Genomic DNA, 223,913 nt, shown 5'->3' on the forward strand with positions numbered 1-223,913 from the left:
ACAGACCGCATCCATCCACGCACGCACACAGAGACCGCATCCATCCATGCATGCACACACAGACGCACATCCATCCACGCACGCACACACAGACGCACATCCATCCACGCACACACACAGACCGCATCCATCCACGCACGCACACAGAGACCGCATCCATCCACGCACGCACACACAGACGCACATCCATCCACGCACGCACACACAGACGCACATCCATCCACGCACACACAGACGCACGTCCATCCACGCACGCACACACAGACACACGTCCATCCACGCACACACACAGACCGCATCCATCCACGCACACACACACAGACGCACATCCATCCAGGCACGCACACACAGACCGCATCCATCCACGCACACACACAGACACACACCCATGCACGCACACACAGACACACATCCATCCATGCACGCACACAGACACACATCCATCCACGCACACACACACAGATGCACATCCATCCACGCACGCACACACAGACCACATCTATCCACGCACACACACAGACACAATCCATCCCTTCACATACACACAGACACACATCCATGCATGCACACACAGACCACATCAATCCATGCACGCACACACAGGCACGCTCTATGGCTTGTTCCTGCTGCCCTCTTGCCAGGTCCTGGTGATCATTGCTTCCTTTAAATAAGTGCAAACAAAATAAGAATAACTGGCTCTCTAAATTCATGCCTTTGGGTCGAGGCCTAGTTAATGCTTCTTTCAACAATGTCAGGAGCCCAGTGTCTCAGTGCTACTAAAAATGGGCCGTCTACTCGCTTTTTATTTTTAATTTATTTTTTTACTTGCTTTTTAAATAAGTAAGTAAAGCCAATAACCTTTTAAAGACTTCTCATTTATCAAGTGCAATCTGATCATAATATTGACTTTATAGACAGCACCAACGGTAGCCTGTGACCCCACAAGAGGATTTCCTTTAGTGGTTCCCGATTTGGGGTCAGAGCAGTATTTTGCTATTGCAGCGTATCAGGTAGACATTCTGGATCAGGAGGCTCCTAGGAAGCTCGCAGGTGCAAAGTCGTTTTGCAGCAGGTGCAGGGGTGGAGGGAGGCAGGGAGAGCGTAGTTCCACCCCTCCCAGAGCAGAGATGGTAATAAGCCTGATCTTGGCAGCACTGGGAGGTCTTTGAGGTGCACAGGTGCCCCAGAACCTCCGAAGATGCCATGTCAGATGCGCCTCCGCGGTGCGGCCACCTGGCCTCCTAGTGCTGAGCTCGCACTCCCGAGAGCAGCCCCACCCCTGCCAAGCGCGCACTCAGCACAGAGCACCACAGGTGAACCTGGCGAGAAAGCCCAGGCCTTTGGACCCTAAACCCGGTCCATATTAAAGGAAACAAGGAAGGGGAGACCCGCTTTCCATGGGCTCTTTGCTTCCCTCTTTTTCCAGATTTGGGAAACGGGTGAGGGATGAATGGGCTGGCCCCCTGGCCTCCCCTCCTCCCACCCCATGCTAGGAGATGGAAGCGGAGTGAAGCTTTGCTTTGTGCAGGGCGGGGAGGGGAGTCCCCACCAGGGCTGGTTGCCAAAGCTGCTTGCAGGCCTGTGAGGTGCCAGGAGCCGGTTTGTCTCGTTGGAAACTCACCACAGCCCCGAGGTCTTAGCATGGGTTGCCTGCCTGCAGGTAGACGACAGAAGCCCTGTTCAAGAGAAAGGGGGCATAGAGATGATAAAGAGCTCGGCTTGTGAAAACTGATGGACGTGGATTGTACTCCGGACTCTGCCAGGCGCTGAGATATAATATGGACTGTGGCCTCTGGGGCTCGGTTTCCTCATCTGTAGAATGGGCAGTGCATGTACTTTATATGGATGCTGTGAGGAGTCAGTGAGTGCCAGGCACCAAGTGAGCAGTTCTAACGAATGTCAGCTTCCTTCTCACACCTTCACAGATGGAGAGATCAAGGCTCAGGCGTGTTGAATCACTTTGGGGGCAGAGCCCAGGGCCTGTCACTGCTGTATCTCACCCCTTTCTTCTCTTAGGTGGACCTCGGTAGGAAGGGACGGTACCGCCCTCTGCTTGCCCTTCTGACAATCTGCAGCTGGTCGCATCCCTACGTGCATCAAGTCATTCATTCATTCATTCATTCATTCATTCATTCACAAGGATTTCTTGAGCCCTTAATCCGAGCTAGGCACAGTCTAGGTGCTGGGGTCACAGCCATGCACAGGCCAGATGAAAACCTCCATCCTCAATGGGTTTGTATTATAATGGGAGCAAGAGATAATAAAAAAGACAATTATAATACAGCTAACACATCAGATAGCAACACACTAAGAAGGGACAAGAAGAGGGGGATGGGAGTTTTGAAGAGCCGGCCATGGGAGTGTTGACATTTTAGATTGTGTCTGGTAAAGGCCTCGTGAGGAAGGTTGTTTGGAGAAGCCAAGTGGGACATGGGGGGTTGATCCATGGGGACAGTGTGAGGAGGAAGCAGTGCAGACAGAGGCAACAGCAAGTGCAAAGGTCCTGCAGCGGGTGGCTATCTTTCCTGTTTGGCTCCTCCAGGGGGCCATTTTGGCCTGAACAAAATGCTCCAGAGGGAAAGCTGCGGGGACAAAGTCAGAGAGGTAAGGAGGGCTGAGCACGGGGGCCTTGCAGGTCCTGGGAAGGACTTGGGTTTTTAATCTAGAGCTCGGCAGAACCACAGTGAGCTTTGCACCGAGGTCGGCAGGGCTGCCCAGGACGAGGCAGCGGTCTGGCGCAGGGTGCTGGGCTGTGAGCAGCTTGTGTTGGGGACAGGGGACAAAGGCGGAAGCAGAGCGACTAGCTGAGAAACTGATGCGGGAATCCTCACAAGCGCATGGCCCAGGCCTGGCGTAGGCCGCAGTGGTGGTGTGTAGGAAGCCGGCCGTGAGGGCGCACTGGGTGTGGCCAGGGCCCGAGCGAAGGCTGGGCCTTGCTAGTTTCTGGGGACTTCTCAGCCCCTCGTTCTCAATCTTCTGAGCTGGGGGCAGCCCCCCCCCCCAATGCCCACCTGGATCCTCTTCACAGCCAAGCCTGAGAAACAAGTTACAACAGTGGGGTAGTTCAGCCCCTGAGCCCCAGCAACATCAGGCTTGTTTCTGATAAAACTGGTTCCAGATCTTTCTAGGTGGTGACCTTGGCCAAGTTAGTTACTTTCCATGAGCCCCTTTCATCTGTAAAATGGAAGTATCGTGAATTCTCATTTCATCTGTAAAATGGGATCATCATCGTATTGGACCCATGAGAATTTAATGGGGATCGTGTGTGTAACACTTTGCCCAGAGCCGGGCATATAGTAAATCCTCAACAAATGTCAGTTTTATCATCTGGGGATAAAAAAAGGAGCAGCCCTCCTTCTCCTCCCTCCCAGACCCTAAAATTTCTCACTTCAGGTAAACTCCGTAACTCTCATCAGCGCAGGAAAGGAGGGGCCAGCATGGAAGTCCCAAGGGAGCAGGGGAAGGGGGTGGTTCAGAAGTCACATGGATCCCTCAGCGCAGGAGAGAGTGTGGCTAGCTGGGATTGAGCTTAGTGTGGAGGAAAGCCCAAGGCACACACGTGCCAGGCAGATGCCAAATGGACAAGCAAGGGCGCAGCCCTGCAACCACTTGCCTTGAACGAGACCAGTGTAAACACGGATCCGTTCTCTGCGCATGGGCTATGTGTGTCTCATTTGTCATCTTGCTTGATCACGGAGTGATCCTAGAGTCTGCAAGGGCTGGGCAGGGGTTTCTCAATCCATTCCCGGCGAGACTGGGGCTCTGAGCCATGGAAGGGGCATGTGCATGCAGTCTTCCTTTGCCATCCTGGTGAGCATGGTGCTGAAGGGGCATCCCCAGCCATACATCCGCTTTTGGGAGGAGAGGGAATGCCACGATCAGGGTCACCCCAAGGCTTTGCACTTCCTATCTTCTCCTTTTGTTCCTCTACATCTCTTCTCAGCTCTCCTGTTTTTGGTTTATTTTGTTTGCCTTTGATTTCTCCATGCCAGGTATGTTCCAGCCTGCAGTCTCTCTTCCTATATTAAAACACACACACACACACAAACACACACACTGATCTCTACGGCTATTGACCATTCAATAGACTAAAAGTGTTTAGCTGGATGAAGGTATTCTGGAACATGTCCAAAGAAGGAATTCTTTCTGTCTTACACAGCCCCTCAGCGGAGACAGGCAGGCAGGCAGACCTGAAGGACACTCCCAGGTGGCAGGGACCTCCCTAGCTAGGCCACTCAGGAAGGGGACCCAGAGAATGCACCCACAGTTAGCGTTGGCAGGAGGGGGTTAGTAGAGCTTCCAAAGACCAGTTTGGTAGTTTAAATCCAGAAGCCTTCAAAGTGTGCACAGCGTTTACCCCAGCAATACCTACATTTAAGAACACTGCCAGATGGTTTTCAAAAAAGACTGCTCTACAAGGAAGCATGTTACTCAAAATAATGAAAAGCTAGAAATAACTGCAATGTCCAACAATAGGGGATTTGTTAAAAATCCGTACAGTGCAATACCTTATAGTATTTAAAATTCAGGTTGTAGAAGGTGCAGTAGCAGGGGAAAATGTTCACAGTGTCATGGTCAAATAAAAAAAAAAAGGTAGGTTGTAAAAAGCTCATGTATCCTATAAGCCCAAATTCATTTGTTTATTTATTTTTAAAGATTTTTGTTTCTTTTTTGGAGAGACAGAGAGCATGAGCTGGGGGGAGGGGTGGTCAGAGGGAGAGGGACAAGCAGAACAGGGAGCCCCATGCAGAGCTCGACCCCATGACCCCGGGTCCATGACCTGAGCCGAAGGCAGACGCTTAACCAACTGAGCCACCCAGGTGCCCCCCAAATTTATTTTTATTTTTATTTTTTATTTTTTTTTTAAGATTTTATTTATTTATTTGACACAGAGAGACACAGTGAGAGAGGGAACACAAGCAAGGGGAGTGGGAGAGGGAGAAGCAGGCTTCCTGCGGGGCAGAGAGCCCGACGTGGGGCTCGATCCCAGGACCCCGGGATCATGACCTGAGCCGAAGGCAGACGCTTAACGACTGAGCCACCCAGGTGCCCCCCCCCCACCAAATTTATTTTTAAAAAACACATTTAACGTTTAGAGTAACGATTAAGGAAATATATCAAGACGTTAAGTGTTATTTCAACTTTGCAGTACAAGTAATTTTGATTTTCTTCTTGGTGCTTTTTGATATGTTCATAGCTGAGTGTAGACTGGAGCCAGACTACCCGGATTTAGGTCCCAGGCTCTACCACATACTAGCTGTATAAGTTACTTCACTTCTCTGTGCCTCAGTTTTACCCTTTATAAAATGGGGATGATGCTGCTGATGATAGTATTGGTCTTCTTGGGTTGTGTTAAGGATTAAATGAGTGAATACATGTAAAATGCTTAGTGTAGTTCTCGGTCATAGTACACACTATAATTGTTACCTATTATTATTATTTTTTTAAAGATTTTTAAAAGATTTTATTTATTTGACAGAGAGAGACACAGCGAGAGAGGGAACACAAGCAGGGGGGAGTGGGAGAGGGAGAAGCAGACTCCCCGCTGAGCAGGGAGCCCGACGCGGGGCTCGATCCCAGGACCCCGGGATCATGACCTGAACCGAAGGCAGACGCCCAACTGACTGAGCCACCCAGGCGCCCCTGTTACCTATTATTTTTAAAATTTGCTTTGGGGAACATTGAAAACTTTTATACTCAGAAAAGAAAAAGGAATAATTAGTTTAAACAAAATAATTTGTTTAAAACAAAAGAAAGGAACCAAGTTCTTGCAAGAAGGCCAAAATAGTGAAAGAGAAAAGTAAGTATCACTCGAAAAACTACCCACTGGCTGCCCCCAAAGTTAATACTGAGGACAGGAATTGGATAATTATCCTTGTAATTTACAGACTAAGTTCACTTTGGTCCAATCGCCTAGAAAATCAGGGGGAAGAAATAACTTTTAATCCAGTGACCTAGATGGAGGGTCAATCCTCTTTGGGATGTGGGTGGTCCATTGCTGGCTGGCTGAGGAGGCTGAGGGGGGCAGTCTGGGGGTCCGCGTGCAGTGTGGGAGAAGACTGTAGGAGGTGGTCCAGACGGAAGACTTCCCCTTTTCCAGCAGAGTTCCGGTTCTGGGCCGCCTGAGCTAGATCATTCACGCCATTGACCATTCTTCAGGTACTTACGCGGTGCCTGCTATGGGAGATTTTAGAGGGGTGAGGTCAAGACAATCGTTTCAATTATCCAGTAATGACAGCTACTAATTGTTGACCACTTCCTGTTTGTGGGTGCTCTGTTCTAAAAACACCAACTGAGCCACCCAGGTGCCCCCAAATTTATTTTTATTTTATTTATTTTTTATTTTTAAAATTTTTTTTAAGATTTTATTTATTTGTGAGAGAGAGAATGAGAGAGTACATGAGAGGGGGGAGGGTCAGAGGGAGAAGCAGACTCCCTGCTAACAGGGAGCCCGATGTGGGACTCCATCCCGGGACTCCAGGATCATCCCTGAGCCGAAGGCAGTCGCTTAACAAACTGAGCCACCCAGGCGCCCACCCCCAAATTTATTTTTAAAAAACACATTTGAGTATGTGTGTAGAGTAACGATTAAGGAAATATATCAAGACATTAAGTATTATTTCAACTTTGCAGTACAAGTAATTTTGACAGAGGGCTTAACACTCCTCTGTTCTGTCTCTGCCTCCGTTCAGCTTCCTTTGGCTCCAGAAATCAGAAGGAGCCAAATGTCTTCATTACATTCTTTTCCTCCTGTCTCTGAGACCTGACTCCTACCTTTTTACCCTCCCTTACCCCCATGCCCCGAACAGAAGCCCATTTGTCTCATTCCACTGTCCGGAGTTGGGAAATACTTTTTTGAATAAATTGGAGACAATTCCCTTGGTGTTGGTGCCTTCCCTGAATAGTACTCTTGCCTCTAAAGATACCAGAGGCCAGGAGACCAGCCCTTAATGGAGACACATTTTGTTTTTTAAGTTTTTAAAAAAAATTTTTTTTTAAAGATTTTATTTATTTATTTGAGAGAGAGAATGAGATAGAGCGAGCATGAGAGGGGGGAGGGGCAGAGGGAGAAGCAGACTCCCTGCCGTGCAGGGAGCCCGACGCGGGACTCGATCCCGGGCCTCCAGGATCATGACCTGAGCCGAAGGCAGTCGCTTAACCAACTGAGCCACCCAGGCGCCCTTAAAAATGTTTTAATTGTGGGGAAATCTGCAGAACATAAAACTTACCATCTTAACCATTTTTAAGTGTACTGTTCAGTAACGTTAAGTGCATTCACGGTGTTGTGCAAACAATTTCCACAACTCTTTTCATCTTGAAAAACTAAAACTCTATATCCAGTAAACACTAACTCCCCATCCTCCCCCAGCCCCTGGCCCCCATCATTCTATTTTCTGCCTCTCAGAATCTGACTGCTTTAGGGACCTCATGTAAGTGGAGTCAGATATTATTTATCTTTTTGTGACTACCTTTATTTCACTTACGATAATGCCCTCAACGTTCATCCATACTGTCATGTGTCCTGTGTGAGGATCTCCTTCCTTTTTAAGGCTGAGCAATGTTCCATTGTGTGTCTATACCACATTTGGGTTATCCATTCATCCATCAGTGGACACTAGAGTTGCTTCTACCTTTTGGCTATTGTGAATAATGCTGTTATGAACATGCGTGTGCACATCTCGTAGAGACCCTGCTTTCTGTACTTTTGGGTATGGACCTGGAAGTGGAACTGCTGGATCATATGGTATTTCTATGTTCAGACTGTCGAGAAGCCGCCATGCTGTTCCATGCATCAGCTGCCCCATTTTCTCACATTTCTTTACATCTGTCCCCATTTTCCAGCTCACGAGGGTTCCAATATCACTACGGAGGAACATTTCTCCCTGCGGTACCCTAATGCCCTCTCGTTTCTCTTGGGGCACAGGTCAGTCCATTGTGGGCTGTAAGGCCATCCTCATCGACGACCAGGTTTTCGTGGTGGTGGCCCAGCTCTTCGGCGGCTCTCACATCTACAAATACGATGAGAGCTGGACCAAGTTTGTCAAATTCCAGGACATCGAAGTCTCTCGCATCTCAAAGCCCAACGATATCGAGCTGTTTCAGATCGAGGATGAGACGTTCTTCATCATCGCAGACAGCTCTAAAGCTGGTCTGTCCACGGTGTATAAATGGAACAGCAAAGGGTTCTACTCCTACCAATCTCTGCATGAGTGGTTCAGGGACACGGATGCAGAATTTGTTGACATAGACGGGAAGTCGCATCTGATTCTGTCCAGCCGCTCCCAGGTCCCCATTATCCTCCAGTGGAATAAAAGCTCTAAGAAGTTTGTCCCCCACAGTGATATCCCCAACATGGAGGATGTACTGGCCGTGAAGAGCTTTAGGATGCAGAATGCCCTCTACCTTTCCCTCACCCGCTTCATCGGGGACTCCAGGGTCATGAGGTGGAATAGTAAGCAGTTTGTGGAGATCCAGGCTCTTCCATCCCGGGGGGCCATGACCCTGCAGCCCTTTTCTTTTAAAGATAATCACTACCTGGCCCTGGGGAGTGACTATACATTCTCCCAGATCTACCAGTGGGATAAAGAAAAGCAGCTATTCAAAAAATTCAAGGAGATTTATGTGCAGGCACCTCGTTCCTTCACAGCTGTCTCCACTGACAGGAGAGATTTCTTTTTTGCATCCAGTTTCAAAGGGAAAACAAAGATTTTTGAACATATAGTCGTTGACTTAAGTTTGTGAAGGGGTGACTGGTGAATTTAGAGACACATAGCACTAGCTTTCACAAGAGAGGCCTGAGAAGCAAACAGAAGGCCAAGTTCAGAGCTCCGCAATTAAAAACGCACTGGGGAAATAGAAGTTTTCAACATTTTAGAACTCGCATTTCAATCGGGGATTGCATTTATTGGCTAACTGCATGACATGTCCATTCTCCCATTTCAAAAGACATCTTAAAGCCTGTTATCTCTGAGAAAAGAGTAGAGTATTAACTCTTACCATCTAGGGAAGTAATGTGCTTTTTTCTTTTTCTTTTCTTTTCTTTTTTTTTTTTTAATGAGGAAGGAGGAAATCGGATAAGATGGGACAGTTCTTATGATGAAATTAAAAAAAAAAAAAAAAAGACCAAACTATGGGCCCTTCTCATTCCATTTTAGCAATCTTATTGGGTAAGAATGCTTAAAGCCAAAGTCAGCTGAAAAAATTTGCTGATGATTCATTTAAAAATCTGATAACACTCAGCAATGCTATTTTGAGTCATTTCAGTTTCCTGAATGCCCCTTCATAGCAGAACGTTGGCTGTTTCATTGGCTCGGGTGGATGCTCGTGATGGGGGGTGTTCACAAAATAACGTTGGGCATTGCTTCCTTTGCCACAAAGAAAATACTCTGCTGACACACTTCCAGACCCAGCACGGGCCATAGGCCCATGAGTGAGACAAAGGCGGTTTCCCCTCTTCCTTGTGGTTCAGAGCCGACCTTGTGGCGCCTGGAGCAATATTGCTTTTAGATGCCCTCCATGACTCGGCTGCTTCCCTGAACCCATTCTTTGAGTTTGTGGGTAACCAGCAGACAGGCCAAAGACTGAACGGTGCTTTTCATCCATCCTTTAAAGCAATAGAACAGGGCTTTCCAGCTGATGAGCGTTCGGTAGAATTTCTGAAGCAAGATTTTGTGGGATCAAAGAGGACTTTACACAAGTCTCGCTATACTTTGAAACCTAGAGGTGGCCCTTTGATTTGTGCATGTCTGTGCCCTCTGGGCAGCTTCCTGTTTCGAGTCATTGAGTACCAGCCTACCTTCCTGCCTCCCTGCCTTCCTCCCTACTCCTTCGTCGGTCCTGCTTTGTTGATGGGCTGTTGCCCCCGCTGCCAACGCGGACAGGCTGGGGCACCACATTGCAGAACCCAGGGTGCTCCTGACGCTGGTGCCCCTTCCTTTCCCGGTAGTTTAGCCGAGGAGAACCCCCTGGGGCTCACACCCTGACGTGGGACCACGTACTGGCAGGGGGCTCATCCTGAATAGGCTGGGGCGGGGGGCGGGGGCGGGCTTGGGCTGATCACTGGGGACCAGCTTTGGAGCTAGACACACTGCATCCCACAGACCAGGTCTGCGCTCAGGGGGCCAGAGGGTCTATTTCAAACTGGCCTTCTCTGGTGTGGACTATTGGGAAGCCCATGGGGTCTGGTTTTGTGGAAGCTTCCCAGTGGATGCCTAATTAGCTGGTTCTCTTGAAGTGGATCTTAGGAGTGGCTCTCACGGAGCCACCCACCAGTGTCTCTGGTGGCCCCCAGACCAGCACAGTCATGTTGTACTGGAGAGTTAATGATCATTTGCCAAGTCATGAGTAGGTAGATGTTTTGCGGCAGATCTGAGCACGGTGTTGTTTCTGGTTGAAGCGGTGCAGATCAAGGCAATGAGTAGCCTCAATGCTGGCTCCATTCGGGACTGCAGACTGAGGGCTTCCAGCCTAGGACACTGGGGATTTTAAAGGACTCGGTCACCCACACAGAGTAGAGCGTTCCTGCTTGAAGCTTTCCTACTAGGCACCAGCCAGACAGGAAAAAAGTGGTTTGTTCTCATGTTTGAAGCATCAAAATCACCCTTCCACGTTCTTTTGCCTTCCTGGCTAATTTGCATTGACTGCAAATGCCCAGATCCCCGCATCATCGGCGGCTGAAAGTGGCACAGCTCTGCTATTCCTCTGGCTGTTGAGATGGGCAAGCAATTCTTTCTGGCACGTGGAACCCCTCAGACAAGCCTGGGTGGAAAAACAGGCCCTTGGCAAACAAGGTAGGGGACATTTCGGCAGCCCTAGCACCTGTGCGAGCTCGAAATGATGTTCCTGAGTCCAGCCACTTGCTGAGAAGGCAACCGGGGCATCTTTTTGCAAGGCTGCCCCTGGGGAACCGGACACCGGCTCCGCAGCTTCCCCTCTCTGAGGGGGGAGGTGGCTGGGGAAACCGTTGGCATTCACCATTGCCGAGAATGAATCTGGGAAACCGGGAAGCCCGGGGTGCGGGGCTGGGGACGGGGTGCTTGCCGAGTCCAGGGGAGACATTGGCCAGTGGAAGAAAGATCTAAGGACCTGGAGGCAAGGTGAGGGCAAGAGGGCGGGTAGTCCACGCGGCTGCAGCCAGGTTCACTTTTCCTTCTTAAGAAATTAGACAAGATCAGAGTCTGCAGCCTCCAAGAGTCTCCGCACCGAGGGAGGAGGTATTTGTTCTGGCCGGCTTGCTAAAGGAGCGTAGGTGTTCTTGGCGCGAGGTGGTGGAAGCTTTGCTTCATTAATCTCACTGCTCCATCCCAAGAATCCCTCCAGTTTTAAACAATTTCTGCAAGAAGCTTTTTCCCAGTAATAATGTAAGACAAAACAACAACAACAACAACAACAACAACAAAAAACCCCAACAACAACAACAGAAACCCAAGGCAGAGAGACACGTGGGACCATCCCCTGTGGAGCGAGTTCTGGGAAGGACTGCTCTTGTCCATTCCTTTCCCTTCACCCCAGGGTTGCCTTCTTGCTAGCTTGTTTCTTCTTTACAGTCTCTGTGGCTAGGGCTGAGCCCCCCCACGTAGCCAAGTGGCCACGCCACACAGCCTTAAAGCGTGGGATCAGGAACCGATCTCTCACGAAGACTAAAAACGAGCCTTTGGTGTGAACGGCAGGGTGTTCTCAGGCAACGGATAATAAGCCCACCCTGCATTTCGGCAAAGCTTTATGTTCTTTCAGTGTACATTTGTGTCCATCTCATTTGTTCATAAATAGTTCAGTTTATTGGTGGGCAGGTATTCTAATTTCAGGAGAATGAAATCGGCGTAAAAAATCTAAGTCAGTCGCCTGCTCAAGATCATCCGGTAGTGAGGCAAAAGCAGAGCTTTGTCCTGCACAGCGGGCTTTGTATTTTCTTTGTGACACTCTGCCATTGCCTTCCAAATGAAGACTTTTTCTCATAATTCAGAATATAGCAGCCACTTGAGAGAAAATAAAAAATACAACAAAATATGCGTAGCCAGAAGGAAAATAGTGTTGAATAGACACCATCTCATCAGCTGGTCCCTTTAACAATTAAACTCTACGGGATCGCTATTACTCGTGAGGCCCCACTCTTGAAAGTCTTCCAGAAGTTTCAGATAATGTTCTGTTCTAAAGAGGATTTCTAGCTGACAGGGTTGCTTCTCCACACATTCCCCCCCCCACCCCCCAATAGCGGTGGGGCGATGTTGAGGTCGAGACACATCTGGTTCTTGTCACAACGTCCACAAGATAAACAAGAGAGTTCTATCAGGGAACAACTAAAAACTCGAATGCACGAGTGATGATGAATTGCTCCGGGTCATAATCAGCCTTCGGGGAGCACGCTGAAAATGCCAGTGTTGCATTTTTCTTCCCCATGGATTGAGAGGCTGTGTATTTTTAGGAAAGAAATCAGCGTGGGATGCTGGAGGTTTGGCTGCCAGGAACACTCACGATGGAAATTTCTCTGACCCGGGGTGTAATGAAAGAGAGATGAAGGTCTGCAGGAGGGGAGTCTATTTGCATGCCACCTAAAGAAAATCTCTTTAGCCAGCTTCCTGATTCTTCCAAAAAGGTGTCAGCCCCTCTGCTCCGCAGTTTTGGAAGAGAGTTCTTTAATTAGGCAGTGGCCAAAGATTCTGTTGAGCAGGGCTCTAGAGTGGAATGCAATAATCTAGTTGTTGACGCGGTGAGTAAGGTGGTCCAGACTTAGGACAGTCTAAAGGGAATGGGCAGAAAAGCAGGGCAGATGGCTGTGGAGGAAACTCTTTTGGGAAAGTAGCAATAAACTGGAAGAAAAAAAGGTCATCATGATTTCCTTTGCCTCAGCCAGGCAAGTAGAGGGTGGACCGACTAGGCAAATTAACAGCCAATTATTAATGAAGAGAGCCCATTGTAATGCTAATTGAAATAAGAATTGTGTTGTAAAACTACTGAGATCTAAACCTAGCGAGGCGCTCTTATCCTTAACGTTATTCCATTACTTGTATCAGAATCTACCTTTTTTTCTAGTAGGAAACTATGCATTCCCTATCAATCCCTTTGACTATCAAGAATGTATAAAAACTGTGATAAAATAAGCCAATATGCCATTTGGTACCATTTTTATGTATCTTAGATGCATAACTTAGGTAAAATAAGAATAGTTTATATGTATATGAAAGCAAATTTTGCAGTATGCAAGCTACAATGGATGCATTTTAAGGCTGGATATATATTTAGCTCTTTTTTGGTAAATACAGTTAACAAAAAACATGCCTCTTAATTCGATATATTCTGTAAGTCTATGAATAAAAAGTAGCTCATGCCTAATGTGGCTTTGATCTCTGGTCTGCTTGAATATGGGTATGTCCACTCGGAGTCACAGAGTTGAGGGACTGATGGGCTATTATGGAAGGGCGGAGTTTGCGCATTTATCTTTGTGGCTTACTCCCCGTTTAAATGGAAAATGGGCACCTCAGGGGACTTTTGCTTCTACTGGCAAACTAAAAAGTCACTAAAAAGTCACTGAAGTTCTTTACAGCTACACCTCTACCTGATCTGCAGAATCATAATCTTGACAGACTGACAAAGAACTCTAGGGATCTTTGGGCATCTGATTCTGCATGGTGAGAAGATGAGGTTCCAAGACCCCACTGATGGGGTTGAACCATGAACAAATTGAGGCCAAGACTTTTGTCTTGTTCTCTGCATGTCTGGGCTCTCACCTAGTATGCAGCAGGGGTGCAGTGCAAGTTTGCCTCATGTCTCTATGTCTTTAGACCCATTTGGTTTCATTAGACAAATGAAGGGTCAAAAACTCAAATCACATGCCTGTGTACTTACTGTGTGTCAATTACTTTGATATGCTGTGGAGCTTTTTAAGAAGTCTGAGAGCAGAGGGGCGCTTGGGTGGCTCAGTTGAGTGAGTGTCTGCCTTCGACTCAGGTCATGATCCCAGGATCCTGGGATCGAGTCCCGCATCAGGCTCCCTGCTCAGTGGAGAGCCTGCTTCTCCCTCGTTCTCTGCCCCTTCCCCTGCTCAAGGGCTTGTGTGCGCGCTCTCTCTCTCTCAAATAAACAAAATCTTTTAAAAAGTACAAAAGCAGAGTTCTTGGCCTCAAGAGACTTAAAGCTAGTTAGGAAAAGTCACACTTGCTGGAAGCTATAGTTACAACGCTAGGTCTAGTGTTTCTGCATCACGCAGAAGTGTATAGCTGATTGCGCAGTGAAACAAGTAGTGGTGATAACCAATTATTCAACTCTTGGCATGGCATATGTGTTGAATTAGTTCTCTTTGGCTGTGCAACAAAAGATCACAAATGTAGGGGCTTAAAACAAAGCATGGTCATTCACTCACAGTCCCCAGGGGTCAGGAGTCCTGGCACAGCTGGGCTGGGTCCTCTGCTCAGGGTCTCATGACATCAGCCAGACCGTGTTCTCATTTGGAGGCTCATTCCGGTTGTTGGCAGAATTCATTTCCTTGCCATGTTGGGACTCAGGACCCTGTATTTTTTCCACCTCTTGACTGGGGAGCCTCTTTCAGCTCCATGGGGGCCACACACAGCTCCACACTGGTGGCCTTCCCCATTGATCCTCTCATGACAGAAGGCTTCTGCAAAGTCATCAGGAGTCCTAGGTGTGAGATCCCATCACCTTTGTCCTACTCTGTTAGTTTGAAGCAGGTCATAGGTCCTGCAGTCACTCAAAGTGGGCGGGGGATTATAAAGGACTCATGGGGTAGCGGGTCCCCTTAGGGTGTGTCCATAATAGGCACCAACCAAAGAGAATGGATGCCCAGCTGATCAGGTTGATACTAGCCGTAAACAACCATTGACCTGGGCGCAGTGCATTCCAGTGAAATATGAACTATGAATACAGATCATAAATTCATAGGAGGAAGGGTCGCTTCAGGCCAGAGTAAGTATTCTTTCGACCAGGATAGAGGGGAGAATGGCCTGGTTCCTCTTCATTATCGTCCTACCACGGAATCGTTGTTTTTGGATTTGTGGAGAAGTACGGAAAAGAACTGAATTTTTCCAGACCTGCAAGTCAGAAACTCATTAATCCCAGTATTTCAGCACATTTCATGTTGGAGCTAAAATGCTGTGTAAATTGCTCAGTCCTGACCATGTGGTCATTAGCAAGGCAAGTACACTTATGTTCTCTATTTCTCAGAGAGCTAATTGAGGACTGTCTAAGAAGAATTGGAGGCATGAGTAATGTGTCACTTTCATTGATCACCTGTTCTTACAATTGGCTCCTCTCCCCACCTCCCAGGCAGGACAGCCCTTTACTAACCAGAGCCTAATTGGCACAAATGACTTTTTCCAGCAAATTGGTAGCAGAGTTGAGACTCCAGGCCTGGGGTGAGCCCCACCTCTTGGTCTTGGCTCTAGGCAGCCTCTTGTTAAGCCTCAGCTTCTGCCTTCAGCCAGGCAACAAACCAAGGCAACACAGGGAGAGGCCTACAGGATTTTAAGTACTACCCCCAAATTCCCAGCACTTTCTGACATGTGTATATGAGCCCTGAAGAATAGTCTCCTGCATTTGTCTCCAGGTGTCTACTCCGGGAAGTCTACTGGAGACCAAGAAAAAAAAAATGCAGCTAAGTTCTTTCATGTTGCAAGAAACGTTAGGGCAGAGGTTCTGTCCAGCTCTGCAAGCCCCACCTGAGCCCTTGCGTCATCCCCAGAACTGACCCAGACCCTGACTGGCATCTCCAATGGTAGGGCTGAGAGATCCCTGCTTGTGTCATCACGGCCACTTAGTTCTGCCATCTCTGTGTTTGCTTTCAAGGGTTGTGTGGGCTGAAGAGCATGTGAAAGTAAGGTTGGGGCCTCCAGAGAAAATAGTAGTCTTGACACTTGTCCTGGCCCGTAGGCTCCACTCTGCTCATGCCTGATGTGATTCACCCTGAATCTCCTGCACTTGTTTCTTCTAACCCATCTAGGCATTCTGGGCACATGGTAACCCCAAAATGTTTTTATTTCAAGTTTACATCATTCCTCTGTCCCTTTGGATCATAGCATCTTCTTGGCTCATAAATCATGTGAAAATCCAAATTAACTTTTTTCGCTTGATTCTTTCCAGTACCCACTGTGTGAACAGTGCTGTGCTGGGTCCTCAGAATACAAATATCTTAAAGAAGATACAAAAGCATTTGAGAAGCTTTAAAGGCAATGCTTCCTCGCTATTTTACATTTGTGGTGGGAATTCTCAGGGAATGTGAATGTAGCCTGAGTAAATAATAAGACCCAGGCGATTCAGTCTCACCACAGTGCAGAGTTTAATGAAACAACCCCCAAATAAGGGAGTAATTACAAGTAGCTCTGGTCTCTCCTTGTGTCCCTGAAAGAAGAGGAAAGCTTGGTCATAACCGTCCACATGCTGCTGCTGCTTCTTTTTTTTAAGATTTTATTTATTTATTTGAGAGAGAGAGAGAGAGAGCATGGGCGGAGCAGGGGCGGGGGGTAGAGGGAGAGGGAGAAGCAGGCTCCCCCCTAAGCAGGGAGCCCCACTCAAGGCTCTATCCCAGGACCCTGAGATCATGACCTGAGCCGAAGGCAGATGTTTAGTTGACTAAGCCACCCAGGCGTCCCCTGACACACTGCTTCTTAAAACCAGTCTCCCCCAAGCTTCCTGCTCTCTAACATCTCACATTCTGCAGCAGCCCCTCCTGATCCTCCAATGTTCAAAAACCCCTCCCATATGCCACCGTTCCATCCACTGCCTGGCCTCCTTCTCATCTCTCCACATCAGTTTTCCTGGGAAGACAGTGGGCGGGGGGGAGGGGGGCGAGGGGGAAAGGTCTGAATCCTCAAATGTTACTATATTTTATTCCTGCCATAGCACGTTCAGTAAATTTTAAGATTCTTCTGCCTTGCTTCTCTTTTTCTGCACCGTGTTACCCATGGTGGTTTTAAAATGTGCTCACAAATTCTTTGGGGCCCCGCGTTGGGGCCCCATGAATGCAAGCTGTACTCACTGACTTGTTTCCAAGGAATGGAATGTGGCTGAAGTGTCGATGGGTAACTTCTGAGAATGGGCCTTCCAAGGCAAAGGGCTTCCCCCTGGCTCTCTCTTAGCTTACTGGGGGAGGCCAGCGTCATGCTGTGAGGCTGTCCAAGCAGCTGTTGAGAGGCCCACATGGAAGGGCCTGAGGCCTCTTGCCAACAACCAGCACCACCGTGTGAGTGACCCACCTACGAGGTGGGTCTGTCAGCCCCAGTCGGGCCTTCAGATGACTACAGCTCATGAGAAACCCAGTGCCATTAAGCTACTCATGGGTTACTGGCCACAGAGGCTGGGATAATAAGTGTTTATGTTTTAAGCTGCTTAGTTTTGGAGTAATTTGTTGTGCAGTGATGAATGACCTGTACACCATCTTTAATGGCTCGTAGAAATGAGAGTGCTGCCAAATGAACCCTTAATTGGAGAAGGTTGAGGAACCAGCATAAACCACCCCCACACTACAGCACATCCCCACTACGCCCCTACCGCACACACACTATACCATACACTGCACACCCCCTTCACTCCCCACCACACATACACACCCCACACGACACCACACACCATATACACCCCTACCACACCCCCCCCACACACGCACACACACACCCCACACGACACCACACAGCACAAACATACGTACATACACACTCCACCACTCCCCCCCCCCCTTATACACATTGTTTGAGGGACAAGCACCATTTCCACAGTACTCAGGGGAGGATGAAGGCGTTTAAGCAGAGTCTTGACCGGGAATTGAATATGGAAGAGGAACGTAATTGCCTTCGCTTCCTTGACCATTCCCAAGAAGATTTCTTAGTGACTGTGAGGCTTCTGGCCTGTGTTTCATGGGTTGTGGCTGAAGTAGAGAAAGACAATGATGCTCTGAAGACCATCCATGGTACCTCAGAGATAGCTTTGTCGACTCCCGGGCTTGGAGGTAAGTTGGTCACTAACTGCTATGGACTGAATGTTTCTTTCTCCTAAAATTCATATGTTGAAGCCTAAACCCCAATCCCCAAGGGGATTTGGAGGTGGAACCTTTGAGAGGTGATTAGATTATGAGGATGAAGCCCTCATAAATGGGATTAGGGGCCCCTATGAAAAGAGGAGGAGACATAGGATCTCTTTCTTTATCTGTTCTCTGTCATGTGAGGATATAGGGGAAGGTAGCCAACTGCGAGGTAAGAAGAGGGTCCTCAGCAGACGCCAAACCTACCAGCACCTTGATCTTGGACTCCCAGCCTCCAGAACGGTGAGGAATAAATGTTAAGCCACGCAGTCTATGGTGTTCTGTGATATCAGCTCAATTAGACTAAGAGACAAGCTCCTATTCTCCGTCTGAAAACTGTACCCATTGAGAATCAGTAAAATGCCAGAATAGCACCTTTATTGCTGATGAGGTTTATATCAGAGACTGTGACTCCTTATATGTGGGCAAGTGGGCTTCCTAACACTCAACCCTGAAACAGACAGACATCCCCTGGTCACAGAAGTACAGTGTGGAGGAGCAGGGGACAGCCATCTTGGTAGGTGGAGCAGGAGGGTGAGGATGAGGTTGTCTTCAGCATGCCCGTTTCTCTGGGTGAACTCACCGGTCACATCAGGATGTCCCACCTCGTCTCAGCGGAGAGAGGAAGTGCGCAGGTTGGTGTCAGAAGTATGATGCTCCTGGGGGTCCCTCCACGTGGAAGGAAACATCAGGAGTAGGAAAGAAGTCTTTTTCCCGCTCACATCAACAGCTCAGGACAGGGCAGTGTTTCTGTATCCACGAGCGGATCTGGGGAACAAGGACTCCCTATTTCCTACCTCTGTGTGTAAGTCATCCACAGAGACCAGGGGAATATATTTTTTTCCCACTTGTGAAAGATCTTTCTGGGATGAAATAGACCCATAGAGGAGGAAAATTGGCCAGGCCTGCGAGAGGATGTTTTCTGTATGTGATGCAAGTTGGTGGAGCTTAGCAGATCTCTCTTCTCCCCTACAAACCCCTTCTAGTGTGTTGTTCGCTACCTCATCAGCCTTTTCGCACTGAATAGCCCCCAATACAGTGAAATATAATGTCATTCTGGGGTCCTGAAAGAAGAAGCAGGTCAACTTCAAGTGTCTTTCAGTAACATAGGAAGTCAGGAGAATTTTCTGGCATTTCATATTTTCAGCAAAGTGGAGTATCTGCTCTACTTACTAAAAATGACACTCTCTCCCCACCGTTTCCATCTGCATTTACGTTCTGTGCATACTGCTGAGGTAGCTTTTTTCCCCTTATGTTTACTGCCAACCCATTTGCATTTTCTGTCACAATAAATAACCCAGTAAAACCCTCCAATGAGTAGGTTCTAGCCCTGGCTCTTTCTAAGCCTGGAATCATGAGACAATGATTTATAGTCACGATGGCCCAGGGGAATAGAAAAGTGGACATTTGCAAAGGAATAATAAGTGAATTCAAACAAACACTCGGTGGTTGTTAGGGAATTAAAGACATGCAATTTCTAGAACCATTAAAGTCATGGGTGGTTAAAGGAGGCCATTGCGGGAGGTCTCTAAATGGAGGCCTGGGTCTGCACGGGTCACCACTGTTTCCCCAGCACTCAGTGTGTCGCCTACCTAAAAAAGTTTCCCAATTCATATTCGCCGGAAAAATGCTGTTTAAATGATGGTTGGCATTTGTTGAGTGTTGGGCAGAGTGTTACATGCATGAACTCATTTATTCTCGTGACTGTTCTGTGAGGCAGGCACCCTCATCTCCCCATTTTACAGATGAGGAAATGAAGGTACAAAGAGGTTGAGGGTTTCCCTGGTCACACAGCTAAAGACTGACAAAGCCAGGAAACCATGCATGGCCCAGAGTAGTTAGGTAACTTGCTCAAGTTTGTACAGTGAGTAAGACCTGGGATATGAACACAATTAGTTTGACTGCAGAATTGGGTTTAAATTGCAGGATGCTCAATTAAATCTGAATTTCAGATAAACAAGTATTTTTTTAGTCCCAAATATTGCGTAAGACATATGCTAAAAAAAATTAATCTTTGTTTTTCTAAAATTCAAATTTAACAGAGCATCCCATGTTTTTATTTGCTAAATCTGGCCACCCTAACCCAGAACCCACTCTTTTAACCACTGCACTATACCGTCTTCAAGATGCTCAAAGTGCACTCAGGGAGAATAAACCCCTTCTCATTTTAGTTTGTATGTCTGTATTGTTTACATCGCGTATAACATATTTACATCTGATCTTCATAACCGAGGGGCAGGGCCAATACTATTATCTTCTTTTACAGATGAAGAAACTGAGACTCAGATAGCTCACATCACTTGCCCAGGGTCACACTGAAAATACTAAGCATATCTAACCCTTACATGGCACTTGCCAATGCCCGGTGCTGTCTAAGAGCTTTCCACCTGTTTTTTTTTTTAATTTGATCCTTGCCAATTCTGCAAGGTACGTCCAATCATTCTCCTACTTTCATAGATGAAGCAACAGAGGCACAGAGGGGTTAAGGAACTCGCCTGGGTCCAGAGACCTGGTTCATGTGGGCCTGAAATCCTTTGGAAGCCCTTGCTCCAACATCGTTGTGTTTTAGGTGAGAAGCCAAGGCCCAGAAATGACATATGTATTAGCCACGGCTCTCCAGAGAAGCTGAACCAATTGGAGAAGGAGAGGGAGAGATGATAGATTTATTATAAGAAATTGGCGCACACCATAATGGAGGCTGAGAACTTCCGAGATCTGTCGTCCGAACACCCGAGAACCGCGAGAGCCAGTGGCGGAAGCTCCAGTCTGAGTCTAAAGGCTGGAGAAGACCAGTGTCCCAGCTCCAAGACCGTCAGGCAGAGAGCATGAATTCTCCCTTGCTCGGTCTTCTGTTCTATATAGGCCTTCAGTAAATGGGATGAGGCCCCCTCCATACTGGGGAGGGAGGTGCTTTGCTCAGTCTACTGATTCAAATGCAAATCTTATGCTGAAGCACCCTCACAGACACACCCAGATACAATGTCTAGCCATATATCTGGGCACCCCACGACACATAAAATTAACCATCATAGTGTGTTGCCCAAGGGTCGTAGACCCGGCAATTTCCTGCTTCTGCTTTGTCTCTGAAGTAGAAGATTTTGAACATGGCAGCCCCTTGGAATCTGCAGCTTTAACCATCTTGGTTCCAAGTAATTAAGACTGTAAAAGCCTCTGGCTTTGTGATTGATTGAAGCACAACCAGGAGGCCGGGGGTGCTGTGGCCCCTTGAACTAGGGCTGAGCCAGCTGCACCCATCCCTCCATCTTCTTCTGGCTCAGTCGCTCTCTCAGTCTCATGTGGCAGCAGTTCTAAAGCAAAAGCCGTGCGTCTGCATGGAAGGTCACACAAACACTTGGTTTATTGGCAGACTCTGTGTGAATTGCTACACAGTGCACTGCCTTGCATGTTTGCATTTTGTTGGGGAAATTCATTCATTCATTCATTCGTTCGTTCTTCCGTTTGTTCATTCAACAAATATTTGTTTAAGAGCCTGCTATGTGTCAGGTATTGTGCTAAGCCCTGGGGACATTTGGTACCAGTTCGTGTGGACCCATTTGCTATCAGGATGCCCAGAAATCGGGCGCCTGGGTGGCTCAGTTGGTTAAGCGACTGCCTTCGGCTCAGGTCATGATCCCGGAGTCCCGGGATCGAGTCCCACATCGGGCTCCCTGCTCGGCGGGGAGTCTGCTTCTTCCTCTAACCCTACCCCCTCTTGCGCTCTCTCTCTCCCTCTCTCTCAAATAAATAAATAAATAAATCTTAAAAAAATTAAAAATTAAAAAAAAGAAATTAAGTGGTTTCCTGAGGCCTGTGGTCACATTCCAAATGTGTCAGGCCTACACAGTGATTTGTAATTTTTTGGAGGATCCCCTTTGGATAAGCTGAATAAAGTCATGAATCTTCCCAGAAAAAAAAAAAAAAGCATATTTCCATTTAAAAATATATCCAGAATCTAACGATTCCTTGTTACCATTGTCTCCTGCCTCATTGATTGCATTGGTCACCTCACTGGTTCCCTCCTTGCTTCCCTGACTATCCCCAGTCTGTTCTCCACATAGTGGCTATCTTGATCCTGTCCAAATGTAGCTCAGATCAGAGGGCTGCAAGAAAAGTTAGGGATACTATCATTCACAGAGCAGAAGTCATGTCCCACCAGCAGCCTGTGAGACCCTAAACTACTCTCTCTGTCCCTGTCTGTCTGTCTCTCTCTCTCTCACACACACACACATAAACACACACACAACCTCTCTGACTTCCTCTCCTACCCTATTCGGCTTGCTTGCTCAGCTTCAGCCCCTCCAGGCTTACCCTCGCTACTCCTGAAATATTCCTTAGGCATGGAAGAACAAAGGATGGAAAGAACCTGGATCCCCAAGGTGGCTCACCTCCAGACTGTTAACAGAGCAGAGAAATAAGCTTTTGTCTTAACTAAGTCACTATATTTGGGGGTCTCCTTGTTATTGTGTAGCCCTATGCTCTAACCCAGGCACCAGCAAACTAAGACTTGAGTCAAATCTGGCTCCAGTTTTTGTAAATAAAGTTTTATTAGAACACAGCCATGCTCATCCATTTATGGATTGTCTGTGGCTGCTTTTGAGCATCAGGAGCAGAGTTGAATAGTTGCAATAGAGATTCTATGAACTGCGAAGTCTAAATTATTTATTCTCTGGCCTCTTTTGGAAAATGTTTACTGGTCTCTGGCTCAAACAATATTTACTTGTGATCATCATTTAACATGTGAAGAAGATGTAGCCGTAGAGGGTTAAGTTGTTCAAAGTCCAAAAGCTAATGAGCAGCTCAGCTGGAGTTGAGACCCAGAACTTTCTGACTCTCAAGTTCAGACCAAATCGTTCCTTAGATAAAAGCCAGGCTAAGAAACAAAGTCAAGTCGTGGATTGACTTGCATTCCACTCAAACATGCAGAAAAATTAAGCTTTTGTAGTTTTCCTCTAAGTGACCTAATATTTTTTATGGACCCCTCCCCACTAGGTGGTCAATGAGTCAATGTAGGCCAAGCCAGTAAACTCAGTTTAATCCAACTATTTAAATAGTTTAGTGAGATCATTCAGGCTGCGGCAAGTAAAATGCACAGTGCTTCAGATTTCCCCCCTCTTGGCTTCTCCTTCAGGAGAACTTTCAGGGTCCTTGTGGCAATGGGAGTCAGGTGGAAAGGGTCCTCACATGCATGCAGAATTTTCTGGATACTCCCCGGCCGGCCTCTGCCCTGCCCTGGTTTGCTCCCTGGCCTTGGGACTACTAAGGTCTGGCTGGTTTTATCTAATCTTGCAGAGGGGCTTCAGACAGGTTTCCTGGTCTGCAAAAACTGGATCACAATAGTACCTACCTCACAAGATGAATTCAAAGACATTTATAAATGAGATGACAAACAGAAAGGTCTTAGAGCAACACCTCGCATTCACTAAGTGGTCAATATGGGTCAGACGTTGTTGGCCAGGCCCGTCACTGGGTGTTGGCCATTTGCCCCAGTCTTAGGTGCCTACCTGCAGTGGCCTCTTTGTCCCCCTGCAGGCCACTCTGCCAGCTCTCCTCAGGACCCCCTCGTCTTCTCACTAAGGCACATAAACTCTGAGATCCCCGGGGGCTAGAAGTACGGCTCTGTCAGACTTATTGTCCCTCACCTTGCACCATGTTGGAAGCGGCCACTTGGTGGGCTGTTCCTAGATCCTGGCAGCCTCTGCCGGGATGCATGGGGAAGTGTGTCATGGCTCTGCAGAGTTCTTGGCCCTCCCTTTGACCTCCGCAGCACACCCCCGCATCCAGGACCTTGGCCAGCCTCTCTGCTTCCCCTGCCTCTCTCTCAGCTTCCTCCCATCTTCTCCCAAGGTAGAAAGGATGGTCTTTGCATTGTCCCCACCTCAGACGATGGCTTCTTCCTCCTCTGTCTCTAGGTAAAACTCTAGGATCTAGTCAGCCAAACTCTAATATCACAGTGACACCGGAGGAATTTAGAAAATCCTTCTCTCCTGACAGAGCCTGGCTGTCAAGGCTATTGTCTTGCTAAAGAGGTTAAGGAAAGCAGCTTAGAGACTCAAGCTGATGAATGGCCTCTTTCTTCTGGATAGAACCTGCCCTTTCCTTCTCTGGGGCAACTGAAAGTCATGATTATCCCCACTGGAGAAGCACTCTGGCAGGCCCACTAGGTGGGGATGTTGTAGAAGGGAACTGAGCCCCAGATGTCTGCTTGGCCTGAACGTCCTCCCAGGCCCTTCCTAACTGGAGGCACCGGAGATGGGGAGGGGGGGTCAGCCTATTTCCAAGGACACTTCTCATGGCGCCAAGGCCCACACTTCCAGTTGGCTCACTACGATCATGCTTTCCCAGGCTCAACCAATGGATCCAGCCACTAGGAGCAGCAAAGGTGGGATGAAGGAAAATCTATAAAAATTTTAAAAATGTTTCTATCATCTATCAAGGCATCATGAGAGAATGTCCGACTGAAGAGTCACCAAAGGTGGGCAACGTGTTTGGAAAAGCCTGTTTTATAATATACACGGGGATTGTGACACCAGCTTGTGCTGTGTCTTCTGGAAAGAACAGACAGACATCCTCCGGGATTTCGAATGAGCCTCCGTGTGAGGGCCAATTGGAGAAAACACGCAGTGTCAATGAAAATGATGTAGATGTGGGAAGCAAGCTACAGTTTCAAATATGAGCCATGAATTAAGATTCAATGATGCAGCTGCCACAGGCTGTATTTTCCAAATTTGGCCACGGCAATACCTCCGGTTCCAATATTTGAATCTGGGGGCGCTGCTGGTTCACTTGCACCCAAATGAAACACAGCAGAGCTTGTGCTGTGACTTTCAAGGCTGGATCATAAAAGGTGGGTGTGGTTTCCATGATGCATAACAGATGACCACACGCTTAGTGGCTTCCCACAACATGTGTTACCATTTCACACTTTTTGTGGGTCGGAAGTCTGGGCAGGGCTTGGCGGAATTCTCTGCCCGGGGTCTCTCAAGGATGGAATCAAAGTGATGACTGGCTGGGTGGTGGTCTTATCCGGAGGCTCAACCAGGGAAGGATCCACTTCCAAGCATCCTCAGGGTTTTGGCAGAATTCATTTCCTGTGAAATTAATTTATGGCAACATTTATGGCAGCTGACTTCTTCCAAGGCAAGTGTATTCACTTGCTAAGGCCGCCATAACAAAATACCACAGATCAGGTAGCTTATATCACAGAAATTTATTTTCTCACAGCTTTGGAAGCTGGAAACCCGAGATCAAGGCATTGACAGGTTTGGTTTCTTCTGAGGTTTGGCCCCTCTCTTTGGCTTGCAGATGGCTGCCTTGTTGCTGTGTCCTCACATGGTCCTTTCTCTCTGCACATGCCTCCCGGGTGTCTCTTTGGGTGTCCTAATTTCCTCTTTTTTTTTTTTTTTTAAGATTTTATTTATTTATTTGACAGAGAGATAGCAAGAGCAGGAACACAAGCAGGGGGAGTGGGAGAGGGAGAAGCAGGCTTCCCGTTGAGCAGGGAGCCCGATGTGGGACTCGATCCCAGGACTCCAGGACCATGACCTGAGTGGAAGGCAGATGCTTAACTGACTGAGCCACCCAGGCGTCCTCTAATGGTCTCATTTTTATCATAATCACCTCTTTGAAGGCCCTGTCTCCAAATAGTCACATTTTGAGGCCCTAGGGGTTAGAACTTCCACATATGAATTTGTATGTGTGGGGAACACAGTTCAGCCCATAACAGCAAGCAATGGACCGAGAGTCTCTGCCTCTTAGGGTCTCTCACTTCCGGGAAAGTCTAGGTCTCCTCCTAGATGACTCACATGATTTGGTGGGGCCCATTCAGGATCACCTCCCTTTTGATGAACTCAAAGTCAACAGCTTAAGGACCTTCGCTGCATCTGAAAAAAATCCTTACACTTTGCCGTCCAGTATAACATCATCATGGGAATGACAGCCCACTGCCTTGTCGTATTCCATTGGTTGGTTGGAATCTGGTCACGGCTCTTGCCAACCTCAAGTTGGGGGATTCCACAGGGTGTAAACATTAGGAGACAGGAATCATGAATCTCCCTAAGGCATGTACAGCTCACTGGTTTGCTGGGACACTCCCTGGAGCTCTGTGTCATCCCATTAGTGGTCTGGCTGCACTGAGGCCACCATGCCTTGAGGAAGCGCAGACCCTCCCACACAGAGAAAGCCCCTGGAGAAACCTGGAGCCTACATTAAAGAGAGATGCTCAGCAGCCCCCCGCTGCTCCAGGCTCCAGCTCTTGCAGCTCTATACCCCGTCTGACTTCACCGCCAGCGAGACTCCAAGCCAAAACCACCTGTCTGAGCACTTGCCTGAATTCCTGGCCGACAGAAACACTGCAAGATGATGACAGAATTCTTGTGTTCGGCCACTCTCTGTGAAGCCATCCCTTAGGCAGCAGGAATTGAAAGAGCAGGCCTTCCAGATGGGAGCCCGTTCAGAGAGCGCTGCCCCTTATTGATAACGCTATTGGCCACAGATCAGAAGGAATTCATTCCCTTAGCAACCCTCCCCTGCTCCCTATCCCCCATGTTTCTCAAGCCCTCACCTGTTTTATGTGTCCCCATTGCCCTCGCCATCTGACACATGCGTGTTTAGCTGTGTGCCTGTTGTCTGTGCCCCAGCCTGCCCCTCCCCCCCAGGTATGAACTCCATAATGACAAGCTCTTATCCCTTCTGCCAGTGCCTGGCGGGAGTGGATGCTCAAGACAAACTTCAACAGTTCAACTGTGGATGGCTGATCTAACAGCTGCAGGGAGGCCAGAACAAGAAAACAAGTGTCCAGAAAAAGCCAGGAGGCCAGAAAACCCTACAGAAATAGAGCAGGGCTGGTCCTTAGTGAGCATACAGTTCAATGACACATTGTATCCTTGGGAGAAGGACTGGAGTGGACCTACCAGGAGGTTAATGGCAGGGCTGACTCCGAGCACCAAGGCCTCTGACCCTGCTTCTACGGTTCTCAGTGCTAGGTCACGTTCACGGTGAATCTACACAAAGCTGCCGTATCTACACCGCCCCCTGAGTCTTCTGGTAAAATTTTGCCTGAACCTATACCAATGGAAAGGTACTTATTTTTTTTTTTTTTATAGATCACTTCCTTTTATTTCTCCATTAAAATACAGTTAGAGCATTATACTGATTTTTAAAAATACTAGGTGTGGAGGTAGGTTATTATGAATGAATGAATGAATGAATGAATGAAGTTCAGGAGAGTCCATGGGGGTTGACTGAGCCTGGGTTCCCTGGCTCCCCAGGGCCCGAGACAAAGCCTTCCTTGCAAGGGGCTCCAATCAGGGAGCGTGACCCATGGGGGCAGGAGTGAGGAGCACGGGGAGGAAACGAGTTTGCTGATGTGCTGGGGGTTGCTGCCCGTTCCCACTAGGTCCTTCCAAGTGGCCCGTGAACTGTACTTCAGAGCTGCCTACCGAGGGGGTGAAACATGAGCATTTATGCTTCAACTCTCATCCCCTAGTAGCCAAGAGATGGCCTTGCAGGCATCCACCGCTGCCCACTTCTGGGGGCGCCCAGCCTCTGAGGGTGGCCTGGAGGATGGCATCGGGATGCATGTCCTCCCAAGGCAGGAGGACAGACGTGCAGGGCTAATCCCACCCAGCGTGCCCGGCTGCATGCATGTAAAGCTGTTCAGGGGCTTTGGGGGAGCGAGGGTTAAGAGGTGAGGCCCTGGGGATGGTAAGGGGCGTTGGAGAGAGAGCTCGGTCATATCTCAAACCTCAGTTCTTTCCAGCGCAGACAGGTGTCTGTAAGTCAGCAGGGGGAGGCTGCTCAGAGCCTCTGCTGTGAGCCTGTGGTATTTCTGGCTAATCACATGGCCCGGATTTATCACCACCAAGTCCTCTAGGAAATTCCATCCACAGCGTCAAAGTCATAGAGAAGTTCAATGTGCCTTTATATTTGGAAAGAACTGAAACGAAATCCCACTTCTGGGAATTCTTGGTTGCCTAAATTTTCCAAATACCTTGCTGCCATTGAGGGTGTCAGATTTGTCCCCACCCGGGCGCTGAGTATGTGGAGGTTGGTGAGGCAGAGCTAGGATCCCAGCCAGGGAGGATGCTGCGGAAAAATGCACCTGCACCAACAGGTAACAGACATCGGTTGCTGAGAACGTATTTTTTCCAGGCCCTGGGCTAAGCTCATAAGAGCCGTTTTTCTCAGTTAATTCTCACCACAAACCTTCTGAAATAAATATTATTCTCATTTTGTAGAGGAGTGGGACTGGCTACCTAATTTGCAAGGCTCCATGCAAAGCGAAAATGCAGGGCCCCTTGTCCAAAAATTGAGAATTTCAGGGCTCCTGGGTGGCTCAGGTTGTGATCTCGGGATCGTGAGATCGAGCCCCACGTCGGGCTCTGCGCTCAGCTGGGAGTCTGGGATTCTCTCTCTCCCTCTCCCTCTGCCCCTTCCCCCTGCTCTCTCTCTATATAAAATAAATAAATAATCTTTATAAAAAATTGAGAATTTCAAGATGGCAACAACAAAGCATGAAACTAAGTCCTGGGACCCTCTAAGTCAACAGAGTCCTATGTGACTGCACGGGTCACATGAGCCCGAACCAGCCCCGCAGAGGAGGAAACCAAAGCTCACAGAGGTTAAGCGAGCTGCCTAAGGTCATAGAGCGAGGAAGTGTTGGTACAGAGATTGGAATCCAGGTTGTCTAACTCTACATACACTTTCTTGGGCTGAGGCAGAGGGCTGAGCCAGGAGACTGAGGCTTGAACAACTCCTCACTCCTCACAGGGGTCTGGTCTCAGCCTACTTTCCTTGTCAATGCTTTCAACCCCAGAAGCCCAGCACTGGGGCAGTGGTGTGGGGCGGGGGGGCTTTGGAAATGAGATGAGTGGAGGTAACAGGAGCCGTCTGGCATTTTGCCCGTGACACAGAGGCTTAAGGTAAGACGGGCCTGATCTCAGACGGGCTGCTTCTGCTGAGGAGCTAAGGGCTAAGGGTCTTTCCTTGGGGACTGGAATTTAACAGGAGACTGTGAGGGAGTGGGACAGTCAGGCCTCTGAGTCACCGGCAACAGACGCCCGCCGACATGGGCTGGCCAAGGAGAAAAGCTGTTTATTAAAAGGTGGCTGGGCACACCACCTGCATCCGCCTCTCAGGTTTCTCCAAAGTGAAGTCTCCCTTCCAACGGTCTGATCGGCAGAGCCTTGTGCTGGGAAGGGCCTGGCATTTGTGTTTTCTGAGTTCTGCCATGGAGAGGCCCAACTCTTACTGTTGGAATTTCCCCAAACATAGCAAGGATGCTCCAATGTTCGGGACAGACTGAAATATCCATGGCATGGACTCCAAAATGTAATGATGCTGACCAGTTAGACTCATGTTCAACTCATGTCACAGAAATCCAGCTGCAGGGGAATAACCCAGAGGTGTTCGTTCTGCTCACATCATGAAGAGTCTGGGGATGGGCAGGGTGGGCCAGTGATGCTGCTCAAGCAACCGGTCTCCTTCCTCCCCCGACCACTCGTAGAGTGTGGCTGTCAATCCTTATGGTTCCAAAAAGGCTGCCCTACCTCCAGACATTGTGTCTGCATTCCAGGAAGGAAAAGGGGGGAAGAGCAACGGGCAAAAGGCACATGCCAGCCAGGTCCCCTTTTTCTCACCTTAAAGATGGCTTTCCTAGGCGCCCCATCCAGTAGACTCCCATTTGTACCCTTTGGGCAAGAACTGGTTTACATGGGAAGCCAAGGAAAGGAGCCTTCTAACACAAGGCCATCCGAAACACAATGCGGATTTTGTCAGTCCAGGAGAAACGGAACCCAGATATTGGCTGGGCTGGTCTAGCAGCATTCACTACAGCAGCTCTGATACCATAGGGCTCAAAAACCCTTCCACGACGTCCCACTGTCGGTGCCGGCACCAGCCACGTGGGAATATAACACAAACCACAAACTCAAGCTTCAGGTGGACTTTGACATTTTCTAGTGGTCAGATTAAAAAAAAAAAGTAAAAAGAAACAGGTGAAATTAATTTAAATATCTTAGTTAACACAACATAGCCAAGGCATCATGATTTCATCGTGTAATCAATATTTTAAAATATTTTGAGATACTTCAGGGTCTTGTTTTTTTTTTTTTTCCCATGCCAAGTCTTCAAAACCCAGTGTGTACTATTGTTCTACCTACTACCTACAGCACATCTCAGTAGGACGAGCTTCATTCCAAGCGCCCCATATCCACAATGCGGCCAGCTTTCATCCTGCACAGCACCCACCTGGGCTTTAAGAAACTGCTTCTCAGCTGGGTGTTTTTAAAAGCACAGGGTAGTCAGAAGTCGTATGTGAGAGTGCACCCGCTGCGCTCTGTGAGTAGAGATGCTGAGGGTCCCGCAAGCCCCTTGCCGATCGTACGCTGCTTGGATGGTCCCAGAGGGGATGAAGAATTGCCCTGCTGAATCTAATAGGGCTGTTAGTGGGGATCACTGCTTTAATACATGCAGAGTGCTCAGAACAGTGCTTGGCTCATCGTGAGCACTCAGTGCAAGTTTACTGTTATTATCATTAGCCGGTCAAGGCCAGATGTCATCCTCTGGCATATATGAAACACACACACAGAATACCCACGGTAACATAGGAGGGTAGTTGGTCTACTGTACATATTACAGATGTGTGTGTGTATGTATATGTATGTGTGTGTGTGTATGCACCAATATATATGTATATCTACCTCCAGGCTCTTCATATTTCACTGGTCCTCCAATCTGCCTCGGGAATAGGTAAGCATTATTAGTCCCATTGTACAGATGAGAAAACGAAGTCCAGAGGAGTTGAGCTGCTTGCTTCAGTTCGCACAGCCAGTGAGTGTGACTTCAACCCTCTTCGTTAGAGGTTATCTGTAAGCCTGGGAGTCACCCCCATGCCGAGGCTGTGGGCATCGTGGCCGGGCCAGTGCATTTTCCATTTCCAAAGATCTGCCAAGCCTCACCTGGGGCGACATACCGGAAGAACGCTTCTCCCCACCTCGGGCCTCAGACTCACCATGGTTTCACTCCTATCCTAGAAATGAGCGTGGAGCAGGCGACAAAGAGAAACATCCCCACGCAACTGCAGCCTCCACAATGAGACTGATGAGGCACAGTAGCAGGGTCTGGCCTGTAATCAGTCTCAAGCGAGACTCAGCCATTTAGATGTCCATTCTGCTCGCTCCGGAGAGGGTGCGGGGAGAGGCACACACCCCTCAAGTTGGGTTCCTTGCTCATCATCACGGCGCACCACGCGGAAAAAGGACCCCTTTGTGACAGCACCACAAATTACAGCCCCGGCAATCTGGAGTCTCAGCTAGAGCGGGCTCTTCTCTCTCTCCTAAAAGAAAAATCTGTTTTAAGCTTAATTATAGTCTGTCGTTACCCGCAATCTTGTAATGATCCAAAGTCCCTGGCAAAATGATAATAATAAAAAAGAGAGCCAGAAAGAGAGAAGAGAATCAATTCAAATAGGAGTTGAAAAGACACAGACAAGGGTGGGGAAGGGAGGTGATAGTGGCATTCTTCAGAAACAATTGTGAAATGAGGATCAGAGCTTTAGAATGGTAAATAGCTATTCTGGCTCGATTGTCCATTTACCAGGCCCAAGGGCTCAGTGTTAACCTTACCCACTTTCTGAATCTTTACTATCGTTGTTCCAAAATTCACCTTGTAAAATGTAGGAGCAGCTCCCAAGATAAACTGATGCCCAAAATCAAATGACCTAGATTTAATAGGACAATGCTTCTCAGATCCCAGGAGGATGCATTGAACGGACTGAAAGTGTTCAGTGATTGTTCTTGGCATGTTAGCGAGAAGATGCTGAGGTTTATCAGAAGACACCTTTTAAATCAAGTTTTCTTTGTCGGTTTCCACGGCCTGGACTAGAATTCCTTTTCAGGTACAGCCGGCCGTTGAGAGCTCCCTCTTGTGGCCACGTCGGGTATGGAAATGTACGTATCTCTTCCCACCTCCCCACTCACCCCCAAAAGCAAAACAGAGAAGGCCAGTTGACCCAAGCTGGTCCGTCTAGGATTGGATACTAGAGAGGCAGGCTTTCTGGGAGTGTCAGAGGTCACGCTAAATCTACATAGAGGCTGGATATCCTCCTGAAGCCCTGAAGCTTTGTGAAATGATGTGAACGTCAGGATAAATTTCTTCCTTTCTTTTCCCGTTTACCTTCCTCCTTGGTTGTTGTTCATAAATAATTTGTGGAAATAATTACTTTACATTGTATATAAAAGAACTCCTTCGTTATTTTTTATTGATTGCTCTGTGGGAATTAGTGGAGCATCAAAGAAAAATTTAAACCCTTGTGCTCCCACAGGAAGATTCTTGGTGTGAATTTCGTTTTCTGGAATAAACGCCAGTGCATTAGACATAGAATCTGGTTTGAAACATGGAGCTGACTGTGTTTAGAGAGAGTTGAATGAGTTCCCTAGTAAGATCCCTTCACTGGAGTGGCCACTGGGTCACAAAAAGAATTTGGCCACGAGCTAACGTGGCTCCTCATTCTCTTACCATCGTGTTCTGGTTTCAGGAAGGAAGAGATAGCATGAGTTACCCATCAGCCCTGTTTCCTGATTTGGAAGCCCCAGGGAGTCTTCTCAGTTATGGGAACAAAGCTAGGAAAGAAATGAGTTAGGAATAATTGTTATAAGTAACAGAAAACTCAGCTAAAACCAGATTAAACAGTATGTGAAATTTAGAGGTGCAGGTAGATAAGAAGTCTAGATATAGGCTTCAGGTAAGGCTTGATCCAACAAACCAGAACTATATTGCTTAACTATCTTAAGATCTTGCTTCTTTCCACCTCTTCTCTCTGTCTTCTATGTAGCACCCACCTTCTCTGTGCTCTGCCCATTTTCCTCATTGCAATCTTTCATAAAGGTCACTTGCAGACATTTCTTGTATGCGCTAAAGTTTCCTTGGATCTTTCTACCTGAGGGCATTCTCTGTCTTCAGTAGTATACTCAACAAGCTGGAAATACCAGAGAGTTCATATCTCAAGACCGACCCTCAACATCAAGGAATAAAAGTTAATGAATAAATATCCCAGCTTACTCACCCCCAGTGAGACCATTGGGATGTGCTCCACACCGTTTCTCAAAGTGTCCCCCAAGGAACTTAGCCCCCATTACCTACAGTGATCTTATCAAACTACCTTTAGGGGCATCCATCCTTTCCTTGTCTCACCCCTACTCCCACACAGGGCTTTTTGGAATCCCTTTTCCTCCAAATCACTTGCACCCAAATCCTTGTCTCACAGGATCTCTTTCTGGGGGTAGCCCAGGCTAAGCACACTGTGTTCAGAGAGGGGGGCATGGATGTTGGCCAACGGACCACAGATCTCACCCCACTGAGAAATCCAAAGACACACAAGAGTCAGAAAAGCCAGTGGACCTCCCTTCTGGGTGTGGGGCATTCCAGGGAAGGAGGTCAGTGAGGACAGGTGGAGGAGACCCTGCAGCAAGACCCCGCAGGAAGATCCCCATGGAAATAGCACATAGGACGCTGAGCCCACTCCATTCTGTGGAAAGCAGTCGGTTAGAAATGGGGGGAGGCATAATGGGAAACAGGAAGACAGGCCATTTCATCCACAGGGCAAATTAGAGGCAACAACCAAACAAGACTGTTTCCAAATGGCATCCCACCGCCAACCCATCCCCTGATCTGAGATTGGTCGGATTTTCTCGACTGCTCTAGAGCTCACTGACCTCCCACACCAACAACACACCATCCCCCACAATTTAGGCTCATGGTGTCCAATGGGAATATAAGATGAGCCTAAATTCAAGTCATATATGTGATTTAAATTTTTCTAGTATCCATGTCACATGAGGGAAAAGAAATAGGTGAAGGTAATTTTAATAATAAATTGTATTTAACTAATACATCACAAATATCCTTTCCATGGGTAATCATTATAGAAATTGCTAATGTGATAGTTACATTATTTTTAAAAAATATTTAGTCTTTGAAACCTGGCATGCACTTTACACTTACCGCACATTTCAGTCTAGCCTAGCCCTATTTTAAGGGCTTAGTACCCGCTTGTGACTACTGTGCAGGACAGGACAGATTTAGAACATGATTTTTTGCTATGTCTGCATCGGGCTTTAGAACTGCAAAATGCTTTCATATGCATGTTATCATTTGGTCAATATTCCTAAGAGGCAGACTTCTGGGGTATCATCAGCCCCATATTGATAACACCTTAGGGAAAGGCATTATCAGGAGTGGGTAAACTATTTTCTACCCCTTGGGGATAGTGGAACTGGCACTTGAGCCAGACTCCAGTGCTGTGTGTCTTCCTTCACATACATGCGTTTCATCTGGGCTTATAGCATGTTTTTTTATCTTCTTCAATATCAAGTAATTGCTAGAGATGTTTTTTGATTACCAGATAATATTATTCAGGATTTATTTGGGACAAATGACAGAAACTCAATTCGAAATGGCTTAAATTGAGAGAGAGAGAGAGAGAGAGAGAGAGAGACAATACTGGTTTACAAAATGAATGCATGTGGTTTCAGGAATGGTTGGATCAAGGGGTAAAAACTGATGTTTTCTGACTCATCACTCTGCTTTTGTCTATGCTTAGTATCATTCTCAGGCAGGATCTCCCCCAGAGATGCCATAGAGGATCACCATCCTGCCAGCTTGATATTCTCAGTGGAAAAAGGATACCTCTTTCCTAATAGTTATACCAAAAATCTTTTGGAGGGATCTCCTTAGTCTGGTGTGGTCTCACGCCCATCCTTGACCCAGTAACCATATACCAGTATTGACATGTGTCCAGCCCTGGAGTTATAGAGCAAAACAGAAACACCGGAGCTCCCCCAGAGAAAAAGAGAATAATGAGGGCTGGGCAGGCAGAAACCACAGATATCGCTCCTGTGGATCTCACAAGCCTGTCTTAGGATTTGCGTAATTACGAATAAGTTTTTTCTGGTCAGGGCCCTCAGCTAACTCAAGCCTGGAGAGGAGTAACTGGGAGTGCATGGGCTCTGGACTCTGGGTAATCCATGGATATTCCTTCGGTGACCAGATGTCCCCATATCTGGCATCACTTCCAAATGCCCCCATGGCTCAGAGCCCATGTGAATCACACTGCACAGTTGACAGTGCTTCTGGTGACATCCTTATGGGCAGGACACAGTACCAGCATAGGCCCGATGACGGCACAGTTTGGGTAACCGTGTCCTGGTGATCTTCCAACCCTTCACCATTGCCACCCTCCCCCTGCCCCTCCTTAGAGTCACACTTCTACCCTTCAGTCTCTCCACACAGACCCAGTTCCAGGGCCAAACCGCATCCAAGCAGGAAGGATAACTACATATGTCCCAGCAAGGGACTGCACTGCTCCCCATGTTGTTTTGCTTGCTAAGTGGGCCCTGGGATGACTCTGAGGGGCCTGGATGTGTTAGAGAAGATCCCTTTGAGTACCAGTTCCTCTTAAAAAACATTAAACTGACTTTAGGGAGAAGGTCATTTATTGCCCTGTATAACTGAAAAACCCAGCGTAAGCACAGGCTGAACAGAGAGGGCTCAAGAGCTTGTCACCAGATCTCTTTCCTCCCTTTCTAAAATGGACAAGCATTTGAGTTTGGGAGAGACGGACAGACAAGAAATGCACAAAAGGGAACAAGATAATTTCAGAGGCTGACATGTTCAGGGAGGTCAGAGATGGAGGGAGGGTCCCCCTTGGACATGAGGAACCAGGAGGCCTCTCTGAGGAGGCGGCAGCTGAGCTGAGCTGAGCCCTGAGAGAAGGAGCCTGCTTCCCACAAAGCCAGGGGCGGAACATTCTAGACTGAGGAAACAGCAGGAGACAGAACAATGTCTGAGAAACATTGAGGCGGGCAGTGCTGAAGGCGACGCTGTTTGCAAGATGAAGCCAGATCACTAGGGCTCTGAAGATCGTGGTGAGGAGTCTGGATTTTCTTCTAAATGCCAGGTAAAGCCACTAGAAGGTTCCAAGCAGGGGAGAGCTGGGATCAGAGCCACACCTACCTCCTGGGGTCCTCGATGTCTCTGTTTTGAGACATCAGCCCTGACCCCAAGTAGGCTTCAGTGGAACAAGGACAGAAGGAGATCCCCATAGACTCAGAGAAGCTTCCCACCAGCTTTGAGTGGGCCAGTGGACATGGACACCCTCAGAGTTAAGGAGAGCCCGAGCCCCACCACTGGAGGCCATGCAGCCCAGTATGAGAAGATGTGGTTCAGTCATACACTCATTGGGCAGACATTTGTTGAGCAGGCATGGGGTGGTGGTGTAGAGATGACCTGGACTTGCTTCCCTCCCCTCTCCCCCTCCCCCCTCACACACACACACACACACACACACACACACTCCCCTCCCCTCTCCCCCCTCACACACCCTGGAGAAGCTCAGAATCTAAGAGAGGAGAAAAAGGAAAGTCACATTGCTAGAGCACTTCCTACATCCCGGAGAATTATCTCATTAAATCCTTCGATGAGTCAGCCAGGAAGAGGCGGAAAGTCCAGTTCTCTCTGGGTGTGACAGAGGAGCTGGGGGGTCTTGTCAGCTCTGCCTGGCTCCAGGGGGGGGTCACTCTGCCCTCTGGCCCCCTACGTTGGCCACTTGAAAAGACATCTCCCGGCCTTGCTGACAGAGCAAAGCAGTGTGGGTACCCTTGGTGGAATTCGAGGGTTTTTCATCCCACTGGGTTCTGGGTTGGAGTGGGGGCACCCCTCCTCTCCCATGGACATGGGGGGCCTGCAGCCAATGGCATCCCAGGCCCATTCCAGGTCTGAGTCTCAAACCACAGATGGCTGATTGGTGGGGAAAGGAGCCAGCACCTGCCGGTCACCTTCGGGAACAAACTGTCAAAAGGAGTTGTGCCTGAGGCTGACCTAGTTTGACAGTGGGCTGCACACAGGCGCTCTCCTTTTCAGGATTTGTTCCAGGCGTTTGTTTATTTGCAAACCACTCTATTTGTCGCTAAAAATACTCCTCCAAAGCAGATGCGCAACTGACCGTGACTCTCGGTGAAACAGCCCAGCGCCCAAGCACTGAAGCCTGCCCCCCCGGGGCCTCTAGGCTCAGGGACCACAGGAGAACAGGGGAAGGCCTTCCAGCCTTAAGACAGGCAGCAATGGTCACTCCCCATGCCCCCCCGTGAATCTCTCCCTAAGATATGTGCAGATTATGAAGGGCCTCTCTGGCTGGCTACGAATAGTATTATGTTGAACTCTTCAGTTGCAACAGAGTCAAATAAGCTCAGACTGAGATCACACACACACACACACACACAGATGTATTGCCTCAATGAGCAAAAATTCCAGGGGTAGTTTCAGGCGCAGCTGGATCCAGGTGCTCAGTGGATCACCAGAATCTGATTTTTTCTGGCCTTCTTACAGTTCTGTTTTCTTCTGGGTTGACTTCACTCTCAAGCAAGTTCTTTCCTCACAATATCAAGCTGGCTGCCAGTAGCCCATGGCTTATATATTCACAGCGCCAAGTTCAACTGAAGGCTTTTTTTCCCCAATAATTTTTTTAACAGTTTTATTGAGGTACAGCTGACATACAGGAAACTGTACATATTTAAAGTGCATGATTCGATAAATTTTCACATACATACACACCCATGAAACTAATCACCACAATCAAGGTAGCAAGTATATCCGTGACCCCACAAAAGTTTCCTTGTGTCCCTTCGTACTCTCCCCTAGTCTTCCTTTTCGCCCAGCCCCAACTATTGATCTGCTTTTTGTCACTTTCGATTAGTTTGCTTACTCTAGTGTTTTCTATAAATGGAATCATACAGTATGTACCCCTTGGGGGAACGGGGAGTCCTGGATTACTCTGAGTTTAACTGGCTCTTGTTTTTCAAGTTCCTTAAGGTAGGAGCTGAGATCATTGATATGGGACCTGTCTTATGTCTGATGTATGTGTTTAATGCCATAAATCTCTCCCTGAGAACTGCTTTAGTAACAGGTCACAAACTCTATGTTGTGTTTTCAGTTCCATTCCCTTCAAAATATTCCTAACTTAATTGTTAATTTCTTCCCTGACCCACACAATTTACAAGTGTGTAATTTGGTTTTAAACATTTGGGAATTTTCTAGAGATATTTATGTTATTGATTTCAAATTGTTTCCGCTGTGGTCAGAGAACATACTTGATATGACTTAAATCTTTTTATAGTTTTCTTTAGGGGCCGCTGTAGGTATTTCAATATCCCTAGAAGTCTGACCAAGGACAGACTTTTGCAGTCTGATGGCTGAGTCATTGGTCCACGGGGCTGTTTCGTGTCCCTCCTGCAGTGGGTACTGCAGTTCAGGGAAGGTAAGGAACTGTTCAAAGATATTACACCTCATGTCTGCTCTCAGGGCTCCATGCCTCTCCCCCAGACCCTCCTGTTCCCTGTCTTCTAATCCTGCCCCCACTAGTCCTCTTCTCAACTGTCTAAGTCAGGAGTCAGCCATCCTTTTCTGTAAAGGGCCCGAGAGAACATGTTATAGACTTTGCAGGCCATACACATGGTCTCTGTCACAAGCACTCAACTCTACGCTGCAATACAGATGTGCCAACGGAGTATGAAAGTGAATGCTGTGGCTGGGTTCCAATAAAACTTTATTATACAACAGGCATGGGGCTGGGTTTGGCCCCTGGGCCGGAGTTGGCCAGCTGTGATCTAAGTCAATCCCCATTGCCCCTGAGAACACACGTTCCCTTGACTCCCTCTCTTATTGCTCTGTGCAGAATGGATGACCAACCGCAATGCCCAAGGGAAGATTTTCTCTCGCCACTTTCAGGACCACCGCCCAGTGGGGCTGTCTTGTGGCGGTGGTCCATTTTAGGCCAACGTGTATGTATCAAGTCAGTGAATCAGTGGGGTGGGCTTGGGCTAGTTCCTCCTCTTTCAAAGTGTTGTAGGGGATCCCACGTGAGGTTGGAGGTGGGTGCAGCAGGAGAGCTGGGGAAACACTGGTAGGTAACATGAGATCTGGGCCACTTGTTTGTGATGCTTCCTGTGCCCTCTGACCCCGCTTAGGTCTGACCCAGGAGGTCCATGTCTGTCTTACAATGGACAGTCACTCGGTCTGTCTGTGTTATTGCTTGGTTGGTTTGACAGTCCCAGCAGATGACAGGCAGCTCTGGTCATATAGTCACTTGATGTCCCATGGTCAGCAACTCAGTTTCCACCAGAGTCCAATTACATGTGAGCAGCTGTGTTTCGAATGGCATATAGTTCTCTGCTGTAGACTTCATCGCCTGTTCCAGAACTCAAGGGGTCTGTGTTGTGTCCCTACTATCAGGACCAGAGATTCCACAAAGCTCTTTCTCCTGCACAAATACCTCTAATGACATGGGACTTCTTGGTTACATAGCATGAACTACAGAGATGCTCAAACTTCAGTGTAGTCCTTCTTCAGAACCCTTCCCTGCTCTGGGCTCCACTCAAAGCTAGAAGCTTTCCAGCTCACCTGATGAATTAGATCGTATTGTTTTTCTCCAATGTGAAATATGTTGCCTCCAAAACCCAAAGAGGCCTAACAAGTGTGAGTTCCCTTCTTAGTGGTAGGAGGTCCCATCCTGCTTCAGACCACTGAACATCTGTAAAGTTCACAATGTGGCAGACCCCTGATTCTTTATAGGTTTTATCTCCCATCTCTTCAAGTGTCCCACTGTGGCATTCTACTTCTCGTGCTTTGGGCCCAATTCACATGATATCATTGATACAAGAGACCAATGCATTGTTCTTGAGGTCGTCCACATAGCCCAGATCCCTTCAGACTATAATAGGACAGAAAGTGGAATAATCTCGGGCAAACTGTGAGTATAACTCCAGAGCAAGATTGTGACTATATTATTGTCCATCTCATGCAAATGCAAACTGCCTCTGACCCTCCTTCTTGATGGGTGTGGAAAAAACCACATTCATCATAATGACAGCCACATACCGTATTTCCAAGGTCATGTCAATTTGCTCTAGTAAACATATCATATGCAGCACATTAGCTGAAATCGGGGTTATTACTGTGTCAAGGTTGTGATGGTCCATGTTCATCTACCACGATCCATCTGATTTTTGCAGGGGCCAGACTGGGGAAGAGAACTGAGAAATGATGGGGACCAACACCCATGCATCCTTTAGACCTTTGAAGATGGCACTCATCTTAGTTGTTCCCCTCCCACAGGATTAGGTAGATAGATAGGCAAATAGAGTCATATTTATAGTTCTAAAAATTTAATATAAAATATGTATATATTCTTTTTTTTGTAAGATTTTATTTATTTATTTGACAGAGACAGAGACAGCAAGAGCAGGAACACAAGCAGGGGGAGTGGGAGAGGGAGAAGCAGGCTCCCCGCTGAGCCGGGAGCCCAACGTGGGACTCGATCCCAGGACCCCGGGATCATGACCTGAGCCGAAGGCAGTCGCTTAACCAACTGAGCCACCCAGGCACCCCTAAAATATGTATATATTCTTTACTATCATGTCTTGGCAGGGGTGAGGGGATGCTGAAATTTCAGGAGCTTCCCCTTGGTGTTTACAGATCAAGAAGCCAATGTGAGGCCTCTGCCAATTGCTAAGGATGTCCATTCACATTATATGTTTGACCAGAGATATTGCCCAGTGGACCCACTGCAAAATAGACCTGCCCTGGGATTCCATTTATTACCGACCTCATATGTCTTCTCTAATGGTGTTGATTTATGACTCCAGGTATGAGTGTCAATTTAGACCTTATGTCCAAAAACCTTTGAGGTCTCTAGCTACTCCCTTCCCCAGGTTACCTGAATTAATGGACATAGATCCTTTGCGGAAGGACTGACACATACTCTGTGGTTGTAAGATCTATCCTCATGAGGACTTGGCTGCTTCTTTAGTCAGTGGGTTCTGGGTCTGAGGTGTGACTCTGGTCTGGAAACTGGGCAAAGGATCATGACTTTCTACCGAGGTGGCTAATCTTGGTCTTCACTTCATCCATCCTTGATCTCTCTCTCTCTCTCCCCGTCTCTCTTTTAAGACTTATTTATTTATTTTAGAGAGAGAGAGAGAGAGAGACAGCCTGAGAGCATGGAAGGTGGGGGGAGGGGCAGAGGGAAAGGGAGAGGAGAGAAAGGATCCATCTAAGCAGGCTCCGAATTGAGCACAGAGCCTGAAGAGGGGCTCGACCCCACGACCCTGAGATCATGACCTGAGCCGAAATCAAGAGTTGGACTCTAAACTGACTGAGCCACCCAGGCGCCCCCACCCCTGATCTCTTGAGTATCCATATGCAACAGCACCCTAGTTGGCTGCCCATCCCTCTCGCCCCCCGGGGGACACCATGCTCTACGGGCCAAACAGCGGTGGTGAAGGCATGGCGTAGCTGGAGTAAGGGGGGAGTGTGCCGTGTGTGCTGGGTGTAACTGAGCTACCGGGGCGCGAGAAGAATTTACATTAATGGCCTGAAATTACCTAGATCTGATTCAGTCCTCACAGGCTGGCAGTGTGGTAAATTCGCAAGTCCAGGCTGGAGAATGGAGTCCGAGGGCTGTCAGCAGCCTTTGAACAAGACAGGCAGCTTTAGAAGTCACTTTGAAGGTCTTTACATATGTTAATAGAGGGTCACCAAGAGGGTGACTTGGGACCGGCAGGCCTGGGGCAAGTTCAGAGAAATCCTTGTTATGGGGTCGAGTTGGGTTAACTAGGTTTTTTGTCATCTCACAACAACTACTTTGACTTCTACCTCAGCGAAGGAAGAAATGACTCAGCATACATCCAGTTAATTTGCTAGAAGATACAGGAAAACCCTGAGGTTGATATTTTTGCCTCTTAATGCTCTGACAATTGTGCCAGAATTTTTTGAGAACCACGTCTGGAGTCTCTACTACGTGAGGCTTCCTGCCACCTTCTTGGGGGAAGGAAAGCAAAGATTGTTTTCCTCTCTTTGTGGGGAGGCGGTGGGGGGGGGGGGAGTGTTTAACAGAAGCTCCCAGAAGAATTTTATCTTTGTTTCTTCCAGTGGAGCCGAGGCACGCCACTCCTTTTCTTGCCACCAGAGAAAGTTGGCCTCGCTGACTCTCATGCCTGGAGGGAGTTGTCTTGGCCGCTTGGGAGCCCTGGCGCCTTCCGGAGCTGATGAGAGCCTGGGGACGGCGCCTTCGGAAGTCCTGGCAGTGGGAGAGGAGGTTGGAGGTCGCTGTGCCCCACAGCACCGGCCCTGCTGGAGCCCCCCACCCGACCCTGTGAAGTGCTCTTCCTCCCTGGCCCAGCTGTCACCCACTGGCCAGTCCCCTCTAGACCAGCAGATGGTGGACAATGACAATGGGCAGGGGCCTGACTTCTGTCGCTGGGGGAGTGAGCCCTTTACCAGAGGGGCAGGTGGTTCTCTCAGAGCAACACGGACAGGGCATTTCTATCTCTTAGTCCCATCATACCATCGTCTAGCAGAAATGCTCAAAATCCAACCTTCTGATAAAAAGGCGTTTCCAAAAAGACAGCTTACCCCACGACTCCGCTTACATGAGGCATCCAAAAAAGTCAGATTCACAGAAATAGAGTGGAATGGTGGTTGCTGGGGTTGGCGGGGGGGTGGGGTGGGGTGGGGGAGTTATTGTTTAATGGATCTAGAGCTTCAGTTTTACAAGATGAACAAGTGCCGGGGAGGTGGGGTCAGGAGGAACAAAGAGGGTTTTCAGGGCAGTGAGAATATTCTGTATCAAGCCCTATTAATTGCCAGATGTCATTATACATCTGTCCAGATCCATAGGATGTCCACCACCAAGAGTGATCGCGATGCAAACCGTGCCCTTTGGGTGATGATGACGTGTCCGTGGAGGTTCATCGGTTGTAACAGAGGTCCCGCTCCGCTGGGGAATGGGGATAACGGGGGAGGCTGAGCATGTGCAGGGGCGGGGCGGGGCGGGGCATGGAAACTGCAGTTTCACCCCCTGAGCTTTACCGTGAACCTAAAACCACTCTAAAAAAAAATAAAGTCTTCATTTTGAGCAAATCTCCGCCAAATACGCTTAAGACTACTGTACACTTAAAAATGGTTAAGGTGGTAAATTTTAAGTTGCGTGTTTTTACCACAATAAAAGACATCTTCAGAAGTCATTGAAACCTCCCCGACTTCAAACCCACGTAGCTCCAAATGGCTAATACTAGGATATGCATGTGTATAAATGAAGCCGGGTGTTCTGGGCGCATCTGTTTGCACACTCTGTAGGTGAAGGTGTACACAGAGGCCGCCGGAATACTTTCAGGAGAGAGGGGTTACGAGTGTCCTAAAGCCAGGTGGAGAAAAGCTGTCTGGGGCGCTCCTGTGTTGGAGGGGTAAGAACGAGGACGGGCGCCTGGGTGGCTCAGTCGGTTAAGCGACTGCCTTCGGCTCAGGTCATGATCCTGGAGTCCCGGGAACGAGTCCTGCATCCGGCTCCCTGCTCAGCAGGGAGTCTGCTTCTCCCTCTGACCCTCCCCCCTCTCATGCTCTCTCTCTCATTCTCTCGCTCAAATAAATAAATAAAATCTTTAAAAAAAAAAAAAAAGAAGGAGGAGGCCCCGAGAGACTGGGCCAGGCGAGCTCTAGTGGAGCCAGGGCCCTTGGAAGCGAGGGAAATGGGAACCCCCCAGAAGAGGATTGCAAAGCAAGCGGGGAGAGGCCTTGCCCTTCATGGAAACTTCTTGTCCTCTAGGACCAGAGGAGCCACGTTTGCATACAGCACTGACCCTCTGCGGAGTTTTGGAGGATGCATCTGCACTGGGGGCTTTTGTGAAGATTTGGATTATTAAGATGCAAATTAATAATCGTACTTCCTGGCCCCTTAACGGCACCTCTTCCTGAAGGGCCTCAAAGAGCTTTACTATTTACCGTTCCACACAAAATGCTGCTCTCGCCAATAACTCTGTGAGGTATAAATGGCCGCAAAACCGATATAAAAAGAAAATATTTTAAACACAGTCACTATTGCAGGTGCATTTCGGATAGGAAATGTATTTGGTCGGATAAATTGTTCTCAGCTAGGCTTTCCCTACTTTTCTCCCTTTTTAAGCCACCATAAAAACCCAGAGTAAGTTACCACGAAAAGCTATAATAATGCTAATTTTGTTCCCATTTCCTGGCTTTTTCCACTAGACTGGAGGCTCTTTAATATGACTTCAAAATTTTTTTCCATTAATAATACCCTTTCTTTTGGGCTCTGTTCTTTTGAAGTTGTATTATTATTTCCCTCTATGACTGACTGGGGCATATTTGCTGTTCAAAATCAACTCCTAATGCATGAAAGCACATTCCCAAGGGCCATGCTGTCTACCCTGAAGTTTAAAAGCTTCCCCAAATGAGTGGGGATGCATCATTCTGAATGGAAACTTTCGGGGTAGCTTGCTCTGAAACCTCCTTGGGAACAGGCAGATCTGGAGCATGGGGGCGCATCTCAATGAGGAGGCATGCGTCTGATTTGTCACTTGCTGCCTGTGGTCCTGGTAACAGCCTGGGCACACGCGAAACCCACACGTGTGGTAGCACCCACCGAGGGCAGCGGTGTCCTGCACACTCCTACCCAAGGCCCCCCACCTGCCTCCCTGGCATGGGAACAGCTGCTTTTTCTCCAGAAGGGGTCCCCAGGGGTACCCAGATGCTGAGCTGGGGTGCTGAGAGAATCGGAAGGCTGAATTTGAGAAACCTGGGGAGCATCCAACTTAGAAGTGAGAGTGATGTCAACTCACCTTTGGCCAGGGGTCTGCTTATCAGAGGCCTCAAAGGACTGGTACGTGTGCCTTAGACCCACCCCCAAGCCATGAAACAGGTTTGTGACCTTAATATGCTCAGCTTGCTTGGTGGGAAAAAAATCTGTTTATTGAGGAAATGAATGAATGCATATACGATAAGTAGAGAAGTGGTTAGTGTTAAGCCCCAGCACAACCCTAAGAGGTACATACTAGCACCATCACCATTTTATAGATGAGAAACCTAAGGATCAAGAGGGTAAGCTCTTGCCAAGATCTTAGGAGGGTAAACCCTTCCTATGAGCTGGCTCACAGCAGAGCTAAGATTCTAATCTCTGTCTTACTCCAAAGCCTGCAATTCTTCTCCTCTTCCAACCTTGTGCTCATGCCCTTTGGCAAAATTCCCACCTCCAAATCCACTTGATTTGGGGACCATCTCAAAGGTTTCTTTGTTTGTTTTGTTTTGTTTTTTAATTTTTTTAAAGATTTTTATTTATTTATTTGACAGAGAGAGAGATAGCGAGAGAGGGAACACAAGCAAGGAGAGTGTGAGAGGGAGAAGCAGGCTTCCTGCGGAGCGAGGAGCCTGATGCGGGGCTCGATCCCAGGACCCTGGAATCATGACCTGAGCCGAAGGCAGACGCTTAACAACTGAGCCACCCAGGCGCCCCTCAAAGGTTTTTTACAACTTGGTCACCAGTGTATGAAAATAGTGAAGTGACCTGGAGTAATCTTAACCGAGACTTACATAGCACTTACTCTGCACCAGGCACTGTTCTAAGTGCTTGTGTGTATTAATTAATTAAATGTTCCCAACCCTCCTAGGAGGTAAGGTTAGAACTTGCCTTTGCACAGGAGGAGAATGAAGGCAAACATATGACATGTCAGCAAGTGGCAAAAACTGGATTCCAAGCTGGACCATTTGGTGATTGAAGCAGGCGCTCTTGTGTATTCCCTCTGCCCCTCACCGGGCTGAGGAGTGTCAGGGTCATGCCAGCATCAGTCCCAGCAGGACAGAGATGTCACATTCCCGTGGGCAATTGAGGAAAATTTAAGGAAGAGATGATTTACGAAGGTGTGAGTGGGGGTTAAAGGAAGCCCAGAATGGATGATGAAGTTCTTGAGAAGAACAACAGCAGTTGCTACCCACATCTGAAGGGGTGAGGTTGGGGGATGATTCTGGAAGCCAGCAGAAGGGAAAGAGAGGTATGGTTGAAGGAGAGGGACACCCAGCAGGAATACCAGCCCAGCAGGGAGGGACCTGGGGAAATAAATATCTTGATTTCTCCGCCCGCCCCCTACCCTGCATGGCTCTTCCTCCTGGCTGAACCCAAATGGAAGCAAGGGGTTCTTCTCAGCACCTTGGAGCTCAGGGCAGGGTGAAGAAGGCTGGTGTTGTAATCCATACAGGCCGCTAAACAAAAGTATCCATGGACAGGTGGCTTAAACAGCAAACATTTATTTTTCCCAGTTCTGGAGGCTGGTGAGTCCAAGATCAAGGGGCTGGCAGATTCGGTGTCTGGTGGGAGCCCGATTCTTGGCTCACAGATGGCCATCTTCTTGATGTGTCCTCGAATGCGAGGACAGGAACAAGGGTCTCTTTATCAGGGCACTAATCCCATTCCTGATGGCTCAACCCTCATGATCTCACCTACCAAAGGTTTCACCTCCTAATACCCTCCCACCGGGGAGTCGGTTTCAACACAGGAACCTTGGGGGACAAACACTCTAGCTATGGCAGGGGGAGTGTGGGGCTGGAGGAGTAAACCAAACACGCAGCACAGTAAGATAAATTCACTGACTAAAAAAAAAAAGGCTTCTATGACTGAAAAGAAAAACAAAACAAGACTTTGGAAACCACGACTGGTCCAACCCCCTTTTTCACAAGTGAGGAAATGGAGGTAGTAGAAAATAACGTCTTGAACTGATGCGAACTGCAAAGCTAGAATCCTAGTCACCTGACTGCAAATCTCTACTTTGTCCTCAAGAATATTCTTCTAACTTTTTCTTGTGGACATACTTCAGAGTCACATGCTCCTCCACGCACTGGTGTTTGAGACCACTTGCTGATTTTTCATGATAGGTCCCCTAAATCACCTGCTGTAACCCACCGCCTGGCCACTCCAAGGCCTCTGAATTTACAGTTCCAGTTAAAGTCACGTCCATGAAGAGGGAGGGAACGAACAGCTCTCCCATCCCTTCAAGCCCCCAAATTGATTTGGCACTCGGAGTCACTGTTATATTTTATACTGAGTCTTCTGAATCAGTTCATTGAATTTTAGCTGTAGCTATATAAAATCCTCTCCAGTGAAATTATTTGGCCATATTGCGGATAGTTCTGCCATGATCTATCAATGACACTAACTATCAGCAATAAAAAAAAAAAAATCCTCCTTCTTCTCTTTTCATTATAATGAATTTTCTAAACTCAGATTGAACCTTGGAAGGTGCTTTACGAGATTTTTAATTTTTAAAAGGTAGCATTTTGTATTTGTATAGAAAACACGCAAGTTGGGTGATGGCAAATTTTGAATATTTGTTATGCTGCAGCAAGGTTGCTGGGGAGATTCGGGAAAGTTGGCTTGGATTTCTTGGGAGGAGAGGATGGGTTTGGGGAGGTTTCAGGGGAGTCCAGTTGGACTTGGACACCTGTCATCTAGTGGCAGTCAGGTGGTTGGGGTTTAAGCAAAGGGCAGCTGTGAGAATCTGGCTGGGATCATTTCAGTGCACAAGTGCATCGATAAAGGGGCATAATGCATCCAGCGGTTGCAAACATATATATTGTTGTCCTGCACAAGAACCTGATTTCCAGGTCAGAGCTCTGCAAGCCAACTTCAGGAAAGCATTACAAAATGGCGTAGGTGGAGGAAGCAGATGGTATCGCAAAGAGAAAAGAATTCACAGTTCAGGGAGCAAAAACTATGCATCCAGATGAATACTTAGACACCACAAATAATTCTGTATTAAAAACCTCAGTCTTATACTCTAAAAGTGCATCTGGAGTTAACATAGATGAGATCTTTAAGGCAAATCTTTAGGTAATGATGAAGCCAGAGTTAATATTAAGTTGCTCAAAAAAATGTGGGACAGGAACCCCCCACCCCTTGCGAGGGTGAAGTGGCCACATATTTACTAGTGCTTTGGTCTTTTCAGACAGACTTTTTTTTTAAAATATTTTATTTATTTATTTGACAGAGAGAGACAGCAAGAGAGGGAACGCAAGCAGGGGGAGCTGTGGGCAGAGGGAGAAGCAGGCTTCCCAAGGAGCAGGGAGCCGATGCCGGGCTTGATCCCAGGACCCTAAGATCATGACCTGAGCCAAAGGCAGACGCTTAACCAACTGAGCCACCCAGGCACCCCTCAGACAGACTTTTAATATACATGTTCCCTCCTCAGGGGAAAGCCCTTTAGTTAGTCAATATTATGTCCTCTCACTTTTATTCAGTGGAATATACAATGACAATTTAACCAATGGGAAGCCACATAGAAAGATTTAAAAAAAAAAACAATTTCAGAAAGCACTCTTTGTTGAAATATTTGCATTACTTTTGTAATTGGGGGGAAAAACCCCAAGGTGTTTCAATAGAAAAAATGTCATGTTTGAATGATAGAAAATTTGAAGTAAAAAAATTAAGTCCTCATTCCACTCCACTTTCAGAGAAGAGCAGACCACTTGAAGAACACAAATGAAGACAACAGATATTCTATTAGTTTAGCTCCTTTGGTTGCAAGCAATGGCAGCTGACCTAATTAATTTAACAAAAAGGACTTACTGGAAAAACCCACAGTTCTCACAGAATCTCCAGGAGGCTGGAGGGCTAGTTTGTAAAGTGCAGGGCCTGGCAACCAAACCCTGGCACCCATCTCCTAGTGACGTTTGGTCATAATGTTGGAAAGAGTAAATGCTGTATGTGTGTGTCTGCATCTCTTGCTTACAATCCGAAGCCCAAGAAGAGAGGGTGATTGGCCGAGCAGGGGCTCGTGCCCACTTCTGCCTGTATTAGGTCAGGCACAAAGAGGGTCCAGCTTCAGAGTAAAGTCTCCTGAAGTGACCATTTCAGTGGCAGTTATCCAAAAGCAATATGAAATGCTTTGGTATGACCCCCAAATAGCACATGTCTGCTACAGAACCCAAAAGAAAAAAAAAAAAAAGTCAGAACTTCCCTTTTCTCAAAAATATGTTATCACCCAAATTCTATATTTTCTGGTGGAAAGGTACTTGACAATTTTCCCCTTTTTTCTAGAAGAGTAATTCTCAGCAACCACTGGTGCATTAGTTTTCTAGAGCTGCCATAATGAATTACCGCCAACTGAGGTGGCTTAAAAAACAGAAATTTATTCTCTCACAGTTCTGGAGGCTAGGGGTCTGAAATGGGGGTCTTGGCAGCCTGTGCCCCCTCTGAAGGCTCTTGGGAAGATTCCTTCCTTGTCTCTCCCTAGTTTCTGGTGGTTGCTGGCAATCCTAGGTTCCCATAGCATGTTGATGCATCAGTGCAATTTCTGCCTCCTTCCTCACATGGCTTCTCCCTGTGACTCTGTGTCTTTTCTCTTCTTACAAGGACGCAAGTCACATTGAATTGAGGGTCCACCCTAATCTAGTAGGACCTCATCTTAACTCATCACATTTGCAAAGACTCTAATGCCAAAAAAGGTTATTTTCTGAGGTTCTGGGTGGACGTGCGTATTGGGGTGGAGGAACACTATTTGACTTAGTGCACCCAGGAAAATGCAAATCCTCAGAAATGCAAATTCTTAGGCCCCCACCCTAGACCTATCGAGTCATAAACTTTGGCAGTAGAGTCCAGCAATCTATGTTTCAATAATATGTCCAGGGGATTTGAAGCTCTCGAAAGTGTGAGGACCAATGTCCCAGAAGGAGCCACTCATGCATCTCCCAATTCAGCACTTGGTCTTCCCAGAAAACATGGAAAATTATCATTTTGAGGAGAAACAAGGGTCTGATGGGAGAGGGGGAATATGGTAGTAGGGTAGCAGGGTAGAAGGAATATGGATCTGCACTTTGAAGGAGGAGTGGACTTGTACTTGAATTCTGATAACTTTGCCAATGGGTAGAAGCTACTGCGTACTTATACTTACCAAAAATAACCATCGTCATAGTCATTATAATCATCATCCACTCAAATCACATATGGCAGAAAACAAAAGTCATCACATAGAAGATCTCAGAACTTGTTTATTAGAGTCAAATGATGTTCTTTCTACCTGGGCAATAGATTTAATTTCTTTAAACTGTGTTTTTAGTCCTTAATGTTGTTTCTTTCCATTAGAGAAATTAAGACTTTTCTTAATAGCCAAAGGAAAAATAAATAAAATTCTCTCTTAAGATTGCTGCACTGTTAAGATTCCTCCTGATTAGGGCTCTCTGTCATTTCTCTTTAATGCCAGTCATTGATGTATGGTACAGACTCGTTCTCAGGGGTTGGTTGAATCGAATTGATGCCATTTGAAGATCTTGGTTCAGGTGAACTATAGCTATTTCACCATGGTCAAACTTTATGCTTCATATCAATCAATCCATCAGTTAAGGAGAAATTTCAAGCACATTCTCTGTGCTCCAACACTATGTAAAGAATTTTTAGAAAGGAATAAAAAGGTACATACAGAAATATTAAATACCCCCTACATGCCCCTCCCCTCCTACACATATAATCGTTAAGAAGGCAGTGTAGTATTAGGAAAGAGTGTGAATTTGGTGTCTGTAGACCTTGGATGTTAGTGCTAACCTCCCTCTTTCTGCTCCAGAACAGCCTGTGACAGAGACATTTACTGCTCACTGAATGCCATGTGCTACTCCATAAGTCCCTGCTTCCTTACAGTTAGGCAGTCATGTGACTGATTCGGACCAATAGGTATTAGCAGAAGTGATATATGTCCCTTCCAGGCCAGGGCATTTGAAAGCCAGTGTGTGACCCTCCTGCTTTTCTCTTCCTCTCCTTCAGAAAGCTCTGAAGCAATATATTGAGGCAGAGCTATCAGTGTAACCTCCATCAGCCTGAATCACTAAGTGACCAAGTGGAACAGAGCCTCCTGCTTACTTACAAGAACTGAGCAAGAAATAAGTCATTGTTGGTTAAGCCACTGAGATATGTTTTTTTTTTGTTTAAGATTTTATTTATTTATTTGAGAGAGAGGGCGAGAGCATGAGTGGGGGGAGGGACAGAGGGAGAAGCAGACTCCCTGCTGAGCAAGGAGTCCAACATGGGGCTTGATCCCAGGGCCCTGGGATCATCACCTGAGCCAAAGGCAGAGGCTTGACCAACTGAGCCACCCAAGTGCCCCAAGTTATGGGTTTTTAATGTTACTGCAGCACAGCCTAGTCTATACTGACTAATAGAGCCACTGGTCTACATTCAACCAGTAGTTACCCTCCCAGGACTTTGAGTCTTGAGTGAGCGCCTCTATAAGTGGTAAATGCTAAGTGAATGAATGCTTGGAGAATATTCATTACACTCACGGTTTGTTCATTAGACTGTTCTTGCTAAGAAACAGATAGCACAGTACCCCCTGTCCAGCCACCCAGGGTTCTACTTATTCCTGTCCATTTCCTAGCCAGGTTGTCCAGATTTTTGTCAATTCTGTGGGTCTCTTCATATCCCTTAATATGTTCACCTTTGCTTAATTTAGCTAAGGTCTATTTCTTTTGGCCTTGGTAAGGCTCCTCTCCTTGGCCTTGGCACCACTGACAATGGGACTTTAAAGAGACCCACCTGTGCCCTGATGAGACTCACTGTTCCTGCTACGGGCATACCCACTGCATGCCAAAAATCATCTCAGAGACCAGGCCCAAGAAGGGGTTTATAATTAGAACTGGAGACCAACAGGACCAATCTCATTACCTCAGACACCCCCAAACAGTGCCAGCGTCCCAGGCCATTCCTGACTCATCTGATTCCCTAATGTGACTCAAGCTGCCACCCCCCCCCCCCCCGCCAACCCCCAGGTTGTTCCAACATACCTCTAAAACTCATGTTTGATCAGCAGCAAAATCCCACTATCCCCAGCCTCTTCTCTTATTAAAGCCTGCCTTTCCCTGTGAATGTGTTTTCCCTAAAGCCCACTCTAATCATCACTGACTTTCTCCTAGAGGCACAGGGCATTCTCTGCAATTCTTCTTCTAGACCACTGCTTTCCATTTTACCCCAGCCTCCCCATTCTGCACAACCTTCAGCTCATTGGAAGCACATAGACTCACTTCTTCCCTATTGCACTTAACTACCAGCCTTCAAGACATGTCTCCTTATTCAGGAAGAGTTGAACTAGCTTGGCCCATTGTGTTTTCTCTCCAGCATCCTTGGAGGCTTCAGTACCTATGAAGATGGCTCATCCAACACTCTGGCCTCTCAGTTTCTATCCCCCACTTGTCTTGTTTCTCATGCCATCTCAGCAACCTGTTCCCAGAATCATATTCTAGACTTTGACGTGATCAATAAATCTACCCTCTCCAGAATCTCTATTTCAGAAAGCATCCCACTCTCTGTTTACATCTTTTCCTCTCTCTGGCTCACTCCTTCTATTATCCTAACTCCAACCAAACCTTTCTGTTCCATTGACCCTACAAACTCTTTGCCGTCCATCACTTGCTTTGTGTCTCCACTCCCCTCCTTACCCATCCCTACAGCCCCTGTCTTGTACAAATCCTCTGGAGAAGCATTGCAGGGGTTAGCAACACAGGCTCAGAGTCAGACTGCCAAGGTCAAGTCCTGGCTCTGTCACTTAGACATGCTATGTGTCCTTAGACAAGTTACTCAATCTTCTGTGCCTCAGTGCATCATCTATTATAACCGGGGGGAATAATAGTATCTATCTTTCTCAAAGTGTTGTTGTAAAGATTAAATGGGTTAATATTTAATATTAATATTTCATACACAAGTACTTACATGTGGCTGGTACGTAGGAGCCACTATAGAAGTGCATGTGAAATAAATTTCTAATACTCCTCAACCATTTCTGAAAAAAAAAAAAAATGCAACCCATTCCCTCCCTTTTTCACGCTTGGCAAAAACCAAATTCTTGGATAAACTCTCTTCTCCATTTACTCCATGCATGCACCTTAGCAGGTACAAATGGCTAGAGAAAAACACACAATCATATTTTACTCTAAATTTATAAATATATAACCACATACCTCATGTGGGTTCAGAATCCTGCCTCATTCCCTAATGAATAAATTCTTCTACTCTATTTTTAAAGCATAATCCTCTCACTGTAAATCTTTAATATCTCTACCTAACCTTTAGCTGACGATCTTCTTTCTCCTTTCATTAAGAAACCAAAACAGTTAGGGACGCCTGGGTGGCTCAGTCGGTTGGGCGTCTGCCTTCGGCTCAGGTCATGATCCCAGGGTCCTGGGATCGAGTCCCGCATCAGGCTCCCTGCTCCGCGGGGAGCCTCCTTCTCCCTCTGCCTCTGTCTCTCTCTCTGTCTCTCATGAATAAATAAATAAAATCTTTAAAAAAAAAAAAGAAACCAAAACAGTTAAAGAACTTTCTCCTATTTCAACCACCATATCACCTAGGCCATTTGCATCTGTATCTACCCACTCTTCTGTTTCAGGCCAAGCCTTCCTCTGAAGCACTGGATCTCATCCCCTCTCATCTACTGAAAGCCGTGCTTTATGAAAGTATTTTCTGCCTCCCCTCATATATAAGTTTCTCCCCATCAATAATGTACATTCCCTTCAGTGAAGAAGCATGCTCTAATATTGCTCATCTTTTAAAAAACTTAAAATCTCCCTTATCCACAGCCCCTACTGACCCATTGCTGATCTTTAAAGCAAAAGTCTTTGCAAGAGTTGTCTATATCAGCTGCCACTACTTTCTCATAAGATCCCCCCTCCTCTTTACTCATTGAACTTGCTCTTGTCAAGGTTGCCCCAAATTTCTGCACTGGCCCAAACCAAAATGTCCTCATCCTACTTGACCAACACCAGCAACTCGGTGAGCACTGCCTTATTCTTGAAACATCTTTCCCTGACCTCCAGGACATCACTGCCTTTCTTGTTTGTTCTCCTCACAACTTTCCTTCTGTCTCTTTTGTTGGCCTCTCCTCTTCCTTACCTCCGAAAGTTGAGAGTCCCAGGTCCCATTCAGTTTGGTGGTTCTAAATACCAGTTATACTTTGATGACTCTTAAACTTATTCCTTTAGTTTCCCCTCTCCCCTGAAATCTAGACTCACATATCTAACTGCTTAACTAAAATCTATATTTTGATTCTGAAGAGTCACCCTGAACTTAAAATATCTAAAACATAACTCCTTATTTTTACCACCCTACCCCAAACCTGCTCCTCTTGGGTCTTCTCCATTCCAGCAAATGATAGCATGATTGATGCCATTGGCCAGGCCAAAAATCTTGAACTCAGCCTTAATTCTCTCTTTTCTCTCACTTCTATATCCAATCTATCAGCAAACCTTGCTGGGACTAAGTTCAAAATATATCCAGAATCTAATATATTCTTGTGCACCCATTGCTACTATTCTACTCTACGCCACCATCATCTCTCACCTGGATGACTGAAGGGGTCTCCCAGGTGGTCTCCCGCCTTCTACCTATACTCCTTCTTTCCTCTCATTCATTTTTCACACGGCAGCCAGTGTGATCCTTCTGACACATGAGCCATTTCATATTACTCTTCTGTGAGAGCTTCTTATCACATGTGGAATAAAATATAAAGACCTAATCATGAACTCCAAGGCCACTGATAATCTGACTCTGTCTCCATCAACTGCCTATTTACTCTATTGTGCATTCTTCTTAGACACATCCCCAGGATCTTTGACATCTTTGTTAAACTTCAGACACACTATGTGCATCCCATCTCAAGACCTTTGTCCTCATGGTTCTCTCTGTCTAGAGCACACCCCCACACACACCCATCTTTGTCATGGCTCAACCTCTCTCCTCATTCCAGTCTTTGTTCAAATGTCATCTCCTAAGACCATAATATCTAACACAGCCTGCTTTCTGACTCCATTCACTCTCTGTTGTAGACAGTTTCCAACGATGGCTTCCAACAAGTCTGCCCACTGGGAGATGGAGTCTATTTGCCCACCCTTGAATCTGGTCTGGTCTCATGCCCTGCTTTGGCCAATAGAACACAGAGGAAGTGGCAATGTTCCAGTTCCAGGACGAGTCTTTAGCAAACCTAGAAGTTTCCAGGATGCTTTCTCTGGGGAGGCCAGCTGCCATACTGTAAAGAAGACCAAGCTAGACTACTGACTGATGAGACACCATGTAGAGAGAGAGAGAACGCATGGAGGAGCATGGAGGCACCACACATATGAATGAATTCTTGGACTTTTCAGCCCAACCCGGTGCCAGTGAACGTGGCCAAGTGATTGACCCCAGTGGGTCAAACGAACCAGCTGAACCATCCCCAAATTTCTGACCCACAGAATCATGAAAAATAATAAGTCCTTGTTTAAAGCCACTAAATTTGGAGATAGTTTTTTACAAGGCAATAGAAAACTGAAATACTTCCTAATACCTCACTCTGTGCTATAGACTAAATGTTTGTGTCCTCCCCAAATTCATATGCTGAAACCTGTTCTCCACTGTGATGGGGAGGCAGGGCCTCTAGGAGGTGATTAGGTCATGAGGACAGAGCTCTCACAAATGTGGGACACAACACCCTGATAAAAGACACCACACAAAACTCTCCTGTGCTCCTTCCACCACGTGAGGACACAGCAAGAAGATGGCTGTAACAAAGCAGAAAGTGGACTCTCACCAGACATCAAATAACCAGGCACCTTGATCTTGGGCTTCCCAGCCTCCAGAACTGTGAGAAATACATTTCTGTTGTTTATGAGCCACCCAGCCTATGGTATTTTGCTACTTCATATTTTCATGGTGTTTTTTTAGAGTAGTCTGAACAAACGAAGACACCACTTACTTTTTTTTTTCCATTTCTTTTTCTTCATAGCAATTATTGCAGCAAGAAATTACAGTTATTAGTTTACCTCCCATTTATTATCTGTCTCTGCCTCCAGAATATAAACCTACAAGGAAAAGGACTGTGTCTCATTCACCATATCATTCCCAGTGTTTGGAACAATCTCTGGCCTATTTTAGGACTCGATGAATATTTGTTGATAAATTAATATACCAAGAACGCTAACTGATAATGAACCTTACTTTTCTACAAAAATGATATCCATCCTCACAGAAACTCTTTCTTTTAAGTTCCAGCATCCAATTACATTTGCCCTTTAAACCAGAGATCTCTATCAGTTTACTAGGAAAACATCAGGCTTTTTTTTCTCCCCCCAGAGAATACTTTGGGTCAAGATTCTGCAATGCATTTTAAGATGACTTGGATATTGTTACCACTCACTGGATAATGCAGAGTGATCCTGTGGGTTGGTTAATGACAAAGTACCACTTAGTCCCCTTATCTTCCCAGGACAGACTTCTTGTGCCTTCCAGCCCCTCCCCTTTAAATACATACAAGTCCCCATTTTAGGACAGAACATCCCAGCAGGGGCTGATAGTTCTTATTAATTCCTGCGATCCCACCAATTTCTCCATCAGGGCAACGTGAAAACAGCCCCCTCTGTGTTAGTCATCGAAGATCATTTTCCATGTTTCCTCCCTGACTCACTGGCCCTCACTGTGCATAAGATAGTGGACACTGCCACATTGGGGAATGCCTTTCTCTGAAATAGGTTGACTGTGATTTCTTTCATGCCTGGTTGGAACACAGAGTCATAATTAGAATGAGGCTCCTCTCCCAGGTCATTGTCCTGATGGTTCTAAATTGGTTCACACAATCCCATTTCTTTCTAAATGAGCAGGACCTTTGCCTTTCTGATTGGAGACATGTGAGATTGACCACCAGGTCCTCAACGTCTCCCCGTGACTACCATTTTCCCTGGTGTTTTGGGGTACTCTGCCCTATACATTTCATTTGGGGAGCCACATTGCTAGGTTGTAATTTAATTTTTCTAAATTTAGTTTGTAGAAGGCTCACAGCCAATGGAAGGGGATTATAGCTTGCTAGGAATCCACATTTAAGCAGGAGAAAGTCCTCTCTGGGGATCTGGATTTATTTACGGAGTTTGGGGACTCAAATGAAGACCAAATAGACTTAGCAGCCACACTTCCCCACTGCAATTTAACAGTCTCTTAAGCACAAAATCAAACACAATATAAATAAAGTGGCTTGAGTCTTTCCTGAGTGTCTTACCTTAACTTCCGCTGCCTTCCGTCCTGCTGTCCCCTAGATGTCCCCCAAAGACCCCAGTCTATCTTCTTAAAGAACTGTAGCCTTTTAAGGAGAAATAGTCACCCATCCTGAAATGCTTTCTGATACTTCAGGAGCAATCCGGCAATGCAGAAAGAATTATTAAAAGATCAGATCTGTTGAAGATCTTAATTAGAAAAGTACTAGTTGTGTGCAATACCTTTCAGAAAACATGTTATGTGCCTAAACCCGTACTTGGCATTATGGGAAATAAAGAAATGAATCTATTTTATATCTTACTCTCTGCTAATAAGGAAGATAAAAAGACAAGCCATAATATAGTAGAGTAGTTCAGAGCATACACTGTGGAAGTAAATTGGCTGTGTTAGAATCCTGGCTGGAGTCTGGTTAGGACACTTAGTCTTTCTGGGCCTCAATTTCCTCATCTGTACGTTGGAGACAATAAAAGGAGCTACCTCATTGGGTTATTACGAGGATTTCAATGAGTTGATAAATGCAGTAAGTGATTTCTATTTTATATAGATATGGATGTGTGTGTGTCTATGTGCATGTGTGTGTGTGTGTGTCATCTTCATATAATGTAGAAATTACCCACTGCAAGGGAGGCGCACATATAGTACTCTCAGAATCCAGAAGCAGGAGACATCATTTGCCACTAGAAAGAACCAGGGAGGCTTCCTGGAAGAGCAGCAAAGATGATTGTGCTCACTAAATATTACCTTGCTTTGCCCACTTCCCAGTTCTTTCATCAGGGTCCCATGACAAGTTCTGGCGAGTGGCGTGTATGTGAAAGTGCCAGACTTATTTGGTCCCTCCCCTCCTGCTACAGTCAATGAGAAGGCTCTGTGTCCCAGATAGTGCAGCTACAGATGGTAGAAAGTCCTTCAGTCCATCAACCTGAGTACCCAAGTGTTCAGCATGGAGTACAGACACCTCCTCTGACCCAAACACGCACATTCAGTCCCCCGCCATGGATATATAGCATGGGCAAAATATCAATATTCCATACGCTAAGCCACTGGGAGTTTAGGCTTCATCACTGTAATGTAACCTAGCCTGTCATGACTAAGTATATCTCTCTATATAGACATATATTATATGTGCATTATATAAATAAATAAAGATAAATATATAATTAAAATTCTATAAAATTCAAAAATATATATACATAAAATGGTGGTGGAGCAACCCAAGAAAAAGAAAGGAAGTATGACAAAGTACAACATATTGAACAAATGTTTGTTTGATTGGAAAGAAAAACTGGGGTCAGATCAGGGAGGGCCTTACGTTCCAGACTAAAGAGTTTAGACTCTATTCCACATGGGAACAGGGCAGCATTCGGCATGTTTCCTGGGATAATTACACCAAACAGGCGGCCCCAAGTGAGAGTTCTTCGAAGAGCAAGAGCTTGTCATGATGTCCAATCCTTTTAGGTGGTACCTGTTTGAGCCAGATAATCCCTCCCTCCCTCAAACAGTTCAGAACACTAGAAGTTTGTGCTATGAGTTGATATCAAGAAGAACTGGGTTTTATGATCTCTAAAACAGAAATTTTTTATCAGGATTCCTAACCCATCTCCATAAACTCTCCCAGTCCAGGGTAGCAGGAACCCCCTCTGCATTTGTTGTTGGAACTGGAGTAATGTGTTAGTATAACAGTTTCTAGAAAGAGCAACCAAAACTCTCCATGCTCCTCTTCATTGAATGGGGGCTTTCCTGAGTGAGAGCATTTCTGAAAGTGGAATGGCTTTAAATACTTCCACAACCAAAATGAAAAGAGGGTATGTTTCTGCCCAAATTGAAAAAAAAAAAAAAAAACCCAATTGCTCAAGAAAACCAAGAATTATAGTTTTTGCACTTTCCCCCAGAAATATTAAAACCTACTATACTGGTTAAGGTAATCACAGTTACTATAACAAATAAACCCCAAACTGTGTAATGGCTCAAACATGGTAGACATTGGTCTTTTCTCAAAATCCTAAATGGTATTTCTGATTTGGAGGTGGCTTCTCTCTGTGTGATGATTCAAGGATCATGGCTCCTTCTTCCTTGTGGCTTTGTCATCGTCCAGATGCAGTGTCCAAGGGTCCAAGGTCACCATGCTAACCTGCATCTAGCTGGCAGAAGGGGAAAGAGAATAGAGGGTCACTCGTGGAGGTTTAACGGGCCAAGTCTTGAAGTGGTAGACATCATTTCTGCTCACTTTCCATTGGCCAGTGCTCAGTTAGAGGGTATCTTCTAACTGCTAAACTGGCAGGTAAATGTCACTTACCTGTGTGTCCAGGCAAAAAAGAAAAGCTGTTTGAGAAATAATGACCAGGTCTGCCACACCTGCTATTGTTCCCTTTCCTCCCGATAGATGTCTATTAAAAAAAAATGAGCTAGTGAATTAAACTTCTGGTTGCTCATTCTTTCAATAGATATTTATTGAATATTTATTTTGTTCAAAGCACATGCATGGTGGTTGGGGGCTGGGGGATGCAGAGAAGAATGTGATAGAAAGCCTTCCTGGAGGAGCTGATGAGGCAGAAAGGTGCCTTGGTGGCTCATTGGATGAAGCATCTGCCTTGGGCTCAGGTCATGATCCCAGGGTCCTGGGATCGCGCCCCGCATTAGCGGGGAGCCTGCTTCTCTCTCTGCCGGCTGCCCCCCGCTTGTGCTCGCTCTCTCTCTCTCTCTGTCGAATAAATAAATAAAAATCTTAAAAAAGAAAGAAAGAAAGAAAGAAAATGACAATAGCTCCAGGAGAGGTTCAGATGGGCTTTTTGGAAGTTCAGCAGCGGGGTCAGGTGGAGGATCCCATGATAAGAGTGGTGTGCTGACAGTTAACAGGAGCAGAAGCACAGAGGTGGGTGATCAGGGAGTCCTCGCGGCAGGATGTGGAAAATTCAATCGGACTGGAGTGAAGGGTGAAGGAGATGAGAGCAAGTGTAAGTTGGACAAGTTTGTTAAGGTCCCCCGCCCTCAGACTCTCACCCATTATGGGTGATGATGCGCTTTCTGAGAAAGGCTATTCAATCACTTACTTTCCCCCCATCTATTTTTCATTAAGCAGGTACCCTGCTCCCTTTCCACTTCAAATAATTATAAAGATGATTATGGAAATGATAGTGGTGGTGGTGCTAATGAGGAAGGAGAAGAGATTTTGTAAAAATTTCCTAATCTACTCGGAAATCTCTGCCTCACTCAGAAGAATCCCTGAGATCGTCATTCGTGAAGCTGCCCTGGGCTGATTTCCACTCCCTGGGAGCCCACAAGAGAAAAAGTGCAGCAGATTCGGGACCGCTTCTCAGACTCAGCAGAGCAGGGGGGCTTGGCAATCAGTTTGGAGAACACGGACGTCCCAGAGCAGCGCACTGAGGCCAGCTCTGAATGGGACCCAACATCTTCACCAGACCATGGGACTGAAAACCTCTGGTGTTGAGACTAGTTTCCTCCACGCTCAGCCTTTCAGAAAACAAAACAAAACAAAACGAAAAACCCCAACGCATAAGAGCTAGAACACTGGGCTAATAAGGGTGCTGCTTCTTCATGTGAATTAGGCAGACAGACCAGCAAAGTGCATGACATTGTAGCAGCCTGACAGATGAAGTTTAGCAATAATCTAGATCAATTCAGTTGGCCATCAATGTCACCAAAGAGAAAGGGTGTGTGTTGCCCAGCCGGCTGTCCTGCCGAGTGCAATCTGCCTTTCTTGTCCTTTGCCTGTCTTCCTTTCTGGACTCATTTCAGCCCCCAGACACATTAGAGGATGATGGGCAAACAGCTCTATTCTGTGAAGACCCTGAGACATTTGTCTTAGTTCGCAGGTGAGGCTGCCACAGCAAAGTGCCACCAACTTGGTGGCTGAAAATGGAAGGCACAGGAGTTGCTAAGGTTGTGGGGTGGGAGGCTGCATGGCCAGGCTAATGGCCATTAAGAAAGTGAGAAAAATATAGATCAATGCCAAGCCTTCCTCCATTGCATATGCCATCCACGTCATTGGCATTCCTAGGCATCCTTCCAAATTGACTCGTGCCCATTTCCCTTGATTCTGCCCCCTCCCTGGGCATCTACTCTGTCTACACACACTACCAGTCTCACCCTCTTTTAATGCCAAAACCTCCAATGTACGTATCTCCAGAAAAGCACCTAGCATGTTGCTTTGGACACAGTAAGCGCTGAGTGGTGTTTCCCTTTCTTAGCTCCTAAAATCCTTACCACAACTTTAGGGATTTTCACTGCAAATCACATCTGAAGTGAGTTTTTAGAGAAGACCTGGTTTATGTGCAAAGACACAGAGATGCAACAGAATCCTTTCGAAGAGCTCTCTTGCTAATGCTAAATCGTAGGGAACAATGCATTTCCCGACATTTTCAGATTCCCAGACCAGAGATAGACTATGATCAAGGGGGGAACAGGGGTGAGCAGTTTTATAAAGGTTCTTTTGTCCCATCCTTCTTCCAGACTATGTCTTTATTCATGGGGCTAAGGGAAGGAATTCACTTTGAGTTCATGGATATACACAGGTGTGTGTGCCCTGAATTTTGTCCAAGCCAAGTCTTACGGAAAATATACCTGTTCTGTAAAGGAACTCTAAAGGGCTCCAGGGGGATGGAGAAAATTCTGTGTATGCATGTGTGCGTGAATGTGTGTGGGGGATGGGGGTGTGAGAGAGAGAGCATGTGCAAGCGTAAATCCGTTTATGTTGGAGAGGGGAGGGAATGGTGGATCAAGTTAACATAAGGGAATTTAATCTGCATTTGACTGCTTAGCCAAATAGAGAAGTAGTACCTAGAGGATGACATCATTATACGGGAAGGTGGTTGTTTCTAAGTGCAACACTTCAGGCTTGGAGAAGGTTTCAGCACCTGCTTTAATCAACCTTACAACGATTTTTATGAAGATTTACACTTACAGATAGAAGTTTGAGTAGTTTTCTCGAGTTCCTTCCTTTTACTTATAGTTTGGAATTTTTCCATGTTTTTGGACGCAAATAAATGCAGCTATTTGCTCTGTGAGAGCAAGGGAAAACATATATTTATGCTGCATTTGTAATATAGAGAATGTTCGATTGAGACTGGATTTGGCTTCTTGCCTTATGTTTCAACTTTTCTTTTTAATAACATAAAAATCTTTATTCATGCAAATGATGCTATTGACTCATCAGCATGGTTAAGCAAAAGAACAAGGGTCTGGGCATAAAAACAACTGAGTTTCAGTTCTGCTTCATCAGTAATGACCTTCCTGGATGTGGCAGATTATATTTTCCAAAGATGGTCCCCAAATCTCACATCAGTACATCTTGACAATGTGACCTTGACCCTGTCCCATCAGGAGGAGGAGTCTGTGAACCCTCCTCTATAACCCAAATGGGCTTGCGACCTACCTATAACCAACGGAATGCAGCAGAAGTGATCCCGATGCACCACTTCTGAGGCTGGATCATAAAAGACAACGAAGCCTCCCTCACCTTGTTTCTCGAAGCTGCCATGTGAGAAGTTTGCCCCTCCCGAAGCTGCTTTTCTGTGAGGAAGCTAAGCGTGTGGCGTAACCGCTGACAGGCACTCGAGTCAAAAGTCCTGGTCTTTGCTGGGTGGTGTACGGAAGTGTTGAATTACTATACAGTACGCCTGAAGCTAAGACAACACTGCGTGTTAACGACACTGGAATTAAAATAAAAACTTAAAAAAAGTCCCGGTCTTTGAGAAAGACAAATACCATATGATTTCACTCATATGTGGAATCTCAAGAACAAAACAAATGAATAAACAAGCAGAAAATAGATTCAGACCTCTAAGTAAAGAGAACAAGCTGATGGTTGCTTGAGGGGAGGGGAGTAGGCGCAGCCTAAAGAATATGGTCAAGGATATGGTGATGGTTGTGTGGTGACAGATAGTAGCTATACTTGCGGTGAGTATCATGTAATGTATAAAGAAGTTGAATCCCTATATGCACACCGGAAACTAATGTAACATGGTGTGTCAACTACAGTCAAATTAAAAAAAAAAAATAAAGTCTTGGTCTTTGTGTTCTTGCAGCCCAGGGGCCAGACATAATGATTGAAGAAGTCTTCAGATGATCCACACTCTCCGTCATGAAGTTCCTCAACACCTTCAAGGGTTCCCAGCTGAGGAACCAGCGAGGCCAGAGACCAGCTATCCCCGCCGTGCCCTTTCTGCCCTGTCAGCATGACCATGGGAAGGAGAAATTCAATTCTTTCTTATTCAAGACCCTATACATTTGGCTCTGGATTACTCAAGCTCAGCTTTGATCTTAATACACCCATCAAAGACTCCTGGTACTTGTATGATAAATTCCCATTTCCAGAATGTGGCTAAGGGTTTGGTCGTCCCTCCAGCCTGACCTCCTGTGACAGTCTTCCCCACTCTTTGTGCTCGGGTTCAGGTAGTCTTCATAAAGTTTCTTTGTTCTCACACAGTACTCTCTGCCAAGGCGGCCCTTTTTCTCAGCCCATCCTCTTGCCTAGCTAACTTCAGGTCTTAAGTTATTGACACTTTACATAGATTCCCTATTATGTACTCTTATAGCACCCCTGTATTTTTCTTCCACTGCACTTATCACCTTGGTGATGAAATAATCATTTGCACAATTGTTTGATATGTGCTTCACCACAACATTATGGGGACAAGGCCCATATCCCTCATGTTTCCTGCTCTGTCCCCAGTACCTGAACCGTGCCTGGCACATAGTAGTTTACTCAAAGAGTATTTGCTGAATTTTATTGAATGAACTTATAAGATAGCTGACCAAAGTTTGCAAGTTAGGCTTGTGGCTGTAGAAGTAAGCAAAAGATGAACCTGCACATATTCGTATCAACCTATGACCTTGGCTTCATAGTTATTATGCTCACAAATCAGCTGAGCTCACCCCACCAGGCTGCAGGCATCCTGAGTTTGTTCCCTATAGGCTATCTTGAGTGTCATCAGGGACACTTCTGATAATAGAGTCTCTCTCTTTAAAAAATTGGTTTATAGATGAAAAAGTCCCAAGTATATAGGACGCTGAGTTTAGCAGAATCTGTATGTAAATTGGTATTTTGCTGGTGATCAATCTTGTGCTAAAAATGGAAAATCAATAAAAAAAAAGAAAATCTAAGGAGAAAAATAAGTTGTAGACATTTTTGGTCCAATGAGTTTCCAAGTCCGAGGACACTGCCTCTGAGACCAAGGTTACTGTCTGTTTCGAAGGAGTGTGCAAGAAAACCGGACGACCATCTCATATACACAGAATATGGCTGAAGCTCTCAGTGAGAGAAAAGTTCCAAAAGCAACGCTTCCTATCGCCCTTCCTGGGAAAGGCCTTTGCAGGAGCTCCTTGAGATTGGAAGGGATTCATCATACACGACCAGTGGTCCTGGGATCCCTTGAGCTGCAGAGTTCACAGAACTGTTGAAGGGACAAGAGCTGAAACAGCAGCGAGCTTAAGGACATGGAAGTAGCATGAAAATGAATAAAAGTCAGTAAAAAAAACACCTTATCTCAGATCCTTCAACTAGACATCGAAATGGGTTGGCACAATAGAAACCTAGGGATGACAACTGGGCAAGAGCAAATGTCGCCAAGTAGTGCCAATTCAAACCACTTCTGACTGAAGTAAGGAGGGGAGCCTTGGGAATGGTGAGGCATTAACGGGGGACCTAGTAGTCCTATACACTGTGAACTTTCTCCAGATAGTTTATGTAGATGCCTACTTAACTTTGTTAGAGATGAGGGAAGTCTCATTAAGGAAAATAGCTGTTAGAGTTGAACTGTGTCTCATCCCCCAAATCCTGTGCTGGATTCCTACCCGTCAGTACCTCAGAATGTGACCTTATTTGGAAATAGGGTCATTGCAGATGTAATTAGTTAAAATGAAGTCAGACTGGAGCGCGTAGGCTCCTAATCAATCCAGTATCACTGGTGTTCTGTTGAAAGGAGAAATTTGGATGCGGGGACAGACACATATAGAAGGAAGACAATGCGAAGAGACACAGAGAGAAGTTGGTCATCTACAAGCTACAGAGAGAAGCCTGGAACAGATCCTTCACAGCCAATTTTGATTTCACACTTCTAGCCTCCACAACTGTGAGACAGTACATTTCTGTCATTAAAACCACCCAGTGCGTGGTCCTTTGTGACAGCATCCCTAGCTAACTAATACAGTAGCATAGCATAATAGCAGAGTGCACAGAGCTCAGAGAAAGTTTAGTCCTGGACCCACCCTTACTAGCTGTGTGACCTTGGCCAATCATTGAAAAACTCTTTAACATGCTCAGCTTCCTCTCCTTTCACATGTAGATAATCAGAAATGATATTCAAAATATTTAACATCCCCTAAGGTACACTGCAGAGACTGCCAATCCCACAGGCGGCCATAGGAGCGTGACTTCGGATGCATTCGTTCTTGAAGACTCATTCCAGTCTTGGACAACGAGATGGACACAAAGCACTTACCTGTTGAGGTACCAGCACCACCCACCAGGGCTCCATTCACCCCTTCAGCATCTGGTCAGCTCAGGCCAGGGAAACACACGGGGATGGGAGCCGTTGTGGGGGAACCATGATGAGAGCTCCTTGGTGGTATCCACCTGGGTCTCTCCTGGGCTGAGGTATTTGGTGAGGGAGAGGTATAAGGGTCCGGGGTTCATTCCAGGGGCACAGAGCATCTGTTATTTACCAACCTGTATGCAAGTATTTTACACTTCCAGCAACCAGCCGGGTCTTCCTGGCTTTTACCTGCTGAATATCAGATCTGGGATAATTACAGATACTACATGGTTTTGTGAAAATTAGGTGAAGGGACATGTGTCAAGTGCTTAGCAAAGTGTCTGGCATGTGGCAAATGCTCAATAAATGCTAGTTTAGATTATTATTTTTTTTAAGATTTATTTATTTATTTTAGAGGTGGGAGAGAGGCAGAGGCAGAGGGAGAAAGAACCTTAAGCAGACTCCCTGCTGAGTGTGGAGTCCGATGCAGGGCTCGATCTCACGACCCTGAGATCATGACCCTAGCCAAAATCAAGAGTTAAGACACTTAACCGACTGAGCCACCCAGGTGCCCCATGTTTACATTATGATTGAGAAGGAATGTATTTAAATAGAACTCAAGGAATATTTATTAAGCACCTGCTATGTGCTGTGTACCGTCCTGGGTACTAGGGATCCAGAGATGAATATGGCCAATCCCTGTCCTCGAGGAATGCATTTTTATTCTTTTCTACTTCCCTGCTCTTCATAATGAAGGGGGATTGAGTCTTTCAATGTTTCAGTGCCTAACCCTTCCTTTCCACACAGGATGTACTCATACCTGTCGTCATTTAGGTATTTCTATAAGGACTCCTCTATGCCATGGTTTGGCTTGAGTGATTCCTGAACTGATAGCATCTAAAACAAAATGAGACAAAAAATTTATATGGAGGCCTGAATTCAATTGATTTTGTTTGCATTAAGATAAAGAGAAAAATGTCAAGCTTGGTTAATATGCTCCCAGGGTTGCTTTTTGCAAAGACGGCATCAAAGGATCATTTGTGATAAAAATCAGAACTGTTGCTGTGGTCGTGTGTTTCCAGAGATGGAATTCTTTGGAATTCGTTTCTCCCTATGTGCACATGGATGGCCCCATGCCATCCTTATCTAGAGGTAGCATCTATTACCCTACTCTCTTGAAACTGGGCTGACATGTGACTACTTTGACCGAAAGCTTGTGGTGGAAGTGATTGCGTGCTAGTTCCAGGGCTGACCTTTTATAGGACTGGCAGCTTCCACTTTGCTATGGTCTGAATGTTTGTGTCTCCTCAGTATTGAAATGTTACAGTTTTACCCCAAGCTGATGATATTAGCAGGTGGGGCCTTTGGGAGGTGATTAGACCACAAACGCTCTGCTCTAATGACTGGGATTAATGTTTTTATAAGAGACCCCAAAGACCCAACTCGCCCCTTCCACTGTGTTAGGTCACAGTGACAAGATGGCCGTCGAAGAACTGGCCCTCACCAGACACCGAATCTGTCTGCACCATGATCTTGGACTCCCCAGGTTCCAGAACTGTGAGGAATAAATGTCTGTGGTTTTTCAGCTACTCAGATTAAGGGGTTTTGTTATAGCCTCCTGAATGAACTAAGACACACCTCCTCTTCCTTGAAACACTTGCGCTTGAGAAGCTCCTTCTGGGAACCTGGCTGCCATGTAGTGAAAAGCCCGACATGGCGAGACAGGAGTAGGTGTTCCAGCTGCCGGCTTTAGCTGAGTTCCCAGCGGGCAGGCAGCACCGACTGCCAGTCTCAATGGCCGGCCATGTTAATGAGCTGTCTTGGACATCGGTCCAGTTGAGCCTTCAGAGAAGCACAGGCCCAGCCTCTGTCTGGTCTCCACAGGGGAGACTCCACATGAAAATGACCCAGCTGAGCCCAGACAACCCACAAAACCCCAGGAGACAATAGTAAATCAATGTTGGAGCTACTAGGTTTGAGGTGGTTTGTTGCATAGCAATGGGTGACCAGAATTCTGCTCTTCGGGAACTTCCAATATTCTCAACTTCAAAGCACGGTGAAGAAGCCAGAGCATGGGAATCAGAAGCTGGGCTCTGGCCACGGCTCTGTCCCTAACAGGCTCTGTGACATTGGGCAAGGTGCTTCGTCACTTGGGGCCTCTATTTCTCTCCTTGTAAACTAAGGGGTCCAGATCTCCGAGATTCCTTGTACTCCTAACTCTTTATGGTGCTGTAATCTTTCTTGGGTGGTGGTTAACAACACCTTCACTAACCTTCTGTGCAGAGCTCCACCCAAATGTAAAATTTGGCTTCATTTCATCGAGCTGCAGACCCTCAAGGTCATCTGGCTCAAGCTGCTCATCGTAGAGACGAGGACACCAAATCACAGACAGGGTGGTGAAGGTGCCCCAGCCCCCAAACTCACTACTCCAACCCACTGCTCCCTTTCTCAAGCTTTTGTCCGACTATTTCTTCCTTCACCTCAGAAAGGAGTCATTGCAACCTCTTTTTCAAATAATCTGGGATGTGGTGCAGAAACTCGCCAACTCATGTTTTCTGTGTCTTTGATTCTGCCCTCTCACAGCTTTCTAATTGGACCTGGTTTTTCTTTTTTGTGTGTTTTTAATTTTTTCAAAAGTTTTTTTTTTCTTTACTTATTTTTATGGTAGGATATATAGAACATAAAATTTGCTGTATTAACCATTTTTAAGCGTACCAAATGGGTCTAGTTTTCATGATTCATTCCCAGTTCCTGGAAAGGGTGACTATGTGACATAATATATAGCCATAGAGGCCGATTCTGGAATATTTCTCCACGTTTCTGCGGTGTTCAGCTGCTTGGGGAACTTGGCCACTGGACTAAGAGCCTCGAGGACAGAAGCCAGCATCTTAACCTGGTTGTTAGAAGATCCTCCTAAGATCTCTTATATCACCTTAAGATTGCTTTTCCTGGGTGCCTGGGTGGCTCAGATGGTTAAGCGTCTGCCTTCAGCTCAGGTCATGATCCCAGGGTCCTGGGATCGAGCCCCGCATCTGGCTCCCTGCTCAGCAGGGAGTCTGCATCTCTCTCTGCCCCTCACCCTGCTCTCATGCTCTCTCTCTCTCTCTCTCTCTTGCTCACTTGTGCTCTCCCAAATAAATAAATAAATAAATAAATAAATAAATAAATAAATAAAATCTTTTTAAAAGAAAGTTTTTTTCTGCTTCACGGGAACAACCAGGTGGGCATATATGTGCCTTTGGTGGCACAGGTGGGCATATATGTGCCTTTTTCCCCCCTAAAGGTAAGCTACTCAATGGAATAGCAGGGACACAGTAAGCTCATAAATACCCTTGTTGACAGTCTCTCTTTAGAAATCATGTTTATTTGCCAAGTTGTGTTTCTGCTAGAGAACAAAGAGAAATTTGCCCTTTGGTGACTGAATGAGGTCAAAGCATTATAATCGGTGTCACCAAGCCCTGACAATTTCTGCCCCGTGGATGTAGTAAAAGCAAGCAGATCACTGCCATCCTTTGAAACATTTGCTCAAGTACATCCACAAGCCCCGGCTGCGGACTGCAGGCAACACCTCTTTGTCTGCCCCCAGCTCAGGGAGCCACAGCAGCTCAACCGTTTGGACACTGAAAGGAATCACAGTTTTGGTGGAAAGCAGACACCAGTGCTGGTCCCATTCGCCTCTGACGGGAATGAAGGGGCAGTAAAACACTTTGGTGGACCTTGCGTTATGGGGTCTTGAATCTCCGGTCTCACCGTGGTTGCAAGTTGCAGAGGAAGGCCTGGCTCAGAGAAGCTATTCTCAAAAATCCATGAAGGGTTCTCTTTGCAGTCATGGTCATGGCCAGGCTGGAGAGGCTGCTCTCAACTGGGAGAGGCACATCATCAGAGAAACGTCATGACCCTGGATGAAGGGGAAGATAAAAATCAACATCCAGGCTTCTGAAGGACAGCCTAATGGACAATAAATATTTTACCAGCTCTAGCTATTTATATGGAATGCCACCTTTTCACCCTATCAAATTGTTTTCTTTGTGTTTTCTTCCCTCCCCCAAGTCCCATTACTTTTCCAAAGCGCAGAAGGAAAAAAAAAAACAACAACACTGTTGTCGCTTCGATAGTGAATTCTGTACACACAGTAGGTTCTAGATAATGTTAGTTCTTTTCTTTTGGTGTCCCTTTTCACTGAAATAAGCCTGTCCGTCTCTACTGGGTAAAAACCGTCCCCCCAACCCTAAGAGAAAAATCTGACCAGAGGACAATGTAGGTGATCCTATTTTAGACAATCATCAGACTTTTTTTTTTTTTTAAGAAGCCTCGCAGAGCGACAGGGTCAGTCCCTCTCTTGGCCTGCAGGAGAGGCCAGTGGCCCCCAAATCAGCCGTTTCTATTTTCAGATCCCCAAGTCCAGAGAGTGCTAACCTCCCCTGTGCTGAGGGCCACGCAGCCAACCCGGCAGCCGCTCAGGCCTGCAGCCTCTCTGCATTTACATTTCCATAAATTTACATCCAATTTGTGCTGAATCATATCCCCCCCACGCAGAAGAAATGAAATACATTATCAATAAGTACAACAAATTTGAATAATCTGGGAGCAGAGTGACTTTCCCTGTCTCTGTACATTTAACTCCTTCCTTGGGGCCCGACTCACACCATTTCCCCCACCAGCCTGCCCTCGCCTCTGCTTCCCCCCGCCCCCCTCCTCTCTCCCACCTTCTTGATTTTCTGGCCTCTTACCAGGAGCCCCACCGGGCCCTGCCTCTCCCTTTGCCCCTCCTTTCCTTCCTGGCCTCCTCCAGCTCTTGGCCCTTTGCTGCTGACGTCTGGGTCCCCCTTCTCAGAACCCTTCCATCCCAGGAGCGGCCCTTCTGCCTCGGCTGGTCCCCGCCCCCTGCCCCCTCAACGCCCCAGCCAATCACACCGACGCGTGCACCCCTCCAGGATGGCAATTGCGGGTCCCGGCCTGCCAGGCCATCATCAGCCCCACTCAGTCATTTGAGCACCTCAGTGGTGGTTCAGCAGGGAGTGGAACTTCCTTCCACCCCCTGCTGCCTGGCTGATTGGCAGCCAGTGGGGCTGGGGGGGTTGGGGGTGGGGAAGCAGCGAGCAACTGATTGTTTGCTGCTGGGCTAGGAGGGCATAGTGGTGGCAGAGAGAGGGCCCAGGAGCTCAGGAGGCAAACAGACAGAGGATGCTCTGAGTCAGGAACCCCGGGCAGAATCCGGGTCTGTCTGATATCTGGCTGCCAGCCGTGGGAGGGAAATGATGGATGAAGCGCTTTGCAGAGCATCCCCAGGTAGGGAGAAGAGAGGAGGCTTATCTTTTATAGAATTGAGGCCAGTGGCCCAGGGGACCTCAGGTCTCAGCGCTCTGTAGGAAGCCTGACTGCCATAGACACTAGGACCTACAGTCCTCTGCAGTCTTCCCCCCACGCCCTTAAAATAAAGAACAAAGGAATGCACTTAGCAACCAGGTGGGGTGGGGGAGGGCTCCTGGCAGGATCTGTCTAAATAGCCCTTCTTTGACAAAAGCAAGAATTGGGGATCTTAGTTCATATCGAGTTAATTTTTTAAAATTATATAAATATACAGTATATACATATATAAGACATCACTATAAACCGTTATCATTATGAATCATTTTCTTCCCAGGCTCATCACACTAGATTTCCTAATTCAGGCAGGAGAAAGGTGACTAGGGGAAAGGAGTGGTCATGAGTATTGCCCCAATTGTGTAGTTCAGAGAAAAGCTGAGCCAAAAATCTCAACTAGATATTTTCTAAGTTTCCTTTAAGGAGAACACTGACATTTTTGCTTGGGCAGCCAGAATTTGAATTGAAAATAGTGTCTGGAGAAGTTGTATCAAAAGCTTTAGGGCTTTCCCGGGTCTCTGGGGCTGTTGGGACTTGGCCAAAGTCATCTCGCAAGTCAGTGGAGACATGGTGATGAGAGGCTAGGTTTCTAACAACCAGTTCAAGTCATCCTTTCGCTCCCAGTCTCTCCAGAGATTTTTTTTTTGTTTGGTTTGGTTTTGTTTTCATCAGTATCTATCTGCTGGTTCAATGTCTTAGATTAAGCTATTTTGGAGTTGCCACATCTAAAACCCTCTCAAACTTTTGAAAGTGAGACGCATCACTCAAAAGCATCTAAGCACTTTCTTCTAACCCTGTACGTACATATAAACAAACAAACAAACAAACAAACAAACAAATAAATAAATAAATAAAGCTGGCCCTGGGGCTGTGAATCAATATGGAAAAATTGGGACCCTGGAGAGTGTGTGAAAACAGAGGCAAAGCCAACGTTTCAATACTAGTGTCTGGGTGGCAAATTTAAGATAAAGACAAATTTAAGGCCATGCCTGGTTTTCCATTGGTCCCGTGCAAATGGACTGTGGGCTGGAGCATTTCATGTACCGTTTTTATCAGACATAAGGACAGTTGGTGAGCAGTTTTAGTTTTTTCTTTGACAGAAGTTCACCACGATATAATTAGCTTTGTTTTTGTCAGCCTGGGCTGCTGCTGCTGAGGTATCTAGAGGCCTTTTGGTAAAGGTGCCTAAAAGCTTACATTGCATTTAATTATTATTATTACTCAATGTCAGGCTGCATAAATGAAAAGAGATAAAAAATCTCTTAAAAAATCTTAAAAAATCGCTTGCAGCTCCATTGCTTTGGTTCGTGATTAAACCACATCTCACAAGCTAAGCAGGTTCGAGCTGGCACTCGAGGCCTGGAACCCTCTAAGGAAAACCCCAGCCAACTACAGAGACCATGTCAATGGAGTTGAAAGTCTCCCTGCATGCTGCTGTGGGTAGAGGCTTGCCACTCTTCGATTTTCCTCCCCAATTTTATTTTTAAATACCTCAATCACTGGCTGACTGACTGCAGGGAAGAAAAACACATAGGGGAAACAGAGTCACACAGAGGGCTGTCTTAAAGATACATGGTCTCTCAGGTGAAGATTCCTGGGCTCGCAACTGCTTCCGGATTGTCCTGCCGCCTGGCTTCAGAGCAGCAGGTGAACTGAAAGCCTCAGGTGCACATGGTAACGGGAAGGGCGGGGCTGCTTTTCTACCTGACTGCCCGCGGAGAGAGAGGCACAGACCAGGAGGCAGTGGAAGGCAGATGGACCAGGTTATGCCTGATATTCCTGCAGTGTATATCATCCACAGGTCGGATGAAACCAGATGGTTTGCCAGAGGGCAATATATTGGCAGACAGTACTTTGCTTCGTAGCATGAGACATTGATCAGGCTGTTAGGAACAAGTGTTTGGCACCGAGTTAACCCTAGACGTTCAGCTCAGGGATGAACCTTCTTTCCACCACCTCCTTGGATTAAAAAGAGAATGGATTAGGTGGCCCAGCATGGTCAGGAAACCAGAAGCCTTAGGCTGCATTCTAGCCTCTTCTTTCTTCTCTTCCCGCTCGCTAGAACATTACCTTGCAGAACCTTGATGGTAAGGCTTGTGAACCCTCCTGGACAGGGACCATGGTCTGCAATGTTATTGAACATTCCCAGGATATGTACAGTATTTGTACACAACGGGCACTGAATAAATGTGTGACCTGGTAGACTGGCTCTTTCTCATAGCCCGAGCTGTAGAATCTTCTTTAGATGAGGGCCCAGAAGGTCATGATGCCAGGGGTTGTCGCTTGTTAAGGGCTGCCAGGGACAGTTCCGACCAGCCAGGCTCTTGATCAGTGCATCACCATCTGTGTTGGTTATCTGCTGATATATAGCAAACCACCCCAAACCTTAGTGGCTTCAGACATAACAGCCATGTATTTAGCCATGTGATCTGTGGGTCCGCAAATTGGGCAGTGCTCAGCTGGGTGGTTCTTCTGCCGGTTTCAGCTGGGCTCATGCATGAACATCTCATCTGTGGGGGTCATTGGCATCACTCACATATGTGGCAGTTGGCTGGTTGTTGGTCGTGAGTCCATCATCCAGCAAGCTATCCTGGGCTTGTTTGTTTGGTAGGGTTCACAGGTTCCCAAGAGCATAAGCAAGGATTAGTGCCCCTGCACATTTGCAACCTTGCACTAGCTAAAGCTAGTTACGTGGCTGAGCCTAGAGTCAAAGCTACAGACAATGGCAGGGAATTATTAACACCATTTTACAGTCTACATGCCGACAAAATGAGGCCAACGATAAAATGCAATATGGCCTTCTTCCAGGTGTGGTACCTCGTGTTCAGGTTTCCAAGATGCTGAAGAGACCCTCTGGGAGCCAGATGTCCTCACCAAGTCTCTGTTTCTCCATTTTTCAGATCTGTTTCCACATCTGATAAATGACGAGAACACTCATCTCACAGGGTTGATCCGGGATCCACAATGGGCTAAAAATAATAAGTAAATGTTGACAGTGATGCTCCCACAACTGTAAAATGGGTCCACAGCTTCTTCTCAACCTACCTGCTTGTCTTCACAGGTTGGGCTTCTGCAAGACTGGAAAGCTCACCTTGGTGGTGGTCCATGAGAGGATTTTAGGAGACCTGGGAAAACCACCTTGAATATTAATGACTTATTTGTGAAGATTCCCTGCCCTCTGTAATTCTCTTCAGTCTTTCCTCTCAGGAGACAGCCTCAGATCGAAGCCAGCAGGTCTTTAACACCTGCCCTGACAGAGCACGGCATCCCACTCAGAGCTTTTGGTCCTATTTAGAATTCAATATTGTTTTGTTTTCTATTTTATCATTTGCTTTCTATTTATGACAGCTGATAATTTGCGAAATAAATGTAAGTAAACATTAGTAGCTTCAAAAACAATGTTAAATATATAATAACGCGTGGTCCCTTCGTTCCCGTGACCAACAAACATTTGTGCAGCACCTACTATGTGCCAGGCCCCGTACCTAAGGTTCACTGGGGAACAAAGCCACCGCCCTCCCCCGCTGGGAAGTGGGTCAGGGGCTGGCTGGATTTGGGGGGTCACGCAGGTGCCTGTGAAGCGCGCCTCCCGCCAGGGGAGAGCAGGAATCCCGGAGCTAGTAGTGACCAGCATGCTGGGACCCCTTCGGCCCCCTCCCTGCGAGAATCGTGGTGTGTGTGTTGGCGGGGGGGGGGGGGGTAAACGTGGGGCCCGGGCTCCGGGGCACTGCGCGGGGGGGATCGGGGGTCGGGGCTGGGTGCGTGGCGGTCCGGGGGGCGGGGGCCCGGGCGGCGCGGGGAGGGCGGGGGGCGGCCAGACTGTGGCTGCGGCCCGGCCGCCGCGGCTCCTCCTCCCCTTCCCGCGGAGGCGGACGTTGAGTCAACAGCGCGGGCGGCCGCAGGCGGCGGCGGCGCGGCGGCTCGGAGGTGCCCGGCCCTGTCGGGGCCGCGCGGGGCTCGGGTGGCGGCGACGGCGGCGGCGCGGCGCGGGGAGGCGGAGGCGGAGGAGGCGGAGGAGGAGGCGGAGGAGGGCGGCGTCCGTGAAGCCGGCCCGCGCCTGCAGGAGGAGGCCATGAACGGCGACCGGACCGAGAGCGACTGGCAGGGGCTGGTGAGCGAGGTGAGGCCGAGGCGCCGGCCAGGCGGGAAGGGCCGGGCCGAGCGGCCGCCGCAGCCCCGAGCCCGCGCCCCCCCCCCCCGCCCCGGGGTGGCCGAGCGGGGTGGGGACGCGCGGGGGACGCGCTGCCCCCCGCCCCCGCCAGGCGCGCCGTTCCTCCCGCACTGCCCGGGCTAGCCGGGCGCCACTTCGCTCCGCGCCATCTGGTACCGGCTTCTGGAGAGGGGCCTTCGTCCCCGACCCCCGGCAGGGTTGGGCCCCGGATTGCGGAGCGCAGCGCGGGGATCCGGGAGGAGAGGCGCCAAGCCCCACCTGCTTGTCTGGTCACCGCCGTTCTGGAGCCTCGCGATTGGACGGCGGGTGCTGAAGCGGAAAGGTGGTGCCGGGGGGGGGGGGGGGGGGGCCGGGGGGGGGGGGGGGGGGGGGGGGGGGGGGGGGGGGGGGGGGGGGGGGGGGGGGGGGGAATCCGGACCCTGGGGTTCCACTCGGCCCAGGTGGAATTACCTGCCGTGGAGGTGCGGGTGGGGGAGTTCGGGGTCCTCCGTAGCCTTCATGCAGTCACTTACTCGTTTCTGTCAACACGTGTATGGCCGGCCTACTCCGTGTCAGGCGGGGAGCCTTTTGTCAAAGGCGTGAAAAGCAGGTGCAGAAGTCATCCCATCTGTGGAAGCAGAAAACACCAGTCCTCCCCCCCCCACCAAACTCTTTTGTCACAAACACCCCTGGGGCCCGCTTGTAGTCTCCGAAGCTATTCCCTCTTCAACCCAGCTTGGGCTTTTTGGCCCCGGAGGGGCTGTCCACAGACTTTTCCAGGTGAGAGTGAGGGCCCATGTCCCCCTCTCACAGGTAGGTAGCTGTTCCTGACTTAGCACCATATGTGACTAGCCACGTTACCCAGCCACGCTGAGCATCCCCCGGAAATTTTCCATTCTCTCCCTCCTGAGAACCATCCCCTTTGCCCAAGGCCAACTTGGGGCCTCTTGGACTTGACTCCTGTGCACACAATGCAGGTTGTAATGGTTTGCTCTCTTCCTTCCCTTGTGGGATGCTGGAGGGGAAACCCGGCATTGTCTTTCTCCTTTAATCATTTTCTGGGCCTCCAGGTCAGTCTGATAACATTACTTAATGTTCAGTGTGTGTGAAGCATTGTATTTCTGAGGAGGAATAAGATGTCCTAAGTTCTCCCTGGCTTAGTTTGTTTACTCTTGGTCTAGTAGTTGAAAGCTCCTAACTAGACGACATTCTGATACGTTGTTTTGCCCGGGTCTAACTATCAGGCTTTATGTCAAGGGACAGATCCTCTAGAGGACTTTTCTCTTGGCCCTTCAGGACTCACACCCATTAGTCAAGGAGGCTGGAGGTGGTTCTTCATAAAAGTCCAGTGCTGGGCTCTGAAATGACACCACTCCAACAAATACTTACCGAATGTCTATTAGCAGCCAGGTACATGGTGCTTGGGATTCAGTGGCAAAGAAGACAGACAGCCTCTTCTGCCCTCTAAGAGTTTCTGGAGCATAATGCTACAGTTTGAGAGAGTCCCACAGTAGACGCGAAGAGAATGCTAAGGAACAGAATGTAAAGGATGGAAAACCAAAGGAAGGAAATGTTTCATTGCACTCGAATGTGCCCCTCCGTGGCAGGCTTACCTCCACCTTGCACTGACCACACTGACTGTCGCCCCACTAGGACGTGTGTTTTCCTTGGCTTTGTTCCAAGGGCCTACACACTGGGCTCCGTACACAGCAGGTACCCCCGAAATGCTTATGGAATAAATCAAGGTCCTGGAATGGGTCTTTCAGGAGTTGCCGTGCCTGTTCCAGCTGCATTTCTGCAGGGTAATGCCTTCTTGCCTTCCACAGACATTCATTAAAGGCTTGCTGGCCTCACAGCTAGAGAATTTGAACCCTGGTCTGTCTGACTGCAGAGCTTGGGATCATTGGGCTGTACTTTGTATTTTGATCATTGGTTCATCTGTCTATATCTTTAACTAGACAGCAGCTTCTCCAAGGGAGGGGACCATGTCTTACTCATCTTTGAATCCTCAGCAACTAAATCAGTGTTTTTTAGAGTATGATCCACACATCACCTGCACCAGAGTCATTTGGGGAGCAGAGTGCAAAGAGTTACTCTGCGTTTTTGGAAAAAATGCAAGTTTCAGAGTCTCTCCCCAAATGTATTGTGTGCCCACCTCCTCACCATGGATACGTCTAAGTCCTAACCCCCGAGTAGCTATGAATGGGACCTTATTTGGAGATAGGGCCTTTGCAGATATAATCAAGTTAAAGACCATGAGATGAGATCATTCTGGATTTAGGGGGAGCCCTAAATCTAATGACTGGTGTCCTTATAAAAGAAAGTAAAGGTAGATTTCAGACACAGGGCTACAAGGGAGAAGGCCATGGGAAGACAGACACACACACAGGGAGGCCATATCAATAGAGATTGGAGTTGTACAGCAAAAATCCCAGGATGTCAAGTTTTGCCAGCCGCCACCAGAAGCTGGAAGCGGCACGGACCAGATTCTCCCTCAGAGCCTCCAGAAGGAATCAGTTCTGCTGACACCTTGACTGTGGACATCTGGTCTCCACAGCTGTGAGAGAGTAAATTTCTGTTTTAAACCACCCAGTTTGTGGTAACTGGTTATGGCAACCACAAGAAACTGATGCACCCATGGCGTGAAAATGCCCAGGAGCATAGCCTCAAATCTGCTTTTCTGAGAAACTGAGCTCCCCGGGGGATTCCCCTGCCCACTCAAGTTTAGCTGGCTGGGTGTGGACTGGGTCTGGCGTGGAGGTGTCTGATACTTAGCCAAGCAGGATTCCAGGAAGAGAGTGGTCAATGGCCCGTGGTGTTTCACAGTGATTTTGGACCCCAGCCGAAGGAACTGGGGAAGAGGTCACCAGACATCTGACCTGAGCTGACTGGGCTTTTTGACAACTCCCATCGGTTATCTGCGGAAGACCTGGCTTCTGCCTCCCACCCTGGATGCACACTCCATTACCCCTCCTGCCCAGAGCCCCGTGCTCTCTTTCGATCAGTTTGCTTCCTCGGCTTGCCTCTAGGAAGCAGTTTTCATTTAAAATGATCCTACAGAGATCAGTTTTATTTTCATATTTTTAGTATAACAAGCTGAAATTACAGCCTCCTCTCAGGCCCTGAAGTGAACACGGCCATGCATGTGAAAAAGCATGGCTGGTGTGCTATTTTGGAAATTAAATGTCTGGGGAGGGGGCAATGTTCTTCTTAACACCACCTGAGGTGATCTTTCAAAATCAGGGAGAAATCTGGAACTGCAGCCGTGCAGACAATCCATAACTTTCTATTTCTAAAATAAAAATGCTAGCCACTTCACAGCCTACTGCCCTGTGATAAACCATGCCGAGTTCAATTTCACTATTTTCACTATTTGAGTGTTGGTTAATTAATTAGGTAGCAATCAGTCTCATATTCCTTGAGTGTGTCATATGACCCTGGGCCTCTGCCCAGAGTGGAGCCACTGACATTTGAAAGAGAGAGATTGAAGAGACATATAGTCGGCCCTGTGGTTAATGGCACAGCTTTGGGTCTCGGTTGTCGACTGAGATCTAGGGTTAAATCTTGCCTTCCTCTTTCTGGGTGCAAATGATCAAAAACCCAACCCAAAGGGGGTCAGCTCAGGGAATTAATTGGCTGATGTTGTGGGTTGAATTGTGCTCCCCCAAAACATGTTCAAATCATAACCCCCACCCCACAGCTGCGAACGTAGCCTTATTTGGAAATAGAATCTTTAAAGACGTAATCAAGTTAAGGTGAGGTCATTAGAGTGGGCTCCTAATCCAATGAGGAGAGGAAAAGTTGGATGTAGAGACGCACAGAGGGAAGGCAATGTGAAGTTATAGAAGAAAGAAGGCCGTGTGATCAGTTATGCAGCTAACAGGAGTGCCCGAGATTGCTGGCAACTACCAGAAGCTAGGAAGAGGCAAGGAACAGTCCTCCCCTAGAGCATTATTAGGGAGCATGGCCCTGCTGACACCTTAATTTTGGACTTCTAACCCCCAGGAGTATCAGAGAGTTCATTTCTCTTGTTTCAAGCCACCTGGTTTATCTAGCAAACCACTACAGCTGGCCTGACTACTGAGTCCCAGGTAGGGTGGTTTTGGGCACAGCTGGATTCCCTACTCACACAGACCCTTGGGTCTCCTTGCTGTTTGTCTTCAGCCTCAGCCTCCCATACATTCAAGTTCAGAGCGGAAAACAAGCTCTTATGTAGTACATTCCATAAAACCACAGGAATCGCTCCCCGTGAACCCACTCAGATCACTGGCCTGCCCTGGAACGAAACTGCTCAGGAGCGTGGTGATCTGACGGTCTTAGGCCCTGCCCCGGAGGCCACATGGCCCGAGAGCAGGTCAGGGCCCTGGGGGCTGTTTGCCAGAAGCAGAATGGACTTGAAAGAATCACCTCACTGTGCAATTTCTCTGAGCCTCGTTTTTTCCTCATCTTCAATAGAGTAATAAAGTGGCCCCTCATAGGTGCTGTGAGGCTCAAAGGAAGTAGTGCTGGTTAGTGCTTTGTCCTCTGCCAGGCAAATGGTCTGTGAACATTAGTACAGTGACCATGAACCTCAGGACGGAAACTTGGATATTCACAAAATGAAAACTTCTGTATTTTGCTACAACACCTGAATTTTGGTTACAGGTTCCCATTGTAAGGGTGGTGGAAGGATAATTTGGAGTGCAGTCATGCCTCTCCCTTTCCCTGAGCTTGTATTTACGTCCCAGGGGGCTCCAGCAGGACTCCGCCATTGGCAGGGGTGATGGGGGCGGGGGGCACGCATCTGGTGCCTGGCCACAGTCTCCTCATTTCAGGCTAGTATCTGGTCAGAGGTCACTGTTGTGTCCCTCCTTGTCCCCCTCTTATGCTGCTCATGTCCATGTAGTGCTCAGTCACTGCTCTGAGCATAGGGGACTTCACTCTCTGGCCCAGGCTAGGGGCCGGGCATTCCTATCCTGCCGCCCCCGAATCACTCCTCAGCTGAGGGAAACCTGTGGAAACTATTGTGCACTTGTCTGCGTTGATGTATCACATGACACCAGGCAGGGTCCAAGGCCCGTAAGATTATTTCCTACTTCCTCAGAAAGAAGGGTAGATTGGTAGGGTCAAGTTTAAGCCACGATAACAAAGATACCAACCCTCAAAATAGATCATTCTAATAAGGTAGATATGTAGGTCTCATTCATGTTACAGTGTGGTGGTCCAGCTGGGGAGGGCAGCCCTGCTCCACAAGGCATTTGAGAACCCGGATTTTGGGGCACCTTCTTACTCCAGTGTGTCTTGGGGATGGTCCTCAACTGTATGTGTAAAGCTGGTTGCTACCATGTTTTTGCCCCAGCCCATGAGAATGGAGAAAAAGAGGGCAGGGGGAGTCCAGGGCAAGGGGCTTTTCTTTAATGAGGGATGACTTCTGCTCACATCCCCTTGGTCTGAGCGTAGTCATGTGGCCCCACCTTGCTGTAAGAGAGGCTAGGGAATGTAATCATTAGCAGGATGTGCCCAGCTTAACTTTGGGAGGGTTCTTCTTATCATCACCTGAGACGATTTTTCCAAATTTAGGAGATTCAAAAGTAAGAAGGGTACATAGGACATGAAAAATACAACCATAAAAGGAAAAAAGGATAAATTGGACTTTATCAAAATTTAAAACTTCGGCTCTGAAAAACTCCATTAAGGAAATGAAAAGATAAGCCACAGGCTGGGAGAAAATTTGTGCAGAGCACATATCTCATACCTAGAATATAGAAAGAACTCTCACAACTCAATAATAAGAAAACAGGCAACCTCATTTTTAAAATGGCAAAAGAGTTCAATAGGCACTGCCCTCGAGAGATTTGGATGGAAAACAAGCACATGAACAGATACTCCACATCATCCATCGTTAGATAAATGTAAGTTAAAACCACAGTAAGATCCCCCCAACACACCTATTAGAATGGAAAAACAAACAAATAAAAAATGGGTAAACCAAGTGCTGACAAGGATGCAGAACAGCCGGAAACCCCATGCATCGCTGGAGGAATAGGACATGAAAACAGTTTCGCGATTTCTCATCAAGTCTCAATATACACTTAACCGAACAACCCAGCAGTCCTACCCCTAGTTTACCCCAGAGAAACGAAGACATGTGTTGACATCAAAACCTGTATGTGAACGTTTATAGAGTTTTCTTGAATAGTTGCTGAGAATGGAAACAGTCCCAACGTCCATGAACTGATGAGCAGGTAAACTGCTGCACATCCGTGTAACAGAATCGTGCTCAGCATTAAGATGGAACAGATCACTGATCCATGCAAAAACATGAATGAATCTTTAAAACATTTGGTACACCTGAAGCTAATGTAACACTGTGTGCCAACTATACTAAGAAAAAAAAATTGGCAAGTGAAAGAAACCAGAGGCTCAAGCCAAGCGTACCTACTGTAAGATTCCATTTATATGAAATTTTGGGGGAGGCACAGCTAAAACGGCAGGAAGCAGATTGGTGGTTGCCAGAGCCTGAGAGTGGGGTGAGCAGATTGCAGAGGGACATGAAGGAACTTTCTGGAGTGATGGACGTATTCTATGCCTCGATTGAGCCGATGACTACATGACTGTATACGTGTGCTAAAATTCATAGAGCTGCACACCCAAAAAAGAGGAATCTTTCTCTGTGTGAATTATGTCTCCATAAAACTATTTTTAAAGGGGAGAGATGGATAGTCAAGATCACCATCTCTCTAGAGAGCTTTACTCCTTACCTCTCCAGGACCCCACCTCATCAGGTTTCCATCAAGACTAGTCATGCTCCCACCCCCGTCCCCTGGTTCTCACTCTGCTCTCCCCACGCAGGCTGATTAGGCAGAGCTCTGTGTTCATTCTTAGAGACTCCCTGATAATCAAGCTCTCCTTCCTTGCACTCTGATTCTGTCCTTTCCTTAACTTTGGAGATCTTTCTAGTTTTTTGGGGGGCTTTGGGAGAGAAAGCTCCTGGGGAGACTATTCTATGCCCTGATGTCTTAAGGATCAAACTTTCAACACTGAAAAGCCAGTCACTTTGTTACCTGTGTTTTGCTGGGTGCTCCCTTCCTGGGAACATGAAGGCAGGATGTTGGCTTCTTAAAAAGGGAGGGGAGAGGGATATGTAGTGAGAAACGGGGTAGGGGTTATAAGAAATGGAGGCAAGGTGGGTAGATAGGACGTCAGTTAATATTTCAAGGGTATTATTCATATTAATAATATTATTATTAAATGAAAAAGCAGTGCCCAATAGTGAGCACATATATAGATGGCTGGTAAGGCTTGAGAAGTGGGGAAAAAGCTTCTCAGAGGCAGTGGAACTTGAACTGGGGTCCCTCCTCTTTGGTTGAAGAGGACATAGATGATCATGACGGGAAGCAGGCATAAGCCCTGGGCTGGTGGTTGACTTTTGAGGAAATGCTTCTGATAAAGGCTGTTACTAGTGGGTTGGGGTATAGCAGACATTAAGCCTGGACTAGCCAGGGTGGACCAGATGGTGAACGACTTCAAAAGCAAGACAGAGGGTGTGCTCTAATGTAGCTGGTAATAGAGAGGCACTGGGTGCTTTTTTAGATGGAGTACAAGTTGATGAAAATATTTGGAATTAGATTTGTTTCCACTGAACTCAGTGATCGGGGAACCTCTTACGTCTACGACGCACCGTGCCAGGCACTGGGGATGTACAGGCAAATTTGGTAACTTTGCCAGGAATCAGGAAGAGACAAGACGAGAGACCAGTAATCTAGTCTTTTCTGTCACCACCAACATTCCCGATTATTCCTTTTGCACCTAAGTCATACCACTAATCATACGGTTTTCTAACTCGTAACTTGTTTATCTCTCCACTGAACCCAAAAGATCTTGAACTCCTTGAGAGTAGTGACCATGTGTTATTAATTTGTGGCCTTAGCTCTTTGCACTATATTTTGCCCTTTGTAGGTATTAATTGTAGAATATATGAATTTGGATGTTTGAATAAATAAAGTGATAAGGAGACATGGCGTCAGTAGGAATAGAGGTAAAAGGATGGCTATGAAGAAGATTTTTATAAAAAAGACCCTGATAGGATTTCATAGTCAGCTGTATTGGGAAGATGAAATCGAAGGAGTCCGAGATGACCTTTGAGAGTTGGTGACGCTGGGTGTGATAGAGGGTTGGGGGTGGCTAAGTCTGGTGAGAAGAGATGAGTTCCATTTAGAACTCTGCATTGTTCAGAGTTTCCTGGGAGTACTTGAACTCTTGCAAGGCAAGCTTCGTGCTTACTGGGAACATTTTGGATGAGCAGCTATCTTCCTAGTGGCAGGCTAATTTCAGAGTAAGTTTATTAAAATTAGCATGTGGGGGAAAGTGAGCACAACTGCTATTTTTAACTAATAGGATTCATGTTCTCTCCTGTGCAGGGAAATTCGCATATGTGCTTCTAAAATTGACAATTTCTACTCTTATTATGTTAAAAAATTAATTTAGTGGCTTTCACATTGAATAAAATACATTGGCTGAAGATTCGAAGAGGACTTTGCTAGTCCCTGAATGAAAATGACCAGAGTGAATGACATTTCTCACTCACCGCCTGGTTTTCCACTAATCAAACCACACTGGGGCTTTGGGTGCCTCACGGCAGAGGACTTTGCTTAGTGGAGAGTCTGCATCTCTCTCTGGCCCATCAGGTAACATGGCGCCAGTGGGAGGGGATACCTGGTTCCCAAGGAACACAAACCTTTGGTTGGTTTTTTTATTTTGAAATCTTCCCATTTTCATTTTTTATGTAAGTTTCCATTGCCTTATGCTGTTTTATTGTAACGAACATTTATGTGGAGGGTATCAGCTCTTCTTCAAGCCAGCTTATCCCGCATCAACTATCAACAACCTGTTTTGCCACCTTAAAAAGAAAAGCACTTTTCACTAGGTCTTCTTACAAGCCTTCTATGGCCCCCATTACCTGGTATTCAAAGGCCTCCCTCAAACTAGCCCTGACTTTTCTAGCTTTATATCTCATTGCCCCCCTCAGAAATTGGCTGCCCCAGACAATCTGATCGGTGATGCATTCTGGCTTTTACCTCACTCTCACATCCTGATCTCATCTGGGTGGGCCTTTGACTTCTTCCCAGACCACAGCCTTTACTAGTCCTTCTGGGTGGAACAGAAGTCCACATCCATCATAAAATCATCTTGAAGTGAGGTCTTCGACCTGTTGCTTTATGTAGTTCATGTTCCAAGCCACGCACCCAGCACGAAAATGCTCCCAGAGAAAGGAAGGGACCTTCTCTGTGTGCGGATTTTCACTCCTACACCAGTTAGTGAGCTCCTAAGAGAAGGGATCATGACAGCCTGTGTTGGGTAGGAGATAGGAATGAGTTTCATGCTATGACTCAAGAGGAGCAGGAACTGAGTGAGGACACTGAATAATACCCGAGAACCAACCTAGTTCTGGCCATAGATAGGGCCTCTACTTCGATTTCACATCCTCACTTACGGAAAGTAACTCATCCATGTTCCTGCCTACTTCTAGCTTTATTAAATGGCTGACACACAGGTAGAGTGTTAGTGACATTAGGATGGATCTGTTGCTGTGTTAGGTTGGTTGGTTGGTATGATGGAGGAATAAAGGACAGCCAGGAATATTAAAATGGGACAGGGGACAGCAAGGGAGAAGGTCAGCCTTCAACACACCAGACGCAGATTGAGAACTACTGTGTGCAGTGCCTTGGACATGAGACAGTTGCTCTTGAGGGGTTTGTAGTCTATTGGTGATAGAGAATGGGGATAGGCCACTACCCTGTGACATACATTTTGGTAAGTGCTCTGTTGGTCAAGGGGAAGTTAATTTAGATTGGGGGATTGAGGAAGGTTCTTGGACATGGAAGGTTGGGCAAGATTTGAGCAAGTAGAAGTATAAAGGAAGGGTGTTCTAAGCAGAAGGAACAGAAATAGCAAAGGTGCAGAGGTGGCAAATGCAAGACTTATTTGGGAATTAATAGAGTCTGGTCTCTGGTTGGCAATGCATAGTGGGGCTTGGGGTGGTAGTTGTTAGGCAGACCTTGAATGCCTCTTGGCTTTCTAGAGAGTGCTAGGGTCCCGAGTGTGGCCTTTACTCTGGAGGTGACTGATGGCATGATTATACCCTTTGGGCAGGGAGGAAATTACCTGGATGCATTGGGAAGGTATGTAAGCGGTAGGGATGAGGATTGAGCAGGACACAGGAGCCCACCTGCACCTCTTCCTCTGTCCCCTTGCTTTCATCACTCTCATGAAAGCGTCTGCCTTCCACCTCTTCTTTACTCCTGCAAATGCTCTTGCCCAGGCCATCCAGGACCAGCCTCCTCTTTGCCATACGCAGTGGTCCATCTTCAGGCTTAAGCATACGCAGTGGTCCGTCTTCAGGCTTAAGCCTTTGTGGTCCTGGGCATGCAGCCTCTGACACTCCACCCTTTTTTCCCTACACGCTGGGTTTCTACATCCCTCCATGTGGCCGCTGGACCTGTCTCCGGGCACCTCACACTCTCTGTGCCCTAACCTGAATTCCTCCTCCCTCTGCCTTCCGCCGTTCCTACGTCTCTTCCCTCCTTCCCTCCCGGCTCAATTAATGATGTCACTACAGAGTCTGTGATTCTTCCTCCCAGTGGAACCCAATCCAATTATTAATGAAGGCCCCTATTCCCTGCTCAGGGACGAGTCTTTAATCGGGGCTCTGGGTCACCACTCCCACCATCCCACCATGGCCCACGTTCTTATCCACTCTCCCCAGACTATCTACCATGTCCTGTAAGGTCTTTCTTCCATGTCCGGCTGTCCAGCGGGAGTTGTCCTTATAAGCACTGAAATGATTTACCAGTCCTTTGCCTCAAGCTCTTGGATGGCCTTCCGGGGCCTGCGGAGTGAAAACCCAGGCCCTCTAGGGGCCCTACTCCCTCCTCATCGCCAGCAAATCCCCGTCTGCCGACCACTTCCCCACTCTCCACAGAACTCCTAACTGACAACAAATCATTCCATGCCCTGAGGCATCTCCAGGCCTTTGCTTGCATCCAAGGTGACCTCCTATGCATACTTTGAGGCCCAGATCAAATGTCACATCCTCTACTTAAGTTTCTTACCTCTCCTGGGCCCGGTGTATTTTACTTGGGAAGTGGATAGTATATTTGAGTTGGGAAGATGGTGTGGGAGATTGTTGGCAGCATGGCAAGGCAAGGTAATGGGGTTCCTGAGGATGGGGACCCTCAGAGACGTGGGTGGCCAACAATATCGAGTACAATTCCAGGCATGTGAGACTTAGCAGGGACTCAGGGAAGGAAGGAGAGAAGGGAGGAAGGAAACAGTCAATGTTGCCATTTCTGATACTCGCTGTGAGGCCAGCCCTGCTCAGCTGCTGCTGTGCACCCGCTTTCAGCCGCTCGCCCAGACCGATCATGGCCCTGAGACCCTGCGAATGTGTGTCCACATGGCCCCAGCCCATGGCTGGTGTCCTGGCCAGCTGCCGGGCTCAGGCTGCGGTGGGTGACGGAAGTCATCAAGCTCCACCCAATCTCATGACTTCTCCAAGGCCTCGGTTTCTCTGGACTTCATACAATGAGGATAACATTATCTGTCTTGTGTCTCTCACCTAAGATGGGGATAAAGTGAGGTGAGATATATGGAAGTGTGTTTTAAAGTCCCCAGCCCTCTCTGGCCAAGGTGGCGGTCCAGTCCTTGCCTGGGCTTTAGGAAAACCCTTCCCAGGGCTCTGGAGATGCTCCTGCAGAGAGAGGTGATGTGTCAGCTGCTGGTTGTCAACACGACGCCATTGAAAATCCATGTCACTGGGGTGCAGGTGGACGTACCTGCCTGCTCAGCCATCTGCAGACCCCACGACCAAGGCAGGATTGGAGGTGGCAAGGATGGAACTCCCTTCTTTCTAGCCAGTTCCAATTGGCTTTGTAATTAGCTACAGTCCGGTGAGGGCTGTCGGGGTCAGTCTGCCACCTTTCCTTCTTTCCTGGCAGTCTCCAGCTTTGCCAGACCTTCTAGCACCGGCAGGTTACTCATTCCGTTCCTGGCGGGGGGTTACTCAGTCCATTCCTGGGTGCCTTCCATTTCCCTGGCCTCTTCCACGCTCCTCTCACTCGCCCTCCGGCCTTGCATCCTTCCTGCTCTCCGAGTCCAGCCTCACGCTCCTACCCCCTTTTGGTCTTCAGAGCCGTCTGCTGACAACTCTACTTCCCTCGTTTCTTTGGTGCTGAAGAAGCCTGTTTGCCAGCTGACTTCCGTGCTCAGGACACGGCTCTCTTACACAAAGAGCTAGCAGCAGCCTCCTCCCTGGAAGAGGTGCGTCCTCATCAGCCCTCCTGCCTCCTGCATCCCCGTCTGCCTTTCCACCCTCCCCTCTGCCTGGTTGAGCGCCTGGAAACCAGACTGGGCTTCTGACCCTTCCTTGCTCGAAAGCCTCCATAGTTCCAACTGGCCCTCACTTTGGCCCAGACTCCACTGTCATTTAAGGCCTTTCTTACCTTCATCCAAAGCAAATGTTCCAGCCTCATCTTCTGTTTCTCCATTTCACGTGTCCCGGGCTCCTGTTACATAGAACCACACCGGGTCTCTGCCAGGAGCCCGCGTTTCCACACACCCACAGTTTGCTCAGGCTGGGCCCTCTGGCAGGAACTCTGGTCCTCTTGCTTCTTCTCACTCCTCTTCCGAGGCTCAGTGGTAACCACCGTAACCTCCAACTGGAAGGTCTTCGGCCTTCTGCGATCCTGTAGCATCCAGGTGCCCCTCTGTGACCAGCGTCTCCCTGGCTGCCCTAGGTGGGAATGATTTATGTACGTGCCTTGTCTCCGGCCTGGATTTACTCAGAACGGGAACGGGCTGATGCAGTTTTGAATCTGCCATTGTGCCTAGCACGATGTCCTGCTCATTGTAGACAAATCTGAAAGAGATGACAAACCTCTTGGGTTCTCTGTGAATACCTGAATTGAAAAGCTCCTGAATTAAAACAAGGACATTTCATTTTTTGTTTGTCAGAACAACATTCTCATTTGTTTCTTTCCCCAAAGCTCCCTTTTATCTGTTTGATCTCACACACCTTCTGACTTTCAAAATACAGATTGTGATCTTTTAAAGGTAGTAAGTCAAATCTCCTTTTAATAAGCTCCAAGGGATTTATGAATTCACTACAAGTCATTTCCTCCCTCCCCCTCCCCCTCTCCCTCTCAGCCGCCCCTTCTTTCTCTTCTTTTCTCCCAAACTGAAATTTTATTGTATCAGATATATTGCTTGAAAAGAGTCAGGCAGAAGCCGGGGGTGGGATATCATTCGGTTCTAAAGAGCTACTTTCTGTAATGGGCTCTGACCTGTATTATAGCATGTCTGAACACTCACCAGTCTCTGCCTCTGCTCTGGACTAGACGTGAAGCTCGCTGCAAGGTTGTTTGCTCCCACAGGTCTTTCATGCAAAGAAGTTATGCAATTTCTTTGGTCCCTGTGGTCACGGTCTCATCATGAGAAATAATTGCTAAAAACAGTACCTTACATCTGTCTGCCTTCCACTGATATTAAAGAGGATGAACGCAGCCTCAGGCACTTTGCTAAAAGTTGGGGTGCAGAAGGCTACAGGGTGTTGTCACCTTCCCCTCCATTCCCTTATCCTTGTAACCGCCTTGTCAGTTGGAATGAGTAGGGGGTAGTATCCTTTTATAAATGAAGAAACAGAAACTCAGAGTCCTTATTGATGGTCACTCGGCAAGAAACGAGTGTGTAGAGGCAGGCCTCTTAACTTCAAGTCAGATGTTTTTTTCACCCGAGGGCTTGGGTTCATACCCTCTGCACACTCACACCAGCTGACCTAGAGCGAAGCCCCAGGAACTGGAGCTGAGATAGAGACTTCTGGGGTCTCATTCCAGATCCCTGCCCAGACTTCAGTAGAGGCTGGAAGTTGAGCAAAAGGGGTGTCAGGGACACCTGCAGATGTGACCATAACTGAAGGACAGGATGCCACCTCTGCTGCGTAGGCTGAAGACAGGTGCGCCAGGCGACCCAGTCCTGTCTGAGCAGAGGCTCCGTGGAAGTGTGAGACTCTAATAAGGCCAAGGAGCCATCCGCCCACTCCCTGCCTACTTGACCCCATCACAGAGAGTTCCTCGGGCCAGCAATGGGGGCCCTGCCCTCGCCGGCCTGAATCTGAATGAAGAAGAAAGGGCTGGGGGGAAGACAAGTGAGTGGCTGAAGGTATTATCTACAGATGGTCAGACTTTGGGTCAAGATGGATTTAACTTTAAATATCTGAGTAGATTGCTGTGTTCCCTAAATTTAGAAAATACAGGGATGTTTAAAAGAAAATAACTGTAATTCCAATACCTAGAGCTGATTACTGTTAATATTTTAGTGTATAATCTCTCAGGTATTTTTCCATGCCTGCCTGCCTTTCTTCCTCCCTCCCTCCCTTCCTCCCTCCCCCCTCTTTCCTTCCTTCCTTTCTCTTTCTTTCTTTCTTTCTTTCTTTCTTTCTTTCTTTCTTTGTGAGCAGGGGGAGGGGCAGAGGGAGAGAGAATCTCAAGCAGACTCCACATTGAGCCTGGAGCCCAACATGGGGCTCCATCCCAGGACCCTGAGATCATGACCTGAACCCAAACCAAGAGTCGGACGCTTAACTGACTGAGCCACCCAGGCGCCCTCCATGTCTTTATTTCTAAAAATGAGTTTATATCATAGGCTGCTTTATTTTTTTCATTTGTATTGAGGCTAACACACATACAGTGAATGCACACAGTGAATGCTCAATGCCTTTTTGCATGTGCATGCACTTGTGTAACCACCACCTAGGTCAAGATCTAGAACATTCCCAGCTCTCCAGAAGGCTCCGTATGCCTTTCCCAGTCAACACAACCCGCCATCCACCGTAACCATTATTTTGAATTCTGTCACTGGATGCTCTTTTTATAAACTTGTTCTTTTTCCTACTCAGCAATAAGTAGTGACTAGTTTCCATGTCCTTCACTCATCAGCACCATCAACATCAGTCTATGGCAGCATGAGATTACACTGTATTGACAAACCATATGCTTGCTGGACTTTGAAGCTATGTCTTAGAACTTCTTACTGCATTGTTTCCCACTATCAGAATGCTCAGCTCTCTGACATCAGGGTTCTCTTAAGCTCTAGAACAGGCTGCCGGGGCAGTGACTTCGAGATTTTCCTGTGGTTTTTTGCAAGGCCAGTTTATGCCTTCCCTGGCTCACTTAGTTTCTTTGAATACTCGTGAATTATGCTGAATGTCCTAATAACTACCCCTGTGCATCGGCAAGGACGTCTCGCATCCTACCATGTGGTGTGTAAACGTCTGTATGGGAGAGCAAATTCTAGGGTGTTCGTTCATCCTACTCCTCAACTCCTTCTTAGAAATTCAGTTTTAAAAGAGGAGAGGAATTCATTGGACAATTTAAACACCTGGGTTTAGAGAGAGGTCCTTTTCTGATTACAGGATTGCTTGGTGAGTGAGGAAAACAGTTGTTTTGATTACTGGAAACAGTCATGAGGATTCATGAGAAAAATGCCCACGCTCCCCCCGGAAACAGTCTCCAGCCCAGTGCTGACCAGTCCTGTTTTGATCATGTAGGCATTAACCGTGCACATTTGGGGACCTTCCTGGCTTTCACTCTCTCCCGGTTTGGCTTTCGATTATTTTACTACCACTGTTATGACGAACACCGCAGTGATGGTTACTACTCTCTCAGTATCATCAGTATGACTAACAGCAGTAGTTATTCGTCCATTGTTTCCATTTATTAAGCCCTTGCCATGTGCAAGGCGGATAAGGTTTGATCCAAGCACATGTTGGAAGGAGAAAGGACACAGTTATTGGGCACTATTTAATGTGCCCACACTTCCTATATGCGTTTTATTTATTCCTCCCAACCCCCTTGAGAGGCAACTAGGGTTACCACCATTTCACCTGCTGTGATCAGTATGACTAAGAGTTGATGAGTAAGCATACAGGAATATGCTGGTAATGCAAGAGCTGGGATCTGAACCCAGGTTCTTTTGACCTCAAAGTCTGTGTTTTCCCCACTCGACACAGCCTCACCAAATGAGTGAGTGAGAGAGCGACCAAACAAAGCGCTATAGTGTTGTGCTCGTGTTTAGCAGGTATGTAGTTTGAATTATCAAGCTGAAAGGGAAGGATTCTTTAATTTAAACCCTATTCAAACCTCAGTGTGGTATTTCTATGCTTTCGTGTCGTGGATAGCCAAAGACACCAGCCAGTAGTAACATAGGGCTCTACTGTGAACTCAGTTATGTATCTTCCTCAGTATCAGTTGTTTGGCCATGTTGGCATATTATTTGGGATTAATTTTAAGGTAATACCAGAAACAGCAGTGGTTTAGATAAGACAGAGTTATCTGTATTTCTCCCTCAAGTACAGTGAATTTAGAGGAAGGCCGTCTAGGGCTGATATGGCGGCTTACGGTTTGTCTGGGACCCAGGCACCTGCTGTTTCTCTCATCTACCATTCCAAGAGTGGAGCTTTCCATTTTGGGACCAGTATTTTGCAGGAGGAAGAAAACACGAAGAGTGGGCTCCTTCCTTTAAGAAAACTTCCCAGAAGTCTCCCAGGACACTTCTGCTTCCATGTCATTGGCCAACACTTTTATATGGATGTAGGGGATCATAGTAATACCTACCTCATAGGGCCTCATTGTGAATGTGTGTGAAGTGCCCAGAACGGTACCTGGCATACGGTGAGTGGTGGAGGACAGTCTGCCATCAGTGTTTTGTCTGACGCATCCATGGTCATATGTGGGATCTAGGCCCATCAGGCTTGGTAGGTCTTTCCCAAGGACTTGTTTTAACTATTTCAGTCTTTGCACCCTCCCACATGGTATGGACAGGAACAGTCCTAATGATAGCCATGAACATGATGCTTATGGATGATGATGATGATGGTAAAGATAACTTCTCAGTAAATACCAGCTACATGCCAGTTACTGGACTAAATGCCTTGTTCATTCATTATCTTTTTTAACCTCACAAACCCTATGAAGTAGATACTATCATGGTCCCCATTTTACAAATAAGGTGTCTTTGGCTCAGCAAGAGGTGGATTAACTTGCTCAAGGTCATTCAGCTAGAACTGGCAGGGCAGAGACTGGAATCCAGGAAAGTCTGATCTCCCTGCACCCCAGGGCTCAGGGTCTTACTCGGGATATCCACTGCCATCCATACCCTTTTAGGTCTCTCTGCCTCTGAAATTTCATCTCCTTTTGGAGTGGTCACCTGGCCAATATATTTAGTCCATCCTTTGGACAGTACTATCTGTAGTGACCCTGGTTATCAGTGAATTTCCCTACTGAAAGAGAAATGCCCAAACCTAGACACTACCTGCATCAGTGATGTCTTCTCCAAAGGAATTCTTTTCAAGTGTCAGGCCTTGTGTCTGTACTTGCAGAAGACTAAACTGGAACAACCCATCTTATTGTCATTTAAATGTTCTTCTGATGACCCGTGATGGTAGTGGACAAATGACCGGTCAAGGGAAATAAGAAAATTATCCCCAATATTGGCTGGTGGCTTGTTGGTGATGTGGAGCCAATGAGGATTTTGCCTTCCTCCCTGGAAGCCATAATAAATTCAGATCATCCACAGGAGCCCTTTGCTAGCATAATCAACCCATCTGCACAATCACCAGCTAGAGAAACAGACGTGGACGGAGCCCTCGCCTTAAGAAGCGTTTACAATTTAGTCCGTCCTCTGAAAGCTCCTGTGGTTTGAATCACCAGGATCGCACATCCTCCATGTTCCAGAATGCCTCTCCACCCAACTTGCTGCTGTGGGGCTGTGTTCTGAACTGACGGTTCTTGTTGAGGGAAATTTCCCACTCATCAGTGCTACCCGGAGCTGGTGGGAAGAGAGTGCTAGCAAGTGCAGGAGCAAATGAGCGGTGCTCAGAAGAATCTGAGCTAGGCGCAGAGAGAGGGCAGAACCGGCTCACAGCCACAAGCTTCGGCTGCAGACACCTTCATCCTGTCGGCAGAAATGCGAGCCCAAGTGGCCCCTTGAATGATGACTCCGTGGTTTTCACACAGAGAGAACTGCTGGGGGAGCTGTGATGATCGTGACTGGTTGGCATCTTGGCAGATGGTGGTATGAGTTCTATTTACTTGGATAATTAAAATGGTGATGGATTTGCATGTTTGATTTCAAGATCTCTAGTCTGCAGATGACTGCCTTTTGGAGCAGACAGGGATGGAACCCCTCCTTGCTTTGGAGTATCTGCACTTGACTCAAGTATTGGAGGGATGGGAGCCAGGGAATATTCCCACAAATGCTCCGTCTTGAGTTGAATCTTCATCTTGAGCACTCTGACCCTCTTATGGAACCATTCATCCCAGCAGGGAGATGATATTTTTCAGAAAGGCAAGGTCTGCTGACAAACTTAGGAATCAAGATGGTTTTCTTTCTTTGAATAAGAGAGATGAAGTTCTTTGGGTTATTGTGATTATTAATAAGATTGGTACCTTTAGAATTTATTGAGTGCTTTTTAAATTTTTTTTATTTTTATTTTTAAAAATGTTTTATTTTTAGAGAGAGAGAGCATGCAAACATGGGGCTGGGGGAGGGACAGAGAAAGAGGGAGAGAATCCAAAGTAGACTCCATACCTAGTGTGGAGCCCAACGCAGGGTTTGATCTCACGACCCTGAGATCATGACCTGAGCCGAAATAAAAGTTGGATGCTTAACCAACTGAGCCACCCAGGTGCCCCTTGAGTGCTTTTTTAAAACATGCATTGTCTTACAGAATCCATGTGATTCTTTGAGGGAGGCGTGGGGCACTGTGGCAGGAGGGGCGTGGGACAGGCCTGGGTTTAAATCCCACCGTTGCCACTTAGAAGTTGGGTGACCTTTTCTTAATCTCCCAGAGCCTCAGTTTCTTCATCTGTAGAAGGGGATAATGTTTACATTTTGAGGTTGTCATAAGGATTAATGATTTATATGTGCAAAATGCTGAATCACCTTCGGGCACAGAGTAGACCTCAAGATGGTGATGGTCATTCACACAGCATTTTTAAAGAGGAAACTGAAGTACAGAGCGCAGGTGAGTGGCTTCCCACGGCCAGTCGTTGGTGATGGCCGTGAGAACCACATCATTTCATTCTAAATCCCATGTGCCATGTTGTGTCTATTCATGTTCCCTTTGTCTCTGTGCCTCCCAAATTCCCCTTTGTTAAAGTATAGTCCTGGATTCAACTGTAGTCTTCCAAATGCCATCCCTTGAGCCTCGTTTATCAAGTGGAGGTGCAGCTAGAGGTCCCCTCTGCCTCACGGTGTTTGGGGGCAGATCTGAGAAGTTAGGAGCAGGTAGATAGACAGCAGCCACTGTGGCTCATCAGTAGGAAGGGTTTAGGGTTTTGGGGTTTTTTTTTATGATTTCTTTTTGATACCAGGGGAAGATGAGCCACAGCAACGTTATAGCTTTTAAAGACCATTTGACCAAAATGTTGCCCATGTTTTGCTGGCTTTTTATTGCTGCCCAGCCCACAAGAAAAGCTTTCTGCAACTGAATTGAATTATTATCCTATAATGAAATGACAAGTGAATCTATCATCACATTCCACATCTGACCGTTGTGTGTTATAATATGTCATTGCATATGTGAGTGTTGGTGACATGGGCTGTCACCTGTATCTAGTGTATGCCAGGCCCCTGGCAACCTGGGTGGAAAAGGGAGGGCCTCAGATGCATGGGTAATTTTAGTGCCCCATCCCAAACACCGGAGCTCTGAAACGAACCAGAATTGCACACCCTGTCATCAGCGTCTCAGCCAGAGGCAAGGTCAGATCAGCCCAGCACTGGGGAGAGCACAAACTCACTCTAGGCAGGCAAAGATTTTTAAAAATATATGCTATCTTCAGCAAATGAGAGGGATTTCCTCGCCCATTTATGGCCAACTAGAAGGAAAGCCAGTCTTTTTTCCTTGCATTTCCTCCTCATCTCTGTAGGCCTGCAAAGAACAGGGCACACCCAGACAGTATAGAGACTGAGAAGGTGGGGAGAGGGAGGAAGGGAGAAATAACAGGAGTGAAGGATTGAAATAGATATCCAGGCAAACCTTCGTTATTCCTAACTTCAGTTAACCAAAACTGTCAGTGAATTTCACATACCCCCCAGCTACTATAGTTCACATTATAAACTCTTCCAATTACCTGAAATCTCACTTAACTTAAATTTCAGCACATCCCCTGGGGCACTCGAATAATCAAAGTTTGCCTGTCAAAAGTAATACTGAAGAGGGAAAACCGCCGTGGTGACTCTGAGAAAGATAGATCATAAAAAAAAAAAGTCGTCTTAGAGAATGGCATTAGAATCATTAAGTTACCAACCTGAAATTGCTGAAATGTTATCTAAAAATTACAGAGGCGAACACAGATTTAGAACAGGGCTGTGGAAATGCTCGGGAGTGCACAGTTGGAGACTGGGGTAGGGTCACGGCCAGCGAAGGCTGCACCCCTGGGTGCTGGCGAGTCAGCGCGACTTGGTCCGGATGCCTGTGGGCTGCAGGACCTCAGCGACGTGACCATCAGCATGGGCTTGGCCTCGCTTGGCTTCTTACTCCATAGATGCCCAAACTTGCCCTGGCAAGGTTCAGGGTATCTCCAAGCAACAGTCCTGGATGCCTATCCAGAGAATGAAGGTGGTAAAGGAAGTTTATGCCCTTGTGATATGGGGAAGTGCTCATTTTAAACAATAAAAATGAGGTGACATGCAAATGCCATTTTGCTAATTCTATAGGAGCCGTCTTACGACCTCTCCATACACACCAAGTTTTTGCAGACTTATTTTTCTAAATGATGCTAAAATGCAATTAGAGATTTAGACTTAACAATAAATAATAATTGATTAGCTTACTAACATACATATTACAAATATATATATATATATATATATATTTCATCTTAGTGGGAACCAAAATTCATTTATTTCTCAAATACTTATTAAGCACTCACTCTTGGTCAGGAGCTTGGCTCTGGAGATGCAAAGGTGAATGAGTTGGACCTTGGCTGCAGGGAGACCTCAGTCTGTGGTGAGGCAGTTAGGTGAGCAGGTGGCTGTGATTCTCTAATTAGGGTGTACCCAGAATGTCACATGGCTATGAGGAGCCAGGAAGAGTCAGAGGTAGACTGCAGCCAGATATCAAAGAGCTCTTGTTTGTCAATCTCCTTAACAGAGACATTTTTAAAGACGAGTGAGTGGCAGGACCTGATTTATGGTTTTCAAAGGTTTTAGACAGGTAGAGCGACGAGGAGGCCGTCATGACGGTCCCGGCCAGACATCACCGGGCAGGGCAAAGTAGGGGTTCCGGGAATGGGGGGGGAGTGGCTTATCTGAAGGTGAAATTAAGTCGATTGTTGAGTACTGTTTACCTAAAGCTGCAAATTGGATGAGAAAGGAGGTATCCCGGATGGAGGATGGAAGATAGGGTAGAAAGACGGTGTGACAGAGTAGAGGGGGACCAGGGGAGGAAATACCTCTAAGAAAAGAGTGAGTCTGTGAATTGAGAAGTTTCTAAATTATTCCTGAACATGAACCCTTCAGCCACATATGTTTATCATCACATGGCAAAGTCTTTGGGGATTGGCAGGTATGTTCTTGCAGCAGCTAATGAGAACTAGCCTGATCCCATCAGTAAAAATCACCAAGGACCATGAGTCACTGTTTGAGAGTGAGAGTCACTTGATGGAGAGGTCCCCTCCCTGACATCCTGGCTACCGTCATCCCTCTCAGCATTTATCTGGTTGTAAAGCCATCGAAATAGTAATGTAGTATGTCAGATAGACATTTAATTATTATGATCTTGTTTGTAGCAAATTATGATTTGCTTTATTGCAGATAACAGTAAACGGGTAGATAAAAACTGTGGGTCTGGGTTCTTAAGATGATAAGCACAAGGCTACCTTCATGGTGTTTGCGTGCGGGCATGAATTAACATGGACAAATGACTTGTGAGTTGTGCTTTAAAAATATAATTGAAATGCAATTCAAAAGAAATCTGTTTTTGAGAGGATAATAAAAATATTTCATGATATCTAGTATACATGCTGAAAACTGGTCGTATTTTACCAAGTTTATTCCATCCATGTTTCACTGATTACCCAGTATAGTTGGTGTGTGGTTTTTCCTTTCTCCAGCTGGGAGGTGTATATACCCCACTGCAGCCTGTAAACTTCACCACTGTGTGTGCTTTTCTGGGTATGATTAGTAGAGCCTCAGGGGTCCATTAAAATAAAAGGAATTCTTATTAAATGCCCACTGTTTCTTTTTTAACCTTTATTCATAAGCCACCAGGAGGGGAGGACCTTAGCAAAGTTGAGAAATAAGCTCAATAGAATGGATCTACCCAGGTTAATGTGGCAAACATTTATTGTTCTCTCACTTCCAACCACACCCCACTTTGGAGGGTATTAGTGCTGGATATAATCTGCAGAGAGAGCACAGGACGACAGTCCGGGTCTCTTGTACTGCCCCAGGCGAAGGATGGCACATGATCTGCTTCAGGCTGGCTGGAGACTCCCTTGAACAGATAAAGAAGCTGAAGCATAACGGAGTCGGGTTCTACCCTGATCGATCGGTGGCCTCTGACCTGACCTTTCCTGCACTGACCCCTCATCTAGGCTCCAGAGCCACATCCCCACCTCCCTGTTTCTAAGCCGACTTCTCTGTCCTCCTGCCAATTCTGTGAGTGCCAAAGTCCTTCCAACACATTCCTATGTGAGGGGATCTGTTCCTGTTGCTTACAACCCAAGGATCCTGACTGATAAATGCAGAGAACAGTCTGGCTCTGCTACTCATTACTTTAGTGATGAAGGATAAGTTGACCTTGCTGAGCTTCAGTGTCCTTGTCTCTAAAATGGGGCTAATCGTACAACCTATTTCAAAGGCAGCTGTAGGGATTGAATACAATGTTTCAAGTCGAGCATTTAGTACAGTTTGGAAAATAACAATGTTCACTGAATAGTGCCCACTGCACTTACTATTATAATTAAATAAAGGTCTACTTCTCCTTAGTATTACTTTTAACGGTGCCTGGCACATAGCAGACATTCCAAAAATACGAGTTTGTTTTCTCCTTCGTCTTTTCTGAAAACAAACCCATACCCTCCTTTCCTTGGGTAGGGAAGAGAGCAGATAGCCCCAGCCCCTCTACCATGCTTAAACTTAATAGGCATAATTACAACTTGACTAGGGAGCAAAAATGGAAGCACAAGGAGAACCAAGTGCATATCCCTTGGCCCCACCCAAGTGACCAGAAAGTGGGGGCAGTTTCACGTGGCTTGTCCCCCTGGGCTCAGCCCTTTGTCAGGCGGTTGGGCAGCCATGTGACCCATTCGCCCACCGATATGATTCGGATACCAGCTGCCGTGGCTGAGGCTAAACCCATGCCTGCTTCTGGTTGCCTGGGTAGCACCCTACCTAACAGAATTGCGTTAGACAAGGTGATAACAGAATCCATATTAAGAAACAGCAAAGTCAGTGTGTTCTTTGTAGGCTTGACAGATCAGATCAAACTGCAGGATCCAGAGGTGTGTCTGCAAAGCAGGCCCTGATCCCCAGTTGCCTTCCCTGCCCCCTGGCAGCTTGGCAACCAATTTTACCCAAGCTGTAGAGTCAAAGATAATTTACGCCACATGATGTCAGGACGAAATTGTCTTCCTCAGAGGATTCTTAATGTCACTCCCCTATTCAGAGCCCCTCAGGGCTCCTGCTTGCTGGAAGAATAAAATCTGAACTCTTCAGCACGACTTCCAGGCCCTTTCTGACCTGACCACCCATCTGTCTCTCTTTCCAGCTTTATCTGATGCAGGCTTCATTCCCACCCAATGCCGGAGACAGCCCAGCATGTCGCTCACTGTTCCGACAGCATGTCTCCCCGTGTCTCACCTTTGTGTTTTGCTCTGGCCATTTCCCTGCCGGGGATATTGTTTTCCCATCACCGCTGCCTGTCACAACTTCATCTACTCCCCAACAAAACGAACCCCTCCACCTGTCCTTTGGGATCCATTTCAAATGTTCACATCTTCCTCCAACTCTTCGAGCCCCTTCTTTGCTGAGCTGTGATCCTCTCCTTGTGATTAAAACGAGTAGAACAGCAATACACAGACAGCACTTACTATTTTAAATGTTTTGTACATACAGATTGCTTTAATTCTTGCATGAGCCCTATGAAGATACTATAATTATACCCATTTAACAAGTGGGGAAACTAAGGCATGGAGAGGCTAAGTAATTGATCACGTAGCAAGGGAGGGGTCAAGCCAAGATCCAAATGCAGGTATTGTACCTCCTCCTGGCTGGAGATAAAGAGGCTGTCAGATCCCACAGTTTGATCTGATCTGTCAGCCATTACTTTATTTTTATTTTTTTTAAAGATTTTGTTTATTTGACAGAGAGAGACACAGCGAGAGAGGGGACACAAGCAGAGGGAGTGGGAGAGGGAGAAGCAGGTTTCCCATCGAGCAGGGAGCCCGATGCGGGGCTTGATCCCAGGACCCTGGGATCATGACCTGAGCCGAAAGTCAGCCGTTACTTTAAACTGCCTTTCCCTGTGTTTCTGGGAGCTTCGTTACTAGCATGCTGTAGTTAGTAATGATTAGTGAATGATGATCCGGCAACATATTATCATCTATTATTATCTCTTGTATGATATTAATAATTTTTATTACTATAAAAAAGTACCAGGCACCATTCTAAGTTTATAAGCATTTATGTCTCGCCAGGGTTGTGTACCTTGATTTGGTGGGTGGAGAGAAATGCACTGGACTGAGAGGAACCCCCAGCTTAGGTTTTGGCCCTGGGTCCTCCGGGTCAGCCCTGGGTAAGCCAGTGTACCATGCTGAGTCCCAGCTTCCTCATCTGTGCAGTTAGGGGCCTGGCTGAGAGGATTCCTGAGGTCTTTACCACCTTCGTGAGTTTGAGAATCTGTCACAAGGGGACAAAGCCCCATGTGTCACAGGACGCCGAGGTAAGATAATGTATGCCATTTTCTCATTCATTATATGTATGTGTTGAGCCTCAGCTATGCACCCTGCATTGTTCTTAGTGCCAGGCATCTGGAGAGAGAGGTTGAAAATAAGCCAAGAGCGAGTTATACAACTCAAGGTCAAGTAATAAGTGCAATGGAGGAAAGTAACACAGCATAAGAGGATTGAGAGTCTGGGTGCTGACAGACAGGGATGAGCTTCCTGAGAAGGAGACGTTACAACAGAGATCTGAAGGAAGCCAGGGAACGGGCCATGCAGTCCAAGCAGAGGAAGTAGCAGTGCAAAGGCCCTGAGGTTGGAGTGGGCTTGATGTGGTCACAGACCAAGCTGCCTCTCAGGTATTCAGATGGAGGCACCCAGTTAGAGATGAGAGTGAGTGCAGACGAGAGTCTGAGCTGGGGACACCAGTTTGGGTGAAATCAGCACAGAGATGACAGAAAAGCCATGGAAATGAATGGTTTCTCAACCCCTGGTTGAGGTGGGGGTAAGATTGGAGTTAGCGAAGAAAAGAGGGCCTGGGGCCTGAATCACAGCCAACATAACTGTGTGCAAGTGTCCTTTGAAAAAGTAAGGGTCTCGTGCCCGTGACTCAGCTGGTGACAAGCCCAGTGTGGTCATCAGCACGCAGCCAGCCAGAACTCTCGGGGATGGGCTTAGTTGATACCTGAGCAGATGGCTAGGTGGCCTCTTGCACCTCAGCCCTTCTCCCATGCAATATGATTGAAAAGGCCCCAGGAGAGCTTCCAGACAGGGGCCTCAGCATGCTATGAGTCAAAATGCCCCACTCTCGGTACACAATGATCTCTGAGAGTGTCTTCTTAGAAATGTGGTTAGACCCAAGAGAGGTAATATGTGGACCTGCTAATAATGTATTTGGTACCAATATAGAATACTAAAAAGAGCCTGGAATTTGTAGTTAAGACTCCTGTCTGAGGGGCAGCTGGGTGGCTCAGTCGGTTAAGCATCTGCCTTCGGCTCCGGTCATGATCCCAGGGTCCTGGGATCGAGCCCCGCATCAGGCTCCCTGCTCAGCAGGGAGTCTTCTTCTCTCTCTCCCTCTTCCCCTGCTTGTGTTCACTCTCTCTCAAATACATAAATAAAATCTTTTTTAAAAAAGAGCCCTGGTTTGAGCTGACAGTAGTTAGTTATGTGACTCTGGGAAAGACAATCTCAGCTGTTTTGTCAAATGAGAGAAACAGTTTTTGTCCCACTTGTCATATAATGTGGACCATCAAATGAGGGAGTGTCTGTGAGAGCATTTTGTTGGCTTTAAGTGCAAGAAGAAAAATACCTTTGATTTAGAAAAAGTGTACAAAGTCAAATTTTCGCATACACCCTCCATTTTGAGCTCAGTGAGGTGGGCAGGGCAGGTATTAATTAATCAGGGCTGTGCCTCAATCCCAAAATGCTAATTATCTGCATTACGTAATGGCCTTTATTCGGGTGCCGTTATGGCCACCCATCTCTCAAAATCCACCAAGCACCATTTCCTCCGAGTAGTTTTCCTCCCTGCCCATACACCCACCCCCTCATCCCACTCTTGCCTCACTTGGTGACCTTCATTAAATATTTGTCCACTGAATGAGTAAATGCGCAGAGTGGCTTACTACAGAATAGTAGCGAACAAGCTTGTAGAATGACGGTCCACAATAAATGTGTGACAATATGCAGGGGTGTGTGTGTTTATTCTTACACACATTTCAAAAAGAAAAGTTTGGTGAAATTGCATGGGATGCACATTGCCATCTTCTGTTCTGTGCTGCATCTTTTTTTGTTGTTTTTTTAAAGAAAATGAGGGGTTGCAAGTGAATTGATCTTGCTGCCCAGATGAAGGTGTCACGACCCATGACCTGGAAAACACTGTTAGAGAATATACAGCAGCCAGGGACCTTGTTCTTTGCAGTTTTGGGCAAGTCGCTTGGGTTATCTGTGAGGTTTATCCCAGTTCCAGCATTCGATGCTAATTCTAAAGAAAATAGGAGCTATGGGAATAGACACATAGCATTATGGCAGCTTGAAGATTTGCTGCACGTAATGTACTTTTCGTTTTTCCTGGTCTACGCGAGGAAGTCAAAATCTAATGAACGCTTAGGTTTGGGACAATTACTGTTTGAGGAAGATTGGGTGTTAGTCACACACGTGTCATCGAAACTGTGTAGGGATTGGCGAGGGAGACTTTCAAGTAAAAGTCAGGTTCCCTATCTAAAATCCTTGGGCCCCAGAGATGTTTCAGATGCAGGAATTATTGGAATCTGAGAGGAAATGCCATAAGCATACAGTACATTATGTACTGGCCCCAGCAGACTCTAGGGCGGTGACTTAGTCAATAATCAAACACATTGATTTGTCTTCAGCAAATGTATGAATATTCACATTTAGTGGCATAAAGACCATAAACGCCCTCACATGACTGGGGTCACTAACCGGACATGAACACGTTTTCGGTTTTCAGAATGCCGGGGGATTCAGAAAAACCCATAAAGGATTGTGGAAATAAGGTTTGTTATCCAGGTATCATGTTTTTCATTTTCAAAATCAACAGGACCGTTTATCCCTTCGGGAGAAAGTATTTGTTGAATGGGTGGCCGAGACCAGCAACAGCTTAGAGAAAACTGTTCCAACCTGGCCACTCTGGAGGAAATAGCCCTCTGGTTCTTTTCTGACGTCCTGTAGTTTGTCCCATTTCTTATAAGTGGATAGAAACCTTATTGCTTCCACTTGGCTCCCTCTCAAGGAGCACAGGGGAGAGATGCTTGTGGAGTCTTTTGTTTTTTCCCTTCTTCCTTCAGGCCTCATCCAAGGAAAGGAGAGGCAGACCCCCGAGATTTGGAAGCGAATGGGTGGAAGAGATGAAGGTTTCGCTCTTTTGTTTCCAGTCTAAAAAGTAGCCAAAGTCAAAACCGCCCTTCCTTAGCTTCCTCGTGCTGGGAATACCAACTCAACATAGGAACCGACTCCATGAATATTCTGGTATTTTTCTTTCTTTCTTTTCTTTTTCACGGAATGCTTAGTTTATCGGGCACTGGGGCCTTCCAGGGGTTGGCTCTACAGATATGTGGGTTCAAATTCTGACTCTGCCCGCCCCTCGGCACATTACATAAACCCTTCCACACCCTACAGTGATAGCAGAGTGACCTCACGGTGTTGCTGGGAGGATTGAAGGCACCCATACGCGGAAAGCATTTGTCGCAAAAACTTTGTTTTTGGTTAATCATGATAATAATAAGAATAATGGATCTTCATCTTTGTAGTGGCTTGGCAGAAACACAGAGCAGGGGCAAATATCCTCTCCACCGGTCTCCCTACACTCGTATTCTTTGATACGGACTGCGGGAGTCAGGACGGGCTAAGTTAGGCTCTGGTAACAAACACTTACCCCAAATCTCCGTACCTTAACACCACGGAATTTTACTTCTGGATCATGTCACTTTCTCTGTGGACCCAAATGACTCTCCAGGGCAAGTCGTCTGCTGTGTTGGCACCACACTCCAGGCCGTTTCGTTCTCGTGGCCCCACCTGCTTCCACACCTGTTGCAGCCGGGGAGGAGAAGGCGTGGCGACTCTCACCTTGACCTTTAAGTGCTTTCGCCCTGGGAGAACCTCCTGTCCCTGCCAGGCCCATTTTATGGGATAAGGCAAGTTACGTGGCTCTACCTTACGCCAAAGCATGGGGAGGGATAGTCCTGCCATGGGCCTGGAAGGAAAGGAGAGCTGGAAATATTAGAGAGAGACATTCATGTCAACCACATAGACATTAGCCTTTTCTCATTCTGCCGTAAATTGTAATTGCAAACACAGCTTCAGGTCAGCACCCATTGCAGCCAGGTGGCGTCCGATAGCCCCTGCCATAAAGAGATTCTGGAACTGCCATGGTCATGGATGATTTTTGGAAACCGTTGAGCCAGTTCTGTCCTAGAAAAGGCAGGGGAAGCGATTTCTGGATGCTTGAAGTAAGTCCTACCTCCTGGACGGGAGCCCCCTACCTGCCTCCCCGCGCCCGCCACCGTGTTTTCCCGGACACCCTTTACCCCCAGTGATACTGGATTGTGGTGTTAAAATTATGGGTTCCTCAAGTTACAGGGCACCTTCCTCTCATTTCCAGGCAGTGCGTGTGTTCTGTTCTGTGGCTTTTCCAGGGCCCCCGCCGTTCATGATTAGCTCCTCGCGAGACCTACTTCTGGATGGAGGCCTCCTGGCTCTGCCTGCTGGTTTTCTGCTGTCCACCTCCTCCATCCTCTACACTTACCCCATCCTCCTTTAGAAGCTGAAATGTCTCAAGCACAGTAACTTGGTTGGTCCAGCTTTCTGTTTTATTTTTGGTCCCTCCCGAAGCTGGGGCTGGATCAGTGCACTTACCCGTTGTTCAGAGCTGCCAGCAAGGAGGCTCTTCAGGACCTTTTCCTTTCCTTCCAGTTCTACTGTTGTTTTGTTTCCAATTGGAGGGCTAGGAAATGGGTCATTTTAATGGCTGCCACCACGTGGACTGAACTATAACCATTTTAAAACGAGTATGAGAAATTCCTTCCCATTCCCCAATACCGCCCCCTCTGATGTGGTTTTGGAATATAGGTGAGGTTTGGTGGGGTGAGGTCCGGGGCCGACGACCAAGAAAGGATTCTTGAGACGTCTTTGATGCAAAATGGTAATTCATTAAAGCATGGAGACAGGAGCCGTGGGCAGAAGGAGCTGCTGCCCCTGAGTTGTGGGGGGTGGCTGATTAGATACTATGGGGTTGGGGGAGGTGAGGAGAAAGGGAGGCTTCGAGAAAGAAGTTTCATATGTTAAAGGATACCGGAGGCCTTGCCATTGTCAGGTAAAGGTTGTTTACCCCTGTAGTAAGGCATTAACAGTAAGATAGTTGGGAGCTTCTGAAGGAACATTATACTTTGCCCGCTTCAAGTATCTGTCAACGGGTTATAGATTATATGACATTTAATTGTATTTACATTCCCTTCTGGAAGACCATTGATAGAAATGCTTTGTTCTTGTAAATTGCTAAGACTTGTGTAAACTGAGGGAGACTCCTGTCTTGTAGGATTGTGATCTCTATAAGACCTTAACTCTTAACTATTTAGGGCAGCCAGGAGTGCATGAGGCATGTCACATATATCCCATGGGGGGGTTGTGGGGTGTCAGCTTCTGCTTTGTCCTCAGCTTGCCTTCTGATCCCTCATCACCTCCACACACACACACACACACACACACACGCACACCCCTCCCAGAGTTTTCTCTTGTTATTTTGACAAAAGATGTAGGCTCTTTGGCCGGGTGCAGGAAAACGGAGCCCATGCGTGTACTTGTTCAGAACCCCTCTGGGCTGCAGAAAGTGGCACAGATAGCCCCAGAACGGTCCCGGGACCGTGCCTTGCGCCTGGACCCACGGGCCCCTGCCGGCCTCTCTAACTATTGCAGTTAGGGTTCTAACTCTCGAGGCAGCATGAAGCTGGAGGCCCCTAGAGCCTGGGTTTTCAGAGTGTGGCCGGAGTAAGAACCCCCTGTGCCAGGGGCTAACAGTGCAGGTTCCTGAGCCGGTCCCGGAGACTCAGGACCGGGCATCCGCATTTTCACGAGCACCTCCCCCCACCCCGGCGGGGGGCACACAGAGCAGTGTTTTCTAGCCTTCCTTCTTGTTGCTGCCACACCAGGGTCAGGGGGCTTTGGGGGAGCCGTCCCATCTTCAGGGCAGCACCACTTTGAGCTGCTTCAGAAATGAGGCTTCAGCCTGAGATTCGTTTTCTTGATAAAAATAAATGGCACGGGGGGCGCCTGGGTGGCTCAGTCGTTAAGCGTCTGCCTTCGGCTCAGGTCATGATCCCAGGGTCCTGGGATCGAGCCCCACATCGGGCTCCCTGCTCCGCGGGAAGCCTGCTTCTCCCTCTCCCACTCCCCCTGCTTGTGTTCCCTCTCTCGCTGTGTCTCTCTCTGTCAAATAAATAAAAAAAACTTTTAAAAAAAATTTAAAAAGGGGCGCCTGGGTGGCTCAGTCGTTAAGCGTCTGCCTTCAGCTCAGGTCATGATCCCAGGGTCCTGGGATCGAGCCCCGCATCGGGCTCCCTGCTCGGTGGGAAGCCTGCTTCTCCCTCTCCCCCTGCTTGTGTTCCCTCTCTCGCTGTATCTCTCTCTGTCAAATAAATAAATAAAATCTTAAAAAAATAAAAAAATAAATGGCACGGAGGGCAATTTTTGCCGTTTGCTGTTCTAGACCATAGTAAGCAGAAGGAAGAGCAGTCGAGCTGTGGGTTCCTCAAGACGGCCTTTTTGCTGCTGTTGGCTTTAGGTTCTGTACGGAAGGTGTTTGTTTTCTGACCCCGTGGGGCGGGTACGATTGTCCTGTTTTCTGTGCCCTGAAGGGGACCCAACTGCAGTGATGCTGCTCAGCAGATCCCGGGTCACTGTCTTCACAGAGGCCTCTGTGCCTGTTTCCTGCCAGGTACTTTGGACCCAAGGGAAGGAAGTCCTATCACTGCCCTTCCCAGCTTCCAAGGCCCTATTTGAACCAGGCCTTGGGAGAGAAACAGCCTCTCTCTTGGATCCTAACAGACAGCAGGTCAAGTTCAGGGAGCCTGAATTGCCACTTTGCCGTTAAGGTGGCCCCTACCTGTTCCCCTTCAGGAGACCGGATGTTACAGCTAATCTCGTCTATGGCACTTTACAGTGTCTCCACGCAATTGGAAGTTTCTTCCCCACAGTTGGAAGACAGTATCTTTGGGGCCTCAGAGTTGGATCTGATAAATCGAAGGGACAAAGGTGGCCATTTTTATGCCACCAATACCAACAGCACTGACAACCGAGGCTGCTGATCGCGGGCAAAGAACCGAAGGCGCAAGGGCAGATCTGTTAAATTCTGTGTAAATGGGATTTTTTCCTGTGTAATCTCAATACCTCCCTTAGGACATTGCAGTTTAGGTTTTTGAGCCTCTCTCCTCTGATATTTACTCGGTGGGGATTTTACTCCTGAGAAATCACAGTGGCAACAGAACCATTTTCCCTCCATGAAGACATGTCAAAGTCTTAAAAATCCAGGACATTTTAAGGCAGGATTCCAAACTCATTACTGCCAGGAATAAGATTCACCCAAGGTGGAAGTGTCCTCTCTTAGAACTCAAATCTGTCTCAGAATGGCTTTTCTTTCCCCTTTGTTTTTGAAGCTAAGTAATTACTTTTTTTTTTAAGGAAAAAAAAACTGTGCTAATGCACAAAACTCTTTTTCCCCTTTCATTTATTTGAAATTGAACTTAACAAAGTCAGTTCCAAGCAAGCACCATATATGAGTAATGCTTTTTGTCCAGTAAAAGCATTGACTCCAATCGTTTGGGAGCGCTGATTCTCTCTCTGCTTTTTGTGAGAGCATCCATAATGACAAAGTGCTCATGTCAGAGTGTATAATGAAACTATAAATTGTTTTCATGAATGCTCTGAATTTGGTCTTTTACGGGGCAAATTCAAAAGGTATTTAATGCCACATTTGACATGCGTGAATAACCCCAGACGGTGCAGTATATCCAATAAAAGTAAAGAGTCCCAGTCAGGCTCACCCTGGCCCATGTGGTGGGTGATTATCAGGTGAGGGTGGTTCATGGTCAGCGTGAGGGGTGGGGGATGGGGAGAAGGAGGGACGAAGAAATCCTGTCTCTCTGAGGAAGAGTTCCAGCTAAGTACGCCCAACTGTTTGGGGGCAATCAAAGTGTGGCTAAACGGAGTTGGTCCCTGGGTAGTGGGTTGCTGCGTTGAAATTATGAACGTTGTACACATCTTGGTGGAGGTAGTGAACAAACATTCTCAGGTGAGAAAATGTCTGCTGGGTTGAATGGGCAAGTGAAATCTCCTGCAGTGACTTATAGTTCAATTAAGTTATTTCGAATAACACTTTCTGTATTTCTTTATTATAGGATAGCCATATGGGTTTCTTCCAGAAAATTTAGAAAACATGGAAAAGCACAAAGAATAAAATTGTAAAAAACACGTGACCAAGAGTTGTTACTAATATTTTTACAAAATTTGTATTGAATAATCTTTCTGTGTATATCATTTCATTGAATTTTAATAAAATTTTACATAATCTTACCTGAATATGTAAATCCTTTTAAAACAAAATTTGGGTCCAACTGTCTATCTATCCATGTCACTTAAAAAATTTTGCTTTTTTACTTATATGTCAGTTAAATTATTTTATCCGTTTATCCCAGTTTGCTAAAGTTCATGAACACCCAAGGTTTTGGTTCGGTGGTGAGTGGCGTACGTCTGGTACCGTAGCAGTCTGCATATTGTATGCTTACTGCATAAGTCATTTACTGACCGCCGTCTCTGGGTATATGTTCTCTAAAAACAAAAAACTCCACAAAACAAAACCAACCGGGCAGGATGCGTGAAACACAAGGTGTGTTAAGCGGAGGTCTATTGACGTTTTTGACCAGCTGCTTGGATTTGTTTGTTTTGCAGTACCTAGTGTGTAAAAGAAAGCTGGAGAGTAAAAAGGAAGCCTTGCTGATCCTCTCCAAGGAGCTGGACACATGCCAGCAAGAAAGGGACCAGTACAAACTCATGGCCAATCAGCTTCGAGAGCGCCACCAGTCCCTGAAGAAGAAGTACCGGGAGCTGATAGTACGTGTTACGTCATGGCAATGTTCTTGTGCCCTCATTAAGATAGAAAGTGGGTTACGCTGGAATTAAAATTTAGAAAGAAAAAAAAAAGAAAGAAAGTGAGGACTTTAACATGCCAGTTCTTAAAAAAAAAAAAAAAAAAAGATTGCATTCAGACAGTTCCAAAGTGGAAAAATGAAGAAGTGCAAGTTGTCACCCCTGTTTCCTCCACAACCCAGCCCCAGTCCCTGGCCGGTGTGTATGTGCTTCCAGACTGCTTGCCCCAGCACCTATGAAATATGCACACACACACGTGTTTGTACATGCCTCCTTATTGATTTATTTGTATGGGGCTTTTTTTATCATTTTGTTGTTGTTGTTGTTTTGTTTCTTTTTTCTTTTTCTTTTCTTTTTTTTTTTTTTTAAGTAATCTCTACACCCAGGGTAGGTGGGGCTAGAACTCACCACCTGGAGATCAAGAGTTGCCTGCTCTACCCACTGAGCCAGCCAGGCGCCCCTGTATGGGGCTTTTTAAAGAGGATTCGTATTATAAATCTGCACTAATCCAGAAGCCACTAGCTACATGTGATTATTTAAATTTCATTTGAAATTAATTAGAATTCAGTAGACTTGAAAACTCTGTTCTTCAGTCTCAGCACATTTCATGGGTCCAATCCCCGCAGGTGGCCAGTGGCTACCGTATGGGATTATGTGGATATAGATTTCCCAGATGGCCACTGTATTGGACAGTGAGATACAGAGCGTTTCCATCGCTGCAGAGTGCTGTTCGTCAGCACTGTGTCAACGTTGTTCCAGCACTCACCTTTCACTCAGTACTTTGTCCAGGTCATCTCTCTAGGCCGTGCATACAAATTTAATTCATCTTTAAAAACAGTTGCATAGTAAGATTTCCATAATTTCTTTAACCTTTCCCTTATCCCGGGCATTTAGATTCTCTCTGGGTTTTCATGTGGTGAGATTTTTAAGGATATAGATCATACTGAGATGGAGGGTACCAATAGCAGAGCACTATTTTGCATTCTACTTTTTTCTCTCACGGATACGATCTCTGTTTTTGAGTGCCGACCCGATGGCTAACATTTAGCTGTCTGTGCTGGGATCATTGAACTGTCCTGGAGCAGAAATAGAATAGGAGGATTCCACGGGTCAAAATAATGTTGACTTACATTCGGGCAGCATCGGAGAGAAGCGTGCTCGTTTACTAAGCATTTATACGTTCACCTGAGCTCTTTTTATTCTCAGGTGGCAGCAAAAGGTGGGGGGGACCGAATCCTTTTAAGACAGAAAGTATGATAGGAGTGCAAGTTCTCAGTTAATTCTCTTTTATTTTGAGCATATCCTATCTCCTCTTCCCTACCACCCCCCTCCAAAATTGTTCGGCCCATAGAGAAAACTCAAGCATGTGCATGTCCACTATTATTCCTTTGGTTCTAACTATTTAAAAGAGGGATTCAACTCAAACCAAATGAAATATTATATCAGTTTTGGCTCTGCTCAAAAACAATTTTGATAAATCCAGTTTATTCATGCATTTACTTGATTCATATGGTTTTAGAAAGTATATAGGTTTGGTCCTAAGTGGAACTGATTTCTTAGAGGTTTTTCCAAAATAACTGGTTCAGTTTATACCTAATTTTTTTAAGTATATTTGAGGAGCACCCGGGTGGCTCAGTTGATTAAGCGTCTGCCTTCAGCTCAGGTTATGATCCCAGGGTCCTGGGATCGAGCCCCATGTCAGGCTCCCGGCTCAGCAGGAAGCCTGCTTCTCCCTCTCCTCACCCCACTCATGCTCTCTCTCTCCCCCTCTCTCTCAAATAAAAAAAAAATCTTAAAAAGAAAGTATATTTGAATTTGGTTCAGCACACTATTGATTGCAGGGGGCAGGAGTGGGAGGGTCTGAATTTAGTTCAGAGTTTGGTTCAGTTCCTTAAATTTAAGCACATATATATATTTTTTTAAGTAAAGTGTAACATTTGTTTCTTTTTAGGATGGAGATCCGTCACTTCCCCCTGAAAAGAGGAAACAGGTAAGACTTATTCCTGAAGTTTAGTGACTCTTGGGTTGTTCAAGCTGATGCCTTACAATGACTGGGGGAATCAGGGAATCCAAATTGTGTAGAGAACTTCTCTTAGCTTCCCAGAGTCCTTTTGTGTTACAGAGTCGGGGAGTGGGTGGTAGAGAAATGCTCTCTGAGAAGAGAGGTTGGTGGTGCGGGGGGGATGTGGAAGGAAACCCAGTGAGGTCCAACGAGGGAGAAGACGGCACACCAGCTGACAGCATTCCCTTTCTTGTTGGGAATCCTGTCGGGAGCCATGAGTTGGGAGCTCAGGGCTATCACTCTTTAGCATACTGTTCATGGATGGATTCTGTTCTCCTTTTTAGCCTCTACCACTTCAGGCTTTTAAAACCATCTCACCAGTAAAACTCACATGCTCTTTTCTACTAAATGGTAGCCAACATTGTTTATAGGTGAATCCATTTTTTCCCCATAGATTTTAAATACTTACTTCTGTCATTGAACAAATCCTTATATATTTGTGGATCTGTTTCTAAACTTTCTGTTCTGTTCCATGGAGCTTCCTGTGTAGTCCCGGGGTTCTACCACATTATTCTAATGGTTTTGGCTTTATAATACTTGCAACATATGTTTGGGTAGTCTCCTTCCCTTGCTCTTGCTATTCATGTTTCTTTTTTTTTTTTTTAAAGATTTTATTTATTCATTTGAGACACAGAGATACAGAGAGAGAGAGAAAGCATGAGCAGGGAGAGAGGCAGAGGGAGAGAGAGAAGCAGGATCCTTGCTGAGCCAGGAGTCCGATGTGGGGCTCGATCCCAGGACCCTGGGATCATGACCTGAGCCAAAGGCAGACGCTTAACCATCTGAGCCACCCAGGCATCCCGCTACTCACGTTTCTTATTCGTTACTTTTTCCAGATAAAACTTGCAAACATTTTATCAAGCCTTTCTCTTATTCCACCAAAACCAACCAACCAACCTATTGGTATTTTGATTGAAGCTTTGTTCAATTTCTAGATTAATTTGGGGATAGTTAAGGTTTTCATAACATTATGTTCAGGAATATCATAAATCATATTTCTTTTAATCCAGTTGTGTAATACATATCTATGTTGTTGTTTTCCAAATATATCTGTCAGACCGTTTCTCAACTTCGTAACTGTTCTCTGCTGACATGCCCTGAATTACAGCTTTTTATTTGCTTGAAGGGAGCCCAGATGATGGTGATGTTAATGCTGTGTGTTCCACGTTATGGAGAAGCCTCTGCCCCAGAGCAAGGCTTCAAAACTGGTAGATGCAAATAAAGATACAGGAATCGCTTTGTCTCTCTCTCTCTCTTTTTTTTTTTTTTTTAAAGATTTTATTTATTTGCGAGAGAGAGAATGAGATAGAGAGAGCATGAGAGGGGGGAGGGTCAGAGGGAGAAGCAGACTCCCCGCCGAGCAGGGAGCCCGATGCGGGACTCGATCCCAGGACTCCGGGATCATGACCTGAGCCGAAGGCAGTCGCTTAACCAACTGAGCCACCCAGGCGCCCCTCGCTTTGTCTCTTCATAGCTGAAATGGCTAACTCAATGTCCTGTTTTTGCTCATTGACGATATACCTGACGTCAAACATAAACTCGTTGGGTCCATTTCCTTGAGATTTTTGATGCTGAGTAAATAGTATGCCCAAGACACAGACACACACACGGGACTTTTACCCTTAAACTGCAGTGCAACTCAGCCCTATGGTTACCATTCGGTTATTTAGTTTTGCTCATTCCTCTATTCTCTTCCTATTTTATTTGATTATTTTATAATGCTCGAGGTTTGACCTAAAGTCAAATTTTGCTATGGAGCTAATTTTTTTCTAACCAAAATTACAAGGATGTAATTTTATCATGAATGTCTAAAAATTGGGCTCCTTAATCTGGAATTGCTAGATGTTTTTGTGTTTTTGGTGGCTATGAACAGTCATCTTTGTTGAGGTTTTCGAGTTTGTTAGTATTCATGAAGGGGTTTTACAGTTTAAGTGAATTCACGTTCCGTGACTTTATAATAAAAAATTTACATTGACTGAGGAGAATCTGAAGAATTCCAGTAAGTCTGTCAAGCTGCATTTGTATAGCTCTGAGAAAACAAGTTCAATGTCCTAAGCATGGGCTTTTTAGATTTGAATACGGTGTTCGGTTTCTGTCCCTTTGGGATTTGTACGGTGGTGTGACTTTGGCTCTGTATCCTTCCTGCCTAGGTTGGAACCTCTGACTTGCTGCATGAGATAGGATGGGTTGGGTAATTCTAAAGTGTTTAAACAGTAAAGAAATCAATGGCCTTGCATAACCAGAAGTTCAGAGGTAGTGCTTCCTACTTCTTCTCCATTGTGTGTACTCCTTCTCTCCATTGTGCCGCATTTGGCAAATAAAAATACAGGACACCTGGGGGGGCGCCTAGAGGAGTGCAGTCTGTCAAGTGTCCAACTCAAGCATCGGCTCAGGTCATGATCTCAAGGTCATGAGATCGAGCCCGGCGTTTGGGCTCCATGCTGAGCCCCCACGCTTGTGTGCATGCACACGCTCTCTGTCTCTCTTAAATAAATAAATCTTAAAAAAAAAATATAGGACACTTGAGAAATTCGGATTTCAGATAGACAATTAGAACTTTTTTAGCACCTTGGGGCACCTGGGTGGCTCAGTCGATTAAACATCTGCCTTTTGATCTCAGCTCAGGTCATGATCTCAGGTCCTGTGTTCAAGCCCTATGCTGGGCTCTACGCTGGGCATGGAGCCTCCTTAAGAAAAAAAAAAGTATGACCCATGCAATATTTGGGACAGATTTATGCCAAAACATTTTTCATTGTTTATCTATAATTCAAACTGAACAGGGCATCCTGTATTTTATTTGACCACTCTACCACAGTGCCAATTTTAACATCAGCTTTCTCGCTTGAAGAGAAAGAGAACTCTTGAACTTTCTCTTTCTTCTTTGCTTAGAAGAAAGAACTTAGCCTTCTAAGGCTGGTTCCCCTAAGCAGGAGAGGCAAAATCCCAGCCATGAAATGGAAGTGCTCTTCTCCAATATAACTGGGCTAGTGTAGGACATGCTCCCATTCCTGGTCTACCGACATTCCCCAGGAGAGTGCCATATGTTGATTGGCTTCTATTAATCACCGAAGATAGAAGGGCTGCTAGGAAGCCAGCAGTGACACCCAGTAAACTAATTGTGTGGCCTTGGGGAGGTTCCTTTGGGTGTCTGAGTCTCAGCGGTCTCATCCATAAAATGGGAATAAATATGGTACCCACCACATAGTAGTGCCGGCAGATTCCTCCCTATGGTGCCTGGCAAAGGGTGAGCACCAGTGAATATTTATCATCCTTTCCTTCTCCTCCTCAGCCCCCTTAAGTTTTTTTTTAAAATCAGTTGTATATTCGTGTGTTGAATCTGCCTACCACGGCCCTTGTCAGGACCCTTCTGTTTACATTTGGCAGGTTGAAGTGGCTGGGGCCACAGAGGAGGTTCCTGGCTCATAGAACCTCAGAGAGGTCGGTTGAGCAGCGAGCAGGGAGGCAGAGATGCAGCCAGGGCCTCAAGTATCCCAGTCCCTCCTCTGCCCTCAGCAGCTATCATTTCTTTTTGTGGACTTGCCTTCTCTGTAGAATGGGAAGTGTGTCGATTGCATGAGGACTACAGACTCCACATCTTTGATCTCTAGAAAAAAGTTGCTCCTCAGTCCCAAGTGAGAGCTCCTCTAGGCCAGGCTCAGGCCAGGGGCCCATCTCAGGGTCGGCCAGGCACAACCAGGCATCCTACAGACACAGGAGGCTTCTACTGTTGTCATGTTAAGGCTGGGTAGGCAGTGTCATAACCATCTGCTCTACACACCTTCTTCAGACAGTCTTGGAATGACCAATAGTGATGCTGGCAGCCAATGTTTTGGAGTGCCCACTCTTGCCGTGTGCGGGCCCTGTGTTCAGCACTGCACTGTGGATGAGCTCATTTAGTTCTCACATAGCCGTTCGAGGTGGGTGCTCCCATTGGTGTTGCCATCTGACAGATGAGGAAATTGAAGCCTGTGGTGGTCAGGGAAATCACCGCAGGGAAATGATGTAATTCACTGGGGTGGGAGCCAGAGTTTGAACCTCTGCCGTCCACTCAGAGCTCATGCTCGGAGCCACCATGACTCAGTACCTATTTACGGAGCATCTCATGGGTGTCTGTGCTTACGGTCTTAGACAGTAGAGACACCGGTATGAGAAGTCACACCCAAGTCCCTGAGCTTCTGGAACTTGCCTTGTAGGTAGGGCAACCACAGCTGTGTTTCCGCAAGAACGTCTCCATTTAGTCCTGGCATAATTTGTATTAGTGCTCTTTTTCACTCTCCCAAACCTCTTGGTTTAGATGATGAATAATATAGTCACCTTAATTCTAGTAGAGATGCTATGAACCAACAATAAACAAAATAATTAAAATATATCGGATGTTAATGGTCATTGGTGCTATGGAGAGGAAAAGCATAGCCCAATGCAAGGGAGAGAATTCTGGCTTAGTAATGGAAGAGATGTCTTGAGAAATAGTGGGGGAAAATAGTTCCAGGATTTGGAAAAATAAAGAATTTTACCCACTCAAAATATGTTTTTTAAATTTTATTTACCTTTAGTTAGTTTATTTATGGAAGCATGTGACTGGTTTTGGGGGAGCGGTTGTTAAGATGCCTTCTTCACTAGCTCAGTGTGGGGAAGAAAACGCACCAGTAAGTGTTTAGGTACGGGTTGCAGTGAGACTTTGCATTTAGCCAGAAGCAGACAGCTTTAGCACACATGTGACAGGCCTGGAAGGGAGAGGCATAATGATTTTCTTCACTTTTTCATCTAGCAGGAAGGGGGAGAAGGATGCACTCTGACCCAGAGTCACCCATGTTGCATGTTTATCCCAAAGGCAAGACAGTGGGTAAAATATTTACCCCTCCAGCTGCAAAGCAAGTGCTCCTTATTTAAGCAGAAGGCACTGGAACAAGAACCAGCTGTCAGGTTAACAGATGGGACATGGAGGTCAAAAGACCCCCCCTATTAGAAAAGCAGAAGATGTCACATGGAGCCATCACGTTGCCCATCAGCCTTGTTTCTTGATTGGGAAGGAGGAATTTCTATGGTCTCTACTTACTGCCCTCTTCCCCTGTTCGTGTCTCAACTCAGAGGGAGAGATGGCTATGATCACTGTTACGGGTGGGATGTTTGTGTCCCCCCAACATTCATATATTGAAACACTGCTCCCCCAATGTGATGGTTTTAGAAGGTAGTGCCTCTGAAAGGTGCTTAGGATGAGAAGAGGTCATGAAAGTGGAGCTGTGATGAGTGGGATTAGTGCCCTTCAGAAGTCACAGAGAGCTTGCTTTCTCTGCTCTGCTCCCTGCCCCCTGAGGATGCCCCCAGGAGTCACAATCCAAGAGGGCCCTCGCCAGAGCCTGACTGCGTTGGCACCCTGGTCTCAGATTGTCAGCCCGTAGAACTCTGAAAAATGATCTTCCAGGGTTTATAAGCCCCCCAGACTATGGGATTTTGTCATAGCAGCTTGAGCTGACTACAGATGTATTTGAGGGTTCTTCTCAAATGTAGGTAGAGGCAATACCACGTCCTCAGCCTTGGTCATGCTTTGTGCTTTTCAGAGACCATATATGCATGCACGTATGGACCAATGTGACCTCCCAACTATCTCCAGAAGTCACACTGGACAAATTAGGTCTTCCACAAAGTTGCAAGGCATCATCTCGGCTCACAGCAGGTGGTAAGAGCCTGGCCTCTGGCATCTGATGGTACCCATGTGAATTTCACCCTTCCACCTGCTGGTGGGTGATCTCAGGCAAGCTGCCTACCCTTTCTTAGATTCACATTCCTCCCCTCCAAAATGAACGTAATAATGAGACGTGTTCATAAAGCTCCTCTGAGGAACTAGTATGATAATGCTCATCATGCGCATTGCCTGGTACTTGCTGAGTGCTCAGTGAATGTTGGCTGGTTTCTGTTTTTCCCGTGACTTGTCCAAGGTCACACAGCCAGTTCATAGAGCAGGACTAAAATCCAGATCTGCTGGGGCACCTGGGTGGCTCAGTCGTTAGGCATCTGCCTTCAGCTCAGGTCATGATCCCAGGGTTCTAGGATCGAGCCCCACATTGGGCTCCCTGCTCTGAGGGAGGCCTGCTTCTCCCTCTCCCACTCCCCCTGCTTGTGTTCCCTCCCTCGCTGTCTCTCTCTCTGTGTCAAATAAATAAATAAAGTCTTTAAAATAAAATAAAATAAAATAAAATCCAGATCTGCTAACTTGTAGTTCCGTGTTCTCGCTCAGGTTTTTTGTTCTATATTCGACTCTTAGACTTAGTGGGGAGGAAGCATAGTCAACGTTTAACCTAACCCATTTTGGAAGTCCAGAAACGAAATGCTTTGAAGTGCTTAGACGTGGTGGAGAGCCAGAAACAGCTAGGACTGTTTACCTGGTAAAGCCAGTGTTTTTCCCATGGCAACCGAGGGTCTGGTCATAAATATCTTCCTACCTCTTTTGTCCCCTCCTCAGAGGACAGACCAGAACTTTCATGTTTGTAGTTCTAGATATATAGTTGTCGAGGCTTTCTTTTAGAACTTAGAATCCCTGGGGTGCCTGGGTGGCTCAGTCTTTAAGTGTCTGCCTTCAGCTCAGGTCATGATCCCAGGGTCCTGGGATCGAGCCCCACATCAGGCTCCCTGCTTGGTGGGGAGCCTGCTTCTCCCTCTCCCACTCCCCCTGCTTGTGTTCCCTCTCTCGCTGTGTCTCTCTCTGTCAAATAAATAAATAACATCTTAAAAAAAGAAAAAAAGAACTTAGAATCCCTTTTCAAACAACTCAATTTCCAACGGCAAATCATCCGTTAAGGAAGCTGTGAAGAAATCGTGACAACAGTGATGCACTAATAAGTTCTCATGGGATATTGAAATGAAAACGTCTTCTTGATACCCTAGGCAGACTATACACAGAGCACCTCTTCACGCTGCAGGGAGAGATCACCAGAAGATCTCAAGCAACCCTTTCAATATTTTTCTTTTGTTAAACAAGCTGTTCCTCCAAAGGAGACAAAGGGAATTTAAATTATCTTGGGTGAATGTGTTCTTAGTAGATGGGACTCTTTGGGGTCACAGCAGCATATTCTCCCCATTCAGACTCCTCCCTGAGTCAACAATCAGATGCATCTTTGTCGTCTCCCATTTTGATTTCAAGCCGACATACCACAGGAGGTATTCCTCCTGGCTTAAGAGGCAGCCTTCACTTCCTTGCCTTGAAGAGTGACGGCTTATTTAGATGCTGACATGTGCCAGAATGCCGAGCCCGGAGAAATCGGAGCATAGAGTGGCCCTCTGTAGGATGGGACAGAGCCTTTTACTTCAGTAGAAAAGTCTTCTTGGTCAATCTTATTTTCCTCCCCCGGTGACTGCAGATCAGAGCAACTCTGTATGTGCGTCCTGGGTTTGATGCTCACAACCTAAAACCTCCTTCAAAGATCTCAAGTGCTTTGAGATGTTTCTTTTCATGACTCTCTGAACAGTACAGCTTTCCTGTTCCACCAGGGAAGTTGGCAAGAAATCCAGGCCCAGCTTGCGGGAGCCCTCCCAAATCTTAGTAACTGTAACTTCATTCTGAGTACTGGAGCATCTTGCTATCAGCTCTGTGGATCCTTGCAGGGAGTTTGGGAGGAAGGTGAGAGCGCCCCCAAATTTATAGATGAGGATGTTTAGCCTCGAGGAATCTAGAGACCTTGGGAGGAGGCAGATGTAGAATCATAATGGCCAAGATGAAGCAAGTATTCAAGTCAACAGCAACCTCCCAAACCTATGTGTGCCTATGGGCCCGGAAATGCATTCATTTGCAAGTGTGTGTTTTGAGGTTATGAGGTGGGAGTAGGCTGCTGAGGGCTCTTTGCATAGTCGAAAAATATGTATGGAATGAGCTCTGGTTGGTTGTTTCTGTGTAAATAGGAAAACTGTCACTGTAGTAGAGGTCATCCCTTTGGCAGTTGCTATGAATAGGGGGCCCTTGCTCAGCAAAGCAAGTCTCCGTCTATTACTGTTAACACAGGAGTTGCCATAGACCAAAGCAGCGGAGTCGAAATTGCAATTAAATTTGCTATCAATCACACTGTTCAAGTATACCTGATGTTTCATCAAACATTTTTTTAAACATATTCTTATATAATCTAGTACTTTGCCCTATCGAAGGTATGGCTTCAGGGAGTTCACAGCATCAATTTTTTTTTTAAAGATTTTATTTATTTATTTGAGAGAGAGAGAGCAATAGAGAGGATGTATGTGCGAGAGAGAAAGAGAGAGTGCACAAGCAGAGGGGAGGGGCAGAGGAAGAGGGAGAAGCAGACTCCCTGCTCAATCCCAGCCCAGGACCCTGGGATCACGACTGAACTAAAGGCAGACGCTTAACCAACTGAGCCACCCAGGTGCCCAAAACACAGCACCAAACTTTTAAGCACCTCGTCCAGCAGCATAGTTTCTAAGTCTGATCTCTGTCTCTTTCCCCCTTACCCTCTCTTTTCCTTACTGTTCTTGAGAAAGTATGTAGGTCAAGGTTTTACCTGTCTCTCTGTCTCTTACTTACCTTTTTTCCCCTCCCACTTTTGATTTGCACTCTTATGTCAGCAAATTGAGAAGTTACAGGACTTTCTGGTATACATCATTTTTACATTGTGATGTAGACTAACTTTTCCATGGCTAGGTTACTGCAACAAATGTATCAAATAAATTACAGAGGTTCAGGATGACATGAGGGATCGTCCCTGGAGTGTTGCCCCCGCCCTCTGGTCGCTGGTCTGAATTATTTAAGGACTCAGGTGGAAATATGTAGCTCGCCCGTTTTTCTGCTCTTCCCGGTGTCTGGGCTAGCGCAAGGATGGAAGGTTAATCTTAAACTTTTCATCGCTTTCTTTTATTTTGTGTTGTTGTTGTTGTTGGTTTTTTTTCACTCTGTACTCTTAGGTTCAGTCAATGGGGGCCTGCCAATTTAACTAACAAAAGACAGAAGGAAAAGCATACAATTTTATGGCTATTTTAAGTGTATGGGAGTTCACAGAAGAACTGAAACTCAAAGAAGTGGTTGGCTCGGGCGCTTATATACCATTTTAATAAAAGAAAAGGGGTTTGGGCTTCAAGGGTTGATCACGTATGGGAAAGTGACAAGGAAATGTTCAAGGAAATTAATGGAAGCTAAGGGGTTTTTTAGTAAGTCTTGTTTATGCAAACTTCTTGGGGTGCCCCGAGTGGCTCTCTGGTGATGGGTTGCTTTCTTCTTCCTGGTATGGAAGAGGGCGGGACACCTTCACAAAGGGAAACTTATGCCCTGTTTTTAGGCACAGATGGGGAGGAGGGAAGGGAACTCTCTGTATCTGTTGATTCTCAATTGCCTGCTGCTCAAAATATCCTTATGGCAAAGTAGAATATTTTGGAGTGGGCATATCCTGATCCCCTTCATATCCATCTTTACTTTTCCTACTTCAGGGAGAAAAATGGTATGTAGTGGATCGTTTTCTCCCCATCTGAAGGATTCAGGGCTGTTTCTTACAGCTAGTGTCCTGAAACCCCTTCTTTGTGAGCCAATGTTGATTACTTGATCATTGAAAACTAGAGTCCTGGGACACCTGGGTGGCTCAGTCGGTTAAGCGTCTGTCTTCAGCTCGGGTCATGATCCCAGGGTCCTGGGATTGAGCCCCACGTCGGGCTCCCTGCTCAGTGGGGAGCCTGCTTCCCTCTCGCTCCCTCTGTGATCTCGTTCACTCTTGCTCTCTCTCAAATAAATAAAAATTTTTAAAAAATCTTAAAAAACAAATGAAAACAAGAGTCCTTAACAGTGATGATTATTGTCATTGCCAAATGTGATATATCATTTATTTTTTTTTAATCTCCCTGCCATCACTTCTTATAAGTTTAGAAAGTGTATTGCATCTAGAATGTAAAATGTTCTGACGTATTTAATGGCACTTACAGGGGAATCAAAACCCAGTGGTAGAGGTAAGAGCTAGAGCCAAGAAACAGCCCTGAATCCTTCAGATGGGGAGAAAATGATCCACTATATACAATTTTTCTCCCTGAAGTAGGAAAATTAAAGATGGATATGAAAGGGATCAGGATATGCCCACTCCAAAATATTCCACTTTGCCATAAGGATATTTTGAGCGGCAGGCAATTAAGAATCAAGAGATTACAGAGAGTTCCCTTCCCTTCTCCCCATTTGTGCCTAAAAACAGGGCGTAAGTTTCCCTTTGTGAAGGTGTCCGGCCCTCTTCCATACCAGGAAGAAGAAAGCAACCCATCACCAGAGAGCCACTCGGGGCACCCCAATAAGTCTGCGTAAACAAGACTTACTAAAACACCCCTTAGCTTCCATTAATTTCCTTGAACATTTCCTAGTCACTTGCCCATACCTGATCAACCCCTGAAGCCCAAACCCCTTTTCTAGGATGCAGTGGGACTGGAGGAAAGTTGGAAGAACGGCTCCCCGGGCCCACGTGACTACCTGCCTTAGTGAGAATGTCTGCCCCCGAAAGGAGGAAAGGTTGGGGTGAGATCCACACTTCTCTCTCACCTTCCAGATCTTTGCCTCCACGGTAACTGTCAGGATTTGTGGCCTTCATCTTTGTGCAGAGAGAATTATTGGGACCGGCATGGCGCCACACCAAGGGCTGGTCTGGCAGCACACCTCTGCAGACATCACTGGTAATTGGGGGTTCAGTTGTTCCTTGGCAAAGGTGTGTCTGAATCCTTTCAGCCCCGGGTGTCCCAGTGATGTTCCCATCCAATCTCGCTCACCTCTCTTCCCCATCACGATGTTAGTGAACCTGCCGCTGGAAAGAGTCACTGCGGTATATGGGTCCTATGATAAACGCCACTGTATTCATTCCCCTGTTAACAGAGCTAAAATGTCAACCTTCCACGTCGGCCCGGCTAGATCTGAATATTTAAAAGAGGCTTCTTTCTAAACCTTTTTACGGTTTGCTGTTTATGCTACCTCCTGCCCCAGAGATTTAGAGGAAAGATCTCTCAATTTGGTTTTCCTTCCCTGCGAAAGCCTTCCCAGGGTTAGGCGGCCCGCCACTTTTTCTTTGACATTTCCTTTACATAGTGCTGCTCTTGCCAACTGATGGTCACAGAGTCCTTCTCAATAACACGGAGACAAAACGCTCTGTGTAGCTGATAAATTATAAGCAGGTGCCACGCGTTAGCTTGATGGATTGTTAGAGTGAGCGTGTGTGAGTCATGGTGTTATTTTTGGTCAAAAGAATCGTGTGAACTTTTCTCCTCTATTTTGAGTGTTTCGAAATGGACTACTTTTCTTTTTTTCTTTCTTTCTTTTTTTTTTTTTTCCTCTTTAAGGTATATGTCAAGGAATTAGGTGCCCTATCAGAGCAGTCATTTTCCAGTTCCTGAAGTTATTGTTTTGGAGTTGAGGAGGCTGAAGGACTGAAAAGACTGAATAGAAAAGAAATGGGTGTTGACAAGTAACCCAGCCTGGGAAATGTGAAATTACAGCCGCCAGCTTTGAAGCGGGGTGCCTCCCCCACCCGACCCTACCGCGGGGGTCAGTTTCAAAGCCAGGGTAGATTTCCTAGAGCCCAGCGTGGAGGCTCTGTGCTCCTAATTGACCACCATTCTGCGGCTAGTATACAAATGCCTGGCTTTATTTTGGTAGAATTCTTTTCAGCTGGCTGCCGAGTAAATAATGGTTGGCAGTCACATCGCTGGCTCCAGAAATCGTTGTTTCCTGAAGCAGCTCTGTCCTCTGCTTCACGTAGCACTGGAACCTTTGATGTGTATACAGGGTACCTGCCCTGCGCTAATAGTCAAGTACCTGGGAGCACGTTGAGCTTGGTGCTTTTCAAAGCGAGGCCCAAGGACCATGCCAGGGGGCGGGCTACTGGCTTCTGGTCCACGATAAACACAGAAATTGAAGAAGTGTTCAGAAACTTCTGTGGCAATTTGACAGCATGATTTTATGTCTGTTGACTCTACCAAACACTTGGGGTTTTTATCCTGATGTCACTTTAAATTCATTTTTTAAAAGATTTTATTTATTTATTGAGAGAGAGAGAGAGGACACAGAGGAGAGGGAGAATGAGAAGCAGACTCCTTGCTGAGCAGGGAGCCCAACATGGGACTCGATGCCAGGACCCCGGGATCATGACCCGAGCCAAAGGCAGATGCTTAACCAACTGAGCCACCCAGGCACCCAAATTCATTTTTCTAGAAATTGATTTTTATTGTATTTTACAAAAGTTCTACTCCGTGCCGGGTTGGAGGTAGAAAACCAGCCCTTCCCCACTGACAGATCAAGTTGTACTCGTTTAGCTACTACTTGAGGCTGGTGAGTGAACATCAGGTCTTCCCACTACCTGAGGGGCTCAAGCCACTGTTGATTCAAAGAGGAAAGATTGAGGCTCCTGGGTGGCTCAGTCTGTTAAGCGTCTGCCTTCGGCTCAAATCATGATCCCAAGGTCCTGGGATCGAGCCCCGCGTCGGGCTCCCTGCTCAGCCAGGAGCCTGCTTCTCCCTCTCTCTCCCTGCTCGTGCTCGCTCTCTCTCTCTCTCAAATAAATAAATAAAATCTTAAAAAAAAAAAAGGAAAGATTAAGGACATTGCAGATATTTCGTGGAGGGGTGTCTTCTATTAAGTTTCCACTGGTGGTACTCTTTTTAAAATTTTAATTTTAATTCCAGTATAGTTTACATGCAGTGTTATATTAGTTTCAGGTGTATAGGAGTGATTCCACAACTCTATACATTACTCCGCGCCGGTCATGGCAAGCATCCTCTTGATCCCCTTCACTGTCACTCTTAGAAGCATTTGTTCCTGAGCGCCCCTTCCGCTGGTTAGGACGAGGCAGGCGCCGTGAAGCAGAATTTGGCTGTGTCTCCTGCAGAGGGGTGCTGAACTGCTGCTTTCCCGCCCCTCCGTGGGGCCAGTCCCTCTGGTCTGTGAGGGAGGGATTATGTTTGCTGAGCTAATGTCTGGGAAATATTCTGGGGTTCCGTGGCGAGAAAGCAGAGGCAGCCCACTTGGGCTACCATGTGCTAAGGAAGGAGAGCTGCAGATGGAGGGGAGGAACTGGGAAAGCGAAGACAAGAGTTGAATTATCACTGCACTGCGGTCCCTGGTCTTGTGTCCTTGAACTGCGCTCCAGAACAGAAATCGGGAATCGTGTGATGTGACAGGAGAGGGAGCGAGGGAAGCTGGGTGCCTTTTCCCCTATCTGGAACTTGCCCCCCTCCCATCCACAAGGCTCATGCCGGCTCTCTCTGCTTTTTTAAATCTTGGTTTAAATGTGGTCCTTTCCTCGGACACACTCTGTTCCCTTTGCCCACTTCATTTTTCTCATCATCCAACCACTGGATCATTCTACACTTTATGGCAAAATAATGTAACTAATGTAATATCATCTATTCAAATGTGAGTTTACAAGGGCAAGGCATTTTGACAGTATTGCTCCCTGCTGTATCTCCAGAGTCTAAAACAGTGCCTGGCACATGGTAGGTGCTCAATAAATATTTGTTGTATAAGCGAACGGATGAGTAAAGAACAGTGAAGGGGCAGGATCATGAAAGAGCCAATTGTGTCCAAGGAGGCATTCGGCCATGTCTACCCAACTGTTCACTGAGTGGTTGAGTTGGGGCCACTGGAAGGACACAGTCAAGAGGAGCTAACCAACCCTTTAACCAGCACCTACTGTATACCAAGCACCGTGGTAGGTGTCCTATGTTCATTCATTATTCAGTTTAGGTATCACATCACCACATGAGGTACATGTGGTTAGCTGCATTTACGGATGGGGACACTCAGGAGGTTGAGGAATTCACCCATGGTCACCCAGCCCTGTAAGTGGCAGAACTAGGATCCAGCTTAATTGATCTGATTTCCTTTTTTAAGTGTAAGGTGGGAATTAATTTTCTGCATCCTTCACCAAATTTTATCTGATAAGAACAGAAATCTGGGAAAATCAGAATACAACTATTCTAAAATATGAACCTTGCACATATGAGGTTGAAAATTAGATTGCATTGTTGAGTAATACGGGGCTTGGTTAAATCCAGCCAGTGGGGATGAGTCAGGTTTCCACACAAGACTCTGTGCCCAGCCCTGACTTCAGTGTTGGTACATATTGTTAATATTCCATATTCTTCCCTAGGCTGAGACCATAACCTCCAGACTCAGCATATTGTCTCTCATTTAGAAAATATTTATGGAGCATCTACTAGGTGCTTGGGGCAGATCCATAGAGAGAACAAAGTTCTTCGCCCTTCATGGAACTTCTATTTTTGTAGAGAGAGGGAGGCAGGAAATAAGTAGTAAGCAGTAGGCCATGAAATAAATTACATGGTATCTTAAAATTAGGTGTCATGGGCTACAAAAGAAAAAAAAAATTAGGAAGGGGCTTGGAAGATCAGGGTGGAGGTGAGCAGGTTGCAGTGTTAGCTCGAGTGGTCCAGGTGGGCCCTGTTGAGACTGTGGCTTTTGCACAAAGGCCTGAAGAAGGTAAGAGGGGGAGGGAGCCAAGAGGTATTCTGGAGGGAGAGCATTCCCACGAGAGAGTATAGAACAACAGCACTGGGATGGGAGGATGCTTGGTATGCTTGGGGAACAGCGAGGAAGTAAACCTGGGGGGAGCTGAACTGGAGTAGGGAAGAACCTGAGGGTAGAGACAACCTGATACCCCAACAGATGGGACATGGGAGATGAGACAGAGTGCAGAGTCAGGGATGAGCCAAGCCAAGGTTTAACTTTTTTATTCTTTCACCTTCATTCCTTTTTTAGTACCTGACATCATTGAGTATTCCCAAAAGTATTAGCATTTAAAAAATTCTTTATTTTTTTTTTAAAGTAGGCTCCACACACCATGTGTGGCTTGAACTCATGACCCTGAAATCAAGAGTTGAATGTACTGACTGAGCCAGCCAAGGAGTGCTCCCAAAAGTATGAGCATTGAGGTCTTTGGAGATTTGGCCACTGCACTTAGACTAGTCCCCTAATGCCTCTGGACTTGGGTTTCTTCAGCTATGACATGAAAGGAATCTTCAAGATAATCTTAAAAATCCCCTGTACAACTATTTCCGAATGGTTCCCCAAAGGCCATATTCTCATGGCTTGCTTGCTTCTCTCCCTCCTTCCTTCATTCATTTATTCATCATGAGTCTTTAAAACATTTGCTGGAACACGAGCCCTTCCTGGAGCAACAGATACGCATGCCGAGGAAGGAGAGAACAGAATCTCTGCCTTTCTGTAGCTTGCAGTCTTCTCGCCGAGGTTAGAGAAGAAGGCAACTAGCAAGGCGAGACCCAGAGCAAGTGGCAGCTAGCAAAATACAAACAGGGCTGTACAACAAGCAGCCACGTGACTGCATTTCCAGGCTCAGGGCACCCGTGAAAGGGGTGGGAGCGTGGTTAAGAAGTGCTCACATGCTCTGGGAGAGGGGGCAGTGATGGCAGGAGGTGCAGCTGGCTTGAGAAGGGGAGGCTGGTGCATGGAGAGTGGTCCACATGGGCCAGAGGGGTTTGGGTCCGAGCAGGAGGCACCCCCTACGGAAGCGATGACGTCGTGAAGCCAGGACCAGCGGGTGAATGGTCCTGATACCGGGGGACCAGAAGAGGGGAATAAGGTGAAAAAACCAGCCCAGGAGACTGTTGGATTACCTCTGGACCCTGATTTCTGAAGTGGTGGCTCATTCCTCATCCCCTCTCTGGCTGCCTCATCTCGTGATTGAAATTCTGGGCATTGAGGTAGCAAAGCAAAGCTCACTAAACCAGTTCTGTTTGAAGGGGAAGAAAACTATCTAAACGAGGAAATGAAGCTTTTTCCTGTATTGTTGGCTCAAATTTTAGAACTGAACTCTACATCCACTTGCAAGATTTTTAGTGTGGAGCCCTTAACATTAGTTTTCTAAAAAGTCGAATACGACTGATTGCTCCGCTACTTGTCTGTGAGCCCTTCTGGAAACAAAGAACATCCCCGTGCAGAGGTTCACAGCCAGCACTGATTCCCCTCCATGCAGTTGTCGTGGTGTGATTTGCACACTTGCTACGCTCGTGTATGCATTGATCTAATGGGCTTTGCGTGGCTCCACTCGGCCTGGATGCCAGCCTCTGAAAGTCTAACAAAGCCCCACACTTATCCACTCCTGTGTTTCTGATTGTATTCCATAATATGTTGACATTTCCAGGCTAATCTTGCACAACTACTGAGAGATTCTCAGGACCGAAATAAACATCTGGGAGAAGAAATTAAAGAACTTCAGCAAAGGCTTGCAGAAGTCCAGGGCGACAATAAGGTACCGTGAATATTTAAAGGGAAAAAGCTCTGCTGTGTAATTGTGCGCTTAGAGGTTTAGGTATAGCACATCAGAAAAATGTAATGCTGCATTTGTTGAAAAATTTGTTATAGATTTTTACATTTGCAATGAAAATTCACAGTTTAACATTTCTTATCTTTATGACATTCCCTTTGTGTGTGCGCGCATGCGTATGTGCGTGCTTCTGGGTTGTTCTAAAATGTTGCCACAACCCATTGTGGGAGTTTCATTATGTTTAGCTTGGTGGTGAATAACTTTGCGGTTGAGGGCAAAATAAAACCCAAAATGCTATACTTTCCTCCTTCTCTACAAATAATGGATTTGTGGCTCAGATGATTTGAAATTATTCACATTCAGTTTTGAATTTTAAGTAGTCATCCCACTAATTATGTTCACATAACCAATTTATTTTATTGCTAAATTTGGCAATTTGTATGGAACAGTGCTCAAAATCCACTGTGTGGTATTAATCAAACTCCCCTGTTGGCAACGTTAATTATAAAATATGAACTCATAAACTCTAAACTAAATGTGTGCTCTTTCTCCCAGCTGAAGCTATGAACAAAAGTACAATTGAGAAAAGGAAGAAAACCATCAAAGTTTAATTCTGTCCCCCCCACCAAAAAAATTTCTGTTTTGCCACAATAGATTCATTTTCAACTCCTCACCAGAGGCAGCTTTCCTGACAGAAATGGGCATTGGGGTTGACTCAAGAAAACTCCATGGCAGGGAGGAGGTCCTTTCTTGGGAAACGTCTTTTAAATGTTACCAAATTTTCTTGACAAATGACGGTGACGTTCACTGTTTCTGGGAGTTGTTGGTTATTGGAAGGCGCCATTTTGAAAGATGCTGGCTCTTTAAAAAATGCATGCAAGAGTCTGGGTTATCCAGAGACGTCTTGCATAACAAAAGATCAGAGAGGATTTTCTGCTACTGCTGGTTGGAGAGGCTCAGTCTGAGGACCAACTGCAAGGTCTTCCTGCATAGCCTCTTCTGCACTTAATCTGCCTTTACATTTTTTTAAAGCCTCTTGGATTTAACATATATTTGAAAAATTAGGCTTGACTATTCCGGGTCATGAAGTAGGCGGTGGGAGAGAATGCCTAAGAAGGGTTCTAATTAACACTGGACAAGCTAATCAGGCCTCTGGTGTGGTTTTATGCACCATTACAAGGATTTTAAGTTCTGTATCCTAGGTGTTTGGTCCATAATTAAAGGCCAGACCTTCTTAGTCACTTCCTCAAGGTTTTTTAGAGAATAAAATGAGATGTGTGTAGTAGTTTCCTTTAAACCCATAAAAAATACTACAGGAATTTTGGAGATATAATAAATCCACAGAATACTAGAACATTTTGAAGAAGATGTGGGTTTTGGATTCATGGTTCTTGATTGACTGATTTTTTTTTTTCTTATTTCTTTTTTTCCCCCTCTTAAATGAGCTACCCCTTCCCCAACTTTCCAGAATGAACTTCTACCTCATCTTTTGGTCACTTTTAATTTTGTCACCTTTTGGACATGGGGTATATTAGGAATCGACGTTCGCAACTGATACTTCAAGGAAAGGGAGGGCGTGTGTGTATGTGAATGTGTGTGCATGTGTGAGTGTGTATATGCACGTGTCACACTAAGCACAGGTCTGGGGCTCCTTGTGTGTTGGCACAGTCTGAATTCTTGATTTGTTTGTGCTCTGGGTCTTTATTCCAATAGCTGGACACATTTATCAAACTTTGTTTTCTTGCCCAAGGTTTAGAATTTAGTGACTCATATTCACGGTCTGTGAAGCAATTCGTCTGCCAAAAGGTACGGGGAAGATGTTATACTGTTCAGCAGACCCCGTATCTCAGTATCCAGCCTTGCCTCCTCAAAAAAGACCAACTGCAGTGAGCCCCAGAGAATCCGTTTATTCTCATTTGCATCTATAGTTATAGGGCTGATTTATTTTCAGATCCCTGTGAGTCATAGCCACCCTCCCCCCACCCCCACCCCCGGTCGTCAACATTAGGGCCAGATTACTCATTCGATAATGACACCAGGCATCTTGGGAAACTCAGAGGCCACTGTTCCTTGGTGTGTGGTGAAGAATGGGTTAACCCTTCATTTTTTTTTTTTTTTTATTCATTATGTCACTCGCTGCTCCAACCTTTTTATCACCTTCCAAATCCAGTCCAACCTCCTTGCCATGGTGGGCTAGGCCCCCCAGTATCTGTCCTCTTACTGATTTCTCCAGCCATGTCTCTTGCCACTAGTCACCTCATGCTTCAGTGTCACAGCACTAATTTCAGCCCTTTTGCTGAGCTATATTGCCTTGTGCCTCAGGGCCTTTGCACCTGCTGTTGGCTCTGTCTGGGATACTCTTCCCCTTTACTTCTCTCTCCAACTCTTGCTCATCTGATCTTAGGTCAAATGTAGCCTTCTTCAACTCTTAGGGCAGGTCCTGTGCATGCCCACAGTGCTCTGCTCTTTCCCCTTTGCCTACACTTTATGGCACCCTTGCCCCCAAAGAGTAAGCTCTTTGTAGGTGAAATTCCTGACTGGTGTACTGCTTTATTGCTAGGAATTAGCACTCTTAGTTCCTGGTACATAAACATTACTTAATAAATCTTTATTGAAGGAATGGAATGGAATAAATGAATGAGTGAATGAATAAACCGAATGAACGAAGAGAAGGAAAAGAAGAGCAAAAAGGTTCAAGAAAGAGGAAGAGGAGGGGCGCCTGGGTGGCTCAGTTGGTTGGGTGACTGCCTTCGGCTCAGGTCATGATCCTGGAGTCCTGGGATCGAGTCCCGCATCGGGCTCCCTGCTCGGCAGGGAGTCTGCTTCTCCCTCTGACCCTCCTCCCTCTCATGCTCTCTGTCTCTCATTCTCTCTCTCAAATAAATAAAAATAAAATCTTAAAAAAAAAAAAAAAAGAAAGAGGAAGAGGAGAACAAAAAGGACAAAATACAGAAAATAAGCAGACTGAGAAAAGAAGCTGTGGTTGTCACCAGTAACTACATTCACAGGCCGAGAAGTAGTTTTGAAATTTGGAGAAAGGAGCTAGAAAAGCAAACTTTCATGTAAGAAAAAGCAAAACCAAAGCAAACCCCCCAGTATGAGACCTTGGGAAGCCCTTGTGGAGAGAGCAGAGTGTCTGAGGCTGAGCCTTGGTCGACTCAGGGTAAGAGCCCTGCTCGTAGGCTGCCTCAAGCCTGTGAAATTCAAGAACACTTAGAAACTGCTGTTGTTGGACTCCTGACTACCCCCGCCCAACCCACCCCATTCCAAACAGGAGGGCCAATGGCATCATTTTATGAGTGCCTGTTAAAGCAGGAGATTTTTATCTCCAAGTTGCCATTTTAACTCATGACCCTTATCCATATTTTGGGAAGCCCAGATTCTAGATGTTAAGTACATTTAAGAAACAAGGTGATAGGAAATTACTTGCCTTGGATATTTTAAGGTAGACTAATTTTTCCATTTGTTCAGCTAGAGCCTTATAACCCTACGTGCCATAAAGCATTTTCAAACAGCCTCTTGAAAGATTTGTTGCCACCCTGGCTTACAAGCAGCTTAGCCCTCCCATGGGGTTGGGAGGGTGGGGGGGTTCTGTGATAAGGTGGGGGTCCCATGATCAGACACCACCTGCCATCTCTTTGAATTGTGCCCAAGAATTTCTCGGAGCTCTTGGGTGGACACAAACCCCCAGTCCAAGCTAGAAGAGAGGCATGAGAAGGGAAACGTACCAGGCACCCTCCGTTTCCTTGATAATTATAGTTCTGAAAGGTTAATGAGGAAAGAGGAGGCACGCGGGGAAGGGAGGACTCACATCTCCACAAATCACCCTGGGAAGAGCTTTTCATGGGTGGTAGATTGCCCTGGGCTTTCAGGGTGTCAGTCTGTGAGGAGTAAGGACCAATTAGGTGGAAAGACCCAGATAATGTTGGGGCCTTAAGTCTAAAAAAGAGCCCACCAGGAGAATTGCAGCTTTCCTTCCCGCCCTAGAGGATGGCCTGCTCCTCTTCTGGGCATTAAAACGGTGGATTTAGGGAAAGAGGACCAGGAGAAAGAAGGGGTTCTCTGAGAATTTAAGGATTAGTAAGAGTCAATCAACAAAACTAGCAGAACACATTTGGATCAGATAGCCAGAGATGAACTGGTAGACCAGCTCTCCAAAAGAGGAAGGCTGGCTGATAGCACTTTGCTGATTTCCATAACAAATCATGAGGCCACTGACGTGAAGGCAGTGAGCTGGGAGTTGGAAAGATTGGCACTCCAGGAAAGGCCAGCTTTCAGCCTTGCCAATGTCAAGTGGTATAGAGAAATATAGTCCACGAGGTCCAACTTTAGAAATTGTTAGACCCAGATTTATAGTCTAGCTCTGCCCATGGTTGTTTTATGGCCTTGAGCAAGTCAGTTTTCTCTCCGGACCTCAGCTTCCTTATCTTGAAAATGGAAGCAATCATACCTCACATAGAATTGTTTTCAGGTTTTATCATTTATTCATCCACACATAGTTGGGGTCTTGCCACATACTGCTTAATGTTCTAGGAGCTGTGGATACACCAAGGAATAAGAAAGACAAGGTACCCATTCTCATTGAGCTTATATTCTAGTTGGGGAGACATAAGAAAATAAAATATATAAGATCATCAGACAGGGGTTAGTGCTGAGAAGAAAAGAAAGCAGGACAAGGAGATTTAACGATCGGGTGTGTGTGTGTAATACTCAGTGTTTGTAAAGGGTGTAGCGTAGTGCCTGGCACCCAGTAACCGTTCCATGAAGGGTAAATATTGCTGGTATCTTAGCATGACCTGGGGCCAGATTGGCTTTAGAATTCTCTTGTGCAAGTATTTTTGCCAGGAAGCTCAGGTCTTCCTTCCTGTTGATCAACTGTTTCCAGTGAACTGGGTATGTACCTCCCAATAGAGACAGAAATTGTGGTGAGAAGCCTGGCCTCTGGAAGATGGATCCCCCAAACTCACCACTCCTTATAACCACCCCAGACTTTGCCAGCACCAAGCATGCTTGCTTTGGTGCAGAGCTCCTGGAAGCTTCCTTGCATTTTGTGTGCCCCTTGTAGAATAAGTACCTAACAGATTATGCCAGGAACAGGAACTCATGTTCCCATTGAGACAGCCAGAACTGGGTTTTCTTGTCCATTTGCTTTTGTTTCTCTTCATGTGACAGATTATGGCACTTTATCCCAGAAGAACAATAATGCAACGCAAGTTTTTCAAAAGCAAGGAGGTTCAGGTGGACAGCGGCTCCTACCAGTGTCCCACATCCGCATTTCCTGGGCCCCCACTGGCCAATTTAAATGTAGCTATTTGCGATACTGCATAAACACGGGGTTTTGCCCTTAATAATGAGCTTTATGTTACACCAGCTGATGGTCTTTAAGCACCTCTGTTTTATCTGGCGTTGTCACCATGAAACGATAGAGCTCTTCTGTGAACATACCTCTATTGACATGGGACTTTTGGATGGTTTCGGATAGCAAACCAATTAAGTCAAGCCACTAGCCAATAAAGACAGACCAATGAGTATGCAGGTGACTAAAGTTTTTTTTTTTTTTTTTAAAGAAAAGAGTGCTCAGCTGTGGCTGTTTGTAATGGTCCTGGATGAGGTATCAGAAAGCTCTTTGCAAACTGTTCCCTCTTTATGCTTCAAAGGAAAGGAGAGATGTCCCAGTCTGTAGGAAACCCAAATGAAGAGAGCACTCTAGTGAAAAGCTCTTACCTTGGGGTATTATAGAAATTAATTACAAAGAATTAAAATGAGTGATAAGGGCCCTTCGCCTGCTCAAGCCCCAGCATATCTTATTCTAACTGGGATCTTAATTGTGAACCATAGACAATGCTCAGTTAGTTCAGCAAGCAGCCAGAGTAGATCAGTATTCCCTAATGTTTTACTGTCAGATGAATTAGACACATTGGGTCTCAGAGACCATATTGGAGCCTGTCTTGCCTTCTATGAGCACATAGCTTGGGTGGCCCATGAGACCACTGGTTTTGGACATCCATCCCATAGACCAGGCATTGTAGTTACTTTTCATTTTTTTACTTTTCTTAAGTAATATTTACTCTTTTTTAATTTAAAATGAATTTAATTAACATCTAGTGTATTATTAGTTTCAGAGGTAGAGTTTAGTGATTCATAGAGAACAGGTTCTGAGAGATAGCTGCCCAAGACTCCTTTTACAGCACACCATATCCAAATCACACTCAAGTACAAAGACATTGAAGCACCTTACAAATGCTTGGTGGGGCCCTATAAAGTCTGTGGCTCTGAGGTTAATGTGTACTGAACTGACTGAAGGTAATTCAGGGGCTTCCTGTGCGATCTTGGGCCAGTTGCTTGACTTCTCTGGGTCACAGTTGTTCTCATCTTTGGTACAATGGAGATAACAGTTGTATTTGCCTTATAGTGCATGGTTCAGTGCAAATCGTTTCAACAGAGCTTTATTGAGGACCCAACTATATGCTCTACGGATGGGGCAGTAAACACTGAATCCCTGCTTTCATGGGGCTTCCATTCTAGTAGGGATAGATGAACAGTAATCAACTAAACAAATATATTCTATTTCACAGATTCTGAGGTGCAGGTTTTCACATTTGAACATCTCTGATATATAATCAGTGGTATCGTGTTGTTAACGATGGACAATTTTTATTCTCTTTAGAGGTATATAATGGTGGGTCTTAAAGTTGAGGGGAGTTTTTTTGTTTAAGATTTTTTAAAATTTATTTTAGAGAGAGAAAGCATGAGCAGGGGAAGGGGCAGAGAGAGAGAATCCCAAGCAGACTCCATAGCACAGAGCCTGACGTGGGGCTCGATCCCATGAGCCCGAGATCATGACCTGAGCTGAAATCAAGAGTCAGACGCTCAACTGACTGAGTCACCCAAGCGCCCTTGGAGTTTTATTTTTATTTTTTTAATCTTATGTTAATCCCCATACATTACATCATTAGTTTTAGATGTAGTGTTCCATGATTCATTGTTTGTGCATAACACCCAGTGCTCCATGCAGAATGTGCCCTCCTCAATACCCATCACCAGGCCAACCCATCCTCCCACCCCCCTCCCCTCTAGAACCCTCAGTTTGTTTTTCAGAGTCCATCATCTCTCATGGTTCGTCTACCTCTCCGATTTCCCCCCCTTCATTCTTCCCCGCCCTTGGAGTTTTATATTTGATGAAATACAGTATAATACGTCAGAAGGTGTTTTTTTTTTTATCTTATTTTTTTTTATTATTATGTTAATTGTCAGAAGGTGTTTAATGCTAAGTGAAAACGTGACTTAGAGTACATTGGGGTGCAGCCAGGGCTTAATGAGGACGGTATTTATATTGGGTGGTCAGGGAAGGCGTATCTGCTCACATGCCCTTTGCCAAGAAACCTGAAGGACGTGTAGCGGGAGGTGGTCAGTAACAGAGGGATAAGGTACACAGCCCTGAGGCAGGGACAAGCTTGGAATGATAAAGGCATGACAGGGAGGCCAGTGCACCTTTTATGAAAATTAAATATGAAAAGTTATACAAAGCACTTGACACAGAACACGCTCCACTGGGGGAACGCTGTGTGGTAGCTGTCGTAGTTATGGAGAGAGGTGGCGGAACATCAACTCCAGGACCCTAGACTGCCAAGGTGGACCTCCCAGCCCTGCCATCTACCAGGTTTGTGATGTGGGCAGGTTACTTTACCTCATCAGAAAACAGATACAATAGAGCCTCACAGGGTGCCTTGGGCTTAACCGCGTTCATGTGTGTAAGCACTGAGGCCAGGGCTTGGGGTGTGGGAAGACCCACCTGTGTGTTCGCTTTACGTGGTAAGAGATTGCAGCCTTCAGAGAAGGGGAGCTGTGGCTTACTGAACTCAGCATGGACTCAGGGCAAGAGTCTTGACTTCAGAGCCTGTGTCAGCCTTCTATGGGGTTGGGGCGGGGGGTCTCTCCTGTAAAGGACATGACCATGTCTGCCTCCCGGAATCACAGGAAGCATCAAATGAGAGCCCTTCTATGTTTAAGAAGCATTTAAGGACTCCTCCGGTTAGCCAGACACCACTGTGGGTACAAGGGATTCTAGGGCATGTGATAAGGGATGTTCCTTGTGGTGGAGCTGACGGTAGGGAGGGCACGAGAGACGGATGAGATCATTTCTGGTAAGTATGATGAAGACAGTGGGGCCGGGTGGTATGAGGGAGAGCCACTTTGGGGTGAAGGGCTCTCATCATGGTATCCAGGGAAGCCTTCACAGAGAAGGTGACATTGGATCTGAGACCTGAAGACAGGAAGGAAGTGGGTTCTGGATAGACCAAGAGGATGTGCAAAGACCCCGGGGGCAGGCATAAGCATTTATGTTTGAGGCATTGAAAGGAAGCCAGCCAGGCTAGAGAACAGAGAAAAGGCAAGTGGCTGGAGATGGAGTCAGGAGGCAGGTGGGGAGCAGCTCACATCCTCATGTTGTGCCTCGTCAATCTGACTAAAAACTCTGGCATTTGTTCCAATGCGGTGAAAAGCCACTGAAGATATGATGTGTCGGGAAAGCTTCTAGCACATTGTTTGACTCAAATTGGGTGCTGGTTACTCGGGAGACGTTGATATACCCGCTAATGAGTGTGCGTGATGATCTCCAGAGCCTTGGGAGGAAGACAGTGAAAACAACTGTTTTTTGTTTTTTGGTTTTTTTGGTTTGGCTTGTTTTTTTTAGTGACAAATTCTTTTGTTTAAAGCTAGAACTGGACTGTCCTATAGATCTAGGAATTTGGACTCTGGTCTACACAATAGAGTTGCCCACTGGAGCCTTTTTAAGCAATTATGTCCAATTTTACCGAGGGTATTTCAAAAGGTCCGAGGGCAGTTGGAGAGCATATGGAGAAAACCAACAGGAAAAGTAAAGATAGGCAGGGCCTTGTTTATTAAGTTGGCAGGCACGGCACTACGCCAGATGAATGTCTAATAAATGCCTTTTGATGCTGACCTCTCCCTAGGTGGGCTTTTTGCAGCAATACACAAGAACTGGGGGTGAGGGAGGGCTAGCATCCACTTCCTGTTAGCAATTCTTTCATCTGATCCTCCCAGTGACCCTGACAAATAGAGCCTCTGCCTAAGAACGGTAACCATACCAACTGTAACTGGGGATTGCACTTTTAAAGCTCTTTGGAAAGTTACATCAACAGTGATCATTGCATTGTAGCTGCGCTTCGTGAGGATAGGGACCAGCCCCCCACCAGGGCTGGCATTATGCAGTGCACAGGATGGGCAGCCGTATGTAGCTGTCCTGTCTACAAAATAACATTTATCCTTATTACAAACTGAAGGTGTCCCCCCAAAATTCATATGTTGACACCTAACCCCCAATGATGGTTGGGCCTTAGGGAGGTGATCAGGTCATGACAGCATAGCCCTCATGAATGGGATTAGTGTCCTCATAAAAGGGACCACAGAGAGCTCTTCTGCCTCTTCTGCCAAGTGTGGTTACAGCAAGATGGTTGTCTATGAATGAGGAGGCAGGCACTCACCAGAGATGAAATCTGCCAGTGCCTTGAGCTTGGATTCCCTCGCCTCCACAACTATGAGAAATGCATTTCTGTTGAGCAGAAGCCACCCAGGGTCCTGTTATAGCAGCCCAAACAGACTAAGGCAGGAGTTGGTCCCGAGAATTGGGAGGCTGCTAGAACAAATAACAAATGTGGAAGTGAATTTGGAACTGGATAATGGGTAGGGCTGGGAGAGTTTGGAAGTGTGTGCTAGATAAAGCCTACATTGCTGTGAATGGACCATCAAGGGCGATTTTGGTGAGGGCTCAGGAAGAAAAGAGGAGCGCTGCAAAGAAAGCCTACATCTTCTTGAAGAATATCGAAGTAATCCTGAAGAGGATGTTGGTAGAAATATGGACAGTGAAGGCCATGGATGAGGCCCCATAAAGAACTGGGGATGTATTGGAAACTAGGGGGAGGGCCATCCTTATTATGCAGTAGTCAAGAACTTGGCTGAATTGTGTTGGAGTCCATTGTTTTATGGAGGGTAGAACTTGTGACCAATGAAATTTGATATTTAGCTGAGGAGATCTCTAAGTAGAGTGTTGAGAAATGGCTTGGTTTCTCCTGATTGCTTATAAAATACAAGAGAGAAATGATTTGAAGATGGAATTGTTAAGCAAAAAGGACCCAGAACGTAAAGATTTGGACAGTCCTCAGCCTATCTGTACTGCAGAACAAATGAGACCACCAAGGGATGGCCAGGTGACCATTCGATAAGCAGATAAGTACTGACCAGCCAGCTCAGACAGAAGCCAGGGGTGGTTCTTAAAGACAATGAAGGAATGGACATGAAGGCAAACCTGAGATCACCCAGTCTGCATGGTGTGCTTGGGCCTGGGGTCACAGCAGCCTGGTTACAAAAGATGGGGCCACCTGGACCTGCAGGGCCAGTAGAGAGCCACTGTGGGATTGTCCTACCAAGTCATGGGGGTGAGGTTGCCACCCTTAGTGGGTACGAAGGCGGAACATTGAGCCAGAGAAGATGATTCTTGAGCCTTAAGGTTTAACGTTGTTTGTTTGGTTTGGTTTTGGACTTCCCTAGGACCCGTCACCCCTTTCTTCTTTCCTATTTCTCCCTTTTGGAATGGGAATGTCTATCCTCTGCCTGTCCCACCTTTATATTGTGGAAGAACACAGATCGTCTGGTTTCACAGGCTCACAGCTTGGAGGGGTTTTCCTCAGGACGAATCATACTGGAGTCTCACCCATATCTGATTTAGATGCTATTTCAGTGAGGCTTTGGACTTTAGAGTCAATGCTGGCTTGAGTTAAGACTTTGGGGGCTGTCGAGATGGAATGAATATATTACGTATGTGAGAAGAACATGAATTTTAGGGGGCCGGGGTGGAATGTTTAGAGACTGAATATTTGTGTCCCCCCACAAATTTGTATGTGGATCTCAACATACAAGATCCTAACCTCCAGTGGGATGGTAGCAGGAGGTGGGGCTTTTGCGAAGCAATTGGGTCAGGAGGGGGCGCTCTCATGAATGGAATGGGTGTCCTATAAAAGAGGCCCGGCATCTCTGTCATCTCCTCCACTACATGAGGATACAGCAAGCCGATGGGCATCTCTAAAGCAGGAAGCAGACACCACATCCTCCCAGCACCTTGATCTAGGACTCGCAGCCTCTAGAACTGCGAGACATAAAGGCTTGTTGTTCAGAAGCCACCAGTCTGTGGCAGTCCGTTTCAGTGGGCTGAGTGGATGAAGACAATCCCCGTTTTCAGATAAACAGATGTCACCTGGGGCCCAAAAAGGTTAGATGACTTGCCAAGGTGGCATGACGAAGATGAGCAGCATCGGGATCTGAACACAGGTAACACCTGCGAATAGCAGCTAGCTGGTCCTGCCCCTGGCTACCTGTCACTTTCGACAGGGGAAGAGGGGTTCAGGCAAGCGAAGACCAGATGAGGAGAGGATGTGGAGGGCCGAGGGGTGAAGCTTGAGAAGAGATTGTGGAAGGGAGTGAGTCATTCCGACTGGGGGCCCCCAAGGAGGACCAGAGTTTGAACAGGGCCTCCACAGAGGGGTCGGACTCCATCCATGGGGTGGGGGAGGAGCACCCAAGAGCCATTTGGCCACATGGTTTTGTGGACGCGTCCTGCCGCCACATCCCAGCTGCAGCTGCTCCTCAGCCATAAGCTGACGACTCACACCCATAATTCATTCATAAACGTTTATTTCCATCTAAATCAGCAAATGAATATATCTATTGGTGGCATGCGTGCGCCTCGCAGGGCAATGATCCGCTTCTCGGGCTGGCGCAGGGAAGCTGGCCGTGGAGTTTTGATGGCCCCGTTTGGGGGAATTAAGTGCCCAGAGCAGTTGCTTCATAGCCATTTCCAAGGTGGGACATCAGCATCATTGCCTGTGGTCTACAGATAAGGTTGGCTCTGGAGCTCTGCTTCCTCCAGCTTGGAAGAACGACTGGACCTCCCCAGCGGGTGTATGTATGGGGACGCTCACATGGAGGATGGCAATGATGGCAGTCATAACAGTAATCGTGACAGCAGCTGATGGTGCACACTTTCTGTGTTCCGGGGGCTGTGCTAAGTATTGCAGAAAAATCCCATCCTCTCTTAGGATTAGGTCCTGAAGTCAGCACGTGAGATGCAAAAACGTGTCTCGCCACTGTTCCCCATGATGGTCCCTTAAATTGTCCATAAAGTTCAGGGCATGTGGCATTTAGGTTCCCGAACCGGGTAGTATGGATAAATATGAACAATGTGGTTGTGTCTAAAGGTATTAGCAGCCAGTCTCCCACACCCCTCTGTCCGGGACCCTGAAAGCAGGGGTGCGTAGTGACCCAACTTAAAAAATTTTGCTCGATCGTCCTCTCTTCTCTGTGGCTCTCTTCCTCCTCTTTTTACCTTCCTGCACCTCTCTGCCAGGCAGGGATATTTGAACCCTTGAGTTAAATGCTCACTTAAAGCAACTCCACTCCTCAGTTCACACAGTGAGCCTCCCTGCACCCCCCCACCCCCACCCCCGCCCCCAGAAGCTATACTGTTCCTGCTTCAGTGGAAGATACTGCAGCTCAGGGAAGGTCAGGCCTGTGTACAGTTGCACAGCAGGCAGACTGTGGAGCCAGGACCCAGACCCCAACCGAGACAGACTGCAGAGCCTGCGTGCGAGGCTGTCGCCCTGGAAGGCGGGAGAACTCTTCCCGCTGCATCCCTACCGCAACCCCCTCCTTGGGCCCCTTCAGCTGGTTGCACTTGAGTTTGACCAACTAATTGATCCAGCTATTACCAGTGTGGGCCTCACTTTTAAAAATAAATGTTTCAACCAGTCCAGCCCTGCAATTTAATAGGCAATACTGTATGCATATTAAACACCAAATGATTGTTAACATATTTATTGAAGCTTAACAGGCATCGGGCATATAAAAGATGACTCTCTTATATGGCTGTCAGACCTCAATAAACATGTTTAATAATTAATTGGTGTTAAACAAACATAATTGTGTGATTCTAAATTACGTGTTCAGTGAAGCGTTCTGTGCATGGAAAACCACAGTAGTGTTTTATTACTTCAAGTTCAGGCTGTCAGTCTGGTTTTCACATAGCAAGAGAAGCGCCCCCCCTTCCCCCGTTCCACGCCATGTCAAAGGCCTCCTGTGTCCTCATGCCGAAAAAGGCACAAGCCCTCTTGTTCCTGGACCCTTTGATCTGAGAAACGTTTCTCATTTGGTTAGCTGTTTGTCTTTCTGCATATCCACTTGGGGTTCTTAGCTGTTTCTCAGCTAAGAAATTGTGTAATGTAGAAGATGTTTTCATTCGAATTAACCAGTTCTGCCATAAACTCCATCTCCCCCAGTACAGGTGATTCGCATTATTCTCGAGAGCTCTGCTCTCTGAATTCTCTGCGAACAGCGAATTAGCAAATACCGAACCATTGCTCCTAGGGGAAATGCGAGACTAGGTTCCTCTGAGCCTCTGGTCACAATATTTTTTTTTAATCAATTCACACAGAACTTTCTTTTATGTGTGTTTCTGTGTAAAGCCATCTTACTTAGCCTAAAGTTGATTCTTTAACATTGAACTCAGGGCCTGTAGCGCTGTAACTCACACCTGGCTCATATTCTCCGTCAGGCACCTCACAACCTTCGTGTGCCTAGGAACACAAGACATCCCTTCAGCACTGTGCATTTTAAACAGCAAAACACCAACAAAAAGGACAAAAGCATGAACAAACAGGGCACTGAATAGACCATGAAAGGGACACTTGTTTGCAGTATGAAAACTGAAACAAGAAGGTAGAGCGTTGCGTTGTTCTACCTCAGCTGGGAACGCTCCTGTCGGATGAGTCACGTGTTTGCAGCTTTGTACTTACCTGCACATGTCTGCCCATGATGCAAAAATGCCACGAATGTTGATTTTGAGATTACAAATAAATGTGCAGGTAGGTAAATTCACACATACGGGATCCTTGAGTAATGAGGATCAACTGTACTCAGATTCCAGGAAGCCCAGCCGTCTGTATACCTGAGTATCCCATGTCCTCTGCCGGCCCTTTGTACAAGCTGCCTGGAGCATTGTCTGCTCCGATGCTTTAGCGCATAGTAGGTGCACAATAAATATTGGTCACATTCAGTTGAGTGGTTTTCAAAGTAAGACCCAAAATAGATATCGTTTGAAAATGCTCTTTGCTTTTCTTTAGGCACCGTTGTTTTCTGTGGTCATTGCTGGTATTTATTGTCCCAATCTAGTTAATATTCTACCTTCACTTTTAACTTTCTATCTCTCACCTGCCCCTGAATCCTTTAGAGACTTGAAAATCCATTTTCTTTGCTGGCCATGAACCCCTTAAGATCCATGTTGGAATGAAGAAGAGCATGCCCCAAGCAGGCATTGCTGGCTGGGTCGTAAAAATCTGTCTCTAGGATATCCTCCGTCTACGAAGCCCATCCTCACACACCCTACAGGGAGGTGGGGAATCAGGCTTACAACCTTTTCAGAAGAAGCATCAGGAAGCAGGGCCTGCTTGAAAAAGTCAGTCTCATGGCCACCCGTTTGGCACTGAGCTAGGCACTTAAGGGCTGTTCTGGCCCCATCACATCTTCCGGGGATCACAGTTTCCACCATGGCCCTACCCGAAGGTTTGGAGTTGCACATGGAGCGAGGCTCCAGAGTCTGGGGCAGCTCTCGGTTCTGCAGGAATCCTTTGGAAAATTATATTTTGAAGACTGGAATTTTATCCATAGGCATTTTAAAACCTATAGATAAAAGTCTGTTATGAAAGTCATGTGTGCTTATTTGAAAAGTTAGAAGTTAGAGCACAGAACAGAGAACATACATGGTCTCACCATCACCGAAACACACACATTTAAAAATTTTGGTGTATTGGGTCCTTTTTCCTTTGTGCACAGATTCTTCATATAATTTCAATTTTACTGCAAATGAAAGTCTTCTGCTTTTTGTTCCCTGCTTAGCATGCTATCATAAGCATGTTCTGTGTTATTACACAGTTCATCACCCTTATTTCCAACAGCTGCAAACCAGCCCATTGATTGATTGCACTACACTTTGCTAGCCAGCCCGCTCTCGTTAGACGTTCGTTTTCGTTTAGCTCTTTCTGGAAATGAAAGTACAATCTACTTTTTCTTTTTTCCTAAAGCTAGTGCATATCTGGGATTGTTGTTAGCCCAGGTTGTTAGAGGCAGGGTTACTGGATCTTTGGTGGAGACATTTTTAAGGCCCTTGATGACGTAGCCTCATTGTTAAGATGTGGGAGGGCATGCCCATCTTACTAGATGCTTCTGAAAATTGCATTACCATTTTGTCATCTTTGCTGAGTGTAAAAGAGACGCAGCATTTTTTCTTCACTGTGGTAACACTACAAAGGACCTCCACCTTCAAATGCCCAGGCCGGCGTTCCCGGTAGATTTATACTGTGTATGCATGCATATAGGGGTATATGCATGTGTAAACAAACTACAATATATATTGTATTTAATTTTTTTAATTCATGATATTGACAAGACATTTCTTTGTCTCGTGCCTTTCCTTAGTATTTCTTGAAAAGTCTTACCTTCCAAAACTTTCTGCCTAATATGCTTGGGTTTTTGTTTGGATCTGTTCGTTTTAACACACACACACATTCTCTCTCTCTCTCTCTCTCCCTTTTCCTACTAATGGAAAATGCAGCTCTTGAGGATGACAATTGCCAAGCAGAGGCTCGGAGACGAAGAAATTGGCATGCGGCACTTTGCAGCTCATGAGCGTGAAGACTTGGTTCAGCAGCTGGAGAGAGCTAAGGAACAGGTTATTGCTAACATCTATTAAGAGTGGGGGATATGGGGTGCCTGGGTGGCTCAGATGGTTAAGCGTCTGCCTTCGGTTCAGGTCATGATCTCAGGGTCCTGGGATCGAGATCGGGCTCCCTGCTCCTTGGGAGCCTGCTTCTCCCTCTGCCTCTCTCTCTCTCTCTCTGTCTCTCATGAATAAATAAATTTAAAAAAATCTTTAAAAAAAAAAGAGTGGGGGATATGTTTGTACCATTGGACTGTGCCCCCTGTTTCTCAGAGAGGGCAAGGTGCCTGGGATGCCAGGTGGAGGCGGAAGGAGGGTGTGAATTGAATGCTTTTACGTTCTCCCTGCTCTGCTACTTCCCGAGCGGCCTCTTGTGGTTCTTGCTTCCAGCAGTTCTATCCTCCTAGTTTGGGGTACCACTGCTCTGAACACAAGAAACATCCCCCTCCCCCTACTCAGGATAGACAGGAAAGGAACAAGACATGACAAACTGGCCTTCATTTGCAAGTTTCCTGAAGTGCTGAGTGATGCTTTTTAGGCAAAATCTCAACGGGTACAGAGCCCTAGTTAGGGAACAGGGAAGAGAGCCTAAACCTCTTTTTCCTTCTCCCGCTAATTGGTTTTGAAGAGCGGAACAAGATTTCTGGGTCTGGAGTAGCCGGAGAAGGTATGCACGTGCAAGACCCTGGCTGCTGTTGCTAGTGTCTGGATTTGCCCTCTCCGAGCCTCTTGCTTTGGGGCACACTGCACTTGGGGAGGGATCGGGTCTGCCCCCAAGCTGCTGCCCCCGCCCGATCTTCGACATCACGGGCGTCTGGCAGGGACTTGCTCCCTTCCCTGAAGCTTTTACCCAGCCTGTGGTGCTTGTGGTTTCATAGCATATGCGGGTGGGATGAATAGCTCTGTCAGAGTCGGTCAGCCAAGCAGAAGGCTCCATCTCTGGCCATAAAATGACGTCTGAAGAACAGCTTAAGTAAGGACACTTCCTGGGTTTCAGATTGAGTCCCTGGAGCATGACCTGCAGGCCTCTGTGGATGAGCTTCAGGACGTTAAAGAAGAACGGTCTTCCTACCAGGACAAAGTGGAGAGGCTCAACCAGGAGCTAAACCACATCCTGGGTGGGCACGAGAACCGCATCATTGACGTGGATGCCCTCTGTATGGAGAACAGGCAAGTGGCCAGGCCCGGACGCGCACTCAGGCAGGACGCTGGCCGCAAGTTCTCTGCAGCCCAGAGTTACATTTGCCTTGCAATGAAAGTCCCACCACCAAAATGGTGATAGTAATGTCACGTATTTGCTGTAAAAGTCGGAAAAGAAGCACCACACACCTGCTTGTGTGCCTCACCGACCCCCTTCTCTCTCCCCCTACCCTCCCCATTCCCCGGCTGGGCAAGAAGGGTAGGGAGCCAGTGAAAGCTGCTCGGTATTGCTGTCAAGGAGAGGGGAAAGAATAAGAAAATAAATTGAGAAATTCCCTTAGCTGTTTCTTTTCCCTGAGGCAAATTTCCGTGTGTGTGTGTGTGTGTATGTGTGTGTGTGCGTGGTCTAATTTAATGTTACGTCTGGTGTCGCCTCTTCCTGCCTGCCTTCCCAGTGGAATCATCTTAATGAGAATTATGTGAAAACTGTATGGAGACCCCTTAGGGCATCTCTGCAGAAGGCTGTTCTAAAGTGGGTTTTCTGTGATTTGGGCATATTTGACCTTGATCGGCTCCGTTTAAGAAGAGGTCACCAGGGGCGCCTGGGTGGCTCAGTCATTAAGCGTCTGCCTTCGGCTCAGGTCATGATCCCAGGGTCCTGGGATCGAGCCCCACATGGTCAGGTTCCCCACTCCCTCTGCCTGCCTCTCTGCCTACTTGTGCTCTCTGTCTCTCTGTCAAATAAATAAAATCTTTAAAAAAAAAAAAAAAAGAGGTCACCAAGATGCACTTTTCTCCTCCTCTTTTGGTGGTGAGAAAGCATTGTATGTACACGGTGACTCTGGAGTCGGGTTGCTTTCTTTTTTTCTTCTCCTACTTGCGTGTATGTTTTTTATTTTGCTCCCAAACACTTCCTAGTTGCATGTTTTCTTTCCTAGGTACCTTCAAGAGCGATTAAAGCAACTCCACGAAGAGGTCAACCTCTTGAAATCAAACATCGCCAAGTACAAGGTAGAGAATCGTGATGATGCTGGTAATGATTCACTATTGTACATCTAAATGCCATTCTATTTTAATTCCCTTTTATGTGCCAAAGACATTTGAGTGCTCGCCTGCCCTCCTGGGTAGAGTAAGAGCTTTCACTGAGGTAACCAGGAGGAATTAAGCCCAAAACAACAAACAAACACAACAAAAATAGCTTTTGCAAGAGCATCTTCGTTGCTGTCACCAGGACAGGGCACACGGGGCCTGCCAGGATCTGGACGTGGCCACTTCACAGCCTTGGTCTACATAGAATCAGGCATCCTATTGGCTTCTCTAGAAAATGTTCCATCATCAGACGCTATCTGTCTCATAATTATCCATAAGAAAATGGTTTCCGAGCAACAAGAAGAAACCAAGATTGGGAAATCACAATGTGAGCGAGAATGTTCACGTCACACTGAAAGGACAGAATGTTTAAATTCTCCCACTGTTGTTTAGACTCATTCCAGCCCCATTAGTTTGATAATATCTATTTCTGCAGATGTTCGTTGTGAGCGTTATAATTAGAAGCATCTCCTGGGTTTCTCTGCTTTGAAAATAGATTGATTTCTCTTCCTGAGGGTAAAGTTTTACAGCAGTCTAGATGCTTGGGAGAACCTTCTCGTTTTCTTGGCTTCTGGTGTTAGCTTTTCTTCTCCGAAGTCTCTATGCTATTCTTCCTTTTCCATGCTGCGGGGGCCACACTTTATGCCAGTCTATATATACACATGGAGCCACAGAAGAATGCAGCTTTTAAAGTTGTATAATTAATACATACATTTAAAAAATGTGTGTATGCATTCATTTAACAGCCTTTACTTCGTTCTTCAATGTGCCAAGCACTGCTACACAGTCATATCAATTGTAATGTGAGGGTCTGTGATAGAATGGCACTTTGGTGGGCACCTGTGCACCTCCTAATCTTGTGTCCATGGCAGACATCATTCATCGGTCCTGACTTTTTCCAGTCCAGCCACGGAAGACTTCTGAAGACCAATAGCGATCTCTTGGCATCGGCAAATGAAAGGAAACCTGTTCTCCATCTCATGTCTATTCAGAAGGGGTTTCCATAACTAGTGACTTCACACATTTGATGGAGCTCTTGCTTTCACATTTGATTTAATTTAATGAATACGCATTGAGTGCCTTTTATATATAGGAGAAGGTAATTGCTGTCATTCTGCTGGGCACCAACTTAAAAAAAAAAAAACTCTCTACCAGGTCCATAAATTTCATAACTCTTTGTAGGGACTTGGAATTTTAAAAGTTGGGTCAGCATTTGGAATTTGCCAAGGATTCTTGTGTGCCCGATGGGAGGATGCGTCTACTCTAAGTAGGTATTTTTCTTTTTCTTTTTTTTTGGCTTTTTTGATAGAGATTTGTATTTTCTCCCAATGCTGCATTAGAATGCTCTCGAGAGACGGAAAAACTCGAAAGGCCAGAGTAAATCTAGCAGCAGCGCGCTGACTGGAGTCCTGTCTGCAAAGCAAGGTAGGGTTTGTTCTCTGGAGGGACCGCTTAGGACTACAGAACGCCGGAGCTCGGGCTCTGCATCTCCGTTTGTGGGTGGGAAACCAAGGTGGTTCTTAGAACAGCCCTTCTCAAACCTTCATCTGTATCAGCATTGGCTGGGGAGCTTGTTTGAAAACATAGATTACTGCCCCCTACACACACAGTTTTTGATTTAGTAGGTCCGGGGGGCCCCAGAGAATACGCATTTCTAAAAAGTTCCCAGGTGTTGCTGATGCCTGTCTGGGATCCTGCTTTGAGAACAGCCACATTAGCTATCTTTCTAATGACAGGACCCCCTTCGCATCTGGTCCCCGATCCTGTGCTCTTCCTTCAAGAGTGCTTTCGCTCCTCTGATCACCAGTTTAGCATCCCTGGGTCCATGTTCCAACCTCGCCAAGCTTCTCCTTTTTCTGGCCTCTGTGACCAGAATAGAAAAGTCTCACAGCTGCTGAAATCATTTTATCATGGAACATGTGCCTTTTTCAAAGAAGCTTTTATTGATTGCAATTCTGTTCCTCCTTCTTGTCGATTCTGATGAAAAATAATGATCTTCCAGGAACAGTCCAGGGGAATAAATAGCAGAGAGCTTGCTTCTGACACTTAATATTTGGGAATTCAGTTCTCAGCGTAAGCCTCAGGTTTGAACATGCTCGCCTGGCCCACTTTCGGGTTGTCGGCCACGCAGACCAGCAACGAGCATGCAGGAGTCTTAATCAAAGCTGGAGTGGCTAGGGGGAAAAAAAAATGTGCTGAATCTCCAGCCGGCCTAATAACCAAGGCACTTTTCCAAGCAACTTCTGTTTTTCCACTCAACTAAAAAAAGGATACCCTAGAATTGTTTTTAAATAGAAAACTACAATACTCCACAGAAATGTGAAGTAGCCCATGTGAGTTTAGCTCTGGATACCCTTGACAGCTAAACATCTTTGAATGGTGAGACCCAGTCTTATCACCGATGTGGGGAATGCCAGCCACGTTCAAAGGCCATGCCGTAAGCCCGCAATGGCCTTCTGGATAACCCAGCCTTTCTGGATGACCCTCTGGCAACTTATTTTGAAAAACCTTGAACTCATCCCCTTTGAGCAGCAAGAAATAATTACCGATGTATGAAAACATACTGCTTGAGGAAAGTTCTTCCTACATTAGTTATAAGAAAAAAAACAACATAGGAAGTAACATAAATTTCCAGCAGAAATTAAATAAATTATTCTATATCTCTATATGGGCTCCCAAGCTGCCTTTACATTTTGTGTTTTAGGAGATATTTATGATGAGGAATAGGGTTAAGTGAAGAAAGCTGAGCTTTTTCCCATTTCAGAAGAAAAATGTATGAATCTGTATATCTATGTATAGGCATATAGAAAATGATGTTCAAAGATCTAGTGAGAGATTTAATTTTTTCTGTCTGATAGGAGTACAAGTGGTGTCTTTTTTGTGGTAACTTGTAGTTTCTAAAAACATGCAGACACAAAATATATTTTGTATTTTAAATAATGTCCCTGTGATCTTGCCACCCACTGAACATACTACACCGTAGGAAACTCTGCCACAGAGCGAGGAGCTCGGGACCAGAGTCATTGCCATTTGCAAGGCTGTGTGACCTTTAGCTGATGTTTTTAATCAGTGCCTTGCTTTCCTGTCCATGAAATGGGAATAAATAATACTCCCCAGGTGGGTTTTTTTTTTTTTTTTTCAATTTTGGACCTCAAATGAGTTTGTATGAAAGTGTTTCGAAAGGGTAAAATAATGGACAAATGAAAAAGATTATTATCTCTTTAAAAAACTGGTGATAAATGTCCATGAGAACTTCCTTGTTTCTGCTCAACCCTCACACTGAATTTTATTTTGTTTTATTTTGACACCTGAAGTAGATTCTTCAATACAACATCATAGCATTTAGAAGTGGGGAGCCTATCCCAGCTTCATTATCCAGGAAGAACGGACATTGGTTTGCATTGCAGTGTTTCAGAAGGACTTAAGACTGAGCTGTAAACTTTATATCCCACCTAGTTCAGGATCTGTTATCTGAAGATCATGGGTGCAGTCTCCCAGCTACTCCACAGTCCATTTCTGATCTGAAATCTCTGGCAACGGCCCTGTTGGAGACAATCCACGAGAAAAACATGGTCATCCAGCACCAAAGGCAGACCAACAAGTAGGTAGCTGGACCCTTGGGTGGGTGGTGGGCGGGAGAAATGTGGGCTGCTGGCTGGTGGCAGCCAGGTGGGACTGCAGGCCTTTGGGGGAGGGGAGGTGAGTCTGCATTACAACAGCATCTTAGCCATTTGCCGGGGTGGGGGAGGGGGAGAATACTACCAGCCATTATGTATTGAACACTTACTCTGAGCCCCTCACTCAGGAATGCAGATGACATGGACCATTTTGACATTACCATTGCCTGGGGAACTTACCCTATCTCTCCTGTGGGTCTCCTTCAGGGGCGGCACCTCCTCAGTGCCATCTTAACCTATAGCATGACAATGAGGGGTTCTGACCAGGAGGAACGCCAGGCAAGGCAGCTGGGCCTACAAGGGAGTGTCATGTCACTCTTCCAGAGAAGCAAAGAAGGTGGTGGGACGGAACAATTAAAATAGAGGTCTTCCTTGGTTTTTATAAACATATCGACTAGGTGGGGCAAAATCAAGTTAAAGTAGCCATCAGAGACACACGCAAAACTGGAGGTGTTCAGAGAATGGTGAATAAACAATAAGTTAAGGCAACAGACGTCGCAAACAAGGCTGGCTTTGAGGGCAAGCGACCATGCTTGGAAGGGCCCTGCCCTTAGTCCGGAACTCCACAGTTGCCATCTTCAGATTCTTGATCATTTTTGAACAAGGAGGCCTGCATTTGCATTTTGCGGTGGGCCCCCCAAATTATGTAGCTGGTCCTGCTTATAAAACCTACACGCAGCACCAAAATGAAGGCGTGGAAGAAGTGAGCAGGCTCTGAAAAGCTGGGCTTCCAGCAAGGAGGGGAGGGATGAGGGAATTGGGGTCCTGGTGAGGAGGAGGGGCACAGGGAGCAAGGCAACTGGAAAATGAATGAGAGTATTGTAAAAACAAAATAGAAAAAAGAGAAGCCGGGAGTGAAGGGAAGATCGCGCAGGAGATTAAGATATATATAAAAGAAGGAAGGGAGCGATGGAGGGAGTCTGGGTAAACTCAGAAGGATGACAAGAGTCATTTATTGACAGAAGAAGTTTTTAAAATTCTTTTAAAATAAATCTTAACCAAGGAATGAAACAGTCAGGTGCTAAAATGCAGATACTTCTCAGGGGAGGGAGAGGAAATGGAAATCTCCCCAGAATAGGTACGAGGTCTATTTTATCCAGCCGGTAGTGTTCCGCATGAGCCTTCTTTGTCCTCACTGACTCCCAGTAAAGCACCGCTGGGGCTCTTTCAAACCTTCTCAGGTCTTCTAAAAACCCTAGTCTGTTCTCAGCAGGTAACCTCAGCTGCTCTTTTACTGAGAAAATAGATGCTCCTCACCAGGAACCCTATGACTTACCCTCCCCTGGAACCAGTGCCTTCCACCCTCCCCCTCCTGGCTCTGGGAAACACACCGGCCCACCATCCCTGTTGGTCCACACCATCTTCCCTCCTCTGGGCCTCGCTCCCCTGTGAGCAACTCTTCCCACCTGTTCCACTCCTAACCCCCCTCACCCCGCCCCGGCTTCTGCCTCTTCATCCAGAAACCACACGGAGCTCCCTGAACCCCCAAAGCCTTTTCTCTGCAGCTCCCCCGAATTCCATTCATCCAGCGTCTTTGTGAACAAGAAGGCCGCCTTTACTTCTTCAACAGCAACCCCCTCAATGTGTGTTCTGGGGGGCACCCATGTCAGAATCACTCAGAGACACTGGTTTTGAAATGCAGATTCAGGGGGATTTTCTGGAGGGAACATCACGGTTCTGGATCTGAACCAGCCCCAGGGGATGCCATATGCAGGAAAGAAAGACCACCTTGGCTTCAACACCTCCCGAGACCTCTTCCCAGATTTTTCACAGCAGTCTTCCTTTGAGGGTCTCCAATACCCCCAAACCCCACTTTCTTAGTCTGTTTCTTTTCTAATTTCTCTGCATCCCAATTCCCATCTTGCACTCATCTCCTTGGATTCCTCTGACTTTCTCCTCATCCCCTCGATTCCCTACATGTCCCTCGCTTCCCTCCCAGGTCTCCACCAGGCCTTCTCTCCTTACCCTACCTGGGGGGCTCCATCCCCACCCCCCATCGTTGCCTCTCACTCTCTGCAGGCTCTTCTCAGAACTCTTGTCCCCACCTCGTCATCCAGAGCAGGACCCACATTTCCAACTGCGAGGCTGATGGTTTCCCCCATATCCCTTCAGCTCTTCACATTCAAGGAATCTAGGCTCTGGGCCACCCACTCCTTAGTACCTTTTAAGACCCTGGAAAATGCTGCTGCCCTTTGACCCACATGGTCTGCATCTAGAAATTTATCCTAAAGAAAAAAATCGGTATGATGTCCTCAGATTCATATATAAGGTGTTCACCATGGATTCATTTGTAGGAGGGGGAGAAAACAGAAACAACCCAAATGTTTTTATTTATATTTTATTTTGTTTTATTTTATTTTGAGAGGGGGAGAATGTACGAGTGCAGAGGGAGAGGGAGAGCGTCTCAAGCAGACTCTGTGCTGAGCATAGAGCCTGATGCGGGCCTTGATCTCACAACCTGAGATCATGACCTGAGCCGAAATCAAGAGTCAGACGCTTAACCAACTAAGCCACCCAGGCACTCTTCCCCAATGTTTTTAAGCTGGAGGCTGATTAAGATTATAGTAAATCCATAAGATGGAATATTATGCAGCCATAATTCAGGCATGACTTGAAGAATATTTAATGGGCTCTGCCCACCATCCTGATACTCAGGTTCAACAAACCTCCACATCTTGCAGGTTGAAGCTGTCCCAAGGCCAGAACGTTTGTCCATTAGAATTGCTGTTCTCTCCCAGTACAGAGGACAGTGCTGGGCCCACAGTAGGTGCTTATGGTTATTTAATGAATGGATGATGGAATCATCTTCTACTCTTTTTTCTTGTTCTCTTAATACTCTTTACAGTTTTCATGGATTCAATATATAGGTCAGGTCCTCGTCATGGGACTTCAGTGTACATCTCCTAGCTGCCCTCTCTGCTTTGTTCCCACCAGACTATCGCCTCTTCCTTGGGAAGGCCCTCCCATCGATCCTCCAACTGCAGACCCCCAGGCCCTCCTCCACCGCCAACCCCCACACTCTCTCAACCCCCGCCAGCTACAGTTCTGATCACATCACAAGCCTCCACTAAACAGCTGACTTTTCTTTTTTTGTTTGTTGCAAGTTTTTATTTAAATTCTAGTTAGTTAACATATAGTGTAATATGGATTTCAGGAAAAAGCGGGACCATTAGAGCAGAGACCTGCTGCCTGCCGAACTCAGTAACCCCAGGCCGTCAGGCTGAGGCTCCCGCCTCTCAGGACACGTTGATTTTCTAGCACATTCCTACCGTAACCTTACTGCAACCAGCACGCCCCCAGGCTCCATGATGGGCTCTCACCCTCGTTGAGAAACAGACATCTTTTGCTAGGTTTAATTTTGGTTTCTTTGTTTGTTTTTGTTTTTTCAAGCTTAATTTTGTTTTAAAGCACCTTGTCCTTTGTAACTATTATTTAATAATTTTGTACCATCTCATGGTTCAAATTTTTAAAGGTTAAACATCAATGTGTCTCTAAACTACTACTATCTCTCAGACACCCAATTCTCCTTCCTGGAAGTAACCACTATTTCTTATTTCTTATGTATCCCTTTCCAAGAAACATATAACACATTTCCACAGACACATATAAATACTCATGTATACTTGTATAAATACAGTCTTTTCTCTCTTTCTTTCTTTCTTTCTTCTTACAAATGATAGCAAGTATTCACCAAAAAGAGGGTTTTTTTTTTCACTGTTCTGCACCTTGCTTTTTACCACCATAACAATAGATCTTAAAGATTGCTTCATATCAGTACATAATGTACCTAATGTGCCATTTTTAAAACTTAGAAGGTCTTCGGTTTCATACTTTCAATAAATGTTTTATTTGGGGGCATGTAAAAAAAAACTATACAACAAATGGAGTGGGGGCTAGGAATAGAATCTGAATTCGGTCTGCTTACTGTGATCCCCCTCAACTTAGCCTTTTGTAGCTAAAATAATACAGTAGTTTTGTGTTGGTGGAGCATTATTAAATGAGAATAAAGGTATTCTGTTCTGTAAGCCTGTGCTCCCCCTACAGGCTTTCCGCCGCCTGACACCCCCCTCCCCTTGAGAGGGCCCAATGGGAGCCATCTTGAAGAACTGATGAATCCACATAGGACTTTATTTTTTGAGAGAATTTTCAAGTACTGGGCATTTTGCTTGAGGTACTCATTGCCAAAGAGTTGGCAGTTGTCTGACTATTGCTAAAGAAGAGATGAGCTTCCTGTGACTTACCAACAGGTAGCAAAGCAGTAATAGAAGAGACAGGTGTTGGGGCGCCTGGGTGGCTCAGTTGGTTGAGCAACTACCTTCGGCTCAGGTCATGATCCCAGAGTCCTGGGATCGAGTCCCACATCGGGCTCCCAGCTCAGCAGGGAGCCTGCTTCTCCCTCTGACCCTCTCCCCTCTCATGTTGTTTCTCTCTCGCTCGCTCTCTAATAAATAAATAAATAAAATCTTTAAAAAAAAAAAAAAGAAGAGACAGGTGTTGAAATCTTGTTTTACTGAACGCCCCATTTAGTTTTCCAGTCAACACTTTGCTGGTGGTAGGGTGCTGGTGGGGGTACATGAAGATATACTGGCCTTTCACTGCCCTTCCTGCCATGCTAACACTGTTTACTGCTCTCCCCCCCCACCCCCGCCCCCGGCCAGTGGTAAATAGCTTGGAAGTTCAAGATACTGGGAGCAGCATGAACTGTCATGGACCAGAGGAAAGAGTCAAAAGAAGGCCACCCGGGGTGGAGGTGGGGACAGGGTAGAGCCAGTCACATCTTGAGGACCAGGCTCTCCCCAAGGACCCTCACTCAGGGATTTCTGCTCCCGTGTTGTCTGGGGAATAGGAGGGGACACACAGTGATGGCCACCTCCCGAGTCAGGTCTGTCTTTTCAGATCCCCTCTGACGTTGTTACTATCAGAAACTACTACTGAAAATCTATCTGGAGGCCTGACATCTTGAGGATTTTCCTAGACTGCTAGGTAGACATATGCTAAAATCCCTCTTAAAGCAAACTGTAGCTAAATAAAAACCTGATTGTAAAATCTGCCCCCTCCTACCAAAAAAAAAAAAAAAAATCCTCTCTCAAACCTGTTTATGCCTCAAGCTACTGCCCTAGCTGTCTCCTTCGATTCTCTGCTAAACTTCTTGAAGAGTCATCCGTATTCCCTGCTTATGGTTGCCCCGAGTCTGCTTCTCCCAACCCTGTCGCTTGGATTCTTTGGTTTCACCCCTTCCACTGTTCCTGAAACATCTCTCTCAAGGGTCAGGCATGTCTTGTAGGTGGACTTTTTCATCCAATGTGACCACCTTCTAGAATAAGACAATATTAACCCCAGCCATCCCTCCTGGGTCTTCTCTCCCCTTGGCTTCCCAGCCCCATGTGGCCTGGCTCTCCTCTTCCCTGTCCAGCTGTGCCTCTCTAGTCCTTTCTTGCCTTAGACAAGTGGTACTCAAGGGTCCTGTTCTTCTGACTTCTCACACTCTGCTGGTGAGCAGACTTACTCCCCAGCCTCCATGCCTATCTCTGCATTCCCAGACTTTCCTTCTCCCACGCGGCCAGCTGTCTCCATGGATATCCCGTGGGCACCTCAAATTCCTCACCTTGGTATTATTACTCCATTCAGTTGACTTCCCACATACGCCCCGCCCTTGGCTTGTTGGGGCCACCACCATCCCTGACTTGGACATTACCCTTCTGACTGGTCTTTCTGCTTCTACTCATACTCATTCCCATCCATTCTCCACTCCACATCAAGAATACTTTTCTTAAACGTCATCATGCTGCTTCGCTCATTAAAACCTTCCAATATCTCACTGTTGCCAATGTGTAAAAGTCTCACCAGTCTCAATAGGGCAATAAGAGCATTCATGATCTGGGTCCTTAAAAACCACTCTGGATTCATCTCTCATTTGTCTCACTTCCACTCTACGGTTCTGCTGAAGTACTTGTATACTTTCAGGCCTATGTTTTGGTTCCGGACCCTCCACTTAGCAGCTGTGTTGCCCTGGGCCAGTTAGTTGACCTCTCTGAATCTCTGTTCCCTCATCCACAAACTAAGCATATTAAAGACTCCCTCATCAGTTGTTGCAAGGGGTAAAGGAGATACTATCTGTTCAGTGCTTAGAGTAATACCTGCTAGAGAACAGGCGATTGAGAGATATTATTCAAACCTTTGACAGGCTCTGTACATATGTGTCTGTGTGTGTCTGTATATCCACATCTGTCCTCCTACCAGACTTTTAAAAGTCCCTCAAATGCAGGGACACAGGGGCGCCTGGGTGGCTCAGTCGGTTAAGCAGCTGCCTTCAGCTCAGGTCATGATCCCAGGGTCCTGGGATAGAGCCCCACATCGGGCTCCCTGCTCAGTGGAGAGTCTGCTTCTCCCTCTCCCTCTGCCTGCCTCTCTGCCTACTTGTGCTCTCTCTCTCTCTGTCAAATAAATAAATAAATAAATAATCTTTAAAAAAAAAATTACAGGGACACAGGCTGCTTCTCTTCATTATCCCCTATAGCCTCAATAATTGTGTGCTGAATTGGTCATACTGAATTCAGCGGACCCTGTTCCTATGTTTACTGCCTTCCTCAATGCCTACTGTCCTCTCTCCCTGGGCTGCACCACCCCACGTTCTGTGGACCACCTGCCATATTTGTTCAGCATGAAGCCCATCAGGAAGAGTCTTTTTGTCATTTAAAGAATCTTGGGTCCTATCATATAGGTCACCCAGTTGCATCCACACTTCAATTATGAACAGTTTTTAAAGAGTTCTTGCTCCAGACACACGAATGCTTGTTTTAAAGTGCCATTGTGAGGTGTTGGTTAAGAGCGTGCACTTTGGCAGCAAACGGAGTTGTAGGTTCAGATCCAGAGTCATCACCAGCTGAGTCCTGCTTGTGGTTCTGGTCAAGTTAACTAATTTCCATGCCTGTGTTTCCCAATGGGAGGAGTAGAGTGGGCTGGATGAGAGCACCGGGGGTCAGCAAAAGACACAGCTTGGAGATAAACTGTGTGCCCTTGGGCATGTTGCTTAACCTCTCTGTTCCTTGGGGTCCACATTTGTAAAAGGATAATAATACAACATACACTGCAGGGTTTTTGTCAGGTCAAATGAGATCATGTAAACTCACTAGGTACTCAGCATGAGCTCTGACTCATAGCCAGGACTCAGGAAAGATTAGTTTCGCTGTTCATGTTAGCGGTTGTGTCGTTACTGCTGTTCTGGATAATGTTATGGCTACTATCACTCCTAGCACAATTCCCATTGGACCCATTTTATTACCTCCAGCTCTGTATCAGATGCCTGAATCAGGCCAAAGAGAGCAGTCACTGATGACAAACAGGCAGGGTCCCTCAAAGTATGGGACACTAGCAAATTCACCGCAGTCCATTTCTGGGAGACAAGGCTCTGTTATCCGGGAACATCAGGGGGTAAAAAAAAAAAAAAAAAAAAAAAAAAAAAGCAACCAAATGTCTCTGCAGCACGCCTTTGAACGTTGCTCTGATGGCATCCTTCGGCATGCACAGAAGAGTTAAGCCTTATCTTTTGTTTCCAAGAGGCAGCCACACACAGATGATCTGATCTCGTTAAGAAACAGGCATCAACTTGAACTCTGCTGTGATTGCATCTCAAACCCATCAGCTGGTGAAAAGGGAGCTCGGATCAGAAGGTCTGAGCAAAATATTGAAAGCGAGATTACGAAGAATGGTGTTTATTGAAGGGTCAGGGACATGAAAGTAGAATAGACCCAACAAATAGGGTGGCAACTGAAAGTAATTGATAAAGACTATGCAGAATTTAAGACTTAAGGAAAAGAAGAAAAGCTCCAAGTACCTAGGTGAGGAAAACCACATGTAGTAATGTCAGAGTTTTCTGGAAGCTCAAAGGGAATATTAATTAAGAAGCTGCAAGTCAATTCAGGTAAAATAAGGATGAATCCAAAGCCATATATATGTGCAGATTTATACATATTCATGCCTCTATGTATGTGGGTGTGCGCAGCTATCTCTGGAATATAAAGAGAGGTAGGAGAACAATTCTAGCATTCTGATTTCTCCTGCTGAAAGGAATCAAAACTTTGCTATTAAGGTGATTTCCGTGTCATTTTAGCATGACAGCACCAAGAAAATCCCCCAAATAATATAAAGACTGGTTTTTCCATTTCCAGGCCAATGGAGAGTGATTCAAGTTTGAGATGACTATGAAATCACTTCCCAACTATGTTTAATTTTGTGTAGAGTGGAAGAGGGGAAATACATGCCCACGTTTATGTCTTCCCATGCATACAGACAAAGTTTGGCTCCCAAGTAAACATTATAATCTTTTCAGATACACGTTCCAGAAATTATGTCCCAGTGGGTCAGAATGGTCACCTTGGAAAGCAATATAATTCTTCTAGAGACTCTGCAATTGCTGGAAGTTCTTTTGAAAGGCCTATTTCTTCATTCTGGCCATAGATAATTGCAAGCCTTGAAAGAAGGAAAGCATTTTCTTTAATCAAATATGTTTATTGAACACCTACCATCAACCGGGCATTCTGCTAGGTGTCAGGGATATGGATATCAGTAAGACATAGGTTAGGTCGAAGAAGGCAGATCTTACTATTTTATTGACTCAAAGCAACTTTACCACGCATGTTCACCCATCTTAACCGGTTAGACTTGGTGGTTTCCAGAACTCAGATACATCCTCAGAGAATCAGGTGCAATACTACTAAGGGCGTTCAAAATGAATGATTATCTTCAGCAATGAGCAATTCCCAAATAGAAATTGTGTAAGATGTTTGGGCAATGATGGAATAATTGTTTAGCTTCCTTTCCTTTTTGGGAGAGGACTCACTTAAATGGCAACATTTAATATTTTTTTAATCATTCACTGTATATTTTCATATGTATGTTCAATAGAGTGTGTGTGTATAATATATTATATATTATACATATATATTCTTTGCACATGCACACACAGTATGTTTTCTGCATATACTTTAAATCTCAAAACATTTTCTATCAGGGCACTCTAGGGGGTATCCCCCAAGTAGCTTGCTCACAGCTCCAAGAGCTGATGAGATGCTCATTAATTTGTCTGTTGTCATTTTCTCCCATTTTCCAGAATCCTAGGGAATCGGGTGGCTGAACTGGAGAAAAAATTAAGAACTCTGGAAGTTTCTGGTTTGTGGAGTCTTCCAGGTAAGCAGAACTTCATGAAAGTTATTTTCCTTTTTTTAAAAAGGCAGCCCTCACCTATTTTGCAAAGAAGATTCTACTTTCTAAATATCCTTTTATTTGAAGATCATTGTTGAAAAATCTACAAGTGCTTTAAACAGAAGCCATCAATTTTGAGGAAATCAGAAAAACTCCTATAAATATGCACGTTCCCATCTGTGGAACTATGAAGTTTTGCTAGCCTAAGCTCAGAAATTGTCATTATATGTGTCTGTGTATGCTTTATTTTTCACCTTTGTGAATATAGTAAATTGTTTCATTGTTTTTTACCCGTAGGTATCTTATAAAGTTTTGTTCATTTTAATTATCATCCTTAAAAATGAATATAAGAATGTACAAAGATTTGTTCAATTTACTCCTCAATCCTAAAAATGAATATAAGAACTGACAAAAATTTGTTCTATTTAATTATCATTCCTAAAAAAATGAATGATACCTAAAAATAAATATACTGACAAAAATTTGTTCTATTTAATTATCATTCCCAAAAATGAATATAAAAATGAGTATAAGAAACTTCTTCTCCTCTCTTCCCCTGTCCCTTTTTTTTTTAAAAGACTTTATTTATTTATTTGACAGAGAGACAGCGAGAGAGGGAACACAAGCAGGGGGGTAGTGGGAGAGGGAGAAGCAGGCCCCCCACGGAGCAGGGAGCCTGTCGCGGGGCTCGATCCCAGGACCCCAGGATCATGACCCGAGCCGAAGGCAGACACTCAGTGACTGAGCCACCCAGGCGCCCCTCCCTGTCCCATTTTACGCAGCTTGAAAATCAAAATTTCCTTTGGAGATTTTTTTTCCCCCACAATTGTACACGGTGTGAGGAAAACTCTGATGTTTCACTTTAATTAGCTATATTTATCCTGTTTGTCTTGGTAAAATACCCCTTCGTGAGACCCCCATCAGCTATTCCCCTTTTCTTTACACTCTCCAGAAACTTGTATTTATCATTTTCCACCCCCTCCTCTTTCCCTGAGAGCAACATTTACATATATTTTTAGTTACTTAACCTTTCTGCACAAACCAGCCTCCTCTACCCTTAAATCGTATCAGTTGCTGCCCTGTAATGTTCGAGAAATGAAAATTGCCACAGGGACATGGACAACAACACGTTTTTTTAATGTAACCTGAATAGCTGCCTTCGGTTGCCTACAAGTGCGTTTCATAAATTGGAAGTTTTAGCAGAGATTCCTTGAACTTGATGTCAAAAGACCTAACAGAACTAATTAGTGGCAAGTGCCATTCTGGGGATTTGAATGATCCATTTTGCACAGGAACCTTTTGATGCAGTTAAAACCTTATCTTCTTTGAAGGTCTTTCTTTTATTGCATTGAATTTCAGCACAGTCAGGCAAATTTATCGTTTATTTGTGCAGTCAGATTGCTATTTCTGTGCATAGACTGGAGTTTTGATGTTTGGTTTTTTTTTTCCTCCAAATGACTTAGTGAAATTTCATGATGTTTTATTTCTACAATTTATGTAAAAAAGATGAAAGTTGAATAAGTAAAGGAACGCTGAGAATTTTCTCTGGTGTTGTTTGGTCTGGGCTGGAATGGCTATTATGCATTAACAATTCTTTCTTTCCTTCTTATTGCTGCCTGAAGGCCTGAGCTACAATGTTTCAGTAGGATTCGGGAGTATGTTCTATTTAAAATATCTGTGTTTGTGGCTATTATCAGCAGTGCATTAATATCATGTAAATAAATAGAAATGCATTCTGTATGTATCATTGCACTTTTCTGATTAGAACAGTCCTTTGAAATAGAGAATTCAATTAGTACCAAGCAAATATTAAATGGTAAAATGAGCTTTGAGGGACCTGGCTAGATGGATTTTATGCCATGGCCATGTTTGTTCTAGTATCTGGCCTCCACACAGACACAGAGTGGGAGTACAGGGAAAACAGGGGGGACTCCCCAGATCTGATACGGTTGATGTAAGGGAAAGAGGATTGCTTTGCTGCAGTTGTGAAGGATGTCACAACGAGGCATCTCCGTGTGATCGTTTTTAAACCGCAGTGAGAAATAGTAAGGGAAGGGCCTCTTGCAGCATCAATTCAATCAGCCCCTTCCATCCGCTCATTGTTTTGTGGTCGCCATTTAACCTACCGAATAGTGGAGCAAGGGGCAGTATGTTCTCTTCCTCCTTCCTCCTTCCCTACCTCCCCTTCCTGTACCTCCACCTCCTTCTCATCCTTTCTTCTTCTCCACCTCTTCCTCTCTCTCTTCCACTTTTTTCCTCTCCCTAGGTAGAAGCCATGTCAGTGTTTTGGCCCCCTGGTGGGGACTGAGTCCCAGTAGTCAGAGAGTTGCTAGCTCTCTCTTACTTACTAGCATCTGAAAGGATCAGTGTCTTCTTCAGTAAATCAGTCCATCAGTGTGTTCATACCTTTTTGAGCATCAACTTTGTGAATTCAGTTCTCTATCAGGCATTCTAGTCGTGCCCCCTCCAAGAATCCATAGTCCCATTAGGGAAGCAAGATGCATACACATCTAACAGTGAGAAAAAAACACAAAATGATATATGATTAAGTGCCGAGTGATAAAGGTGTTGGGGTATAAGTGACGAACATGAAGAGTCATCAAATGTCAGACCTGGAAGGAGAGTTAAGAGCAAAGAATTCAAGGATGGCGAATACTTGGTGTATATTACAAAACACCCATTCCCATGCCAGTGGCAGACATTACTAATCAATCACATGGCTTTTGCATGCTGCCCTCACATATGGCCCTCAGAACAGGTATCCACCCTGGCTTTCCAGGAAGCCCCCTCCTGGTTAGACTTGACATGTGAGAGAAAACATTTCCCCTTTCCTGATCTAGTCTAATCCCCTCATTTCAGATGGAAAAAACAAAGGTTTAGGAAATGAGAGGATACTGAAGGGACACAGAGGCTGGTATTAGAACTCAGGTGTTTCCACCCATGCTGGGGAGTTGTAGTTCAGAGAAGAGAGGAATTGAGGGGAAGGGGCAGTTAGATCAGCTGGGGACTGGAGAAGGACTCAGAAGCCAGAACAGTCTTCTCTGAGACTCCGAATGGCAGTGGTGAATTCTGCCTTACTCTGAGACAGAACTGCTGTTGGACTTTGAGCATGCAATGAGTATTCTTTGAGTCTCATCTCCCTCCCTCCTCACTCTCTCAGCCAACAAATATGTAGTTCTCCGTGTTGTTCAACAGAGTTGGGGAAAATTTGTGATCTTGCTGGAAAGTAGGCAAGTCTGACAAATGCCACAGTCCACGTGGAGAAATCATCTGGATAGCAGAGCATATTCCAAACTGTTTCATTGGTTCCCAAGAGGTGGGAAGGCATGGGGCTCCTGCAAGAAAATGGGGGGGCGCAACTGACCTGGTCCCCCAGAAGGGAATGACACCCCCCCTCCCACCAGCCTCAGTCCCGCAGCCCTTTGCTGGCCTCTGCAGGGAGAGTGGTGCCTGGGGGCTCTGTGGGGCGGTTTCCTGGATGTGCTTCTGCTCTAAAAAGAAATGCTGAAAGCTAGAAAAAAAACCTGACAAGAGCAGAATCGGGCTCTTTGAGTTTTTCATTTAATTCTCTCTTCTCCACTCGAAGCATCAGCCTGAGGAAGAAAATGTGCATTTTGAAATTACTTGGGAATAAGGAAGGTTTCCAGACACTCACATGCCTGTCAAGCAGAGGGGCCTGTGTGGCCTTCCACACCAGCTGCCACTTGACTCTTTGTGGGTCACCTCCCCCACCCCTCTTCCTGCAGGCCAAGGCACCAGAATGAAACAATGAGACAGCCGATTATCAGATTAGAGCTCACATTCATCATCGTAGATGGAATCGAGACTTAGAAACAACAGGACAGGCTTCCAAGGAGGTCTTTGAATCCTTCAACAAACACTTTGCAAGAATGACCAAATCTTGCCATTTTACCTTCAGATTAGGGCATGATCTCTCCAGGTAGGAATTTCAGGAAGTGTTCAGCCTCTCTCCAACCTCCACCTTGATTGGCCATGGACGAGTCGTGGCTTCGGTTTCCTTCGCTAATGCTTGTTGCTCAGACTCTGGGAGAGGTTTCTCAGGGCTGGCTCCAGTGTTTTTGCGGAGCTACGATGGAAAGGATGATGCTCTGAGGCTGGAGAGGACCAGGGACACCTTGCACCCTAGAGAATCCCTTGTGACAGGAGGGGCTGAGGGCTTCCCTCAGGCCACCTTAGTCCCTCGGCTGAGGCCAGCTCCCCGCTCTGCCTGTAATTCTGATTCTTCAGCCACCAGAGCACAGGGGACTTGAAAGGCTGGTTGGGACACAAAGGGGCAGAGTGTGCCTCTTCCTGCAAGAACAACTGGTCTACCTGTAGAGAAAGATGGCTCAAGAAATGCAGTCTCTCTTGACTTGAGGACAGTAGCTGTTGTCTTGATCGAGAGAAACAAAAGAAGTCCACGCTGAGGTGTCTGCTCTGGGTTCAGAGGAACCATTAATCCCTCGCAGTGTTTCCAGATTGTATCTTTACAGTACAAAAGGAGACCCGATTGTGTTTCTTTTTTTCTGAGAGCCTCTTAACAATATCCCAACCTGTAGATCTACAGTTCTCTTTGGGACACTTCTCCAGACTGTGTCCCTGAAGATTTGGATTTTTTTTCTTGCACGTGAGACAATAGCCGTGCTGGTGGAGAGCTTTCAGGTAGGCTCCTATCAGATTTCTGTTCTTCTGGGATGCTCCTCAGCCGAACCCAGAGTGCTGATTGCTGCTAACAACATATCCCATCTGCTGGAGGCAGCAGCGAGCACCTGTGCCCACCATGACATCAGCAGTCCCAAGAATCCATTACCCATGTATTCAGATACATACCGGCTCTTTATTAAGCACCTACCATATGCCAAACTCTCTCCTACAGTCTTGGAAATGAAGCTCCCTAATGGGAAGACAGTACTGGGAACAAACTGAGGGCTCAGAGGTACAGTCCCAAGGTTCACCTGGTTCTCTAAAGGTGGGAACATCTTTACAGAAATACCATTCTGTGTCCACTGAACCTGAAACCGAGTAAAATCACAGAGTTTTGGGGCCCCTGATCTGAGCCCCAGAAAGATTAGGGGCTTGGCTTTAGAAGAGGTCTTGCTCAGAGTTAGACGGCTAAGGCTGGAGCATAGGCTCGGCCCACAGCCCTGGGGTTTTCATTTTGGGCACTGCGATTCCCACCGAGGGAATCCCAAGCCCTTGTGGACAGAAGTTTGGGGTCAAATCCTCCTTGTTGTGCTCTCCTGACCGCTGGGCAGCATTCCCTTTATGTCCACATGTTCTGTGTCCATGTGTCTGTGGTCACGATGCTCACATTTCAGAGCCATACTTCCTGTTCCTGACTTCCAGAACTTGCCATGGCCTCCACAATAGAGCGGTGAGGGTCTTCTTTCCCTCAACCTCTCCATCCACTGGGGGAGTTCATACAAATGGATACAAGGGTTTGGCTGGTAGGGGACTATATGTTCTAAGTGAAAGTTTAGCCATGACAATTTGGGGGATCTGAGACTACCCGCCTTATGACAGAGTCGTTACTCAGTCTAAATGACCACATTGAATTAAATCAAAGGTAGCATATGGCAGTGCTGTCTACACCGTAAGGTGATAATTTCAGTATATGACATTTATTGAGTGCTAGTGAAATGCTTAAGGGCTTTACATGAATCCGTTCATTTCATCACCACCGCCCAATGAGGTAGGTGCTGTTCTTCTTCCTCATTTTACAGACGAGGGCTCTGTGGCTGAGTGACTTGCCTGAGGTCAGCCAGCTAGCAAGGGACGGAGTCCAGAACACAAACCCTGTAGTTTGGCTCCAGAGCTGGCACTCCTCAGCCCTCTGCTGTGGTTATGCCTGTTCTCTTCTCACCCAGATCAAAGCCATTTGGTTTTTGGCCAACATACCAGGCTGCTCCTTCATGGTGGCATTTGTGGGCGGCCATGTCCTGAGCAGACTCACAGACTGGCCCTGGACCTCACTGCCTGGCCCTCACACTACAGAAAGGGCCGGCTGGCCATTGCCCTTCTGTAGCGTTACCTATGATTAAAGAAAGTGCCTTGTTCACCCAAACAGCCAGTCCATTGTGTGGGGCGAACATAACCACAACTCCACTGGTGACATAATATGTCCATGTTCCCCTTTTCCATGACAGGGGGCAAGGACACCATACTGTTCAGTGACCCTGCTCTTCCCACCATACAGAGATCAAGATCCCCACTGCTGAAGTTCATCGAGCAGCCCACTGAGAACAAAGCAAATTCTGAGGATGGTAAGCACGCCTTGATTTCTTTGTCTCTGCCTGACCTGTGCCTGGAACGGAGGCAGGGCTCAGTGGACTTCAGCTCCTTCCTGTAGCTTCTGGGGCACTGTGGGGTCATCCCTCGCATTTCCTCTTGTTGCTTATATGGGTTTGTGTTGTTTGGGGCTTCCAGCAGAAGAGTGCAGGCCTCTGTACTCAGCACAGTGACATAGAGGTTAAGAGAAAGGGCTCAGGATTTGAACAGCTCAGGCTCATAGTCCACCCCCACATTGTGTTGGCTCTGAGATTTTGGACTAGTAACTTCTGCCTGTTTCCTTACCTATAAACTGGCGAGATGATGGTGCCAACTTTGGGGAGATCTCAACACATTGCCAGGCACAGGGGAAGTGGTCTGGGAGTTAGTTGAAAGGAGAATAAAAGCTTCTCCTCTACCAGGCACACTTTCTGGAGGCAGAGTGTTTTGAAGGAGATCACTGGCCCATTTAGGTGCCAGAAGAGCCCGCAAGTATGAGAGGCATCTGTCTTCCCATGTGACAGTCTTGTTTCCCCAGCTAAACTATCCCTCACCTTTCTAAGTTTTGTCTGTCTTCTTTTTCTACCCCCCAGTGTGATTGCCAGCTTCCAGTATGGCCCCAAATGATCCCCACTTCCTGGTATTCATACCCTTGTATATTCCTCTCCACACTGTATCAGGGTTCATCTGTGTGACTAATAGAATACAGCACAAGTGATAGTATGTGACTTCCTAGGCTAGGTCAGAAAAGATATATGGGATCTTCCTTGCTCTCTCTGTCTTGGGTCATTCTCTCTGGAGGAAGCCAGCTGCCATGTCTTGAGGATACCCAAGCAGTCCCACATGTTGTTCATGTGGTCTGGAACTGAAGCCTTCTAGCCACCAGCCATCTGGGTGCACCATCTTGGAAGCAGATTCTCCAGCCCCGGTCAAGCCTCCAGATGACAGCTGTGCTAGTTAACATTTTGATGACAATTTCATGAGTGACCACTAGTGAGAACCACCCAGATAAACTGCTCCCAGGCTCCTGAGTCTCCAGCTGCTAAGTTTTGAGGTAACTTGTGGCCCAGCAGTGGGTAACTAATATGCCCAGCATGCAGGTGCCAAGATTGTTTCCTTGATTTCTGTATTTTCTCTCCATCCTCCATTGCTCTGAGTCACACCTGCAACCATCACCTCTATGAAAATATTCTTGAAATATTTTTCTCCCACTGGATGCCATCTGCAGAGCTACAGTCCCTTATTTCCCAAAGTGCAAACTTTACTACCTAAATATTCTGTGGACTTCTCAAGTATGACATCACCAGTTCTCCATGCTGCTTCCCTTTTTTTGTCACTCTCTCAGCTACCCAGCTACCTGGAGTCATCATCGACCACTGTCAACTTTCCTTCCTCATCCATATCTGCTCTGTGGCCACTCTTCCTTCAGAGTTTCTCACACCTCCATTCCCACCCCCTCTGGCTTTAGCTCAACCCTCTTTACTTCCTCGGCACGGCTTGGTGCCGTATTTCCTGTCTTCTAAACTCTCCCTACTTCATTCCCATCTTCCCCCTGCTGCTATAGGATAAAGCTTCTGGAGCACTACTCTCCAATATGTGTGTACCCTGCTCAGAAATCTCTAGTGGCTCCCAACTGTCTCCCACTTAAAATCGCTACCCTGCAACCTGACCTACCCGCTTTCTAACCTGATGATTATCTGACATAACAACTGTGCTTGTATCAAACTGTACTAACTAGTTAAATCACTTGCTACCATTGTGTAACAAACCGCCCCAAAACTTAGAACTAAAAGCAACCACTGTGCATTATTTATCATGAGTCTTGGGATCCGACGAGCAGTTCTGCTGATCTGAGCTGGCCTCAGCAAGGCTCACTTATGCATCTGTACAGCTATGTTTTGAAGTTTGTCTCAATTCCTCACAGTAGTACATAGAATGGTAGGAATAGGACAGGTCTGGGATTTCAACAGAGGGGATCCCCAAGCATATGCAGGGAGAATTCTTAGAGAGAGCGCCTGACTCAGGTGGGTTTCACACTGGCCAGAAGGCAAGCCTGGATCTTTCCAGCCAGCAGCATGTGGCTCTTTGCAAGCCTGGCCTGTAACACGCCATGGCCCACCACGCAGTCTGGAACATGCCTTGGCCAATGGTCATCCCGTGCCAGCATCCAGTGTCCACGTGGGGACCCGAAGCCTTCTGTCTGCTCTGAGCTTGTTTAGCCCCTGCGTGGGCCCAGGGCCCCCTGAGCTGAAATGGAACATGAGCCTGGCTTGATTTTCACAAGGGTAGCATAAGTAATGGCCTGATTCGAAATGATAGCTTCCAGAGTTCCATCATTAGCTCTCATTGTTCCAACTCTGTCCTTCGCCAGTGCGGGTGGGAACAAGGAAGCATTTATGTAGTGGCTGGCAGCGGCTGGGATGGTCTCATCACCGCTGCATCTCTGATTAATTCCAACTGAAAGAAGCTCACACTTTGAAGGACAAAGCCCATCAGAGATCAGTTAACAAAAGAAGACGAACGTCCCCTTTGGGCCAGTGTGGGAGGGTGACACATTTTTAGGAGCCTAACACTCTTTCTACAAAGAGCTACTTTTTCTTCATCTTTTCGAGAAAATATTTCTTCTTTCCATACTATTTGTGTCATAAATGCGTTTGTATCAGTTGATTGCCTCATCATTATTGATATGTGTTTTGTTATTAATACGCATTAATGATACTAATTCTGTTTTGTAAAGCGGCACAGAATAATTACTATTATTTTCTAATAATATTTTCCCATGCTGAGCTCAAAAATCCTTATTTTATGGAAATGGCAATGCTCTGTGTCTGTTCTCAAAGGAAAAGGAAAACTCTCACAGCTGAAGAGCTAACATTCCAGAATCACAGAGGTACAGGAAGAGTTTTGTTCCCCCAGCAAGTAGCAGAGGCCCTAGGTCTACAGATCAACAGTTGTGACATTTTCAGTAACTTTTCTTTGTCTGCTGATAAGGACTGGAGTATACTTTTTAGATATCTTTTGGATAACAAAAGGGAGGAGAGGATTGATAAATCTTGCTGATGACCCATAATCTAATCCCAGGTGGAGCCTGGTCCCAATATCTTTATGGTCCCGAGGCTCTTAACATCCAGACTTTCTCAGAAAAAAATACATCCCTGATAGGACCAAACAATAGAACTACAGCCTTGCCCATCCCCCGCTTGCTGCTGTGTTTTGACCTCTAAGGATGGCAGCAGTGTTCTCTCCTCCCCCTGCCCCCCAAAAAAGGTTGCAAAGTTCTCCCTGGTAATCTCAGAGGCTTGCCATTTTAAAAAAGATCCATGCATTTGGACATGAGCAGAATGTCATCTAAAGAAATGGCACAAGGCAAAGTACCAGCGACCAAAAGGCCCCAGTGTAATTTAGACCACCCTCACTTAGATGTAAATTAAGGTAGAGAAGATTAACCTGACCTACAGTAAAAACACTGCAAATGGTTTAGGGGTTAGGTTGTTACAGGTAAGGTTAATTAATTTTTCAGGGGCACCAGAATATACTATTAAGTGTCCTGGAAGAAGTAATTTCATAAGAGTAATTTCCAGAAGGAGTTTATTCATCTCATGTTGGTGAAAAATTTAACTGCAGAAAAGACCATAATTTACTCCTTTTGAATAAAGCTTCTTGCCCTGTGCTGGAAACTTGCTCAACTTGTACAACTACAATAAAAATTTTCTTTTGTTAGTATGAAAATGATGTTATTGCTGCCCTGAGCTACCTCAGATGTAGCTAAATGTTCGTGTGAGTTAGAAGTCTTTTTTTCCGGAAGTGCCCTTTTAAGAACTTTTAGGGTAGCAACCTGAATACAACTTAGAACGAATACCATAAATTCGAGGATTGCTTTCGTTTTTTGATGCAAGGCATTTACATATATGTACTAATATACTCATTTGTTCATGTATTCATATGTATGCCCATAGATCCAAGCATTTAATAAGCTATTTATTGAATCCCCACTATAGAACATGGGTAAGGTTTATCGGGTAAGATTTTATACTTCAGGTGATTTTTATAAGCTAACTATACATAAGTAACAACTTAAGTGTAAAAAAGTAGAAAGTACAAAGTTCCCTTGGGGGTCTAGACACAGCTTTGTGGAGATTAGGGCACTGTGGAGATTACTTTCTGTCCAGATTTCATCAAACAGGCTTTGTAGTGGAGATGGAGGTCGCGCTGACTGTTAAAGCTGGCCATCTGGATACATACAGGAACCATGGCCATGGCAGCATCATCCACCTAAGCAAAGGCTCAGAGGGCAGGACTGGGCTGCCATGAAGGGTTAGGTGTGGCTGGGGTGTAGGGATATGAGGGCAAGAGTTGGGATGTCAGGTGGAAAGGTAGATGGAGGTTGAGTCATCGAAGGCCTTGAATGTCAGGCCAAGAGCTTAGGTTATGTCCCTGAGACAGTAGCAGCCTTAGAAGGGTTGATAGCTGGGGAAAGGCATAGTCAGATTTGTATTAAAGCTCTCAGTGCTTTCTACACTGTCATGTGCGCCCAAATCGCCTGGAATCTTGTTAAAACGCAGGCTCTGAACCAGTAGGTGTGGGGCAAGACCTGAGATCCTACACATCCAACAAGCTCCCAGGCAATGGTGCCACCGCTCTCCACGGACCCCACCTTGAGTAGCAAAACTCGAGGCAAGGTCCCTCTCCAAGCCATCTGGATTAGAGCAGGGGGAGACTAGGAGCAAAGAAACCTGTTCGGTATGAACGTTACATTATCCAGGCCAAAACAGATCTGAATAGTTATTTTCTCAAAAATCAAGGCTTGCATCATTCCTTCATTTACATATTCATGAATTTCACCGTAAGGACAAGTCATGGCCTCATTTTCAGGTACAGTACTTCCCGAGGTCTTTGAGTTCTTAGGACAGTAATACATAGCTGTCCGTAACTACATACAGGCTTTAGAAAGTATAAAGTAGATTTGGTCGAACTTCTGCCCCTGGGACTTTGTCTGTGAACATCAGAAAGGCTAAAGAGAAAGAAATGGCTTTTTTTTGAATGTGGGAAGCAGATTTGAACCAGAAGAACCAGAGGTATGGGGCCTGGGGTGTGGGGACAGTGGTCCAGGTTGAGTTGCCACCCCCCCGCCCCGCCCCGTGATTCCAGTGTGCCAAGCATCACATCCATCTCTTCTATCTACCACCATCTCTTCCTGCATCCCCTTCATCTCAGTCTCATATCAGACTTCTGGTGCATCTAAACTCACTAATATTTCATGGCTTCTGGAGTTTCTCAGAGTTTTTACCAGGGTTCAGCCCTTGTAAATGCTTGATTAGGTTAATAAAGCCTCAAAATCACATGCAGTTATTTAAATAAATAGATGTTCAAAACATACTTTTAATATACTTTTCTCTTTCTTCAGCATTTTATTTATTTATGTGAGAGAGAGACAAGAAGCAGGGGGAAGAGCAGAGGGAGAGGGAGAAGCAGGCTCCACACAGAACAGGGAGCCAGATGTGGGGCTCGATCCCGGGACTCCAGGATCATGACCCTGAGCTAAAGGCAGATGTTTAGCCAACTGAGCCACCCAGGCACCCCCACATACTATTCTTATTAACAAATACCTTTATGCACCATCTCACAGTTAAAATGGAACGCACATAGAGTAATATTGTTACATGTTGCAGAAATTCTAGGCTGCATTTTAATTCAAACTTTTTAGATCTTATCGACTTTTTAGGCTACATGTAGTTAGATGTATGCACTTTTGAATACTCAGTCTTTCTAAATGATATAAATAATCCTCAAAAATTCATATAAATCTTATTAATAGTCACCACGTAGCTATCGCCTGCCAGGGGCTGGGTTTATGAACTATCAGGAGTGGTTTGCCCTTGTTTTCTGAACGCTTACCTGTTCATTGGCTGAGGTGATGTTAAGTCAAATTCAGCTGAAATTTTGGGAAATGCACCTAGTGATTTATATAGGGAAGCCTTAGAAATCAAGCCGTGACTGCAGAAGGTCTGCCTTGGAAAAGGAGAGGAAGAGGCAGATGCAAGAAACTATGAGTGTTTTAGTCAGCTGAGGCTTCTATAACAAAATACTATCAGGGAAGTGTCTTGAACAACAAATGCTTATTTCCCACAGTTCTAGAAGCTGGGAAGTCCAAGACCAAGGTGCTGGCAAGTTCAGTGTCTAGTGAGGATCCTCTCTTCCTGACTTGCAGACATCCACTTTCTTGCTGTGTCCTCAATGGCAGAGAGACAGACAGACAGACAGAGACAGAGAGGGAGAGGGAGAGAGAGAGGGAGAGGGAGAGAGGGAGGGAGAGACAAGAACTCTGGTGTCTCTTTCTCTTCTTAAAGGGCACTAATCCCATCATGGGGCCTTCATCCTCATGACCACATTTAAGCTGAATCACCTCCCAAAGGCCCCACCTCCTAATACCATCATATTGAGGATTAGGGCTTTAAATATGAATTTGGGTGGGGGAGAGGATAGTTCGGTTCATAGCCCTGAAGGCCATACGTAGCACTTGGCGGTTGATGGGTATAGAAAAGGGAAGGACACTAATGTGGATGGCTTCAGGGTGTGAAGCCCATATTACCATGAACGGTACTGATACGGCAGGCACGAACACATCTACCGGGGGAGGTTTGGGGGCGAGGGGAATTCCAGATCATCCAGGTGGGGAATCCAGTTGGCAGCTAGAAACCTGGGTGTGTATGTCTGACAGAAAGGGGTCAGAGCCATGCATATAGATTTGGGAGCTGTACTCATGGTCAGGAATTAAGATCATGAGCTGGCCAGTGAGTGAGAGTGAATGAAAACCAGGGAAACGCATGGCACATAGTTGGGGGTGGGGGTGGGAATCGGAGGGACCAGAAGGAGATTTGGGATAGACAAAGGAAACTAGGAGGCATGCAGAGTAGGCTGAAGAGTGGCCCCCAAAGATTCCAGATCCTAAGTCCTGGAACCTGTAAATGTTACCTTCAGTGGGCAAAAGGACTTACAGGTGTGATTGATTTACCCACTTTTGAGATGGAGAGATTATTCTGGATTATCCATGTGAGTCCTCAGTAGAAGCACGTGTCTCCTTGTAAGAGGGAGGCAGAAGGAGATTTGCCACACACAGAAAAGAGAAGGCAGTGTGACCACCGAGGCAGATACTGGGGGGATGCTGTTGCAAGCCAAGGAGTGCCGGCAGCCGCCAGAAGCTGCAAGAGGCAGAAAACAGATCTTTCCCTATAGCCTCCAAGGCCGTGTGGCTTTGGTTCTGGCCCAGTGAAAGCCATGTTGGATTTCTGACCTCCACAGCTATAAGAGAAAAAAAATGTGTTCTTTTAAGCTACTGAATTTGTGGTAACTTGTTACAGCAGCTATGGGAAACTAATACAGCATGCTCACCAAACAAGATTGGAGGAGAAACAGAAGAACACAGTGTTTTGGAAACCAAAGGGAGAAACAGCTTGAGAGGAGGATGTGGCATCAGAAACATGCTACAGAGGAGGGGTGCCCAGGTGGCTCAGTCGGTTAGGCGTCTGCCTTTGGCTCAGGTCATGATCCCAGGGTCCTGGGATCGATCCCCACATTGGGCTCCCTGCTCCGCGGGGAGCCTGCTTCTCCTTCTCCCTCTGCCTGCCACTCCCCCTGCTTGTGCTCTCTCTCTCTGTGCGTCAAATAAATAAATAAAATCTTCAAAAAAAAAAAAAGAAAGAAATCTGCTACAGAGGAGGCAGGAGGGGACTGAGAAAGGGGCGTTGGATGTGGTGACAAAAGCTTGCTCACTGGTAGGGAGGATACAAGGCAGACTGAAGGATCTGAGTTGTGAATCAGCACTGGGAACTGGAAGCAATGGATATAGGCTCTTAGGTTTACAATTTAGTGCAAAAAAGGAAAGACGAGATGTTAATTGGTGACAAAATCTTGGAAGTTGCATATCTTACCTTTTTAAACTAGTAATATAAGCAGGTGATTAAAATGTAAATGACACAGAGGGGGCACCTGTGTGGCTCAGTACGTTTGACGTCCAACTCTTGATCTCAGCTCAGGTCTTGATCTCAGGGTCTTGAGTTCAAGCCCCAAGTTGGGCTCCTACTTAAAAAATAAATAAATAAAAAGAAAAGAAAATGTAAATGACACAGAAAGGTATAAAGTTAAATTTAAAGCCTTTCTCCATCCTTGTTTTCTGCCCTGACCCTCAACTTGCTCCCTACAGAATTACAAGTTTTAGTGTATGCTGCCAAAAACATTTTTACGGCTCAGCAAGTATATACAGAATCCCCTGTTGATGAGCACTCAGATTCTCTCCAGGTTTCTGCTATAAAAAACAATGTCATGGGGCACCTAGGTGGCTTAGTCAGTTAAGCATCCGACTCTTGGTTTTGGCTCAGGTCATGATCTCATGGGTCGTGAGATTGAGCCCCATGTGGAGCTCCTCCTTCATGAGTCTGCTTGAAGATTCTCTCCCTCTGCACCTCCTTCCACTCACACAGTCTCTCTCTCCCTCTCTCTCAAATAAATAATCTTTTTTAAAAAACAATGTCATAGTGAGCATCTAGGTGCATACATCTTGAAATATGTGGGCTAATATCCATAGATAGATTCCTAATCCTGAAAATACTGAGTCAAAGGGTAAATGTATTTGGGATTGTTGCCTAAATACCCTGTCAAAGAGTTTTGCTCATTTGTATTCTCTTAAGAAATGTATGATTATACCTGTTTCCCCACATCCTCAGCCAAACTGAGCTTTATCAAACCTTTTCATTTTTGCCAGTCTGGTAGATGAAAAAATGCATCTCTTTGCAATTTAGATATCTTTAGTTAGAGTGAAGTCATCGTTTCTCATGTTTGCCATCCATTTGTATTTCCTTGTGAATTGCCTGTTTTCATTCCATACTTAAATATTTGTTGTGACACCTTCAAATGAACCCACTCTACAGACTGTAACATGGATCAATCTCATACACACAAAACAATACAGACACAAACCAGCATAAACAATACGACTCTGGTATAGGAACACCAAGGACCAGGCAAAACTCATCCTTGGTGTCTGAAGTAGGCTAGTGGTCACTCTTGGCAGGAAAGTGACTAGGAAGGGGCGAGGGGAGTAGATAGACTGGGAGGTGTCTATAGGGGGTTGGTTATTTTGCTTCTCGTCCTGGCTGCTGGTTCCATGGGTGTGTACATGGTGTGAAATTCAGTGAGTTGTAGACGTAACGGTCGGCGCACTTTTATGTACGTTATGCTCCCATCAAAAGAAAAAAAGGAAAGTGAGGAACTTTTTATAAACATTCTTGAATCCGTAGAATGCGCCAAGCACTGTGAACAAGTCAGGCGAGGCCCCCGCTTGCATTTTAGAATAAGATCAGCAGGTAAAATGCTGAGCACCGAGCCCAGCCCAGAAAAGCACCTAAAAAGCGTTAGCTGCTATGATTCAATTTTAGAGAGGGAGAATCCACAGGTGCCTGCAGAGACCAAAAGATAGCACAGAATGGACAGAAGGACACACAGACATGAGACAACCACAGGAAATGAGGCTGGGGCTGAAACAGGAGCAGATCGGGTAGGACCCTGTCAGAGACCTAAGTGAAAGGAATTAAAATATATCCCACAAGCAGCTAGGCTCTGGCAGAAAGTCCTAAGTGGGAAAATGCATGGTCAGAACAGGTCAGCTTCTTCTAATCGTCCTGAGTTCTCCCTCCACTTCCCCAAGTCCCAGCTGTCAGCCTGAAGCCATCCGCATGTGTCTGATGCCAGCCTGATGGTGGTGGGACTCTACTCTGTCCCACTGGGGGTACCAGGACGTGTCCCCCAGAGCCCTGGCCCCTGAAATCAGCCCTGTGAGGTGCTTCCATGCATGTCACCACTGTTTGGCTTGCAGGCTAAGAACATCTTGACTTCTGGGAACCTCAGAGTCTGGCGTTGAATGCACAGGACTGGATGCTGGGAGGTTGCTCCCCAAGCGTGTCTCTGTCCTGCACGGCCACAGGTGCTTAGGTCTGGAAGGGACATCAGAGAGTCCTGCCCCTTGTTTTGTGTCTGAGGAAAGGAGGCCAGACAGGTTCTCCTGATCGCAAAGTAATGAATAAGTAGGAAAATGGGGCTAGACGCCAGTTCTCAGGACCCCGTTCTCTCCCATCCCCCTCCAGTCGAGATCGAAAATGATGTTTAGAGAAGAGGTTTGGGCAGACCAAAGTAGTTAGGAGGGGTGGGGAGCTGAGGAAACATCAGCAGTGTGCATCGAAGAATGAGGTGCTGTTGGAGAATGAGTGGGAGGATGGGGGACACTAAATCCCTCCCACACTGTTCTTCTCTTCCCCACCTGGAAGGCCACCAGCACCCCTTTTCATGACTAAAGGCCACAGTCTTTCCTGAGCCGCAGAATCTACAGAACCTTTGTCCTCAATGTAGATGCTTGATGGGCACGAGGAAGCACAGAGCGGGAAGCAGGAGACAACCAGGCGCCCGGAAGGGATGGGTGATGACCTTGGCCGCAGGCTCCCTTTCCCTCCATGAATGACACGGCAGTCACCAGGGTGGCTGCTTTCTTTGTTGACGTGGGTCCCGTGATCCCCTGCAGCGGCACTTTCCGCCTCCGAGCCCTGGTGACATGGGCCTGAGGTTGGGAGGAGAGAGGCAGCGAGGGCTGACCTCCTGCCAGAGGTCTGATGCTGTCCCGGGTCTGTTTCAGGGGAGGTCCAGAAGCCAGAACGAGGTGGAAGCCAGGCAGCCACCGAGGCGTTGACAGCCCCGGAGGATGCTGGAGGGCCCGCTGTCCACTCCGCGGCAAATCACAACCACGGGAAACGGTGCAAACCCTTTCATCCTTCATCACTGCGGGTAGCGTCTGAGGAGGAAGGAATGGACAGGCTTGGAGGGGAAAGAATGAGACTGACAGAGGCCGAACCAGAAGGGGTCCAAAGAGCAAGTCCCAGGGAGGCTCGGAGGCACGAGATGGGGACAGCCCCGCCAGGCCTGGCCTCCAAGGGGGAGGCCCCCAAATCTTGCCCGGGTTCTTTTGAGTCCAGCCAGGCGGCAGCCAAAACCTCCACCCCGGAGGACGGCAAGGAGACCCCAGAGGGTGGCGGCACGGGGAGCGCCTTGAAAACCTGAAGGGGAAGGGGATCCGCACGGTGACACGTCTAAGGCGCAGGGGACAGTAACGACTTAAGCATCAGAACAGCGCTGGGAAGCTTCTTTCTCCTAACACACTTCAAAGCCTGCAAGTGAGAAGAGACCCAGGTCCTGTGGCAAACTGTGAATATTCTGATGATGCCAACACAGTTTGATTTATTAAATGCGGGTCCTCAAGCTTCCCGGTGTCATCTCTTTCTGCCGGAGACACGCTACTGTGAACACGGCCGGGCACAGATTCGGTCCACCATATGGCTGGTTTTCGGCATCCGTCTTTCTGTCAGCGTTGGTTTTATTAGAGATAAGATGTTTTTCTATTAGCATTTAATGTTGTCGATCAAAATTATGGGAAGAGTTTCAAACGGATGGGGTTTTTAATCAGGTCCCCGTCTTTGTAATGGTTAGGCGGCTGGAGAGAAAGGTGTAATTGAGCATAATGGGTCCAGAGGGCTCGCGGCTCCGCTCCATCATGTCAGGGTCCAGGGGGACCTCCCAGCATGGGTGTTCTTGGCACCCTGCCCATGGCACTGTCTGTCATGCCACTGACTGGCAGGTGGAGAGGGGCTTAAGCGGGCTCAGAAGGTGGGGTTTCCGGTTTGAAATCCACAGCCCCTGTGGAGACCCGTTTGCTGACTGCTAGAGCTGAGCTTTCCAGCCTGTAATTCTGAAGGATTAATCGACCCGGAGTGATGGGAGGGAGAAGAGTGGGGGGAAGGGGACTCCAGCGGCATTTTGATTTTTCGTTTCTGAGATAAGAGCCAGAGCCTGGGAATGCTGGTTCTCTGCCTTCAACCCGTGCTGCCTGTAGGGTTTTTATGGCCATGGAGCGGTGGGTGTGGGGCTTGGGACAAGATAAGCAGTTGGGGCAGGAAACCGCTTAGGACCGATCCAGTTTCCTGAGCCACGTGAAACCTTGAACCCTTCACTCCCCCTGCGGGGCATTAAGGCTGCTTCCCCTGTGCCGCCAGGTACCCGGATCTTAGAGACGAGACGCAGAGCGCATGGCCCAATAGTGGCAAGAGAGAGGAAAACAAAATAACTTCATTACAGCCCGTTTCGGGGGACTGTGGAACCAAGAACCCAGGCTGGGAGAGGAGGGGGCGTCAGCCCTCCTGGTTCTTTCCTTAGGGATAAAATTAGCTCTTCTGGGTGACATCTGGAACTGCAGAAAATGGAAGGCCCATCAAACGATAGACCTTTCTTTGAGCGAAACTCAGTTCATCACCCCAGAAAGGCCTGATACCACATCCCAAAGCTCAAAACACCCCTGAGAACCAGAATCACTCCTTTGAGAGGCTCTCCTGCAGGAAAAAGAGAGGCTCCCGAGGTGGGAAAGTTGAAAATTCATCCAAAATATCAAGCGGATAGAGCAGGTGTGTGATCCTAGGTGTGAACCCCGCACGGGGGTAGCCAGCCCACCCCGATGCCTCCCTGCCCTATTTCATCTCTGGCGTTACTCTGCTCCTGGAGCAGGAGCTCTGTCAGATTTTGCACGCTCTCACCCTGAAGGACAGCGAAGTGGAGGCAAGAAGGTCCAGTTTGGGGCCCGGGTGGGCCTCCAGCTGCTTTCTTCCCACTCACCGGAGGTCACCCCAATAGTGGAAGAGGGGCGTGCCCAAGTCGGTGCACTGTTGCTCCTAGACCCAGGAGCTGGGATCTGGACATACCATGTGCCCCTTGCCCATCAGGCCCGATGCCCCAGTCATCCTTCTGTGCTTCAGCCTCTCCCCGCTCCCCACACCCGCCCCCTCGACTTCCTCTCCAGGGAGGTGGCTTCTGCAGCTGCAGAGCCTGCACAGGCCAGCAGCCACGGAAATAATTTTCCTGCAGCACTAGGCCTTAACTCTCTGCAAATGTTCAGCGCTACTACATAGCCCGCCAGAGCCACTAAAGGAAATCACAGCCAGATTTAATACAATCATAATGAAAAGAAAAATCTCTCCCCACGGAAGCACTGGTTTTGACACACAGTCGGCCAGGTGCACATCTTTAGGGCCCATTCCATCACCTTCTGGAAAGCAGCGCTTATAAGAAACGCCACCACATTCCATCACGGGCAGGGACACTACTGTGAGTCCCAGAGAGTGTGGGGTTCAGGGTGGGGCGGTCAGAGGGAGTGATAACCCAAATGGTGCATGCAGTCTGCCTGGAGGGTTTTGTGTTATTAGATGGAATTGGAGCCAATGAGCTGATCCTGTCACATGAGTAACCTTGACAATGCCCCATACACACACGTGACTCTGTCCCACCCCTGCTGTTCCAGCCCAACGTGGCTCCTCTGTTCCACAGACATTAAAGGGAGTTTCAGCAATTACTTATGGCTGTCTTTTGTCTTTTTGAGAGTCCTTGTGGAAGTGCACAGCGTTCTCTCCCCGGCTCTACCAGCTAGCCTTGCATCAGTCTGAGCACACTCTGCTACGATTCACACACTTTAAGAAACTTAAACGGTAGGAAAATGAATCATATTGCATAACGAGAACTTCAGAAGTGGGGTATTCTGGGGCTGGTTTATTCAAGAAGTCATCAAGGATCTGGGTTTCCATCTTTCTGCTCTGCCTGCCTCATGGTTAGCTACACCCTCAAGCTGCCGAGATGGCTGCCACAGCTCCAGCATCAGTCACCTGTTCTCACATTTGTGTCCAAAGGCAAGAAGGAAGTTTCTCCCCATGTGTGTGCATGCACATGAGTGTGTGTGTGTGTGTGTGCATGTGCGGACGTGCATGCATAAGAGCAAGAAACCTAGTTCTTGTCACAGTTCATTGGTCAGAATTATCGCAAGCCTATGTCTAAACCAACCCCTAGCGAGGGAGATGGAATTAACTGAGAAGGGCTTGGACTCATCAGGATCACCAAGTGAACTGGGGAGGGCCCGTCCCTGGACATGCAGACTCTAAAGGGGTGAACAGCAAAACAAAATCGAGCAGTAGAGGAAAGTTGAGAATAGATTTAAATAAGCCACCAGCAGCATTGTCTCTGAACCCCACATCTGATTTTGTTTCATTTTCTTCCCTTAAAAAGCCAGAATATTTCGTTACTCATGAGTCTGGAGCTGGGGGGCGGGACAGTGGCTGTTTTTTGTTAAGAAGAATGTCATCTCATCTCCGCTCTCCCTTGGCTGCTTTATCATCTGTTCTGTTTTGTAGCTGGGACGTTCCCACCTTTGTTCGCCTCTTCGAGTGTGTCTGTCCTTCCATTATTTTTCCAGCTCAGTTGCCAGCAGAATGCAGAGCAGCCTGGATAAATGAAACAGAGCCGACAGGTCTCTTAATGAAAGCTTGTTTGCACATCCTGCCTTTCTTGTGACCGCTCTGTACCTGAGAGCCCTTAGGTGTGGATTTTTACATATGAGCGTGTGTCGTTCTTTTAATTAAGGCCCCTAGAAATGGATTGGCTTTTTTATTCCAGGCATTTCTCATCCCTAACTCCTCTTTCCATGCCTCTTCTGCCCACCTTCCTCCCCCACCCTCACCCCCACCCCCCTCTGTCTTCTTCACCTCACACAGCTATTCCAGAAGCCTCTCTAGCTAGGAGGCTCCTGGTGGCATTCAGCTCAATCCCGGCTGGAGCCTCCTCCCACTCGGCAATCTTAAACGAAATGCATTTTCCCGTCATTGCGCCTCTTGTGCCCTCAATCCCCAACACACGCCACCATCACGACGGGAATTCTAGAAAAGGGTTCTGCCATCAGTCATTCACCTGTTGGGGTGAATCTTTGGATGTGTTAGTCCCACTGGGGCATTTACACCCCTACTCACCATGTGACATAAAAGGTTCAGCCTCTTCTTTAAGGAATTTCAAACACCAGCTCCCTGCTCATTGGTGTTATCTTCCTTGTTTCCTTAAAATTACAGCATGCCTTCACCCCTCTTGGTGTGCTTCTCCTCCAAAATATGGGGCCTCTCCTGGCTCCATCGCTTTGCTGCAGCCCTTTGGATGGCTTGGTATCCTACTTCTCTTTGAAAAAGTCCTCTATTGGGGCGCCTGGATGGCTCAGTCTGTTAAGCATCTGCCTTCAGCTCAGGTCGTGATCCCGGGGTCCTGGGATTGAGCCCCACATCGGGCTCCCTGCTCCGCGGAGTCTGCTTCTCCCTCTCCCTCTGCCCCTGCTCATTCCGTCTCTGTCTCTCTCTCTCTCAAATAAATAAACAAAATCTTAAAAAAAAAAAAAAAGTCCTCTCTTTGAGCACCTTCTCCTTCTGCCCTTTGCTTTCATTCTGGAAGCCTCCATTTGGAAAAATCTCCCTCCTTAATAAATACTGAGGGTACCATGACACGGCTCAGTTAGGATGTCAAGAAGCCAAAAGATTCCCCTTAGCTCACTACTTTAATATATTCCTTTTTTTCCAGATGTCTTTCTGAACAGAGAAAAATGTGAAAATGAGAGATGCAATAGAGAGCTCAGTAGTGAATCTAATTAGAAATGAGAAGCAGAAAAAATAAGAAGGGCCTGTCTCTCGCTATTACGATTGCTCACAAAAACAAAACAAAGCAAGTTGATACAGCATGAAGGCAATTTAAAGTGATAGATACAGATGCGCTGCCTTACGTTCCATATCACCTCTCGACTGAATGGGACTTTTTTTAATAGGGAAAGTTTGTACAACACTGACAAGTTCGACTTTCTGGAATCTATGTGAGCCCAGGAATATATTTTGGATCTTAGCTGAGGCCAGTGATAGCCTATTAAATTTAAAACAATTGGCTTTAAAAAAAACAAACCAGCTGCTATCTTGTAGTTTAAAGAAAGAAGTAACCTCTATTCATTTGCAGACCCTGTGTTATTGGTTTCTACGATTATCATGTAATATAACTATATCTTTTTTTTGTCACCTGAAATAAACATGTAGTAATTTTCCTGATATAGATGATTATCTTTATCTTTATAAAGATAAAGATAATCTTTATTTGCACCTTTTTCCCTCTCTACCCTCGCTGCAGGCCAACAATATAGGCTGAGTGTTCCTTCTAGAATATTGTAACAACATTATCGGTTGCAATCTGTCACCTAAAATTATTAGATCATATGGCAGTCGTGAAAATTATGGAGAATGTAAAGATTTTATGCATTCAGTCAAAAATGCCAGATCTAAAATCAGTTGGTTTATTTCCTGCCGTCTTTCAAGTTGACCAAAGCACTCACTGATTTGCTCTATTTTCTTACGTTTTTAGTATTTCTGTATATATACGCACTGAAAAGCCCCACTCGGAAAAAATTCACTGCAATTCTGAGAAAAAGCTTATCCTAAACATCTAAAGATAGCATTTCTAATTATTGTCTACATTGTGTTTAAACTGTGCAAACTTGAGCATTATTCTCACTTTACCAGCTGTGTCTATAGGTACAGTCATTACATCAAACGCTTCTAATTTTACAAAAAGAAATCAAAACAAGTGTGTGTTTAAGTCTCAGTGACAAATGCAAACCCTGTGAGTCAGGCAGGCAAACTGATTAGCAAGCTGGCTGGGAAGTCAAAACAGCGAATATAAGGAGATTAACAAAACAGATCTGTAAGAGGAGAGGAGTAAAAATAGCCTCCAGGGGCCAAGTGGGGTCCAGTGGGCGGGTTTGGTGGCACACATCAGGTTCTGGGCCCAAAACCAGATGCCTGCCTGTAACCCTAACCCTAACCAGATGCCTGCCTGTCTTCCTTCGTCTCAGAAGCCCCGCCCCCCGCCCACCACCACCCCAGGAACTGGGGTCAAGGTTCATGCCAGCCAGCTTCTTCATGGATGCAGAAACTTTCCTACAAACCTAAGTGGAAGCAACTTTTCCTTTACTTGAATCCTTCTAGTTGCAGGACCCTCATTACCTTACAAGGTAGTCGAATCCATTCATAGGTAACTATTTTTCTGACCTTAGCCATTGTTATTAATTAGACATGTGCTAGATACTTAGGTCTTTGTGCTACACTATATAGCTGTCACAAATAACACTTGATTTAATCCTCACAACAATATGATGATCTTATTTTACAGATGAGAAAACCCAAGCCCAGAGAGGTGAAGTGACTTAACTCAGGTCACACAGCTTCTAACTGTGGCAGAGCTGGGGTTCCAAACAGGCCTTTCTACTTGAGCTGTCAACCACCCTGCTAGATGCATTCCTTTGCCTTTACAGTGAACTGTAATTTACCCTTCTATTATTTCCTTTCTCTATTTCTTGTCTCTGGAGCCCCACGGAATAGTTTATCAATCCAATTCCCCTTAATGAACAGAAAGCAAAAGGAATGGGTCTGCTAGGGTATCTCTTTAGTCTTGTGGGGGGCCAAGGGTAGTGAAAAGAGGAACTAAGAACAGAAGATGCTATGATCTGCATGTTTGTGTTCCCCCCAAATTCATACATTGGAATCCTAACCCCCAAAAGATGATGGTAACAAGAGGTGACACCTTTGGGAGGTCCCAAAGTCATGATGGGGGGAGCCTTATAGAAGAGGCTCCAGAGCGATCTCTAATCCCTTCCTCCATGTGAGGACACAGTGAACATCAATGGTTGTGAACCCCAAAGAGAGCTCTCACCCGACTATGCAGGTGCTGTGGTCTTGAACTTCTAGTCTTTAGAGCTGTGAGAAACAAATTTCTGTTGTTTATAGGCCACTCAGTCTGTGATATTTTGTGATAGCCCAGATGGACTACAGCAGAAGTTTAGTGATGAGAAGCACCAGTCTCCTAAAAATAAGTCCAAACCTCCCCTGATGATCCTGAATTAACCTATAATGGGGCAGCAGAGGCGAAGATGGGGTGCTGGGCATCCATCCATGGGGTCTTGATGTCTCCACTGTGTGTCCTCTGTGATTCCTGCCTCGTTTTCATAACTTTTAATTGTGGGGATAGGCACACACATCTGTTGAGATCAGGGTATTTAAAGCCTCCGTTTGCTAGTTCCCTCTCAGTGCTGATCTGCCCAGTTCAAGTTAATACTTCAAACCGGTGAGAACCAATTGGTGGAACAGTCACCAGGCAAAAACCTCTCTCTCCGGTTGTCACTTGGGTTCAAGGAAACATTTTTAAATAACAAGTTAGTCCTAGTAAGAAGCAAAAATAACCACTGGGGATGGGTTTCTGGCTAAGGTTCCATTTGACTCACTGCCTTGAGAGGCTGGGAGAAATGGAAGCTGCCTCTGAGTAACCAGGGTGGAAAACCTGCAGCTAGAGTGGGTCTCCTGAAGGACATTAGAAAGTTATTGGGAGTGCTTTTATTCAATCACCGAGGGTGGATAGAGGCACCGGGTGGCTCAGTCAGTTAAGCTTCCAACTCTTGATTTCACCTCAGGTCATGATCTCAGGGACCTAGGATCGAGCCCCACGTCAGGCTCCACGCTCAGTGTGGAGTCGGCTGGGGATTCCCTCTCTCCTTCTCCCTCTGCCCCTCCCTCTACTCACACACATGCGCTCTAAAACAAGTAAGATCTTTAAAAAAATAAAATAAATGAAGGTGGACGCACTTTCTGATCTAGTGCGTGTATAGATTATGCTTTTCAAAGAGAGAGGCTGAACATCTAAGTCCTAATCAAAATCAGCCTGCCGTTGGGCTCCATGGTTCCAACTGCCTTTGTGTCAAGAAGTCAAGAAGGAGAACATTGTCCTTGTCCGGGTCTTGGAGAAGGCCAGCAACTTCAGACAGCAATGCCAACCTCCCTGTAAACTGCCGCTCGACTGCTTCACTGGCCCTCTCCCCGCCATCTGGGAAGTGGACCTCGGGCCGCACTTAGAGGCCCATGCCAGGAGATCCAAGGCCCAGTGAGGTGGCATGAGCCGTGTGCCAGGCCGGTGGCTCCAGCCTGAGAATCACCAGGAAGCTAGTTGCAAATAGATGTCCATCTTTCCCTTTGGATTCCAGCCCAGGAAGCCGTCATTTTTTTTCCCTCACTTTCCTGAGTGATCCCGGTGCCCTCCATCTTGGGAGCCACACAGAAGACATGCCAACCAGAGACTGAATACCGTGGCCAGCAGACTTGGAGAGGAGGATAAGGAGAAATCCTGTGCGGATTCGGGAAATATCTTTGCTCTTTCCAAAGACTAGCTGAGCCTGGGAGCAGAGCCTCAGACAAACAAAATAAGTAACCAAGGCCCCAAATGCAAGTCTGAATTGCTGAGTTTTAATGTGCAACACAAAGACCGCCAAACAGCTCCCAAAGGAGCAGCTCTCTGCGGGGTGGCAGTGGGCGAGTGACAGCTGAGGGCACCGGGCAGGGGCGCCTAACCGCAGGCTGCTTGAGCTGGCATGGTGCGTGAGAGGTGGCTGGGCTGGGCGGGCGCGGGGTCTGGGTAACCTCAGGACGGGTCTCAGAAGGGATCTGAGGGTAGGGGTGTCAGGGTGGAAAGGGACCTGGGGGAGGCGGGAGGGGTTCGGGGAGGGCAGATGGGGTATTTCAATACCTCTGGGGGTCCTCAGAGCTCAGGATGAGCGTCTCAGAGGCCGGGGGCTGCCTCTGGAGGCAGAGGGGTGTCTCAGCATACGTGGTTGGAGGGGCTTGGGGGGAGACCTCAGCCATGGCAGCACTGGGACCCCGGGGGGGGGGTCTCTCCGGGAGCAGAGGGAGAGACTCGAGGCAGGCAGGGGGCGCGCGCGGAAGGGAAGGGCGTCGGGCGGGGCCCTCGGGGGAGGCGGGGTGCGCGCTCAGGCGGCCTTGCACTCGCTCTCCCGCCGCCGCTTCCTGCGCTCCGCGTACTCCTGCGCCACGCGCGCCCAGGGCAGCGGGCCGCTCACGCCCACCACGCAGCAGGCGAGCCGGCGGCCCGCGTTGCCGTTCTCCACGCTGGCCGGGTTGCCGCCGCGGCCCAGGTCGTCCTCGCCCGCGTGCACCACCACGGCGCGGCCCACGATCGAGTGCGGGCCGGCGAGCGAGGCGGCCAGGCCAACGCGGTGCTTGAAGAGGCGGCCGTCGCGCACGGCGAAGTTGCCGAAGTCGCCCGGGTGCTGCGGGTGCGGCACGGCCAGCGGGTTGTAGTGCGCGCCCGTGGACTCGCAGCCCTGGCTCAGGTCCCCGAACTGGTGCACGTGGATGGCGCGGCTGGAGCTGTTGGCCTCGGCCGGGAAGCCCTCCAGGTCGAAGAAGGCCTCGAGCCGGGCGCCGGGCGCCAGCTGCCGGAAGAGCACGAGGCCGCTCACCCGGGGCTGCGCGGCGTCCAGCGTGGCCGACGGCTGCACCCGGCAGGCGGCGTGGAGCGCGGCGTCCGGGCCGCCGCCGCCCGCCGCCCGCCGCTGCGTCAGCTCCTGCCAGATGGCCGTCACCTTCTCGTGCATGTCGCGGATCTGCGCCTCCGTGCTGGAGCCGGGCTCCGCCGGGTCGGGGCCGGGCCAGGCGCGCGAGGCGGGGGCCGCCAGCAGAAGGCAGGCACTCAGAAGCGCCGGGGCCAGCATGGCCGGAGTCGGGCACCTGCGGGCAGCACCCCCCCCCCCAGGGGTGGGGCAGAGGGAGCCTTAGTCCCTGGCACCGGGCAGTCTCGGGACCTGCCCCCCACCCCCACCCCGGGGCCGGGAAGCGGCGGGGGCTTCCTTGCCCGGTGGGCATTCCTGCCTTCTCCCCTGCGTCTCTGGGCCTGCTGTCCTCCAGGCCCTGGGTGAGGTGCTGAGGGTGTAAAGATGGATTTGGCACAATCTCGGGCAACTCATGGGGATCTTTTTGAGCCAGCAATGTGATCATGGCCCTCTCCAGGCCTGCCTCCATCACGTGGAGGGAGTCTTGGGGCAATCAGGGGAGCATCTCAGGACGCGTGAGGATGGCCCTTCCAGACCTCCTGCTCCCCTGATTACCCCACGGCATCCCCTGCCACTCTGGCCAAGCATCCTTCCTTACAGACATACTAAGACTTGTTGCCCCTGCCTTCTTGGTCTTTGCACGAGCGCTGCCCCCTCTCTGAAGTGCCCTATCCCCTCTTCTCTGCTGCGCACAATAGGCTTGAAGCCAGAAACTCGGTTTTACTAATCATCCCCAGCACCTGGGCCCCCACCTGGCTGTCGGCGACATTTAATACGTGATTGTTGGTTGAGGAATTCACTGAGGGACCCACATGTCATCAGATCATTCTAACGCCATCCTGTGATTGAAGATGGAGGAGTCTTGTACTTGGGAAGGACAGAGGAAGGAGTACCCACCCCCAAGGGGATCTCCAGGAAAGCTTCCCAGACGAGATGACATTTGAACGTGGTCTCACAAAGCAAGCAGTTTTTGAGCTGAGCCAGGCTGGAAGCCCGTGTCAGGCAGGAGGCGCAACGTGCATGTTCACAGCCCATGAGGGTATGGTGTGTTTAAGGGATGGGGGAAAATTTGTGTGGCTGCTACATGGCCTGTGTGGCCAGGGAGGAGGGAACTTAGAGCCAGGGGCTGAGGGCCTGGGTTTGCTGTGCTAGGGAGTGTGGATATTGAGCTGCGGGGTGGGGGGTCTGGAGCGGGTGGAAATTTTAAAGCAGACGGCGATGAGATAGTTTTTAGTTCATTAACCTGGCCAGAGAAAGGATATGGGCTGGTCTTTGGGGATGGAGGGAAGAGGGGAGAGGGAGTGGGGATAGCCCAGTAAGAGATAGAGACACAGAAAAGGAAGAATGGAGACTGCCAGAAGTAGATGAGTTGCCTGGTTGCCTCAGCCCAAACTGGAACTGATGAAGGCCTTCACCAAGATGGAGGCAGCGAAGATGCAGGGGCCATGGATTTGGGAGACATCTTGAAGAGCGCTTACAGCGGGGATGGAGAGGATGTGGGAGCCCAGCAGGGGAGACCGGCAGATGCATGGTGGTAAGAGGCCCTGAGAAGTTGGGAGAGGGGGTTTGTTCAGCCTGAGCCCAGGTCGGGTGTTCAGTAGCCGTTTGGAAACACGGGTCTGGCACTTGGGAGAGGCAGTGTCGCTGCGAGGGGTTTTCAGTGTTGATGGCACGTTGGATTCTGGCTCTTAAAAGTCACATGCCCAAGCCTCGCCCAAGGGATTCTGATTCAGTGGGCATGAATTACTATTTTTTTTTAAGCTCCATCAAAGACTCGGGGACTCAGCCAGGGTTTCACAGGTTCAGATCCCAATCCCAACGTATGCTAATCGCGATATTGTGAGGAAGTGACTGACTCTGTCTCAGCTACCCGCAAAATAAGGTAATGTCACCAAGGATCACGGTGAAGATTTAGTGAGACAGATATGGCAGGCTGTCTTCATAGTTTTAAGTCTGTCCTCACGGACCACTGCTTTCTCCACAGAACTGGGTTGCAGGTCAGCTGCGCTTTCAAAGGCAGGTGCCACTTGAAAAGCAAGTTCCAGGGTGGGGTATTTATTCCTTCTGTAACCATTAGGTAAAGCCAATCTAGTATGGCGATGAAAAGAGTGGATTCTGGACTCACTGACAGTGTGGAGTACCAGAGAAACTGCTGGACTAAAAGCTAGTTGGGCTCCACCTTTTTGCTGAGCCTTGTTGTTTTTTTTAATCTGCAAAATAGGGATAATTATATGTACCTTCGAGGCTTGCCGTGAGGCTTCAGAGAGACAGTGTGAAGGGCTAACACTTAACGAACACACCTACAGGCTTTGTTAAAAGCACTTTGTCTCTGTCGAGTCATAGAAGCCTCACCTGAGCCCTGTGGGGTGGGGGTTACTGTTATCCCCCTTCCAAAGAGCAGGAAACTGAGGCCAGGAGAAGCAGGCGTCTTGCCCAAGGTTACATATTCGATAAGCCGCTGATGGCAAGATTTAAAAGTGTGTGGTCCAAGCACACTGAACAGCTGAAGGGACACATAGCACAGAGCCTGGTAGGTATCCGGCAGCTCTTAGCGACCAGAGGGGAACGCTGATAGAAGTTCCAGGCCGATCAGCTGAGAGATGCTACTGAAGCCGTGGGAGGAGGAGGTGCCCAGGAAAGCCTCCAAGAAGGAGTGGCAGGAAGGTAGGAGAAGCCCAGAAAGTGACGTCAAGGGTACCACCGCCTCAGACATGGCCTGGTATGGGGGTCCACACTGGAGCCCCGAGGAGCGGGTGCGGGAGTGGGGGACCATCCCAGGCCTCAGCCTCCAGCTCTCCATCATCATCATCGCCTCTCCCACCCCTGCCAGCAGTCTTGCCCCTCGGGAGGGCTCTGCCAGTTAGAAAACTCTTCCTTAAAAACAGATTGTCTGGGGTGTGTCAATGAAACTTTCTTTTTCAAGAATGCTTGGGTCATACTTAACAGTCTAAGCAGATTCTTTTCTCTTAAAAGAAAAAAATTCTTCCGCAACCCCAGGTGAGCCCTGACTCCGTGGTTCTAAACCTTGACTTCTGCCTCCTGAGGCCAGTCCGCATCAGGTTCACCCATCTCATACACGCACACTGCCCCCCCCCGCCCCCGAGATTGAGCTGTGAATGACCGCGTGGTTTGGGGGGGGCTATGTGCCTGGTCTGGAAGGGAAGACAGGTTATCGGAGAAAGAGGACAAAGCAAGCCACGAACCCTGTGCCTCCTTCCTGGGTCTGGATCTGGGAAGACGGTGACCCTTCTGACACCTTCCTGATGTCCCAGGTCCTGGGCTCATTCCTAGATGGAGCCCTGGAGGTGAGCCTGAGCCAGCCAGGCCCTCCCCTAAGCAGGTGGCTCTGCCCTAAGAGGTCCCGGCCCCCGAGGCATGCAATATCCAGAGAGGTGGCCTTCCTCCCTCCAGGTTTCTCTTTTCTAACCCTAAAGTCCGCTTCGGGCCTTCACAGGTACAAAGGACAACAGTTCCTTTCTCCCCTGAGGCTTCCCCCCTCACCCCTCCCTCCTCCCCACTCACCCCCCTCAGAGCAGCCAGGTTCTGTCCCTCAACGGGTCCCCCTCAAAAAGACGATCAAGTGCTTTTCCAAGCAGAGGCCACATGCCCCGCCCCAGTTCCAAACTCGTAAAAAGCACCCTCTGAGAAGAAGAAAATGAACCTGAACTTGGTACCCACCTTTCCAGCTCTTCCAAGAGAGCTTTCCTCCTGAGAAGTAGGGAGCAGAGCCCAGCGTTCACAGGAATGCGGGCGGACTCCTGCGGCTGGGCTGTTTGTGGGCCCGAGGGGAAGCCAGCCCACGGGAGTGGTCACGGCCAGGGAGGCAGGCCATTGGCCTGACTGAGGGAGGGTCAGGAGGCCCTGTCCCCGGGTGTGCAGTGGCCTGGCCCCCTCCTCCTCTGTCTCCACCCTCCTCTGTCTCCACCTCCACCCTCCCCAGCCTCGGGCTCCCCGGCCAAGTTTTCCTTCTTGTGACTTCACTGGTTTGTGCAGACGTCGCCAATGACCTTCAGCACGCAGCTGGGGGAATAAGAAGTCGGCAGAAAATAGCTTTTTTGGAGAGGTGTACAATGGGCTCTTTCTTGCTCTCCCCTGATTTCCTCCACTGTTGACTTAGGTTTGCTGGATGCTACTAAGAAGGAAATGGGCCACTTGCAAATATGCGTGATGCCCCCCCCCCCAGCCCTGGTGCCAGCCCTCTGAGAGGTGAGGGGCAGGTGGCTAGTGGTCACGTGGGCCAGGCTGCCAGGCCCAGCTGTGTCACTTCCTAATTGTGCTCCTGACCAGCCCCCACCCCTTGCCGGGGGCCTCCCCTTCATCGTCTGTAAAATGGGGATCTGATGCTAACGCTGAGCAGGCACGCTCACACAGCATCACCATCCCTGTTGTGGTCGCTTTTTATTCAAGTTATGCTGGAGTCTTCTAAGCGTGTGTGGCCCAGGGGACCGTGAGCCTTTCCCACCCCTGGCGACCTGCCCGCCTTTGCTGCCATGGTCTTTCCTCCATCGCGGCAACCTCTTCCCAAAATAGAAGCTTTTCTCTCCCAGGAAAGCCCACACGGGAGAAGGCAGCTTGTCTGCAAATGGGTTGTGGGTGCTCACTCCAGGCCAGGTACCCAGAGCTGCAGGAGCCCCTGCCGTCTGGGGCTTCAGACTCTGGGAGGGAGCGGGGATGTCAACAGATCCATCCAGTGCGGAGGGAGGGATGGACGGTGGGAGGGGGGGCGCCCTAGAGACCCAAACACTAGTCTTGGCAGCAGGAAGGCTTTTTCAAAATCTAGGCATCGAGGCTCCACCCCGGGCTGAGCGAATCCATTGCCAGCTTCCTAGAACTGTTGTTGTTTTTTAAAGTTTGTCATTCTGGTGGGCAGTCAGCTTCGGAAACATCTATTCCTGCTTCCTTTGGCAACAGCACCTCAGTTCTCTGCTCGGAAACCAGGGCTCATTCCATGCAGGAGGTATTGACTCCACCCCTCTTGCTCCAGACGTGGGTGTGTGACTAATCAAAACATTGCATTGGTTCCAGGATCATTCAGAGCCAAGGAGATGCATTGACACTTTCCCTGGTACTGCTAGAAAGACTAGAGTTGTTGCAGCCCCCTTGCCCCACTAAGGGAGAACCCGTCTGGAGGGAAGCGAAGTAAAAGTTGAGGGAAATCTGGACCTAATGGCAGAGTGTGAGCCCCTGGATCTAGCCATACCTGAAGCTCTGTTTTTAGGCTGTCAGTCAGTGCATTCTCCTTTTGCTTAAGTTGTCTGGGTGGGGATTTTCGAACTTGCCACAGAATACTTTGCAAAACACCTTCTCATATAGCATTTTTTATTCAGTGCTCGTATAAATGCCGTGGGATGGGTATGAATTTGCCCACTCGGTATAGATAAGGAAATGAGGTTCAGGAAGGCTAAGTAATGGGCCCAAGGTGGCAGAGCTGGCAAATGGCGAAGTCAAGATCTAGACTCAAGACTGTGATTCCTAAGCCCGCCTCCTTAATCATTAGACTTTACAACCTCCCGGCCTGCAAGATAAAGGGAAGAAACAACAGGTGAGCCCACACCCCACAGTTACCTCCTAACACCAACGACTGCCATGCCGCGAGCTGCTGAACCACTGACCTCGTTTTCTTTTCACATCTGTTAATGTGTAATACAACAGAAAACCAAGTGAGACTTGTAAAGGCAGCAGTATTCGGAGATGCGCTCAGAAGTACTCCCATGTGTGTAGAAGAGATCTCTGCCAGAGAACTTTGAACTTCTTTTGTGCAGGGATCCCCGTTGTACTTTCCCTTTCACTGTATTCAGAAAACCCATAGAATAAAATTCCACCGGGAAACAGAGTGGTTCCCAGGAGGAGAAAATTCCTGAAAGCAATAATTAGGGTTTCAAGGTTGTCTCCTAAAAAGGCCAAATTCTGTGTGAGGACAGTTCACCCAACGCGAGTACTTTCGTCACACCTGAGAAAACTTCCGAGTGTGTCTTTCTGCCCGAGGTCCGCCCAGAAACCCTGAGGGCAGCGGAAGTGGAGTCAGGGACCTGCGTGGTTCAAGCTTGGATCTTGGCATTTTGTCTAAATACCTCTGGGTGATATGGGGAAAAGGAGGTCCTTGCTAGTGAGGTGGGCAGGGAGAAAAGAAGCATCGTTCTTACTAATAGCAATAAAATCATAACATCTAGCATTTATGAAAGTGCCTTTTGTGTGCTGGGCACTTGTTAGGCAATTTGCCTGCACCTTTTTTTTTTTTTTTTTAGGTTTTATTTATTTATTTGAGAGAGAGAGAGATCGAGAGCGCAAGCGCAGGGGAGGGAGAAGCAGATCCCCCACTGAGCAGGGAGCCCGATGCGGGGACTCGATCCTAGGACCCTGGGATCATGACCTGAGCCGAAGGCAGTTGCTTAATCAACTGAGCCACCCAGGCAGCCCTGCCTGCACCTTTTCATTCATATTAAGAGCACAGGGGCCCCCAGTGAAGAAGAGAGATGGCATTCTGTGTCCCAGTGCCACGGTCTGGCCAGCTTCCTTCTCTCTGTGAACATGGCACCCTTCTGTTCAAGTGTCAGGTCAATGCGTGTGCATCAGAAGGTAATGAGGGCCAGCCAGAACCAGGGACTTCTCAAGCGCTCGTACCCCACTGGCCATGGGAAGAGCACGACCAGCGATAGGGCATGAAAGCAGTGCATCCTCCAACCAGAAGGTTAGCGTGTGTGAAGCTCTTCTCGGGAAAACAGCAGAGTGCAACCCCTCCGGGCAAAGCTCTGTGTAGACTCTGACTCTGCCTCCAGCCCATCCTCCCGCCCGTACCTGTGAGGGGAAACGCAGGTCCTTCCTGCTCTGCCAGATGCAAGCCAGATAGCCGTGTAAGTAACCAAAAAGCACATGCAAGGCAAGGCCTGCTTCCTCATAATCATTGCACAGTCTATTCCTCTCGGGAAAAGAGAAGCATTTTCAGCTTACTCTTGAGTCCTATTTATTGAAAAATATTTGCTGAGCCCAGGGGCGCCTGGGTGGCTCAGTCAGTTAAGCATCCGACTCTTGATTTCAGCTCGGGTCATGATATCGGTGTCGGGGGATCGAGCCCCGCATTCGGGCTCCGCACTCTGCACGGAGTCTGCTTGAGAGTCTCTCTCTTCCTCTGCTCCTCCCCGCACTCTCTCTCACAATAAATAAATAAATAAACTCTTTAAAAAAATAAATAAAAATAATTGGGGCGCCTGGGTGGCTCAGTCGTTAAGCGTCTGCCTTCGGCTCAGGTCATGATCCCGGGGTCCTGGGATCGAGCCCCGCATCGGGCTCCCTGCTCCGCGGGAAGCCTGCTTCTCCCTCCCCCACTCCCCCTGCTTGTGTTCCCTCTCTTGCTGTCTCTCTCTGTCAAATAAACAAAATTTTAAAAAAAATAAAAAATAAGTAAAAATAAAAATATCTGTCGAGCCAAACAGCCACAACTACCCCTCCCTCTTCTTGCTGCCTCCCACTGTAGATGCTGGAAGGCCAGACACTTGCTTTCCCAGTATCCCTTTCAGGACTACCACTGTAGTCCTGTGACCCAGTTATCACCGGTGAGATATAGAACCTGATGTGGCTTTGGGGAAAGCTTTCATTTTCATTTTTAAAAGGACAGAAATGGGGCGCCTGGGTGCCTAGTTGGTTAAACGTCTGCCTTCGGCTCAGGTCATGATCCCAGGATCCTGGGATCCAGCCCCGCATCGGTCTCCCTGCTCAGTGGGGAGCCTGCTTCTCCCTCTCATTCTCCCTCCGTGCTCTCCCTTTCTCTCTCTCTCTCAGATAAAGAAATAAAATCTTTAAAAATATTATTAAAATAAATAAAAGGACAGAAATGGTTGGTGCCACCTCTTGCCATTCTCCTGCCTTGAATGTGGGTTTGACGTCTAACAATGTGGCAGCTACCTTTGGACTATACGTTGTCAAAAATGAGAACAAAAGCCAACATGCCCAGGATGGAGGAGGGGAAGGATCTAGGTCCTCAAAAGCCTCACTGAAAAAATACTAAAGAAAAGAAAAGAAAAAGAAAAAGAAAAACAGTGCCTCATTAAGCACCTTAAGCAACCCCAGGACAGCCCTGGTCTTCTTGCAGAGGAGAAAAGAAACCCCAGTATGTTTCACTGTTAGTGGGTTTCTGTTACTTGCAGACAAATTCATGCCCAACTGATAGAATTATGTGCCAGACCCTTCGGTGGGCATCATGACTAGGAGGTTGTAGAAATCCTAGGCTTGGGCGCCTGGGTGGCTCAGTCGTTAAGCATCTGCCTTTGGCTCAGGTCATGGTCCCAGGGTCCTGGGATCAAGTCCCACATCGGGCTCCCTGCTCGGCGGGAAGCCTGCTTCTCCCTCTCCCACTCCCTGCTTGTGTCCCTGCTCTCTCTGTCAAATAAATAGATAAAATCTTTAAAAATAAATAAATAAATAAATAAATCCTAGGCTTACTTCAAGCAGCCCATAGTCTATTTGGAGAGACCAGTATATGAGGGACCCTAGCAACCTCCCTGTGTCACTCCCATATTTTATAGATAAGGAAACAGACCCACAGGAGTTAATTGACTTGTCACACCCCTTAGGTGCAGAGGAAGGGTTCATGCCCAGATGGCCAAGTTTTCTGACTGAACTTCTACCTCACCAGTTCTGACTCCATCGACCATCTCTTCACTTTTCCCACACTGCCCCCCTCACACACACACCCTGCAACCTCACCGTGAAGAGGTAATGCTCTTCTCACTCAGGTGGCCAGTTTGGCCCAGTCCCTTTCCTGCACACCCACAGGATGACCAAACTCACAGAAAAGATGGGCAGAAAAACCCCAAAGAGCTTGTGCAGAATGCTCAAACATCACAACATGTAGAGAATAAAATCTAGAGACAAAGGCATTAGAATATTCTCTACTCCTAGGATTATAGAAAATTATTGCTGGAAGGAGCTATAGAGAAAAGAGAGGTCCTCTGACTCAGCCTCTGTTTTTAAAAAAGAAATTAGAAAGTCTAAATGCTGACAGGCTATTCAAACAGCCTCAGGTTTAAGGCCCAGGAAAGAAAATAGGGAAGCAGTCATGTGATTCACTCAGAAAAAGAATCCAATATGGTTCTGGCCCTTCTTCAGTGATGGTCTCAGATGGAGTGGGTTGGAACTCCCATCACAGCTTCCAAATTGCCATCACCCACCAGGGCCACTCATGGGGGCAGCAACATCTGGAAGATTAGAGCAGTTAGAGCAGTTAATAAATTGAATTAATTTTGGAGCAATCTAATAAAGCAATGAGCATCCTCATAGTACTTCTGGGCCCTGGCTCAGATGTCCAGGACACCATCTTGTCCTTTCTGGAGAGAATAGGAGAAATAGGGTTGGGTTTTATGGCATTCTCCTCACAGTGGAGAGATAATAGGATCTGCTGGCAGCTCTATCCAGGGACCAAGCATGGAACTTTTTTTAATGTTTCCCTCAACTTTTGTCCTCTTTGGTGTAAGAGGCTTTTCACACTGATCTTTCTCCACAAAACTTACATGAAAAATAGGAGTTTATCTCTCATTGGCCTATTTCCCTCAAAAGCCAAGGCAAAAAAGATGGATCTAACTGTTGGTTGAACTATTTTGTTTTACTTCTGGAGACATGTTTTAATAATTAGAGCATTGTTCCGGTTGGGTTTTATCGACCAGATAAAGTTATCTTTTCATTTGTAAGCATTTATTCATTATATAAACACTAGTGTAGACTTGTGTTTACAGGTGAGAGCATCCATTTGTAAAAGAAAATGGCCGTGTGTGGCCTGAAACCAGCACCTCTTTTTTTTTTAATTCTATTTTTTTATTTATTTTTTAAATTTTTTTATTGTTATGTTAATCTCCATACATTACATTATTAGTTTTAGATGTAGTGTTCCATGATTCATTGTTTGTGCATAACACCCAGTGCTCCATGCAGAACGTGCCCTCCTCAATACCCACCACCAGGCTAACCCATCCCCTCACCCTCCTCCCCTCTAGAACCCTCAGTTTGTTTTTCAGAGTCCATCGTCTCTCCAAGTTAGATAATCTCAAACAGAACTTGAATATTTACAACAGGAATTGAAAACTCAAAGGCCTTTGGGGGCCAGACAGGTTATATAATGAATAAAACGGGCCAGGTATATGTCCTCTCCTTTTTGTCTTCAAACACACAGCCTTCTTATCTCCATTGTGTCTTCATATTGTAGTGGAGATATTTATCTGAAGAAATATTTGCAGCTCGTTGAAAATGGCAATTCAGCCCAGGGCCTGAGCACAGCAGAGAGGAGTGGGGATCGTGACGCATGGAAGAGAACATGCCAGGTCTATAGGGGGCAGCAGCAGCTCAACCATGTGTTGCCATATGGGAATGCAGCCTGTTATTGCCAGATCTTCCATTTCTCAAGAGAGGCCAGAGATTCAGACTTCCATGTGATCTCTCTCATTTTTAAAAAAAGCAGTTCAGTAGTGTTATTTGCTGCCTATAGCAGATACATAGCAAATATAAGGACACAGACTGACAGTAAAAGGATGCAAAAGAGATATACCATGCAAGCAGTGAGCATAAAATGAGCATGATTATATTAATAGCAGATAAAGTAGAAGTCAAGGCAAAGATTATTACTGTAGACTGTCACAGAAATCAGACAGTTCATGATGATAAAAGGCACATTCATCAGGAAGCCTGTAATCCTCAATGTTTATATATCTAATGACAAAACTTTAGAAGACATTTAACAAAAACTTATAAAGCTAAAGAGAGAAATAAACAAATCCATAATCATAGTTGGGTATTTTTAACATAGCCTCTTATTAAATGATAGAAGAAATAGACAGCATATAGATTATCTGAACGTTATCAACCAACATGACTGAAATGATATTTTCCCAACAGTTCAGAATAAATGTTCAAGTTTACATGAAGTGTTCCTATCCTAGTGTGTCTTGTTTTCATTAAATTTAAAAGATTAAAGATTTACAGACTATGTTACCTGGTTGCAACGAAGTAAAAATAGAAATCAACAATAATGAGAGGTCTAGAAAAATCCCCAAATATATAGAAATTAAATGATGCATACAAAATAATTCACGAGTCAAAGAAGCCATAAGAGAAATTAGAAAATATTTCTTGATGAGTCATAATGAAAACAACGTATCAAAATTTGTGGGATGCAGCCAAAGCAGTGTTTAGAGGAAAATATATAACTTTAAATGCCTATGTTAGAAAAATACTAAGGTTTAAATGTTATGAAGCTGTAAAAATAACAGCAAATTAAACTCAATCTATGTAGAAGGAAAGAAATAATAAAGAACATAAGTCAATGAAATTGAGAACAGATAAATATTACAGAAAGTTTAAAAAGCCAAAAGTAGGTTCTTTAGAAAGATTATAAAATTGGTAAAGCTCTGGCAAGACTAATTAAAAGAAAGAGAGGTCTGAATTACCAATATGAGAAATGAAAATGGGCATATCACTTCATATCTTATAGCTATCAAAAGTAGAAGTAAATATTTTGAACAAATTTATGGTTACAAATGCAATAACATAAAATGGGAAAATTCTTGAAAAACATTAACAGCAAAATTGACACAAGAGAAATAGTTTAAATGGCCCTATATATTTAATGTCTATTTTGTAATTTAAAAAAATCTTTCCACGAAGAAAATTGTAGCCCAGATGGGTTCACTGGTGAATTCTACCAGTTGGCAACTATTTAAGAGAGAAGTTATACCAAACTTACACAAACTCTTGCAGAAAATAAAGGAGAAAATTCTTCTCAATTCATTTTATGAGGCTAGCATAACCCTGAAACCAAAATCTTAACAGACCAACATCCCTCACGAGCACAGAGAAAAGTTCCTCAACAAAATAGTAGCAAAAGAAAATATATATGGAGGGGCGCCTGGGTGGCTCAGTCAGTTAAGCGTCTGCCTTCAGCTCAGGTCATGATCCCAGGGTCCTGGGATCAAGCCCCACATGGGGCTCCCTACTCAGCGGGGAGTCTCCCCCCCCCCCACTCATGCTCTCTGTCTCGTGCTCTCTCTCTGTCAAATAAATAAATAAAATCCTTTAAATGTTTGCTCTTCAAATGACACCTTTATGAAACTGAAAAGACAAATCACAGACTGGGAGAAAATATCCCTAATACACATATCTGTCAAAAGACTCGTATCCAGAATAAATAAAGAACTCTTACAACCACGTAAGAAGAAAGATAGCCCAATTTTAAAAATAGATCAAAAAATTTAACCAGTGCTTCACAAAAGAAGTTATACAAATGGTCAGTAAGTATCTTTATTGGTCGTCAGGAGAATGCAACACAAAATCACAAACATCTCTCTATATCAGTTTACTTGCTAAAAATACAAAGACTGACAATGTAAATGTTGGTGAGATCATGGATTAACTAGAATTCTCATACATTTTGGTGGGGCTATAAAATGGTACAACCGCTTTGGAAAACTGATTAGAAGTTTCATATAGGGTCAAATACGCATTTAACATGTGATCTGATAATTTTATTCCTAGATATTTATTCAAGAGAAATGAAGATGTATGTCCATACGAAGACTTATACAAGAGTATATGTAAGAGGTTTCATCATAATACTTCCACTGGAAACATCACAAATGTGAATAGATCATTTGTGTTATATTTCCACAATTGAATACTATTCAGAAATAAGAAAGAAGCTACTGGTACATATAACAACATGAATGGATCTCAACAATATTTAACCCTGGGTGAAAGAAGCTAGACACGAAATAGTGCATACTATATGATTCTGTTCACATGAAGTCCTAGAACAGGTCAACTACTTTATTATCATAAAAGTCAGAACCGTGGCCTCCTAGGATGAGGTGAGGGCACACTGGATGTGGGTGTATGTTAGAATTAACTGCAAAGGGACATGAGAAGTCTCTCTCTCGGGCGATGAAGTGTTCTACATAAAGAAAATAGGATTCTCACGTGAGGGTTTACATTTGCCAAAGATGCATTTTATTGCTTATAAATTATACTTTGATAAATTTGAAAGGCAGAGACACTTGTAAACATTAGCAGAATAACAATCAGCAGTTGTTGGGCTGACCTCATTGGTGTGAGGAGAACCTCAAGTTCAGAGTCTTTCCAGGCAGTCACCTAAATGGAACTTTGCATTATATGTTGCTGGCCCTTAAAATTCAGTCTTGCAGAGTTTGAGATCAGACCTCTAATGAGCCAGCATTCTAAAGTAAAAAGAGAAGCCTTCATTGCAGGGATGGTTGGCTTGTTGAGGTATTAAAACATCTGAGACAATTGCTGGACCCGCTGTCCATGAGACATCAGGAGTGATGAGAACACTGCTCTTGACCTCAGGCTAAGTTGGCACCTCCTCCCAGCATTTACCACTCTGAACCTTGGGGTCCTCACATGTAAGAACAGGGACAGGAATTGTGTGAGGATTAAATGAGATATGTATGTGAAAGCAATCAGCAAAGTGCGTGGCATATGGTCATCACCACGTTATGTAATTTTATTACTTGTTTTTGAGGATACTTCATTTTATACACTGAGCTAGGAAATACGTGAAGGTATTAGGGTGGAGTTAGGGAGACAGTTGTGAATATAAAATTAATTTTTTTGTATAGTCACGGGTGACTGCTTGTTTCCTCCTTAAGACTCAAGAGAGTCTGGCACCTTTTGTTTCTGTATATTAGCTAGATCTCCTTACATTGCAGTCAACTTCAGCAGATGGGGTTTTACTTGTTCCTATAACTAAAAAATCCAGGCTCTTATATTCCAGTAACTCTACAACTCCTAAAAATTCCAACAAAGGCCCAGGTTGAGTCTCACGGAACCTATCTGGTCCATGTTTGGACATCTGAACCAACCACTGAGGATGGAATAGAGACTGTGTCCTAGCCCCACCCCTTTAGCCAGGAGCTGGGCCAGCACACCAGAACCTCCTGAGGAGGGAGGGAGAGACATAGTTCCCCAAAGGAAAGCACGGGTGGCTCTCTGTTCCGTCCTAGCTCGGTACTTCTGGCAGGTGGTTCCTGGTCCTACAAATTGCTCTTCCCTGGGCATGCCACATCCAATACCATGTTGGTTTATGCATAAGCAGATTAGTGTTCTGCGGAGAAGTGAACTTTTGCGAAGCTGCCTACGCATCAGGGAATCCTGTCACTCAGTTTTCACATCCATTCCCAATGCGGCACTGGATCTTGAAATTCCTAAGAACATCAGCTCCACACTGACAAACAGACTATTTCCAAGGTGCAGCCATGATTTTGTTTTGTTATTAAACAGACTTTGGAATCTTCTTTCCATTTAAACAGAGTTTGGGTTTCCTTCAGGATCACTCTTTTGTATAACGAAGGTGGCTCAGTTGGGAGGAACAGAAGGGAGGAATTGGTTTGTTTGTTTGTTTGTTTGTTTTCAAATATTCCATTTTTATAAGTGGACTGTTTGGTCCCTTGGGAAATGTTAATTTCTTCCTGTTATGAGACCAGTCAAATAGGATGGATGAATTAAACCATTCAGTTGGAAGCCATAAATGTTAGCTGAATGGACAAGAAAACAAGCCCTCTTTTTTCAAGTGGCGGCCGGAAAGTGCTCAAACCAATGTTGGCAGCAGGCTGGTAGAACCATCAGCATCATTTTGTACTTTGGGGCTTTCCACATTTTGCGAAGTGTTTATACAACATGTGTGTGGAGCCCACTTTGGGTTCCCTGTGATTATCAATCCCTGCTTTTCCTTTCCTTTTGTTCAGGTATCCAGCTCTACCCAACGGGACCCCGGGGGCTCACCAAGGAAATTTCCTGATTCATCTAGTTTAACGAGCACATAGCGTTCCCCAAGGATAGCCGAGTAGAGAGATGGAATTATCTGGGTCCCTGAGGCTGTGATGGTTCTGCACCTGTGTCTTTTTTTATCTCTGGACTTGCCACTCTGTGATTTGTTACCTAAGTCCGTGCAAGCCAGGGGTTTCTTTTATTTGTAGCCCAAGCTAGTACAGTGTCCCCTGTGAGGACCTGGCCTTTATTCAGGCAGTGTTCAGTAAAGAATGCTTTTTCCCTGACCTGCTCTGGGCACCAGGACTCAGACAGCGGTTTTCAACCAGATCAACCCAAGAGGAACTGCCAGGAGTGCGTTTGGCTGCAAATAACAGAAAATATGATACAAAGTTGTTTCGGCACTTAGATGTTGGCCACATAGGACAAAAGATCGACAGCTGGCTGAGTGACTGGATTACACCCCCAGGGCCCAGAGCCTTCCTGCCTCTCCTTTTCAGCATCGTCAGTATGTAGACTTCTGACCTCGTGCTGTTGCCTCGTTGGCTGGACGCCACCTTTTACCCATCTAGATGTGGCATCCTATTTCAGGCAGAAAGGAGAAAGTCAGGGAGTAGCAGCACCCTATGTCCCAGATTTCAGTCTATGTCTCATGGCCACAGGGCCTCCCTCGACGCCTAAGAATTTGGCAGAGCAAGTGTTCTTAGCTGAAGCTCTTGCTACCGTAACAAAATGGAATTTTCCTTTTTAAGAAGGAAGGGAGAATGTTTATTAGGTAGGCAGCTAGCAGGGTCTGCCACATGAGTTCAGATATTTATCTTTAGCCCTTTGAGGAACTAGGAAGTTCTTTTAATTTAGGATTTTATAAAGGCAGCAAGAAGGTTAGATGAGAAGGACTAAGCTTGTTCCATGGATTACCTGCTTACCGTTAAACTTAAGCATGAATAAAGAGGCCCCCAGCTAGAAAGTCAGGTTCCTTCTCGCACTTGCTGTCCCTTGGCAACAGGGGCTGCCACTAGGCTGGATAGCTGAGCCTCTTGGGTGCTCAGGGCCTGGCAAAAGTTTCCCGGGTGTCAGAATGCTTGAAACCTCACTTCCCCCAAATTCCATTGGTCAAAGCAGTCCAGGGCCAGACTCAGATTAGGTGGAAGGGTGTGTATAAACATACGAGAGGAGTTTTAATGCTTAGAATGCCACACGGAAGAGAGGAGAAGGCACTGAACATACAACTTGCCTATCTCCTGACTTGACTTGTAGTCAGCACCCAGACCCTCCCCGCACCAGATTTATTTAGGAGATAATCCTCACGTAGGAGGCCCGGGTGGTGAGATAGGGTTGTGTGCAATTTGGGAGTCTGGCTCAGAGTCAGAGAGAGTCAATAATACCCTTCTTTCCCCTCCACAGTTCCACATATGTGTTTAATAATCCATTCCTCAGAAGGAAGATGAGGCCTGCTTTTGCGCATTAGAAGAAAAGGTAGAGCCCCGGTCTCGTTCTGCTCTGGCCAAGGCGGACTTCATGACCACCTGTAAGAGCACCTTATTTAAGCAAAACGTGTTGATTATTTTTAGCATAAATTAAGCCCCGGGAGACTAATGAGGTGTTAACAGTGTGTGTTAATTATGTGATTTTTGTTGTCTTCATTAAAGTTAAGATTCTCGATCCTATTTGCCACCTGAAGTCCCAGAGGAGCTCCATTAGTCTTCTGACCCTGGCATCTTTTTGTTTCCTGCAGCTCACACAATCACGTAAACATATTTTGCTTTCCCTGTGGAGAATCAGGATGAGCGCAGCTCACACGCTCACAAGACCTCGGATACCCCCATTTCAATTCCTAACCATTTCTCATCTCTGTCATGATTTGCTGGTTCTTACAGGAAGCTAGCGACATTAGCTCATTTTTGATCATCTAAAACGGACTGTCCTTCAACTCTGGCAGAAAACTGCCAGAGAAGCGGAAAACCCGGAAAAGGAGAAACACAGAAATCAGCTTTCATTGCTTTTCATGGCGTTTTAATTAACCAAGGAATTGTGTTGCATATACACGACTCTGGTTATTTTAAACTCCTGCAATATTTGCTATACCTCTGTCCTGAGTGACGATACATCCCACCCGGAATAACCCTTTCTCAGGAAGAGATAATCACCTATCCCAGACTCATTTGAAGTGGCAATCAACATCCCGTTCATGCCTCTGTCTGCAATGCTGATGTGCTGGAGAAACTTTATTTGGCAATGGTGTTAGGGGCCTTATTGCAAGTCCAGGAGGTAATGGAGTTCAGGATTTCAGCGGAGGGTGTCTTAATGATGGCCTCATCAGGGTGTATGAAGTTGTAATGAAAATAGCAGGTGAATCTGACTGGCAAATAGCACATTATGGGTCTTCCTAGTAATTAGAGTTGTCTAAAAATGGAAGGGGCTGTCACATGAGGTGATGAGCTCCCCATCAAAGAAGCAGGGACGTCGAAGCGAGGGTCCCTTGCCAAGGCGGGGGTTAGACTCGATCCTCTTTCAGGCCCCTTCCAACGTGCATCCACATTCTCTGATTGTTCTAAGCCCATGCAGAGCAGGAGTCTTGACTTTGGGAATTTGCAAGTTGGGGTCCATGGTGGGTTGTGATCAAGTGGAAAGTCAGGCAGGTCCGGGCTCCCATCTCTGCTCTGACTCTTGCTGGCACTATGTGACGTGAGCACTTTCCTTAGGTCTCTACACCCTGCAACATGAAAATGGAAATATATTGCTTCTAAGGCTGTTGTAAGTGTTACAAATAATACATTTAAAATATAAGGCCCCAGGTAAGCACTCAATAAATCTCAGCTCTAGGTACTCTTAGAAGTCTACTTCTTTTACGTTTTTTATCCACCCTCTACTTCAACGGTACAGTCTTGATTTGTAAAAGCAGAAGAAATGGAGGGCTCATAAAGATAGCGGAGAAAAATCATGCTAGTAGTTCGACTAGTTGAACAAAGAAGGCTGAGCACATCTTCATGATATGTCACCAGGTAGTCTCCTGAGCAGAAAGAATCCTGCAGCACTGCCCACTTCCTGGGAAAGAACATCAGCCATGCCGAGTGCCTGTCGTGTATTGGGCACATAACTATTTTATCTGAATTCTCTATAAAATTGCCATATCAATTCTGAAAGGTAGGTCTGATCATCCCCATTTTACAGAGGAGAAAAGTGAGGCTCAAAGAGGTCATGTGACTAACCCAAGGACATATGCCCATTTCCCAAATCCACCTCACCCACCCTATTACCAGGTCTCCTGAGCATTCCGCTCTGTCCTCCGTTCACCGGGCAGAGTAAATCAAGAAGCCCAACTGCCCTCTGGAAAAGATACTCCCACCTGATAGAGTATGGTGGATTTAACCGAACCAGTGCGTGCCTGGAAAGCTAGTGGTTCGAGAACTGAGCTAGAGCCTTAGTTTATAGATTCTGAGTTAATTGTGATCTGCCACTAACTCATCCTTTACCTATTTATCTTGCGCTTTGTAGAGGGTATGCACGTATCTGTCATAGCCCCTGTTGGCAACATGGTTCAAAATTTTAAAGTACAAAAAGGCATCCATGGTAAAGTCACCCTTGTGCCCTGTCTCCCAGGTACCCATTCTCTTCTCCAGGGACAATTAGTTTACCAGTTTTTAAGTGTAGTCTCCCAGAGGTCTTCTTCTTCTTTTTTTTTTTTCAAAAATTGATGTGAAATTCACAGTCATTTTAAAGTGCACAGTTCAATGGCCTTTATTGTACACTCTAGTTTCCAAACTTTTTCATCAACCCAGAAAAAAAGACCAAAACAATCAGTAAGTAAGTAAGTAACAATTACTCCCCATTTCCCCCTCCCCCATCCCGCGGTAACTGCTACTCTGCTTTCCATCTCTATGGATTTGCCTATCCTGATACACTGTATAAAAGGAACCCCACAACACAGGGCCTTTACTGTTGGGCTTTTTTCACATAGAATAATGTGGTCGAAGTTCCTCCAAGTGTTGGCATGTATCAGTTCTTTGTTCCTTTTTTTTTAAAGATTTTATTTATTTATTTGAGAGAGAGAGAGAGAGAGAGGGAGGGAGCACGAGAGGGGGGAGCAGGAGAGGGAGAAGCAGACTCCCCGCTGAGCAGGGAGCCCAATGCGGGACTCGATCCCGGGACTCCAGGATCATGACCTGAGCTGAAGGCAGTCGCCCAACCAACTGAGCCACCCAGGTGCCCCAGTTCTTTGTTCCTTTTTAGGGCTGGATAACATTCTATTGTACATGTGTGCCACAATTTATTCATTCATCCATTGATGGACATTCGCGCTGTTCTCACCCACTGGCTTTTACGGTTAATGCTGCTATAAACATTTGTGTTCAAGTTTCTGTGTGGACGTATGTTTTCATTTCTCTTGGGTATATATCTAGGAGTAGAATTGCTGGGTCATATAGTAATTCTGTACTTAAAGATTGAAGAATCAGAGGTTTTTAATATGTCATTTCCCCTGTTTTTTTCACTGTAGCTAGCCTACGAGGCACATTGCTTTATACACTTGACAGTAGGTTTTGGAGATCTTTTCAGTGATATGGTAATAAATGTTTTAACCCCAGCTCTCATGGGGTCAGCAGTGCCTTGGGGGGTAGCATGTACAGATTTCCATGGCATAAGGGCTACCATGGCCAATTTCAAGCTCTGTGAGGTCACTGACTCCTGAGTTAGGGACACATGCTAATAATCTGCCCTCATGGACTGGTCCAAGCTACCTCCAGCACACAACTGGATCATTCCATATCAGAGCATGAACAACTAGCTGGCTCATTCCCTTTTATGACTGCGTAGCATGTCATTTTCAGAGGCACTATAATTTTTTAACCAGTCCCTTGTGGTAGACACTTAGGTTGTTTCCGGTCTTTTACTTCCACAAACCAGGTTTTAATGGATAACCTTGTGTGCGTATCATTTTGCTCATGTGCAAATATAGCAACAGACATGGTTCCGTGACTTCATGAGAATCACTATGGGAAGAAATTCGCAAAAGGCAATTTATTCCTTCATTGGACAGTTATGGTGTTAGGAAGAATTCTATGCAAAGAAACTGTCTGTTTTTGCCCCAGTTTCCTTGTGAGTAAAATGGATGCAAATTAACTATCCACTTGGCAGCATTGAAAAATTAATGTAAAATATTGAAGTGAAATTGAAAAGCATGCTTTTCTTCCTAAAGACAGGAATTTGCGTAAACACAATGTAACATGATTCACATTTGGTGACCTCAGGAGCTCTCACAAGTAGGTTAGTGAGAAAAAAAAAAAACCCTTCCTGGGACGTTGTGGCCCTGCTCTGGAGTCTCGCAGCAGAAGGATCCAATCAGCTGGTTAAGAATAGTATAGATGAAGAGTTTTAGGCCAGTGCTTACTTAGATTTGTTGACCAAGGAACTAGAAGACAATTTTTCTCAAGCATGATTGCACTTTTTAAGATTTTATTTATTTATTTATTTGAGACAGAGAGACAGAGCATGAGCAGGGGGCGTGGTAGGCAGAGGGAGAGGGAAAAGCAGGCTCCCTGCTGAGCAGGGAGCCCAATGTAGGACTCTATCCCACAACCCTGGGATCGTGACCTGAGCCAAAGGGAGACACTCAACCCACTGAGCCACCCAGGCACCCCATGATTGCACTTTTGAATCATCTGGGAAACTTTTAAAATCCTGATGCCCAGGCTACAGCCCAAATGAATCAAATCAGACTGTGCAGGTGGGGACACAGGCATCTGTGTTTCTTAAAGCTCCCTTGGTGATTCCCCTGTTCAGCCAAGACTGTGAAAAGAATATAAGGAGGGAATCAAATTAGGGAGATATGGAAACACATTGGTATTAGGATTCTCCAGAGAAGAACCAAGGGGATGCATATACACACAGAAGGAGATTTGTTTGAAGGAATTGGCTCATGTGATTATGGAAGAGACAAGTCCAAAATCTGTGCAATGGGCCTGCAGGCTGGAGACCAGGGAAGAGCAGATGCTGCAGTTCAAGTCCAAAGGCCACCTGTTGATGAATTCCCTCATGCTTGGAGGTGAGTTTTTTGTTCTAGTCAGGCCTTCAGCTGACTGGATGAGGCCCATCTACATCAGGGAAGGCAACCTGCTTTACTCAAGGTCCACTGGTTTAAATGTTAATCTCGTCTAGAAACGCTATCACAGAAACATCCAGAAAAATGTTTGACCCCATGTCTGGCTGCTGTGGCCCAGCCAAGCTGACACATATGATTAACCATCACAGTTTAACAGATGTTTGGGGTGACTCCAACACGTCTTCTTGAGGATGCAGAGACAGTTCAGTGGTTGCTTGAAGGTGTGTTTCTCTGGTTTGATTATAGATTCTCACTGAAATTCCTTGGCTACCCCCCGCCCCCAAGAGGAACTGTTTCCTTGTCATTTGTAAGCCCTACTCCCAGAGCCCACAGACTTTATAAAAATTATTAAAATTAAGAATTATGAGATGATAAAGTGTTTTCTGCCATCATCTTGGAATTGGATGTTTTTATTAGAAGATTATCAGCTCTTTTTGTCAGCAGGAATGAGTGTTGTTAATTGTGTAAGGAGATTCACTAGAGTAGATACAAAAAGGTTGATCTTAAGCCAGAAATATATTCCTTTAAGAAGATCTGATTCCTTCTGCTCTCTCAGAAGAATCCCAGAAATAAAAGAGATTAGTGTCAAGAGTTCTATCAGTCTCCACAGGAAGGAATCCGTGGTTTATTGGGAAAATCATGAACAACCTAATTAGTCCTTCTCTCCTTTATAAAGAGTGTGTTAGCGCCTTTCCATGTCACCAGCAATAGAGTTTATGTTCTTCATAGTGACTGGGGGTTTAATCTAGAATCCAGTTTTTCTAAGTAGCTAACTATCAGGTTACATGAAAATCCCAAGGTGTTTGATTTCAAGTAACAGATGAGCAATTGGAAGCCTTTGGCTCAGGAGCAATCTCAGCCCCGTGCTTCCAGCTGGCCTTGTACCTCCCACTCTTGTTCAAGCTCCCATTTCAGAGGGCACACTGGAAATACTCAGTATTTCCTCTTCAACCTTCATGAAGAGGTCCAGGCCATGAGGACAATGCAGGGGGTTCTGAAGACTCCTTCTGAGTCTCTCATAGTGGCCCTGATGCTCTGATTCCCAAGGATCTTGGGTTCTGTCCCAAGCCACTTTTAACCTGTGGAACCAGCTGACTGGTAAAGCCAGGGACTGCTGTGAGTCAACAGGAAACTGAGTCAGCCTCATTGATTTGGAGTAGGAGGGTGTGGGTTGAATGTGTCGGGACCTTGAGTGGGTTTCTGTGGTCATGGAAATAGTTTCATTTTGCCAGCAACGAATCAACTAGCATTCATGCAGGCCCAGAAGCAGAAGAGCTACAGTTAAAAATAAGTCAACCTTTTATTTTTAGGCAAGGCAGAGCACAGCCCTAAAATGGGAATTGGGGCATGTGGACCTGCTTCTCTTTGGAAACTCAAGGGGAAGGGGCAGTAGCACAGAGTCTCTCCTCTGTAGCTTCCCTGCCTATGGAGGAGGGTATGTGGAAAGAGCTGTCCGAACATGGGAGGTGGCCCTAAACTGAAGCATGGTTGCTCTCTTATTCCATTCCCAGCTAAAGTTCAGAAGACCCAGAGCCTCAGCTTTCTATCTAAACCCTGTCACGAAATGACATCAGGGTGGGGACATCTGTGTTGTGGATGGATTTGATGTGTATAAGACTGGTGTGCGTCAGCACCCAGCTGCTCTGGTTGTCAATATTTTGGAATTTCATCCTATTTTCATACTACTTGGTAAATAGACATTGACCTAGTAAGTCCCCTATTTGCCTCCTTACTACTGGCTACCCATCCCCTCCTCTGGGACCTAGAGAGTTCATTCCTGGCACAGCAGGGCGGGCATCCAGAAAATCTGGCTCCCTCTGTTCTCCAGAAAGAATGTCAGTGTCAAAATCCAGAATTGAAAAAAATTGGTGTTGAGAACTCTCCTGGTCTCAGGAAGGAATCCATGGTTTATTGGGAAGATCATGGACAATGCAGTTACCCCCTTTTTCCTTTATAAAAGTGTTTTATAGCCTTTCCAAGCCACCAGTGGCTTTCTTCTATAAATAATTGGAAGCTTCAGCACCAGGGCCAGCTACGTCCTTTGGAATGATCAACACAGCAGTGGTTAAACAGAGTGACCATTACCAGTGGGTGTAGATGTGTGTGTGTTCCATCAAAGGCGGGTGTTGGGCTGGTAACCCGAGGGACTATATCCATGACCCTGCCTACTTAGTTGCAGAAAATACTCCATTTCCTCACAACATTGTCCAGCTATGTCAGGCCTTGGGCTGCCTTCTCCCATGTGCTTGGGCACAGACTCTTGGGTTCTGCACTCAGGCCTCTTCATCATGCCTCCACTCAGTGCCTTTGCCCACAGTGTTCATCTGCTGGTGACTGTATGGCTACTGCCAACTGACCTCAAGGAAGCGAAGTGTCCACTGAATCCCCTAAGTGGGCAGCCTCTTCCACTTGGTCCCCACAGGGGATCAGAGACCAGGATGTCACTTTTAAGGAGGCCTAATGTAGAAGAGGCAATAATGACAGGAAAGGAAAGTACAAATGAAAGTTTATAGCTCTGATGGGCTCTGGCCTATCCTGGATTCTTAACAGGTCAGTTTCCCTGACAGGCACCCTTTTGCCTGCTTTGGGGTTTGGATGAATTCAAAAGGCCCCAGATCTTACTACATCTTAGAGTTTAGGCCAGGCTGACTCGGCCAAGCTCCACAACAAGGAGGAAAGGATTTTCTCACCCAGCTCCAGGGCCCACTATGAGACTGATAGCTTAGCTTAGTCAAGGTGAAACAGCACCAGGTTCAGTCTCTCTCTAAGGGTCCAAGCATCCTGCAGACCCCACTTACCAAGAGTGTGATTGTTATATTGTCATTCCCATTTTATAGAAGAGAAACTGAGGTCCAGAAGAGTTTAGTAACTCAGTGAAGCTCACACAGCCTGTAGAGTCTGTAAGGCCTTGTACCTGGACAATCACTCCAAAACCTGAGCTTTAGCCACTACCCAAAGCACATTTCTTATGTGGATCTGAGAGTTCCTAAAAATCTTCAATTATCAGTATGTTACAAAGATGCAAAAGGCACATGGCACTCACGAGTTAGGCATGAAGTGAAGCTTGAAGACCTCTGGTGGGTTTCAGATGTAACAGGAGCCAACAACAAGAAGCTTAGAAAAGGACACACTAGCAGAATGCTTTTGACATTTCCCGGGTGATTTCTTCCCCATCTTAGAGGTACTGTCAAGAGAGGCAGCTTCAGCCCCGGCACTTGCGTTCTTGAGTTCTTCAGTTGCCTCGTCCCTGCTCACATTATTCACATGCAGCTGTTTAAAGTCAGCAAACAACAGGTGTGACGATCACAAAAGTCAAGTGTTTTCCCAAGACCTTGCTCTGCCATATTCTGTAGTTTCTTTTGTATCAGGCTTCTTTCAACTGTGATAAATAAATCTTTATTTGGGGTGAGTACGATTTTTCTCTGCTGATCTTTTTAGATCAGGTTTCTCATTGCTGTGTCTTTCTGTTTCTCGTCTTTTAAATTTAGTCATCAGTTGGGTTGCTAAATGGGTCCTCTGGCTTACTTACCAGTGCCAAGAGAACGTCCTTATATATCCCAGGTGATCTCTATGGTTGCCCGTGTAGATGAGAATCTGTCCCTTGATTATAAATTCCTTGAGGACAAGGACTATGTCTTAAGTACCTTTGACGTCCCCTCAGCTCCTAGATCTGTGCCTTACTGTAAGACACATCAGTATCGTTGGGAATTGGTTTATGTGTTCTATGTCTTCCCTCAAAGAATAGTTTCCAGTTCATGCCTGGCCCTTTCCCACTGTATAAGCCCTCCATGTCTCCTTATCACCCACCCAAGTCCATCCCATGGCAGCTCTGTACCATTTCCACTTACCTCTGCTGTGCAGAGGTTGTAAGAAGTACACCACCCTCATCCTGGAAACTCCTCATTTTCGTGACTTTCAGTTACGTTCATTTTCAATATTTCTCTCATTAGGAAAAATTGCAAATGTGTGTGTTCCAAAATTTTTTCATGGAAAACAATTTTATATGGTGGTATACCTACTGGGCTGATCACCTTCAAGGGAAGATATTCACGAGTTTGGAGACTTAAGATACAGACATCGTTGGGGTGCGGGGCATTATTCTGCTTTCCACAGGCAGGAAGAACATTAGATGACCTAAAACACAGTATTGTTCCAGAAAGTAAAGAAGTACTCAAAAAATGATGGGGATGTGTCACAACGCCTCCAGGAGCCAACTTGAAGGGCCTTGTGTCAGTTCACTCTGGCTGCCATAACAAGGCTCTACAAACTGGGTGATCGAAACAACAGATACTTGGGGGCATGTGGGTGGCTCAGTCGGTTAAGCATCCAACTCTTGGTTTTGGCTCAGGTCGTGATCTCAGGGTCATGATCTCAGGGTCGTGGGATAGAGCCCTGCTCCACACTCAGTGGGGAGTCTGCTTGAGATTCTCTTGAGATTCTTGAGATTCTCCCTCTCCCTCTTCCTCTGCCCCTCTGCCCCCATGGGCACATTCTCTCTTCTCTCTCTCTCTAATAAATAAATCTTTAAAAAAATATGTTTTAAACAACTGATGTTTTATTTTCCCACAGTTCTGGAGGCTGGAAGTCCAAGATCAAAGTGCAGGTTGGATTACTCCCGAAGTCTCTCTGCCTAGCTTGCAGATGGCCACCTTCCCTCTGTGTCTTCACATGGCCTTTCCTCTGTGTGTGTACTGAGAGGGAGAGCTCTCTCGTGTCTTTTCTTCTTATCAGTCCTGTGGGATTAGGGACCCACCCTGAGGACCTCATTTAACCTTAATTACTTCCTTATAGGCCTATATCTGAATACTGTCACCCTGGGGGTTATGGCTTCAACATACGAATTTTTAGAGCACACAATTCAGTTCATAACAGTTCTTCCACCTCTACTGTGATGTGGGCCCTGCTGTGTGAGCAAAAACGAATCAAGAAAGCTCTCTGGATATCAGAATGTGGGAGGATGACTTTTGACTCCACATATGTTGGGTGACTGAAAGCAAGCCCAGGTTTGTACCATTTTTTAATTTCATCGTTTGATTTATTTCTCCTGTTGATTGGTTCATGGGGGAGACGGAATTTGATTGTAATGGAATGTATAAACCTACTTTGGGAGCCCTTGAGCCTGTATCTAAGAAGATAACATCTTTGGGCTCCTTCCTGGCCCTAAATTCAACAGTCCTGGAAGTGTCATATAAGAGCCAGTAGACCACAGCTCAGTCAGTTCCCAGCACAGTCAGGACTGCCTCCATGTCCAACTAGTCACCTCAGTGCCCCATCTCACCCCTTCATGGTTACCCTAAGTGTAAACTAGAAGAAAATGGGAGAGGTCAGAAAGCAAAAGTATAGAGTCACTTAGAAATATGTTGTGCATGTTGTTTTCTTGTCTTTCCTTCCTATTATGAAATAAATGGAGAAAATCATCCATAACAACAGAATAATTACAATAATATTTGCATATCTTTCCAATGTTTTCCATGTGCCTCTTCCTTGTGTATCATTTCAGTCACAGTATACATGCAATCCTAGATTCTGCCTTTTGTACTTAATCTTAGAGAATTTAAAGTGTTGTGTTGACAGTTTTAAAACAATCCTGCAAATTCTTTGTCATTCCTCTATTGAGAGGGGGTGTCTGTGTTTCCTCCCTTCATATCTGGGATGGCTTAGTGACTTCCTTGTAGCCAATAGAGTGCTGCAGGAGTGATGCTGTTCAACATTCAGAACTGGGTCAGAAAAGGCCAAGCAGTTTTTGCCTGGTTCTTTTGGGATGTTAGCTCTAGGGGAAACTAGCACCATGTAAGAAGGCCAAGTATCCTGAGACAGCCATGCTGGAGAGCCCATATGTACCAACCGATTGACAGCCCAGATGTGCTCGCAGCTGACACAGCGTCACGCCTAACCATATGAATGAGCCACGTTGGACATCCAGCCCAGTCAAGTCATCAGATGTTTGCAGCCCCAGCTGACATCTTACTGCAACTGCATGAGTAACCCCAAGTGAGAACTGGTCAGCTGAGCCCTTTTCAAATTCCTGATGCACAGAATTATGAGCAAAATAAAATGTTTGGTTTAAACTAGTAAATTGTGAGGCAGTTTCCCACACAGCCAGACAAACCAAAATGAATTTTGGTACTTGGAAATAAGGGGCTTTATTACATAAACCTAAAGGCTTATAACATAAACCTAAAACAGGTAGCATTGACTGACACTGGGCAAGAGGTAAGGGCTGGAAGGCCTTGAGAAGTACGTCAGTGAATGCTTAAAGGAAAGTAAGGAAAATGTTATAAGGAGCTGAAGACCAGTGTTGTGTAATGGTGGAAGGTTTAGCAAAACCGTCACCTGCAGTAATGTGGAAAGTAGAAAATGCATCCAGTAAACTCTGTGATTGAGCTAAGAAAACTTCCAGGCAGAATGCTTAAGATGTCACCTGCCTTTGTTGAGCTGCCTATAATAAAATGAAAGCAGAGAGATATAAACAGATAAGCGGAAAAACCAACCATTCAGCTTTCAGGGAGAATTTGGAAGAAATACAAAGGTCCCAAGAGAATATTTTTAGCCAGCAAAAGGTTCTTAAAGTAAGAAAGAGCCTTGGAGAAAGATTTTTGGGAAAATGTGGTCATAGGGTAAAATTAAAGTCAGAGGGATGACGTTAAAGCATGTTTTTAAAGACTTCAGAAAGATTCAAGGTGGCATCTCATAGACATTGTCAACCAGAAAAAAGAGTGTCTTAAGGATCTTAAAATCATGCTTTGTAGCTCATACCTCTTAAATAATAGAGCTTCCGGGCTCTTCAGAATATCGCCCTTAGCAGTCTTATAGGTAGTCCGAGATAGAGAACGGTCCGTCTCAAAGAACTTTTGTGGTTTGGGTCTAATGATGAGACTTCTAATAAGGGTCATAAAAACCCAGAAATTTTTCAAAAGAATTATATTGGCCAAAGCAATGCCATCTTGACCAAGAGTCAGAAGCAGCACAAAATGAAAAAGAGGCCTTTGGATCTATGACCTTCTGTAGGAAGGAAGCAGAATGAAAAAGCTACCCAGCTGCAAAAACAGGCTGTTTATTATGGAAAAGAATGGGCTACCCAAAGCCATCTATAGATTCATTGCAATCCCTATCAAAATCCCAATGGCATTTTTCACGTAATACAAAAAGCCATCTTATAATTTGTATGGAACCACAAAGGGGTCCTAATAGCCACTGCTCTCCTGAGAAAAAAGAACAAAGCTGGAGGAATCACACATCCTGATTTTAAATTATGCTACAAAGTTATATAATAAAACAATATGGTACTGGCATAAAAATAGACACATAGACCAATGGAATAGAATCACAAGCCCAGAAATAACCCCCATATATTGGGTCAACCAATATTTGACAAGGGAGCCAAGAATACTCAATGGGGAAAGGATAGTCTCTTCAATAAACTGTGGTGGGAAAAATGGATAACCACATGCAAAAGAAGGAAATTGGACCCCTATCTTATACTACTCACAAAAATTTACTCAAAATGGATTAAAGACTTGAATATAAGACCTGAAAGCATAAAACTCCTGGAAGAAAATACAGAGATGAAACCCCTTGATATTGGTCTTGGCAACAATTTTGGGGGGTATGATATCAAAAGCATAAGCAACAAAAGCAAAAATCAGCAAGTGGGACTGCATCTAACTAAAAAGAAAAGGGAACCCTTGTGCACTGTTGGCGGGAATATAAATTGGTTCAGCCACTGTGGAAAAAGCATGGAGTTTCCTCAAAAAATTAAAAATAGGATTACCATGTGATTCACCAATCCACTTTTAGGTACATAGCCAAAGGATGTGAAAATAGGATCTTGAAAAGATACCAGCATTCCCATGTTCATTGCAGACTTATTCACAATTGCCAGGATGTGGATACAACCTAAGTGTTCATCAATGGATGAATGGACAAAGAATGGATATATAAAGTAGCATATATCTACAATGGAATATTATTCAGCCATGAGAAAGAAGGAAATCCAGCCATCCCTGACTACATGGATGAACCTTGAGGGCATTGCAGTAAGTGAGAGAGTCAGAGAGAAAGACAAATACTACATGATATCATTTATATGATCTAAAAATGTAAAAATGCAGAACTTGCTGAAACAGAGAGTAAAGTGACTGTTACCAGAGCCTAGGGGGCTTAGGGAACTGGGGAGATGTTGGTCAAAGGGTAAAAATTTGCAGTTGGAAGACGAATACATTCTAGAGACCTAATGCACAGCAGTATGATTATAGTTAACAATACTGTATTATATAATTGAGAGTTATTAAAAAATAGATATTAAATGTTCTCATCACAAAAGAGGAAACAATGTGACATGATGATGGTATTAGCTAATGCTACTGTGGTAATCATATTGCAATATATAACTGTATCAGATCAACACATTGTATACCTTCAACTTACACAATATTATATGTCAATTATATCTCAATAAAAAATAAAAATTACTATAGCTGCTTCCAGTTTATTTTCTCAAATATAGATAATTATCACTTTCCTCATTTTCCTTCTTTTGGATAATTTTTTAGAATACATTTCCAAAAGGAAAATAACCAAGTGAAAGAATATGAGCATTTTTATAACTTCTAATTCACACTTTCCTAAAAGATAATACCAATTCGTCACCAAAAACTTATGGGTATAGCAGCTTTATTGCAACTTCTCCAGCTTTGTGTGTTGTAATTTTAGGTATATTTAAAAGCATCACAAATTTAAAAGCTGTATGTACTGGAAAGTTCCATTTCCCTACTCCTAGAAAGGAATCCACACTAGTTATAGAGCTCTCTCCCGCTCAGTCTAACTCAGTTCTTTATTATCTGGTTGGTACTTTTCTTTTTATCCACAACAAAATTATTCTATCGTATCCGTAGTTTCCTTCTGGAAAGTTAGCCAAGGAGAGCCTTAGCCGCATAGGCTATTTCTAGTCCTCAGCATTGCTTGCATGTCTGTTAAAAATAGCCCTGAACTATACTGACTTTCTGGTCTACCTCTAGCCTGTTGTTGTTACCATTGACTGAGACTTTACTGTGAGGCATACATATGTTATTTCATTCTTTCAGCCACCTTGTAAGGTAGACTTTATTCCTCCTTTTCAGATAAGGACTGAGGATCAAGTCATTTAGCGATTCACCCAGGGCACATAATGTATAAGTGAGGGGGACAGGATTTGAACCCATGCTTCTGGCTACTACACTGCCTCACCTGGACTGCCAATCTATTCGGTGTTTCCTTCCTACACACCCAGACTTCTTGGGAGAAAGGGAGAAGGTGGTGGAAAATTCCCATTTGCTCCCTCCAAACATTGTCTTGATCCATATTTTTGAACCATCCCAATTGTAAAGTCAATGTCCTGGTTTTAACTACATCTGTATCTCCACATGACAGTAGCATTAAGATGCATCTTGATGTACATTTTGTTAGAAATTATTTGGAGAAAGTAAAAGTGAGTATGCATACATAAATATACGAACATCTTTTCTGAAAAGATTTATTCATGAGTGAGAAATTTTATACTTCCTAAATAAAATGGGAAGAAAAAAAGTATTTTAAGTTATTCTACTTTTCTGCAGTCCTTTATATTTCTTCTCCTTCCTCAGATAATCTGTGATATGAAATATTGAAGCCAAAAGAAGAATCCTCTGAGATTTGGGGAATGAGCTGTAAATATGACTTTGCTTCTCTGGAATGTGAACTCCATGAAAGTAAGGGTTTGGGTTGTTCACTGCAATGTCCCCAGCACCTTTAACAGAACCTGGTGCTCATATCAGTGGAATGAATGAATGAATGCCCTGGCTCCCTACCCAACTGTCCTCTAGTCTCTACCCCTCAGATAATTTATCACATGACTTCAGGAACAGCATCTGCTTAGGAACCAGTCTGAGTCCCTTAATACTCAAAGCCTGGTCCCTGGCCCAGCATCAGGAAGCTTGTCCAGGGAATACAGAGTCTGAGGCCCCAGTCCAGACCCACCGAATTAGAATTTGCCTTTTCACTAGATCTCCAAGTGATTTTTTTCCCACATTAAAATTTGCAAATGACTGTCTAGGCCAATCTCGGAGTGTGGTCCCTGGAACAGCACCATCAGCTTGGGAACTTGTTATAACAACTACAGAATCTGAAACTCTGGGGGTGGGGTCCAGCAATATGTGCTCTAGGAGGTTCTGATGTACCCTCACATTTGAAAATCCTTGGCACAACCCCACCAGTTTTGCTCCCAATTCCACTCAGACTTTAGATCTTGGTTGTAGTAACTAGACTGTTCTCTTATTTCCTATGACCAAAACTTTGCTTGGGCCCCTCTAATTATGGGGAATCCAATTTCTTTTAAAGCTTTACCTTTCAAATTTGGATAGCTGTGAAGTTCTTCCTTACCAGTTGTATGTAATATGACATACTCCGTTCCATTCCAAACATAGTGAATAACCTCATTCTTCTGATATAGCCCTTAAAGAGTCCAGATATAGAGCTCTATATATGGGTTCCAGAACATAGGAATAGATCATGTCAAGACTCTCCAGGTCTGTGGAATCAGCTGTTCCCTGCACAGAGATGCTCAGCTGAAGGGGTATGAGAAGAGTGAAGTCTAGTCCATGCTCCACTCTGAGTGGTTCACTTACAGAGCTACATCTGCCCAGCAGGGGGCCTTTTTCTAATTCACCCCAAGGTGTTGCATGAGCTAGCTGTGGTCCTGAGTCTTACTCCTGTGACTGTGGATGATCATTGAAATGGTTATTACAGTAGAGTACCCCTGTCCAAGATCAATGCAGTGCACACGGTTCTAATGTTTTCCATGCTGCGCCCATCTGCCTTGATTACAGTTGATGGATTATTCTCTGCTTCTCCTAACTGACAGTTGTTGGACTGTTTGCTCATCTAATTCCCACACTTTCCTTCAGGTTCACTGTTAGCCTCTCACTTGTCAGCTATTTGATCTCTTCTTCAAGGCTTTATTGGTGTATCTTCTTCCATTTCTTAGAGCTCTTATACATAGTTCTGCAATTCTTTTAAAACTCTTAAACACCCTTAAGCAAATAAATGTTCAAAATATATATAGTTCTTTTATAAATAGTGTTCGTACACTGTATTAATTTCAAAATAGGAAGCACACATTTGCTATTACAGGTTACAAACTGTAGTGCAGTTGCTAAGCTTCATTTTCAAAAGAGTAAGTGAACAAAACCTTACAAATACACACACACACACACAATTTATATAGCTATCACCTACCTGCCATGTATTAGTGTCAGTTTTTATAAATTAATAGCTTTGGTTTTCACAATGATACATTCTTTGACTGGAATTATAAAGTGAAAACCCATTTTCAGATGACCTTTGGGAAAATATATTTAAGTATTTCATATAGAGGGATATGGAATTAAAATGTGTCTATTTGTAGCTTCTGCCCATTGATCCTGGATCTGTCACTGGAGGCAGAGAGAACAAATTTTAGCCTTCTTCCACCTGTCAGACCTGCAGATTTTTAAAAATAGCTATCATACCTCCGTTCTATACTATATTCCTACTCCCTTATTTTCTCCTCTATAAACTAAATGCCTTCTGTTCCTTCCATTGTTCATCACATGGTAATTTAAATCAATTTTCCATCTTGATTGTTCTCTTCTGGATGTGTTCTTGTGAGTCTGTAGCACACAAAATGTATGATGCCAAAATGAAGACATAACTTTGAGCGCTCTGAGAAGCATGAAATAGAGAAGGACTATCATTTCCTTTGTTTAAGGTAATATATCTCTATTAATGCTACTTAATATCACAGATTACTTACTTAGCACCTACATCCTGCTGCTGGCCCACATCAAACTAACCCCAAATTGTCATACATGATGTTGGTAAGTAAGCCATGGCTACCCAACACTCCCATGCATGGTTTTAAGTAGGACTTCTTTCTACCATAGCCTTCTGGGGTTTTCCTCCCAACCTCATGCCCCTCCAGAAAAGACTACCAGCAGCCAAGTCTCTCTATGCCACGTTCCCAGGCCCAGTCCCAATCCGGTCTCTCGGCAGCCCAGGTCAGCCTTTAAAACTATTGCTGGCTGCTTATTTACCAGCAGACTTGAAAACTTGATTTTTAACAAGAGCAACAAAAAAGAAGTGTTATCTATGAGGAAATCTGGTGACAATGATTTGTTATTATTACTGCTATTCCCAGCCCAGATGGTCCTCCAGATGAAATGGGTAAAAATTGGATCTTCTTTGTGGCTGGTGACAGGTGCAGACTTGGCCCCTCCAGTGGGATCTCATCAGACACACAGCACACTGCTGGCTCAGGAGCTTCCCAGGCATGTGTGTGTTGTAGCAATCCTGAAAACTGTCAAGTGAATAATTGGCCTCTTATCTGGAGTCTTTAGAAGATTCCCTTTTGCACATCCTTTGAAAAGCTGTATCAGTCAGGTTCTTTGTTTGCAAGCAACAGAAATGTGCTCTGGCTAACTTGAGCAGGAAAGGCATTTTTTTTTTTTTTTTTTTTGGACAAACATGGGTGTTCTTCACAGTTGATGAAAGGCCAGAGAACCAGGCCTGGGGAACTATATGATGTGAACCAGGGAGCTCTGGAAATGTAGGTAGCAGGAGATAATTGGGAATCTTGTCAGGGTATAGATAAAATGAATGGAGTACAACCTTTGTTTCTGTTTTTGTATCTCTCCCACCAAAACGTAATATTTGGATCAAGAGAGTTTGATGGCTCAGTTGTGTCTTAGGTGTATCTCCTGACTAGAAAAGGGCAGGAACTCTGGTCAGCAGTCTCAGCAAAACAGCACACCATAGAGAGATAATCACATCAAATTATACTTAAGAGGTAGGATTTCCAGAATGGAAGGAGAGGAGCTCAACAAATTCTTTCTCCTGCCAAACAACTATAAAACTGGACAAAATTGTCAAAAACAACTTTGAGACAGTGGAAATTAACCAAAGACCTGCAAAAAATTGAGAAGTGTTTATTCAAGTAAACCTATGAAAACTTGGCTAAGGGTGGCTGGACTCTAGGGTGTTTCAGCCTGTGGCTGTTCTCATTATCCCTTCGGTTCCATCAGTATAGTAGGTCTACCGGGGCAGGGCAAGCTGTGAAAAACAACAGCTTTTCTGCCAGAGGAGGCTGACTTGATTTGGAATGGAGCATGGAAAAAAATCCCATGCCCTCAGAAATCATGGGAAACCCTAGTGATTGTATTATCAAACGAGTGGGGAAGGCCAGTGTCACAGTTATTCTGATGTTGTGATATTGATTGGGACAAGCAATAGACTGGAAGCTTAGCCAGAAATTTGACAGGGACATCCAGGGAACAAGACAGCCATAGTGGGCTTAGGAAAGCTCCAACATATCCCTAAAGGACTGAAAGGCTGTAATCATGCTCAAGGCTGAGTGCATGCTCAATTGAGGCTATCTACACATCCCTGGATGAATATGAGACCTTGTGGACATGCAAAGAAGACACAAATGGGCTTGGTAGAAAGTAAAGACAGGAGCAGATTTGTAAAATGCTGACCTTTAAATTTCTTCCCCAATCCATATAGCAATCCATTAACAAAGGGTAGAAGGCTTAATGGCTTGATGTGTTTGAACACAACTTCTGATCAATTAGTAAGCTGTGCTAAATGAAGGGTGAATGGTAGGAAGCCAACTTAGAAATAAAAACAAGAACAAAACTAAAACTTAGTAAAGTCATCAACTGTCAACACTGAAGTAAAGAGATACTCTACAGAGTAAGTCCAGGCAAGTCAGTAAACAAACAATAACAACAACTCCCAGAGAGGGAGTGAGAATCCAGAGCTGCTACAATATATTATCTAAAATGTCTAGTTTCCAATAAAAGATTACAATACATCCAAAGAAACAGGAAAGTGGAAAAAGCTCAGGGAAAAAGCAATCAATAGAAGCTATCTCAGAGGTCCTTTAAGATGGTGGACTTAACAGAAAACAACTTCAAAGCAGCTAGTCAAGATATGTTCAAAAAGAAAGTGCAGGGGCGCCTGGGTGGCTCAGTCATTAAGCGTCTGCCTTCCGCTCAGGTCATGATCCCAGGGTCCTGGGATCGAGCCCCACATCGGGCTCCCTGCTCGGCGGGAAGCCTGCTTCTCCCTCTCCCACTCCCCCTGCTTGTGTTCCCTTTCTCACTGTGTCTCTCTCTGTCAAATAAATAAATAAAATCTTAAAAAAAAAAATGCATTTTAAAAATTAAGGGAAAACGTGATGACAATGACTCATCAAATAGAGAATATTGACATACAGATAGAAATTATATTTTTAAAAGAGCCAAATGGAAAATCTAGAATTGAGAAGTAGAGTAAGTGAAATGGTATTTTCACTAAAGGGGCTCATCATTTTATTTGAGATAGCATAATAAAGAATCAGTGACCTTGCATATAAATCAGTAGAAATTATCCACTCTGAAGAACAGAAGAAGGAGAAGGAGGAAGAAGAGGAGGAGAAAAAGTCTTTAAAGAGCTGGAAGACTCCATCAAGCATACCAACATATATGTATGTAGATGTAATCTCAGGAGAGAAGTGAGAGAATGAGCATAAAAATATTTGAAAAATAATGGCCAAAACATCTCCAAATTTGATGAGAAACATTAATCTACAGATTCTAGAAGATCTATGAACTCTAAATAAAATAAATATAAATAGATCTACATCTAAATACAAATCTACATCTAAATCAGATACAAACTGTTGAAAGCTAAAGACAAGCTTGAATGCACCAAAAAGAAAAATGACTCATCCCACACAAAGGGACATAAATACAATTAACAACTAACTCTTTATTAAAACCAGTGGAGGCCAGAAGGCAGTGGAAGGACATATTGAAGGTGCTGGGGGAGTCCAATCACAAAGAAATAAATTAGAAGTCAGCAACAGAAATTAAATTTTAAAAATCCACAAATATTTGGAAATTAAATAACACACTTCAAAATAACCAATGAGTCAAAGAAAAAATTCACAGCAAAGTTGGGAAATATTTTTAAATGAATGAAAATGAAGACACAACATATCAACAATTTATCGGATGCAGCTAAAGCAGTGCTAACAGGAAAATATATAGCTTTAAAATGCCTGTATTAAAAAAGAAGGAAGCTCTCAAATCAAAAATTTAAGTTTCCATCTTAAGAAACAAGAAAAAGGAGCAAACTAAACCCAAAGCAGAGACAGGAATAAAAATTATAGTGCATATCAACAAAATAGAAAACAGGGGCACCTGGGTGGCTCAGTCTTTAAGCATCTGCCTTCAGCTCAGATCATGATCCCAGGGTCCTGGGATTGAATCCCACATCGGGCTCCCTGCTCGGCAGGAAGCCTGCTTCTCCCTCTCCCACTCCCCCTGCTTGTGTTCCCTCTCTTGCTGTGTCTCTCTCTGTCAAATAAACAAATAAAATCTTAAAACAAAACAAAACAAAAAACAAAATGACACTAAAAAATCAATGAAACCAAAAGTTGATTCTTTGGAAAAATAAACAAAATTGACAAATCTTTAGTTAGACTGACCAAGAAAAAAAAAGAAGATATAAATGACAAAAATCAGGTATGAAAGAGAGGATATCATTACCTGCCCTACAGAAATTAAAGTAATTATAAGAGATTAGTATGAATAACAGTAGGGCAACAAATTAGACAACCTAAATGAAATTGACAAATTCCTAGAAGAACACAAATTATCAAAATGGACTCAAGAAGAAATTTAAAAATATGAATAGATCTATAACAAAAAAAGAAATTGAAGTGCTAATTTAAAATTCTCTCCCCCTCCCCCACACACAAACCTCCAGATCCAGATGCCTTCATTAGTGAATTCTATCAAATATCTAGATAATAAATAATACCAATCATTCAGAAACCCTTACAGAAAATATGGGAAATGGAAACACTTTGCAAATCATTCTGTGAAGCCAGCCTTATCCAGATGCCAAAGTCAAAGGTACCACAAGAAAATAAAACTAATATCCTCATGAATATAGATGCAAAAATCCTCAATAAAATATTAGCAAAATGAATCTAGAAACATATAAAAAGAATTATACACCATGACCGTGTAGGATTTCTCTCAGTAATGCAAGATTGGTTTAACATCTAAACATTAATTAATGTAAAGCACCACATTAATAGAATAAAGCACAAAAGCCACATGATTATTTCAATAGATGCAGAAAAAGCATTTAACAAAATCCAACACCCATTCAAGTAAAAAATTTTCAATGAACTAGGAATAGAAGGGAACTTCCCTCAACCTGGTAGAGGGCATCTCTGAAAACCTTACAGCTAAAGCTCAGACTTATTGGTGAAAAACTTAATGAGCTTCCCTCAAGATCAGGAACAAAGCAAGGATGTCCTCTCTTGCTACTTACTACTTAACATTGGGCTTGAGGTTTTAGCTAGTGTTTTAAGGCAAAAAAGGTTTAATTAAAACCATTCAGATTAAAAGAAGAAGCAAAAAGTCTTTATTTGCAGATTACATGATCCTGTGTGGAGAAAATCCTAAGGAATCCATACAATTTCTTTTTAAACTACTGTAATTAATATATGAGTACAGCAGGGTCACAGGATATAAAATCAACAACAAAAATCAATTGTATTTCTACATAGTAATTGCCAACAATCCACAAAATGAAATTAAGAAAACAATGTCATTCACAATAGCATCAAAAAGGATAAAATATTTAGGAATAGATTTACCAATAAAGTATAAGACTTGCAGCCTTCTGTACTAAAAATTACAAACCATTATGGAGAAGAATTAAAGAAAATCTGAATATATGAGAAATAGTCCATGTTAGCAGATTGAAAAACAAAATTGTTAAAGCAATTATTCCCATATTAATCTTTATTTTTTTCCAGTTTCATGGTCTCCATTTATTAATTAGATGTTTTTCTTTGGCAGAACTCGGCTCAAAAGCTTTGATTTTAACTTTGTTTATGACACATGATCCTTATTTGCCCATGCAGTATATTTAATTATTAACAACATAGAGAAAGGAGGAAAGTAAAATTAACAATCTTTAGACTCAACATACTCTCTATTAAAATTCCAGAACTTTTTTTTCTAGAAATTGACAAGCTGATCTTAAAATGTATATGAAAAGGCAAAAGTCCCAGAAGAGCCAAACCAATTTTGAAAAAGAAGAAAAATGTATGAGAACTTTCACTTTAAAACTTACTATAATGCTATAGTAATCAAAACAATGGAGTGCATTTGTGGCTCAGTCAGTTGAGCATTTAACTCTTGATTTTGGCTCAATTCATGATATCAGGGTCATGAGATCGAACCCTGCGACAGGCTCCGTGCTCAATGCGGACTCTGCTTGAGATTTTTTCTCCTTCTCCTTCTTTCCATCCCCCTGCCTCTGCACACTCTCTCTCTCTCAAATAAATAAATAAATAAAGCTTAAAAAAAAAGGCAGTCTGGCACTGGCATAAGGAGATAGATGTATCTAAATTAAACAGAATTGAGATTAGAAATAAACACATATTTAGGGTCAATAGATTTTCGACAAAGATTTCAAGACAGTTCAATGAGGAAAAATAGTCTTTCCAACAAATGGTACGGGGACAATTAAATATCCACATGCAAAAAGATGAATTTAGACCCTTCACACCATACCAAAAAAATGAATTCAAAATGGATCATAGACATAAATTTAAGAGCTAAAATTATAAAACTTCTAGAAATTGAAAACAGGAATAAATCTCTGTGAGCTTGGATTAGATCAAGAATTCTTTAGAGGCAACACCAAAAACATAATCCATAAAAGAAAAAATTGATAAATCAGGTTTCGTCAAAATTAACAACTTAGGGGGCGCCTGGGTGGCTCAGTTGGTTAAGCGACTGCCTTCGGCTCAGGTCATGATCCTGGAGTCCCGGGATCGAGTCCCGCATCAGGCTCCCTGCTCGGCAGGGAGTCTGCTTCTCCCTCTGACCCTCCCCCCCTCTCATGTACTTGCTCTCTCTCATTCTCGCTCTCTCAAATAAATAAATAAAATCTTTAAAAAAAATTTAACAACTTAGTGCTTCAAAAGATACCATTAAGAAAACGGAAGGAGTCATAGATTGGGAGAAAATAATTTCAAATTGTATATCTGAGAAGAGACTTGTATCCAGAATGAAGAACAGAATAAATAAAGAAGAACAGCTCAATTTAAAAATGGGCAAAAGAAGATGTGTCACCAAAGAAAACATATGAATCACTGATAAGCACATAAAAAAATGCTCAACATCATCAGGGAAATGCAAATTAAAACCACAATGAGACACTACTTCACACCAATTAGAATGCCTATAATCAACAAGACAAGACAATAACAAATGTTGGCAAGAATGCAGAGAACTTAGACCTCTCATAACATTGCTGGCAGTAATGCAACATGTTTACAGCTGCTTTAGAAAACAATCTGTTTCTTTTAAAGGCAAATATAAAAGTATTATATGACCTAGCCATGCCACTCCTAGGAATCTACCTGAGAGAAATGAAAACCTATCTCAAAAAGACTTGTTTGTAAATGATCATAGCAGTATTATTTATAAGAGCAAGTTCTGGAAACATCCACATGTTCATCAGCTGATGAATGGATAAACAAAATGTAGTGGATCTATATAATGGAATACTATTCAGCAGAAAGAAAAAAGAGAAAGGAAGGGAGGAAGGGAGGAAAGTAAAAGAAAAGAAAGAGAGAGAAAGAGAGGAAGGAAGGAAGG

The 223,913-nt window shown here is 46.0% G+C and overlaps 3 protein-coding genes and 1 long non-coding RNA gene across 6 annotated transcripts in view; 2 read left to right on the top strand and 2 right to left on the bottom strand.

Annotated features, from left to right (window-relative positions):
* The window catches only part of LGI2 (leucine rich repeat LGI family member 2), a gene marked incomplete at its 5' end in the record, with an annotated part of 28,911 nt that extends 19,783 nt beyond the window's left edge, over positions 1-9,128 (top strand). Inside the window, one exon of the mRNA XM_035004358.1 lies at positions 7,925-9,128. Within this exon, the coding sequence (XP_034860249.1) occupies positions 7,925-8,742 (818 nt within the window). The remainder of the gene's footprint in view (positions 1-7,924) is intronic.
* A 59,641-nt stretch (positions 9,129-68,769) lies between these two features.
* On the bottom strand, positions 68,770-74,438 carry LOC118010656. Of its 2 annotated transcripts, XR_004679284.1 has the most exons (5): positions 73,805-74,438; positions 73,577-73,728; positions 73,296-73,472; positions 72,956-73,118; positions 68,770-69,293 (listed from the first exon to the last, which is right to left on the bottom strand). It is a non-coding gene; the product is annotated as an uncharacterized LOC118010656 (long non-coding RNA). The 2 variants fall into 2 exon arrangements; XR_004679283.1 differs by lacking the exon at positions 73,296-73,472.
* A 310-nt stretch (positions 74,439-74,748) lies between these two features.
* CCDC149 (coiled-coil domain containing 149) lies at positions 74,749-177,446 on the top strand. 2 transcript variants are annotated; one of them, XM_035005207.1, is made up of 12 exons: positions 74,749-74,879; positions 108,347-108,508; positions 110,496-110,534; positions 126,734-126,841; positions 142,533-142,649; positions 143,635-143,807; positions 144,716-144,788; positions 146,207-146,291; positions 148,323-148,467; positions 157,653-157,729; positions 163,891-164,007; positions 174,690-177,446. In XM_035005207.1, exons 1-12 carry the CDS (start codon positions 74,832-74,834, stop codon positions 175,109-175,111), a joined length of 1,566 nt encoding a protein of 521 aa, XP_034861098.1. In that variant the 5' UTR covers positions 74,749-74,831; the 3' UTR covers positions 175,112-177,446. The 2 variants fall into 2 exon arrangements, with proteins under 2 accessions (XP_034861098.1, XP_034861097.1); XM_035005206.1 differs by lacking the exon at positions 74,749-74,879 and adding an exon at positions 102,124-102,877.
* A 5,762-nt stretch (positions 177,447-183,208) lies between these two features.
* On the bottom strand, positions 183,209-188,126 carry SOD3 (superoxide dismutase 3). Its single transcript, XM_035005208.1, has 2 exons — positions 188,010-188,126; positions 183,209-184,509 (listed from the first exon to the last, which is right to left on the bottom strand). The coding sequence occupies exon 2, from the start codon at positions 184,491-184,493 to the stop codon at positions 183,750-183,752; it is 744 nt and encodes a 247-aa protein (XP_034861099.1). The 5' UTR covers positions 184,494-184,509; positions 188,010-188,126; the 3' UTR covers positions 183,209-183,749.
* Between the last annotated feature and the right edge of the window lie 35,787 nt (positions 188,127-223,913).

Source organism: Mirounga leonina, unplaced genomic scaffold (genome assembly GCF_011800145.1).
Source record: "Mirounga leonina isolate KUSES-001 unplaced genomic scaffold, KU_Mleo_1.0 Mir_129, whole genome shotgun sequence".
Lineage (NCBI taxonomy): Eukaryota > Metazoa > Chordata > Mammalia > Carnivora > Phocidae > Mirounga > Mirounga leonina.

Bases quoted from the DNA above. Each gene is read 5' to 3' on its own strand.
- CCDC149 (XM_035005207.1), top strand. From the start codon at position 74,832: ATGAACGGCGACCGGACCGAGAGCGACTGGCAGGGGCTGGTGAGCGAG. The intron at 108,509-110,495 runs GTACGTGTTACG...GTTTCTTTTTAG, and splicing joins AGAAGTACCGGGAGCTGATA to GATGGAGATCCGTCACTTCC. The intron at 157,730-163,890 runs GTAAGCAGAACT...TTTCCATGACAG, and splicing joins TGGTTTGTGGAGTCTTCCAG to GGGGCAAGGACACCATACTG.
- SOD3 (XM_035005208.1), bottom strand. From the start codon at position 184,493: ATGCTGGCCCCGGCGCTTCTGAGTGCCTGCCTTCTGCTGGCGGCCCCC.